This window comes from Nilaparvata lugens, chromosome 5 (genome assembly GCF_014356525.2).
Source record: "Nilaparvata lugens isolate BPH chromosome 5, ASM1435652v1, whole genome shotgun sequence".
NCBI lineage: Eukaryota > Metazoa > Arthropoda > Insecta > Hemiptera > Delphacidae > Nilaparvata > Nilaparvata lugens.
Genome location: NC_052508.1, coordinates 45743900 through 46025870, shown reverse-complemented (window position 1 = coordinate 46025870; position 281971 = coordinate 45743900). Strand labels below are relative to the sequence as shown.

The window sequence follows — 281971 nt, the reverse complement described above, 5'->3', positions numbered from 1 at the left end:
GTCAAGTGTCAATGTTTGACATAATATTGATATTCATTTATTGTCACATTTGACGTACTTTGTTCGGAAAGTGTGATAATTTCACACTCAATTTCTCATTACATGACAGTACTAATAATAGAGGCTTAGGATTTGCGTTCGACAGATAAAGGAAAGGTTATAGGAGTACGCCAAACCAATATAATTAGTTCACTAGTTCTACAAATATTGTGATAACAAGTTTTATCTGTGCTCTCTTTAGTGTTCACTACTAGTTAGGCTATTCTAGTTCTGGAACATTATTTAATTAACTTTGATATGGTCAAATTTATTGTAACCTATTCACTAAATAATGATGTTTTTATGAACATTGTTTAGTCGAAATTAGTAATAATGCTCTGAAGGACTAACTAACGTTCACCCACTTTAGTCACAAATCGTTAATTTGAAAATTGATAAAATGCTCGTCTGCACCTAGAAAATATTGGTTCCTTATTTGAAAATGTAGGATAAGCACGACTGAATTCGAACCCTTCATGGCTACATTCAGCAACTGGCTATACTTACAACTTACATTCTCAATATTGTCACTCGTTATAGATTCTTGTAACGAATCATTGGGTATAGAAAGCCTACTGCCTCTACTTTGGAGTTCTATTGTGTTTGGCGTAGTGCTTCGTCTATATGCCGTTCACGTGGTAGGAATATCCGATCCGTCTGTTTACTTTAAGGGGAAGCAGTGCTTCAGCCTACAGTGCTTGTGGTTTGTATTTGTTTAGTGTTGTGTCGAAATAGGGAGTGAACTCTGAACATTCATTTGATATCGATACGAATCAATAAATTGAATTACTGTATTAGGCTACTTACTTCATAGGTGTTATTGAGGTTTCTTAAAAGTATTTTTTATCGCAGACTCATAAATGGAACTAAAGTGCACGTATAAAATGAAAGCATTCATGTTGAACCAATTTTGGTCAATAAAGGACTAATTATAATTTTTTTAAGAGCTGGATCCACACACTCACAACTGTGACAGTGAGCAGTAGAAATATATTTCTCATAAAATCTAATTCTTCTATCCCTTACATATATTCATATATTTTTTATATTGTAGCCGGGGTAAATGTCCAATTAATGAAAACCCAAGAGAGTATGAAAGTTCAATATAAATAGATTAATTTTGTTAAACGGATATGGGTTGAGCAATAAATATTTCAAATCAATATAATGAGATTAATCAATAAAATTAATTGCTAGGAATTAAATGGCAATTGAATCAGCAGAATCATATATTTTATCCCATCTATTTCCAACAATTCATGAGGCGAAAAAATATCCTACATTCTAACTGAAGAAGTAGATTAATTTCAATATTTGTTGTCGATATCGATTGCAATGGACTCAGATTGAGATGGAGCTCCAGAAATTTATCGAAACAAGAATATTCCAATAGAGACCTTGAAGAGTCGGAAAATAAATGACATACAAAGGTATGTAGAAGGATGCAGTCTATGAAAAATGACGTATGACACAGGATGAGGATGAGGATTGTCTAGTGATGACTGGAGGGATTGGAATGTGGTCAATGGAATGTGAATGTGAGACTGGTATTGGAGGATGGTTGACGCCGTAGTGTAGCCACATAGCAAGTTGGAACGGTTTTTATGTATTCAACATTCAAATGATTCATCTATTTCAATATGGTGTTTGTTTTTAATTTGTTGTTTTCGAATATTTTGACTGTAATTGAGAAACTCAATTTTCCATTGAATTTAGTTGTCGAGTCAATGCACTGTTTGAGGTATTCCCTGCTTAGTGGCATGGCTCTCCATGTGAAAGTCTAACATGATCTTATTTAAAAATAGTTACTGTTGAATAAAGTTCATGTCAACTAATATAAAATCTTTGATTTACAAATATTCTACTTATGAAGTTACTGTTAAGTATTCCTCGCTTATTTTCCCCAAGAGATTGTGCAATTTTTCAGTGTAATATAGATGTGATTATTTCTTACAGTGGAGCTCCCAATTTACAACTCTTACTCTTTAGATCTGGGATACTTGGAAGAAAGGTGTTCTGCACTGTCACTGTTAATTGCATTTATTACTATATTTTTGTTAAGTATCTGATTTTGTTTTACTCAAAAACTGTAAAATGTTATTAATTTACTCCAGTGTAATGTGTATCTTCATACAGTGAGACTGACAAGTAGATCTTTAGAATCAACTTTTCTCCACTTTAGTTAGATCTATTCTCTTTGTCACTTGCCAATTTACTTCTTCTATATCAGCCAGCTTTTGTTACAAACTGAACTGGAAACTGGGTAGATGTTTGATGTATATTGGGAATGTTTGGCTTTTTCGGAAGCTGGATCCTTTGGTGGACGCTGGTGGTGAACGCTGAGGCTGAGCTGCAATTTGGAATCGGCGCTAGGGTGGCGCGTTTTTCAGTCCACAATCGATCTGTGGCGCCACTCCGACTGGCGGACGCTCGAATCGCCGATTCAAGTCTCCTGTTTTCTCCACCCACGCAAATTTCTCTGCTCGCTATCTCTCTCTATTATACTCTCTGCCTTACTTTCCCTCTCTTCTTTCTTATTCTCTCTCTTCTCTATTGTTGTCTTTGTCTAGTTCGCGTCGACGTAGACACAAAATTCAGAACCGATGGAAGTGTGCGGTGGTGGAAGGGGGATTATCAATGGTTGCAATTGTTCATTCACTGCCAGATTTCTCCATTCACATGTTTCTTCCCTGTGTTCCCCTATCATTGATTACAACTTTTCATTAATGGACCTTCCTTTTCAGGTCTGCCATTCGTGGAAGAAATTCTTTAAATTTGTATCTTGCCTGTATTGTTGTAGTTGTCTAGTAGTAAATTTCAGGACATTTCTTTCCTAGTGATGTCATATTTCTCATTAGTAGGTAGAAGATCCATTATGAATGAAGACATACAGAAATTTAATTTTCTTTCAGCCCTTCACAAGTTGTAAGGGTTACTAATTGCGCAGACATGAGTGAATGACGTAGTGCATATAATGTTGATGTTGATGCATGCATACGTCAATCCTAGACTATAACTAGTTGGAATAAGACAAGAGACCCTATGAATAGAGAAAGAAATTGATTTATTTCCAGTGCGTTTGACTCATTGCAGAATATATTAGGTTTAATGGAGAATTATAAACAATTTTGAGACAGGTTAATATTATATTGTGATACAATCTAAAATGTAGACATTTCTTATCATAACATCAATGCTTCCCATTCAACCACCACTCAAATATTTACAAAGTGACAGTTGAAAGTGAATCTTACTGTAGTAAAGTAGTCTCACATTTTTCTTGTATTAGGTAGGTGAGAGTTCATGAGTAGAGGTAAAATAACCATTGAAATAAGGGAAAAACATTGATTCGCTATCAAGTAGTATGGTAGACTTAATGCAAACCTGTTTGAATCACAAATTGATGACAACTTTGTAACATGTCAATCTTAGTTAAGTTTTTAGGATAGAGAATAATTTTGAGTACAGAAAAACGTTGATTTGCTTTCACAATCACAAGTATTGCGGATGACTAATTGCAAACGTAAGTGAATGTTGAATTGTAGGCAATTTTGAGACATGTCAATCGTAGTACTTTCATACGATCTGTCATTTACGCACTTTCTTTTCTCGCTATAAATTCAAGTGAAAGTCGGATATTAATTTTGGCCATTCAGATAGTTTTTCGTCATTAATTTTATACTGTGTTCCTTGGATGTCTATAAGTATTTCCGGGCTGTATTAGGGAAGCATCTCTGATCCGGTCTCATTCAAATATGCGATTCATTACACATTATTTACTTTGACACTATCAATTATTAATATATCATTTTTGAGAGTTAGTCCAATTTTGAAACCTAGTATATCACCTAATTTCTCATTTAGCTCCTCTGCTTGATAATTACAATGCGATTCAATAGTTTAAATCATGTGCACACCACTGTGATTCGCATGACGGCGACTTCAACCATTCAATCACAGCTATAGATTGTCGAGCTTCCGTCGCCGTCATGTCAATCACTGTGGTGTACCAAGTCTATTCAAACTGTACTCTTCAAAGATTTTTTTTGAGCTATTGGATTGTTCAAATAGAAAATATTTGATAAATATAAAGTAGCTGATATATTCTCACCTCTGAAATAATAATATAAAAGGCCCAAACCCATAATTATGAAATTATGAATTTCCAAACTCAATAATTTTCACTCTATTCCCTAAATTGATTATTCATGTAAGCTTCCATAAAACCGATATTTGCGCACTTTCTAAAAAATTTTATTACCTAAATTATAATATATTTTCTACTGAATGCAGATTTAATATCCAAGGTGATAGAATTATAATACATTGTTTATGGGTAATAATTCACGAGGGATTAACCTCTCAATTAGATTTTTAGTAAAAATTGGAATAGGTAATTCAAATTAAAATAGTTTGAAGTTGTTTATGACCTTGGAACGTGGTCCTTCATGTTTTACCTTAATTATGCAATGATTGAAACTGTGCTCTCACGTCACTTTCAAAGGTCTTTTTTCAAAACATTGTTTCAACTCTCATTACAGTAATCCTTCTTAGCTTTTTCAGGAAACCTTGCCAATTAATCTCTGTAATTGTCCTGTGTACTGACAAACTTCTCAGCTTAGTAATTTGTCACTTCCGATACGCAATTAATTCACTACACTTTGAACGGTTGGCATCACTGTTTCCCATTCAACTAGTGCTGACAACTTGAAGTGCATCTCACTACAACAGCACCCCTAATTGGTGACTCAAGTTGGCAGAAAAACTGATGCGTAACTTTTTGAAGTGACCTTGTTCTAACCTTGTAGTACTCACCGACAGTCTTGGTTTGTAGTTGTTAAGTTTCACTTAAGTAGATTTAATTCTCTACTCTCTGTTTGTGCCCACAAGAAAACAGAAAATTCTCACATCAATGCCACTGCGCCGTAATTATTCCTTGAAGTGCATGTCCAAGTTTAGGTTCTCCCATGTCTCACATGACTGGATCTGACATACATTAACAGTACTACATACAGTATTACTGATACTAGAACAATAAGAAACATCTCACTTAGGTTACAGACTATAAAATGCACTTGTATGTTCGGTTTATGAATCATGTTATATACAGTATTTAGAATTTTAAAAATGTTATAGCCATTGTAGATTGTATAGACATTCTAATGTAGATAAATTTTTGTTTAGCTGAAAAATGAGGCGGTCAGTTTCGCTCAGATTTTCAGTCTGTATCAATTTAACATTGAAGGTGTTAGTCCTGGTTAGTGAGCCTTCACTGTTGAGCACAACGATGTTACTAAACTCCTTGAGAGGATGTATGCAAGATTCGATTATTAAGTTACCCTACATCTTTCTAATCTCCTGTTTTTAAATTTCACGTTTCATCAAATTCTGTACTATTTTTGACACGTTGTAGCCGTCAGAAACTTCTGTACTAATTGTCTATAAACCATTCATTCCAACGTTTTTCGTGAAAACTTCCATAATTATGTTTCAAAATAAATTGTGAACTTAGAACTTATTAAAAATATTTTTAATCAGGAACAGAAGTTGAGTGTGTGGCCTGAGTCACACACTGGACAGTGGTGTGTATTTTGAGTTTCTTGCTACCAACGGACTGCCCCATCCCCTAATCTTCACTACTTACTGTATGTGCTTTTTACTTGTGACTTGTCTGCATTTCTGACAATTGACTTGTGTGCTACTTCGACCTCGTCATTACTTATTTTGTCACTCATATTTGATCATAGAGACTGGAGAACTACTGTATTTCATTTCTCTGCTTTGTGATTAGATCGGTTGAACCCAATGCTCAGCAGACCTATTTTACCGCTACTGTTTCTGTAATTCACATGCAATGCATGGCAGTGTTCCATAGAATGATTTTTATTTTGTTCCTTGTGAATAACTTTTCTGAAAGGAAAATTATTTTTCCTTGACGTTCACCGCTCATCTAGAGTCTAAATTGGTATGCTGGTCCCTGATTTATTTTCTAACCTAATATTAGCATAACGCTACAACCCACTTCTGGGAAGCTATTAACATCTTTGTTTGTACAGTACAACATCTATACATGATCAGGATAAACTAAATTAAATCTCTAGAATGCCACTTCATTTACCCTATCTGTACAACATTACTCTTTACTTTATGAAATCATTAGAGAAACTTTTTTGATTTTACACTCTGAACATTGTTCTTTTCGAATGAAATAGCATAACATCTTATTGAATTTGTAGAGGTTTCTGTGGAAGCATTCACGGGATAAAGTTTCCTCCGAATGCTATCTAATGTGTAACATTAACTTCACTTCATTAACATACTTTGTGATATTAAATCTTACTTCATCTTCTGCTCATGTTTCATACAAAAATTCTCAAGTAATAAGAATCATACGAAAATAGTTTACGACGTCGATTAAATGGACATCAAATTTTAATTCCATTTTCAGCAGTTCCGCTAATCTTGTTGGTCTTGAAAATTTCGCACTCATTCAAGGTCTTTCTCACGATGTTAACACGAGGAAATACTGATTGCATGCGAAATACTTCCACCAAGAACGTGACACGGTGAATCATAATATAACATACCTGTGCTATTGTAATCGAGTTGTATTGTAGCTCAGTAGGACTCCCAGTCCCAGCCCAGCTTAGGAAATTGGTATTTTATTACTACACACTGTACAGACCTTGCAGAGAAGGAAACTGCGCAATTTGTTGAAAATAACTCTCAATTTGAAAAATGAGAAATCTTCATTTTAAGCTCTAATCAATAAATTTCTTGTACTTCGCAATATTCAACTGAATATTAAAATACTGATATCATTCGCAATATTTAGTTAACAAATATACAAATTTCAAAATATATAATAAATTGATCATGCTTTTTTATACATATCCAGAGTATTGGGAAGAAGCTGAAGTTACTATAATCTCTTCTACGTTATCAAGTTATGTATTCTAATTGAGTTTCCAATTCTTTCAAGTTTGAATTGAGTTTCTGAGTCCTTCAAAGTTCAAATCAAGTTAGTAACTCTTCCTTTTGTCTAACTTACTTTTCTTCCTATTACAAAATCAATACATAGTATAAGAATTAGGGGTTTTCTGATAGCTTGTAGGGTACTCCATTATTGAGATTCTAGAAACCATTTTATTGATATTCCTTAGCCGGATTCATGTTTTGTTTGAAAACCAGTTGAAGCAAGAATGATAGCGATCATGTGCGTGGTAAATCAAGTAGGTTGAATATGATCTGGTTCAATCCAATCTGTTACAGCTCACATGGCATGCTCTATTTTCATCGTAATTGAAGTTTAGGCTTGAGGCTCGAGATGTAACTACATCCACTCTATCATGGACGCCCGCTGCAATGTATCTGCAATTGGAAACTGAGCTTTGACAAGGTTTCACTCTAGTTTTTGTCTTGTCATTAGTCAAGAAAGTGGTATTTAACTTAATGTCAGTCAGGCATTCTTGTAGAAAGTACCATTGAGCGACCGTTAGTTGAAAGACACGTGGGTTACTTTTTAAAAACCAGTTACAGTTGTGAAGATGCTTCAGTTGGAGTGGATAGATTATTTTCAAGATTAAGAGATGTCGACTGGACCACAAACATCAATTTCTTCACATACCTTGATCGTTTTTCTGGAATGAATGTTATCCGTCGCAAAAGCTCGCAAAATGTTGTTGAACATTGATATTAGTGACGTTACAGAACTCCTCTATGATTTGAATCAATTTGGATACTGCAACCATTAACTAGTTATTCTAACTAGAGAACTTACAAAACTAGCTGAATGAATATGGTTTCAGTCAAGATGTAGCCTACTGGTGTAAGCACCACACCTTGGTCCAGTAGTTTAGTGGCTTCGACATCATCTCAATCGATCTCCATTATCATAATTGCGCTAAAAATTCTTATTGAATTCGATTTGATAATATACTAGTAATAGTAGCTTTCTTCTCATTTTGTAAACTTTTTTCAATAGTTCGGTATCTTAGCTTCTACTACTAATTCAACCAGAATTCTACCCGATTCTACTGGTTGAATATCACTTTCAGGAACAAGAATAATCCTTGCTATTTACAAAGAAGAAGAGTGCTGGAAAATTCTTGTAAAATAAGATCTTGAAAGACATTGGATAAGTGACGATTGTTGTGCTTTTGAAATGTATTTTGATAGTTTAGCCTTGGTAAAAAGACATCATTGCACTCTTACTCCTTCTCGTTCTTCTTTTTCTTCCCCCCCCCCTCGTTCACGTTCTCTGGCGATGATGATGAGGAGCTTGTTAAGCTCATGACGAAGCCTTTACAATCGTTATTCATACTGTGAGCACAATAATTTCTAGGTAAAAGTTGAATTCCATGTTTTATTGAACCAAATATATTTCCATTTCCAGTTACATAATTAGAATTATTATATTCTAGTATTGATGTATTAAAAAAGCTTGTTTCGTTTTCGTGGCTGACACTATACTCCATCAATGTAATGTATACGTTTCCGGTGTTGCATGTATCTGGATACTGTGTGGAACAGTGACGTTTGTAGGGTACTACAACGACAACGTAGTACGGACCGGATTCAAGTTCACTGCCTTTACAGGTTTGTTGATCTCCGGCTATCACCCAAGTGTGAGTGTGAGGGACTTGAGAACAACTTTGAGTGGCATTTACTTTAAAAGGAGAGGAGGAACTAACTAGCTGCTGCAGTGACGCAATGGTCTGATCCATAAATTACTCAACTTTGTCACAACATCTTTCAGCCGCTGAAGGAAACAGTAGATCAATACATGCATGGTGATTGAAAAAAGCCTCTAAATTTGGAGTTGTCTTCTAAATTGTGATTTCTCGTTTCATTTTTGTCAAGTATTATTGAAACTATTCACTTCCCTATTTCGGGATCTATGACGTAATTGTCTACTCTTCAAATAATTCAACTCTTGTTTCAACACTGTCTTAACAGCTGTAGTAACAGTCGTAATAGTTTATTTTTTTACTCGACATGGTTAGAAGTTGAGCACTCTTAAAATTTAAATTTACAAAATAGGTATATACTTTTAAATATATTAATACTTTTTCTTCTATATCAGCTTGTAAACAGAGGGATGTCTACCACACAAAATCATTAGACACAGATACCTGGTTGTCTGAATTTTAATTAACAAAACCTATCAATCATTCCGAAGTACTGTGCTAACAAACAGGCAGATAACGTGTCATCACACCTGTCATTATTTATTGATAAACATTTTCATCTAGTTTGTACCGGACTCAATGTCGAGAGAAATCAGTCTCTCTATTGCGTAATAGAATTAAAATATTTTCAATTTGTAGACAAAGATCAGCAATTAAAACGAAATATCAGCATAAATTTCATTAACGTCCAAAACATTGTTCCTGTTAGTCCAAAGTACGTATTTATTATAAGTACAACACAAAGAATATTCGGATCAAAATTAGAGAATAATATTTGAGTACAGTGACAAGGCGGCGCGGCGCGTCTCCAGTGTGCTATGAGCTTTACAGTATCTTGCTTTAAATCGGGTAGAATTCCCTTGAAGAGTCTAAATATATTGGTTTTTTATCATTAATCTTTTATTTTAATCTATCTGTAGTTGATTAAAATACCCATGGGTTTGGCAGGACACGTATTGTTTTTGAAATTGTGAATGAAATGAAACGACATGAGATAGTTGATAATATAAAACTTATAAAATTTCGCCGCATTATATGATTATTCATTACAAATACTATCTTCTTGCTTTGTGATTTGATATAAGTAGTCAGAATTGATATTGTTTTCAATTTGAGTAGGTAGGCCTACCCGCTTGTTGATATTATGACGAATGGACTTGTTCACTTTGTTGAAAATTGATTTTTCTTATAGAATTCCGTCAAACTGTAATAAACTTGGACAATTTAATTTCTTATGTCATTTATATGTTCTAATATCATTCACAAGACTACTTCATTTATCTATTTATGCATTTACACAAGCTAACAGGGAAGAGCTGTATAGTACAAGTGTCTTGAATCGCCGGTGAAAACATGTCGTTGGTTAGCCTTGGTGTTTTCCCTGGATGGATTTCCATTGTCTGACTGTTCAGTGACGACGAAAAACGCTTCAATGAGATTCAAAGTGTCAGCATTCGGTGCAAGTGACATCAGTGCTTCACATTTAACCAATGCTGGCAGTTTAATATGTATCTCACTGTTGTAGCCAGCGATCCGCGAATTCAACTTCAAACAGTGCTGTCAGATCAGCTGGTGTTCCGGTTGGTCGATACGCAATTGCGGATATCCTCACTTTATCATCATCAAAAACAAATCCCTGACAAGAACCTATTTGAAATGTGTTTTCAACATTCAATTTCGCTCAGCCTTCAACATCTATCGGAAATATATGTTACCTTACTCATGCATATTACCTTACCATTGTCTAATGACGATTCTATAGTTGAAGTATGTTTTTGATTCGGAATTTTAAATCAAGTAACTGTTACTCAAAGTAAATTAATTCCAATAGACACTCTTGTCAATATCAGTTATTTAAAAAAAATGTTTTCAAGGCTAGTCGCATATTGTGACGCGACGTGACGTGACACGACTTGACGAGTCCGCTAGATGAGTCAATATTATAAATGATCATATTATAATGTTCACATTGAGATGAAACTAGAACATTATAATATGATCTTATGATATTAGCTCATCTAGCAGACTCGGGCCACGTCATGTCACGACGCGTTGCGTCTCAATATGCGACTAGCCTTATTGATTATTTTGATTTGACAAGCTGTTATAACAGACTTGTACACGTGTATGAATCAATCTAATATAAGTGATGAATCAATGTTTATGAAGTGGTTCAATTTCATGGATACAGAACGGGTTGAGAGATAGTGTGGCAGGAGAGATAGTGGCTGAGGAAGTACGCGTGCGAGTCGTAAAGTGGGTGTGTGTGTGAGAGAGAGAGAGAGTAAGTGAATAGTGAAGTTTTTCTGACATGATGGAGATGAACATTGGTCGACCCACAAGTTGACTGCCCAAATCGGGGCTAAACACTTTACTATAGTGAGTTTCACTTCAATCTTTCAGCATTCGTTGAATGAGAAGCATCTATGTTATTTTTGTAAGGAATGTCGACAGTTTGAAATGAATCTCACTGCAACAGAAACAGGAAACTGCTCTTATTCGACTTTCTTCAAATTTCATTTCAGTTTCTAATTAGTGCCATGCATCAATGGTTTTCCTTTTCGGTTAATTGTATTTTTTCTCCAAGAGTATTCCAGTGAGCGTTTTCAGCACTGTTATCGAATGATCTGCTGATTGTTTACACAAGAAATCTTTTCCAATAAAAAATATTAATTACATATCCACTTATCTATTTCAATCAATTATCTACATCCTCGAAATTTCTCATTATCACTCAGTTTTAAAAATGAGTTCTCTTCAATTAATTAGTGGGTTTGATGAGAGGACTCAGTACACATCACTCCATTTAGTGTTAAGTGACAAGTTTAGTGTTTAAGTGACACGTTTTTCCAAGCCAAAGTAGTTGAACTTTTTTTCTAATTTCATTCTTTGCTATTCAGATTAGTTTTGGTAACTGCCGATTCATTTGGTATGATCGCTGTGTATGTTACTCTACACTAACAAATTATCAAAAATTCTGTTCCAACAAATTCTTCAAAATTCTGTTTTAACAAATTCTATTCATTATAAACATCTTATTTTCATACTCTAAATACGTGTGTGAGCTGTGGTGGGTGAAAGCGAGAACATTATCTTCCCTCCTACTCAGTCTAACACTCATTATAATAGTGCATTGAGGGCACAAAAATGAGTGGACTCATGGATTCAATAATCCAAAAATGGATTCAAGCTTTTTGATCAATTAATTCTATCCATTTGAATAATTTGTTTAATGATATTGAAACTTGAATTTCAAAAACACTTATGAAGTGAAAAATCCACTTACTATTAAGTATTGACGATCATTTCGACCTGGTGTAGGACATCTTTCTCTTCAAGTAAAATGACTTTTCTTAACCTGTGAGTAAGTTTCTTCGGTCTAATGATGACCTACATCAGATGGTCGAAACGATCGTCACTACTAATTGTAAGTGCATTTTTCACTTCATAAGGGTTTTTGATATTCAAGTTTTATATCATTAGTGAAAAAGTATGGATATGCAACACATTAATGATATTGTTTTTTCCAATATTACCTCCTAAGCGCAATTACAGTCTGGTTGATTTTTGGGTAAAACATTAGCTTCAAGTTAGTGAGATTAATTTTAGACTCTCAGCATTGGTTGCAATGTGCAACAATGAGAATTTTATTACTAGCATTTTTTTATTTTTAAAACATTTTCAATAGTATTCTTTGACAACATGGAATTTCCTCAACCAGTGTTTCGATTTCGAATTCCTGAGCTGTTGTATTCGTATAACAGTCGACCGCCGGTATTTGAGATGGGCCGTGTATTTTCCAAAGTCTTGCTTGATCACTGACTCCTACGTGACCGGTCGGCTTTTCGGGTGTCCGTGTCATCCGCCGCTGAATAGCAAAGTAGTCATTGGAGGGTGTTGTTGAGGAGCCCCCCTTTTGCTTCTTTGAGGGGGGGGGCACTAATCGGTCAGACACGGCGTCCGGTCACGGATGAGTTTTTTGTCATTGTACGACGGACAACGTCCTCAACTGCCATCTGTTTGGGATCTCTTGTAATCCCCCCTCCCCCCGCCATTTTGTATTTTCATCATCATGTAAACCCGGAAGTGGTGACTGTGTGAGTGTGTGCGTGCTCAACTTGCACAGAGCACAGTTGCTGGCTGCTCGAGTTGTGGGTGAAACCCACCCTCGCCATTCACATTATATGTGAAACGTGACTTCTCATAATAGTAATCCTGTTTTGCTCTGTTTTCTTCTCTCATGTGTTGTTGTTTCTGTTGAGTATTTTGAGCAAGCTTGGGGTGGTTTGTAGAGATCTAAACACTATAGAGCGTTACTCGTAAATGTTTTATTTTTAAATGTAGAAAATCTTCTATTAGGCTATATAAAAGCGAAAAGGTAATCACTCACAAATGGTAGATTCCTGGTTTTAATCTATTTTCTAGAGTGTACTGATTCACTCACTCATCAACAGAACACAACTAAAACTCTACTGGATTGAAAATGTTCAAATTTGGCAGATATGTTCAGATGGCTCTACAGAGACGCACTAAGAACAACAGATTTGAAAAAAGTTTAAAGTTATGCCCAAGATCATAGTTTATCTGCGTTTTCTCAGCTTCATCGAGAGTTAATGGACAGGAAATGTTGAAATTTAGTACACAGATTCAGATCAGGTCTAGAAATGTTGTTTTGAGAATACTTGATTACGTTGAAATACGCCTAATGTTTATTTTGAGTTTACAGTAAACTTTTACAGGGTTTTTGCAGTAAACTTTTACAGGGCCTTTAGGAAAGACTGGAAAAGCCAAATTCGATACATTTGTTCTAAAAATCAGGCATTATTTCTTTATTTTAATGTGTATCTTTTCCTCTGTTACAGGTACGTTGTCCATTCTGTCTGATTCTAGTATAGCCGATTAGCAGTAAGTAAGAAATTATAATTGTTTTGTAATTTTAATGAAATTGAAAAAGGGAATTAATTAATATTCTATAAATTCCTCCAACTCTTTCATTAAAGTTTGATGAAGCTATTGTGCACAGTACGTTGCTTTTGGTTATAGTTTCATTTATGGGTCTGCTTCATCAAGTAGTAACGTCCTTTTGGGGTTGCATGTGCCCAGCTGGCAATAGTCGGTAGAGCAAATGAGATTTGAATATTTTTTATAATTTTGCGCCTGCTGAAATAAAAATACCATATGGTTCTTATCGGCTCTTCAAGGAGCTTATATAAAATTCTGCTATCAGTTGCTGCAAACTGCTGCCGCTTCATCAATCTGCAATCCTTACCGCTGCTCTGACTCCACAATTATAGATGCTGAAGATATAGATAAATATAAGGGTTCTAAATATTGCACAAGACAATATGGTATCGACACCAATCCAACTCGCTACCATCTGACAAAGGGGTCAGCAGTGTGAGATAATACCGGGTGTGATCGAAGACGGTATTAGATTGGAATTCCTTATACTTTCTATTGATTTGTAGTACTGCTTCGACTTAATTCTATGACCCTGTGTTTCAGTCAATTCGATTCCAGTAATTATGTTGAACCATTTAAATACATTTTGAGAACGTAATATTTCTGAAGATTTAATGATCAATGCTGTATATCGCTGATTTATCCAACACATTCGATGTAGAATATAGTTGGTTGATAATTTTATTAATTCGTCAATAACAATAAAATATGCTAGTACAAGATTGGTCATGCATGAAGACAGGATTATAAATGAAAGGTACACCATTCAACAAATAAAATATATAATTTACACAAATATAGATCCAACGAGCAATAATATAACATGAAACGATGAATATAAAAACAATATGAGAAAGTATGCAAGAAGAAAATATCACATATAGCTTATCACTTGAAAAACTTACTATGCTTACTAGCATTGATTAAATAATTCTCGTATTTTCCTATCATCATATATTATATATATTTACATGGCTCAATCTGTCGACTTGCTTTTGCTTTTAGAGTCGTTATTATCTTATCTCTATTATTCGACTGATGATATAACTGATACTAAAAGTTTCTGGTTTCTTTCCATGAGACCTAATAATTAATTTCAACAAATGAATTTTATGTGTGCCAAAATGCACCATTATAAAGTGGATAATGAATCTGCAGAATTTTAAGGCAGAAATCAATATTCCTGTCGGTTGAATTTACACCGGTGATAAGAATGGGTACCATACACTGCACAGAGCCCCTCACTAATCTTTTCCTTTATTAGATTAGCTCACTTCCCTTCCAACTAGCCTCAGGCTGGTCCCTATCAACTAACTAAGCCTACAAACTAAGTAGAGAATTTCCGGCCAGAATTCGGTCATATCAGAATAAATACTACCTACCATTGAATTTTTGTCAAGCAATACTTCAATTTGTCTCTTAGATTACAAGGTTTTTCTCACATAAAACTGCTACTCATTTCCTTGATGTTTCTCATTCGACACTTTCGATAACCTTTTGGATTTCAATTATTTTGTGTTGAAACAATATTCAGCGAATTCCTGTTGTATTATGTAAACATTATGATGTATTTTCTCATAGAATGAAACAAATAATCAATAATTATCATCTCAGTCAGATCCGTAAATTTGGTTAATAGCGTTATTTTGATGACAAGATCTTAGTAGTGATAATCAAAATTGTTCCAAAGCGGTCTCGATTAAGCAAATGTCATTCATTCTCAAGGAAATTGAGTTCTAATTACATTGAGTTGTGTGTTGTGAAAGCAACAGATTCTATCTCATTAAATCTACTCAATTTCCTAGGTCGTGATGTTTCTTAGTAACTATTATGAGATTGACAACACTGGATGCCTTCAAGTTTTTTGTTTGTTTAAAAACTCTTAGTTTACAAAACATTGTTACACTGTAACTTCATACTGGTTTTTTATTAAACGTATTCCAATATCTTATTTTTATTTCAAATTAGATATTTATGAATTCTCTAACATAATTTATGCATATTTTTTATGAGAAGCTTCACCTTATACCAATATTTTTCCTCTGAAGCCATTTGTATGTGGGTGTGAATGGCTCAATTAATTTTTTTCCTAATTTTCTGACCGTTTTGGCGTTTTGACCATTCTCTAGCAGCATTGATGCAATTTTAATCAGGGGTTTTCAAACTTTTGAGATAATTCATTATTTGGGTGTAATTTGCATCTGGAATTTTAGTTGTCCTGTACAATAATAAAACTGAATTAATGGGATACAGGATACTTCTCAATTTGTATCAGATACCATACCTTATGTTTACATCAAAAGTAAAAAGTTCCCTCCTGAATATTATTTTTCACCATACCTTATACTTTACCATAGTAACAAATAATTACAAATTGTCTGTGTGATCCAACTCAACAATGTTGATTCAATTTCAATCTCGTTATTTCATAGTTGCTTACTTGCTGCAAGTTGAAGTATTGTATTTATTCACATGTTTTATAATCGGATATCGGAAACTAGGTGCAAAATCCCAATTACACTAGATTTAAATTGCTTGTTTGTTTGTTGTCTCTTTTTGTATTCTCTCTCGTGGCAACCTTGACTTCTTCGTCTCTCATTAGGATTGGTTCCATTGAAATCAGAATTTGTTTCACATCACGTCTCGTTTTCTCTAAATTCTTTCAGGCTCGATAATATCTTTGACGCTCTTGTTTCTGTGTCCACTTCTCCACTATCTCATAGTTTTCTCCGCGATTTTGTTCACTTTCCAATTGCTATTTTGTCTGGCGGTTCGTCATCGTGCTAGTACAAATGAAAGTATCAAGTCATTGTTTATTGCAGTCAAAAGACAGTTTTTGCTGGCTGTTTTTCTGTGAAGAATTTGGAAAATTTTCGCTGTCGGAAAACTTGTCTGCGAAGAATGAAGCTCAATTTTTTTGCAACATTTTACTCTATACATATGAAGAGGAAGGTTATTAATACTCAAATAAGGCTGAAAATATCCCTGGATCTCCAATTTCATTGATAAGTTCTTATTTTCCACGATATTGAATTGAATTGAATTTCAATAGTGTTGACGTGGACTGTCTGGACTATAACATACACCTTGTAGTTTATAATATTAGAAAATGATTTCTATTGTAATAAAAAAATCCAATAGAAATCTGGTGTGGCGCACTCACACAACAAATAAACGTTGGATTTGAGACAGATAATATTATTTATTATTTCAGTGAGATATTCAACATTATTTTGAATATTTCATACTCAGAACTCAAAAATCCTTCTCAAATATAGACTGATAGAATATTATGCATACAGTAGTTTATTTCTCATGTCACTTACATTATATCATCATCATGATCATTATCATCGTTCGAGTTTATCGATTCATGATATGTATCCAAATGGATATTGAAATGTAGTGTAAGCCCAAACAACAACACATTGAACTGTTCATACATTGAATTCGGACCAATTCTCATTTCGGCTTGAAAATAATTGCCATTCGTCATGATTCATCAGCTGTAACAATTAAGACATGAGCTCATAAAGTGATGGAGGATGACACCCGGTCAAGATACCAAGATGGCTGCTCATTTGGGGAGGTTGGCGAACTATGAAATTGGCTGCTGCCACTTTCGCACGCGAGTGTGTGCGTGTGCGTTGGTGATAGACGAACCGTGGGCTTAATTGCGCTGCGCTACTCGAGAAGCCAATTTCAGCCAATTAAACAGGGTTCACCAAGATGAACCGGCCGGCTCACTTCAAACTGTCAGCATTGGTTGAATGTGAAGCATTCATATTATTCACAAGGAATGCTGCTGACAGTTTGAAGTGGATCTTCATGTAGTTCTCTTGCAACTCTGTTAAGTAGAAAGTTTCGTTGCAAACTAGAAGCAATAGTCATTATAGTTGTCGACTTTCTGCTCTTTCTGTTGACGGAAATTGAAAAAGAAACACTTTTCTTAATGTCGATTACATTGAAATAGAATTAGACTAGATTTCCTTTTAGTTAGTTTTTTGTTGACAACCAGTCTTGCTCTTCTGGATCTGATTGATCGATGTTGTTTTTCAAGCTTTTAGAAACTATTTCTTTTAATTCTTACTTCAGTTTGTATTACTTATTGGTGCTGCGTTTTACCAGTTGATGCTGGATAGAATGTGTCAAGTTGATTTAGGCTTCCTATGTTCATGGGCTGACCTCTTGTCATTTGGTCCTGGTTGAACTTGTCAATAGATTGCAGTGCACCGTTCTATGGTGCATTGCACCACTCTGTAAATTAACTTCTAGTCTGATATTTTCTTTCAGATAATCAGTGATGTGAACATGAATTTAACATTTTGTAGAGTTTGACTGAAAATGAACTGAATTTCAGAAAAGTAAAATCATAACCCTATTTCGGATTTTTTAAACGTTATCTAATTTTGGAAGAGAAATAGTACAATGAATATGCTTAGTTTTTCTCTCCCGGTCAGTGCTTTCTTGTAAAAATAATAAATATACAGACAATAATAAATCTGTGGTCTATTTATTAATCAACCAGTTAAGTTTGGGAATAGAGGATTCTGGGCGAATTCCTCGTTTCTATATTTTCTTCATAATATGTACTGTTTTATTTTATATTTCTCATCTGATCCACCAAATAAATACTGTAGATTTGTAATCTACTTGAACAGAAACCATAAGGGATGATTCATTCTCGTCTGTATCAAAACCCCAATCATAAATGACGTTTAGTGGAGTTTGACTCAAGCTCCTTCAGTAACTTTTCCAACGAGAGTCTTGAAAGTTCGTCTCCAATTAGATAATGAGTGATAAAGTGACATTCTTGCTAACTGCTGAATCTCTTCCATTATATAAATCTGATACTGGTTTAGTACAGAACATCTACAACAAGAAGTGTCTCGATAAAATCCAAAGTACGACATTACAACACAGTAATTAAGCCCATGTTTCTGTATGCAAGGGAGATCTTAGCCTTGAATACCAAACTGGATATTGAGGATTTAGTTGTGTGGAGAGGAAAATCATCAGGAGAATAATTGGTCCAAGGAAAATGAAAGAAGGTTATAGGCTGCAAAAGAACTGCGTTGTGGGAAAATACTCGAAAGTATCTGCCGATATCAAAAGGAGGCGATTGAAATTCTTTGGACATTTGATGAGACTGCCGGGGGATCGAATGACGAAGAGAATCCTCCTTTTTGTAAAGAGCAAAAATACGGGGGAAATTGGATTAAAAATGTTTAGAAGGACTTATCTGATGCAGAAATTGATGATGACATAATACTTGACGAATCAATTCAGAATGAGTGTTGCAAAGTGGGAAATAAGCCCAGTAGAAATAAAATTAAGAGGAGAAATTAATGTAATCTTTTCCCAAGAAAGAAGAGAGTCTATATCGGCCAGAATGAAAAAAAGTGGGAGAATTGAAGAAATAAGGATGTAGTACGGCATCCAAAGTAAATACTTTGCGATTTCCATACAAGGGAATTTGACGCATAATAATAAATCTGATATTTTGTAAAACTCCATCCATTGCAAAGTGTGATTCTTCTAGTCTTCTAGATCTATCTACTGATCTTGATCCCTGGATTGTATTTCTAATATCATGGCTTCTCTTTTTTAACAATCAAGATAATTGCGTATACTTATTTCGAGTGTAATATTCAAAGATTGGGCATTGTGTTTCCACTACAATCGCATGCTCGTAGATTGCCTTGAAGCTAGAGTTCTCCTCCTCCATACTCTTTCGCCTATGATTATTCACAAGATGTGCTGTTAGTTGTGGCTGAATTGCGCAAGTAGAATAACAAAAAGAAGAAGAATGGGTTTGGTGGTAACAAAATCGCTTCAAAACAACTGCCAAAGACGGAGCTTACCTTTCCATTGTCGTGGGCGTTTTAAGCCTGTTTAGAATGTGGGTCACCCTTTGGGCAGCTGATTCTCCAACTTCCAATTTGTTGTAATATATAGTAGAATCCGCTCGTGAAGTCGATGATTGAAGCTTTCATAATCCACGGAAACTATCGTACTATTCTCGGAATTGTCTTGGAAACTTTATTTTATTTTTACTCTGTAATTCTAAATGTGATTCTCACAGGTTTAGAAAATTAATTTTTCAAATAATTCAATCACTGTACGATGACCTCTTTCCTAAATTCCACTGGAAGCTTCACAACTGATTACGAAAATCTAGAAATTATTTTTTATTGACACCATTATCATGGTCTGGGTTACTCAATTATAACTGTTTTATTACTGAGATTCACTTGGGTTCACTAGAGAGTGATACTTGTAAAAATTAAAACTAGCTTTTCGATTTTTCAATAATTGACAACTTGATAGTGATAACTTCAATTTATTCTGTTCTATAAGGATACCTACTATACGATGTCAGCCTGCAACTTGAAATAAAAGTAGCCTATCTAGTTCAGACTATAATCGAACTTCAATTCGTTTTATTCAATATGGATATCTACTACAATGTCAGCCTGGCTACTTGGAAAAAAGGTAGCCTATCTAGCTCAGACTAACCAAATACTGTATACGTCGAAAGTATCAGTTCACGTTTCATCGAAAGAGATTTCAATAGTGTACGTTCTCGTCCTATCCCACTCAAGTTTATAAAATACATTTTAGCACTCTATTATCGGTCTAGATGTGACCTGCTTCAATAACAAACAGCGAACTATTCAGTTGAGTTCATTACCTTGATGAGAACAAGACCTGCTTCTAATAGCGCATGAACTAGAAGTGTAGTTGTAGAACAATGTAGCGGTACTGTGTGACTGTGTGCTAGCAAACATAACAGCTTGGTGTGAGATGTGAGGGGAGTAGAGCATTATCATCGATCAAATTAATAAGCGGATAGTTCCGTATGTTGCCCTGATGACATGTTTTACAATAACAATATCCTAACTCACTGCTCTAGCACACTGCGAAACAAGCTTTAACACAGTGTTGATATAGGGTGTGATAGATCGCTCCTCCTACATTCGAAGTGTTTGGAGAAAATGAACGTATGCTGCACTCATCTATGTTGGAGTTGCTCTGGAGAAAGAAATAAAAAAGTTATTGTGTGAAATAATTTTCATTGTTATCTCTTGAGGAATAGAAAAATTTTCAAGAATATCTAAATGATGTGAATCTGTATAGATTCTGTTTTTACTCTTTCAATAATCTTTACTAGAATCTCTAGGTGCTCTTTTTTACAACTTTAATAATATTGTCAGAAAATTTCAGGACCAGTCTAAAGTCTTGGTACATTCATTTTTCTAATCAGATAACATGTGGTATGTATGTTGAACTCTAGCCGTTCTTTGGTAATTGAATCCATTTGATAGACAGATAAATCTGTATAGAGAATCCTAATCCACTTTTTTTCTAACAAATATAGTTAGAATTTTCATTTCTTTAGGTAACGATCATTATGTAATCAATATAATTATTACATCTCACAATGATTCAACAATTTTTCCATCTTGTAATATTACAACTTGTAGTTGGAAATTTAGGTTCATTGTAATTATAACCTAGACTTATCGGTTCTCAAGTATTGTATCACAATCGTAAAAATAATAGTTATTACATTCATAAATCTTAGGCACAGCCAAAGAAGAAGAAGAAGAATCATGCAACAATGGAATGTATTGAAATTGATGAATTTTATTTTTGGTAAGATTGATCAAACACAAATCGATGAACCATCCTACCAAATACAAATACCGTACAGACTTATGGATTGTTATGTTGTTTTCAGTGTACGACACTGACAGTACTGTTATAGATATTAGCATAGGGGTACCTGTATGTAACATGAACGTACACTACCACACTTTGACACCCGTAGTAATTCTGTATGTCAATGCTATTTTGATCATTGACCTCCTAAATCAAAGTAGTAGATAGTTCTTCGATTTGATTTATCTATAAATTTTTTTCAATTTTGAATACTTTCAAACCTTTTTTCCATCTTGTAATATTACAACTTGTAGTTGGAAATTTAGGTTCATTGTAATTATAACCTAGAACTTATCGGTTCTCAAGTATTGTATCACAATCGTAAAAATAATAGTTATTACATTCATAAATCTTCACATTCTTGATTTGTTAATTGAATAATTACACTCATGACTTATTACTAGAGCTCAGTGCTTGGAAGAATACAAACCCAACCTAAAACTAGAAAGTCTTATTTTAAAGTCTAAAATTTTACAAGACAAATTTAGAAGCAATTAACAATTTCATCTATAATAGATTAATAGTTCTAGTATCTATCCATCTATATAATATATAATTATAGAATAGAATACGGTTCTTTCTGTGGTGTGAAAATGATTTGGCACAACCTCTTATCTAATGAAAAATTGAGAAACTAGTTTCGGTTTTTACATCAATCTCTAGTGAATTCTCAAGTGGTTGTGATAAACTCTTAAATAAGATAAAAGAACTTACTAATTTCAGACTAGTTGCTAGGTTGATAATGTAGTTACAGATAATCAATTTAGTTTCTGAACCAATACCTACAATAAGTTATTACCTTCTGTTAATAAAGATACATCGGACTGTTGGATAGGAAAATTGCATTGTGCAAGTGCGGTACATGAGTTTATTTTGTAACTTCAAACGAGGTTGTAATTTCAAGATAAATGGTGACATAAGAAAGTAATTAGCAAATGGGTTTTACAACACATGTTTTTACGACAATATCCTTTGGTGAAGTAGAGTATTGTGTGGGACAAGTAGGCGGGAAACAGTCACGCCGTTCCAGTTTCGAAGAAAGCACAGAAACTGAACATAACAAGCGGCCTGACAAAGACCGGAACACGACAATTTTCGTCTGAAGACGTCGTTCTGGCCTTGGATTAATTACGCTGGAGAGGAATAAGGATCCGAGAAAGACAGAGGACAGACTCATTCTTCATGTAGAAAATGGGAATGATAGATCAAGTGACAAAGTATTGCTCACAAAATGAAAGAGAAACATACTCTGGATGCTACATTTTTTAGAAAAGTATTATTTGTTGGAATTGGTATATTATAAAATCATTACATTCTATGTGGCCGATCATATTTATAAGAAAATTCATATACATAGTAGTGTATCTGTATGTAAACACTAAAATTAGAAAATACCCTCGCTTTCCAATGACACTTATCAATCCCTCAGAAGCTGAATGTGTATATTAAACTTACAGATTCATTCAATGAACTTGATAGGTCTTCAATGATTCATATATATCTAATTTTATTTATAACTTTTTTCTGGCTACCTGATCCAATATTCATAAAAATATGTACATTGTTAATTTATCATTACAATGCCTAAAATAATTCATTAATTTGATTTCCTCGGTGAATTTCATTTACTGTCTCGTTGCAAGTACAGCAATGTGTGTTTTTATTAATGAAAACTGTTTCTCGTGGAAGAATGCTTCGGAAGAATGAAAACTACCATAGCAAGTTTCTAGATAACTTAACGCAATGATCTGCATGTTCTTCGTCACAAATCACAATGCGGGGAAATCAGGTCATTAGAAAATGAAATTCATGACTAATATATGCACGTTCCCTGTTTTATTCAATTGTAACCCAGTTTATAAGAGTGAATGAATTGAATCATGGCTAGCTCGGTGTGTTTACTGCAGAACAAGTCAATGGGAATTGAAATTTAAGAGAGTAGGGAAAACTACCAAATTAATAAAAATATTGAGTTACCTTGTGTTGTGTAGCTTGTTGTAGTATTATGTTGTTTTTACTTTTCTTCACTTGTGTTTGTAGGTCTCATTAATTCTCCATGGAATTAACTGGGTTGTTAATTTGGCGTTTTATTCAGTGTGAACAGAGGTCTTCTCCTGTTCATTGTTTTGTATGCTAAATAATCATCTACATTCCCACAGTCACTATAGTATGTATAGTAGTAATATTACAGTAGTAGTGGTAAGTTCGCTCCACATTTAGTTTTTCAAAACAAATGTTCGCTTCTTGTTCATTATCATCTTAATTACACCGAACTCGACCTGTGAACATGAAGCGAAGGTTGGCCAGCAATAAGTCTGAACTTGGCCATTGGCCATTGGCCTATTGTTCCTTGGAGAGTCATCAGCACTGGCATGAACTGACCCTGTTTTTAATGGTCAGGGCAGCGCTGCTAAATTCACTGTCGTAAATTTTGCTGTTAGAATATGCAATTCGTGAGTCCAACAGAAAATAGGTTAGGAGTTATTCTCATATTCTATTTGTGTACATGCATCTATTCTTCATTGCAAAATTTGTCTAATCATATTCGTATTTTATGGAGAGTAAACCATTTGATTTTAGTTAGTTATCAATTTTGTCGAAACTTCCGTAACAACTCACTGCTATTCTAATACTTGAAAAGTGCATATACAATCTACAGTATACATGACTAGAATCCAAAATTATTCACTTCTTTCATAAATGTGTATTACAGGTACTATCGTAGAATAAGAATAGAGAATTAGTACTGTATAACTCACAAACAATGAATAAACATCTAATTCTTTTACGCACTATGTAGGAAAATATGACTAGTGGCAAACATAACTGGACATATCTGTTTCAGTGCATTCTATGAATGTGATTGATGGTTGTTAGGATGGTTTCATCAACATACTGTTCAAAATAAAATTATCCTACAAATGTTATTAATTTATGGTCGATCTCAATTATTATCATCAACATACATAAAAATATTAGTGACATCAGTCATGTTTTGTTGAAAATTCTTCGTTTATCAATTCATTAATAAATGTTTCATTATATCACCTCACCTCCACTCACTCATAGTACTAGCCGCATATTGAGATGTGACGCTAGTCTGCTAGACATGTAAATATAATATATTATCATGTTATAATAGCATTAATCTCAATGTGAACATTTTTTTTAATATGATACTAATTCTTCTAGCAGAATCGCGTCACGTCGCATCGCATCTCAATTTGTGACAAGCCTTATAACAGCTTTCTTCTTTTTTTTCTCTCCATTTCAAAAAAGTTTTCTCGGGCTTTCTTGTACTTTCTTTCTATTTCCAAAAGTCCGATGCCTTAAGTTTCAGGCGAAAAGTTGGTTCAAATTTTGCAAAACTTGAAAATTCTAGATTTTCCATATCAATTCAAATTTAATATATAAGAAGATGTTTACTTTCAATATCTTCTCCACCTGTGACTTAAATGCTCCATTTGCCACGCCCAATCCTGTAACTCATGTAGCCTGGAACACCCTCATCATGATCATGATTAAAAGACTTTCACCATAAATTATTTATTAAAACAATGAGAATCTAGTTTCGTTCACTATACTGTTGTCAATATCTAGGAAACTGACTCTAGTCAACTCCACTACTATACAGCAATCACTAGAAAATGTCATTGATTTTTCTCAAATGTGACCAATAAAATTTGAATTCTGTTCTGGTCATATTACAGTACTCATAAAGTATTTTTGCACCCTCCTACCTTGTTGGAACGTTCGTGGGATGTTGGTTGGTGGATATTGGGAGAGCCAGTAGAGGACAATGATCAAGGGTTTCGGTGTAGTTTGCAGCTTGTGCTTGGGTGTAGGTTATCTAGGTGTGTGTGCGCCATAAAATAGAGAGGCCAGCTGCTGATAATTTCACATTTATTATACGGCCACATCTACCAATAGGAAGGATCACAAGCAGCTGCACGCAAAGCGTATACAAATCTCTACGTTTCTATAAATTGGACAACCTCTGTCTCTGTCAGATATCATGATCGCTTCGGATCACGATTATAAACAAACGTTATAACTCATTGTTAGCTGATTCAAGGCTATCTTTGATAGTAATTTAAGTTCGATATTTTCGTTTCATGTGGGAGAGATAGGAATTCATTCAGTTTTAGTGATGCTGTGAATAGGAAATTACGAATTCAATGAAATACAACATCAACGAGTACAAATTCTGATTAGTCTCTTGACTCCCACATCGTATACATTTTTCACTGTGCACTTAGAGATAGTACATTATTTCTCTTCATCCATTTGAGTTTGAATTTAACTTCCTAAATCACTAAACAAATATAATAGGTACTGCAGACAATTTGCATAGATGTGTGTGATGAATCAAGTCTTATTTTTATTCAAGCTCATATTATGTTGAAATCACGTTTTCCTTCTTGTACAAGATTTTAATTATTTTATAGGTATAATTCAAATTCAAATTTATTCACACTCATAAATACATATACAGAAACCAAATAGAGTCTAGCTTGACAAATACAACAATAATCCATCTAAAATTTAATAATAGATTGTAAGTAATAGTGTATAATATAATAATATATATATATAGGAATGGGATCAATCATAACTGAGTAAATTTATGCACCATAACAATACTCTTCCACACAACACTTATTCGCCAACTTCGCGTGCAGTATATTACTTGTATGTCAATTTAGGTACTTCATTTGATTTTTTCCGATTTATGAATAACTCTGCTTAGTTGCTTTTCACCTATTCTAATCGCAGTTAGGAGATATTATTCGGGTGAAGCTGTAGAACATTCTTGTTTAGTAGTTTGGAAGCAATGCTGTAGGTGCAGAGATGATTTCTTCGCTCCTATTACGAAGTTTGAGATGAGCCGGTCCTTTCCTTGGTAATATTTCGATCGAGCCTGGAATGTGGCGGAGCACCCTTGCCTCCGGCGAACCGCGATCCATTCCTACTCCTCCTTCTCCTCCTCTTCCTCCTCCTCACAAGACAAGAATGATGAGCAGCTGCAAAATGCTCACTCAGTTTCATCTCTTTCTCACATTTTTGGCTCTTTCTCTGTCGCTCACACTTGGTTCATCTCTAGCGACTGGCCCACTCGTGCCATTGCTTTGCTACTGAATGTTTTTCCACAAGTTGACGATGAACAAATCACATTCAATTTGGAGAGATTCGATAAAATATCAATAACACATTTGTAAACACAATTTTCCAGTAATTGTTATTTTCTAGCTTTAGTCTAGATCAATCTAGTACAGCCTACAGTACAATCATAATACTGTTGAAAACTCAAAAGTACTGTAGTACATATTCTAAGAAAAATGGTCAATCAAACTCTACAGCCCGGTTGCACAAAAGCCGGTTAAATTTTCATCGTGATTAGCAACTGTACGAGAACCAATCAGAGAAGGCGTTTTTGTAAAGACGGCTACTCTGATTGGTTCTCGTGGAATTAATCACAGTTAAAATTTAACCGGCTTTTGTGCAACCGGCACTACGAGGCAAATAGGGCCAATCATTCCCAACAAAATTGCAGTCAAATTTTTTTCCAGACATTCCCTTTAAATTCCTTTGTCAATTTCAATTTAAATTCAAATTTATTTCCAAAAACATAAAACATGAATATGAACTACAATATACAAAATATTTTAGAATATGTGATCTATTGATCTATTGTAGTAAATAATATTAATATTATTATTCATATTATTTATGTAAATAGATCGTATTATCTATTATTATTTATGTTAATAATATTAATACTATGAATAAATAAATGAAACTGAAATTTTACACACAACACTAAAACTACAGCAACAGTCGTAGGGAAATGGGCAAAATAGTGAAATTATACATCAAATTGAAAAGAATTCCATGTCCTTAATCAGAATGAATTTTTCATCAATTGTTTTCATGTTATGAAGTCCAAAAGAACTCTGTTCTTTACGTGTTTATTCAATGTCCATCCTTTAATGTACTGGAACAATATTCATCTATAGACTATGAAGAACGAAATTCGGTATGCGAGCGACTATTTAGAAACCTACCTCATTACCTCAAACAAAGCTGCGGGGTCAAAAATTGTCTTCCGAAAATTTCCCTCTGTACCCATTGTTGAGCATTCGTTGCCTGAACTGACAATGAGGCTAGTATAGATTGCTAGTTAGGTATGTGTAGTCTCGTAAATGTATATTTTATGCTGGTACTGGATTAAACAAACAATACACATACCGGAATATTCAACTCACTTATATTCAATTGTTCACCAAATAGTAAACGACAATGTGATTCAACAGGCGATTGATCCTTCCATAATAACAATATTTTTGTTTCCTTTTGTTCCCAATACTTTTCATTCCCTCTTATTATAATCTGTATATATAAAAGCGAAATAGCACTCACTGACTGACTGACTGACTCACTCACTCACTCACTCACTCGCAGAACTAAAAATCTACGGGACCAAAACCGTTCAAATTTGGTAGGTATGTTCAGTTGGCCCTTTAGAGGCGCACTAAGAACGGATTTGGAAAATTTTCCAAAGATACGCCCAAAATCTGCGTTTTTCCAGCGTGTTTAAGCGTTTTCTCAGCTTTATCGAGAACAAATGAACAGAAAATGTTCAAATTTAGTACAGAAGCTCAGCTAGGGTGTAATAATGTTGTGTCAAAAGGAATTTGCAATAACGTCAAAGATACGCCCAAAATCTGCGTTTTTCCAGCGTTTTTTTTTTGCGCTTTCTCAGATTTATTGAGAACAAATGAACAGAAATTGTTCAAATTTAGTACAGAAGCTCAGCTAGGGTGTAATAATGTTGAGTTTGAAATGAGTTTGAAACAGAAAATGTTCAAATTTGGTACAGAGGTACCTAGGGTCTAAAAGTTTTGTGATAAGGTGACTTTAATATTTCATCAAAGATATGCCCAAAATCAACGTTTTTCTCAGCTTTTCTGCGTTTTCTCAGTACTTTGACTTTCTGATGGAATGAAGCATGCTCAAATGAAAAATGCTAGCGAGCGAAGTGAGCCCGCTGATCTCATTTTTGACGATCTAGTCGTCAGCTAGTAGATAATATTCTCATCTCCTCAAATGAATATTTTAGAGCGAACAATATTCTCTCTTTCACTTGATTCGTCAATCTCATTATTATACCTAGTTCTCCAATTTCCTTCGTCGCATATTGGTTCCCATATCCTTATGAACATCTTTCTTTCAAATGCAATTTCCTTCGTCGCATATTGGTTCCCATATCCTTATGAACATCTTTCTTTCAAATGCAATTTCCTTCGTCGCATATTGGTTCCCATATCCTTATGAACATCTTTCTTTCAAATGCAATTTCCTTCGTCGCATATTGGTTCCCATATCCTTATGAACATCTTTCTTTCAAATGCAATTCCTTCGTCGCATATTGGTTCCCATATCCTTATGAACATCTTTCTTTCAAATGCAATTTCCTTCGTCGCATATTGGTTCCCATATCCTTATGAACATCTTTCTTTCAAATGCAATTTCCTTCGTCGCATATTGGTTCCCATATCCTTATGAACATCTTTCTTTCAAATGCAATTTCCTTCGTCGCATATTGGTTCCCATATCCTTATGAACATCTTTCTTTCAAATGCAATTTCCTTCGTTGCATATTGGTTCCCATATCCTTATGAACATCTTTCTTTCAAATGACCTCAACGCTCTCTCATCCTTGTTCAAAATTGTCCATGTTTCAGCTCCATACGTCGAATGAATATGATCAGTGCTCTTTTCCTGTAGTTCACATCAGTGGTTTCAAATTATTGCTCAATCTCCAATACTTTTGGGAAGTAGTTAATCAACGTATTCCGTTTATTTACGATTAGTAACATTTTTAAACTATCTGCTTCTTATAAAACTCATGAAACATATAGGATTATTAACAATAAAGTCAATTTTCCTTGCCTATCTGCTTGTAATAAAACGGCTAGTAATAGTTTCGAATGTTCAAAGTATTTGAAAAGTGTTCTTAATGTAAGCTATTCTCGACCCACTCAATCAATCTTCGAATTTTATTGTGAGCTTAGTGAGTAGAGCTTCGATAATCCAGTGGATGAGTAATTGCCATAGAAGGAAAGTGGTATTATAGTGAGAAGGAAGCATGCATGAGTATAAGGTCAGTGACCCTCTTGATACGATTGTCTCCAGCAACTTATTATGGGATGGATGTGTTGTGATGAAGTAACAACGATAAAGAAGTATAAGGAAGACAAGGAGAGGCTGAGTTTGCTAGTGTGTAGGTGAGATGGGAGGAAACGATTGTGTTTTGAATCGCAGACAGCGTAGAAACTTGAACAGATATAAATTTAGTATTGTTGATGAGCCCACATTAGAATGGAATAGCTTTATTTTGTCTTTACTTGTTGCAAAACGCAAGATGTAGTTTCAAACGAGGAATTAACAAAGACATGTTTATTTTGAATATTGAATTTAATTTCATCGATGTAGATCTATCATCGCTGGTGATCTTTTATCACATTAGAATTCAATACAATGACTTTCATCTTGCCTTAACTTGTTTGAAAACGTTAGATGGTGATTCAGACTAGAAATTATCAAATATATTTAAATTTTGCACATTGAAATAATCAAATAATCGACTATACCTAATACACAGATACTAGTCACATTACTCACAGATACTCTTATCATTTCTATGATTTCCAACAAACATGATGTCATTATTTTCTGAATTTCAAAATTTAGATGAGGAAACAAAAAATAAGCAAAGACTTTATTCTATTTTACGTTATTTCAAACCAATAACATGAATAACGTTTAATCACATGAATCAAAAATAACACATTACATTTCCTTCGAACACAGCCAAAAATATTCAATTTTCTTGATTTTGATATGATATGATGATACGATTTTGAGATCATACTATTCACAATAATAAATAATTGGAATATTGTATGGTTGGCCACTATTCTTGAAAAGTTATTTTCAGTTTTTGGCTACGAATGTTTGTTGATTGTTTATTAACTCTAGTTTTAAATGTATGATAGAATTAGAGATTAGAAATGTTAGAAGAGGCAAGAGGTGTTGGACATCAATAGCTATAGTGAGACTCACTTGAAACTGTCAGCATTAGTTGAATGGCATCAGCATTGATTTCATTCATAAAGGATGCTGACAGTTTGTAGTGAATGACCTCTGTCTCGGGAGATGCATTGTCCATCTCACAGTCGGCGGCTAACCACAAAACATCACCTTCATCCCAACAATAGAGTACAACGACATCCTACTCTATTTTCCTGTTTTCCATCAGACTTTTCAACTGGCTGCGGCTATCTATAATTTGATGGAAATTAATTGTAAATCAGTGCCGAGCTACACTGACACGGAAGCTGGGCCAGAATAGGATGTATGCATGGTGTAGCATGAATTGCTGGTTTCATTGCAATCACAATACTAGTCTTCTTGATCATCATCTGATAGGATATTCAGGATCAGTTGATATTGATGTAGTATGACAATGTTTTGCTGTGTTTATTTTTTCTGCTATCTAAAATTGTGTTTAAATTTTCTTCAATGTATATTTTTTAGAAAGACTTTTCGTAAAAACTTTTCATTTCTTTCAATATTTGTATTAAATATTGCATTTTCAATTGTTTTACTTGTATTATGTGTTAAGAGAGCAATATATTATGGGATATTATCCTTGTGCTCTCATATGTATCTCAAATAAATACATTTGTAGATTCTATACATGTCTTCCAACAATTGCAAGCCGCTTTACAATTTTCAAACTACAATACCATAGTCGATAGTCGAATATTAAAAAAATGATATCTTGGATGTAATTGAATGAACTCGAGATGATATAATATGGTGTAAATTTTAATGTTGATTGTTTGTCTTGAAAGGGCAATAATATGATGTATTCGATGTGTTCAATGTGAGTAATTAATAAATGTTGTCGTCTCTATGTAAATTCACAATATCACGTTCACTACTACAAAGAAAGTCGTTATTTGTAGCTAGGGATGTCGATAACATTATTTGTCTCATTTATGTAACTTAGGGCCGGTTTCCGAGCTCGGGATTTAGCTAAGTTCTAGCCTTGAAACAGCTGGAGTCAGAAAATTGGCTTTCCGAAAGAGGGCGTAGTCGTAGTACACGTTTAAATTTCGAAAAACTAGAAAATTTAACACAAAATAAAATAAAGAGAAAATAGTGAAAAGTTTCAGCTACTTTGAATTATTTAGGAATGTTTCATTTCGTCAAAGGAAAAACGTTCCCAATTATAGAAATGAGAAAATGAAGATTATCATAAAAACTACGACTACGCCCCGTTTCGGAAAGCCAATTTTCTGAAATGCTGTTTAAAGTCTAGAACTTGGCTAAATCCCGAGCTCGGAAATTGTCATTGAATCAGAGTTGAATTTCATTTGCTTACATTCTTGAAATATATTCATTCTTATTACTAGGGTGTCTCGGAGTCTACTCAAGACTAGGTTATCCCTGTATTCATGTTTTCTTAGCTTGACAGAAGGAGGCTACCTACACCCGTTTTCACAAAAGTTTGTTAACTTTTAATCCCGATTAAATGCCTTGAGAGCCAATAAGAGAAGCCTACTTTCTACAAAAACCTTCTTAGATTGGTTCTCAAGGCATTTAATCGTAATTAAAATTTAACAGGTTTTTGTGCAACCGGGTCCCAATAAGTTATAAGTTACACCTTATAAGTTGGGCATGTGTTGGAAACAACATTTATTTTGGCTCATTAATTTTTCATGATTGTTAAGATATGTGAAACGAATAGAAATGAGAATTACACAAACTCCATACAAGAAAACTCAACAAAGAACTATATTATAGATCTCTTGTGCAGGCTTTAGATTGTATTAGTCACTTTGTGCGATCTATTATTGAGACACGCGTCAGTGGTAGTGTATGACGTTTATGAGCTGCAAGAGGAATGTGACCAGTGACCAGTATGCGGCAAGTAGGGTTTTTCAGCGTCTGAGCAGGCAAAGCATTGCATTGCATTGCATAGCCTTGACAGAGAAATGTGGACTTACCAGTTGACAAGTTCCCTGAACCTTGACTTGAGGAGGACAGTGGTCAAACGTTGAGGAGGGCCCAGAGCCGTCTTCGATAGCGTGTTTGTTCTGTTACTACTATAAAATAAACAGTGGTTATGCTTATAGGCCTGTTTTCAAGCTTAATTCGTTGATTTTTGTTAAAAATGTATCTACCTCAAATCAATAAACTTATTTAATCAATCTATACTTTGCAATCGTCAGTTTTTCTGTGAAAATTCATTAGAACAGAATTTTGTTCGTGTAAGCCTCTTCATTCTATCATTCTATTTATTGACCAGCTCTCGAGCTTGGATAGTATCTTATGTTTTATGATTCCAATTTATATTTTTTTTTTATTCTGCATAAAATCAATTTTTTACAGTGGCTGTTATACAGTGGCTTTAATGCTTTCAATTTATTTTTTACCCTTCATGATTTTTTTCCAAATTATATTACACTTATATGTAATATAATGCGTTATGTAATGAAATATCATAAAGGTAATTATAAAATTCATATTTGGACATTTTCAGAGTTCAAGATGAATTCATCTTCTAAGGGTTACATTTTGATCATCTTTCTTTACTCGAGATAAAGTTCACACTCGTGAGTTGAGCTAAAATTTAAACACTCTATCAGCTCTATGTAAAAGAAGTTAAGAAGTACATATCTGTGAGGCAAGATTGAACCTAAACCTATATGTGAGGCAAGAGTATAATTATTAAGGTCTCATAACGTTATCCATAGAGGTACTACATAGAGAACCCCAAAGATTTATAAAAGAGGTCTTCAAGAGTTATCATTAGACCTATCTCAAATCAGATGGTTTCAAAAAGTAACCTACTTGACGTTTTTAAGTGTTATAAATAATATCTAGGTTCAGAAAGTTTCTTAGAGTAACCTACACAAGTATTCAGAACAATATATATCCACGTTCAGAAAATGTTTTTGGTTTGTCATCAGAAACAAGATTGTATCTGTAGCATTGAGCTGCTTTTGTATTGTTCATTCTATAACGGTATCTTTGTCCGACCAATATAAATGTGTCTTGAGTCTTGAGCGCATTTGGTATTTTTAGGCCATAGGCCGGCCGCACGCAGCAAATCTGTTTCAAGCAGTAAAACTTTTCTTGTGATGGGTGCTTACCACTTTCCCCCCCCCCCACAGACCTCGTTTATTAATTGCTTGAAGGGGAACTGAAGTCTCTTAACCCTTCTCAGCCTGTCATTGGTTATTATGGGATCTTCAACTTCAACTTTACATCCGTGTTACGTCTGTCTTCGAGTTGTATGTGAGTCGAATTGACTGCTAGTCAGCTGGAGGTCTAATTCCTCATTGATGTCCTCGTCTACATCAAGTCTAAACCTCCTTGTTTCAAATATATCTTTTCTTGGTGATGAAATCATTTTCAAGCGTTACATTTCAACCACAATGCTTGATATTATGCTTTGAAACGTTAGTATTACAGTCATTACAATGTATTTGTTTTGATTATAATAATAAGACGAATTCGTATTTGTCTGTGGATACTTGAAATACTGAAATACTTGTGATTGATAAAATCATCCAGATACTACAGTATTGTTCTCCATAGACTATCCTTTATATGAAGCTAGTTGATATCAAACGCATAGAATATCAAGTTTTGACACTAAAATGGCGACTTAATTGTGAATATAGACTGCAAGTCGTCATTTTAGTGTTAAACTTGATGCAACGCATATAGCAGTTTGTAATGGATAGAGAAATTCAAGGCCTAGAATATATTAAAATTTTTGTACCGAACTCTTGTCTATTAACTATTTTCCGTAATATTCCAATATTTCTTCTGTCATAAATTTTTACTGATTTGAATTTTTTCTTTGTTGCAGGTAAGTTGTTGAGTGATAACCTGACCATGTTGATCATCTCTCTGAGTCAAAGTTCGTAGGTAGACTGATAGACTATTTCTATCAAATATCAAGGTACAGTCATTTGGATAATTTTATTTTCTTGTGAAATCAGATTGTTTTATAGCATTACAGTTTTCAGTATGAACCTAACCTAACTCTAAAATATAAGTTTTCAAATTATTCTATTCAAATTCAATCCACTCCCATTCAAAACAGAGTGATGTAATAATTAGCCATAAAGCTTATAGTGGATGACAAGGGGGGGAAGTGATTCATTGATTTATTCTTTTCGCCCATCCGTTTTTTTTTTCAAGAAAATTCCCAAGAATGCTACTTTCTCTTCTTGGTCTAATTCATTTTCCTCTACAAACACATTTATTTCTCTATCCTCTACTGAATTATATTTACTTTTGAATTGTAGGAATTGACATTTCTTACTATTTATTGTTAATTGCCTTTGCTTCAAGAATTGGACAATTGACTGTACTCCAGTAAAAGCATTTATTTCTAGACTATCTAATAAATAATTGTTAAAGATAAGCGATGTGTCATCAGCAAACAACAGAGCTCTGTGATCTTTTAACTCTTTTGGTAATTGGTTCACATACAACAGAAACAGTAAGGGACCCAGAATTGAGCCTTGAGGTACTCCAGCCTGGACCTCCAGTTTTTGAGATTTAATTTTTACTATTTCATTCCCATCCACCTTGGTAAGCTCAACACACTGGTTTCTACCTATGAGATATGATTCAAACCATTTTAGTTCTATACCATTCACACCTACAGTTTTTAGTATTTCCAATAATATTCTATGGTTCACACAATCAAAAGCTTTGGATAAATCAAGAAATATTGCGGCTGCCTTCTCACCTGAATCTATTATATCTATTAGTCTTTCAACAAGGGATACTATTGCAGTCTTAGTAGATTTCCCTTTCTGGAACCCATGCTGTTCATCACATATGAAATTATTTCTTCCAGGTGCATCAATAGCCTATTTAAAACTACTCTTTCAAAAATTTTACTTATTACATTTAGAATACTAATGGGTCTATAATTTTCAACTCTTTCAGAATCACCGCTCTTGAAAATTGGCAAAATTTTTCCTTGTTTCAGATCATCAGGGAAAATACCCTGCTCTAGTGAAGTATTAAGGAGATGCAATAAAGGGTCCAGTAATTCATTTTCACATTCTTTTAAAATTTTGCTTGAGACCCCATCCAATCCTACTGTTTTTTTGTTATTCAAATTTTTTATTATTCTTGACAACTCATCTCTTGATAATGGATGAAATTTAAATACCTTTTCAATTGGCTCAGCATTTAATGTAGTTGTATTATAAGTATTAGTGTTCAGTGACTTTTGGAGATTATATGCAACCTGTTGATAATACTTATTGAAAAAGTTACAAATGTCTATACTATCATCCATATAATTTCCATGTTCATCGATTATCCTAGGGACATTAGTAACTGTATCTTTTTGAGCTGCTCTCCTATTTCTATTAATTACCTCCCAAACAGCAGAGTTAAAATTGGTACTAGTTGTTAATATTTCAGCTGTTTTCTTACACTTAGCTTTCCTCACTTCTTTTGCATAGTTTTTCTTTAGACATTTGTATTTGACTTCACTCGGAACATCCCTCACTAATTTAAATTCCTCATAAGCTTCCCTAACAATATTTCTTTGAGTAAGAATATCTTCAGTTATCCATTCATCTACTTTGTTTAATTTACTTTTTACTTTGACTTTTTTTATTGGACAGCATACACTAATGTGAAATCTTAGAGTATCAATGAATTGCTTATATTTGTAATTTAGGTTACAACTGTTATAAACACTACTCCAATTTTCTTGAAGCAGTTCCTGCTTCAAACAATTTATATTTCCTAGCTCATATTGCTGAATTTCTTTCACAAAAGTTTTTTTTCTGCTTGGATTCTGGCCCTGCAACTTAACATCTAAAATTTGATAGTTATGATCTGATAGATCTGAGCTACCTAACCTGACATTACAACCTTCTATATTTGTGAGGATATTATCAATAATTGTCTGTGAAGTTCGAGTTACTCTTGTATATCGTGGACCTTAATTTCTAAATTATTCATATTAATAATATCTCTAATATCCTCTGTCATTTTATCCTGCCTGGCAAAATCGGTATTGAAATCTCCTACTACTATAACATTTGTGAAACGAGCGGTTGTAATTTCCAAAAGTGTATGGAGCAGCTCACAAAATTTTTGCCAGTCTCCATTTGGTGACCTATAGATACCTAACACTGCTACCTCAAATCGATCATCAATTTTTAACCTTAGTCCCGTCACCTCTAAATCCATCTCAACAGAAAATCTCTTAACAAAATCCAGTTCATAAGTTTGGGTATGTTTAGCATTGCTAGTGAATATACATACACCACCACTTCTATGAGCTATTCTACAAAATTCTGATCTCAGTGAATAGCCTGGAATCCTAACTTGATTTATTTCCTTTATTTTTAAGCCATGCTCTGTGAAAATAACAATGTCAGGATCCTCCTGTTTAAGAAATACTTCTAATCTGTCAATTTTGTTGCGAAGATACTGAATATTTTGATGATAAATACTAAAAACCTTACCATCTTGTGCTACTCTATCTCTAGCATTTGTAGCTATTTCCCTTTCCCTGTTTTGAGCCAATTTACTAAAAAATCGTTATTTGTTTTTTTGACTGTTTTTAAACCAGAGGATTGCAAACGGCTTTCAATCAGCTCTGCCAATCTATTACAAAAGATTACTTTGCCAGATCGATTTAGATGCAACCCATGATTAGTGAAGTTATGTCTTTTCAGCCTTTCATTTAGAAAACAAATCCCCAGTTGTTTAGAATTCTTATTTTTAGGCTGTTGATTGTATTATGGATTGATTTGTTTGTCGAATTGATTGCTTCATTTAATTCTGGCCTATCAAACCTATTAGGAATAGTACTTATTATTAAGTTTGTTTTTTTGCTGAGTGGCACAATTTCCTTGATTTTTTCTGTTACTTGAGGAAGATGATTCAAGTTAGGTTCATTTATATTATTTGAGCCACCCAGTACAATTAGATAGTCATTTTCATCAAAGTCTTTAGTTTGTTCCCTAGCTGACTCTACAACTGCATTAATTGATGCACTTGGCTTGAAAAAACATTGGACATCAAATTTATTTTTTAATCTTTTATCAAGGAGATCACTGCAATCACGTCCATGACTGGACGTCAGTAGCAGAACTCTCCCTTTCCTATCTTTATTTCCCTCAGCTATATTTTGGTTGCTGTCTTCAAAACCTCACTGTACGTTTTATTTCGACCATTTTCAGAGCATTTCCCATCATTTAGGTTAGATTCTATTTTTTTGCATTTGGACGGAGGTTCTATCATACATTTAGTATTATCAAATTTAGATTTTAGTTTCTTTATTTCCTCCGACATTAGACTACATTGATTTTTTAGATTTAGTATTTCTTTTTTATGGTCTTCATCTTGTAATTTTATAATCAGTTCCAAAGATTTAATTTCTTCTACCATCCCTAACCTTTCTTCCTCAGACGTTTTTAGAGTTACTTCTAATTGGTTTTTTAAATTAGTGTGGCTACTTTGTAGTTGAGCAACTTTTTCGGCTAAAGTAGTTTGAAGAACTGGGGTTTTTGGTTTTGGCGTTTTTGAATTTTGGTTTTGGGAACGCGTAAGTACTCCCGCTATGTTTACATTTCTATTATTAACCTTCGGTGTTCTACTTGAGCTCATCTTCCTATCTAAGAAATTATATTACTTGCAATAATAATAATTGATTTATAAATGATAGGATTTTAATTTGGTTATAATTTTAGTCAAGTAAACTATCTATGTTTATTTTTAAATCTCGAAAAACCTAACCTCAAAATAACCTCTAAACGATGTTTGGCTTATAAAATAGAATTAAGAATTAAAATCTAAAACAAAATGATAAAACGTGATCAAGAAACAATTAATAATGAAATTAATACAAAATTTGTACTTATCCGTGACTATTTATAACACAAAATCTTCCAAAACCCAGGAGCGAAATTATGTATGACTTTCATTCACAACCTCAAGGTCATCCTCACCACATTGCTTGATATTATGCTTTGAAACGTTAGTATTACAGTCATTACAATGCATTTGTTTTGATTATAATAATAAGACGAATTCGTATTTGTCTGTGGATACTGGAAATACTGAAATACTTGTGATTGATAAAATCATCCAGATACTACAGTATTGTTCTCCATAGACTATCCTTTATATGAAGCTAGTTGATATCAAACGCATAGAATATCAAGTTTTGACACTAAAATGGCGACTTAATTGTGAATATAGACTGCAAGTCGTCATTTTAGTGTTAAACTTGATGCAACGCATATAGCAGTTTGTAATGGATAGAGAAATTCAAGGCCTAGAATATATTAAAATTTTTGTACCGAACTCTTGTCTATTAACTATTTTCCGTAATATTCCAATATTTCTTCTGTCATACATTTTTACTGATTTGAATTTTTTCTTTGTTGCAGGTAAGTTGTTGAGTGATAGCCTGACCATGTTGATCATCTCTCTAACTGAGTCAAAGTTCGTAGGTAGACTGATAGACTATTTCTATCAAATATCAAGGTACAGTCATTTGGATAATTTTATTTTCTTCTGAAATCAGATTGTTTTATAGCATTACAGTTTTCAGTATGAACCTAACCTAGCTCTAAAATATAAGTTTTCAAATTATTCTATTCAAATTCAATCCACTCCCATTCAAAACAGAGTGATGTAATAATTAGCCATAAAGCTTATAGTGGATGACAAGGGGGGAAGTGATTCATTGATTTATTCTTTTCGCCCATCCGTTTTTTTTTCAAGAAAATTGAAAATTTCTTCCTTAGCTCCTCCATCTTGTACCTTTTCTAGGAGACTATCTCTGGAATAATAATCGCCCATTTATTGTTTATCTATACTTATAAATAATCCTTATCTCACTGACTCACTGATCACGATTTCTAGAAAACTATAGGATGGATTGCAACAAAACTTGGAATAAAGCTTCCTCATACGTCCTAGGTGCTCACTAAGAAATCTTTTGGCGATATTTCAACTCTAAGGGTGGTTTTTGAGGGTGTAAAGTTCGTCTTTTAGCATGTATATTCTTCTTCTCTCAATCTCTTAATTATAATTGAAATGTCCATATCATATAATACTATAGAACTATAATCTAGAGAGAGTACCTCTTCAAAACAGTGTTGTTGACTACTGGCAACTAAATTAATAATTTTGTCAGGTTGGCATCAAGTTGAGATGACTTCATTAGGTTGGCACCAAATAAAAGAACTAATTAAAATGCATTTATCGAGAACAAATTGATTGGGCACTGCTGCTTCAATCGGAGCTATACCTTGGAGTAGGCTATAGATAATTTTTATTTTTCATAAAACAAACTTTTATGATTGAAGTTGCTTCAATCAATTCATCCTTTTCTATCAAGACTAATTTTGTTTGTATATCCGACATCGCGAAAACTGCTTAAACAGTTTCGATTAAATTTTAATAATTCAGTATGATAAATGGAGGGTATTTTTGAAACTTCAGAAGTGTCCGTTGTGGAATCTATTTGCAAAGAATGAGGAAATTCGGCCAAAATATAATTTGGGCGAAATAAAGGGGTTATTTATTAGAACGACCAAATAGCTGTTGTTGCTTTTCCTAATGTAAAAATATCTTCCATAGAAGTAAGGCGCTTTTCCCATGAATCAATTATCCCCAAACATTGATTGTTTGTTCTAAAAATATTAGAGAATATGCATAATAGTTCGTTGACTGTCAGTATTCCTCATTAATAGCATCAATGCTTCCCATTAAAACAATGCTGACACATTGATGTGAATCTTACTATAATTTGGTTACTTTAGATCAGATGAAGATAATAATGTTGATGATCGCTACTGTTTCAATTTCAATCATGTTTGACATTTTTGCTTTTGATGCCAGCTGTTATTATTTTGTGAAATAAGCTCTCATTGAATGAAATCATAATCATTGAAGTCAATAAATTATACCATAGAAAAACAATAGCGTAAGTAGATATCCCATGGTATAGGGCGTTTATGTCGCAACTTTTACTGTTATCCCAAGCCGATTACTGTCGATTATTGTTGATTTTTACTGTTTTGACCGGGTAAGAGTGTATGAACGGCAAAATATGAGAGACTACCAGCGTCATAAAGCTTCACGGGAAAGAACTACGTGGGCTATCGGCTTGAGATAACAGTAAAAGTTGCTACATAAATGCCCTATGCCATGGGATATCTACTTATGCTATTGTTTCTCTATGATTATACTAAGGAAGCAATTTCTGTTTGAATATGTGTGTTCGTGGATATGCATGTATGTCGGATTGATCTCGAAACGGCTCTAACGATTTTTATTAAATCAGGAATATAGTGGGTTTGCGACAAAAAACATTATTTTGGAACAGGTCTCAACTCTGGGAAAATTCGCTGAAGTTCCTTGAGAGAGGATTATTGGTCCCTCAAGTAGCAGCTGATCGGAAAAAAGTTTCCATAATTTGTTGAAAACGTGAGAGAGTGTGTGCAAATGAAAAATATTACAATAGTTGTAGTTGAGTCAACAAATTTGGCGACCTAAATAATTTAAAACATTACAGTATTCATGGAACATCAGGAAGAATAGATTCAGAAAGTGACTGGATTATAGCAAAAGAAATTTTAAATCGATCTCTCCAAACATATGGTAGTTGAATGTAATGTTTATTGTGAGGTGATAGGAATGGGACTGATTTCTTCAGCTTCTGTTGTATCGGTTCCTCTGTCGCTCTATGTTTGTACGCAGCCATGGCCTTGAGAGAGCCAGTTGCACTGTCTGTTAATTCATTATCCGGACTAAATACCACGAGAACTAATGAGAGAAGCCTTCTATTTAAAAAAAACCCTGCTCTGATTAATTCTCATGAAATTCAATCCTGATTGAAATTAAACAGGCTTTTGTGCTACTGGGCCTGATATTTTCATGTTCCAATATCAGTTAAAAACTAAATAAAAAAAAACATAATATTCCATCAGCTGCTCCTATTTCCTTTCATGATGTCATTTCATGACACAAGACAAACCTATTGATATTGATAGATCACAATATCAAAGTTGTCAATCCTATTAAGAGAGCAATTTCTGTATATGGTTATGTATGTCCAACGGATCTCGAAAACAGCTCTAACGTTTTTCACGAAATTTGAAACATAGTAGGTTTATGATATAAAAAATCGATTGTACTAGGTCTCATCCCTGGGAAACTCGCTGAAGGACATGAAAAGGATAATAATTATTCATTCTTGGAAAAACAGATGATAATTTAGTTGTCTGTCAATAACAGAAGATGTGAGTGCCTGTGTAGGAGAGAGATAGAATTATGTCCAGCTGTTGAATCTAGAAATTTTAATCGACTTGATCAAAATAATCTGATTTGTTGACATGACATGGTATATCATCCTAAATTAGAGTATATCATAATTTTTAAAGTTAACCATTATTTTACAGTTTCAAGTGATTAGTGAGTTTTTTTTGTTATTCAATTTGGTCTGTAAACAATCTAAATCAGAACTTTTCTGTTTTCAAATGTTTGGATTAAAATTGGATCTGAATTCAAGTGTATGGAACATAACTTACTTTTTGACTATTTATAGTGTATAATCAAAATTCGGGGAAGAAACAGTTTTGGGCTGTGCCTGTTAGTCCTTCCCCAATCATTTTAAATAATTGTGTTCTGTTTATCAATAAATAAACAACAAGCGAAGCTCGGTGACCCTATATTTTAGGTAGAAATTAAATTGAGTCATATGTTAGTTTACATCCAAATTTTCATCCCTAAGCTTTTGGTTTCAAGCTAAGATCAAAGAAAGAAATCATATAATGGAAGTCAATAATCAGAGTGATTGAATAAACTGTAATCAGATTTATGCAAATTCATCCCACTTTAATATTTATGATAGTAAAGTTTAGGACATGAGGAATCAGCCACAATAAAATGTTATACTAACTATTATGAATAGACTCTTTTGTATGAAAAGAATCAGTGGATTGGCTGCTTTCACACTTTTGAATTAGTGAAACAAAAATTAAGTGTCATGCTATGCCAAAAATTTTAGAATAAGCAAGAGATCCATGGAAACGAGAGTCATATAATTCCGAATCAACTTAATTTGGAATTTAATCTTAAATTGCATCAAGCAAAAGCAAAAATAACATGATCATTGCTAATTTGATAACTGTCAACGGGAAATATCAATTGCCAATGAATAAATTCGAGGTCGACTCTTAAGCCCCGCCCAATATTCTACAAAATTCTCTCCAATTGGACTACTATTCTACAGAGCAGTTCCAACACATCAATGATTATTCAAATGATTTGACTCAATAATTCTCATGTCAAGTTGTGGCCTAACCTTAAAAACGATTATAACAATTTTGGTAGAATTCAGATTATAAATGTTTCACAAAAATAATCTTATCTTTTAATTCCTGTAACGAAGCACGGGTGCCCTGCTAGTACAGTATTATAAAATTCCAAAGATTTGAAAGTTTATTTGATTTAGTTTTACGTAACTATATTTTTCTTCATTCATAATCTCATTTCCATTTGTGATTTAAGCTACATAATATCCTAATCCTATATCTGTATTATTATTTCTTGATCTATTTTACCACGAAGTAGAGAATAACCTCAGATCTTCTTCTTAAAGGGATCCTTTTTGTGTGACTACTCCAACCTACCAGCATCTCAGATCTTCGCATATTCACAGTACTTTATCTCTACCAGACCAAAGTTTCAAGGACAATTGGGATTCCCTGAAGGATCCACCAATAAGTGAAGAGGAAGAGAAGCTCATTCTTCGTTGAGATGGCGTTTGTACAGTAGCTGCTAGCACAGAGCATACGTTCCAACGAATCCGGTTTCCTCATTTTTACGATTGTTTTTATTCGCTTTTTATGCAAATGGCGTGTGCTCTTGACCCGTGTAACATTTAGGCAACGGCGTTAAATTGAATCTAATTCACCCCTTCTCTCGTACTCTCTTCCTCTACACTCTCTTTCTCTCTCCCACTCGGAACAATGATTGTCGTTCATTGGTTTCGACAACTTTACGGGGCAAAGCTTATCGTCGTGATCTCCTTGAACCCTACTATATTGCTCTGATCTTTTTACCCTTTCCATTCTATTTATCTTGACAGTGGAGAAATTTGACGATAAAATAGAATGAGAGCAAATAGAAATGCTTTGTATTGGCACGGTAATAAATCTATTGTCTTATTACTACAGTATTGGCTAACCGTGGAATATAAGCGTCATAGGCAACTGTAATACTTCGATTGATGTAGCACACTCAATCTTGAAGTATATTTTAAATATAAACCATTAGTACACACATAACCCACGGTGATGCAAAGATTTAAAGATTCAAGATTATACATGAAATATCTTCCAGAATTGGAAACTGGTACAGAATTCAAATAATTTATTCATATAAATGTACACAGTATTTTTTAGTAATTGAAAATTACCAGTGTAGAAATGTTCTATGAGTAGAAATATATCTTGGATGTAACCAAGAATACAATTAATATTTCAAATGCTTGGATCTTGATAATTGTTCAAAATTTAATTTCAAGGATTTTATAATGGACTCAATTAAATTAATATGACAATATTCTCCACAATGAAGAATATTCTCCACTAAATTCAACAAGGAACGTGATTTTCAGTTTTAGCAAAAAATGTGTACATCATACATATTTCATTGTATATATACTTCTGAATTCCTAAAAGTCTCAGCTATAATTTTATAACAATAATCTGCTCAAATTTGTTTCTACCTTCACAGTACACATGTAAGAGCTCATATTGTATATTCAGTTTCAAGCAGTACCATTTCCTTCCGAAATTTACGTTTCTTTTCTCAAGATTATTCGATTGCCAACAACCGGCTTCGCTCTAACAAGCCGTGTTGTATTTTTCTAGTTGGATATCATCATATCTGATTTCTTTGTCATTGTTTGAGTTTGAGTAGCATGCTATCTGCTGTGCTCGGTACTTCCTGTGGTAGTATGAGCCCATCCGGAGCTGAATCGGGAGGAGAGAAGAGGCTAACCACAGGTATTTGTTGGCTGGAGATTTTTTGCAGCTTCCTCTCTCGTCAGAATGCTGCAGCGGTCTCTTTTGGTAGGCAGCCAAATTGTTCTACGATCAAAACAACTGCATTGTTTCATCAATTAATCCCAATCCTATTGTAGATTTTTAAATTGATGACCATAGTCTTGATAAATCCCAAATAATGAGAAAAGGATTTGGCAAAGGATTATCAAGAAGTCTTGATAATTAGTTGAAATTTATTCAATCAAAACAATTTTATTCTTCCATCAAAAAACACGGCAGACCAGAGCCACACTAATTGGATTTTGTATGTAGAAAAATGTTTATGTGAATTAATATACCATTTATATATAGGAAAGTTGAAAATGTATAAAAGAAATCAGCAATAATTCTAATTATTCGGAATTTTCAACTGATCAAGTTCCAATTACTTAAATTCTAGTTTCAATAGCTCCAGCATATCGCATATGGCCAAATAATCCGTTTCAACTTATCACTTTAATCGATTTTAATGTTCATTTTAATCTTCCTGTTTTGTTGTGGTTGATATCCATATGGAATAAATACGATTTGATATTGTGAAAACCACTAATTTATTAAAACAATTTGTGATACTATTAACTAGTCTCATTCACTTGTTACACCATTATCACTAATTTACTGGCTGTAATTGCGTAACAACTGAAAATAGGATCCCAACTTGTTTTAATAAATTAGTGGCTTTGACAATATCAATTTGTTTTCTTTCATTAATGTTCATCCACTTCAACATTGTCATTTGCTTGTTATCATTGCTATAGTTTACGCTACTAAGTAAAGTAATTAACTAGCTTAAAGCAGTGGCGCCGACTTTGGGGGGCTAGGCACTCTCAGGGGGGGCAATGCATGTATTCTGCCCCCCCCCCTAATGTTCATACGTTACAAGAGAAAATTACATCAATAAGTATCAAAAGAATATTTTTTCCCATCTTCCATTCCAAAAATCGCAAATCAAACCAATATTATACGAAACAATGGACCTGTCTAGGTATTTTTATTATATTCACATCTGGAAACTGGACTATTACAGTTTGAACTGGTATAATAGGCCTACTGCATTATTTTTAAAGACTACTTCCACGATGTCCACAAACCATAAAACTACCAAAATCAAATGAATAGTCTTGTGTTTGCCTAATTTTACATAACCAAATGATTGCCTAATTTTACAACCCTCTCCCCCCATCTTCAGATGACACCCCCCTACTGCTGGACTTTGCCCCCCCTCCCCCCAAAAATATTTGAATAAAGTCGGCGCCACTGGCTTAAACTAATAATATTCTGTTAATATAATCCAATGAAATGGAAAAATGAAAAATGCGAATTGTGACGTTGGTTTGGATCGACTTGGATTTTGTGATCTCGATCCCTTATTTGTTGGTGTATCTTTTGTGTACACGTTTCCGACATTCCATTGCGGCAGTCGGTCGATTCTCGGTTGAGCGACATCTTAACCCGGGTAACCTTTTACCGCTCACAGCCTCCCTCTATATCAGCGGGCCAGTAATCTCCTCACTCAACCCTCCGACATTCCATAAACTCCTCTGTTTTTTTCTTCTTCTTCTTTTCTTCGGAAGATCGCACCATATGGCGGAATAGCAACCCTACTATAAAAGGAGGACTCGTCTGTTTTCTTTACTCATTTCTGTTGGTGATTGACGAGGAAATCAGATGTGTTTTTTAGATCACATTCCAGTGCATTCCAGTGCATTCCAGTTTGAGGGAACTTTGTTACCCTATTGTTCAGCAGTCACGTGCAGTCAACAATAAATTATTCAAGTTTTGAACCTTGTTGCTTCCAATATTGTATTTTTCTTATTTATTTACAAATACACATAATCAAATCAATGATTGAAAGAGAATGAACAGAATTACTCCAGAACTATTATTAACTTACTCCCCCGAATGTTGATGATTAATATTTACCAAATAATGAGATTATGTATCTTCTTATGAATTAATGAATATCAAGAACATAACAATATTAAAAACCGTACATTTCAGGGAAATTTAAAGAGTGTCTGGCTTTTTTCATACAGAAATTCAGTCTTAATTTCTGCACAAAGTCTTGAATCTCCACTTTTTCATAAATTTATTTGTGTAGCTTCTTGTTGAATAAACTTGTTTTGTCATTGCCTAGAGATTGTACGTTGGAAATAGTTTGTATTTTGAAGTAAAACTCTGAATGGTATCTGTGTTTAGATTGAAGAGAAACTCGTTGTTTATCTACATAGGTAGAAATTGATGTTGTTTCTAAGTATTTCTAACGACTCTCTTGATCAATGATTGTTCAGTGATCAGTGATTCTAATAATATATTATTTAATTTATAGAAATATATTATATCATCCCTCTACAAAACCATCTACTGTATTTGAATGAAAAAATATTCGAACTATTACATGAATGCTATTAGTTAAATTATGAAATATAAAAAATATAGGTTTACACAGAAAGAATATAATTTCTAATAATATATTTTTCATATTTCAAACAGCTCTGTACTTTGAGGAAATTATATTATTTCTGTGTAAGCCTATATTTTTCATATTTCATCATTTAACTGAATAGCATTCATGTAATGGTTCGAATATTCTTTCATTCAAATACAGTTGATGGTTTTGTAGAGGGATGATTAATGAATATACAGGAATTTCCGATACTTTGAGCGATAAGTAGCTGTTTTGAAGACGTGGGTGGTGTTCGTTGGTTGGGGGGGGGAGGTTATTGGTCAGTTTGGAATTTGTTGTGACCATAGGTCGATGATCCCCTCCACCCCTTCAAAAGCACAACAGATCAAGGTCGTGGTGTCAGCATTCCTTTCTTTTCGCTTCTCTTGCTTTTCATTCGCTCTCCTCTTCCTTCAAGCCGTCCTTCCTATCTTCCTTCCTCTTCGCCATCGTGTCTGTTGTTGGGCAAAATATAACGGTGGAGATGGCGAGTGAACCTCAGCCTCCTCCGTGAGAGCCATTCATCTTATCTCGTTGGCTTTTGCAACTGGCCTACTCTTCTCCTTCCCTAATCAATTTGCTCCCTTCCTTTCAGAGGCCCATCAATAGCCAAATCCTTTCAGCCTCCGCCCACGTATACACCATAGGCTCCTAGTTGTTTGTACAAAAGGTCTGAATTTCTCTGGGTCAATACTCTTTGTTGTTGAGAAATCTCTCCAACATTCAAGGCTCCACTGACAGAGATCAATTCTAATCGAGGATCAGTACAATGCTAAGTGGGTATGATGCGGCTGATCGAAGATAGTTGTTTATCCTAACTGTTGCAGACCAGTGTTGAACTAGAGTCCTTTGTTACAGTACTCATAGACAATTTAAACTTGGAGCTTGCTTATTCTACAGAAATTAATGTTTCTTTTTGTAAAGAAAGTTTTCATGGAGGCTGTTCGGTATACTTTTCTTTTATTTAAATTGGATAATATGTTTCAATATAATTGTTAAGATCATTCATTATAAGAGTGAGAAAAAGTGGCAACTGGTCTAATAAGCGAGTTATGGGTTGATGAAAGTGCTAACTCCGTTTTCTTTCCAGATCATTAACGGTTTCAACTATATTAACAGAACTTCTCTTGAAAATTCAAAAAAATGTATCTTTCCAAACTAAAACATTTTATTCCCCATAAATCGGCCACAAATAAAAAAGTAACATTTTTTGTAAATTCGATAACTTGTTTATTTTGGCATAAATCGCAAAACACATATTAAAACAAAGCCAATGATATACTGAATGTATTAAGAAAAACTCCAATGGAAAATTCGGGTAAAAGAAAGGTGACGGGGCCGCCGAAAACAATGGACGAACAGGTAGAAGTTCTAGTGACCCTTCAGTGGTCGCCTATTGTTAACGAATTTCGACATTTTCGTGGTCTATTGTTAAGTTTCTACTCCGAGGAATAAATTGGTGGAACAGCCTGGTTACTTAAAGGCATTGTAAACCAGTGGTAGCCTACAGTGATTGGATAAACACCCACATTACTATCGATTATAAGAACAAATTTAGTCAAACTAAGAACGTATTTTTTTATAAAGATGACGTCCTTTTATACTTATCCATATGTCCTATTATATTCAGTGTACATGAAGAGACTAAATACATTACATAGACATTACAGTACACAAACACACACATATCAAATTACAAATAGTTTACTACTAGGCCTACTACGTCTCTTTTCTTTAACCCGAAAATTCTAATTCGTTTATGAACTGGAAAGAAAACGGAGTTAGCACTTTCAACGACCCATAACTCGCTTATTAGACCACTTAAAAATTCAGTTGCTACTTTTTCTCACTCTTATAATGATCTTAACAATTTTATTGAAAAATATTATCCAATTTAAATGAAAAAAAGTGTACCAAACAGCCTTAAAGACTTTATCCATAAAAACTTGATAATATTGATACATATCAATTAACACATTTTTAATTATTATAAAAGATCAGAGTTACTTATGTTGAATAAAAATTCATAGTGTGTAGAAATGGATTTTTAAGAGAGAAATGAATCTATAGTGGTTTAAAAACAACAAACAAAAATTCACGTTTATAATGATAGAACAGTTATCAAATAATATTTTCAACTTATATACTCCCAATCTCAGAAAATACTAATTTTCATTTATTGAATAACTCAGTAATTTGTGAAAACGGTATTTTGTCACTATTCATTTACACTCTAGTTCAGAGCTGATGAGTGTACATGCACAGGTGAATTCTTATGAATTGATATACCTGGAAAGACGTTTTAAGTAAGAATAATTGAGTATGAGCAGTCACCATTTTCTAAAATTACCTCATTTTTTATTTTGATCCTTAACTAACTATTTAAAATGTGTGTGTATATAGGTCTACATAGACATTCACCTAAAGATGTGAATGTGTAACCTGATGTTATCAAAAATGCTTATTACGACTTCACCTATTATTATTTGCAGTTCAATATTATAATTATAAGTTTAATCTATCATAATGTTTCCAAAATTTCTACTTTTTAATTCTTACTAGTTCTACTCACATAGGTCATGAACCACTACAGTCGATTGCCTCCTATAATAAAAAACCGTCAGTTAGCAGTTCTGTAATTATTGCAGATAGCTCTATTATACGTATATGCGTTACGCGTTGTACTAAACTGCTCGTCTACTACAAAATCAGTACTATTATTATAGTACATAGATACTACATAGTGTATTGTAGTAGTAGTAGTAGTAGTAGTAGTAGTAGTAGTAGTATAGTAGTAGTAGTAGTAGTAGTAGTAGTAGTAGTAGTAGAACCAGTCCGGTCGACTACAGGTAGGAGGCGGGAGGCAGGAGCTGTTAGCTGGCTACTGGTTTCCAGCTAAGTTCATTATCATTATCCTTTGAAACAGTATTATAGTGGCTGGTGGAGTTGTTTCCCCAAAACAGAACTCGATCTTGAATCTGATCCAAGAAAAATATTCATTGTTTGTTAGTTTCTCATTAATTTTGTTTTTCGATCATCATGAAAATGTGAATGCAGTACAAAAATGGAAAAATTATTCGTTGTTGAATAACTGGTAGGGTGTACCATTTAGCTCCCAGGGTCCTAAACGTTTGGAAGACATGAAATGCAGAGAAAAGTCTCACACTAAAAGCATGAATAATGCAACGCACGAATCATTATGCTTTATGGGTCGTTCCAAGAAACTGGAATGGAAAAGTGGAATATCAATCTATTCTTCGATAAATTATGATCGGTGGAGAACATCAAGCTTAACTTCAAACTGTTATTGCGAATCTTGATGAAAATAATTTCATCAATAACTTTGTGTAATTACTGTATTTTAATACTGCATTAATCATTTGATGACGGGGCTCAGTACCATGAAACGCCATGTTGTTTCAACACACTATCAAACTGTCATTCAAATCGCTCGCGTCAAGGTGTCTCCCTGTCAACTTGTCACCTTCTAAAAATGGTGACATGTTGTCGGCCACAACTCAACACCTCAAAAACCTGGGTTTAAAGGTGATAGCTTAAAGAAAAGATAGCATTACAAGATATCCCATGGTATAGGGCGTTTATGTTCCAAATTTCACTGTTAACTCAAGCCGATAGTTCTGCTAGTTCTTGAAGCTATGTGACGCTAGTAGACTCATAATTACTGATACTGAGTCGTTCTTACACTCTCACCTGCCCCACAGAGAAGATAGAGTAGAAGATTCCTTCTACTTTGTGCCTGGCCAAAACAGTAATAATAGACAGTAGTCGACAGTAATCGGCTTGAAATTTGGAACATAAACGACCTATACCATGGGACATATTTATGCTATCTCCTCTCTATGAGTTTGGGTTACTGGTTGACGGGGTAATACCTAGGCATCTACCCTTCGAAGCTTTTCGTCTCACTTGCTTGAACATCTGCAGGCTAACACTTTTCCTCCATCTTCTTCTCTGTTCTATACTTATAAATAATAATATTTCGGCCAATGCTGGCAGTTTGGAATGAATATTACTACAGGTATATTGCCCTGATTTTAATGTGTGTGTTTTTGTGTTGCAGCAGCAGAATGGAATGACAGGAGGTGGGGGCGGTGGAGGTGGGGGCAGTGGAGGCGGCTCGGCCCGTGAACGAGCGATGCAGGCGGTGGAGTATTACAACAGCAACGTGCTGCGGGCACGCATGGGTGCCGGACTGCTCTCGTCCTGTCCGCCCCCGCACCCCGCCCACCATGCTCACAACCACTCACATCGCACTGCCTCCTCGGTCCAGGTCAGTCACCAATCATCGAATGTCAGCAGGGAAAGGGTTTTGAGTACTTGAAAAGGCATTATAATATTTTTTCTTGCAATACTTGAAAATAATTATAGACAGTCTATTATTATACTCAATTTCAACTTCAATTGAATTTTTTTGCTGAGGGTGATGCCCAAATGAGCTCTAGGTTTGTGCGTGGGTAATGAGGCGGTTGATACTGAGAGATGAAAGAACCTACAGTTTTTGGTGGTTACAATGTTACTACTCATGAATCATATTCAGAGGAGTTGGCTCAAGCGAACACCCTTCCAACGGGAGTAACAGGCGCATTATCTATGTAATAAGAGAGAGGAGGGTTGTGTTTGTTCGTTTGTTGTTCATTTGTTCGCATCAAAACATGTCAACTTGTGGATTGCATACTGGAGAAACGGGAATGATTTAGATCTCCAAATTTTGCACATAGATTCTAAAAATATCAATCTCGTGCACCTGGAAGCACAAATTTCAATTTTCCTTCTAGATTTTTCAGAATTAATGTTCAAATTTCATCTATGCTACCGTACATGAAGTTCCATAGGCTACATTGTTGTGGCCCAGAAGTGTGTTTTTTATGAGGAGGTTATAATGCTGTTACAAGACTACCATTTTCGAACGGCCGTGTAGCTCAACGGTAAAACGCTCGCTTACGGAGCCATGGTTCCTCTGTTCGAATCCCGATGCTTCCCAATTTTTTTGCTCTTAATTTTTTCCCTCGAAACGTATTATTATCAATTATTTTTTGAAGGAATTTGTTTTCATTACAATTGAACTTGGATTTTATCAAATAATTAGTTTCAATGTAAAATTTTGCCACCAGTACAATAATGAAATGGACATAGTCTTCATGCTGTAGGCATATCATTGAATTTCATGAGAAAAACATGAATAGATCACAATAAAATAAGTAATAATTTATATTCTTCAGTTATAATGTACTATCAGACACAAATTCGCAGTGAAACGAGTATTTTAGGTATTTTGTTTGGAATTGGGAAAACAAAAGGCTGTCTGATTCAAATTGGGGAGGATCTAATCGAAACTAAAATTTATTGATGTATTGAAAAAAATCAATATGATTCTGTGAGATTTTCAAGTATTATGTCTTCTATACTATCGTAAAGGAAAGAACTGGCTTATACACGTAAGGAATAGGGAATCACGTCTGAAATATACTCAACTGATTAATTTGAAATTTTGCATATAGATTCTTAATTAACCGAGGATGGTTATATGCCTATTTTCAGCTCTTCAAGATTTCATTACGTCAAGTTTTCAATTTGTCATGCTTCCAGTTGTTGTATAGAAGCAGCTGAACATTTCTTTTAAAAGAGACATTAGATGATAGGTATGATTGGGGATCCTATTCGAATAAAAATAACTGATTTTCTGTCGCATCAAAACCGCACCGATTTCTCGAACTGTTCAAAAGTTATTCTCATTCAAAGATACTGATAAATCATCCATCTATACATCATCTTTACTATAATAATGGAAAGAGCTGGCTCATACACATGTAGGAAAATTATGTTTGACACATCATCACGTCTGAACTACTGGACTGATTGATTTGAAATTTTGCATAAAGATTCTTCATTAACCGAGGATGGTTATAGGCCTATTTTCAATTTTCGAATTTTTTATTACGTCAAGTTTTCATTTTGCAAAGTTTTAAAATAGACCCTTGCGAAGCACGGGTTACCTACTAGTTCTTAATATGATTCTTAGGCCCGGTTGCACAAAAGCTGGTTAAATTTTAACCGTTATTAATTTCATGAGAAACAATCAGAGAAGGCATTTTTGATAAGACGGCCTCTCTGATTGGTTCTTGTGGAATTAATCACGATTAAAATTCAACCGGCATAAGAACAATGTCAAAACGACATTGTAAACGAAACACAAAAAATAAAAATAATAATAGTCATATATCTGCAAACTCTTTATTTATTTATTGGATAGAGCAAACAATACAATATAGTCGGAAAAGAACAGGCTATTGTTCAAAACTTCTTCTATTTCCTAATTTTGTCTCAAATCATCCAAATATTATGTAGGTTATGTCCATTTCAATTTCTACACCAAATCATCAATCTGAAACTACAAATCAGAATAAAACAAACAATTTCAAATTGAGATAGATTGATAATAAAAGCATGAAACAAACTTCCAATACACAAAATATAGAATAAAAACTTAACACATAAACTTTGAGCTCGAAAATATCACGTTCACTCTTGTAGTGAGTAAAGGGACATTGCTACCAAATATTCCTTGAGCCTTATTCTGATTTTTTTACCTTCTATTGACTACATTTCTATAGGATTATCAAGTATTTTCTTGGTATGTACTGAGTCCTTTTCTTGAAAAAATCCAACCTGTATCTCTCTGTAATTCTCCTTAATCTATAATAGCCGTGAGTCTCATTTCGTTATTCTTCCACAGGGCAATTTCTAACTTGTATGATAACAACAAGCATAATATGAATTGTGAGGATGCCAAGCTGAAAGAACACTAATTTTATGGAATCCATTCTTTTTAGTCCTTCTAAATCCATTATTACTCTTAAAGACCTTATCTTTTAGATATTCAATACTACTTATTTTTTATGTCTGGAATTTAAAAAATCAAAGTACCTTTTTCAAAGTTTTATTCAGAACATGTTTCAACATAATGATGCGATTTCAATAACATAATAATAGCCCTCACTAAAAAGTTATTATTTTATGTAAGCTTACTATTGTCAAGTTGTAATTTTATGATTTTTCAATTTGCTAAAGAGTTTCCTGATCTGATCAACTAACTTATTCGTACCGTAGTATTGTATTGTTTTTTATTATATTTATGGCAAATTATAATTCATCATTCGATATACCGTATTATTGTTTGTGCACGTTGGACGGTTATTATTACTGTTTGTAGATACATTTCTTTCCGCAATGAATATTTTGTAATTCTTCATTTGATATATTATTGTCTATGCGCGTTGAACGGTTATTTATATTGTTTGTAAATATATTTTCTTCTTGCAATGAATATACTGTATTTCAATTTTTCTTTTTTGTAGACGTCATTAAGACGTGGCTTCTGTGATTTCAGGAAGCGTTGTACAGGAGCAACTCAAGCCTAGAACTGATGCACGATCACAGTCACTTGCACGGCTCGGAGGCGGGCGCCAGTCCGCTGCTGCGGCGCGAGTACGGCAGTCACGGGTCGATCGACGTGATCTCGTCGGACCGGCACGGAGGAGGCATGACGACGGCCACGGGCACGGGAGAGAGCTTCTTCGCCATGCTGCAGGACTACCGGCCGGCTGTGCTGGGTTTGGGCACTGATCAACGCAGTCCCGGCCCGGCTGAGTACCTACGCGGGAAAGTGGAGACGCCGCCGGCGACTGAGAACGCGGCCAACGCTCTGGCTGATGAGGCGTCCATGGCTGAGCGGGTCACCTCCCCCATAAGCACTAGTCCCAAACTCAGGTTTGTCCCTTGTATAAACTATGCAGTAGATGTAGTTTAACACGCTAATTATGATAAAATATTTCAGTGAAACATTGATTATTTATTTATTTAGCGTATGGTCCTACGACACAAATCTTTATGTTATCTAACATAATAGTCCAGGCAATGAATGCTCAAAGAAAGGTATAGTGGGAAAAGTTTGGAAGACAATTTTTGACCCCGCAGTTCTGTTTAGGGTAGTGACCCCTATCCCCTGTGCTAAGGGGGTGGGGGGGGTGATTCAAAGGTACCATTTTTTGGTTTCTCGCAATTAACTCGAAAATTATGCATTTTACAGACATTACTATTCTATAAGAAATTAAAGCTTACATAATTTCCTACAATATTGATTTCACTACTTTTTCTATATCTCTTTCACTTTTCGAGATATCCGTTCTAAAGATGTGTCATTTTTGAAAAAAACACATTTTCTTTCAATTTTTTGCTATTTTTGCTCTTATAACTTTTTGAATGTAGATGTGAAAAATCCATGCTGATCATGAGCTTATACAGCATCAAATTCTTTTCAATTTCACAAGTTTACGCACATCCCCTGACTGTTGCAGCAGCTTCAGTGTTGAGTGTGGTGAGATCTTCAGTTATGCAAAAATAGAATGTTTTGAACACGGTTTTTGACATTGCAGCTTTGTTGGGACCAGTTAGGGGGTGAAAATATCAAAAGTCCCCATCCCTACCCCTTGTGCTAAAGGGATGAGCTTTAAAAGCTGCATTTTTCAATGTTTTGCTTACACGCTCATATCTTGAGAAAAATGCGTTCAATCGACATGACTAACTATTCAGAAATGAAGCTTGATAAATTCTCTACAATATTTGTTCTGTGGTGATTTGTGATATCTCCAACAGTTTTCGAGATATACGCTCTTAAAAGTGTAAAATTGTTAAAATAACAGCTTTTAATCCTATTTTTTGATGTTTCAGGGCCTACAACTCTCCAACAATGCATCGTAAAAATAGATGATCACCGTAGATTTGTAGAGCTTTGTTTTATCTTCAATTTGATGTGTTATTCCACCACTCAATGTTTTCCTTCTATTGTTATAGCAGATTCAATGTCGGGGTTGAAATTTTAATTTTGTAACAATTGATCACTTGACAATGAAATTCGAGTCTGGAACATCTGGTACACAATTTTTGACTTTGTAGCTTAATGAAGACTAGTTGGGAGGTAAACGTAGCCAAAATACTCATCTCTAGCCCGTCTATTGAAGGTGTGGAACTGCTAAGTTGACACTTGTTGCAGAGTTGAGAATTTCAGCCCCCCCCCACATTGAATCTGCTATAACAATAGAAGGAAAACATTGAGTGGTGGAATAACACATCAAATTGAAGATAAAACAAAGCTCTACAAATCTACGGTGAGCATCCATATTTACGATGCATTGTTGGAGAGTTGTAGGCCCTGAAACATCAAAAAATAGGATTAAAAGCTGTTATTTAAAAAAAAAATGAAGGAAAATGGTTGATCTTTTTGACAATTTCTTAGTCTTTTTCATTCAAGAAAGAATGTGTTTTTTTCAAAAATAAGCTTTAATTTCTTATGAAATAGTAATGTCTGTAAAATGCATAATTTCCGAGTTATATGCGAGAAACTAAAAAATGGTACCTTTGAACCACCCCCACCCCCTTAGCACAGGGGGTAGGGGTGGGGACTTTTGATATGTTTACCTCCTCACTACCCTAAACAGAACTGCTGGGTCAAAAATTGTCTTACAAACTTTTCCCTCTATAAAACTTCGTTGACTGGGCTATAAGTCACACATATAAACAATGAAGTCAAAAAAAGTTTAAAAAAAGGTGGAACAAATTAAAAAGAAAATTTTAAAAGTTATAAACATATATCTAGACGATTGTTCTCCTGACCATACACGACACAACTCTACTTTTCGGAATAAGCAAATGAATATTAAACCCAACAGTCCTTTCAAGGACTTCCCGACTAGAAACTATTGATTAATCGTCAGTCTCTGTTATCCTTCATCCTAAAATTAGAATTCTTCAGTATTTGAATTTAGTGTGTAGTATAGAATTTAAATTCTTTAGTATTAGAATTTTTGAGTAGCCCTCTGAAAATGTGAATTTAGTGAAGCACTTTTATGATACAATCGATTAGAAAACGGTAGTGTTTGTCATCCATCATCCTAAAAAAATGTATAAGGGATTATATTTCTTACAAAGTCAATACTAAGCAATATAATTTTTCGGTTCATGGTTCTCGATTCTTAGTGCAGTACTTCTCCCTTAAATCCTAACTAATTTGAGATTGGAATTTAGATACAGTGCTGGCCATTGTAGAACTGTACTGTTTGTTCTACTATCATTCTCAGTATGCAATACATTTTCATGCATACTGTAATATAAATTTATGTTACTCATAATTAAGTTATCTATCACAGTCCCAATCCCAAAGCTGATAGATAATGATTCCTCTACACATGATTTTACGACTTATGTTTCTTTATTATATAATTATTTCATTATGGAAAACAGTATACGATGCTCCTATATTACGATATATATTGATAAAACTATTATTATATTAGGACTAGCCTCAAGCTATCAAAGAAATAATATCAACCAACGAATCACCATTTTTTGAAAATACAAATGCATTTACAAATTTGAAAATTTAATTTGTCTCCACATTCTAGAATATGATGTAACTGTAGGAACAAGGACGTTTCATTAAGGTAAAGTCCTTAACTAAATTAACTGAAGTAACCACCCTAATAACTTCCTTAATTTTAAACACTGAAAACCCCTAATGCAATTTTATAAACCAAGCCCCTAATTAAATTTTTACATCTATTTTCGCTTAAAAACCTTTCTCCTTATTTTCATCAAATATTTCTCCTGTAAAAAAAACTTCAAAAAGTTATATTCCATTATAATTTTCAATTTATATTCTCATTTCGTAGTACAAGAGTCACAGCTCACAGTGTTCGGAAAATAATCAATAGGCGTAATTCAAAACTGTTTCTTTTTTTTAAGTTTTGTTAGTAAATTATAAGATTAGTCGAATCTCGCTTGGAAGATTCCATGGAACAATGAACAACAATTTCCCATTCAGGTGAAGTATCCTTAATTGGCTGATTGTAAGAAATTTTGAGGCTGACCCTAAAGCTGATTACAAGATCATGATTATTGAAGATTCCAATATCACTGAAATCTCGCTGCTTGTTGTAGGCTGAAATTCCACAAATTCTGGGGCGGCAACAATGTGAGCAATGCACCGGGTGGGTCGGCCGTGAAGCCTGCCGCGTCGAAACCGCCGGCGGACGATGGAGGCGGCAGCCTGGCCAACAGCTCCGCCTCCTCGGCGACCGCCAACAACCACAACAGCAGCTCACTGTCGACGGCGGCAGACAACATGGACGACCGACAGCGGCGACGCGCGTTCGCGCACTACGACTGCCAGTCGCTGACTGCCAACCTGTGCTATGCGGCCAAGCTGCGCGGCCTGCTGCTTTCCAGGCGACGCAACACGACGACGGGCGCCTCGGCTGCCTCCATGCTCAGCTCGCGGTCGATCACGCCCGATGGAGGCGACAGTGGCGATGAGGACGCCGGCGATGGCCGCACTAATGATCTCATTGAAAGGTGATTTTTCATGGATTTCTCTCCATTTGCCAAATACAAATTACAATCAATGAGGTGAAGAAACAACACGATCAGATACATTTTCGATCAATTAATTTTTTTGCCAACGATATCTTACAACCCATGATGGAATGAATGTATCAGTTTGAATTCTATTTACCAACTAGCAGGTAATCAGTGAGGTGTATAGTTAAAAACTTAACAAACTGAAACCTTGCCCTACTGAAATATTTAAGAATTTAAAATAGGCGTATAACCATCCTCGGTAAATTGAGAATCTTCATGCAAAATTTCAAGTTCATCAGTCCAGTAGTTGAGACGTGATGATGCGTCATTCGTGAATTTCCAATTCCGTACATGTATAAGCCGATTATTCCCTTCATTATATTCTAAATGATGAACTACAGTCGATGATCAATGCCAATGATTGAGTGAACAATTTATTATTTTTCATCTTATTTGCCATAAATAATTTTCAATCCCTGATTGTAATGCTTTTCCATGATATTTATTTCTCTGAGTGTACGTCTGGCTCATGTAGATTTGTGTATTAATTCCGTCCGAAACCGAGCTCGAAATGTGTTGGCATTTTCGATTGTTGATATTCGTATCAGTTTTTCTTTAAAATTCAAATTCCATGTAATTACGATGTTCGATTCACTGTTACAAGTGAATTTTTTTAGTAAAAAAATTATTATATGGAATGAATCTCATATTCAGATAGAAGTGGAAACGTAATACGAAACTCAGGGGTTTTTTATTGTTGTATTCATTAATTATTATATTGAGTGCATCAGAATAAAATTGTAATGATTATAGCGAGATGATTTTCACCACAAGTACAAAGTAATACGTTCATTCATTTGAGCCATGCCAGCAATGAGAATGGGGCCCACTTCATTCAGTTTATATGAAACAGCTCATCTATTTTTGCTGTATGAATTTGAGCTATGCAAATGAACCCCCACCATGAACGGTTGTTGACTGTTGGCATGTGTGTTTATTCAGGTGTACTCATGTAGGCCTATTGAATGTCACATTGAAGACTAGAATTAATTAAGCACTCGCCTCATGCAACTGCAATATCTTGGTTGATTCCAAGCTAAGTTTTTGTCAATGAACGGTTTGCATTGATCAAATTCTTTTCAGTTATTCATTCACTGATCTGATAGTACAATGCTTCTAGGTACATCAGGAAATTGCCCAAAACGCTACAAACCCTTATCAAATTCAAGCCGTGAAAGTTCATGTTTCAATTGATGCATAATTTTGAGTCCAAAATAAATAAGAGTTGAATCCTTTAGATCGACGAACGTTTTAAACAAAAAACTGAAAAACATATTAAAATTGTACTTGGTCATCGTGTCAAAAATGTTTCACCGCTTAAACGTTTTTATTGCTTTTCAGAAAGTTATTTATAGTAAAATAGAAATGATTATGTTTAATCTAGTTCAGCATGAGTATTAACTTGGATTTGATAAATAACTAACTGAAATAGGTTATGGAAAAGATTATATCATGAAGAAACTAAATAAGAATTTGTCAACCACTATTTATAATAATAAATTATTGTAGAATTATAAAACCAGTCAAAATCTCAATTATTGAAGATGTGGCACATTATGTGGAGAAACCTGGTACTACAATTATTTAATAAGTTATGTAATTCATTGTGTTCATCTGTTTTTTTTTTATTTTTTAATTTGTTTCAAAGTAGAGAAATAACACATTTGTTAAAGAAGTACTGTAGTATTAAAAAATGCTATTTTGAAAGAATAAGGCATTAATGTTGTCAATACCATCCGTCCCCATAAAATTAAATTATTAAATGCTAGTTTATTCCATATTGTTTCTTTATTACAGTATTTACAATCAATAACACTCATCAATGAAATGACTGGAAGATTAAAAACCTGATAATTGAGCCATTTCTTCCCCGAATTTGGATAAAATAACATACTGTAGTTGAAAATAAAGCTAGGTCTTCACTTTGACACAATTTCTAGTTTAAAAATATTATACAATAGTTCATAGATTGATTCGAAAAACCAGCTTGAACAAAATTCAAATGAATTTTTTAATTTTTAATTTATTTCTCCAATAATACACAAATCATATAATGTAATATATTTTACCTGGTTTGTATCATTTTCTATGAATAAATAAATAATTATTAAAAATAATTGCTAATACTGTGTGTGGATGTGTTGATTAGCTGTCCGTTCTTCCGCAACGAGATGGGAGGTGAGGTGGAGCGAGTGGTGAGTCTGACTCGGCTGAACCCGTCGGGGAGCAGAGGGGCGGGAGTGGGGGTGCACCGGCCCCCCTCAGCTGCGGTGTTGCCGTCCTGGAGTTTGGGCCCGGTGACACTCACTGGCAGCCAGGCAAGGCCACCTGTCCCTACCAGCGTGCACACAACCTCATCGAGAGTGTCGACGACGGAGCACGCTACTACCGACACTACTTCTACAATCAAGGTAAATTGAATGCATAAATTACTAGTAGTTCTGTGAACAGTAGACCTCGTGCAAGGTAAATTGGATGGATAAATTACTAGTAATTCTGTGAACAGTAGGCCTCGTGCAAGGTAAATTGGATGGATAAATTACTAGTAGTTCTGTGGACAGTAGACATCGCGTAGTTATAAACCACAGCCTTCTCTAATTCTGTCCATCAGAGTAAATTCTGTGCTGTCGTGACGGTGCAATACCGGTGTGAAAACAACTAAAGTCGACTAAAGTGACACATAACCTAGATACATTTGGACTGTTGTATAAATACGTTTTGGGCGTGAGCCTATGGTACTTTTCTGTAAGTTGTGTAATTCTGAAAGTGCAAATTTTTAGTGAGAAAAATGAAGAACCCAAGACAACCTATAAACTTGAGTGTTGATAGTAAATGACACTGGGTAATACGACAAGGCAGAACATCTGAAAGGATCTCTCTGCCGATAAAAGCCATAAGAGTAAATAAATAATAGTGAATGTTTAAATAATGGCTGTTTGGGTTGGTGTATCGACAATTCTAATCATATGTAACTACTATCATCAAAAGCTGCCCGAGTTGAAAGCAGAGAAAGGTCGAGAGAAAATACTGTGATACTTTGAGTTATCAATTGCATGCGTCATTGCATCCACTAGACAGCTGATTTGTGATGAATAGTTCTATAGTCAGATTTTTCGGTAATATTGGCGTATGAAAGAGGCTCCTTTCCCTTGTATATCCATGTACATAAATACATAAAGACAAATGCAAAATCGTCGACTTAAATTTTAGACCTCACTTCGCTCGGTCAATCAGGTAGATTGGGGCCCGGTTTATGGGACACTTTTTGAATATAATGAACCATTAAACATATAGATTTATAATGGACCATTAAATATAATTTATATTAAATCTGATTGATTAAAATTAATAACTGTCTCAGAAATCGGGCCTAGATCGGTTATATTAGATTATTATTCTGATTGGGTAGTACCTACTTGGTAAAGAATAGGATAACGCTCAAGGGTGCAAGACTGGTAGTAAACGGTCGCAAATTTTTTCCGCTAAATGTTTCAGAAATCTAATGTAGGCCCTATATTAATACTGCCAGAAAATGCGTCTATTTGCGTTGCGTCTAGCCACCAAAACATCATATTTTAGCCAATTTTAGCGATAAATTTGTACTGCAAAAAACCGTCACAATTTACTGTCTGAGTTGCCTTGCCCTTACTCCTCTTGATTGCATAGTTCTTAACGATGTCAAATCAAAAATTGGTTTCTTGTTATTTCAAGAAATAGTGGTTGTATAATTTTCAGTCTATAAAGTAATTTCTTTCTATATGAATGGAATATTACATCCTCAATATCACATCCACCACCTCTACTACACATTTTGATCATAATCTGCAACCCTTAACTTCTAAAGTGCATTATGGATTTGAAGATGATAACAAAGCTTTCTTTTAGTCCAGTTTATCTATTATTTATTCGTTATTATTCAACTAGCTTGAATATTATTATTCAACTAGACTAGAATTATTGTACTAAAATATACTCGAAGTAATCATTCATTTATTTCCAGATTCACATAATCAAAGGTTTTGTTATACTTAGTTAATATTTACGTTTCTGTATTTTTCAGAACACCAAAACTGGTTCGGGATGGATGAGAATCTTGGACCAGTAGCAATTAGTTTAAGAAGAGAACGATTGGAACGAAACGCCAGTGCCTCAGAATCCAATTCCAATGCTAGCCCTACGCCTATGTTCAGGTACAGGGTCCTCATACGAACAAGTGAGGTGAGTGGATATCATATCTATTATATTATAGGTGATGAATATTTTCATTGAGTTTATGAGATTGATGGATACTCTTACATGATCTCATAATATGTTATACGCAAAACAACCAAATTTAATCTTGTTTAATGGATTAAAGCAAATATTATTTCATATTCCTTGCTGCATTCTATTTTTCAAATGAATGACTATTTTTCACTTTTGAGTTACTTTTGTGAGTCATTATAATTGTTTTAAATATTTCTGAAATAATTTTAAAATATGAGGAAAACTAAATCCTCTACAAAACATTTCCTATACAGTTTTTGTGTTGAGCTTGTGAGCATATCAACTCAAACCAATAGTTGTGACTTGAATGTCGATAGACCAGACTTGTTTCACGTCCCATTTCTTCCCAAACCGTTTCATTGTTTACAAGGTCAATTATTCAAATACATTTCTATTTGCAGCTTGTTACATTGAGGGGATCAGTATTGGAGGATGCCATCCCTAACCTGAAGCCTTCATCTAGCAGTAAGACAATCAACACCAAAGAAGTATTAGAATACGTTTCTCCAGAAATTCAGCTTTCATGGTAAGTGCATTATCTTTATGAATTTTCAACATAAAAAAATGTTATCTATTTCATAAAATAATGCCTGCTGTACTCATTAATCATTTATTAATTTTAAATAAAAATACTAAGAAATTGTCAAAAACCACAGATTTAGTGATACTTAGAAAGACCGGTTTCGGTTGTTATACCATTGTCAATCTCTGATAAAATTATGTTTAAACTATGTTTATCAGAGATTGACAATGGTGTAACAACCTAAACCGGTCTTTCTAAATATCAATGAATCTGTGGTTTTTGACAATTTCTTAGTATTTTTATTTGATATGAATAATTACCTCAATATCAACTTCGCAGCTACACAAAAAGTGATGAAGATTTTCTACTATTTTGCTTCTTTATTTTTCACTCATTTAGATGAGTTAATAAGTAATACTGTACTATATTATTACCATAGATATTAATGTAGTTTTATATTAATGTAGGTATATATAAGAAATATGTAAATGGCGAAATAAATAAATAAATGTACTATATTATCACCATAGATATTAATGTAGTTTGAATCAAGCGTCTAGTAGCCTTCTTATCAGATTAATGTATCTGCAGAAAGAAATAAGCCTCCTTCATATACTAAACTAGACTTATAAATGTATCTCATAGCAATTACTGCTTTGCATATCTATTAGTGGTCATATTTATGTCATGCTACAATGCTACTGCCACTTTTAGTGTATTTGGTGTTTTCTCCTCTGCCTTGGAAGTAACATACACAAGTCGATTTCTCATGGAATAGGGAAGACTGTACAAATTTTATTTGTACGTTCAAACTGCTAGTCTTCTGCACACACCTAGGAACACTTGGGGTCTCGCCGTTTAAAAACATGTTTTAAAGAACTCTAGTTTTAACAGTTAGCGTTACCAACGGATCAAAAATATTGCTTTCATTCGGTAAGCTATCCACTACCTTGTGCTTATTTTATATCTATACTTAATTCAGATACTCTTGTACTATTTCACGAAACTTGTGTACTTCAGTAGTTCTGAAAAACTGATCCAGTTTATTATTAGTATAATTCCCACAATTTGGCAATTTAGGAAAAATCTCCAACAATTCAAGATACTGCTGTACTGATTCAGAATATTTCTGCATTTATTCAGGTTACTTTTTTAATAATTTAGGGCACAATTGTAATTGTTCATCAAACTTGTTTGCATAGTGATTCAGTTGACTAGTATGTATGCTAATGTTGTGTGTGTGTGTGTCAGTTTGAAGCTGGGAGCGGCCGGGCCGCAAACGGAGGAGACCCTGCTGAAGCTGGACGAGCAATGCCTGAGCTCCAACTATAAGGTGGGAGTGATGTACTGCCGCGCCGGCCAGAGCACCGAAGAGCAAATGTACAACAACCAGGACGCCGGCCCTGCCTTCACTGAATTCCTACAGCTCATTGGCCAGAAGGTATTCTATTATTGAATTATTTTTGAAAGATTATACACCATTCAGCATTGACTTAGTAGCATCTTTCCATAACCGTCGTTTCAAAATGTATGATATCCAAATTTTCAGTAGATGATTTCCTGGAGCTTATCTTAGGCCCGTATGCAGATACTCGGTTTAAACGAAGAAATGTCAGCTGTTAGTTTAAACAACTAATTGTAGTTCGGGTGTATGTTATTCTTGCAAATTATCATACTAATTTCGTCATTTGTCTCATTGGAATGGTTCCTTTCTAAATAGAGAGTTAATATTTGTTCGAATTGAAGTGTTTTGGCTTACTTTTACAACTTGAGGTTATTGCGCAATATTATGTTGGTTTTTGCAATAACGATCATTCTATTTTAGATTATCTTATTAAAAAATCATTATCATTATCAATCTATATAAATTCAAAATTTTAAATTCATATGAATTCTTTCACTGAAAATTAGAAAAGTGAAGGAAACATAGCCCAACCTACATTTTTGAAAGTGTCATCACCTAATTATGGGAGAGAAAATAACACAAGGATTGCCTTAGCATCTTTTTATATTAGTGTCGTTTGTTACATAAATAAATATTTGAAATGGATGTGATATTGTTTATTTGAGGTACGACTGAAGGGCTTCGACAAGTACAAAGCAGGCCTGGACAACAAGACCGACTCGACAGGACTGTTCTCAGTCTACTCACAGTACCAGGACTGCGAGATCATGTTCCACGTGTCGACCTACCTGCCGTTCTCACCCAGCAACCGACAGCAGTTGCTCAGGAAGCGACACATCGGCAACGACATCGTCACAATTGTCTTCCAAGAGCCCGGTTCACAACCGTTCACGCCAAAGAACATCCGGTCACAGTTTCAGCATGTGTTCATAGTGGTTAGGGTGATTAATCCGTGTTCGGACGATACAAGGTACAGTGTGGCGGTGACTAGATCGAAGGAGGTGCCAATGTTTGGGCCGGCGATACCTGAGGGAGCAACGTTTCCGAAATCGAAAGCGTTTGCCGAGTTTTTGCTGGCGAAAGTGATCAACGCCGAAAACGCCGCTCACCGCTCGGAGAAATTCGCAACAATGGCTACCCGCACTCGCCAAGAGTACCTCAAGGACCTTGTCACCAACTACTCGACGAGCACTGTAGTGGAGACTGGACAAAAGTTCTCGATGTTGTCGTTCAGTAGCAAGAAGAAGGAACGGTGGAGACCGCGGTTTCTGCCCGACGCGACGCAACGAGGAGCGATTTGTTGGCAAGTGTCGCTCGACGACTCGTCGCGTGCAGCACTGGTCGATTGTTTCCTCGCGATTTCTGCTGACTCATTGGTTTTGGTGGAAGAGGCGACGCGTGAGATTGCTTTCGTCACGCCCTGTAAAGCGATATTGGGGTGGTCGACGCAGGGGAATAGGTGAGCAAACTTTCCTCTCATAAATTTTTACACTAATCTCACTTTAAACTATTTCTCTACTTTTTATTGAAAATTAATTTGCGGTAGATAAAGACATCTAATGAAACGACGTTTTATTCAATTTATTGAATTCCGTTTTTAAAACCTCTTCTTAGGAAAAATATAATATTATAATTGAAGGTATAAAACCAATTAAGAATATCAACAATTAACATGACAAATCGAATTTATTTCGTCAACAATAGTTTGGAGGAAGCCAACATTCCAATGATGAATTTATTAGTATTTTCATTTAATATTGATTTCAACAATTTCTATTTTTCAAATATTATAAAAGTTATCATTTTCCATAAGAGAAGAATTGTTGTAGCAATTCCATTCCTATATTTATCTTTGTCGGAAAGGTATGCTTGATTTGATTCTTTACGAACCCTAAGGTTAAGTTTCGATGGTAGAGATATCCTAGCCCAAGAATAAATTTTCCAACTTTAGCGGTCTAAATCTGGATGTAGATAGATAAGTTTAATAGATCTATTTGTTGCATGTCATCATGTACGTGGCACTTAATAATTATTAGGCTTATTCTTTGTCAAATTTTTCATTAATATATCACTCAAACAGTATTTTCATCTCCACATTATAATTGAACAGAAACTTGTTTTAATACATAAAATAATCTTATCTTATCAAATTCATAGTGAAATGCTACTTTAAATAAATTTTTTATCTGTTAGTTGAATGAATCCGGCATGTACTTGTCGGTTTCTATAATTATAGTTTGAGTAATTACTACAACGAGTCCGAGTGCAATAATAGTTTTAATTCGCCTTGTTGTAATTGTTGTTTTTTAGCATCTTATAAATAATCTCTCATTTTTTTCACTACATTTGTTATTTTTTATTATTAAATTGAATTTGTTACCTTTGTTTCCTGTGTTCAGTCTGCGCATCTACTACCACGAGGGCGAGTGCGTGACGGTGCAGATGCGGTGTGACGTGACGGGAGGGGTGGGTGGTGCGGGGGGCGACCGTGACGAGTTGATGGAGTGCGTGGTGCGCATGCGTGCTGTGACGAGTGGCTCGGTAGCGCAGGAGTTGACTCTGAAACGCAACCCGCTCGGTCAGCTCGGCTTCCACGTGCAACCCGATGGACTAGTCACACAGGTCGAGGCTATGGGGCTTGCCTGGCAGGCTGGCTTACGGCAGGGGGCCCGGCTTGTCGAGGTCAGTCACTATTCTTATAGTATTTAAAATAATTATTGACTTTAAGAAATAAATAAATGAATGATTGCAACATTCAATAGTTCCAATAGTACCACACCATTCTAGAATTCTATTTGCAATAAATGAATCATTTTATAGAAGGCATAAATAAATGAATATGCAATTGCAATAGCTACAATATGTAAAAAAGTGACATTAGTTCCACAACACTCTAGAATCTTATTTGCGATTGAATAAATCAGTTTATAGAAGGCATCGTCAGTTCTTCTAATAACAGGTCTTTCAAAAGTGTCGCTGGTGCTGGTTATTGAAATGAGTTTACAATAGTCATCGCCAATTTAGAAAAAACTATTATGCCCGGTTGCAAAAATGTCTGTTAACTTTAAACTCGAATGAATGCTTCTCTGATAGGTTCTTGTGGCATTTACTCACCATTAAAATTCAGCAGACTGAATATTACCTTAGAGATTTTAAAACTGTTGAGCAAATTTATTCAGTGATTAAATATACATCGTATTAATATTGTATTGTTTTGAATAATAGCTAAACTAGTATCTACACCTATCAGTAACAAAATTAATCCAGCCCTGGAAAGGCTTCTCTGATGGTTCTCGTGGCATTCAAACACCATTAAAATGCAACTGGGCTTGAATAAACTTTCCTGATTCATGAGAGAACCTTTAACTTAAAAATGAAATTTACTAAGTAATAATGATATTGAATGACAATCAACAACTACAGTATTAACTCATCAGTAAAAAATAATTCCTGCCAGACTTATGAGAGAAGTTCCAGCTATAACATGAAATTCATTGACTATTAAATATATTGAATGACAGATAATAACTATAGTATCTACATATGTCAGTAACAAAATGAATCGTGCCCGTGCCCCTGATCTATGAGAGTACTTCAAACTAAGTACTATTTCTCTGGCGATTGATGAAGTACCGCACAATACCATCCAACTATCTATTTCGGATATAAATTGTATGACAAATGAATAAATTATCATACCGAATTAATTGTGAAACTATTGAATGATTGTTTCAGATTTGCAAAGTGGCAGTATCCACCCTGACTCACGACTCAATGGTAGATCTGCTGAAGACGTCTCTTCTTGTCACAGTCACTGTCATACCACCATTACCTGACGGATCTCCGAGAAGGTAACAGCAAGATATGAGCAAATTTAAAAATGTTTTTTGATTGATTGCAATCATAAAATGATTGGAAATGAAAACCGGCTTATAGCCCTTAGCATTACAGTTACGAATTTTTATTCAAATTTGCCCAAAAGAGGTTATGATACGTCAGCAATTTCAAACACAGATATTTTTGGTCCCAAAATAATTACTACAAATTTTGAATTTAGAATATTTATATAGAAAATTAATTCAAACACTCCACTGTATTAATGAGTTAAAAACTTGAGATATATTGAATAAACATGGAAACGTTTGAGCCATAATGAAAACACAAACTCTTAATGAGTTGAGAATGATATTGTATTATTGTGTCCCGGTTGCACAAGAGTCGGATAAATTTTAACCGTGATTTATTCCACGAGGACCAATTAGAGAAGGCTTTTTTGAAAAGACGGCTTCTCTGATTGGTTCTCGTAGAATTAATCACGATTAAAATTTAACCGGCTTTTGTGCAACCGACACTGAATGTATAAACAATGAACTTGATATAACGTTTCAGTGACTTCTTATGGAAATATTAATATATTGTATTGGTTATTCCTGTGAACATTAATTGATGGATAATGTTGATAATATTAGTTAATGCTCATCCACCAAGTTGGTGGATGACAGATTCAGAGAAGAATGGATTCAAGGATGAAATAATTGTTGAATACATGTAAACAAAAACTTTTCTATTTTGCATTTGCTACATCTAATTTTCAGAAAATTATTTTCCACAGACTTTAATATTTGTTAACTTAAATAAATTAAGGGCCGTTTTCCGAGCTCGGGATCTATAAGTTCTGGACTTACAGACTCCAGGACTAAAATAAGCTCTCAGGTCTAAATTGACTTTCTGAGTCACGATTTTATCTTCTAAACTCCGAAGTCTATCAAGTTCTCGACTTATTTGAGTCCAGGACTTTAACGCAGTAAACATGAGGGAAATTCACAATATTACTTTCCTTGCCCTATTACCATAGGTAAGAAAAGTATTGCTTTCCTAAAAAAATTAAGGTACCCCAATTTATAAATTTCTATACGTTTCAAGGCTCCCGGAGTCCAAAAAAGTGGTTTTTGGGTATTGGTCTGTGTGTGTGTGTGTGTGTGTGTGTGTGTGTGTGTGTGTGTGTGTGTGTGTGTGTATGAGTGTATGTGCGTCTGTGTACACGATATCTCATCTCCCAATTAACGGAATGACTTGAAATTTTGAACTTAAGGTCCTTCCCCTATAAGGATTAATTTCGATCAAATTCAATTAAAGATGGCGGCTTAAATGGCAAAAATGTTGTCAAAAACAGGGGTTTTTGCGATTTTCTCAAAAACGGCTCCAACAATTTTGATAAAATTTATACCTAAAATAGTCATCAATAAGCTCTATCAACTGCCACAAGTCTCATATCTGTAAAAATTCCAGGAGCTCCGCCCCATCTATGCAAAGTTTGATTTTAGATTCTCAAGTATCAGGCTTCAGATACAAAATTTAAATAAAAATATCTAAGTGGAAAAGATTAAGCATGAAAATCTCTACAATTAATGTTTAGTAACATTTTCACTTAAAATTGAAAATAAGCTCGAAATTCGAGAAAATGTTATTATTTCAATTGCAAACTGTTGGCAACTGTTGATTCTATTGAATCATTCACTATGAAGAGATAGCAGACTTCGTGTGTCTCCAGTGTTATTGTCTTGTCACCAGCTGTCTTGGATCTTTGAATAGTAGACTTTTATGCGCGTGAACACTAGCGTCAAGTGATAAATTTTCATAACGGCAAGGAAAGTTGTGTGAGTGCGCCACACCAGATTTTTTTGCTGTTGTATTGTTGGCATTATAGCAAAACGGAAACAGCTGATTACAGTGGGGCAATATTCAAATGAGCATGCTCTAAAAACTATTTTGTAAAAATACGTTTCGATTTCTTTGTAGGCCTATTCAAAGCAAAACTTTTGAAAGGTGAATGAATAAACATTTCATTTTACGTTATATGCTATTATTGATCATTGATCCTAACCAGTGATTTTGGAATAAAAATTTAATTAGGCTATTGAGTTTGAAAACGTATTTGTTTTGAAAAAAACTGGAATAATAATTTATTAATGTTATTATTATTAATATGTTGAATATGACATTGATTAATAACATTCAAATTGGAATATAAATTCCAAGGCAATCCTTGTATTATTTTGCTTGAACATTTTTAGATTATGTCACAGTCGTAAAATGAGGTTAGTTTTTTACGCATAATTCTGATACAATTTTATTCCAAAATGAACTTGCTAACTAGTAACTAGTAGTTATGTGAACAGTAGACCTCACGCAGTATTCTCATCCACAAGTACCTGATTGAAACTATAGACCTTAATATGGAAATACAGCAATAGACTGGCTTCTCCACACATCTGTGTAATCGCTTGTCAGCTGATTTATGATGAATAATTCTATAGTCTGATTTTTACTCTAATATTGGCGTATGAAGGAGGCTCCTTTTTCCTTTTATATCACCCTTGAAATGCAAAATTTCCAAAACCTTGTATTTACGTCGACGCGCAATTAAAAAAGGAACATACCTGTTAAATTTCATGAAAATCTATTACCGCGTTTCGCCGTAAATGCGCAACATTGTGATTGATTTAATTTTATTTATTTTTTTAATTAAGGAAAAAATTTTGTGTGTTCTGAATTTTAAATGGAGTGTGTAATTTATTGAAGAATGAATGTTAAGTGACACATAACCTAGCTACATTTGGACTGTTGTATAAATTAGAATTGGAACCGTTTTGGGCGTAAGCCAGTGGTACTTTTCTGTAAGTTGTGTAATTCTCATTGATTCAATAAATAAATAAATAAACATTCAAACATCAAGAGAAATGCCAAACCGTCGACTTGAATCTTAGACCTCACTTCGCTCGGTCAATTATGAATTTAGATGGACTAATCCAAATAATTCAGGTTATCCATGACATCTATTAGGCTTTTTATCTACTCCAAAACAATAACTGAATTGTGTTTGCTCAGTTAAGTCTAGGACTTGAATTTAAACCCTACCCCAGTCGAGGGTTTAAAATCACGCTGTTTTAAGTCCTGGACTTAACGATTTTTGATAAATCCTTGACTCGGAAAGAGGCGAGAATCTAATTCAAGTCCTGGACTTATAAGCCCTTCACTCAGAAAGCGAAATTATAAACTCCAGGGTCTAACATGATCTCTAAACTCCAGAGTCTATTTAAGTCCTCAACTACGTTAACGCTCTGACTTGGAAAGCCAATTTTCTGACTCCAGAGTTTAAAGCCAGTTAAAGTCTAGAACTTAGCTAAATCCCGAGCTCGGAAACCGGCCCTAAATATCTCACCTCAATAATATAAGAAATTAAATTAGTTAAGTTTAAATTCCAATTTTTTCAGGGGATGTACATTGCAGAATTGTAAATACACAGCTCCTGCTTATGAAGGAGACTACGAGAATCTATCAAGCCCAGATGAGGGCAAGAATAACTGGAAAAGTGGAGCTCTACAGAAGGCGGTTCCTGGGAATCATCGCAGGAGGTAATCATTTATTTTTTCTAATTATCAAAACATTTTTTTCTTGTAGAAATTTCGCTCTATTCACATATTCCAATTTGAAAAGTTAGTAGAACAGATTTTCTATATTTTATGATTTTGTGAACTTTATGAAATTATCTAGAAAAAGATTTTTTTTTCAAATATACGATACTAGTGTTTTATGATTAATAAAATTGTAATAATTTTAGTGCATTTCTTTGTGTAATGTGTAACATTCATATTATGCAGCTTATAAAGTGGAATTTAAGACGCAATGGAAATGAATATGTTTTAAATCTTAAAGTCACATAATCACGATTTTGGAATAAGAATGCTAAAATTCGAGTCAAATTGAATGCGGCTCTAATTTAAAGTAGTACATTAGTCTAATTTGCAAAGCTCTTGATGGTCTCGTGGGTTTTGTACCAAAGAGTTATTTGTTTTGATTTATTTAATTCTTGAAGATTCCAAGCTCTTTCAGTAAAGTTTAAAGAAGAAGTTGAAGTTTTATTTTGCTTTGGCATGGCTTGTAAAATGAATAAACAATTAGAGCATGTGGATTGAATAAACATTAATGTATTATGTAAAAAAATAGATCAATCTACATTGTTTTATTATAATTTTCAAATGGCAGAATATATTTTATGTTCTATCAATTTTTTATTTTGTATGAATTGAATTTCTTTGGTTTTTCATTTTATTCAATTTGCAAATAGGTATGAGAGAAGTTGTTCACCTCCAAGATCAAGCAATAGCTCTGGCTATGGAACAGGAAGCAGTAGTAAATCATTTTCTACTGATTCAAGATTTCCTTGTAATGCTGAGGTAAGTGCTGGTGTTATTAGCTACCCACAATTATGTTATACACTTTTTTTACCAATTCCAGAGAGTCGATCCTCTTATGTACCAATTTATATTCTTTCAATAAATTCTCTTTTATTCGAAATTTCTCTTTCATTAATATTATTTCATTCAGCGTCAAGTAGCTGAGTTATACTGCAATCTGTAATGTATTATATACACTTATTTTACTTTGTTTTCTTATACATTTTTGATACTGCTTTTTTGAAAAGAAGGATTCTTTTTGATTGTTTCTTGTTGCATATAATCACGGTTAAGAGTTAACAGGCTATGTAGCTGAACCCCAATAGTCAATCAGTAAAACGAATGACATAATGAATCCATGAAGATAAAATGCCGTAACTTTTATGAAATTCATGATGCAACAAAATGATTAAACAATTCTGAACAAAATATTTCAAATTAACACCACTACTAATTTATTAGAAAGTTCGGAAGTGATCTATGCTACTCATTTGACTAGCCTAAAGAATCAAAGTGGTAACCTATTCCTATGACAAACTTGAGGAGGGTCAACTTGCTGAGTATCGAGTCTGTAATATATGAGTTTTAGATAAGTAGGTTGCAGTTTAAGTCCGCCCCTTGAAACGAATTCAAGCCACTAACCAAAACAGTAATATTGCTAAGGGCCGGTTCCCGAGCTCGGGATTTAGCTAATTTCTAGACTTTAACCGGCTTTAAACTCTGGAGTCAGAAAATTGCCTTTCCAAGTCAGAGCGTTAACCTAGTCGAGGACTCAAATAGACCCTGGAGTTTAGAGATCACGTTAGACCCTGGAGTTTATAATTTTGCTTTCTGAGTGAAGGGCTTATAAGTCTAGGACTTGAATTAGATTCTCGCCTCTTTCCGAGTCAAGGATTTATCAAAAATCGTCAAGTCCAGAACTTAAAACAGTGTGATTTTAAACCCTTGACAGGGGTAGGGTTTAAATTCAAGTTCTAGACTTAACCGAGCAAACACAATTCAGTTATTGTTTTGGAGTGGATGAATAGCCAAATAAATGTCATGGAATACCTAAATTATTTGAATTAGTACATCTAAATTCATAATTTATAGTTTGAAAGTTTATTTTAGAATGAAGTTCTTCATAATATTTTGCGTAAAAAACTAACCTTATTTTACGACTGTGACATAACCTAGAAATGTTCAAGGAGAATAATACAAGGATTGCCTTGAAATGGCTATCATCTCATCTCCCAATGTGAATATTATTAATCAATGGCATATTCAACATATTCATGATAATAATATAAAAATAATAAATTTTCATACAGTTTTTCAAAACAAATACGTTCTCCAACTCAATAGGTAGCATACTAAAATTTTTATTTTTATTTTAAAATTTTTAGGTTTTGCTTTGAATTTATAGATCCATACAATGCAAAGAAATCGAAACGTATTTTCACAAAATAATATTGTTACAAAACAGTTTGGAGAGCATTTGAATTATCCCGCTGCAATCAGCTGTTTTGCTATAGGCTTAATGCCAACAATACAACAGCAATATATCGAGAATTTCCCTCATGTTTACTGCGTTAAAGTCCTGGACTCAAATAAGTCGAGAACTTATAGACCCCGGAGTTTAGAACATAAACCCGTGACTCAGAAAGTTGATTTAGACCCGAGAGCTTATTTCAGTCCTGGACTCTGTAAGTCCAGAACTTATAGATCCCGAGCTCGGAAACCGGCCCTAAATGTCCAGTTCATAATAGAGGAGGAGCATTGAGATAATACTATATTTATTGGGTAATGGAATCGAGACGGGGCCGCACTACCTGTCATCTGGGTATTGTTCCATAAAGGCTCAAACCTCCATCTACTAAAAGGCTCATCCTTCATCTTTCCACTTCCATACTCTATTTTTCTCTTATTCCGCTCCATTACCCTCATTAGTGACTCCTTCTCTTTGCTGGAAGGCGCTTATTGCTGATAGCAAAAGCAAGAACCAGTTTTTAACTTACGATTCAATCTAAATCTGTGATTAAGTACTTAGAATTGTATTATCCCCAATGGTACATTTGATGAAAAAGTTGAGTTCCATACCTCTCAAATTACATAATTATGCTCCATATAATCATATAATCAAATGAATAATATTATAATACTCATAAAGGTACGTTTTCGTTTATGCTAACTTATTCCACGTCAACCGCGACCGGGTCGGGCTCGAACAAAATAAAATGGCCGACTGCTTCTGTGTTGAATCATAGGAGCGTTTTCGTTTATGCAAATTTTTTACTGCGGACCAAACTTCGTACGCGTTCGATTGCAGCAGCACTCCTCCAGAAGCAGTCTCTCTGCCATCCGCAGGGAATTCTAACCTTAAATATCTCACAGAAGATTCAGCAGGCAACAGTTAAAGAAAAGACCGGGATTAATTTTAAAATGACTTGAAAGGTTTAGTGAAGTTGATGATGAATAATTGATTGAAAATATCAGAGAATACAGGATTTTATTTTCACAAGCATCAAGAATATAGAAATATAATCAATAAAAACAAAATTATTTGGGAAAAAGTTGCTGAAGCCAAGGCAGATAAAACTGGTGAGAGAGAAGAATAATTCTATCGCAGCCTTGGCTCAGGTTGGTGACATTGCGACCCAGCCGTGCAAATGAAAACGTTTCATCTGCAGTCGACCGCCGATTTTCAGCCATCTTGAAATTGAGCCCCATCCGGTCGCGGTTGACGTCGGATAAGTTCGCATAAACGAAAACGTACCTTAATGCTTTATGATAATCATAGCATCAGCCGATGAAAAGCGTACTGCTTTTGTTCGTGACACGTAAGTCTGTAAACAGTTTGATTAAAAAATATAACGCATCACGGTTCATCTTGAAACATAATTATTATGTTATACATGAAACTAATTTTAGGTTTTTGTTTGTTACAGAGTGTGGGGCTTTCATGCTTTAACAGTGATCTCAGTTCACCGCAACACGAATTCAAGGTCGGCGAAAAAGTGACGACTTGCCTCCTGAAGGCATCTGAGCGCAGTCATGAGCTTCGGCGCCAACTGGAACGCTCTCATGACTACCATCTTGTTACACGCATGCCAAAGGTATGCCCACGCCCCTCAACTTCAATATTATATCTTTTTGTTTGATTTTCATCAACAAAAATATGATTTTCGTATGAATCTGGTTCAGAAGAAACATGTTTTTTTGTCTGTGCTGTATTTGGTCCTCAAGAAAAAATAATTCTAGATTTGAATTTATTGCAGAAAAGTATGTTTTTATAAATTTGCAAACAGAAAAAAATAATGGAGTTGCAAAGCTGCAAACATTCCATTGATGGAAAACTTTACATGAATTTGGGAAGGTGCCCAAATACTCCTTTATCATTACAATACGATAATTAACAAAGTTATATGTATTATGCAACAATTTATTCGCCCTTCAAATGATTTTACCGTTAAGTTAACGGTCTACATGCTCAAGCTTTTCGTTAAACGTTGTTATTATTATTTAGCAATGATGTGATATTATGTAATATGTGACAATTTCCTAACACATAGGATGGTAGTAAATGATTATATTTATGTATAATTATTGAAGAACGAATAATGGCTCTACTAATATTGATAGTTGGAATGCTGCTGATAACAACGTTTATCTTGACTTGTATTTGTAATTGTGTATTGATTTTTATGTTATGGCACAGGTTGAATATAATGGCATCGGTCATCACTACCATTCGCAAACAATTGTTGGAGATAAGACGAGCAGCCTCCCGGCTGAATGCACAACTGCCTCCGTTCGAAACCTCACTCTGAGTGACGGCCACTCGACCGACACCAGCTCGACCAGTGATCGCTTGTTTGCAACTGCAAGCGAAGGTAGGTGTCAATACACTCTCGTTTTTTAGGCTACTGTATTCTCATATTGGTTCAATCAATTAATTTATACACGTGTTTACACTCAAAATTGTATTTTATACAACAGTTTGATAGTAAGGTATTTAACGCAAGAGATGTAGAGTTAAGATCTCAAAGAGATCATCTCGTTAAACATCTCGCGAGTGCTTTAAAGACCATATGAAACTGTTGTGTACACCTTGTTTTATCTACGACCATACAAGAAAAGTATCACATTGCTGAGTTGTTGTAAGGTTAGAGATCAACCAACTGGCCTCTAATATGGTAAGAAGATTGAAGTAACAATAGGTAAAAAGCTACTTAGAGAGAGAATGAAAAGTGAACTTGAAATACTGAAAACTTGTCGGACTAAAACCTGAAGAATTGAAAACTTGACGGAATGAGAACTTGATGCTATTAAAACTTGATAAACTGAGATCTTGACGAATTGAAAACTTGACAAACTGGAACCTGCTGCCAGCACATTATACAGGGTGGGTGAAAAGTCCGAGAACGGCTTAATATCTCATACACAAAGATAGGTTGACGGTGGGTGTGATTGCGATTGGGGAACCTACTCAAATTGAAAATACTACTTTACTATGACTTTCAAAATTTTGTCCGCCATCTTGGATACGCCATTTTGAATGCAACTTTATTTTTTTAAATAGGAAGGTAGTTATGCAATACATGATTTCGATACAAAATTTTAAAAAATGGATCACGTAAACCGCATATCGATATCTCAAACCGTTTGGAAGATATTCACATACTGTATTAATTCATTTTTCATTTCTGATTTGCATGGTATTGATTAATAATGTGAATATCTTCCAAACGGTTTGAGATATCGATGTAAAGTAGTATTTTCAATTTGAGAAGGATCCCCAATGTCACTCACCTTGAAATTACATTTTCCAATGAGATACTAAGCCGTTCTCATACTTTTTTCTTTCCTTTCTTGCTTTGAATAGTATTGATTGATAATGTGAATGTTCTATAAGATTTGATAAGTGTCCTAAAGTGAGGTGCACGTTATAATGGCAGTGGAGAAAGATAGGAGAACAGCTTTTCGATACCACTGCTTTCTATGAAATATATCTGATTCCGGTATAGCCTATCTGATGATAGTTACTGCTTGTTGAAAAATGATCAATTAAATTTAATTCGTAAAGAAAGTATATTTTTCAATGATTCAATAGTACGTTTTCATAATTGAGATTAAATAATATTCTGTTAATGAATTATTTACGTACATTTTTAGAATACGATCTGGCAACATTGCGGAGCTAGAAAGGGATAGAGCTATCTGCTTTGTCAAATGCTAAACAAGGATAGCAACACCAATGTCAATCAAATACTGCCTTAATAACGTGCACCTTACTATAAAAACCTCACTGTATGGTATTCTCTAATTTTAATAAAAAAATATCTAAAATAAATAGGTATTAAAGTGAAAATTCCTTCAATTTAGTCTCCTTCATTAACTTAAATCAAACTAGTTACTTCTTCTTAATCCATTCCTATGTTTGTGGTAAATGTGACTGCATAAAGCCATAGAGAAAAAACCATAAGGATATGGTATAGGGCGTTTATGTTCCAATTTTCAATGTTGACTCAAGCCGATTGTCCTAGCTGTTCTTTTTCGTGAAGCTTTGTGACGCTGGTAGTCTCTCATTCTGTGCCGTTCTTACACTCTCACCCTACCAGAGCAGTAATACTAGACAGCAGTCAACAGTAATCGGCTTGAAATTTGGAACATGAACAACCTATACCATGGAATATCTTCTTATACAATATTTCGTCTATGACAAATCCCACCTGCCAAGCACTCATCAAATGAAAACACGTTTCTCCTAGATGAGCTGTCAGCTAGCAGCTCACCAGGAATGCGGCGGTCGGCGAAGGCGGCAGGCAGCAGCGGCACTCAGACACCATCGAGCGTCGGAGGCGGTGGCGGAGGCGGCAGTGCCAGTCCCAGGCTGCGGCCCCCGGACACTGGCGAGGCGAGGCTCCGGCCCGGGGTCACCGCTCGGTCGTCCTCGGCCGGCAACCGCAACTCGGCCAACCTCGCTTCGAGCACTCTGCAGGAGGACCTCATGAAGCTCATCAACCCCGACTATATGTCTGATGACAACATTCCTACTAAGGTATTTCATAGCTCCGTTTATGAATTTCAGTTCCTCATGAAAAGAGGGAAATGTTTCTTGTCTCAATGATGAATTAGCTTTTTGTACAACTTGTGTCCAAAAGCGGTAATTGCCGAACAAGATAGAATATGGTAATCTATCGAGTAGATAGAATACAATATCATCTATCAAGTTTAGCCAAACGTTCGAACACCAGTTGTACACAATATTTTTCCCAACACTCAAGTTGTTATCATCATCTTCATATTTTTATTGGTAATGGTACTGACATCGATGTTATCAATTATTGGAAACACGTGTTTTGAACGCAGCATGCAGAATCAGCTGTTTTGGTATCAGTTCCCAGTTCAATAATGAATAGTTCTGCGATCGATTGTTGGGAAAAATGTCATAAGATGCCCGGTCGCTCAAAAGCCACTTAAATTTTAATCGTGAATAATTTAATGAGAACCAATCAGAGAAAGCTTTTTCGAAAAGAAGACTTCTCTGATTGGTTCTCATGAAGTTAATCACAATCAAAAATATAATATTGAAATTGAAATTTATTCACAACACTGACATATTTTACAATGCAATCATTATAAAGAAACAGTATCATGATGAAAAAAAGAAAAGAACTTCAGTAGCTTAACAGCTGTGATTGAAGTTCTACACTATTGTTATTGTACATTACAATATGAACGATACAGTCACTTAATTTTGGTAACTAAAATAAAAAAAAGTCTTTTTGCAATTTCACACAAACAGAATTAGAGCAATAGTAAAAAACAAAAATATGTATAATAATATCGAGTGACCTGGCTGGCTCAGGTCTGGTGTTAGAGTTTTCAGGTCGCATCTGATCAATTTCAGGGCCTCCAAAATGTAACCGGCTTTTGTGCAACCGGCACATAATGTTGAAAAATGTTGAAAAATTTGTCTATAGTTTTCTCATAGAACAATATTTCTTTTTCCAACTTATGTACAATGTCAATGATATAAATGAATGCATAATTTATTAGAAAACAACATCAATTAGATTTGAACTTGCGTCCCTCTATTCTATCAATGAAATTTCATACCAGAAATAATGAATATTATTTATTTATTCATTCATTGGATAAAGCAACCAATACAATAGTCAGAAAAGAAAAAACCAGGCTTTTGCCCAAAACTTCTTCTATTTCTTAATTTTGTTTCAAATCCTCCGAATATTATGTAGATTATCTCCATTTCAATTTCTACACCAAATCATCAATCTTGAATAATGATATATTCATATGTCATATTTTGTCAGTGAAGTAAATCAATTATATTATAAATGTTGAATTTTCCAAAGTGGTTGTACATTTCAATTGCATTGATTTTCATTTGATATGTTAATGTTTTGTATTTTAGTGATATATTGATTGATTTTAAAATTTAATTATTGTACGAGGGTCATTTTTTTCAACCTACTATTGGCCATAAATAAAAATATGAATATTTATAAAAGAATAATTTTCCCACTTAAAGCTACTTACACTTATGATTAATCTTCAACATAATTGCCGTCAAGGTTGAGGCATTCGTCATACCAGTGGACTAGCCTGCCTAAATCCTCTTCATAAAATGCTGCCGTCAAATGAGTTGAAGTGGGCAATTAATTTGACGTTATTTTAGAGTTTCTCGTTAGTTTGGAAGCTCTGCACTCAAAGTCATATCTAAATTATTAGTTAATAGTGACCAAGTCAAGTTTGAATGGTGGATAATTGGATTTAGCTTATCCCATTTGATTTGCTGGAGAAGCCGTATGGCTGCACCAGCACTGTAAGGCCAATTTGTCATGGATCACGTCGATTCCGGGAGTCATTGCAATATTGACATTTTCAATTTTTCGACACCATTCACGCACAAAATTATCACTCGTAATGTTCCCTGCGTAAACTTGGATCGTCCTTCGTTAGATTTATGCTGAACTATTGTTTGTTGCTTGCAAGAACGAATCACGCTACGCAACTAGCACTTGGCGGTAGACTCAGACTAAGTTAGGCGGCCATGTTTCTGGGTCTATAACTCGACAAAAATAGACGATCTGGGCGTACCGATTACAGGGCTGACAAGTGGGGATGACAAGCTGTTAAAATCGCCCCCCTACCGCTTTTCGGTGTCGCATGATCGGAGGTTGAAAAAATGACCCTCGTAATTTATTGTATGGATCAATTATTCCCCGTTGTGATTTATTGACACTGTTGAATGGTTTTTGATAGGAGAATGGAGTGAATGGCAAGTGCACGACTCCCACGTCGGTGGGCCGAACTCGGTCGAGGGAGAGCCTGAACGGCCTGTCATCGGACAAGTCGCCCGGTCACGAGGTCATACTGACCATGGCGCGGCCCGCCACTGTCATATCCAATGCATCCACTGCGTCCAGTCCAGCTCCCAACGACAGCAAGCTTACCAAACAAGAAAGGTAATACGGTTAATCAGCCTGTTGCTCTTTCCCTCCCTCCCAGCCGTACATATATGATTTTTTGTAATTAATGCTCCCTACGATAACAAACTTGCTAAAATAAAATGTAGAAACACATGCTTCACTTATTCATTCCAGATTTCGTTTATTATCTAGAAAAAATTGGATTCTCAAAAATCGTTCATAACATTTTAAAAATTGAGTCTCAACAACAAACTTACCAAAGAAGAAACTAAAGTCTAAACAAAACACTTACCAGAAAAGGTTGTATAATAGAATACTGTATTTCGTAAATATCTAAAACATTATACAAAATCGAAGATAATATATTTGAATAGAAAAGCTCAGAAATCTGAAAATATCTTGAAAATTTGTCTATAAAATTACGTCTTGAACGATTTTAATGTGTATTTATTATTATATTAAAGAATTTTTATCATACTAAGCATTATTAATACAATAATATTGTTTGTTTATTTATTGATACACAGAACACAATCCGTTAAAATGATTGGGGAAGGACCAACAGGCACAGCCCAAAACTGTTCCTTACCCGAATTTTGAATTATACACTACTCGTATAGTCCAAAAAGTAGGTTATGTTCCATACACTTTTGAATTGTCCAATTTTCAAAACAAAATTTTGAATTTAGATTGTTTAAACACCAAATTAAATAACAAAATAAGACTCACTGATCACTTAAAACTGTAAAATAATGATTAACTTTTAACATTTTGTTCCAAAAAATTAGAAACAATTTTATTATATGTATGTCGTAATCTTTAATGAATCGATGTTCATATGTGTATTGGTTCTTCTGTATAAAATAACGTTATTCTTCAAATGAGTTTTCCTGTTACCCGTTATAGGTTATCACCACGAGTGACCAAGTCGTCGTCGTCGTCGTCACCAGGGAAGGGTGGGGGGGATTCGCTGCCTCTGCCGGGTGACATGGACTGGTCGAGTCTTGTGGACACGGCAACTCGAGCTATGCTGCATGTGGGTGATGATCCACCCAACGAGGCCTTTGGACAGTGGGTCAACGGCGTCGCCGAGAGTCTCGGCTTGGATTCCAGCTCACAATTGACGTCAGTACTTGTTCAATACATCAATTATTATTCGTTGGAAAAGATTTTCGTTATTAATACTCTTGAATCGGATGTCATTCGATACCTCAAAATTGCGAATGCTTCAACTTTTCGTTAATTGTGTTTGTCATTCAAAATCCAAAACCTAACCTTTCCTTTTACCTTTAGAACCCAATTGAACATAAAATGTTATTAGGTTATGTTCATACACTAGACAAATTGAAACTTGCACTTCTGAGGCACTTCCCTTGAATCAGTGTTGTTGGTTATATCTTGGAATAAATATATATTATGTTTACCTACCTAATCATTACACTTGATGGATAGCCCAGGTTGCGCGATCAATCTGTATCTGGTTTAGTTTTATTTTGGTTGGTTATTAATTTGTGAATGTGGTATGAATGAATTTGAAAACATGACTGGTATGATTGTAGATAGATATCTTGAAATATTAAGAATTACTAGCGCCCTTATGTTGTTTTATTTTTGGCTGTAAAAATACTTACCTTAACATAATACATATTCAATGTATTTTTTTATTATTTTCTGTTATCTATTTTGCTTCATAGAAGCGTATGCTAATTAACGATACTTTTATACTGTTATCAATCAATAGTAATTTATCATTTGTTGAACTATATTGATGTGATGTGATGTGAACAGGGGCCGCAGAATGGTTGAACTGCAGAAGCATCTGTCGCAGCTGGAGTCGCGACTGTCGCGCGAGACACGGAGGAGGCTGACACTCGAGGACGAGGTTCGTGGTCTGAGGGAGGAGAACCGGAGGCTGCAAGAGGAGTCACAGAATGCCGCTCAACAGTTGCGCAGGTTCACTGAATGGTTCTTCCAGACTATTGATAAACAGTGAATAGGCCTATATTATATCCTGTGAACTTATTGCCGACGCTCTTATAAGTATTGTTATTTCAGACTATTTACAAACAGTGATTCCTAAGCGAATATATTACATTCTGTGAACTTATTGTCGACGCTCTTACTATTATTGTTATTTCAGACTATTTACAAACATTGATTTTTATTCGAAAATGATATTCTGTGAACCATTTGCGGAGGTTCATAGAATGGTTCCTAAAGGCAGTGATTTCAAAACAGTATAATATTATATTCTGTGAACCAAATGAATGTTTGTATGTTTCTCTCAAACTATTGACAAGTAGCGATTTCTAGAACATTCAAAAAAATGTTTAATCTCATTCCAACGTGCATTTATATCCTCCAGTGCTATTATCAAAGAAACCTAGTTGGTTCTATTTTTTCTCAATCAATTTATTGTGAAATGTGATTTTTGTGAAGTAGTGCTTGAAATTATCATTGCTCTTATCTATCAAACTAAGAAAATTTCACTACATATTAAATGGCTGAAGACCTCTGGCGAGCTAGTAATTACCATTATCTGCTATTGTAATTAACAAATGGCAAGAAAATATTTTCATATATCAACACATACAGTAAAAAACCAGGGACAGATGAAGTGAAATATTGTCTCTCCAATATAGCCTATTTTCCGTTGAATTAAACCACATTCCGCTGTTCATTTCAAAGTTAACTAGAGATTGTAACTAGTTTCTTGTTATTTTAGTAAATACGACGTGGTTGTGATAGTTCTGAGTCACTTCGTTAGCAATATATTCTTGTTGAAGTTGGATATTTGAAAATATATTTCCACAAATTGAAGCTCTGATTCAATTATCTTTATAAATAGATAGAGCCTATAATAAATATAGCCTACTGTACTTGTAAATAAAAAATGTCCTGGCCTGCTTTTACAAGCAATGATTTTGATAATATTTTGTCTTTGGATCACCTGTTAGAACAATATTCTATCTCTTTGTAATGATTTGAACAAATTATTGTTATGAAGGTATGTTCTTGTTACTTTTACTCGGAACTGCTATAGTTTAGGTTTCTGAAAAATCATTGAACAGCTATTCTTGTTGTAGTTGAGAAAAAAATTTGACTCGGTTCTTTGTCACTGTCAATTACAATATTGTCTCACAAATGTTACTTGTTGACAAAAGACTATTATCCTCTTTATTCATGGATATAAATGTCTAAAATTTAAAAATGTATCAAATTAGAATTTTTTAATGTAATGAAATGATTTGTATTGGAATACACAAATATTATAATACACGATTAATTATTATGCTTAATTTGTAAATTCAGTTTTGTAAAGCTTAAATTAATCTATATATATTGTGCCAAAACAACTAGATTTAATCATTGTGTGCGTCTAGTTATCTTTATATTGAATACGGTAATTCATTATCTCATCTTATAGGTTGACCTCAGTTTGTATGAAGTGCACCAATAAGGCATTCAAGGTTACAAAAGTTCAGTATAAAAAGTTACTCTACTAGCAAGAATGATTCATTAGCGTTAGAACATTTTAAACTGTTCAATTAGTAATTCGCAATTCACTGAATATCCTGAATACCTCCTTGTGGCTTTCTATAATCGTTCAAAATTCATATTAGGCTTACAGTTAATCATGAAGCATGCTTCATGGGGGGAAAAATCGATAATCTAATATACAGTACTACCATATTTTGTTTCCCAATCCTGTCTTGTAGTTACCCGTATTTGTCTGTAAATATGTTATCCATGAAATTCTCGTTAAACAATACAATTGTAATTGTAAAACAATTAATAGAATTCTCAATGTAAATATTTCGATAACGATAAAAATGTTTCATTTTGGTTTCTAAATGCCAAAACGAATATACTGTTTAAATAATTATTTATTGACATAAAATGTCATTTCTTGGCATGTAGCTTGCAAGGAGTCATAAGATATAATTATTCCTTAATTGTGAATACCAGAATATTGTACAAAAGATCAGTTCCAATATGTTCGTTGGAAAATTTTCAAATCCTGGTTCTCTTTTGAGAACATTACAAGTGTACATACTGTAATCAAATGTTAAACACATTCTTGGTTACATATCAATAATATACAGCTTCTTGATTCCAATCCCAATAACAAAACCATGGTAAAAAGACTGATAGAAAATGGCTTAATTAATCATTTTGGTGTTAATTATATTTAACTTGTAATATTATGGAATAATTTTTCTATTGGATGCACTTAGAAGATAATATAAACCATAATGGCTCAGGATAATTTATATATTATACTTATTGCATTCATTCATATTATGGAGCTTTATTGTAAAATAGGATAAACTATTATTAAAGTAGGCATCTCAAGGCATTTGAAGCTAAAAATGGCTCCAATTATTCATTTTTGGGTAAATTAGTATGTACATTTTCCGTTTATACTTGTATATACATGATGTTTGATGTTCCATCCTTTATGAAAATAATTATTGTCTTCGATACTCATTTACGCATTATTCATTGCTTTAATCTATTCTACTATTGAATCTGAAACTATATTTGTTACTAGATAATATTGTAAAACTTTTGATTGGATACCATTATTATTTTATAAATACTCGATAAAAATAATGCTTTGAATTTTATAACCAAATATTAGCCTTCATAATAGCAGTTTCTATTTTTCTAGATAATCGTAATTGTGTACATTATAGGTATTCACGATCTTATGTTAACCAGCTTAACTGTTATTTACTAAGTCATAGCAAATATATTGTGTCAAACAAAGAGAACTAAAGATTTGCCATGGCCAAGTCAATGCTATAGTAGTACATTGCAAAAATGTAGCAGGTGATTCAAATAGCAAATAACACAACAAATTATCTGGCTGGCTATCTCAAAGATCGTGAATATCCCTTTAGTTATGTTTCTATAGCCTATATACTATTATTGCTTATTTCATGAACTTTGTTACTTCGTATTGTAAATTTCTGTGCTGTTTTTTATGACATCAAAGTTTCTTCACAAATTATTCGTGATGTTCTCTGGTTGAAAATACTGAAGCCAGGTCAAATGCTTCTAAAATCAGCCACTATTGAGCCATAAGACCCAAAATACATCTGTATGATAATAAGCTCCAAAGTCTACAACTTCGTTTGTCCAAAATAATTTTAAATCATTGATCAAAATTTCAACCTACATCAATCAATTCTTCATTAATAATCTATAGTTAATATTAACTAGCCAAGTGTAATTGACACACGGAATTTCTCTCATGACACCAATTAGGAATAATAAATATCGTAATACAAGAAAAATGTGTCCACACACTAGACAGAACAACAAAGACGTGCTTTATAAGTTGAATTGTATACATAATTTAAATTGTATAGTGTGTTAGTATTTCCCTGTAGTACAGGACCTTAAAGTTCAATTGAGCAATTATGTAATTTACTAAACCAGTTCCTGACTGCAGCTAGTACAATGTTTGCTATACAGTACGGTACAGTTTCAGTTTTGAGACTAACCTATGTTACTTCATTATCTTTGGTCAATATTCTCCTTATCTTAGCAGCTCATATAAGATATTGTTATGTACTAAATTAGAATTTATTGAACTTAGGTCAGTAGCTCAATGAAGCAAGAACTTCATCAATGAAAACTACACACCAATTGAAACACCAATAGGATAACTTAAAATAATTAGACTAGACACTGTTAAGCAATTAATACTGTTATAATTGTCTTTTTTAAAGATTTTATATCATACATTCTATCTATCTGGGTGTTAAGGTAGGGTATATTAAAATGTTGAAATTTGTAATTGGGCTGATTTGTTGCTGTTATTGTAATTGTTAGCTATTTTGTAGACTCAAGTTCGATTCTCTGGCCTTAACATTTTATCAGGTACTGTAACTTACAGGAATTATAAATAATTGGATTGAATTTGTATAATTTATCACGCTCTAGGTGAAAAATGGAATTTAATGTAATACACGTTAACCAAGAATATTGATTTTATGTTTCTTATTAAAATTCGTTTTTAGTGATTGCTTGATTTATTCAATAATTTATTGTGGTGTTGTATTACTTGTGCATTTAATATGAGTTGTCCAACACGACATGACAGATTATTGTGTAGAACTGTTACATGTGCTCTTTTGTAATATCAGGATAAATCATTGATCTTTTTTGTAATTTTTTACTTTGATATTAAATAACAGTCATTCTGAAATAAATATATTTTAATGTGTATTGTTAAAAACTAATTTTATTTCTTGATCATACATGTATTGAGAGCAAGTTTAATAATAAATTGAAACTGATGAACAGCATATTCGTAAACATGTTATGTACTTCCTAAGTGCCTCAAGCTTCTCTTTTGATGCTGTCATTTTCTGAGTTAAAAATTATTTTATTGTAGTTTTGCTGTTGTGGATATTTTACTCTTTGAGAAACCGTAATGACTATTGTTTGAAATTAAAATTAGATTTGTTAATAATTGTTAACGTTCAATTTTTTTTAATGAATAGGTTAAGCATTGTGAATATTGAGTTTAAAATGTATTCTGATCATACACCAAACAGCAGCTTCGTCATCATCATCATCATCTTCTTTACCACCAAATCTCTATCATTGACTTAATAATTTATGTAAACTACTTGGTAATTTTTGATAGAAATTTCTATAATAAATTATTGTACATCCAGTTTCTTCTTTTTAGTATAATATGTATAAGATATAATTATTATATCAGTCAAAATAAAACTACACAAGTGTTTCAATTGTTGATTTAATCAGCGCACAACCCTTCGATCTCTTACCTATGTAGAATTATGTAGTATGCTTCTGCTTCATCTGGAAAGGTGGAATTTCCAAATTTTCGTGACTCATATCTCTTGCACGGTAGCGAATTTAGCAAATTTGATTGCAGATTAGCGTTCCATAGATATACCGTACAAGCAAGTTTAGACCCCAGTCGATGAAGGTCTAGGGCCGATGACAGTTGCACTGTTTGGTTGAGAGACTTGAGGGCATTTGAGAGTAGACAGACTGTGTGACCTGCCAAGCTTTTGATTGCGTCTCAAATGATATACTTCTGGGAAAACTGGAGAGATATGGCATGTCTGGAGGAGCTCTCAGGACGTTGAGGGATTAGCTTTCCAGAATAAAGCAAGTTGTCACAGTTCAGGGAGTAGAATCGCAGGAACAGGATGTGATGTATGGTGTGCCACAGGGTTCCAACTTTGGTCCACTGTTATCCTCATCTTTATCAATGACTTGCAAATGGATGGAAAGGCTCTCTTATTCGCGGATGACACCACCTCAATTTCAAGCTCCTTGGATTTGTCTTGAACTGTTCTTTGTCATGGGAGCACCATGTGTGTATTGTTTGCACTTTGCAGTCGACTGTCAAAGGTGACATACCTGATGCGAAAGCTCAAGAGGCAAGTATCCACCAGGTACCTACTAATAGCCTATCACGGCCTCTTCCATAGTAACATCAACTGTGGTATTGTGATCTTGGGCCATGTAGGAGCATTTGATTCTCCTGCTGCAGAAAAAAGTTCTTTGCATTATGAGTGGTGCACCTCGCATTGAACCCTGTAGGCCTATCTTTGGAAGACTGCAAGTGCTGACTGTCTTCAGCCAATACATGCACAGCTCATTGCTGCAGCTGATAGTGTGCAACTCCACAGGTGTCAGGTGAGAAGTCCATTACGTCAGCACACCAGAAGGCGCACTAATATCAACCAGCCATATTCACACCTGTTCATATAGCATCCACCCCATTCAAGCTTTAAAAATGTATAATAGACTGCCACAGAATGTCCGCAACCTCTAGTTGTATTATTGGATGATATTAGGATTAGGGTAATTCAGTCAGGGGTTAGGATTGAGTTTTTAAATGGAAATAATTATGCTAGTATTATACAGAATCATTTTATGATTGGAGAAGAACCTTCAATTACTTCAACCATTTTATAATGTGGAGATGCACAGCGTGTTAACATAGCGGAAGCTGTTGTTTCTCTAAATTCCGTAAGCAACGTTGTGCTAGTGTAGACTTGACTCCAGTGCAAAATGTACCGGAAACGTGTGAATTGCGAAGTGAAGCATCTGAGACTTCTATTATTGATTTCAGTAAGACAATTAGTTATCTGAGGAAAGAGACATTGGAAGCCAAGCAGTTCTACAGGACTCTTCAAACTTTGGGAAGTGACGAAATTAGGTGTTATACCTAGTTATAAACGTGGAAAGGTTAAATTAGCATAAATTAAAATGCTTCAATCAAATCTATCTTCTAAAATTTTTAAAGAACTGAATATGTAGTATTTTTCAGCAGCGCGGGAAATAATCATTTTTAAAACATTCATACATCATTAAACGAGATTCTTTATTTCTTCATATCTATGCTCATTTTCCAATGAAATATAATTTTATAATAATAACAAATGCGAGATTCAAATTTAGCAATTCACAAAAACATAATCAATTTGGATAATGGATCCCATATCTGATAGGCTCAAGTATAGCTACGAATAACTGTATCAGATACTACAAAAATGAATTCAGAAATTTTATTAGTAATTCAACTATAATAAATAAATTATCGTTATAATCACAAAGACTATCCAGCCTAATAATAGTTATGTAGTTATTCCTCTTTCAAAAAATATTTTTACAATATATAGTTACAACTTCTCCTACCATTATCATTCCATCGATTGCAAACTGTACAGTATCTTCTCAGGATTTCAACTTACTGCTTTTCTGTGCAACACTTTATAACAAGATGAAGAGTTTGCCAATTCAGAATTGCACTCACAAACCCTGAGAAGATAGAACACATCATAAATAATATTATAACTGTAGCAAATATACATTACATCATTGTCATAATACACAATAGTTAATCAAGCTATTAAATTCTAAATGGGTCCCATATATCACTGTTAATCGTATTATTGTTTATGCTCTACAAGTTTTCACATAACTCAAATTAATTTATGCGTTATTTTAATTCCACATTCCAAACGTTGAATGCTGCGAAAGTAAAAAAAATACAATGTTTTAATTTTGATTGATCTTAGTAGTTATTACAACTAATTAACCCTTGAGGTTTCATAAGAATCAGAGAATGCATTTGTATTTTGTATCAGGAAAAAGGTTATTAGTTCAAAAATATTACAATATTATTTTATGAAACAAAAGTTTGTTATTAATTGGATGCAAAAAGTTTATAAAATCTTCGTCGATTTACTGTACTTCACTTTTTACTATGAAGTATGAAGACTGATACTTTGGTGTCTAATACTATCTTCATACAAATGATACGGCAACCACTACAGTAATACATTGTCTACTAGAATTCATTAGTTATAATGATTGGATTCCTTATTGATAAATAATGTTAGAAGTTAGTTTATGTAAAAATAATTGTAATATTGAACTTGAAAATGTCTATGTTGAAATATAATTTTTGAGTAGTTCGAGTTTATTATTATTGTCTTCAAATGTTATTTAAATCTACTCCAGATTTATGAAAAATGAATCTAAAATTCAATGAACCTACTAAATCTTCAATAACAAATATTTCGTTTCACATCTAAATACTTTTCCATTGCAATTTTTTTTATTGAGATCTCATATAATTACAGTTAGATAAACTAATTTATTAAGTAATAATCTTTTATGAAAAATTCTGAAATGATAGGCCTACTACTGTAATGATAGAATTTGACTATTATTAGAACAGAACCAGAATATTATACTGCAATTACTAAATTTTTACAATATTTGTTTATGTAAGAGTAGCGAAACTTTAAATAATTGTCTTCATGAATTACATTTTTTATGTAAATTATTCATATCTGAACTGCAACTACTTTATGAATTTTCTGTTGAAAATTTCTATACATTTTTACAAGATTAAGATGCTTCAAAAAGTGGCTATTTTAAATATATTCAATATTTTATTATTCAATGAGCCCAAGAATTGTGATAAGTGCTAACGATTGATTTTCTATTATTTTTAGAATTGAAAATTCATACTACCAATTCATTAGGCATATTATCAACAGGTAGATTGAAATGTAGACGAAATGTTTCATAAGAAATTGAAATGTTTGATGTGATTTTCAATGTAGGCCTACAAAAATAATATTTGGCACAATCTTTGATATTAACTTCATTTATGTAATTTATATAGTACTTGCACCACAAAATTGATTTATTCCACAAACTACCCAAGCACGCTTATTGGAACCGGTCTTGATTGCAAAATGTATTCTGGATGTATAAATATAGTGATAAAAAATCATCTAATGTATTGAGCTTTGAAAAATTGATTTTGAAATGCTAATAATTATAGTGAAAGATATTATTATTATTGTAATTACTGTGAGATAATCTCTCAATATACAGATTCAGACAGTCGCTCGTTTTACCAAAATGTAAAGTCTAAATTCAAAACAACAAAAACTCATACAAAACAATAATGAAAAACGAAATAGACCGACATTGTACAACAGTTATAACAAAATAAATTTAAAAATAATACTATGTACACGAATATCAATAATTATTCAAATAACTAAACAAATACAACAAATATTTGAACAATAACTAAATTAACTAGCATAAGCATATACAATCAACTAACATTTTTTTATTTGCTTCTAATAAATTATAACATGAATAAGAAACGATTATCAGTAAAATTTATATTAATTAAAAAATATGTAAATTCCAAGCGACATTGAGTAGCAATATTCTATCCTGGTTCTACATTACCGTATATGGAATGCATTTGCTATAAATATATTACAGTAATTATTTATTATTAATGGTAAATCGGTTTTAATTGGTAATTCTTATGTATCACACTTGAAACAGTGTGCAATTATGAAATAGAAATTTTATTTGAAAATGATTTAAGAGGTAAGGCTATATTAGCGAATCTATGATTTAGAATCAATGAATAATAAAGATTTTAGAAAACCCGAGGTCATATTTCATTTACAAAAAATAGGTACAGTACTTGAGTTAATATGAAATCCATCAGGAGTGAATGAACAACAATAATCCATGTTTCTTAACATCATTATTACTCAATTACAATATGTTATCGTTTTTACAAATAAAATACAATGTGGAGGTTGCACTAAAATAAGTACGGTAGTAATTAAAAAATATTGATCTGCAATTCCCACAGTACAATACAAATAATGCTATAAATACTTTGGAAGATGATACTTTAAATAATTTTGTTATTTTTTCCAAAATTAAAAATATTATCATGGAATATTAATGAGATAATGATGACCTGATTTTATAGGAGATGAGTAATAACAGGGTTTTCTAGAAAATATAAAATTTTTTTATAGAATTTTCAGAAAAATTAAAATTTAACAAAACCTTACATGAGAAGCGAAAAACTGCAAAATATTACTTACAATACTAATACTCAAGTTTCTTGTGAATTACATGTATTATCAAAGAAGGCTATGAGAAAAACGTGAAAAATTAGGAACATAATTTCAAACTTTTGAAGTTTTTTATGATTTTTCATGATTTTAACCACACCGAAGTTAGTTATTACATTGGCAAGTCTAAGAAACAGTAGTAAAAAGTAGCTCAAGAACAATGCCTGGTCTTTTCGTTACTATGAAACAGTTAGCACTGAACATAGGTTCTTTTACAACTACTGGAATTGCCGTAGAATGAAACTAGACAGCATTATACAGTACAGTACTTGAGGTGTATATATAACATTACTGTTCTAAGGTTACATCGATTATAAAATGGATTGTCTTATAGATAGGACGTATTTTGCAGAAGCATTGAGGATTCATGTAGACATGGAAAAACTGTAAAAATGGTAAAATTGCCCATTTTTACAAACGACTAATCTATGCCATCAGTAGGCTATTATAAATAAATTCTTCAAGATTATTGAGAATATCCTCAACATTTTTTTTCAAATTTAATAAACAAAATGTTGTTATAACAAATTTATTTGATCAACATTAAGAGGTGCTTTCACTAAAAGAACAAATTTGAAATCGAGTATTTTTCAAAAATACAAGAAGGCTTATAGTATTTTGAGCCAGAACACGTTCAAGTTTCATTCAAGAAAATCAAAATTTCTTGGCTTTGAAATATTAAAAAAATGATGGAAAATAATGTTATAGTGTTATAGTCATGCGACTTAATCAGTCATAAGACTTTATCAGTTGAAGAACAAGCTCAAAGCTCAAAAATGTAATTTTTATAAACGCATAAACGAGAAAATGGTTACGAACCAAAAGAAGAAAATGAAGAATCGGGAAATCTAAAGCATATAGTTGGTAGAAACCAGTTTATAACCACTTTATTTGATAAAATGGAAAAGGCGATTAAATCAGTAGTTATGCACTTGACTTCATTTTCAGTTTAAGACTGGTATTAGGCCTAGTTGAACAAATAATACATTGTAGGTATTTGACTGGCAAAATAAGTTCCCAAATTATGAATTTCATTTTGTAAATTACTAATAAATATATTGCATACGAACAAAAGAAAAAAAAGGATTTTATCCCATTATCAACTCTTTCTTATAAGAAATTGTAAATTCAAAGCTAGTTGAAATTTGTATGTTTTTGTAAGACAAAAATGTTTTGAAAATGCAATCCATCTAGCTGAATGGGTAATGCTGAAGCTTCTCCTATTCACTATATTTTCGGAATACTGCCTATTGATTATAATGTAGAAAATCATTCTCCACAATTAAATGTATCTTACAATAATTCCATTCTGAAATGGAAAGCAACACTATTAAATTTATATTATCTTTAGTAATACAAAATATATATTATAGCCTATTTATAAATTATATTGTATTCATCTTTCTAGTTGATTTCGCTAAATATTGAACAATTGAGTGACTAGCCATGATTTGTTGAAGTAGATTGAGTGTTGAGTTTCGCCTGGTCTATTTCGCTGTCATCTACTTTTCCCTATTCTCAAACATTGCTGCCATTTCTCGGATGCAGTAGGGCGATGATTTGGCACTGCTGCTATTCGCTCTCTGTCTCCCGAGGCTGCTGTTGCTGTTACTGCTACTGAAAATTCAAAACACTTTCGATAATTCAAAGCTGATCATCAACATTTTCAATAGATATTGATTGGCTTCATAATTTTTTTTATTTTCTTCATCAAGTTGATGAACTGAGGCTCAACAGATATTAACAAAGGAATTCATGGTGTAACTAATTATCAAAATCTATTCTCGTTTGAAAAAAAATTCCAGGTCCTGTTCATAATGAATATTTACCACATTATCATATCGTATCACTACTACAAAGAAAGTTACAAAAATATATTCGAAATGAACTTGAAAATAATATATAGTTGAAAGACTGCAGAAATAAGTATCCTTCAGACTTTACGATATATATGTATTCCACGATTCATACAACACGGCATTATGCAAAAATTTAGGCTAGCCCACACCAGTTAGTCAAGACAAGACATGATCAAACACAATACTTGACATAGTTGCTTATGAAGACATGTCTAATTGCAATGACTAATCAGTGTGTGTTGCGTCATAAGCAACTATTGTGTCTGATCATGTCTTGTCTTGACTAACTGGTGTGTGCCTAGCCTTAGACAGAACAATCAACTTGATCCAAGCTTCTCGCACTTCTTGTAAACCACTCCTACTGTCACAGATGTGAATTCAATATTGTTTATAAAGTTATGCATCTACACTTCTATTTAAAATAAACCAGAATATTTAAATGTGCTAGAAACACAGACATTCATTCCCCAATTAAGAATGAGGGTCATTATAGACTATTCTTAAGACTGTCTAAAGCCTTGTTTACACAAAAGTAGTCAAAATGATTTCCACAAATAGTTTTCTGCAAAAAAGTTGTTAATTTGTTTTTGTAGTAAACAAGTGCAGTTAACTTAAATGCAGTGCAACAACGGTTGTCAATTTTGAAAGAGCATAGTCGGCGTGGACTTGTAGAGGGGGAACCAGGGTACATTTTGTTGGCAAATTTCTCAGTGTTTCCTACATTGAGTGGGAAACAAAAATTTTGTTAACACAAGGATTTTCACAAGTTAACGACAAAATGTTGTTGTGCTTTTTAAGAAATTGGCAACGAATTGCCACAATTTGTTAAAAAATTTGGTTGACAACTTTGGGGCTTTAGAATAGCATGATTTGATAACCATGTCAACGGGGTCAACCAATAACAATAAACAATCAGATAGTAAAATCGTTCAATTTTGTGAAGAATAATTGTTCACCAAACCTTGATTTATTTATAAAATTCTTTAAAACGTGTTCTATCTGTTTTGTGTATCGCTCAAGCAATATAGTCGCGTTTTCAGCTCTTAATACAATAAATAACCGTTTATAATAATGATTGGTGCACTGGTCATACCTGACAATGGGCTTCCTGCTCTCGGTGAGTGATGTCCGGCGCCTAGCCGCAAACTCGTCTTGACAGCTGTTAGCCGAGCTGTCAGCTGAGGTGGACAGCTGGCTGACACGACGAGCCACCAGACTGGCCTCCTCCTCATCACCTTCAGCTCGCCAGCTGCGTCGCTCCTCCTTCCTAATACTGAACGTCGAAGGCAGCTCCTCCGATTTATGCCTGGCTGGCGAGGGCCTTTTCTCCACTGTTGTCTTAAGGGGGGCGACAACAGTTATACAAGCATCACTTTCCGACTTAATGCTCCTCTCTCGTGAGGCGGTGGCCGTTTTCATTTTAACCGGAGAGCAGGTAATGCTGACGGTGGTTCTCACGATAGGAACCGTAGTAGAATTTTCGCCGTTCTTCGACCCTAACCTCATTTCCAATTCGGGCGATCCCAGTCGATCCTCCCCTCCTTCCCTTCTCCTAGATTTCCACTCGGAAGCATCCATGGATTCCCGACAACCCCCCACAGAATTCAAATTACTTTCCTCACACCCCTCCTCCCGACTCTTCACCTTCTGTTTTATCCTCCTGATCAGTTCGTCATTGTCATCGTTATTGTTGAAACTATCGGTGCGGTACTTTTTTCTCAGATAGCTCCTACGCTCCTCTTTGTACTTTTCTATACGTTCTCGGCGAACCGACTCCGAGTCGACTGACGCCGAGGTCGACTCGTCTGGTTTCGACTCGGTCGGTTGCTGGTTGTGGTTGAGATCGGGCGATGTTTTGACGCGAGCCAGTTGCTGGGGAGGGGCGGACGACACCTCGTCGCTGCGATGCGGGAAGGTGTTTCCGTCGAGGGAGGTGGTCATGGTGGGGGGGACAGATGCAGATGAATCCTTGCTGTTCTGGCGGTTGAGCTTGGCGCGTAGACACGGCGCTATGCTGCTGCGCTCTGGCCGCGACCACTCGAAGCGCGACAGCAGCTCTTGCACGTTCTGGCTGCCGCTGCTGCAATTACCTGTCAACAAATTCAATATATTATCAGTAAATAATGCATTTTTAGAATATTTTGTATGATCAGAAATATTGGAATCATCTAAGTTACTTGAGTTGAAGAATTTGAAACCATTTTCTGGAATGATTTAGATTCAATTTCATTCATTGTCAAAAAATGCAAACTTAAAATTATAAAAAAGTGAGAGTTTCATCTACCATAAATTCTTAAACTCTATTAATTGAATAAAATAGTACTCGTATTTATTGTTCAGAAAATGGATAAGATATACTTGGATTTTGTCAAGTATATGAGGTAAAAGAAAATGTAATAGAAATTTACAAAATTTCAGAATATTGGCAGGCCGATATTGAGCAGTCAGTCGTTCCACAACAATGTAACTTAAAGGTAATTCTACAAAGGATCATTGTCAAGAAAAAATAGAGTTAGAGTGAAGAACTACGTACGACCACGGCTGGTATTGCACTATCAAATGTGTATTAGACATTTTTTGTAAAAGATGACATCGCTGACTTCGTGATGTACACTCGCTGGGCAGCTTCAACTACAAACTAGTGAATTAAAAGCCACATTACCTACCATGATCATGATCCATCTTCTTATCATAAAACATTTTTTCACCTTCGTTTATAGATTAAAAAGAAATTGTTGAGAATACTCACAACAATATTATCAATAGCAATTTAATTTAAATATCAAGTGCCGGTTGCACAAAAGCCGGTTAAATTTTAACCGTGGTTAATTTCATGGCCAATCAGAGAAGCCTATTTTCTCCTAAGCTTCTCCGATTGGCTGTCGTGAAATTAAACCTCGACTGACTATTGTACAACCGGGCCTGAGAGAACATAACATACTAAGAACACTTGAGATAGAACTTTGAAATTATTTCAGTCTAATTGCAAAGTTTGCCATTCAGGAGTTGGCTTCACAATATTTCAATATTTTCAAAGGTCGAAAAATATCAGTACTGTAATTATGAATATGACGAGACAAAGCACAAGTGAGGTGATTCACTTGAAAAGTGGCTGCGTTGGTTGAATGGGAAGCAGTGATGCAATCATTCATAAGGAAGCTGGCAGTTCGAAGTGAATCTCTCAGCAGGAAATAAATTTTTAGTCAACTAAGATATGCTAGTATTAAATGATGTTTACCTGTACTACTAGAGTTAGCCTTTAGCTCCTGCCGCATCTTCCTCTCCCTCAGAATATCCCTGCCGATCTCCGACTCGAACTTGCGCCGGTTCTCATCCAAGCTGTGCACCATGTTGCGGGTTGGCGAGTTGTGTTTGGCCAGATGCACGTGACTGCTGCTGCTGCTACTGCTGCTCACAGTCGTCGCCAACTCGGCATTACTCAGTGTCGACGCTTCCGAATTCTTTGGTTGGGTTTCATTAGAACTAATCTCCATCACCTCACACGTCGATATGTCACCAGTTGTAGACATGTTATCGGCTGCCCCTGACAGATAGTTGGATTGGTAGGGTGTGTCAGATACCATTTCCTCGGCGGGTATCGGTTTGCTTCTAGAATTCATCGACTCATCCATGTCGATTAGATTCTCAGTCGATGAACAGTGTTGGTTAGTTGAATCAACCAATGGTGTCACACTGCTTTCGTCGTTCAGACTGGAAACATTATTAACACTTTCCGACTCGATGAAGCTCTGAGACAGAAACGGAGACAAAGTTTGGTCGTTGTGTGTTTTGAGACTGGACAGCTGTTGAGACGGTTGACCAGCTGAGGTCGGTTGGTCGTCAACCCCGTTACTGGTCGGACTGATCAGAGCTGTTTCTTCCTCCTCAAGCGATGACACATCCTCACCTGTGTACGGCTCCATCGATTCTTCAAGCAGCTGATTGATCTCGTGCACCGACCGCCTCAGGTACTTCACTTGCTGGTAGACTATCGATTCTGGCAAAGAGGTCGACTGCAATGCAAAACGAAATAAGTGAAAAATGCCAACATAATCAACAAATTAATAAAGTTTCTCAATTGAAGATTGAATGTAATTGGTTTAGGTAAGTACTCGTACTTAACAATATCATAGATATTATATGAATATTATCATTGATTTGAATCTAGCAGCCTTTGAAAGAGAAAGAAAGAGGGAGTAAGTTACCCAGTGTATATAATCGATCATAGAATTATAACGAAGGTTGATACTAAACTAAACTTGGCCCTCATAAGCATTGGCTCAGTGGCGGCTCGTGGATTTCAAAGTAAGGGAAGCCAAAAGCCCATAATGTTCCAAAAATAAGATATCTTCCTACAATATTTATAATAAACAGTTTTTTACCCTTATTTTTATAATTATATATTTTTTTATGATGCTGAATGGGAGTCTAATACATTCATTGAACCGGTTGCTTGGGAATTTAAAGGGCTGTAATACAGGAGGAATTCAAAAGCACACATCATATAAAATTGAAACTTCAACAACCATTCCAAATAAAGCATTTGTAATTGAGTATTCAGGCTACTCACATAATTGATGAACAATCCTATTTTTTGAAAATGAGGTCGATTCGGCGGTCCTTCAAGGCTGCAAATTTCTCTATTATGTCTTCATGGAAAGGCGTTGTTGGACATAAGAGCAAGACTATTGAATCTCTCTTGTGTTGTAGAGTTTCTTAAGTAAGTTTTAATTCTTTTTAGAGCTGAGAAACTTCGTTCAGCTGAGCAGCTAGTTGACGGGATGCTCACAATTAAACATAACAGCCTGTACACTTCTTTGAAGACATCTGTCATTTCACTTCTGTTCAATAGCTGAATAATTTGTTCAACTCCCATGTTCCTGTATCTACTATCTGAATATATGTAAATGAGTTCATTTTTAAGCCGATTATGGTCAAATACAGAACCGTGGGTAACTTTTAATGACTCAAAAGTATCTTCAGGAAATGATTGGTAGAATGTTTCAAATTTAGAACTATCACATAGCGAAACAAATAACAGTTTTTCAACATCATTGAAACGTGTGTTCATATCCATGATAATTACGTCTAGTATTTCAAAGAAAATCATTTTACAATTATGACTGACTTCCTCCTCATTTGAATTTCTTCTTACTTCCAGTTTTGTTTTTTCTGCAGCACATTTGAAAAAAAATCAAATTTTCAGTACTTCTCTTTTTTGAAATCAAGTGCTGGGTTTGTTTAATTTGTGAAATACAAAAGTTGATGTCTAGTGATTTCTTTTGTAATACATTAAACAGTATACCACACAAACCAAAAATGTCCTTGAAAACTAAGGCTAAAAAAGTAAAATTGAAGTTGTTCATTTTAATGAGAAACCCTTCGGCCTGCCTAATCGTTTTCTCATCCGATGCTGAATCATTAATTAGTTCATAGAATATTTTTTTCAGTCCGTCCCATTCTTCCACAACAACTGATAAAACTTTGCTATGTGAAGACCAGCGAGTATCACTTGCAGTAGGAATTCTTTTAGCTATGATTGAGTCTGCTACACAAGTTCTTTTTGAAGAAAGATGAAAAAATGATGGAATGCCAATCAAATTTGCAAAAAAATCTACATTCAACAAGTGAGCTTGTGCTCTGTTTTATAATAAGATTTAACCTATGAGCTAGACAATGCACAAAAATTGCTTGAGGGCCACTTGTTTAATTTTGGCTTGTAAGCCATTCAGTTGGCCTGACATGACACTGGCGCCATCATAGCATTGTGCAATCAATTTTTTGGGATATTTGAAGTCTTTCAAAGCCCTTTCAATTACTTCAAATAATGCTTGAGCCGTTTTGTCTGAGCTCAAGTCAAAAACTCCCAAGAATCTTTCTACTACAGCCCCATCTTTACACACATATCGAATAATTATAGAGCTTTGTGAAATGGTATTTACATCAGTTGTATCATCTACAATTAATGAAAAAAAATCAGCATCTTGAATCTCTTGAGATATTATTTCACTAAGATGGGTAGAGATATATTGAATCAATTCATTTTGAATAGTTTTTGAGTTCGCTGAAAACACAGTTTTTATTTTTTCGTAATGATTTTTCATTTCAGTAGAGCTTGTATTGATGAGAAGAGTTAAAAGTTCCTTGAAATTTCCTCTATTATCAGAAGAATCCTTCTCATCATGTCCTCGAAATGCGAGCTCCTGTTTTGCCAAAAATAATACCACATTGATTGGCAAATGCATGAAATTCCTATTCATTTGAACATTTTAATTAAAATTTGCAATAAAGAGTCGAGCATTTTCATGAAGAGCATCTGCTATTCGGTTGAAATTATCATTTAAATCCTTAAAACGTACAGAGTTTCTAATATGCTCAAGAGGTGCCTCGTGTTAGCATTAGCCATATCACCAAAGCCTGTGCTATTCCAAATTTATTTTTTAGTGCTCATTAGGAGACAGGACCAACAGTATAAACAATTATTGGATGAACTCCCACATAACCATTTATGATCTCCATACCAGGATGCCCGAAAATTCCTACTATGTTTTTTACCTGGGAGGCCAGATGACTTGTGAAATGTCAATATAGGTTTGGGTGGTTCACAATTCATTAACAAGTCTTTCTTGTCACTTCCTTTCCACCTACTAAATGGCGTTTCAAGAAGAATATTCACTAAATCTACTGATGGTTCCATAATTAAACTTTTCACTTTCAACTCACGTCACTAAAAACATATAAACATTCTAAAAAATAACTTTCAAAAAGGCACGCGCAATACAGCAGTAAAACTGAACACTAAACATAACCTCTTCAACAAAACAGCATACAAAGAGCTCTTGTAGATGTTGGTATTCCTGCTGCTCGCTGGTTAGTGCACTAAAGAGAAAATTAAACTAAATATTTTTACTTATAATTATTGATGATATACTTATTTATCCCAATTTTTTTCTAATTATATACTTTTTAGTTATTCAATTATTTCCATTTATTTAATTATTAGGCCCAATATTCTATAAATTATTATTCTCTGAAGCAAAACAAACTGAGGTCTGCCTTCTTCTTCGTCATAGTTTGTGATGCGTGCGCAGACGGACTCAAACTCAAGCCATGCTTCCTCTAGAACTGTATGTGTCTGCCTATATTCTATTATATATACATGCGTTGTCATGGCAACCGCGTTTTTCACTGTACTATTCTATTCTTGTCGGACTCAGCGTTCAAGCGGGCTTCCTTTGGCTATCTATATGCCTTCTTTGCTATGCGATGCGTTCTATATACCATCACGCTTCCCGCCACTGTTTAAAGCTTTTTTCTATATTCTTTCCTACGTTGTGAAATCTTAATTATGAATTATTCATTCCAACAATTAATATACCTAAGTTGAGAATCAGCTGAATAATAGGCCTAACAGCAATAAAATATTAGGGAAATACGACCGAATATCAGAGGAAGCCCGGCTTCCCTTGCTTCCCCTGACGGGCCGCCACTGCATTGGCTTGTAAGTGTATCAATACACAGTTTGACACGAGTATCAAAATAGAGCAATCATCAATATTTGAAAAGTTATACAAATGTAAGTGCTGCGTACATATCTTATTCAATGAGGCAATAGTTCGACTGCAACATACAGTTAATTACTATTTCAGTAACATCACAATTTTCGATTTTTTACCATTGTACTTAAACCTTATTCAATGAGACAATAGTTTCACTTCAACATATAGTTGATTTTCATTTCAGTAATTTTGATTTTAGATTTTTTACAGCTGTATTTAAACCTTATTTAATGGGACGATAACTTGACTTCAACATAAAATAATTTCAATTTCAGAAATATCTCAATTTTAGTTTTTGAAACAAACTTAGGTTCAAAACTTCCTGTTTCAAATCGTTGATGAAAAATATGCGTTATTCCCTAACATTTTCTCAAGGAGATTCTACTTGAAAAAGACAAAACACAATGAATGAATTACCTGAATGTCCTCATAGAAGTTCTCCTCGTTGCCGATAGATGGCGAGGGCACATTGTGGTTGGAGTCAGGTACGGCAACTCGTTTGTCACTGAAGCACTCGGCACTCGTCGAGTCAGCACCTGCTCGCTCACTCGCCACTAGACACTCGTACTCGTTTTCAGTCTTCATCTCCTCGGCGAGCAGGTTCGTCGAGCTGATGCCACCTCGCAGCAGGCTCTCACTCAGCAGACACTCTTTGTCCGAGATCTCCTCGTAGCTGGAGCTCGCTTCTTTTTTCGCCACCTGCAATCAATGCAATAAACACATTCATTATTATTCATGCTTTGAATAAACTTTATAGATGTATTTTAGAAATAGAATGAATAAAATTGAAAACAAAATTTTACATGGAAGATTTTATTAGAAATTGCAGTTTAACCAACTGCTGGAATATTATTACTGTATGATAATTATTATTACCTTCTGCTATTTAGTTCTTTGGTCAATATTTAGAGTAGCAGAGGTCCTTAGTTCTATTTATATAGCTTTCATTGGATAAGTGGAATAATATTATTATACAATAAAAAATTCATATATTTCATAAATACATACTCAATATTTAAACATGAGCTCACAAGCACTAGTCTATATGAGTGAACATTCCTATACATTCCTATGTAGTGCTAAAGAGCGAACTGCCAATACGTGATAACTACCAGAAGAGCCAATAGTATTTTCACACTTAATGTTTTTGCTCATCAGAACATAAAAATGTTATTATTCATGTTGAAACATGAATAGCTTTAGGGCCGTTTGCACAGCGTAAATTGAAACGAAATCCCGGCGAGTGTTGGACGAACTTCAATTTATTACAACATAATACAGTGTTTTTTAAATCCACCAACTTTCCCTATCAAGTTTGAACTTACGTTCTACAAACGGTCTTAAGTTATGTTCCATTTTTTCTATAGAAGATCTTCAACGTGTATTACTCAGCATTCTCAGCATCAGACAGATTTACATTCACAGACTTCTAATTTTCACCAAAAATAACCCAAAATTCTTCTTCAATCTGAACTATCCACAAGGAACATGCAGAAGGAACATGGACTTGTCAATTCCCAGGATGACAACATCAGCTGCTCAGAGGTCAGCCACATATTTAGGACAGAAAATCTTCAATAATTTCCGATAGCCATTAAATAAACAGTTTCAATTAATTTATTCAAATCGAAAACAAAAATCTGGCTGCTGCATAATAGGATCAATCCTGGGGAGCAATTAATTTTATGAACAAATTATACATACTTTTTTCTTCATTTTGAATAATCATTCTTTTCATTTGTATTATATTTTTTCTATAAGAATTATTGTGTCTGTTAATTTAAAATCTTCAATTCCAAATAAATTGGAACTTTTTCTGGCAGTAGTTAATTTATAAATTCCAAAAACACAATTAAATGTTAAATTCTATATCATAGGTTATCGATTTTATTTTTTAAATTGTTGTATTTTGTTGTTTTGTTGACTTCTAATGACTTGCAAGATGTAGTCAAGCTTTACTTGAATTATCTACTTTTTTGCATAAAATAGTAAACTAAAGCAAAACTAGTGGCATCCCGACACATATTCATTAGTGGGGGCCACATTTTCACAAAATCTACAAATAATCAATCTATCGTATCATTACTTTGTAAATAATCGTAGCTTACAAGCGTTTTGTAACCAACATGTCTTTATTCTGAATAAACTCCTGTGGTCGTGTTGTACCTTGACCAGAGAATTATTATTATTATTATTATTATTATTATTATTATTACTATGAGTATTACATTGGGGATAAATGAATTTCATATTTTGGAAACAAATTCAATCATACCTGCTCATAGCCGCTGTCGACGATGCCAACATTCTCATAATACTTTTCACTTTTGTGGGTTGTGTGCGGTGAGTTGTCGACAGCTTCATAGATATCACTGGCATCCTCGTTCTTGATCTTCTCGTACATCACCTCATCACTCTTCACGCCCGAGCTGACACTGTCAGGCGTGTTCATGTCCAAGAAATCAGTGGACTGCAGTTTCTTGAATGGAACATTTTCGTACTTTGACTCCTCACGGGTGAGCACACAGTCCTGGAAGCTGTGTCGGTCGCCGGGTACATTCTCGTAGCGGGCTCTGACGTCACCCTGGTAGCTGAGCCGGTCGCGGGGTCTCGACTGGTGCGAGGGGGAGGGTAGCGGAGACAACTTGGAGTGCTGACTGCTGAGTGGGACATAGTCAGGGGTATGAACCGCGTCGCTAAGGCTGTCCTCTGTCAGCGGAGTGTAGATGAGGCGTGGTGTGTCGGGTGTTGTCAGACCTGACACTGACACGCTCTCGTTCTCTGACACGGTCGCCTCCACGAGGGAAGGACTGCTAGTCGACTGCTGCTGCTGCTGCTTGCTGCTGTTGTGTACTTCAACGTCGACTTGAACCGTCTGCGCACAAACAAGCAACAACTCAAATCACAAACTTCAATACTTACGTTTGGAAAATAAACATTCTTTTTATGTTAATCATATTGATACCTGCATATACAGTCAGAATATTTGTTTTCATTTGTTTTATATTCTAGCAGTTTATTTATTCATGGAAATATGGAAGCAAACAGGATTTATCCCAAAAATTGCTTCCATAACACAATAAACACAATGATTCATTATGCATAAGTAAAAATAAAAAAAGTAAGAGCATTAAAAATAAAATTGAAATACTACTGGAAATTAGTACTTTATACAATAAAAGGAAATATGTGGAATATAACTTCATCACTTCTGGAATAGTTGCAATACTACAATAAATTTACATAAACGACAAGAAAAAGAAAGAACAATAAAAATCTTACTAAAGGTATATGAAGTAGATATCAAATTACAGAAGGTGACTTGTATACTCAACTGTATCAGAAACAGAATCACCAAACCAGTTTAATGGTAATATGAAGATCAGATAATATACAATCGATTGTATCAACTCATTTCTCTAGTTCTCTGTTCCAAGAAAATACGTTTTTGCATTCTCCCTCAAAGTCTAGCAATGGGTTGTTTAGCATTTATGTGTCTTTTTCTTTTAAAAAGTATTTGTATTCGGAAAAGGATCTCATTTCATTATGTGTTTATGGTTTGTTTAGTATTTTTATCTTATCTTTAAGGTACAATGTTCTTGGGGATTAAGATTCAGATTCCCTCATTCATGTGTTGAACAAAACCAAATTCACATTACGTTCTAGCGTTAATAGGTGATGAAATGTTCAAAAATTGAGGTATACTTTAATGTTTTCACATGAAATGATGGAGTTTGCACCTTTAGGTGTCCATTCTGACAGGAATGAGAATACACTATTCAAGTAATGCTGTAAAGAACTACTTTTTGTACATTTGGGCATTATTTTGGTCTATGCTTAACTCGTAAGTGTGCATAATAATGTCGGATGTTTTCGTTCAACAAGTCTCGTCCCTAATGTATTTTGTTCACAGTTATTAGAATTTTTTACTATATTCAAGATACTTCAGTTTGTTGAATTTTCGTCTGGCAGTGATATGGTTGAACTGCTGTATAACATGAACAGAATTAATTTATTCTGATGCGTACATGGGCCTAAGAAAGTATTGTGATAATATTATTGAAAGTTGTCCCTATACTACATATAGAATGATTTTGAATGTTCAAGTATAGGCCTACTATGTTGTGAATGATTGAGAGACGAACCTGTTCAGGAGACTGACTATCGATGTAGCGCAACTGGGCACTGGAGAATCGCTCCTCGAGGCGCGACCGCTTGTTCTGGTTGGTGGGCGCTGCAGCCCCCGTTTTGTGCTTCTTGGGCGAAGGGTCACTGCTCAACGTGTCGTCGCATCTCGCTAGCACCGGCTGTCTCTTATGAATCTGTCGTCCAACAGAACATTCATTTCATGTTACAAGGTTTCCTGAGATACTTTCAGCGCTATGGTATTATACGATATAATTATTGAGCTCTAACTCTGAAAGCTGTCAAGAAAGACATTACACAGTTCCACCTAGTCATTTATGTTATTTTATGTGATATTTACCAGCCATTTTATTTGCTATTTTATTGTGCATAATGTTTATTCTAATCAACAACCAAAATATGGGATATAGATAGTTTTTGTTTTATCCTATTGACTCTCTTCCAATCATTAATTTGATTTTGTACTAAAATGTAAATATATGAAATAAATGACTATTAGATAAGATTCAAAGCGATTTTGATTCACATCCAATAAATAAGTATCTAAAGTAAGCCATGTTTCAATTCCATAAACACTTGAAAAGCAGTATTTTTATAAAGGATTCTTGAAACGTATTCAACGAAGCTTTGACGAACCAATTAGATTAATAATTCTAGTACAGCTTGTTCAACGATTCTGATTGTTCCTGTCATTATTCAGAATCGTCTTTAAATATGGCTTTATATGTCTTTAAAACACTTGACTTATCGGATAAAACTTTTTTTGTGAACATTCTATGTTACAAATTATTGTCTATGAAGAAACTCACCTCAACACTATTCTGACTGCTGAACAGCTGATTAGTCTCATCCTCCGAGAAAATCCTCATGTCAGACTCTTCAAGGTCAAAGTTCACTTGCAGGTCACTCAGGTCTAATGACAGAGACAATCCTGTACAGATATCCATTTTACAGTAATTGTGGATAAATAATAAATTCATTCCATGAGAAAACCAAAAACGCATACAGAAAATTCAACAAACCTGTACTTCATAATAGGCCTACAACATATAGCTAACAGTGTAGACTTATTGGTGGAGAAGTCTAAGATATATATATTTTGCATATATACGTGTTATCATACAAACAAGAGTAAAAATTGTAATAGATTATAAAACTGTGAAGACCAAAATAAGTTTTCCAATTATACACTTTGTTTGTTTTTTTTCAACCATAGTAAAATAGTTAGTATCGCAATGCCGCTTTTTATCCTGAAATTATGTAAAGATTACAGCACTTGTCGAACAATAAGTTCAAATCGCCACTAAATTTTGTTCAAGCTAACTCAATCTGTATAATATCCTAAATTTTGTTTCCCATACAGGTCCCCTTTGGGCTCAACTGGTCCGAATGAAAATGAAATTGTAAATTGTTCATATCACGAATTGCAGACAATTGTCATAAGAACAGTCTTTCTGATAAGTGTCATTTCTGATTATTTAATAAAGTTGGTTCCCTTATACTTTAAATTGCAGTAATGAGTTGAATGTATACAGCGTGTCAAACGAAAGGTGTAAAAGCCGAAGACCATAGATTCTACATAAAATTTGCAACAAAAAATGTCCAGTAAAATTTTCTTATATCGATCTTAGTTTTCGAGATCTATTGAATTTTCTATATTTTTGAAAAACGTCAATAACTAGAAAACTACTTGAGCGCTCAAAGTTGAAAAAAGTACATTCATAGAATTCAATGCCAAATTTCAAACAGTTGTTTAGCTCAAAAACGTCAAACAAAGAAACACATTATATGAATCTCATTGGAAATGTTTACCTTTTTTCAACCATATTCTTTGAATTAGATTTTGATTGATAGTTTTCTAGTTATTAACGTTTTTGCGAAAAATTGAAGAATCGGTAGATCTCGAAAACCAAGATCAATATAAGAAGATTTTGCGGAACATTTTTGTTGCAAATTTCATGTAAAATGTATGGTCTTTGGCTGTTACACCTTTTGTGGGACATCCTGAATATCTTTAGATCATAGTACATCTTGTATAGTCCGCCTGTTACAGGCACCACAAACCTAAAGCTCACTTTATTTTCAATTCATAAGAAAGAAGGTTTTAGCATACTGCTCAACATTTTTAAACCTACTAAACTGATAGAATAAATTTGAATTGAACATACCTTCCTCATCCTCCTCGTGCAAGAGCTGTCCACCGTTTGCGTTTGCATTGGCCTTAGCGACATGCTGCGGCGTGTCAGCCAGCGTGTCGAAGTAGGAGTCATGCGACACAGACCGGTTATGGCCTGCCGTAGCGGGGGAGGGTGATGGCGGGGCTTGGGCGGGGGAGTGGGGCTCCAAGCAAGCCGACGATCGCGCGCTCTGATTGGCCGAAGCAGAAGCTAGCGACTCGGCGCTCTTGACTGGTCGCAGGCGTCGCCTTCCTTGAGCCAGGTCGGCCTCGGTCAGAGCTTTGTCCTGAAACAAAAACAAATTAGATGTTTTCACCTTTGTAACTTACAATGAAATACATAATCCAACAACCACCACATATTCAACATATCACCTACTGCCTGCTTTAACAACATTAACCAAGTTCTAATATTCAATTATACAATTGAACAATAACCTTCTTTATACTACTTCTCATACTAATAAGTATAAATAATCTAAATCACGATATATTGAACAATATTATTTACAAAAAAAACTCCGACTAAGCTGTGAAAATCACGTTTTTCAATAAATTGGATCAAAATCCTAATAAGCTTCCTACGGCTTTCACTGGATTAAATGGACGATTTTACATCAAGTCTGCCTGCTTTTAGGAAAAATTTTGATAAATTTAAGAGATTTTTGTTGAAAAAAATAGCATATCACGGGAAAACTAAATGGATATTGGAATTTCTCCAACCACACGTTTCGTTTGTACACCATGGTAATTATAACTCGCCATGGTGATACATATATAATTATGTACCATGGTTGAATTCTTGAGCACCATGGTATTAATGGGGTCACATTTTGTTAAGAATGCATTCCATGAGTTATCCCGCCAAAAGATTAAATCTTTTGTGGGAGACCCATTGCCAAATTGGAAGCAAATAAATGCATGAAATTCTGAAGATACATTCACCAATATATATTGTCTATAATATAACATATTTTATATCTCAGAATAGCAATTCTAGAAAATGAAATATTCTATAATTTAAAAAAATAACCCAATTTGAGTTTTTTAAATGAATCAATTTCTCTAGAATTGATATTCTGAGAAATAAAATGTTATGAGATGACAATATCTTGGAAAATGAATCCTCAGAATTTCATGAATTAATTTGCCCCCAATTCGGCAATGGATCTCGCAAAAAGTACAAAAAGTTTTTCCATGGAAATTTGTGAATTAATATTTATGGAGCTTGGTAGTATTCAACTCGATTTACTGTGGAAAATTTCATGTGCAAAAAAGATTTCCAAAAGCGTGGTGCACAACCTTAATCACGAATAAATTCAATAGACAGTGCGAGTTCAATTTGGCTGGAAAATTATATCAAACATTTTGTATAGCTAATGTATTTTGTTAGCTTCCTGTTAGCCTACTTCATTACTATTTTCAAATTATTAACTTGTCCAGATTCATATTGGTTTGGCTGAATAAACTGTATTGAGCTAAATGGTTCCTGGTAATCTGATTAAAGTTCAAGTAATCTAATTAGGTTTAAGTAACTTAATTCAAGTAATCTGATGGTTCCTGGTAATTGAGTACCAATTATTGCTACTCAAACCATTAATTCAAGTACTGTGAGAGATGAGATTACATTTCCAAAGACAAGATCGCTGGGCATAGATGTCTTCCTGGCATCGCTGGTGGCGGCGTTGGCAGGCGAGCGACTCTTGCGGCCGGCAACTGCAGCCGCACCCGAGTGGCGACCCGCCTTCGAGAACAGTGACTTCCAGCCGATGGGTGACCGCTTTGAGCCGGCTCGCTTGCGCGGCAGCTCAATCACCGTGTGGTATTTGGCCGGAAGACACGAGGGGCCACCTCCTGCAATTGCCATCAAATCAAATGAAAATTTGCAATTTATTTATTCAAAACACACTTCCAATAAGATCAGTATACATTTATTTTGAAATCCCTCTAGCTATTAGCTATTAGCTATAAGATAATATTTCACAAGTGAGATTCTAGGTACCTTGGATCCAACTGTGTTCATTAAGTTTGAAATGTTATGAAATAGTAACACAATATGATGATTCATTCTTTTTAAAATAGTTTTATAGATAGTACACAGGTTTCAAGCCTGTAGCATCTTCATCAGTTTTAGCATAATTATAAAAGACAAGGTTATAAAACTATCTAAATAATTGAAATTACGTATCAAGATGATGCCGTGAGCACTGGAAGCAAAACTCTTTGTTCACTTGATACTCCATCACATCATTACTCGTTATTTGATACTTCTTACTCTACATGAACATAGGTAAATCCGTTTTAGTAGAAACGTCAACACCTTATTGTGTTACTTAAAACGGTATTGTTCCAACACCATAATAATATTGTGTTATTATGTTTCATACTCTCATGAATATTGAATTGCCAAGACAGGAATCGTTCCAAATGACAAATGACAGTCATCTACAATTTTCAAGATTAGATTGGAAAGATTGACTGACCAACTTCAATGTAGTCTTGGTCGGGCCGCCCAGCGGCGAGGGCTCGACTTTGTGCTTCCTCTAGAGACAGCAGCTTGGTCGGAGTCGAAATGGCCAGAGACTTGGGTCGGCTGCGCTTTGGAGTCACTGAAACAATACGCCTACCATTTACAACAATAACATTACTTTTACCGAGAATGCAGTTTGAATCTTTGGTCCAATCGAGAAAAAAATAGAAGTAGGAGACGTTTATTTCATTGGAGAGATAAAGTGAAATATAATGTATTCATTCATAATAATTGTAATTCATTAATACTAAATCACATAAAGTAATACTTGACATTTTCTTATTTTTATTATCTTTTATTTTTGCTTAGGATGTTGCCCTCATGCCCACTAGGCTTGTGCGTGGGTAATGAGACAGATAATGATGATGATGATGATGATGAGAGATGCGTGGACCTACAGCTTTAGGTGGGTTCCAAACCACCGGGAAGCTATTTTTAAACTCATAAATGGTTTTTAGAGAAGTTTGGCTTTTGAAATGGTGACCCTTACAAAGGGAGTCGCAGGCGCATGGAGCTCAACTTATCAACTATCGACAGCTGATCAGCATCAGCGCCACCAAATCGCAACTAATACACTATCAACTCAGGATAAACATTCTTAAATATTAAAAAATGAAAGGAATAATGAGAGGGAAGAATGATGAGGGAGAAATGTGAAGGGTTTTTGTCTGAAATTGGAAACGAGACTAATATGAATTTAAAGTTGTCCATTCATGTAAATCTACTGGTTAGTTTGCAAAGTATATTCAATTTAATATGACCTACTCGATAATTTATTATAGGCTCATATCTTATTAGACTTCAATAAGATATTATTTTTGTTTTATCTATTGAATTTCTAACATTGTTGAAATACTCGTCTATATCTCATATATTTTTGTTAAATCTACTCGACTTCGGAACTTCAGTCATGATGAACAATTTTTTAATGATAAATAAATTATATGATTATGTGATACAAGTTAATAGCATTTTCTGAACTGAATCAAATTAGATACATTTACTTAGTTGAATTTTTTGTTGTTAATTCTATTGTATGAGCTTGGACCAGTCAAAAATAAAGTTTCAAGTATTTTCATTCAAATTCCACCGACTTAGCAAGAAGGGGTATTCCGTCATTAAATCTGGTCTAATATAGAAGCTAATTTATTGAATTCAGTATAAAAACAAATAAAAACTCATTTTGGATTACAGAAGATATTCATTCAATCTTTCATTTGAAATGTCATACTCATAGAACGAGATTCTTCTAAAAGATAACTGAACTGTATTTCAATGCTTTGAGAAAACATTGATTGCTGATGTTTTTGATTATTCATATTTGGTAATAAATCGGAAAGCTCCTATACCGGATAAATAGGATCATAAGATGAATAAGGCGATGAATATTTTGAAGATAAGCCAACCTCTTCCTGTTACTTTGATAAACAGGAAACCTCATAAAAAGATAGCTTCAACCACAACAAAACAACATTAGTTTTTCTGTTATCTATCTAAAGGATTAAGGAAAATGAATATTCTATATCGAAATAGATTTCAAAAGGAAAAGACAGTGTTCATGTCAAAACTCTGTCATTTCACTTGAAGTTGAAAATTTTAAATTTTTATCCAAGTATTGCTTTCTTTTCAATGATATTTCAATTTCAATTTATTGGAAAAAGATACATTGTAGTGAATGTAGTTAATCAGTGTGGATGCGACAGGCACACTGCCCAAAACCGCACTCAACACAAAATAATAAAGAAGAATAAGAAAAACAAAAACAACTTATACAGAAATCAAACAAACTTCAGAATTACATGCTAAATCTTAAAATAAAATACTAATTATTTATATCATTATAGGCTATCCGTATTGTACAATATAAATAATTTTAATTGAAATAAGAATAGAAAGAATAAGTTCAATATAAATAATAAAAAAAAAGTTGACTAATTAAACTAGGTAAAGACATATATTTAGAGATAGATAGCAGAAGAAGAGAGGAGAGAGAGAGAGAGTACTTGAAGTTAAAAATTGACAAAATAACTAATATTCAAGTAATAAAGAGCATGATTTAATAAAGGCATTCAAAGACGGATTGAAGAGATCGATATCACGAGATACTGTGTTGAAAAGTCTCATGGATCGATTGATGGGTGAGTTATAATCCTGCAACGTTCGAGATCTTGGTATAAAAAACGAAAAATACCTTCCACGAGAAACAGTCGGCACATAGAAGCCCAATCTTTCCAGGTGAAAAGGATGCTGCGTAAGACCATTAACTACTTTATATAAATGTAAGATGGGTTGGAGATTACGTCTGGACTTAAATGTTGGAATTTTGAACATGATTCTGAGTTGTGATGTGGGATATGCAAAATAGGGATAGTGGCCAAACTTTTTAAAATACAGGTAGCGAAGGAATTTATTTTGAACTTTTTCAAGAGAATCAGAATATTCAGCATGATAAGGATCCCAAATAATTGAGGCATACTCCAATCTACTCCTTACCAACGACTTGTACAGATATATTGCACTGTAAAGGTCTTATTTCTCTCAATGGATTAAACTAATAACATTTCATGATTATAAAGACTCAAATAATTATTTGCTTTTAATTAAATTGGTTCTAATGCTTGTTTTTTAGTAATAAGCTAAGATTAAATCAGCTTAGCCCCCTCCACAAATAATTCATATAATTATACAGGTAGAAACTGAAAAACTATGAGTATATTTGAGTTCCCAATGTATTGACAACACAAGAAGGAATGAACAAGAATCATTTCAAATAGATTACTTTATCTCGAGCTCATATAGATTTTGTCCACGTAGACAATGAGATCAATAGTAATATTGGAAACACTTGAAAATATGTAAGATTGATATCAGTCTGGATATTGACGTTTTCGTTCCATTGTCAATTTGTATCAATTAACTATTTCATTAATAATAATAAAAAATAGTACTTTTTGAACAATGTTTGTTTCATTATAAATTATTTCAATTATATTAAATAAATGTTCAAACTTATCAGACTCACTCATTTTTGGAAAGATATGCTTTCCACCAAGTTTGAAATATTGTATAAATATTTTGGAAACATGGAACTGCAATCTGATTATTACTTGACGAAATTACTGATCCAAGATAACCAATATATGAAAGACAATAATTATACTACAATAAATACTACATTAGTCTGAAAATTATAAGTCTAAATTGAATAGATCCACTGTTTTAATAGCATACAGTATTATTATCAACTTATTGGTACCTACCTACATAGTCGTCACACACAAATACAACATGCAAAATTCAAGGATGTGAGAAGAAAGAGCGAAGAAAATTCAACTACTTTATTAAAATATTAAGAAACAAACTCAACAGTAGAACAAAAACAAAATTTTTAGTGGAAAAGTTCTATAAAAATCACAGCATCGCAGTAACATTGAGACCATGTTGCAACTTTCATTTGTCACTCATTTCACTTTCGAAACTTGAGCTACATCCTGAAACATGTGATTAAATGTTAGTGATATGAATGATAAATAGTGAAATTTAAAAATAAAAGCAGGAATTCATAATCACTATCAAATGGCATAGATTCAGAATTGCAATGCACAGGAAATTGTGTTTTTAACTAACAATTCTGTAATAATTGAATCTCATGTTTCTTGAGAAAATATTTCCACAAATGATCGTTTCTTCTCAACATAGTCTCATGGTTACTTTCTGAAGTTTAGAAGAATACCATTAAACCTGATTTATAGATAAGAAGTTCGAATTTATGCCTCATGTAGGCTTTCTTAGAGGAAGGAAGTATGAATTCCATGTACACAATTACTTCATGTATGAATTACATGAAATCAATACAAATACTTCATCCTCAATAGATAAAAAAGTGTATATGTATAGGTAAAACGTTATTTACTTATAAAATCGTTTCAAAAGAAAACAAGAAACACATACAAAACATTCTCTTCTTACTGATTATGATAAGTACAGTACACGAAATATTTATACATCTATATATTTTTATCGTATATTTTTCCTTCATTTTCATTATGGAAACAGTATGTACCGATACTGTCAGAAAATTTTCATTAGTCATTTCAAAATGTTGAATGCTGATATGCTGAATTTACAGAAACCCCAAGCAGGAGAAAGACCAGAATAAAAATAGAAAGGTAGGATCAAAATAAAAAATATTGTTTTTCAACTGTATATCATTACATTACTGAATCTAATTGCGTTAGTTTTTTCATGCATCATTCTATAAAATCTAAAAAAAAAAATGAAATGATAGATGCTTACCTTGTGATGGAATGACAGACGCTGGTAATGGAGCACTACAGAAGATCAGCTCAGCATACACTATGAGGAATTCTGTGACCACAGCTTGAACCCCGACCTGTTTGAAAAATGCAAAATCAAAATAATTTCAATGTAATAAAAAATGTATCAACTGTTCAAGGAAAGCAATATTGATCCTTTAGAAACATTCTATCATCATCCTTTACTTCCAAAATGTTTTTGTAGAAAATAGATTCGGATAAATAAGCTTATATTATAAACTATCATCTTATCAAATCACACTCTATTAAAAAAAAATAGTTAATCGTACGCGAATGCTACGCATTACATTGATTTGAAGCTGGGAGTTAACAACTTTTCAATTAAATATCAATTAATAGTTTCATAGTAGAGAGTATTAACAATAAGTCTAGAATCATCTAATAACACTAACCATACTAATTGAACCCACACTTCAAGTGAGATGAGATCAATCTTCACTTTTGCTTTATAGTAGAGTAGAATATAGAGGATGGTCAAGTTGAAAGGTTATGAATGATTTATAGTACAAACGAACAACAATGATTAAAAAAAATAAAATGGACCTTCAGTTCCACGTTCAATTTTTAAAATGTAAATCTGATGTTGTGGTTTTACATACCCCTTGAAGAGCAGCTACGCCTCCCACTTCCAGCTCTTTACAGCGCAGTAAGTTGGGCGCCCACACTATGGCTATATTTCGGGCGGTCATGCCGGTCTGTGGCCCTTTCTCCGACACCCTCGCCAGATGCCTCATCAAGTACTCCAGCGTCCTGTAAATACATCAATCTGGATTAGGCCTATTCATCTATTTATTTATATAAGCATGAATCATCACAATGATTGCAAGTAAAGCAATAGATTTGACTTTTTCTCTCCCTAATTTTAACTAATTACGAGTAATTACGTGACCCAAACACCAAGGGTTGTTTTCTTTTTTCAGTTTATTCCTAAACTTCTTTATATTGGATTATGATAATCTAAATAACATTTTCAATTTACAACTTTTACAACATATTTTTCACTAATTTCTTTGCCTTTAGGTTTACACTTTCACAAGATTTTAAGTCCAAATTTTTTTTACAAAACCATATTATTTTTTAATCTTATCCAATAGACACAATCTATTCGATCAAAGCCGGTGGTACTATCCTTTTCTAGGTCCACAACGATGCCAATTATGTTTTTGACAGTGTAGAAATATAATTAATTAATGCAGAGAATCGGCATCGCTATTCTCCTATCTTTATCCACTGCCATTATAACGTGGACTTCACTATATACTTTTGGATTGTTTATTCTATGCTATAGCTAATAAAATTGTAAAATGCAGTATTGTTAAACTATTTTACACCATTTGAAATTCTACAATTGATATTGTTTCATTATTTAAATAAAATAAATTATTTGAAGTGAACAGTAACCTGTAATGCGGCGGCGGCAGTTTGTGGACGACTTCTCGCATGCGCAGTAGCCGATGATCGGTGCTTGCGTCAGGTGAGACGGGCGTCTGTACGGCGGCGACGAATGCGTTGTACAACTGGTAGGTGCACAGCGGGTTGGGTAGCTCGCGGAAGTACATCTTTAGCAGCGACGCCACGCTGTGAATGTCCTGAAGGATCGCCTCGTCCTCGTACAGCGCAGGTATGCGGTCCTCGTCAAACGTCGTTCTAAAACAAAAAATTGACAAATAAATAATTAATTCAGATATATTTAAATGTTATTCAAAACTGAAAACATAAGATTCTCAATCACTTGTTTCAAGAAGTACACAAATAGCTTCAAAATTTCTCATCCTAACATGAACGTTCTTAAATGATCTATTCACTGATCTAATCAAGAGTATCAACACACAACTCTCTTCTAAATCTGAAGGTTTGATCCTAGCTTGAGCATTAATAATCGTAGCAATAATTGAATCCTGATTGTCATGACGTAATGAAAGGTGTAATGAACATGTAAGCAAGGATACAGTTGTAAAAGTCAAACTCAATACTTATTAAACAGGAATGGTTGAACAAACAAGGAATTCAAAATTTAAATGAAAGTTGAGTATAGTAAAACTATAGAAGATAAACTTAATACTTATATAGGGAATTTTATTATTCTAGAATAAACTTCATAGACTTCTGTTTATTTCTTAACAACTTACACATTTTCAAAACAACTTATTCATTTGGGTTCATTCCAGGAACTATTTATTTTTGTCAAATTTGTTATTTCAATGAATAATATTTTAAACACATCATAATAAAATCATGTGAGTTACGGTACCGTATTTATCATATTAGAAGTTCGAACCACATTGAAATAATAACTTTCAAAATTAAATATTTCCTACACTAATATTAAGCAGGAATAATTCATCTATTTAGAGTAACAGACTCCTGAAATATACTACTTGACCTCATATATTGAAACCTATGATATGGCCTCATTATTAGACTTAAGACATATGTCTTGTCTACGTGGGTAGTTTTTACAAAACAAAACTACTTAGAGCTTAAGTGGGCTTAAATATAAGCAAAAAAGGACACTCAAATTTGTATGGATAGAATACACAACAATACAAATCACAAGATAATAAAAGGGAAACATGATTCCCACACAATCCTATATAACGATAAAACCCAAAGTAATGGAATATTCAAGGGATACATTTTACCGCTAAATTACGTAAGTGAATGGAAACAAAATATTTCAGTGCAGTAGTTTCTGCAAACATACCTGATCCTCTGAATATTAGAAGTTACTCCAGAAAGCCTATAAATTCCATCCACCAATCCGTGTTTCTCTATGAACTCTGCACAACACTTTAGCACCATTGGAACTGAAAGTAAAAAAATAAAATTGTGTTGGAGTGTGGAACAATATTATAATATAGAATACAAAATTGGATTAATCCAGGAATAAGTGAAAATGCTACCAATTTGTTTTTTTAATAATCATTTTCTTATGGGGATACTTAAAGGTATGCTGAAATATATGAGACAGTGTGCGTTTTAATAGGCGAATCGTGTAATAGATCACACTGTTTATGCAAAACATTCCCATTGACATGAGTGTAAGCCAATTTTTCGTATAAATTTGATATTGTACATGAAATTTGTAACTTATCTCGACTTTCATCATTCTAAGAGAGGATACATTTAGAAAGGATACAATTACAGTAAATACTATAATTAAGAGAAGGTTTTCATTTTTATTTTCAAGTGGGAATTCAAATTTGAAAACAGGATTGAGCCTCTTTATTTTGCAACTTACTTTCATGTCCTGAGTTGAGCAGATGCTCTCCTAAATCACAGCCAAAGACACGTTCTTTGAGAATGCCACACTGCTTCAACCTCCGCCTCGAAGGCCTCGAGAGGATAAACGCTCGGAAGAAAGCTATCAATTTGCCGTGTTTCCTGTAAAAATGGGAATTACACATTTACTCGTTGAATAGATTAGATTTGTAGTGTTCAAAATAGTTATTATTTTCATGAATTCATTAATACAAAATATGTTAATTTGCTAATCAACATACACTTGTAGGCCTGCACACGATTTACACTTAGATGAAACTTACAACTAAGAGCAAAGAACAAAACAATAAAAGTATATCATGGTAGGTTGAAAATTGAAAGATTTAAACTATCAATGATCTTTTGCTTGTGCGTAGGTAATAGAAAATGCGAGAGTGATTTAATGAGATAATCATGCCTGCCGGCGGGATTCGAACCCACGACCAGATAGCGCTAGCAAACTGAAGAGTGCAACGCCTTAGTCGTCTCGGCTATCCTGGCTGGCTTATGAGAGATTTGGAAGTAGAAATTGATAGGTCACTTTTTTACAGTGACTCATGTATAGCCATGTTATAAGCCATCCTCAGACTGACTCTGAATCAAACTTAGAGTATCACTTTTATAATATTACATAGATAATAAGTTATTCTACTATTATATTTAGTATAGTTATTTATAATAGATCAAAGCTGTTAAACTTTGAAAGTTAGATCTTTTTGGAGTTCCATATCCTAGCTCAGTTATAATATAATACATTATTTCCAGTAGGCTTCGTTCTATACATTTCAAGTACGTCGTTTGAAGTTCCGTGTTCATGGTTGAGTGATGGGTCCAAACTTCGCCACATCATCAAATACAAAGTCTATAGGTTTAAATCTGTAATCATGTAATTCATTTATATAAGATATGTTTATATTCAAGAAATGTACTGAATTTGTTATATTATAGGGCTACCACTTTCATTGAAATGAAAGTAGCATCAATGTACCTTTTTTATATTATATTGCATTACATGTTTCACATCATTCGAGTCATTATCAACCAATTTTAAGAAATGAACTCACAACCCATACAATTTAATAGTACTGTATTAATTATATTTAATTTATAGAAATTATGTACGTATTTGCAGCAAAAAGTTACCATAGATCCTTCCCAGATAGATGTACTGGAACTAAACTTCCTATTCTGCTTCTTCTATCACCGTTGCCGCACTTACAATCCCCTTCCCGTCCTTCATCAATAAGTTTCGCACTTTCAGAATTCATTATTAAAAGTTCAGTACAATTGAGACAACATTAAAAACGTCAAATACTATATATTGTATTTATAAAATATATGTGGTATAAAAAAGTTTAACAGAACCATCAGTACACTGCAATACAGTAAAATAATGTACACTTCAGTACAAACACTTCATTAATATTGCTGACATATGGAAGTCTACATTACTTTTATAGTTATATGGAATAACAAAATTTCTGAACCGTCAGTACACTGCAATACACTACAATAATTTACACTTTAGTACAATACACTTCATTAGTACTGCTGTCATATGTAACAGTCTACACTAATTTAATCAAGGATGTTTAGAGCCGAAACGAGATCACTTCTAAACGAAATCACGTCTAATAATTGAGCAGAAAAACGGAAAAGTACCTGAGGACCGGCTTGGTGGGCCCAGACAGCGCGAGCGTCTGGTTGAGATTGAGGTTGCGAGGCAGCTTGTCGGTGATAACGGCCACACAGTGAGAGGGGAAGAAGCCCACCAGGAAGCCCCGTTTCCCCCTCCACCAGGCGCTCTCCTCGGGAGGGGGCATGTCGATAACTGAGATCATGTCGCCGACCTGCAAACAAAAACATTATTATCACATATATTTACTATCATTTTGTTGTATTAAATAATAGCTTAAGGAAAATGCGAGAGAACCTTCACTGTAATCATCAGCTGTATGTTGATTTCAGTAGATTAAAGATATTTGTTTCTGTAGTAGGCTATATGAGAATTCAAATGTATTATATTTATTCATGAAAGAAACATATTTAGAAATTAATAGTGTAACAATAATAAAGTGTAATAATAAAATAGTGTAAATAATAAAATTATACTCCCTGCGTGGATGATTTGTCCGTGTGCAGGGAGGAGTCGAAATAAAGACAGTTGAAATTCACTGGTTTGAATAAACAATAAAGGTAATTATGATAGTTTAACATAGCTTGGAAATGAAAGTAAATTATAAAAATAATATATTTATATGATTACAGTATAAACATACAATTGATAATTATAAATTTCAGCTCAACGGCGCTTAAGGGTTTCACTCGGCAGTCATAATTTTATTTTAATATTCTGTGGAGGAATGTTAAACAAATATAAAATAAAAAAGCATAATAATAAGAATGGCTATGTGAAATAGTATGTTGGCATTTTCAAAGGAAATCTATAAGGCGAATTTAGGATAGCCCCCGAAGCATCTGCCTTAATGTAGAGCAGCCACCTGTTCACTCTACGCTTGTATACGGCAACGCCAAAACACACTAAATTTGTGATAATACCACGATAATATTCAAGGAATTTGTGATAATTTTTCAATGTATGTAATGTGATTTTATTTATTAAATTATTCAGAATCACACAGCTTCTAGAAAAGAGTACCACAACTTCTATTGCGCAAACGGTTTATTCAACAGTCCAAATTGCATTTATACAACAGTCCAACTGTAGGTTCATTCACTTTAACATTCTTGAGTAATACTTCAATCTATAATTCAATGAAATTAAAAATGTTAAATTCTATTATTATATCCATGATTGGATTTAGCCGATTTCACGGTAATGCCTTGAGCAAGAAAGGTTCCTTTTGTGTTAGTATTTTATTCATACTAGATCACACAATACTAGTATGATCCGGATTTTAAATACGAATTATCCACTCTAGAAATGCGGATAGGAAAGTTGAGAATTCTATAGCATCATAACAATAACTGTTTCCAATGAAATGTGCAGGATTTATCAGAAAATAGCTCTCTTCTTTTAAAATGAATACAATAGACCTTAAAGTAATCCAAAAACAAAAATGTCAAATTATTAAATGAAGTTATACTATAAGTTAATGCATTGAGCTTAAAAACTCATGTTGAGTACAGGTAGAAAAAGACAAAACGGGGTTTCTTTTTACTGTGTAAAATTTCTACATCACTAAATGAGTTTTGGCAGTGGAAATAATACAAAAAAAGAAAGTAAATTTCTTCTTAAATTTCAATCCTCCTTGAAATTAAATTATATCGATAGACTAGTGAAGTACGACATATTTTGTGCACTGTCACTGATTGAGCATGTTAATGCTGTGGTGATGAGATAATTTTATGCTAAATAATGAGAATCACTTTATTGCCCAGTAGATACTTAATTGATAAACTTTGAAATTCTCACACATACAACAGTTTCAACTACTGTAAATACCGGAAGTACGGTACAGTTGTGAATGCGAATAATTGGAATAAGCAGTTGCAGCAGTACTTTATCTGATGTAGCAAAACATTCTCACCTAATATGGAAGATTTTACTAGAGTTGCAGTTAACCCCCTGCTAGATTATTATTACTGTATAATAATTATTTCAAATATTTTATGAAAGCTACATGAATAAATAGAACTGAGGACTTCTGCTACTTCAAATATTGCTAATTTTTGGACAGATTCATTTTTCAAATTTCCTTCTGCTATTTAGTTTTCGGTCAAATTTTGCAGTAGCAGAAGTCCTTAGTTCAATTTTTATAGCTTTCATTGGATATTTGAAATAATTAAACAGTAGCATTATCACAAGTACAACAGAACGAGTGACATTCTCTTCATCAAGACATCAGTTGATCAAGAATCAGCTCGGATAGGCAATTTCAGAACAGCAATTTTTCATTTTGTCAAGTTTCTGTTGCTTTTGGAGAGACCAGTGAATACAGTATCATATATTGACGACCTGAGACTTTATTCTTTATTCATTTATACAATAAGTACATTATCAGAATGGTAGAGAGAGGAAAAATAAGGTAACCTTGTGCTATTCCTCTCCCAAATTTAGATAACACATAGTCCGAAATAGGTTGTCTTGTTCTTGAATTCACAAAATGTTCAGTCCTCAAGTATTTTCACAAAGTAGATTTTCAAATTTAGATGCTTCAAAACTAAACATAGAAGAAATATTTCACATTATTATAACTAAAAAAGAAAATATTCACATATTGAAAATATAATTTTGAAGAGTTACTAAAAAACAAACTTAATTAGTTTATATTTTAAAAAATACAAAAAAGACTCTCCCACTATTACTTTAACAATTATTTCCAAAGCTGGCCACTAACGGAAGGACATGCGTGATGATGCATGTTTATTATGCGCACACACGCATACACATGTTCATCAACATGTTTTGTCATCAGCGAGAGGCTTCTAACATAAAATAAACAATCAATAACAATAATTGTCCAGACAATGAATGCTCAAAAAGGGTATAGAGGAAATGTTTGGAAGACAATTTTTGACCCTGCAGTTCCGTTTAGGGTAGTAACGAGGTGAACATATCAAAAGTCCCCACCCCTACCCCCTGTGCTAAGAGGGTGGCGGTGGTTCAAAGGTACCATTTTTTGGTTTCTAGCATATAACTCGAAAACTATGTATCTTACGAACATAATTGTTATATACAAAATTAAAGCTCACATGATTTCCTACATTATTTATCCCACAACTTTTCCTATATCTTCTCTAGTCTTCGAGATATCCGATCTTGAAGGTGTGACATTTTTTGAAAAACACGTTCACCTCAAATTTATTTTCAATTTTTGCTCTTATAACTTTTCAAAAATTGATGGGAAAAATCCATGCTGATTATGAACTTATAGAGCATTGAATTCTTTTCAATGTGATGTATAATTTCACACTTTTACGAATTTCCCTACACCTTTTGCATGAGCTTTAGTGTTGATTGTGAAATCTACATTTTTGCAACAATAAACCAATTGACAAACGAATTTGGAGGGAATGTTTTAAACACAATTTTTGACTTTGCAGCTTTGTTGAGACTAGTTAGGAGAAGAACATATCAAAAGTCCCCACTCCCAACTCATATGCTAAGGGGATGAGGGTGGTTTTAAAGTTGCATTTATCAGTGTTTTGCTCCCACGCTCATATCTTGAGAACAATACGTTCAACTGAAAAAACTAACCAGAATATCACCAAATACCACTGAACAAAAAGTGTAGAGAATTTATCAAGCTTCATTTTTAAATGGTTAGTTTCGTCAGTTGAACGTATTGTTCTCAATATATGAGCGTGGGAGCAAAACACTGATAATGCAACTTTAAAACCACTCTCATCCCCTTAGCATATGAGTTGGGAATGGGGACTTTTGATATGTTCTTCTCCTAACTAGTCTCAACAAATCTGCAAAGTCAAAAATTGTGTTTAAAAAATTCCCTCCAAATTCGTTTGTCAATTGGTCTATTGTTGCAAAAATATAGATTTCACAAAAATTGTCTTCTTAGCATTTCCTTTTATAACCTTTCTCTGACTGGACTATAAATAAACCACTGGAAAATTACAATTTTCAATGACAACAAATAATTTCAAATAAAAACAAAAAAAAATCTTGAGTACCCTTTTATTAAAAACTTTAAAATATTTTAACGACTACTTTCAAGTTACATGAAAATGACCTATGGTTGAAACTAGTCGTTAAAATATTTTAAAGTTTTTAATAAAAAGGGTACTAAAAGTTTTTATATTGTTTTTATTTGAATCAAGTAGCCCTTATAAGCGAAGTGATTTTATAAAATAATTAACATCAAATAGAGTAGCGAAGTAAAAATGAACAATAACAATCAGATATACCCTAACCTCAAAAAGGTTTTACTTGAAGCCTTTCGCTGTAATGACACAAAAATTTGTATCATGCATGTTCTGTCGTAAGTGGCCAGCCTAATAGTGCAAAGTGTTGTCAACATGAAAATCATGCGAAGTAGAGTTGTGATATGGTGAACTTACGTCGAATGATATTTCGTCGGCAGCGATGGCTTGGTACTTCTTGATGGAGTATGCGGCGGCGACGGCGGGGGTGTTGATGGGGCAACTGTCGCCGTCGGTGACGAGTAGGCGGTGTCCGCGGTTGTCCAGCTCCAGCCAGCTTAGCACCGGACCACAGTTCATCAGGCTGCCCGCTATCAGCGAGAACCGCGCCAGGTAGTCGTCCAACACCTGTTCTATGCTCTCCTAGCAACACCCCATCATCAATTGCAATATTTCACCACAAGTGCTATTCACGTATTCCAGACCAAAATAACAAAAACTCAATAACAAATTCACATGTACTGATGATATACAAACTCAGATGATTTAGAATCTAGGTTCCTAACTAATACCCGTTTAAGGTAGGCGCACACAGATCGTCATCGGACGGACAGCACGCATCGGACGGATCGGATGATTAGATTTGATGCATTGTTTTCAATTGGAGTGCGCATACCTATACGGGTGCGGATAGGTATGCGCACTCCAATTGAAAGCAATGCATCAAATCTAATCATCCGATTCGTCCGATGCGTGCCGTCCGTCCGATGACGATCTGTGTTCGTCTACCTTTACAAGTCTGTTAGCTTTGAATCCCGTTTAAATGCCGCGAGAAACTATCAGAGAAGCCATCTTCTCAGAAAAACCTTCTCTGAATAATTCTCGTGGAATTCAATCGTGATTAATATTAAACAGGCTTTTGTGCAACCGGGCCTAAGAAATTTTAATTACTGTACAAAAAACAGAACAACAATCAGGAGTTTTGAATTTTATTTTGTATTTCAAATTTATGTAGAGTGTATAATATTGCTTATCGACTTTTTTAAAATTACAAACTATTATTATTTATACATACTTGATATTATGTTGAACTTAATTTTCGAATTTGACAAACTATTTTTTGCAATATGTCATATGTATTTCTAGCAATGAATTCTTATTTTTATACAGAAATATCCATGTTTGCAGAATGAGAGGCTTATACAGCAATTTCAATCTGATGTGGGAATTACAATTATTGTAATTCAATTTATCTAGTAGCACACAACCACGTATTTATCAGATACAATTTGATAGTTATTTGTGCATCAAGAGAAAGTCCTTTAAATATTATAAAACCCTCGGTGTTTTTATCCTATGCTTCAAAAATACTCATTACTCATTACCGTACATTACTCATTATCATACTTTCTACATGTAGCAAACAATCGAGTAATGCAATGTTGCTTCGACTTTCTTTCCAATTCAATTGAATGTGGTTAGGTTTAGTACTAGGGACTGAAAGAAGTTAATTTTCTTAGTTATCGCTGGAATAGAATTAGTACTAAAGTATTTTTCACAGAGATTGAATAACGACTTTAAATAATAGGCTAAGAAGAAGTATTTCATTGAGTTTGTGAAATTTGTGGTTTACACACTAAACAAAGCTGATTCAATATTGTGTACAATTTTTACTTGAGTTGAAAATTCTGATCAGAAACTCAAACATAATTGAAATCAATCCTTCACTTCTACAACACAGAATACTGCAAAGTGACTAATCTATTTTTAATCAAATCACAGTATTCTTCGAGTCATTAGTAGTCCAGTCAATGTAGACATAAAAAAGGGGTGTGCTTGCAATTTATATTGTAGTTCTGATTTTCTAATATATCATTTGGGTACATAAGAGAAGTCCAGAACCAATTTCTTCATGCAAAATTCATTTGTGCTAGATACAGAGTGGTCCAAAAACCTCGTATTTTCGGCTCATTTTCCTGTTTTCAGCTATTTCTGCCAAATCTCGTAATCGGAAAGAAAAATTTGCTCTCGCCTTTTTTTTAGATTATGCAATTCTGAATAAAATGAGATCATTCGGAACTCTCAATCTCCAATGAGTACTGAGTTATGATTTTTCAAAAATGAGTGAAATTTGAAGAAAAAATCAATTTAGATAAATTTTAGTTTTTGATCAACAATATCTTCCGATTGTTACCATTTAGATATATAATTCAAAATCCCTCTGAGCGTATTTTTGTGCTCTACAATCTGAGATCAGATAGAGCGCTCTATCTCATATAAATTTCCAGGTACACCTGACAACAATGCTCCTTGTATTGTGAAAAACACCTAATTTTCAGCTTCAACCATCAACACCAACTACATTGTCCTCACATTCATATTTCGCACAATGACATAAGTTCATGAGATTATGTTCTAGTAGAATCATCCATTAGATGCACTCCATTTCAGTATTTCCTAGTGGAGAGGCGCGCTTAAGGACACCTCAAGGATCAAAGTTCCAAACACATATAACTTTTGACACAATGCTCAGATTTCATCGTACTACACTTCATTCTTCTTGGCTCGTCAAGGCGGTTCAACAATGGCGGTTCAACAACTTATGCATCATAAGTCATTTTCGGTCGAAAAATGAAAAAAAAATTGTTGAGTGTACTTAAGCCCATATTCCAATACACAAAAAAATTCTATATTCAAAGCTATGTATCTCGGTAACCCCTTACTATAAAAATCATTACTTGATCTAGAAATGTACAATAGAATTTTATCGTTCATCTGCTGTAAACGATTCATGAAAAAATGTGTTCGTAAAGTTAGATTTAATTGTAGAAAAAAATCCGGAAATTGTAGATATCTTTCTCATATTAACGCTTTTGGCAGTTCTATGATAGGGAAAAGTGATTCAAGATGGATTATAGGCAACTGAGCTCGTAGAGGATGAATTTATCTACAATTTGGAATCAATCCTGAGTTTCTATGATGCATCAGACTCGTTTCAGAAACGCTTGATCAACTGTAAAACCACGAAAAAATGTAAAAACTGAAAAAGCCATTTTTAAATCTTCTGTATCTTTCGAATTGTATTTGAATCGAAAGTATTATTCATTGAAGTGGGGTAGAGGGGGCCAATTTTCACATCCTCACTAGATTTGGAAATTTTATCAGAAGTATTTCACAAGACATGCAGCTTTGAATAAAGAAATTGGCCATTTTTTGTGTATTGAAATATGGGCTTAAGTACACTCAACAATAAATTTTCCATTTTTGGACCGAATTTGACTTATGATGCATGATTTCGGACCGCCTTGACGAGCTGAGAAGAATGAAGTGTAGTACAATTAATCTGAGCATTTTGTCAAAAGTTATATGTGTTTGAAATTTTGATCCTTGAGGAGTCCTTAAGCGCGCCTCTCCACTAGGAAATACTGAAATGGAGTGCATCTAACGGGTTATTCTCATAGAACATTATCTCATGAACTTATATCATTGTGCGAAATATCAATCTCTAATATCTAATCTCAGATTGTAGAGCACGGAAATACGCCCAGAGGGATTTTGAATTGTAAATCTAAATGGTAACAATCAGAAGATATTGTTGATCAAAAACTAAAAATCATCAAAATTGATTTTTTCTCCAAATTTCACTCATTTTTGAAAAATCATAACTCAGTACTCATCCGAGATAAAGAGTTCCGAATGATCTCATTTTATTCAGACTTTTATAATCTAAAAAAAGGCGAGAGTAAATTCTTCTGTCCGATTACGAGATTTGGCAGAAATAGCTGAAAACTGGAAAATGAGCCGAGAATATGAGGTTTTTGTGCCACCCTGTATCGAGCACAAGGAAATTTTGCATGAAGAAATTGGTTCTTCTCTCATGTATCCAAATAATATATTAAAAAATCAGAACTACAATATAAATTGCATGCACCAATATATATATAGTGACTGGACTATAGTTCACTACTGAAAAATAATACATCTCCCCTGAAAGCTTCAATTACATCCATCCACATCAAGACCGATTGTTTTGAACTATGTACCTAGAATAAATTACCATATATCTAGTATTTTACCGACCCCAAGCTCGAGCTTGCTCTTTTGGGAAAGTAGTTCCTAATATTCGATTATGTACAATAATTTATGAGGGATAAATAAATGGAAAAAATCAGCATAGAGTAAAGATACCGTTTAATACCTAGATACCGTCTAGATACCTAGATTATTTGTCTCTGATTTCAGGTACATTGTTTTTGATGACCGACCTGATTGTCAGGAGGTGTGCTAGGCAGTTCGGGCAGCTGACTGAACTTGCGGTCGTAGATGCAGCGATGCAGCTGCTTGTCGAGCATGCGGCAGTTCTCGTAGGTGCGGCGCAGCAGCCACGACTGTCCGGCCGACACCACCCTGATGGTCACTGCTGTCCCCCCAATAACCGAGTCACCATCGCTCGCCGCCTGCTTCAGGTCTTCGTCGCGGCATACTGACACCTGCCCCAATCACAAATCAAACATTTTAGTATAGCCTACTTGTTCATTTGTCGATTACTACTAAGACACGATCAAATATCACATTTCAATTAGTGATTGATCGCTACGAAAAGCTAGCTCGATACAGACCTGAGCGCCACGAACACGAGCATTTCACTTTTCATCAGCTGATTATATCTGTATTTGTACATGAGCAGTATAATAAGCATCAGCTGATGAAGAGTGAAATGCGCTTGTTCGTGGGGCAAAAGTCTGTACGCAGCTTAACATGTACATTGGAATGTCGTATTTCAATTCGGCGTACAAGTTCACTATTGCCGATGTGTAGCATGAAGTCTAATCTATTTTAGTTTCTTCACGTATTTATACTTTGTATTTTATCAAAGATTATTCCATTGTGTTTTATTTTTTCAATAAAGATTAATTTGATCAAATTTTATAATTATTCCTCCGTTGCTTGTTAACAACATAAACAATCAAATGTTATATTCTAATATTTTCATATTTATTTTTTGAAATTACATTTCAATCACAACACATCGAATTCTGGACGATCCATTTTTTGCCGTCCTTATGATTTCTACCAGATTAAACGGAACTTGACAAACATCATCTGTTTAATCTAATAGAATTTTTAAGAACTGTAAAAAATCGTACGTCCAAACATCGATATTATGTTGTGTGTAACTGGCTTTACGCCGCCTTCCAATTTATCTTCTTCCTTCTTGTTCCTAATGTGATACCTGTAGGGAAAACCTTCCTGCAGACATTCTTTTCATATATACCTCCCATTTAGTGCAACTTTGTAACATTTTAAAATGTTAAGGAAATCAGAATGGTTAGATTGATTGATTAAATACCAGGCCTTCAAGTTGAGTTGCATAACAGAACATGCAGTAATGCAATAACATTAATAAAGCATAATAATCAAGAATGTGACTTGTACCTGTAATGGTCCAAGCTCGACGTGTTCGTAATGGAAGTGTGCGCATTCTTCCAGCTTGGGGAAGCGCGACTTGCCTGGCTCGGGCGACGCCGACGCACCAGTCAGGTGTTGGATGCGTGGCTTGCCTTCCGAGCATATGTTACTCGCCTGAAACAATTCAAAATCATCCAGTTGAAGAATCATTGAAACTCTCAATAAGACATAAACAATTACTGGAATTCATTATATACATTATATTTCAAACACTTAACTCAGAAATGTAAATTTCTATAGGATAATTATTGGTGGCAATTTCAACATACACCTAGAAGCCCAATCAAGGGAGAGAGCCTCATTCATCAATTTGCTGAGGGGCCACAACATGTTTTCGGGGAGCTTATGTCCTCGGCCAACTAGATAGATGTGTTGCATGTCTTGACACTGTCATTACCAACCTGAACTCCTGGCAATATACTACCAAAGTGATTGATCTCATGATATCGAATCACAGTGCAATGCAGTGGTTTTTCAGTCTAAATGAAAGAAACAAATGTTGTCTATTTCACATTCCACACAGTAACTGGATGAATAATAATTCACAGTAACTGGATGAATAATAATTCACAGTAACTGTGAATAACAATCGATAAAATAGACAGATATTTGTATTTGAATTCGATGAAAATTCACTACATTTTATTGCTTCCAAGAACAGTTAATAATCATAACTTTATGAACTGATGATATATCTACAAGTGAAAAGGGTACATAGAAAATGTGCTTCTTTTTTCTAATATTGAAAATTTCCACATTAATGATCCAGATTGAAAAGTCTAGGTAGGAAATGAACTCAATTCAATAGACAACAAAACTAACACAAAATAAATTATGACTTACTAGGATAAAGTTATAGGGTAACGATATTTACTAGGATAAAGATATGTCATTGTTGTTTTTAATTACACAAAAATTTTTTACCAGAACCATCGACACACGACCACTGATTTAGACTCATCATGGAATTTGTTTTAAAATGCGATTTCATTCACATTCACAGTAATACCAGTGATTTTTCAATGTAATTAGTAGTTTTAGCTGAGTACAGGATAAATAACTATGATAATGGCTGATTGAAGAGCCGAGTTGAAACGTATTATCCAATGAAAACCAAGTACAACATCCAAGTTGTATTTTTCTGTGTAATTTCAGATTGAAAACACATAAACCTTTAGTACTCATAGATATGAAAATTTAATAGAATTCGATTGATATTTCTTTATTAAAATAGCTACAGTAGGTCTAACCTTTCATTCTTTTCATTTTATTTTCCCCTATAGATATTATAGAAAATTGCATTGATGAGCAAACATTTTTGCCATAAAAACAGTTGACAATTAATCTTTAAATAATTGACAACACTGCAATAAATGTTCATAAAGAATTACACGCACCCTGCATACAGGAAGCAGATCGTGACAACAGGTTATAAACATACAGCACAGCTCTGACAATTCCGGCATCACCATTGTGTTGACAGGTGGACGGGATACGAGATCTGCACTGCATTCCATTCAATTGATACACTTTCCAAGTAGGCACTCATCTTATTCTATTTGTTTTCAAAGCCACTCACTATATTTGAAGCTCATAGAGAGTCACTTGAGAATTATTGATACAGCGACGATCAAATAATGATATCTTATAACAACTTATCACTCAAGTCTCAAGTAGATTTTATGTGGAGGAACTAACAACTACGAGAAAAATACGATGAACAATGAATCTCAAACAGTCTACTCCTATAACACCAGGTTGGAATTCTAGAACAATCTGCTCTGCACACTGATATTGAATAAAATATGAACATAATATCATAATATAATAGAGTATTTATTATGAATCTATATAATAAGAGAGAGTAGGGTTGTGTTTGTTCGTGTGTTCGTTTGTTCGCATCAAAACATGTCAACTTGTGGATTGCATACCGGAAAAACGGGAATGATTTAGATCTCCAAATTTTGCACATATATTCTAAGAATATCAATCTCGTGCACCTGGAAGCCCAAATTTCAATTTTCCTTCTAGATTTTTCAGAATTAATGTTCAAATTCATCTATGCTACCATACATGACGTTCCATAGGCTACATTGTTGAGCCCAAAGTGTGTTTTTTTATGAGAAGGTTATAATGCTGTTACAAGTCTATGATTTCCAAACGGCTGTGTAGCTCACCGGTAAACCGCTAGCTTACGGAGCGATGGTTCCTCGGTTCGAATCCTGAAGCTTCCCAGTTTTTTTGTTCGTAATTTTTTCCCTCGAAACGTATTATTATAAATTATTTTTTGAAGGAATTTGTTTTCATTACAATTGAACTTGGATTTTATCAAATAATTATTTTTAATGTAAAATTTTGCCACCAGTACAAAAGAAATGGTCATAGTCTTCATGCTGTAGGCCTATGATTGAATTTCATAAGAAAAACATGAATAGATCACAATAAAACAAGTAATAATTTATATTCTTCAGTTATAATGTACTATCAGACACGAATTCGGAGTGAAACGAGTATTTTAGGTATTTTGTTTGGAATTGGGAAAATAAAAGGCTGCCTGATTCAAATTGAGGAGGATCCTAATCGAACTAAAATTTATTGATGTATTGGAAAAATCAATATGATTCTGTGAGGTTTTCAAGTATTATGTATTCTTCAGTTTTCTTTACTATAATAAAGGAAAGAACTGGCTTATACACGTAAGGAATAGGAAATTATGTTTGACGCATCATCACGTCTGAAATATACTCAACTGATTAATTTGAAATTTTGCATATAGATTCTTAATTAACCGAGGATGGTTATTTATGCCTATTTCCAGTTCTTCAAGATTTCATTACGTCAAGTTTTCAATTTGTCATGCTTCCAGTTGTTGTATAGAAGCAGCTGAACATTTCTTTTAAAAGTACACTAGATGATAGGTATGATTGGGGATCCTATTCGAATAAAAATAACTGATTTTCTGTCGCATCAAAACCGCACCGATTTCTCAAACCGTTCAAAAGTTATTCTCATTCAAAGATACTGATAAATCATCCATCTATCCATCATCTTTACTATAATAATGGAAAGAGCTAGCTCATACACGTACGTGATGTAGGAAAATTATGTTTGACACATCATCACGTCTGAACCACTGGACTGATTGATTTGAAATTTTGCATAAAGATTCTTCATTAACCGAGGATGGTTATAGGCCTATTTTCAAATCTCGAATTTTTTATTACGTCAAGTTTTCATTTTGCAGTTTTAAAATAGACCCTTGCGAAGCACGGGTTACCTACTAGTAACTAATATTTCAACCTTACTGTCAGCGAGTTGTACATAATATTAGAATGAAAATAATATACTTCGCAAATCGATGATCAATTTCAATTTCTCATTTAATAATAAGAATAAAATACGTTTAAAAAAATGTTTATTGTAATTTGATACATTTGAAAAAAAATCCTATTGAATTTTGTTGTAAAACTTTTAATGACAATGAATCAATTCAATAGATTCATGATGATTATATATATATATATATATATATATATATATATAATATATATATATATATATATTTGCTTTTTCAGGCCCAGTTCAGTAATAAAATACACAAATAACAAAAAATAGAAAAACTAATGAATAAAACTTACATATAGGGTATATAATGTTAGGTGTCTCGTTGGGTTTTCTTCATGATAAGATTAATGTCTACCGTGTACCTTTTCTCAGTTTCATCAATCATGTTTCCTGATTAAATACATGTTTCATGTATTGTAATCATTTTTCCTTTTGTTAAATTCAATCCAAGATTTTAGAATCAATCTCAAGTCATTACAAGATACGAATTTATTAATTTATTCATACTGATACAAGAAGCACAATACAGTACTGTTGTTTGGAGAGAAACAACAGGCTCAATCCAAAACCTCTCTCTCCTGAATTTTCATGAACAAAGTAGCCCAAATATTTTATACGTTCACTAATATTACTGGAATGAATAGCAGAAGAATATTTTTTATTACATCATATTATTAGTGGGTGGAATGTGGGAGTTCTTAATTTTTCAAGCTTCAACTGGTTGTCATAATAACAGATGGGACATTAAACCATTTCTGCATGCATCAGAGGCACGGCGCATTTATTAATAAAAAACTGGTCTTTTGGCTAGTGCAACGAACAAGTGGAGAGAATCAAGATCATGGACATCATCATCATCATCATCACCATCAGTGGCATCAGTCAGCAACATTCCATTGCTGCGCTGCCTCCGCCCGTTTTACAAGCATTCTCTGTTTGTTACACTGGCCAGGAATTTAATTCCGATCCAGAATAGACAAACAAACGTTTCCCCCGATTCTCGACATTCTTGCATTCTTATCCGATCTTACTTCAAAACATACTTCAAGTGGGAATTGAAATGGAACATTTATTCAATTAAGAAATAATAGGTTAGTTTATGCCAAGGATTTTTTCTATTTATCAGGAAAAGGAAAGTTTTGGACTTGGTTTGTTTCTTTTCTTCGATTTTGCTGATTTGAAAAATGAATTTCAATCAACTCCCAAGTTTGTGCGAATAATTGTATTGAATATCCAATTTGTGATGTTGATAAGAAATTGCTTAGGAATTAGAATAGGATGTGCTAAGATGAACATACGTCCACAGTTCTTTATGAGATAACAATTGGGAAGTGGTCTTGATAAGACGCATTTCTCACATAAAGAATGATATTCAGGATTTTTAGGAACAATAAACAAGATGCCTCAGTTGTTTGTCAATAACTCATCAAATCTGCCTCCATGAAACAATAAGCATGGAAAAAAGAAATATTAGACATTGACAGTACGACGATAATTTCTTATTGGATACAAGATTACTTGAAGATTACATGGTCTAGAGAAGGCTCATTTCACAGAATCATTTCTCACTGAAGAAGATTAGGCTACTTATTAAATTTGCCACCCTCTCAGCCGATAGTAAAATGAATAGAGTTCAGGATGACTGGAGAGAAGACATTAACACTACTTTGACATTAAGCTTTCGACAGAATGAATGAAACTGAAAGGTCGGCACTTGGTAGGTTTATTAATTGTGCCTACAATTGGAGAAAGGTCGATCCTCACAGCCTTGACCTTTCAGATCTTTACCTTGATGGAACCAGTCGACAAATATAGATGGTTGCTGGTGACAAATCCTGCAATTTTCTTAGTGAAATCTAACTACACAGACTAACTACAGACTAACTACCATCTACCATTTATTACCACAGAGGAAAGAACAGAAACGATGGTTTTCTCTTTTCTGTGGCATTACAGAGCATGATACTCTTCTTATGAAGCTTATGCTTCCTATGCTTCTTATGCTTCCCTTTTTGTGTAGTTGAGAAGTTGAATGAAAGTGTCCACATGAATGATGGGATGAGAATGCGAGTTCCAGAACACTAGGAAACGATTTTGAAGCTCATAACTGTCAATTAATGGAGCTAGCATCAATCGGTTACCCTTCCAAATGGACAACTGAGAGTAAATCACTCATCTAATCTAAACGAATAGATAGATTAGATAGATATAATGCTAACGGCTGGGGACATGTTGCCAAAAATCGGAATGCAGTTTGAAATAATTACTGACCTTATTTCCATCTATTAGTAGAAATTTTTATTTTATCATCGAATTGAATATGTCTCATTGCATTAAATTAAGTTGGAGTATATGAAAAAGTCTTCACATTCTGTAGAACTTTCTGGGACTAGGGAAGAAAAGATCAGCACAGTAGGAGAGAAATAACAAGTTGAAATTCAGTAAAAACTGAACTTAAGATTGATTCATAAATCTGCATTAAGATTATAATCGGCGTCTATCAAGTTTTGTGTACTGGATTTTATCAAAAGTGAACCTAGGTGTCTCTGCTTGGAGCCGGCTCCACTATATAGAAACCATTTGTAAAAGCTTGAAGATCGATTTGCGAGGTTCTAAACGAAACTATGCTTTTATTCATCTATCATAATAATTAATCCTTTCATCACCCATGAACAAGCTTAGTACATCTTATGTCATTTTCAGCATGACAAGTGTTATTGATAAAGGGTTGATAATCCTTTTCTCTAATCTAGACACTTCTGAAACAATTTGGCAACAATTCAGTACTCTTCCATTATAAATATCCCATAACCTAAGAACTATTATACTCACTAAACTACTACTATAAACTGTATCATAACCCAAACACATCTAAACGCTCATATAAGTTCAGCAAAACCAATAATTGATAACGAGGTCTAGCCATTTTTGTAACGATTTAGCAACAGCGAAGAAAACTCCTATTAAACTGATACTAGAAACTATATTCCACTGTCGTGCAGTGCAGAGCAGAGAAGGTCAGGGAACGAACAAATTGGAACAGCACGTGATTTGAAAACAAACAGACAAGACTGACAGATAGGACGGAACGTTGCAACGTAACGAACCCTTATCGCGTGATGGTAAACAACACAACACAACACAACACACACTCACACATACACTCTACACTGACTTATTTGTGTCCATTTAAAGAGACGACACACCACAGATTTATTTTTGTCAGAAAATGGATAGACATTTGGTTGTGGATGGCCTGTTGGGCCGGGAGCCACCCGTTTCCGGCGACTATTCAACAACTGGGAACTGCGAACCGGCTCCCTGCCATATTATTCCCTCGCAGCCTCTGCAAAATTTCCCGACCTATCTTAATAATTCCCCGGACTTACCCGACGCCGCTCGTCAAGGAATGTGCTGCTTATTGCGATGCTGCGAATCCAAGACACTCAGCTATCTCAAGGACGATGCCATAGCTAGCATTCTGATTGCTGCGAATTTTTAATCTTCCAATTATGCAATGGTTATGTGACCAGCATACTCTCATATCCTCTATTGTTCAGAATAGTTGAAGATCCAATAATCTAGGATATATAATTGAAACCAATCTATGATGACAATATGATGTGCGTTCTATAAATTTCATCAAACTAGATGCTGATAGGAAAGGATTTTTATGAAATTCTAAGATACTAATGTTTATCATCAATTAATTTTATTGCAAATAATTCAATGGTCTTTCAGCACATTTAGATAAGAGTCCAACCTTATCCAGATCTTACTCTGGATCTTGTCGAGAGTGATTTAATATCCAAAAAAACTCATGGGGTGCTCGGACTGGATGCGTTCAAGTACGAAAATCTGCCATACTTCAGTTTACTAGTCAAAATAGGAACTATTGAAAACCATGAATCGAAACGTACTCCCACATTCAACAACTTCAATGAATCGCAAGTCACTCAATTTAATATTTTTTGTAATATCAATATTAAATATTTTGTCTCTAAATAGTTGGCCTCTTCACTGTTTCATGCCCACTGTTGTTTAGTGATGAAAGCAAATTTGAAATAGAAATGAAATGAGACGAAAATGAAAAAGCTCAGAAAATTGGTCGGATTGTGAGAGGAAAAAGAAGTATGTAATGAAGAGCATTACTGATCTTCGAACAATATACAAAGTATAATAGATGGATAGGAAATGCATAAATTAATAAAAAGATAAAACATGATCGATGACAAACCAATCACGAGCAAGAACCCGGTAAGGAAAGTAAAGCTACATCTCTAAGCTCCACCCACTCACTCACGATTGGTCAACAATGAGAACTCACAAATTCTTCCGGTAAAAAATATAGTATTTACAGAGTAATTGATAATCACTTTTCTCCGAAATGTAGGCTGCTGCAGTAAATAGGTTATATTTTTTCATAGAACTTGTAAAACTCTGTAAACAATGTAAGCCTTGAATTATGAATGCGTTTTTTGACGTTTGATCTAAAATTTTACCATTTCTTTATGTCCATTTTTATTCAGAAAATCCTTACACCGGTTTATTTTGCAACAACATAGGCCAGAACACTTTAAATTCGTAAAACAAGTACTGTACAGTGAATAATTGGGATGAAGGTTTCCCAGTGGTTTCCGTTTGTCCTAGCTTACTGGATTTGTCCTATCCTAGCGTAACTTCTACTTAACTGGACTAGACATTCACGTTTTGTTAAAACACCTCATTAAACATGCACTTGGAATTATTAGCAATAGAATTCAAGAAAATCGAAACACTTTGATTATGTGATCAGTAAACATTTTTTAATAGATTGGATTGAACGATCTATTCGACCTATAGATCTATCAATATTCATTCTAAATTGTTCAAGTCTTAATTGTTCTACAAGTTTGTCTGTGGAGCAACTGGACAATAAAATAATGGATAGTCTACTCATGAATTTTATTGAGGTGAGATGTTCCTTATACCTTCGATCGATTAATCTACACGTTGAGTCGGTCTGTATGAACTCAGTTGAAAAGCAGTCTATAGAAGAATTATTTCAACGAAAAGTAAATGAAAATCAGAACTATGATTGTATGGATAACCAGGTTTCAATGGCTTTGATCAATTAAGCTTCATTCTGCCTTAGTTTATATGAGCTTAAAGAGAAAGAGAGTGAACAGAGATGCTTCGAAGTGAATCAAGCTGATGCCAAGTTAAGCATTAATCGTGTGGATTAGTTGGGGTGGCAACATTTGTTCCAATTAATTAATGGCTCATGACAAGCAAACAGCACACGTAACGGGCATTCCACTTGAATCCCTCTTGCATTTGACACTTCAACTACATTCTACATATCGCCACTGTATTTCTCTCTTTCCACTGTTTCAATTGTAGCTGAATTAATAGTCTCCCTTTCAATGATTGCCTCTTAACAGAGCAAGGAACTTTTGGTGATTAATTAGAAAGTTAATGGGCTGAAAAGAAGACAACTCAGCACATTGCAACCAGAATAAATTTATTTCCAACGTTCCTAAGAGCACATGGGATTCGTATGTAACTGCAGTATTTAGCCTAATAAGAGTGATTAACTGCAGTTTGTGATTTGAAAATTGTAATAATTTTCTAAATTTTGTGGAACCAAGATGCATTCAATTTTCAACTAGATGCAGCTCGAGATACATCAGTGATTTGAATGAGAAATTATTACAACATAAACTCATTACAACTCATTAATTGGACACCCAAAATAAGTAAGTTTCTACGATAACAAATAACACAAAGAAAGAGTTGAAAGATACTTCATATTTTATCTGACTAGAAGTTAACAGCGTGAGAAAGATGAATAAACTGACAGCAGGATGTGATTGGATCATAATAGTCCTCAAATATAATGTGTTAAACGATGAATCTCAGTATTTTCTTTTACATTATCATGAAACATTATTTTATCCGATTCAATCTTTGTTTATTTTAATCATTCTTTCAATTCCGGCTGAGCAATGTATCTGTCTGTAAATTTGTGGGATTTCTAGCTTTGTCTCCTCTAAGCACCGTATTGATGCAATACAAAAATATCAAGTAACAATACAAGAATACTGTAAGCATATTGACGCAATTCGAATATCAAGTATCACTTACAAAAACAGTTATGAATATAGCATGTTTATTTCCTCAAAATCATTAGAAGTCCGATTTTTATGAATAACAATGTTATATGTAACACAATCATGTGATGGTAATAGGTTGCTGGAACTTTGAACTGGTTTCAGATGAAGTTTCAAATAAATATTGAAAAAAGTAAAATTCTTATATGATTACATGAATAATTTCAATAGGTTTCTTAGTTTACAGCTTTTTTCAGGAAGAATTTTTCATGCTCGTTAATATTGTTCATTCTTTTGTTCTTTTAGTATCTCTAGAAACTGTAGCTCAGTTTCTGGTAATTTTCTCTCATGTTTTGCACTCATCATCATTTGATAGGGCAATCTCCTTCTTCCTTTTCCTCTTCCTGTTCCTCCCACTCAAGTATACTCCATTATTCCAAATAAACAGTTTCCTCTCCTTATTTCACTAAAAAGACTTTCGTCTTTTTCTTCAGGGAATTTCTAGCATAGTATCAGTAGTGTCTCTTTTCTGTTTAGGGCTACTTGTTATGTAAATGGAAATACAAATCTCAGTACCCGTTTTTGAATTTTGAAAATGGCATGAATGTCGCATGTGTTTTGTTATGATGAAATAATTCAAAAAAGGGTACTGAGATTTGTATTTCTATTTATCAGTAGTGTATATAATCATCATAAAAACGAACACAAATTATCTATATTTAATCAAGGTAACTTTGAAGTTGTTAACAACGATTTGTCTACCAGTAGATTTAATAATTGTTTTATACTTCTGCAGATGAAAATAATGTTTTTTTTCTAGATTCAAGTTAACAATTTCTTTGCAGCTTGATGTGAATTTTAGATTTTTTCTCATTAATTAAACTCAGACGAATACATTTCTATGCCGTCCCAAAATTGTTTTTCCTTCGAAAACGTAGGATGAGTAGCAGTAGAGTGAACGCTATGCAATTTCATGGCCTGTCACTTGACTATTTTCTACTACGTCTATTATTAGATTTGCTCAAAAATAAAAAAGTTGGCTTTCTCCACTGCATTCTATTCTTATGGGATCTGCTGTTTTACGGGTGGTGTGTGCTAGGTTAGTGCTGTTTGTTCAAGTTTACAACTTTTCTTCCTTACCACAACCACTAAAAGTTATAAAAGGACAATAGTTATGATTTACTTGTTGCCGTAATCTTTTTCATAAATTGAGTATGTTCAGCAGCTTGACATGGATGTCTATTTAAACTGTTGGAAATAATTCTAGTACAATATGGGAGGACTCAAGTTTTCCAAGCAACTTGAAGTGAAACATCAATTTTTAGGAATAGAAATAAGAGTACTTGAGTGGAAGCTCAATATAAGTTACAGTTTCAACGAACTTTTTCAATGAGAGTTTGCTGTAGCAATTCGCTGAAATAATACGCATTTCAAGAATAAAATGAATGCGTCATTATCAAGGGAAAAGTTTTAAATGGACAGATTTCTTGGCATTTCTTAGTAATAAAAAATGAATTCAAATTAAAAAAATTAATTCTAATTGAAAAGCATACCGATATTTCAATTCTTTCTCGAGTGAGAAAACAGTGCTTAGGAAAACAAGTGTCACCTGAAAAGGTAGATAAAGCTGGTGGTAGGGTGAAGGTGTCAAGGTGTCATTGTAACTGGGAGCATTCGAAACAAAAGGAGGAGAAACATTTATATAATCTACCCAACAAGTGGTTTCTATTGGCTGTACCAACATGTTTTCAGAGGTATTCTTAGCACCGCTCGGGAAGCGAGGTATCAACCACTGAAAAAACTGAGGAGTAAGGCAAATAGGAGTTTCCATACAAAATTCATGAGATAGCTGGAAGAAAGCGGATCACAAAGTTAGTAGCCTAGTCCTGTATAGGAGCGCTACTTTATTTTCCCCGGGGATCAAGAAGTTCGCTACACTTTTAGAGGTTCAAGTTTCACCGACCGTAATTTCAGGTATGCCTGCAAGTTATTACAAAGCGACCACAGTAACACAACAAGACCCGGCACGGAATGAGGCGGGTTTCAACGGGGATACTTGCAAAATCCAGGTAATTTTTGGCTCGAGAAGGATGTTGGAAAATTTCTTATCGGCGCTTGTTTTAATGAGAATGAATCAAATTTTAACTTATCAATACTGCCGAGCTTTTAGTAGAGAGATCATGATTGTCGAACAAAAGAATCCACTTAATTCAGACTAAAGATGGATTTAGTTAATAATGAAATTATACTGTAGTGATTACCATTGATTAGTTACTGTTATCCTTTTGTAATAGGATTTACTCAACTCTTATGAATTGAATAATATAAATTCAGAACCTATACATTTTTGAAACGTTCCGTTTGTAATATAATTGTTGAAATGCAAATGCAGTGCATATGTGATGTCTTAGAATCTGAGACACTTATATATGTTTGTGATCTTAAGTCTAGGTGTCATCATAGAAAAATACAATCAGTTATATTGTATATGGTTTTACTAACCCAAATCGACTGTAATCTGGTCTATTTCTATACCAGTAACCTTATCTGATTCAAGTTGTGTCCGGTTGTTGCAAGCGCATAACGACTCTATATAAAGGTGTTATTAATGTTTATTTGATTTTTTTTTGTTCAACGATGCAGCTACCAAACAAACAAGAAATTAGCAAAAATAGCCTTTTTTAGAATTTACCATTTACTCTCTTAAGGTGCGTACAGATATACGCGCCGCGAACATGAGCAATTCACTTTTAATCAGCTGACTATATCTGTATTTCTACAGAAACGGTAAGATACAGATATAAAAAGCTTGGCATCAGCTAAATAAAAGTGAATTGCTCATGTTCGTGGCGCGTATATCTGTACGCACCTCAACACTTACAGGAACTTTTAAAAAAAAACTTCATTTACGAACACCACGATTTTCAATTTTCAGAGCACCCTCACTTCGTTTTGCAACGGAAATCGTGATGTGGAGACGAGATGGCAATTCATATTTGTTCGTTAATTGATTTTGAATGTCGAGTAGCAGTACAGCAATTTGCAAAAAAATGGAAATCGACGCTATAGTGTTAAAGTGGGATGAGGTGCAAGAGAGAGTGAGTGAGTGAGTGAGTGAGAGAGAGAGAGAGAGAGAGAGAGAGAGAGAGAGAGAGAGAGTGAGAGAGCCCTCTGGCGCCAACATAGATAGTAGGTGAAGCTAGAGCAAGCAAAACAGGCCAGCGAAATTCCCTTCCTGCGTAGAGCCTGCTTCAATTTTCCCACAGGACCGGGAGCATCGATCCTGTACCCCAGCGTACCCCTTTAGGTGGGAAGGGTACAACACCCAAGGTTATGGAAAACGCCCTCCTCTCGCACACAACACGTACGCACAGCACACCTTTCACACGCACAGCTCACAGGCTTCCACATGTGCTGCTCTGCTCAGCGAGCAAACACATCCACACGCTGCATCCTATCTCTTCTGTTCACAACCGACTACGTAAGCAAATTCACCCTCATGAACCAGACCCATTCAATTATTGTTAGAGTGCAAGGTATCTGTGCGAATTGGGGTCGTTTCAAGTTGTTACATTACGAGGCACAATTAGAGGCAACTAATCGTCTTTGTTCAATCAAAGTCGAATTTTTTCATGGTCCAGAGGTGATGTTTCTCACAGATTGAAATTGAAGAATTATTCGAACGGGAAAGCATACAGAGATGAGTGTCTATGAGTAGAATTTAGAGTGGATAAACACCAACCACAGTTGGAAAGAGAATATTGATAACATTGGACAATGCAGGTACAACGCAAAAAGTAAACGCAATTAAATCGTAAAAAACTCAAAGCAAAATTAACAAACAAAGAGAAAGGGGCTCATAAGTGTTGCATTTCAGAAACACAGTATTAGTTCTTTATATCTGAGAAGAGTCGTATTAATGAAATTGCACAAAACCGAATCAAGGAAAGAAATAGCTGGTCATTTCTTTGTACTCGTATTGACTTGATAAAAAATCTGGTGTGGCGCACTCACACAACTTTCCTTGCCGTTATGAAAATTGATCACCTGACGCTAGTGTTCCCGCGCATCTCAAGTCTACTATTCAGTGATTTGAGCCAGCTGGTGACAGGGTAATAACGCTGGAGACACACATGAGGTCTGCTATCTCTTCATAGTGAATGATTTAATAGAATCAACAATAATTTTCAATTGAATAATCAAATTTTCTCGAATTTAAAGCTTATTTTCAATTTTATGTGAAAATGTTACTGAACATTAGTTGTAGAGATTTTCATGCTCAATCTACTCCACTTGATTTTTTTTGTTTCAATTGTATCTGGAGCCTGATAATTGGGATTCTATCTGCATTGATGGGGCGGAGCTTCTGAAATTTTTACAGATATGGGACTTGTGGCAGTTGATAGAGCTTATCGATGACTATTTTAGGTATGAATTTGATCAAAATCGTTGGAGGCGTTTCCGAGAAAATCACGAAAAACCCTGTTTTTGACAACATTTTCGCCATTTTAGCCGCCATCTTGAATTGCATTTGATCGAAATTGTTCGTGTCGGATCCTTATAGTGAAAGGACCTTAAGTTCCAAATTTCAAGTCATTCCGTTAATTGGGAGATGAGATATCGTGTACACAGACGCACATACACTCATACACACACACACACACACACACACACACACACACACACACACACACACACACACACCACACACACACACACACACACACACACACACACACACAGACCAATACCCAAAAACCAGTTTTTTGGACTCAGGGGACCTTCAAACGTATAGAAATTTAGAAATTGGGGTACCTTAATTTTTTTCGGAAAGCAAAACTTTCCTTACCTATGGTAATAGGGCAAGGAAAGTAAAAATAACTGTATACTATTCAGAGTCCTTACCAACACGATACCACAGAATAGAGAAACAACAACGTTTCTGTACTCAGTGGCGATGTAAGCGAAGTGATTGGTGATTGTGAACTACAGAAAATATTGGTGACTGTCAATATGAGTGATCAAAGACAATAAAAAGTAGTGATTACTAATTACTGTAATAAATTAGTGATCATCGATTAGAGTGAAGTTAGAAAGCAAATGCCTATTATAGACGGAGCGTAAACCGCATGACGTATAATCCAACCTTTCCATGAATGAATCAAACACTTGTAGGTGATATTGGGTTTGGCAGTGATTATTGGTATCTAAGAGATATTCTCACCAGTCTCATCCACAAGGACACCACTGATGTGAAGGTGACATTGACATTGGCACTAACACTTGCACTGGCATCAGAGGTGCACGATGTCATTGCGACCAATAGGCAAATGCAACTGACTTCAGCCGTCACTCACTCTTTATACTTCATTCACATTCCCCACCGGCTTCATGCAACAACCCCACCTTAAACATAAAGAAAGTAATGCCAACTCAATATTAGCCCACTGCCTACGAGGTAGTAAAAGCCAGCCACGAAAAACGACCCCATTTTCAAGAGGTACTAAATAAGAAAGGGGAGCAACTAAGAAAGAGGAAGAGAAATAAGAAAGGGGGAGACGCCTTCCACCAAGGTAGTTTTTTCTATGTTCGGCTCTACTGTAACACCTGTGTAATAAATGAATGCATTCTCAAGACGAAAGGTGCGCGTTTGAAGTTGTTCAAAATCGAAATCGAAGATAAGGTATAGTTGTTATCCAATCCAAATCTTAATAATTCAATCCAATCATTCCATTCATTTTGCACCAATGGAATCGCAGATTGCAAATACGCGATCACGCAATAAGGGTATAGAGGTAAATTGGAATAGAATGCAAGCTATAGACAATTAATATCAACTTTAACAGTGGGGCCTAGCATTTTTCACTTCCATAGGTGGAATTTAGCTCTGTTACAAAAACAAACATGATTAACCTCTTTTTAACACGAGAATGGATTAGGATTTATCTCCCTCGTATTCTATCTATTTGGTCAGTATCACGTATTTCCATGTATCACAAGCATTTCCGCTTTCAATGTATATTAACTGATACCTATTCCATTATTTTTTGGATCAGGTAATTTATGAAAATTGGAAAGAGTTGTAAACAAACCTCTAAATTTCGAGGCACTTCTTGAAATGAACTGAAGGAAAGAGATATATTGAAGGGGCGGTTACTTGCAGACGAACTTACCTGGAATCAGAAAGAAAAATATTTCAATAAATCATAGAGACACCAAATGAAAAATGTGCACTTAATATGAAAAGAAAAATCATGTCAGAGTTTATTTTGGTGGGGGATGAAAATTATGTGATGTATGTGATCATTGTCTTGCATACTAGTTGAATCTTCTTCTAGGAAGAATTACTACTGAGCCAATAACGTTTTTATCGGGAAAAATAGTATACTTATGAAGATACTGCTAATGTCAAAAATATTAAAATTTCATTGTACGCTAAAAAGCTTTCAACTTCTACAGAATATCTTCTACTTGAGTTAGACACGAAAGAGTGCTCAACTACTCTGAAACGAGCTTTCTTATAGAATTAGGTATTATAAGGGTGAATCTATAAGCCTTCTAATGAGATTATAAACTGGAAAGTCTGCTACAAAGCAGATTAATTTGGAACTTCATGCCAGAAATTAATTGGCAAGAGATTTGAATCTTATTAAGTTATGGAATTGGACAACTGGAGCGGAAACGAATGAACTCCAACTACAATTCTCTCGAAAAGGAACGACAGCTTGTGGAAATAACTCTTAGTTGTTGGACTGCATCATAACATCAATCAGAGCCGTGAATCGGCAGAAATATTCCGTTAATTTAGTATGTCATTACTTTGAACAGGGTCGACTCGAATTCAGCTATTCATGAGGGATAAACCGACAAGATTAATTCAGTAACCGAGTTCAGTATTAGCAGAGACGAACATAATCTAGGTATCTTTACTCTATGATACTAGTCTAAAACAATCTGAAATGAATGTGCAGATTAAAATTATTGAAACATACATCAATAAAACAGACGCAACCAACAAAAAAGGATTACAGTGGATCTTTTGAAAATACAAAAATAATATACAATATTTTGAAAATACTAAAGGAGGGAGTTTCACATGAGAAGAACAGTACAATATTTAATTATATATAATAATGTATTTCGTGTTTCATGCTATACAAGTAGATTTATTCAATGAATGAAGTTTCAAGTAAGATGTGATACATTTATTAACTTTTATTCAAGTATTTAAATACATCAAATCGTATGATGGGGAGGTAAAAATCATTAAGAATGCAACCCTCTTGATCCCTACAGGTTTTCATTCACAACTGAGATAATAAATACTGTTATTTGTAGTCTTCTGAGAGCCTAGTCATGGAAAGAATCGTTGAAAAACGACCGCAGATAGTGATCCAAAGTTACAAACTTTTCCAGGAAAAAATAAAACTTCTGGTTCCTTTTCTCGGTTGGGAAGAACGCAAAAAGACCACAACGTTCCAGAACACCGAGAGAGGGAAATGAAAAACCAAGACATCTTTTGCGGTTCGAAGCAAGCTATTTTTGCAAAAGTTGAGAATTTAGAGATGGAAATTTAGCACGATCGTCAATCATAAAGAGATGGTGGAGATAGAGTAGGAAAGAACGATGAAAATTGATATGGGAGAGAGAAGGAGGAAGAGTAGGGACCGTAAAGCAAGTGGAGTGAAGAGAAGACCATGGGGAAAAGGGAAGATAGAAGAACAAACTTTGTGCAGACCGTCATAACACCAATATATAAAATGACAGTGCAGGGTTGGAAAATATTTAGGATACGATCGATTAATACAAATTCTTGGCATCGTACTGACCCCTTACCACTTCCTCTACCACCACATAATAAACAGACACCATATAAATAGTGTTGATACCCGAGCCTCAACCTCTCATCCTCACTCTCTCTTAAAATTTTCCTTTTTTTTATTCGCGCGGCTAAAATATGATCAGTGGTTGAGGGAAGAGGGATAATATACTGGCACGAGCTCATCTCTTTTTCAGAAAAAGTACTCCCTAAAAGCGAAGACCAGGAAAAGGAAAGAAGGCTTAACGACATGGAGCAGCTACCCATACCCATTGCCTGCTCCAATAAGCACTCTGTTCCTATGACGTCACACTGGGGGACAATCCCTGATTCCCTGATGAGGAATTCTGATACAAGGGAGGCAGAAGGGAAACCACGAACGATGGACCGCTTGCTGAGCACTGTAATCAATAGCAGCTTGGAATTTATTTTCCCCCTTCAATAGCTATATGGGTTAAATCGGAAATTGTATCGTTATAGTTTCGGCAGCTAATGGCGATTTTCTAATAGGAATTGGGTCATGCACAATAATTTCTTATATGTCCGCATTGCAGAGTGGATGTGGTCCAATAAATAGAGCTTTGAATTTCTTAAACAGTTCTACTATTTACTAGCATAGTTTCTGTGGCGTTTTTCAAACCCTTTCGAAAAACTGTATAATAGATGAGCTACTTTATTTTTTCATAAGGATTTCCAATTTTGCTTTTTACTTGTACATTGTTAACTTTATATAGGTGATTATAGCAGTAATATTAAAGCAGTTTTGGGCGAATGCCTGTTGTTTTATCTGTATTGTTTCTATTGTCTATTAATAAATGAAATGAAATTATCCAATCAAACAGCCATGCGCTTAGTTGGATTCGAACACACGACTCTTCCGGCTGCATTTTATCAATGGGTACTTATAGCACTTCTACCGACTGAGCTATCATAATCCGAAACTGAATTTTGTAAATCACTTTTTATGAGATTCTATATCCAGACATCACATTACATTACAATCCTTATGTACTGCACAGAGAAATTCATGAAGACTTGTGATATTCATTATACAGCACGTTGTGAATTGTTCTTTGAAATTGTAATTGTATAGATTGACTTTGTATGAGAAAATTTATTTTGAAATAATAAGTTGAACGAGAATACAGTAGGCCTACACTTCAAATCTGCTATTGAACATTCTTGGGACTACCGCAACTGTAAATATTGACATCACAAAATAAAAAATGAAAAACATAGAAATAGCGCAATATCTAATGATTACTTCCATCATATCAATTCAATACAGTTAGTAGTTAGAGCAACTGTTGAGTTGAAAGTCATATTACAGTATTTCGCTGAAATGATAAAGAGTACTGTTGTTTCTATGACGAGACGAGATGCGGGTGGAGGTTTCAGCCTATAGTTTGCCCTTTCAGCTGCAAGACGAGCCAGCCAGGCAGCTATGGCTCCCGTTTCAATTCAGTGACACTGCAGTAGCTCTCTCCTATCCTATCCTATCCCGTTCGTTGTGAGAAGAGCTGAATTAGAACGACGACCAATCTCTCTGCGGGATGACTACTCTGCTTGAAGGAGCAACTTTGCAAGCTGGGTCTTCTAGGAGGCTAACTTAGATGAATTATTTTATGTCAGTCTCTTTTTCTTTTTCTTTCTCTTGTTTCTCCTATCCTCTCTTTCTCTTCCCCGTCTTCTTCTTTTGACGGAGTGTGAAAGGGAATTCGAATTTTGTTGACAGCCTGAAGAGATTGTACAAACAACACTATTCCAACACTTTTTCTCAACATTGATCGATTGCATTCCATTTCCATTGGTATAAAACAACACTTGAGCAACTACACGTGGCTTGTTACAGAATAACCAGCACTTTGGAATCTGCAGGAATAAAACTTGATGGCAATCACGATACTAGTAATATCAAATTTTCTTCTTCTACTGAAATACCATTTGACCATTAGGAGAGACCTTTGTTGTCAAGGAAAATGTTATTAAATTCTCAAAATACACTTTTTTCGATGGTGCCCACATCTGCAAACTTTTCTGCAAGTTCTGCAAGCTCCGAATGGCTCATTGAATATGCAATTGGAAGATGGAAGGAGTTGCAGTTTTAGGTAAGTTCCAAACCGGTACTACTGTTGTGGGCCGATTTTTCCAATCTATGAAAAAGAAGCTTATCAATTTGAAATCAGTATTTTGATTATGATAATTTATTAATGAGATATGTTGATAAGTAACACATAAACCAGATCGGAATATTTAGTGTCTATAATTTTTGGACAAATTGTTGTGATAATTATAATAACTGGAAACATAACTTCATTACGACTATATTAGCTACAGAAATTCGGGAGAGAAACAGTTTTGGATTAATCCTGTTATTTTCTTACCAATCATTGATTAAATTTTGTGGTTGTCTGAAATTAAATGAAATGATATAAATTAAGTAATTGGATTTATTCTTCTTTATGAAAGATACAGTGAAAGTAGGAGTAAGTATGCCAACTTAAAGTTGGCAACTCCAGGAAATTCTATTCTATTTGTGAACATTTTTTAACCAACCTAGTTTGTTCATTTTTACTTCTCATTAACTTTCAATTATGAACTGAACACATCACTCCTGTTTATACACAATCAAGTTGATTGACATTACGCTTATCCTGGAGGTTACATTGGGTTGAATTAATCATTCCTTCAGTCTATTTGCAGGTGCACTGTCACTATGTACCCGAAAGTCCTGTTTTGGAACTGTGTATTCGTTGGCACAAAGACTGGCTTTCTATTAGCACTTTATTAGGATTCAGTAACTATTCAAGTCAGCTCAAATCGTCTGGTAATGTACTAAACGTAAACTGGAATTCAGTTTGGACATTTGGACGTCCAGGATTAGAGTTGAGAGTTACTTTAATCAGGAATGAGACTCAATTAGTATCAAACACATTCAAAAATCGATTCATTTTTCTATTTTATTCACATAGAATACCTTTCGAATCAACAAGTAAAAGTGATTCCGAATAATAACTTAAATGATCCTTCAAATATTTGAAATGTCGTGATTATTCCAGTATTTTCAAATTTCAATGATTTTAAGTTTTTTAAATCGATAATATACGTGAGGTTCACCTTCATCGCCACCATCAGGTCTACACCGGCCTAGGACTATGTGAACATTATCATATTCAACAAAAACGTAAGTTATTGTCTGTTTAAACATGACATGGAATATGGCAACGCGCATGCATGCTTTGATGTTCAAAGAAACCGTCATATAAACCGGACGTCTCATTATATTATACTCTATCTATGGTCTATGAGGATCCGAGTGATAGTCCGAAGAATCAGAAGTCACACAATGCTACGTGTGTCGCATGTAAAGATGTCCGACAAGATCAAGCCATGAATGAATGGACACCGAACCAACCTTCGATGCTACTTCTATTCAACAGGGCAAGTGAAGAACTTGAAAACCATTCAAGAAGAGTAGTCGTCGTCTAAAGGCAATCACAACATTGTTCAGCAGATTTAACAACAAATAGGCTAAGAAGAATCAGTAGGCACCGGGTCAAACAAATTAACGTCAAGAGTGTTAACAGGCTCCTCCGTTTCACAAGAGAACAAAATACTGAATGACAAAAAAATCCTCACTCCACAAGGAAACGTGGACACTAAGAAAATGAACGATAAAATAGTCTATCTTTGGTTAGAAGGAAATTATGGAACTATCGTATAACTCACATAAACTATTACAATATTAATTTTGGTAAGTGAATTTATAAAGTTTGGGTAGCTTTAGAATAGGTTAATACTATAATTTCATTCTTGCCAAGATTGGTATTACCCGGTTGACACTATAGCCGACGTTATTAATCATTGAAGGCGTTGCAATATCCTTGACACAATTATTTTTAATCCTCGAACAACACACACTAACAGAAGGAATTGTTTTCTCAATCAATGAGAATTTTACTCTAATACGTTGAAGCTAAAATGGTTCTGTTTTGTTACTCTCGGCGCCCAGAACTTCTTGGCAACGCAAAATTATCATATATTCAGTTTTCTCTATTTTTATTACCCAATTTTAAGTAAAGTTCAGATTGTTCTGTAACTGGCAATAAATTTTATTTGAACGGTATTAGGAAACATGCTGTGATCTATTCCTGTTGATAATAGAAGTAAGCTTGACTCGTAATGGCAAGACTGCTAACGCAATGTGTCAAGCTGCACAGTGTAAGTGTAATACAGGGGTTAGTGCAACCAGGGCAAACCAGTGGCACACGTGTGCGGGAAGAAGTTGCGAATTGCACTAATCCATTTGGGTCACCATCCGGTCTCCTTGAAGCGATAATAGAATCCGACGTGAGTGGAAAGACTGATATGGTCCCCATATCCGAGTCAACACACTGCACACATCAGACAATCCGTGCTTTTCGAATGATTGAGTTCAAAGGAACTAATTTCTGGGTCGTTTTCGACGAATGCAAAATACTGGTTCTATATTAGCCAAAATACTATTATCACGAAACCTTTCTGTATGCAGACAACCTAATATGCAACTAATGTATTTAGATTAATATTATTGAATTATTTATTGATGAAAAGTGAATTGACTTTTCAGACTTTTGGGACGATTTCGATGAATGCGAAATACTGGTTTCTTCAAGAGACTTTCACACACAGCTCTGTTACCAATTGATTATTATTTCTATACACAGAGACACAAATTAAAATTAATGCAGAATGTATGTGGGTGTGATGAATTATTCAAGTACGCCAACTTCAAACAATCTTGATGTAAAACTCAATAACAGAATGATTCATCATTCTCAGTCACTAACATCCAGTAAAATAAGAAGTGATGTGTAGACAAATTTCCACATCTTCATTCTGCATTTCAACAGTTTTACATGTTAAATCATCTTCTAAGTTTTATTAATTCTCAACGGATTAATAAAAATCGCATCCTCAAGATGTACAACCCAGATGTAGCACAGTGTTTGATAACCTCTCACTAGAATGACGTTTGGGAGAACTCCTGTGATAAAGTTTTTTAATGATAATAAAATTCAAATTCTGGGAAGAAGGCTATGTTATCAAAATAATGATGTCAACAATAAACTGTTACATTAACATATTAGCCAGGATCTGAGGGGAATACGCAAAAGAGGTCATAATAATTCAATTGTAATAGTTTTCAGTTAGCGTTTACTAATAAAAATAGTTGGGAATAATTTGTTTCACTCGTATACAAGGAATATGAAATTTATCTCTAAATTAGTAATCACTAAATAAAACCATGTAGATTTCAAGTCGGCCAAACAGTAGTTAATGTGAAGAATTCAAAATGACATTCAACCAATTTTGTAATTCATGACGTCATAGCTGTTAATATTGAATAGAGCAAGAACCTCAAGTTATTTGCATGGTATGAGGAGGAAATGACAATTAAATGCATGCCATCATGAAAGATGAAGAGATGAAGAAGACACCCATCTTCCAAGTGAAGGCCACATACAGGAATGCGAATTTCAATATGGGATTGGGTAGATCTCTTCATACACTATTTCCATTTGACAATAAATGCATTTATAATAAATATCAATAGCAATTCGTGTTCACCGAATCACTTCATTTCACACAATTTTACAGGAGACTAAACTTTGGATGGGAAAAACCATTGACAGACAAAATATAAGAGAAAATACAATTTATGTAATTCTTACGTAGCAAAACATACATGTATTGGAAAAAGATCCTATTACAATTCGAATGTTATGATTTCGATAGAAAACAAAGAAAATCTTGTTTTGATAGAAAATTTCAGCCAAATCACTTATAGGCCTACTTATGTGGAAAATTATTTTAATTAGAAAGGTAAAATCAAATATTTTCAACCATATGCAAGTACTTCCTAAGCTATCCAGAGCATCCAGAAAGTTCATTCAAGATCTCATACAATCCTCAAATAACCGTCTAAATAGCAGGCAAGAATGATAAATCAGTTCTTTTGTAAATCTTTTTTGAATCCCTCAATAGCCAGTTATTTATCCGGCTGGTTGCAACATATTCTCTAATGATTATCCAATGACCTAACTTTTGTTCAAATATAATTTCAACTCTTTATCGAGTTCAATTATCCTATAATTGAAAGTATTCATTATCATACAATCCTTACACAATCTAAAAAGACCAGCGCGAGAAAGGCAATCTTCGGAAAATAAATCCCTCAATAGCCTTTACCATTCTTTCGGCTGGTTGCAACATCCACCATTATTCAATGGCCAAATTCGGCGTGAATGGAGAAGCAGAAAAGTCTGCTACAACCAATGGCAACCGGTCTATCAGAGGAAGAGAGAGAGAGTGAGAGTGAGAGAGAGAGAGAGAGAGAGAGAAAGAAAGAAAGAGAGAGCGAGAGAGAGAGAAAGAGAGAGCGAAAAAGCGAATTATGAGGAGAAAGACGAAGATAGAACGAGTAGAAAACTAGTGGGAAAGAGATGGCGAGAGATAGATAAAAGAGATAGAGAGAGAGATAAAAAGAGAGAAAAGAGAAACAGAGGAGGAACAGATAAAAGTAAGAGAGAGTGAAAAGTGATAAGAGAGAGATAGTTAAAAGAAAGAGGAAGAGAGAACGAGTGAGTGAGAAAATTTGCAGTTACGAAAGAGCAGCACTTGACAATGGAAGCACATAGGCCCTGCTTTGGTGACATTCATGAACTTAATCTAGATATAGTGAGATTCACTCTAAACTGCCAGCATTCATTATCCATATAGGAATACAACATTCCATGCCAGTTAACCAAAGTTGACAGGTCAAAGTGAATTCTCACTGTTCATTTCTATACTAGTAGTTCTGTGAACAGTAGACCTCACGCCGTATTCTCATCCACAAGTACCTGATTGAAACTATAGACCTTATGGGAATACAGCAATAGACTGGCTTCTCCACACATCTGTTTAATCACTTGTCAGCTGATTTATGATGAATGACTCTATAGTCTGATTTTGACTCTAATATTGGCGTTTCGCCATTTCGCCGTAAATGCGCAACATATAAACATTTAAACATTAAGAGAAATGCCAAACCGTCGACTTGAATCTTAGACCTCACTTCGCTCGGTCAATAATATAGGTGATTACTATCAATTAATAATTTAAACATTACATTTTCAATTTTAATTATTTATTTTGTTGATAACATCAAAGCTCTATGCTTCGAGTTGTATGACTGGTACTGTTCTAGTACTGGCGCAAGCAATTTTGCGCCTCCCAATTGCCAAACAAACCGCTGCTACTACAAAAGGCGTTGCAAAACGTGGCTCACTATATTTATAATAAACGACGTATCAGAAACCGGTGGCAGCAGTCATATTGTGGTGGTTTCACTATTGGGCTATGTCCGGTTTGAACGGACTACAGTGGCAGGTAGAGTGATTCACTTTCAGCTGTCTGCATTGGTTGAATGGGAAGCGTCATGTTATGGACTGATGGAGTGATGCACTTCCAGCGGCGACCGACCGCTGAGCGTTTCAATCGCTTCCGACGCAATTCTCTCAACATGTTCAACTGGAGTTAACCTGGATTAGTCGCTTTAAAGCTGGATTCGCTCATAAAGGACTGTACCATAGTAGGACTAATGTTGTACTGTTTGGAATGGTAGCTTTCAAACGATCCTTCCATTATAATGACACGGTGATGCTCGGAAGTGATTCACATAAATATATAGGATTGTGCTAGTGTCAGAATACGGCTGGACGATGAAAGATCGCTTTCAAAGACAGTTGTTTTTGTCAGACGATTTTATTGTTTTTGATGAAGAATTATACACATGTGCTCTGGTTACGTGGTGACAAAATAAATTTTTGAACAAGTTATCCTTGAAGACACGAGGAAAACCCTAGAAAACGTCGATCTCAGGCTAATTTTGAACAGTATTTCTGACATTAATATACATATTCAAACCATTGTTAGCAACACATATCTAGAAAGTTCGTGCCAAATACAAACGATCCATTTTAGTACTGTTAATGTATAATTTTGGTGGCATTATGAAAAAAAACTGACTTACTCAAACACCACAAAAACCTCAAACTACATCAAATGTTTTTATATTGGGAAAATTTCCATGATTAATAATGAAAGTAAGACAAATAGAACCTAGAAAAACTATTCTTGTAGAGGAAGTCCATATACGAGTATATAGGACACTGAAATGATAATAGTAATAATAAAAGGTGTAAATTCGAAATTTCCAAGTGCAAATTGAATGAATATTCATTGAGAATGATTTTTGGCAAGTCTAGAATGTCAGGCATAATATGCATTTGGAACGTTGCCTTCAGCAAATTATTTATAAGCGTGAGTGGATGTAGTGTAAACAGTTTGAAGAGGAAGGGAAAGGAAGATGAAATAAAGGAGAGATCAAAACGCTCTCAATGTTGAATTTCACAGAAATAAGTCGGCAAAAACACAATCAACTCTAAAATAAACACAAGTTTTTTAAACGATGCCGCGTTGAAGTATACGGTGAAAGTTCATCAACAAAGCCAAGGTTTTAAATTTTATAGTTGACTTTTAATACTTTTATTTATCGTGTGGAACGATAGTTGACTGCTCTTGCACAATTTATAATGCACATCAATTTCATCTATCAAGCCTTGAGACTTTCAAATGATATTAGTAGCCTAAGGATATTTTTTCCCCAGAGAAGTATAACTGGAAAGTTATGTACATTAAATTTGAAATAAAAAAGAACATTTTAATTGAAATTCTCAATCTATAAGCATGAAGAAAAGATACAGTCAGTCGTTAGCCAACATAATCTGCCTATGCAAAAAGTCACCATTTATTGCTACATTTGGACACACTTTTGGTTCCCACTCTGTCTTGTTGGAAATGGAATAGCCTAACTATATTTGCTGTATTCAGGAAAACACTAGTTTTGTTTTTATCAACTTTTAATAAGATATTAAACTTTTTTAATAACTTTTTTTTATTAACTTATACAGTTGTATATCACTATTACAATATTCAAATTTCGAAATAAGCCAAAAACTTTCAACTTTATCAAATATTTGAGGCTATATGACATTTAAGTGATGTTTCGAGTTTTTTCAAGTCTACAATGGCGATAGGGAACAATCTGATCTACCTAGTTACCCCAGGTCGGTCCCAACTCCCTAAGTGAACCAAGCCCTAATACTCTGTTTTCATGATATTCAATTTTCACCTCCAGTTAACACGAATTGAAGGCTATATGGTTTCAAAACAGTTCATGTATGTGTTCATTTTCAGTCTTTAGCAGCCTGCGATGCTGTTGAATAATACTGACCAATGACAGACAGCCCTTCCCCCAGATTCGGACAACCCTTTGTTGGCGGCTCCTTCTATTGATTTACCCTTAATTCAATGCAGCCCACATGACTACGCCTGCAGGCAAGAAGTGTGCTGATTCATTCATTATTCAACACGCTAATCGCAATGCATTCGTTTATAGCAGAGGCGTCAAGCTTAGGGTGGACAATGGAAACGGTCAAGTACGACAATATAAGTGAATGATCGATTCGGGTTTATAGATGTAGATGTAGAATGCGAGTTTATTGATTCAGAATGCAATCACAGCATTGTTCAAATGCTGATTGAGAGCTGATCGGTGGAAAATAGTTCCCGACGTTTGGTTGGATTTTTCATTGTTTTCAATATGAAATTAATGGATTTGGATTATATTAATGGATTCTTTCACCATTGTAGATAACAGAGATAATAAATAATACTTCAATCTATTGTAACTTATAGGCAAAATTAATCTAGGTAATGATTTTAGAAAAATATTTTTTCTAAACATGAAAGCCACTGGCCTGATGATGCTTCAGCTGAGTGATAAGTGATACTTCTGTGCTAGGAAGCAACACAATCACAAGGAAGCTATTCAAGATGACAATTTTCATAAAAATACTACCAATATAAATACATTTCAATAAAAACCCAATTCAAAACGAGAATACACTTCTGTTGCTTCGACAGAGTGGAGGAATAATTTTCGAAATTAGTCGTAACAATAACAGACTAAACATAATTTGTGCTCATTGTACAGTATTTGAGTGCAGGATGAAACGTTATAGACCATCATGAAACCCCCCAGCATTCAAAGAAGTTTTTCAAATCCTAAAACAGATAGAAAACATTCATTTGGTTACAGCACCAAAACCAAAAGAGTAAAATCATAATAAAAATCAACTTGAGTCAATAAAAATCAGCAAGATTAACTTTGGCATTGTTTGACGCAAACAAAATAAGATGCCTGAAAGATAATCTTTTGAGATTCAGAAGATAAAGTTTTTGGGATCCTCCAAGGGTTTTGAATTATTTTCATTCTCATCTTTTCATGAAGAAAGTTTGGAGTCAAATAACTTTGAAAAAGGAAATTGCATGAACCTTAATCTGTGAAACTTTGATTCCTTCTCAACTTCCAAACAAAGTATCGTGCAATTTATGTGGAGCAAAGATCAAGAGAATTAAATTTCAATTTCATTGTTTTAACTTTCCTCAACGTGAAAGTCGAGATGGGATAGGAACTTGAAATCGAAGTAGGATAGGAGAAATGTTTTCTCCAATCTCAAAGTAGCTAATCATCTTACACTAATAAATCATCTGGTTAAAAATAATTTCAACAACATAGTCGCCAATAATAATAATTATCGTAGACACTTTGCAAAGGATGAATCTTCCGCAATAGAGGGGTGAAAAGTGCAACGCAATTTTCGTTAGTGACAGCAATAAGTAGGAGAATCGGGAGGGTTGGGGGTGAAGTCGTTTGCCTCTTTGATTGACTTCCGCTTACCTTTCTAGCCTCCTGCTTTGAATTGAAGGGGGGAGGGTTTGGAAGCCACCAGTCACCTTTCGAGGGCTTGGGGTTGACTTACTGGAGGCTCTGACACAAATTGAAGGGTTCATTCAACGAGTGAACAACCCTCATCGGTCTTTAGCCAAGTTACGGTAAGAAAATAGATTCGCAAGTGCACGTGTAAAGGCTGTAAGATGGCTAACTTTAGAAGCTTTTTTTATATGAGAAATAATGCTCTATTTCAAGTATAATTCAGACTAGGAATGCCATTTTTATTTAGCTTTTTCTATATTGTGTTGCAGGATTAAAAAATTTATAAAGATGAACCTCAGATACCGTTTAGATGTCTCCAAGAAATATTTCTATAATCTATAAAAACTACCATTCCAGTATAGAATTTACAACAAAGATGGGCATGAAAACAATTTTATCAGAATGTAGTCTATTGTTTATTATTTTCATCATAGACGTTTAAAATTACACCATCACAAATTCTTATATTATTGGATCCATTACTATAACCAGAGACAAATAATAATACTATATGATTAAATATTTTACAAAAATTTACCTTAGGGTTTGATTCATGAATGTCCTTTAATTCAGTAGGATCTAATTTGATAGCCTATACAGAATATATGAAACAAGAGTTTTGAATTTTTATTCTGCTTAATTATTATAGGTAGTATGATTTGGGTATACTTTCAACGAGAATACCTTTATTATGATGTCTATTGCAATTATTTATCGTTCCCTATTCAATACACATTCCTGTTCAGGTGAATGAAGCAGTTTATCTTCGTTGTAATGCAGTTGATATGCATGGCACATTCTTGAGTGAGCTACTGCGACTGCGCACTATCTATGGCACGATGATTGCTGCTTCCGGTACCAAACGCGATGCGTGAAAGTCGACTTCACCATATACATACAACAAAAAATGTGAAATGAATAATACATACTATTCGCGTTATCTGTGGGGCATCATACATTTATGTTAAAAAGCAAAGTCCAAAGCACTGTTCCAACAGTGGAATACCACAAGCGAAACTTAGTTACAGGAAGGCTCCAATTTAATAATATTCAAGTTATTTTATTCAATTGGATTAATGATAATAATATATTTTTGTAGAATGACCAACCATCTACTTCAATTTTTGTCATTCTGTTGGGTTTGGGTGTTGAAGAACCACATAGACAATCTTCAAGTCCTTTTATTTAATCAGGATATACAGTTTAGTATTTGTAGAATGTACAACTACTGTCCACTTCATCTATAATGTTAATTTTTTGTCAGTTTTGTTGGATTTAGCTTTTGATCAACAGTAATTTGGAGATACGAAGCATCAGAACTACTAATAAATAAATATGAATAAGGAACTACAGCATATTTTGAGTAAAATAATATCGAATATAGCTTTCAGTAATGTTAAACGATTACATTTTTTACCAAGCTTGAAATTCTAGCATTTCATACAAGATATACAAAGTTCACAATGCAGAAGAAAATACATCTGAGCGTATACAAATATTATTCAAAATCAAAGCATATTTTGAGAAAATATCCATCAACTATCAGCTTATTATCATTATAGTTGTATTGTGTGTGATGTTATGATACTTTTTCATAATGAAAACACAAATTGAAATTGTCAACCACTTTTATTATTATATAATACTATTTAAAAAGAACCTGGTTTCGTGGCTTCACCAGCCACATCATGTTTCACCAACCATCCAATGTTTTGTTTGAAATGAAAGTCGTTGACAATTTCAATTTGTGTTTTCATTCAACAGCTCATTTTTGCTTCATCCATCAAAGCAAACTTGGCATGAAAACTGTACATTGGGAGAGAAATCTGGATCAATCTCACACATCAGTACAACTTCCTCTCTATTAGTCGTTGGCCAGGAAACCATTTCAACTTGCTCCTGATATTATAACACTGGAAATGTCTTTTTAACGGCAACTCTTCCTAAGCTATAAACCTGGCTAAACTAGTTGGGCCCGAGAACTCGTCGAAGGAAGGGCACGACAGAGGAGTAGCGACAGATTTCACTTTTAAATTTCAGAAAAAGATGCAATGGTTTAGGAGAGCAACTAGAAAAAGAAAGCGAACACGCGATTTTTAATGGACGAGCTCAACTATGGAATAAAATACTGTGCTAGTGAAAGGTGGTAGATTCTCAGAGCCAGACTTTGAATACTGCAGTACAATATTTAGATCGATGAAATATAGAGCGTTTAAAAACTGATGTCTTCAAACTTCATACCACACTTATATTGCTGAAAAATTTGTATCAATTGAATTTACTATCTAAAGGTGCAATCTAAAAGCCAAAATAGTAAATACTGCAGTGCAATATTTGATTCATATAAACGATTTTACAAAAATAATTGATATCTTCATACAGGACTTGAAACAATAACATGTTGTACCGAATGGTTATTTTACTAGAATTTAGTAAATTGCACTCTGAATGCAGTAGTAGAATAATATTGAATCCATAAACTATTGAACATTTTGATAATTCTTGCTAACTTCTTACCGAACTGAAAAATTGTTTGAAAATAAGTATTTTTTGGTTATTTCATGTCAACGTTTCAAATGGCTAGATAATTTCAAGATGAGATCATTGTGCATGAAATCGAAGTGAATTTCTGTGAATATGAAAGTCCAGAAGGAAAAGGCCTAGTACACAATAATCCTTTCAAAATAATGTACTAAGAAACTAAGATATATATGGTTTAAGGTACAGTATAATAATAATAATGTAATAGACAATTACGTAAAAGCGTAAGTGACGATTACAAATGCCCTTTATTACAAACTATGTATAAAACTCACCTTTCACTGATAGAAGATTTAGATATTCCGAAAATTATAAACAAGGAAACCTGGATTTCTAGTCTCACAGACATAAACTTTTCAACGTAGATTTGGAAATTGCACACATTGTTTCTATGAGAAACATGAAGATACCATGTTTTACGCTTTTTTATTGAAAATTTGACATAATTACTTTTATTTGTAATATATTTTCTAAAATGTAATCATAGAAAATTACTAGTACCTTTGCTATAATTATATAATAGACCTATATATAGAATATTCTGTAATTCAAGTAGCCCTATTAAAATACTTTATTTTGTTCTAAAATTAGTTGAATATCTGATCAAGAATGAGTTTCTTCAGTTTTATATGGATTAAGACCAAAGTGTTAAAAATCGGAAATTATCAAAATGAAATATTTTTTGTGAAATAAATCATTTCCCTATTTCATTGAGAGTTGAGAGGAATATTTTTGTTGCACCAGCACATTCAAACCAAAACTGTCTTCAAGATTAACAGTAGTTGAAAACAAACGTTGAGGCCAAGAAAACAAATGCACATCCACAAGCGATCCAGTGGCGCAGATGTCTAATAATATATGGACAGATGTCGTACAGAGTCAACTACATTTCCCTAGCCTAATAATGTTTCTTCAACTGGAACAACGCCCACTTTACAATCTAGAGTTGTCTACTCAACTATCGTCTTCGTATAATTCAAGGATTTTCGGAAAAAATACATTTCTGAGTTGCAGTAGAGGTGATTTTGTGGTAAACAGATATCAATGTTGAATAAAACAACTTGAAAATGTTACAACTTGTTGTCAACTAAGTTGACGACTTGGTACTCTTATATTTCTGTCTCGTGAGCCCTTTTTTTCCAATTTGTCTAAATCTCGTGAGCCCCTAACTCCAGGTAACATCGGTGAGATTAATTTCTAACTTAATCGTTTCCACTTATTTTTTTCTCGCTCACAATAGCAAATACAATGTAAATGCGGAAAAACTGGTCAAGCATTCATTAGCCCACAACTTGTTCAATCCCCAATATAAGCAAATAATAGATTTGGAAACTTTCGTTATTTCGATTGATGTTATTGGTTTGTAATGTTTACTGAATTGATTTGAGTTGAAGAAAAACTGAACCTGGCTGATTTTTTCGTAAATACTCATTTGAATGAAACATGTTTTCATTGGAAACAAATCTTTCTTAACAAAAGTTATAGAATGTCTCATAAATTTCATTGACCAACGCACATTCATAGACCTTTCAAAAACAAGTTTTAGCCTGAATAGCTTGTGCAAGACCAAGTTGCCTTATGAATGTGGGCTGACAGAACGTCATCTGCTGAGAGATGAGTAGAAACTGACAAGTAAGGAGACGAGATGAAGAGGAGGCCCTTTGAGAGCCCAGTAATGAGGGATGATTTGTCGGAGGGGCTTCCTTTTTATATGCTAAACACGCACCCTTCCCAATCTCTCTTCATATCAAGACACGTAGTGGATATACAACACCACCAAAATACAACCCAAATGAAAAAAGAGCTCCATATGAATAATTTTCTAGTCACGGTTATTTTCAACACGATAGCGTTGTCAGGTGTCAGCTACCACAATTGGAACTTGTTGATAAGCTGAGAAACAACGTTAATAACTTCGTTGCAGCCGGTTAATTCTTACCAGTTTTTATCTCGAGAGTATGGAATTAATCATCATTATTCGATATATTTTGTCGAGATTAGAATACCTACTGAATAAAATAATCAATTGAAAAAGCATGAAAAGGTAGAGGTTATATGAACATTTTGAAACCAAAAACTAATTTTTTTGATATTTTGGAAATCATATTGAGCCATCATATGAATTTTGATCATTTGGAAATAAATATGAGAAGCGTAAATTGTGAGATCAAACAAAGGAAAGGACCAGTAGGATTCTTTTTAAATTCAATTCAATTATCGAAATAGCACAAGCTTGAAGAGTAAAATGAAGAACAGATTATTACAAAACCATCCCTTTCAAAATACATGGAAGTGGTATTTTGTAGCAGAGATGTTGGAATTTTAGCGTCAACATTTTTCAAGTGTTTGTGTTTGTTGTTTTTGGCTTTTCTATTATTAATATAAATAAAAATTAATTGATTAAAGGATAAACTTCCAAGAAACTTGACAATAGATGAAATGCATCAGCAAGTAGTTTATCATCTTCCACCCAGTTGCACAAATCAACTAAGAATATACGAGTCCTAATGTCATGAGTGAGAAAGCTTTTGCAAAATGTTATAAAATAAATTCTACTTTTAATACAGAATGACATCATTCAAGTAAGAAAACTACGTCGACTGTCGCAACAAAAATGAATAACAAGACTCACCAACTGTAATAGAAGCAGAGGTTTCAAGTTTGGATAACTCACCTGAAAAAAAACAGAGATAATAAAGTGTCGTTAGAATTTTCTCGTAGATCGACATGCTAGGTACCATAGTAATAATAATACGTCATAGTAAATCTAAATCTAGTTATAGTAAAAAAGGAATTCAGAGCACAAATGACATGAAATAATGAACAGAAGCTTTCATAATTCACTACAGAAAATTAGAAAAGATGCAGAATGCAAACAGAGAAGGGGAGGAATGGGGGGAGGTGGAGAAGGAGGAAGGGAGGATGAGGACAAGATTCAGAAGAAGAAAAAGAAGGGAATAGCTAAAACAACTCAAAACATCTATTCTGTAATAATTACTGGATAGGCCATCTACTTCTCACTATTTTTGGAATCGTACAAACTTAACAAGAGGTCACTTTAATGACCAATTCTTAGAGAAATGCTCAAAAATCTAACGACTCAAGAACTCAAGTATGTTAGAGAAATACTCAAAGCTGTGAGGACTAAAGTCTTTCAATCAAGCCCAAACGGCATCAGGTTGCACAAGTCATCGTTCACATGAGAAATCAGCTCACGTTCACCAACTGTCAACCTCACTTTGCTGCTCCGTCCTAAATTGTTAATGAGCGTTACCTACTGTCCTACTAATTTATCTCCTTTTAACAATCTTCTCTTTCATGAATGCACCACAATAGATGAGCTTTTAAATTCATCTTGCACCAAACTGAATTAGTGAATTATTTTTATTCCGAAATGTTTCCTCACAATTGCATGAACACAAACGAATACATTTCAAACAATTGTATTTTATATTCTCAAAGTTACATGCAATTGGAATTGTGTTACTGAAATTGAATTTTCTATCGTCAAGAAAATATGAATTATTCAACGAATTGTATTGAAAGACATATGCAAGCATTCTCGTATCGAGTATATTTTCAAATATTTTTTAATAAATGAAATAATACATCGTATTGATTGATTTTTCGGAATTGATCATAGTTGTAGGATGACTGCCTTCAAATATGTTATCATTTACAAATACTGAGCTACTACTACTGTATTAATATTCAAGTTTACAACAGTTCTTACTCAGCTTTTTTAGATTTTTGTCTAAACTTTAGAAGTTTGAAAATCAAATAAAAGTCAGCCTTGGACATTATTATCCAGAGATTATTATTATAATCTGCATGTTGCAGTACAACGGTATGTTGTTGATGATTTATAATGATGTTAATGAGCCTGCAATTTGCAGGGATTCTACAATAGTTGGTGGGATACGCCCAGAGCTTTGAACATCCGCAGTAATGAACGGAAAAATCGTTCTAAAACGGATGTCTAAATTCACAGGAGCTAACACTGAGAATCTTACATGATTGTAATATTATCTACTTCACATCTTTAATCAGGATAGTATTGGGTGTGTATTCTAATCATAATATCAGTCTTCTAACGATATGACTATGTTACATTCAATAGACTCCAACTCGATTCTAAATTCATCAAATATGCAAGTGATTCCGATATACACAATCATAAAAATCAAGGGTTTTACATCACAATTTTGTTTCTGAGATGTACTCGTATAGCACATACGATAATACAAATTTAACGCTTACGATAAATGTAAATACTTGAAGAATAGCAAATTTTGAGACATTCTAATAATTAATTAAGGCCTACTAATGCAAAAAAAACTTAGCTTCTGCAAATATTGACTGATAGACTGAAACCAAGATCCAATTATTTTTAGCATTATAAACCAGTAATCTAGAGTAAATTAAATATTCCACTGGCACCCCAGATACTAGGATAAAATCATGTAGGTAATAGGATAATTCGAATAAGAAGGCCATTACTAGGTTAATGGCAAATGTAAAAAATCTGGTGTGGCGCACTCACACAACTTTCCTTGCCGTTATGAAAATTGATCACCTGACGCTAGTGTTCCCGCTCATCTCAAGTCTACTATTCAAAGATTTGAGCCAGCTGATGACAGGGCAATAACGCTGGAGACACACGAGGTCTGCTATCTCTTCATAGTGAATCATTTAATAGAATCAACAGTTGCCAACAGTTTGCAATAATTGGATAATCACATTTTCTCGAATTTCGAGCTTATTTTTAATTTAAGGTGAAAATGTTACTGAACATTAATTGTAGAGATTCTCATGCTCAATCTTTCCCACTTGAATTTTTTTGTTTAAATTGTATCTGAAGCCTGATAATTGAGAATCTAAAATCAAACTTTGCATAGATGGGGCGGAGCTCCTGAAATTTTTACAGATATGGGACTTGTTACAGATATGTTGATAGAGCTTATCGATGAACTATTCTAGGTATAACTTTAATCAAAATCGTTGGAGCCGTTTTTGACAACATTTTCGCCATTTTATTTATTTATTTATTCATCACATTGTGTAGAAATACTTAACATTAGGAAAGGCACAATTTTAGCCGCTTGCTTGAATCGCATTTGATCGAAATTGTTCGTGTCGGATCCTTATAGTGTAAGGACCTTAAGTTCCAAATTTCAGGTCATTCCGTTAATTGGGATATGAGATATCGTGTACACAGACGCACTTACACTCATATACACACACACACACATACAGACCAATACCCAAAAACCACTTTTTTGGACTCAGGGGACCTTGAAACGTATAGAAATCTAGAAATTGGGGTACCTTAATTTTTTTAGGAAAGCAATACTTTCCTTACCTATGGTAATAGGGCAAGGAAAGTAAAAATTACTAGAAGTAAAGATGAGTTGAAATAACAGATAGCTATTCTCGTCAGAACAGAAAAAAGTTTTTTGCAGAAGTAAAGCAAGAAATTTTTGTGCAGAATACCAACTGAATACTAAATAAGAACCAAGACTGCAGCATTTCCACCGAAATGCAAATGCACACAAATATGAATGTGCAAGAGAGATATGTGGGCGTATAAGAGCAATAAAAGAGAGTCTGCAGACTGTTTAATAGCTTCTGGGCTGCCAGTTCCATTATAATGCTAAAAACGTATTTGTACTAAAACATTTCAATAGTTCTCATTTAAAAGGACCCATTTTCATAATAAGAGCAAAGTGTAGGCCTACTTATAATCTCGTATACATAACGAAATCGATAAAGACTCATGCATACTGATGAGACGATTAAATCACTGTGTTTTCAACTATTTTTGCTTGTACTGTAGTAAGAAACTACAGGCTCTTTATCAGAAGCCCTTAACGTTTTTGTCGGTTCAAACACCAATTGCTCTTGACCCGTCATTGTTTTAAAATTATATCAATCAAGTCATCAGTCTTCCATAAGTATTCTTTTCTATTCCTTTTCAAGATTTACTTTTCTTTTTTATAGATTGAAATTTTTCATTGTTTTTTTGATGAAAAATTTCATTAAAAATTGAAATTCCTTTTCAAGATTTACTTTTCTTTTTTAAAGATTGAAATTTTACATTGTTTTTTTTCTTCAATTCCATTTCTAATATTTTCCATTTCTTCTATTCCATTCCAGCATTAAAGACTTTCAACTGTGCAACGAAAACACTAGTCTAGCTGAATGTTCTTCTATTCAATTCGTGCTAGCATCCACTTGTTAATTGTGTTGAGCTTGAAACTTAATGGTCCTTATAGTTCAATTAGTTCAAAAACTTTACACAAGTAAAGAACGAAGGTCCAAAATCCAATAGCCCTTCTGCTTTGAGACTGAAGTGGATAACTGATTCAAAGCCTTGTATTCAGTGGAAAGTTTCAAAACTAGTGTAGAGAGTTCAGATGGAGCACTTGATCAAAACAACATGGCTCCGACAACAGTTTGCTACGAAAAGTTTTCATTGTCTGAAATATTGTATCACAATTGCATCAGTTGGTAACTTCGTGTCGTCCCTATTGTATTGGTGTTTCACGGTAGGTCATCATGTAAAAAAATGTAATTCTGATTGCCTATACGTTTCCTAACGTATAGTAATCGTGTAGTAAAGTACTATAACGATATACATCTATTTCCTAAGATAACTATATAACAATGCTTCCTAAGAATAGGAAACGTTCAAAGCCAAATCCTTTAAAATAATGAAGCGGTTTGGTTGTTAATATTAGCCATTTTGTTACCCGTACCGCAGATTGTATTAGGTAGGTAAGCAAATATTTTTAGTCAGTTATATAGACAGATTGGCGTTAAACTTGATTGTCCTTATAGTTCGACAAGTTACAAAACGAAAACGAAGTAAATAGAAGTGAACCAATGAGCCAAACTAGAATCCAAAAACTTTACTTTTTCTTACTTAAAACTTCACTTCCCTTATTAACTGAGACTTTGCAAAGATTCAACAGAACAGAAATCACAGAAGACTTGAATAACCCATTACAAGAGCAATCTAAATTTTACAATATCTTCCGAAGTTATTACTCAAATAACTGAGTGAACAGTTGAACCATTTCAATTAAGTTATTTTTTGTAATGTCCATGTCCATTGCAGAAAAGGTCTTCTGGAAAATAAATGGATATCAAACATTCGAAATCAACTAAACGAAGTCTTTTGAGTTCCAATTCCTAAGCGAAGACTGTAGCTACTCAAGTCTATACTGTATAGACTACACTATAGACCAGGGCTCTGCAACCTACGACCCGCAGGCCACATCCGGCCCGCGGATAGAATTTGTCCGGCCCGCCAAGAGTTATTGCAACAGATTTTTTAAAATATATATTACACAAAGGAGGTAACCTACTTCCATTGTACTGTTCTAACCTCAGAAAAAGACCCATGCTGAAGCTATGTTTTCTCTTTTTGGATCTCCCTACAAGTGTGAGCAGACATTTTCAAAAATGAAGTTTGTTAAATCCAAATAGAAATCTTCCTTATTAGATGAACATTTGAAATAAATTTTAATGATTAGAACCACAAAGTTTGATCCTAAATGGGCGGACATTTTGAGTGTAAAACAAATGCAATATTCTCACTAAAAATAAATATTCTCTTTTAGCTTGGTAACTTTTTGTAAATTCGTGTATTGTCAATTGTCTTATTACTATTGAAAAAAAGTTATCGTATTTTGTTTAACTTGCTAAACTTATGCATTCTCAAGTTTTCTTATGACCTTTTTACACTCAATAAATTTAACTTTGTATTGAAATGAAATGGTTTGTTCCTTCCTGTGTTTTAATTAAACCTTCTTAAAACTCCTCATAATATTTTAATGGAAATATAATAATTTTACACCCCCCAAATCCCCCGTCGTTTATGGTCCACAAGTCAAATTCCACGTACATCCTTTTTATTGGCCCTCTAAGCCTCCCTAGAATTAACAATGTGGCCCTTGGATGGAAAAGGTTGGAGACCCCTGCTATAGACAGTAGTAATAGACTACAGTCATCGCGCAACTAGTCGAACAGTCGTCGCTTAGGAATTGGACCTAAGTATTAAGTCACCAAGTATGGTCAGTTCAGATCCTTCAGATACTTTCTCGATAGTCATCTCCAAATATCATGTAAATTTGATATCTCAATACATTTCCCATATAAAACAGCTGTGAATAACAAATAGTGAGTAGGTTTTTGATTTCGTATTAACATTTTTCAAATAAGTGCAATATTTCTAAAGTTTTTAATTTATTGTGATACATTCTGTGATTCATTTAGAGTATAACATCAACCTTCAAAATTCAAAATTTTAAATCATCATTCCTGGACCGAAAATCAAGTAACGAAGCAGTGTGTGATTACATAACCTTATCTTTTGGACAATATTAACATTTTATCAAAATTTTTGGAGAGAAATAGTACAGGCTCAGCCTAGTTTTTCCTCCAATGTCATAATATTGTATAATTGTATAATGATTATAGTATTTTATACAATAAATATAAAAATAAATATAGATATTTGATATTTCATATCAATACATTTCATATTAATTTCTATGTAGAACAGTAATGGAGAGATTAATTGTCGAAAACAATCAATTTTAAAAAGCAACTTTCATATTAACAGAGGAAATCCTGGTCAAAGCTCCAGATCTTGCCATACAGTTGCATTGCTACTGAGCTATATTGTGACTGTACTGAAGCTGTCTACTGCAGACAAACCCCTCTGGCTCTGACACGAATTTAGATCTAATTATAGCTTCTATCTTCTTCTTTTCATCTCAATATAGTACGCCCTCTCTATCTACTACTTTTTTCATTGCACTTATAAATCATGACCCCTCTTCTCACCACATCCTATTCATTCACTTCAGCTTACTTCCGTTCAATTTCCTTATTCTTGTTCTGGACCTTTTTCTTCATCTTCTTTTTTCTTATTCGTCACTCGTCCTTATCCTTTTGATTCTCCAGCTCAACAACGACAGTATTTATTGTTTTCTCCAGTTGTTCACCATCATCCTAACCTAAGGATGATTAATCCCGTCATAGTCGATTCTTCCTTATATTTAAACTAATCCATTCTTTCACCTTTCCTCATCAAGCTACCAACTCAATCAACGCCATCATCAAACATCAGACACACTAACACAATATCAGACATACTAATCAATCAAAAAAATCAAATCAATAATGTAATAAACATAGCCCATTCAGCTTTAAATTAGGTTTAAAGTGACTTCATAGATTATGTTTAAAACCTACTTTCAATTTATCAAATAATGGAAAATAAAACTTTCATTTTTAAGCTGATTGAATGATCAAAATCAAATAAAACCAAAATCTTCTTTATTCCACAAAATATGGTGAGTAAAAATATACAATGATGAATTATATGAAATATAAAATACAAATAATAGAATACTTGAATAAAGTTTTAATATTATACATGATGTAATGAGCCTACATGGGCACTGTGGCCTATGCCTAGACTATCTTAATGTTGAAAACTGATAAAAGAAAGTTCGATTGAATTATAGTCTAAATATGTCAGTCAAACTATCTAAAATTTCTCCAATTTCTACTAATAAGCTTCTAATCACACCAAAATTACTTATTATGAGCATAGATAATATTGAGATAATGAGTATTTAAAGAATCAATCATAATAACTGATAAGCTTCTAATAACAACAAAACTACTTATTATGATCATAGACAATTAGAAATATGAGTATTTTTTAGTCAATAATCATGAATTTTCAAGTACAAAAAATTAGTAAGGAGTATTCTTCTTGTGTTTGGCATGAGCATCCCATCATTGAACTTGAAGGCGATGTCCCATCTATTTATTCATTCATGTAAATGAAGTCGGCAAGGACTCATTTATTTTCATTTGGCCTTTGTTCGGTGCAGGGCGCCACTCCAATGCATGTCGTACATAGAGGTGGCCTTTGTTTATATTCTGTCAAGGATCTGCTAAACATCCAAGACAATTTCCTCAAAACTTGAGCTTCCTCAATGACTTATGAATATGCATCAAAGATACCTACAACGGAAACATACAAGAGAGGAATGCATCATAATGACAATCAACAGGAGTTAAATACCCTGATCAAATCTAGACAAAATGGATCTATCGCTGACATCCATTGAATTTGGTTAAAAACGACTCCCTGCCAATTTTGGCAAAAAATAGTTTTTCTCTTTGTAATGAACAAATAAACCATATTTGTAATGAACAATAGACCACCAATAAAGAATAAAAGTGATAAATGTATAACTAAGGATAGCTAAGTATAGTTATATGTATATACTATATTATATTAGGTAATCATATTATAAAGCTATAAGTATAGCTAATAGAGAATGGATCAAGTATAGATATCAGAGATGAAAAACAACAGCACAGAATGTTTGATTCATAAACCGCTTCAATCAAAAGCGAAATCAGAACTCTATGTTCTGTTTGCCCCACAACCTTTGGAGAGAAAATAATTTTTATCCTTTGGCCAATTATAAATATAGTAATTGAATTTGAAACCAACAAACAGAACTTTCTCCAAGAAATATAATTTTTTCATCAAAAGTCATGGGGAAGCTACTGGTTGGGGCTTGGGTCACCAGAATAATTTCGCCAGATAAACCAAATCCTTATTCCCGTCGCTTCAACCCCCAAAGGCCCATAATTTCCCCAATGTCGACTTATCAACTTCTTTTCCCCGCCAAATTATCACGTATTCCATCTCATCTTCTGGCTGCTTTATCTACCCTCCATTTATATCCCCTTTCTTGAGCACAACCCTCACTATTTCATTCCATTTGTGTTTTCCACAAGCTAGAATTATTCTCAAAGTTTGATCAATGTACGAAAAGTCAGTTAGACGATTACTTTAAGAGATTGTACTATTGAGGCCGGAAAAGTTCTGAAAAATTGAGTTATACTGGAACAATAGTTTCGTGAGTGATGAATGAACATGAGAATGCGATTTATTCGGCGTTTAGAAAAATCCAAAAATGTTAATTTTTGCAACCCACAAGAAACTGTAATCTCTTGAGTAATGATTTTTCATCATTATTCCTCTCTCGTGACACACTAGCCGTGAACTCATGTGGGCACAATGTTCAGCGAAAAACGAATATTATTCAAGAGCTAAGTACTGATGAATAGCAACAGCTGATTTTGAGGGCAAAATTTCGCATTTTACATAGCATATTATTATCAAGCAGCCTCTGTATTACAAATTGATAATATCGACCACCATTGTCACTCTCTACAACATTAACCCATTACTTTCGAGTGAAAGCACTTGACAAGCTAAACAAAGCATGCCACCCTCTTCAAATTGCACAATATATTCTACAAGGAAACAAAGCGTCTTTATCATACAACTATATATGTAAAGTTCAATAGTACATATATAGTTGTAGCACGCAACGAGAGTCTTCCAAGGATTGAAGGGCCTGTTGAGTGGTGCGATGGGTGGGAGGGGGACCTTCTCAGCCCTCGACTGGAGTCTGCGGGACCCCCATCACCCGAGGCATGGGTCTGAGGGACCCCAGCACCAGTACTGCACTGCCACAGGTCATAAATTCGACGATAACCCGTTTACAACTCGACTCTCCTCTGTTATCGATCGTCGAGTGACGTCATCATTCGAGAGGAGCAGTGCATCTTCGAAAAAAGTCCTTGGCCGTTATCCTGTTAACTGTCGTCTTTTCTTTGCTGGCGCCAGATCCTACTGATCTTTCCCTGGATGGAAGTCTGCTACTAAGCATGTCACCGAAACTAGCTTCACGAAATTCAACCGTGTTCACTGAGATGTTGTTAACTTATGGTTCACATTGTAGAGATACTCCATTATTGAATTGACAAAATTTGAATACACATTGAATGATAAAAAGATTGTTATATTCTGCTTCAAAAGATTGATTTAAACACATAGTCTCAAAGGTGACCATTTATTAAACTGCGAGGTGAACAGTTGCGATTTTCCACTACAGTACTGACATGCAATCATACAATTTAAAAGGAAGAACGATTAACTACTTACTGGAGCGCTTTAATTTTTTATTAAACTCATATTGAATAAAAACTATACACTCAACATCAACGCTACGCTAGTAGACTGTCTACTAACTTTGACTCAACATCACCCATTGACGCATATTGTATTGAAGCCTATCTGTCAGTAGACTATTGCTGTCAAATTCATATGAGTTTTGAACATTTTCAGAAGTTGGTGAATCTCAGTACTGTATAATAAAAAATTTCATCTCACAATTAGTTTGGACTCAAATTATCAGTAAAATAAACATAGCATAACATCTGGGTTGATTTTAAAATTGTTGATAGACGAATGAATCAATTATCGTCGACAGTTGGATACAAAGAAGTATGTATTGATATAGAACTAATGATAAACCTTCAAAATATCTGTTGATTGGATTCGGTAGACATGAATCCATTTAGTCACAATAACATAGAATCACAGAAAACCATTTTGATCGTAAATTCATTGTTAACACTTTGCACAGAGATGTTGTGGAATTTCTCCATATTAAGGTGAAATAAAAAGATGTTGTCAATTCCACAAAGTTTTTATTTGAGTCCAAACTAGTTTCGATGCACTTGGCATCATCATCAGTGGTAGACTGATCGAAACTAGTTTGGACTCAAATAAAAACTTTGTGGAATTGACAACATCTTTTTATTTCACCTTAAATTCATTGTATTCATACAGATGTATTTTAGACAAATGAAAATCAAACATTAAATCATGGAGAAACGTTCGAATCAAGCAGGAACTGTCACTTTTTCTGGGTTGAACCACAGTATCACAGATTCTATTTGATTATAACATGGGAAACCAAAGTTTGCACGGTATTTTTCACTCTTTTTTCCAGCACACCATATCATTTTAGCAGTTTGTCTTCTTTTTATTTATTGTAATTATTTTATTGTATATTGTTTTTATCATTGTCTTTTTTTGTGTGTTGTGAATGAAATGAATTGAATTTGAAGAATTACTCCATAAGTAGTATAATATTATATACTATTTCATCATTTCATAACAAAATATTATGAAACAAAAACATCATTTTATAATTACCGCCATTACTGTATGGTTGATTCAACAACCATCAGCACAGGTTTTCAATCTAGGGTCAGCGCAAGAACTGGGTTCCTTCAAGAAATTAAATAATATAACTTGGGTTGGCCTATTTTAAAAGTATGACAGTTTCAAATTCACGGTTGAGAGTTTCAGAGCTGATTCAAAATGTGGTTGATCACAGTTTGTGCAGCTCACCATGAGTGAAATTTTAATTTTGGGATGAAGAAAATTTTCAAAAACGTAAACAGGAAAGAATCTCTACCCATTCGCCACGAGGAGAAGATCAGGTAACAGGAGAGAAAGCACCTGCATTACTAAGGTATAACCATTAGAGGTGGGTAGTCAGATGATAGGGGCAGGACGTTCGCTCAGTAAGCCAACCCATGTAGCATTATCAACTACTTCCGTTCCACCAACCCTTTTCCGCAAGGCTCAGAGTACAAAAACAATAAACATTTTTCAATTTCAATCGCCAATGGTCGAGTATTTCAGACTACGCAACGTCAAGGGATCGATAAAGGGCCTAGAAAGCAATAAATATGCGAAAGGTGTTTTATACTCAAGGTACACGTGTAGCTACCACTGAACTATATGTATATAAACGATATGTAGTAGCAACCATAGATCTATATGTATATCGACAGTATATAGAGTTATGTTGTAGTAAGAGGGTGGGGCAGGGCAGCAAGTTAATAATTTGGTCGCCCTCGGCTCAGGGGAAATAAATGTTCGATGGCAAATTCAAGGTGAGCACATGGAGGGCACGAGTCAACCCCACGCAGCTGGAACGTGTTTGAAGTTCGCTTCCACCCGGGATAAGCTACAAAAATGAGCAAATAAACCAACACAAGAACAAACTGAACGCAAATCTTGTAGCATCGACTACTGTTACAAATTCTACACTGAACCATCAAGTAATCTGAATTGTGGATTACACATAAATATCCAATACTCATATTTTGGGGTGTCAAATGAACTCTAATTCCATCCTTTCATTGTATTATAATATATTATGATTGTGTTATAAAACAGATTTAATAATGAAGAAGTCAAAGAAGTCATCCCGCATCAAATCGCTCTCATCCTGCGTCAGTGCGTACAAGGCATGATGTTTTTTTCCATTTTTTTTATTATCATATTTTTATTTAATATTTTTCAAATAATAAATATATTTAATATTTTTCAAATAATAAATATATTTAATATTTTTACCATATTAATAATTTTCTTTTACCATAAAAAGTGAGCATATTTGAAGTGGACCAGTCTTCTGCATATTTATTACTAGCATTTTACCCGGTCTTGCCCGGGAATTTATCTTCTGTGTTAAGAATAAATGATCTGTAATAGAGGGCATAGAGTAGAAAAATTTGTTAAGGTTACGTAGTTACCGATTGTTATTAATATCTCAATATAATATATATTATTATATAACAATATTAAATTATTATCAACACACACAATATAAAGGCGCACGGTGTCTGTTAAATAACTGGATTCTACATTTAAAAACATCTCAATTATTATCAGTAAAGAAATATGTATCCTACTATATGTATATTGGAATAATCAGTATTATGTCATTCACACCTCTATACTACATGCAATTTTTGTGTGTTTTGGGCACTTTTTCTGCATCATACATTATATTAGCAACATTTACTTTCATTCACAAAGAACATGCATATTAACAGTAATACTGTACAACTTTATTCACAGAGTATATGCATATGAATAGTACTGTACAGGCGAAAATATAAATATTTGCAAACAACATGCAAAGGCTATGATTCCCCCAGCTAAGCGCTGTATTATCTGCTCGATGACAGGGGTTTCATTGGCACCACCCAATTCACTGTCGCCCACAAATTGGCATGTGTTTCATGTATTAGTCTTAAAACAGAAAGTTCAGTAATTGTATTCTCTTATTATTTCAATCATCATTCATTTGTATCACACTATCATCCAATTTGTATAACACTATCGATCTACTTATTCTTTCACTTATCGTTCGTTTGTATCACACTATCAGTTTGTAAAACATTATCTTTCTATCTCTGTTGGTTTTATTCGTTCACTTATTGTTCATTTGTATCACACTATCAGTTTGTATAACACTATCCTAATATTTATGTTTTTCTTTTCCACTATAATATTATTTAAAAACATAATCCAGTAAAAACTTCTGCTGGAGTATTTTTTATATAAACTCCTACCAATGGTTTAATGTCAGTATTTTACTTGAAGTAGCTTTCAAAACAAATTAATTACTACTGCTGGTAACCAAGTCTAGATACAAAAAAAAAATCCAGTTCAAATTCACTCTCAGCTACTGTAAGATCAGTGTTTGAAAATCCTTATTTCTCTTCCTCACTATAATTTTTTTCAATTTTTTTTTTTCAAATTTGAATTTATTTATTCAAGTAAGTTACAATACATTCTGGTTCATACACGAATCTACAATAAATTACAGTACAACAGCCAATTATGCAACAAATTTCACATATTATGAAAACTTATTAATTACAATAAAGATTGAATGCAACAATAGAATATTGAAAATATAACTACATAAATCAGCGGTGTTTCAACAATGAATAAATGATAATTTCAATGAATAAATATACACCCCACTATATATCAAATGTGTTGGGGTATAAGTAATTAGTTACTTATTGCGTGTAATAATTACTATTTACAAACTTCATTCACTGATATGGGATTAAAGTTTTTTATAATAAAATTAGTAAAAATGTATAATACAAACAAACAAAATTATGGTATTAGTAAATAAATATTAATGTTCTATTAAGGATAATAATAAGAAAGGTTATTTTTAGAAAAATGAAAAACAGTAAAGAGTGGAATGAAGAATAAATAGTTTCAATATTTACAGTCTAACTAAATTTTCACAATTTTCCACTCCAATATCAACCAACCAGGAAAATAAACTTTTCTTGAACCTGTGTCTATTGAATTCTTCCCTAATGTAACTTGGTAGTCTATTGAATTATAAATTTTTGGTCCCAAATATGTGTAGTTTCTTTGCCCAAATGTAGTGTTCATACTTGGTACTATTGAATACGTGTTTCTCTGCCTTGTTTGATGGTTATGATCTGCCAGTCTTATGTGTTCGTTGTTTCTCCTCATTCGCGTGATGATAGCCTGGATGTAGAGTTGTCTTACACTCAGTACTTTACTGTCCTTGAAAAGAATGTTCGTGGGGAATTGATTCTCCTTGAAGCCTATTATTTTTAGTATTCGTTTTTGAAGTTTATAGAGAGGTTCAACATGTGTAAAATTCGTAGCTCCCCAGATAATTATGACGTATCTTGAAATTGATTGCACTAAAGAAAAATAAACAGTTTTTAATGTCTCATAGTTGAGGATTTTACGGAGTTGATAGAATTTGTAGAGAAGCTTCCTGATCCGGGTAATTGATAGATTAATGTGCTTGTCCCATTTGAATTTGTTGTCCACTATTGTTCCTAAATATTTTATTTCATTGACTTGTTGAATTGAAGGGCAATCACACGGGTTGTTGGTGCTTCAACAGTGATGCTGGATTATTGAAGAATCCGGTGGTCTCGTCCGTTCTGTCAGAGAAAAGGCTAAAAATTTCGTTTTTGTTGCATTTACTGTAAGCAAATTTTCTCTTAACCATTTATCGACTTTCATCAATTCTTCCTGTGCCAGATTAAAAACTTCCTCCCAGGTGTTTCCTTCAAATAGTATACACGTATCATCAGCAAAAGCTATTACTCTTCCTCTTATCTTAATTGAACATAGCTCATTTGCATATGCCAAATACAGAATTGGCCCAAGAACTGTTCCTTGGGTTATCCCAAACTTCATCGTTTCCTCTGAACTGAGATGTTCTTCAACTTTGACTTTTTGACGCCGGTCACAGAGGTATGATCTAAACCATGCTAGAGGAACTCCTCTAATTCCCATGGCTTCTAATTTCTTCAGCAGCAAACTGTGATTAACAGTGTCAAAAGCTTTTGCTAGGCCCAGGAAAACTGCTGCACATTTTTTGTTATTTTCTAGCTTATCTGTAACAAAATTTGACAATTCTAATACCGCATCTTCTGTACTCCTCCCCTCACGAAAACCAAATTGATTCCTAGATAGTAAGTTGTTTTTTTCCATGTAATTCACAAGACGTTTCTTTACCAGTTTTTCCAAAATCTTAGAAATATTGCTTATAAGTGAAATAGGCCTGTAATTGGTGGCATTTGTTTTGTCGCCTCCTTTATGTAATGGTCTAACACATGTCTCTTTCATAGCTTTTGGAAAAATTCCTTTTCACAGACTTAAATTAAATATGTGAATTAATGGTTTCACAATTACATTTTTTATCGACTTCAATGTTCTATTATTGATTCCATCAAGTCCTGGAGCACTGTCATTTCGCAAACTACTAATAGCTTCAAGAAGCTCATCTTCAGTTACTGGGTGAAAGTAGATGGAGTGTAGAGTTCTTGTAACAGGTTTATATTGGGATATGATTTGGTCTAGTGGTTTTCTTAAGGAATCTATTATTGTCTCCGCCATTTCTTCACCTACATTTGTGAAAAAGTTATTCATGTGGATGAGCACAGTTTCTGGATTTTCCTTTAGATTGAAAATCCTATCATCTATTTTAATAGCATTCAATTTCATTTTTGTTTTTGATTTAGAGTCAGTAGCATCTTTGATTACTTTCCACATTTTTTTATTATCCTTTCCAGCTTCATACAATTTCTCTCTATAGTATTGGTCCTTTGTTTCATGAATTAAAGCTGTGAGTGTATTCCTATACCGACGATAGAAGTTGGTTAAGTTAATGTTGTTTGGGTCTTCCTTTCTTCTTTTGTTGAGTAGATTTCTGGTTCTTATTGCTGCTACTATACCTCTGGTGATCCATGGTTTGATGGGTTTGTACTTCTTCTGCCGCCGATGCTGCTTGATATTATTTTGTATATGTTGTCTCAGAGTTGATAAGAAGGTGTCATAAGAGGTATCTGGATTATTATCTTCTAAAACATGAATCCACTCCTCATTCAGTAGTTCATTCTTCAAGCTATTAATGTCTATTTTCTCGTTTATTTTATGTGTTCCAGTTTCATTTGCACTATTTCTCGAAATATGTTGCACTCCTAGAATTGTGGTGAAGTGGTCAGTTATTGTTGATTCATAAATGATTGGAAAAAGATTATCTCTGGAGTTGGTAGCAATGTGATCTATGCAAGAAGCAGTTTCTGTTGTAGTTCTGGTTGCTTGCTTAATGCAGAGTCTGAGCCCATGCTCGCTTAGAAGATCGCAGTAGTCATTCAATTGATGATGTGGACGAATTTGAAGGGTGTTAATATTCATGTCTCCGGCACATATGACTTGTTGCCCTCTTAATTCATTCAGGATCGATTCTAAGTCACTCAGGAAATCTGTAATATCATTGAAGGACGGTGATCTGTATATTGCAAGGATGTTCCACTTTTTGTCTGCTGCATCCAACCGAATATGTAGGACATTTGCCTGGTTAATATGTAGCTCAACACATTGTACATTTATACTATCTTTAACATAAACAACTACACCATCATTTTGTAATGGGTTGTTTATGGTGGAAAATACATCATATCCTCGAATGGACTGGAGTACAAATTCAGTCCTAATCCAGCATTCGGTTAGAATAATAACATCAAAAGAAAAATTAATGTCGCACAATTGAATCATCAGCTCATCAAAATTCCTTCTGATACTCCTTATATTGAGACAGAAGATGCTCAAATCACAAGAAATCAATGCTGCACAAAGTTGTTGACTGTTGTTGATCACTTCATCGTTTATTTCTGCAAAATAATCAAGATCCTCGAAGCTGAGCAAATTTGATAAGTTTTTGTTACTCATTATTTTAACTCTCATTAATCCCTTCCATGTTTCTTTCATTCCAGCTTAAGAGAAACTCTTCACTAACATCTTTTAGTTTTCGAATTAGGGTCAGCACTAAATCTTCTTGCCCTGTTGTGATATATCTGAAGGTTTGTGTGTGTCTGCTCATTGCTACTATTACAAGTTGTGTGCTGTTATATATTCCAAGTTGTTTTTTATTGTTCCTTATCAGAACTACATTCTTGTGAGTTAAGCCCTGTGCTTCATGAATTGTATGGACTTTAATTGAAGGGTGAAGTTTTGATTGCAGCTCTTCTAGCACTGTTTTCTTCTCGAGCTGAGTGAATGTAAGAATCAGAGTGTTAGGTTCAAGTGGTCCAAGTTCTCCATTTGTTATTGGAGGTCTGACGGATAACAGGACCTCATTTTTCGTACCAATGTCCTGGTAGTAGCTGGAAAGGATGTAGCAGACGTCTATTGGACACCTTCTAGTTACTGTTTGATGGATTCTCTTCTCACAGAGAGATGAAATGTGTGACCATTCAGCTGTTAATTTACTTCTCTCTATGTAAGGTATTTGGTTTGAATCTCCTAGCAGAATAATCTCAGAAGCACCAGCGAGAGATGAGACAAATCCCACGAAACCTGCATGCATTAATACTGCTTCATCTATGAAAACACGTTTGTACTGCTTTTTTGATCCGTTTATTATAAAAGATGAAACTGTTCTATAATCCTGTTTAATTATCCTTTCATATTTATTTTTGTGAATTCTATTCACCTCTTGCCTAATTTCATTTATTCCAGCTCTTGTCTGACACAAAATGAGATCTTTACCTGGTGTATGTTGCTGAAGGATAAAGTGAGTTTTACCACATCCTGGAACTCCATCCATCCAAGTTATTTTTGGCATCTTACAATTTGTGATGTCAACTTTTAGAATATTCTTCAGTAGCTCAGCATTCAGCATGATTTGGGTGTCTCTACTGACTAGAATATACTTTTCCTTAGTTAAGAATGACTTTGTTGTTTCATTGTTGTTTTCACATAAAAAATTAAACTCGGTACTCGAAGTATTTACTATTTTGGTTTGGCACTTTGCAATATTATAACCTATAGTATTTATCAGAGACCCGGTTTGCATGGATTTGCCATTTTGTCTGTTGCCTTGTGCGGTCTAATACCTCTCCCAACTGTAACACAGGTACTAGGATCTAAGTATAGTGGTTATTATTTGGAGAGTGAACTCACTCAGAAGTTTAAATTTCTGTCTGATCCTAGCGACAGCATTGATCATAATAGACAGATTCAAACTGAACTGCATTTTATTACTGAATTGGATTTGATTTTAATTCACTACATTTCCACCTACAACGTTAATTTGGAAATTTACAGTCCCTACTTCGGCTACCTTTGTAGACCGCCAACCTATCGAATTAGCAAATTACTTTTTCCAATCAATCTTGTCTATATACTGTTCACCCTGCCTAGATCCTCTAAACTCAGTGACATCTATGCTTTAGCAAAATGGATGAAAGTCAACCTAACCTATAACTACGAAGTACAGATTCATAACCTCAAATTTTCCAACTGTTTATTTGGTTTTTTAATTCAATTCCTCCAATTACTATTATTCATTTAGTGCACATTCATGCCCCTCCACGGAGCAGTATGTGACAATATTTATTTAAAAAAGTTACATTATATAATTTTCACTTCTTAAAGATTACTTGCTTGAAAGAGTTATTGATACAGTTCAAATTTAAAATAAATTGTTCATTCTTATGAAATGATTGCTATAATTTTATGTTGATTAAACGTAGACACTATAAGAATTCAAATTAAAATTGATTAAAAAAGATAATTTGAATTGATTGAATAGAAGAGGTTAATGTTTGGAGTTTTCACATGAATGCAGTTATACTGGTACAGTAGTGTACTGCAATTATTGGAGAGCTTCTTGATAGACTATTTCTTGTTTTTCCATTTGGTGCAAAAATGAACAAATTTTTTGGATTCCCAACTCTTGAACATCCAACATAAAGCTGTCCATGTGAAAAGCATGGATTTCTTAGGTCAAGTCCAACAACTTGTAGTGATTGTCCCTGTGCCTTATTTATGCTCATAGCAAAGCTTGGTCTCACAGGAAATTGTAATCGTTTGAATTGAAACGGCACATCTGAAGGGATTATTGGAATCCTTGGAATGAAGACATCTTTCCCTTTTCCTTGTCCAGTAAGAATAGTTCCTTCATTTACATTATTAGAAAGACCTGTAACTGAAAGACGTGTACCTTTGCAGAGTGAAGGTGGATTCAAATTTCTCAAGAGTATGATGGGAGCTCCAATAATTTTGAGTTCCAAGGTATGTGAAGGCAAACCTGGAATCTCCAAAGCGTTCAAGAACTCGGTGGGATAATTGACAGCATCATTTGAATCACACACTGTATCTACAGAAGCATAAAATTTGACTTCTCCAGGAATTTGTGACAAAAGTTTTTGATTAATTTTATTCACAGTATCATTCAGTGGTGCAAGAATTGCCCGTTGACATAGCCAGTCATGATCACTAAAGTTATCAGCTAAATTTGGGAATACTACAGGAAGAAGTTCATCTGCAGAGTTGACAACTGTCCCTAAGTTTTCTAAGGAGATACAATATTTTCTTCATCTTCAATGTTCAGTCGTCCATTTCCAAGTTGTAGTAGAAGATCAGAAAATTGTTGGAGTGATGGATCTCCTACTAAATGAACACGCATATTTTTCTTCAACTCAAGTCTATGTATATGATTCCAGATGTATGATGATTTGATGCATGCTGTTAATTCATCACATCTTGTACATCGAGGAACTACAGGTAAAGTTTGTCGAAAATCACCAGCAAGAAGGAGAGTCACACCCCCCATTATTTCATTGTTTGGTCTGATATCTTGCATGGTTTCATTGAGGGCTTCAAATGCAGCCTTGTGGCACCTGGTACATTCATCCCATACAATGAGCGTACATTTCTTGAGAATTTTTGCTGTTCCAGATTGCCTGGGAATATGGCAGGTGGGCCTCTCAGCTAAGGTCATATTCAATGGCAATTTGAATGATGAATGAGCAGTTCTTCCTCCTGACAATAAAGTTGCTGCAATTCCAGATGAAGCAACAGCTAGAGCTCTTTCACCTTTTTCTCGAATTGTTGCCAGTATGAGGTTGATAAGAAATGTTTTCCCAGTACCTCCAGGTGCATCCAAGAAAAACAATCCTCCCTGTCCATTTGAAATTGATTCTAGAATGGTGTGAAATATTTGTCTTTGATCAGGGATCATTTTATTTTCATTTTCTTGTAAAAAAATTCTCAATTCTTCTTGAAGATAATTTGTCTCTCTTATTTCTTCAGCTGTCATGTTTGCATGATCCATGTCTCTGTTTAGATTTGGCACGCCAATGGTTTTCAGATCAGGTCCTCCTGATAGTTTCAGTCTATCTTCAATATATATCAATGATTGGTTGAAAATATCCTCATTGAAATCCATGCTCATATCATTGTTTTGAATTCTAGTTTTATATAATGTCTTCAGATAGGCTCTCTTTGTGAACATCACACAAATGTTTTGGATTGGAAATGCAACACATCTGAAGCATGATGACAAACAACTCTCTCAGCATAATTGATGAGTGAGAAAGTGCAGCCTCTTCCAAAGTCAAATTCCACTGTTCATTATTTTCAAGAAGTCCTCTCAGTTGGCATGCTTATTTATATGTGCTGCATACATACTCTTCAACTGTTTTCAATTGTTGGAAGGAAGTTGGACCTTTCACAACATGAAGAAGCATCCTAAGGTGGAAACACTTACTATTTCTTGGATGGATTGTATACACTCGACCTAGGGCATCACTTGATTTTATTCCAGGAAACTGATCTGAACGGATTTGTCCAACTTTCCGGCGGTTCCATTTCTTATTCCTTGAATCCCATGTGTGGAATTTAGGTACTCAATGGTAGAATAGAGTTTGAGCGAAGTCATCTTCATCACACAATTTGAAAAAAGCAGTGAGTGTTGTTTATGGTGGGTTTTGGGCTCGCTCAACCACATTTTCTTCTGTTAAGTACCCTCTCTGCCCATTTTACAAATGAACACTCAGATGAATAACAGCTGGGTAGCGCTCATGAATTGAAAAGTCCAGGATTCTCCAAATAGCCTCATTGCTGCTGATATATCTTCCCATTTCATATTCTTGCACTTCATTGTGGATATTGGGAGTGACCAAATCAAATACTGCCATATCAGAACCCTTATTTATGTACTTGCAGACATACTTTATTGACTTTATTGAATTACAATATTCAACATTTATGTGTGCATTGAAAATTCTTGATAAAAGGGGACAATATGGTACAACCCATCTATTATCAATTTCAATATTCGAATGTTTCATTTGTATTCGTGCTGTGTAACCTCCATCTTCTGGTTTTTGATGCTTGTACAATGGATATCAATCTTTACCAGTTTTTGTCTCCTTCAAGAAGTCCTTAGGGTACCTTTTGGTGCACTTGCCATCTTTCATGCATGGTGAATTAGGATTGATTGCTCCACAAGGACCATGAATCATCTGAGTTGTTACACATGTGTAGAGCTGTTGATCTTCTTCAACATTTGGTATTTCAGCACTAATGAACTGGTCTACTGGTAATGAAAAAATTGTATCATGGATACTAATCCAATCATTACCCATACTTAATTCTAAATAGTATGTTTGCCTTTTCGGTCTCAAAATTTCATAGTTTTTTCAAAGATTGTAATTTTCCAACTTTTTGTAATTAATTTAATTCACTTTAGAAGTATTTTTTTAAATTTAAAAATTATTGTAAATTGACTGTGTAATTGAAGAATTTTGAGGTGACACATAACCTAGCTACATTTGGACTGTTGTATAAATTAGAATTGGAACAGTTTTGGGCGTGAACCTGTGGTACTTTTCTGTAAGTTGTGTAATTCTCAATGCTTGAATAAATAAATAAATACTCTATCCACATGCAGTGCTTCTTGAAGCCATATAAAAAAACGTATTATGTGAGCATATGGAAGACCTCGCTTCTGCCACTCCACAGTATACATGTGGCAATGGACATCACCAAAAATATCAGCTATTATTATTAGATTCATTAGATTTTTCAACTTCTCATGAAAAACTCTTGCCAAGAGGTCATGCCTATCCTGAGGTCTTTGCCCAACAAATAGCTCATTGTTAATCTCCAACCAATTTGGGTTACATGTAAATGTTATGGACAAATGAGGGCGCCCATTGGTCCTTACATATGTCATGGCATCCTGTGTTCTCTCATGCAAGCTAAATAATGCGTTCAGTAATATTTCTTTTTAAAAAGAAATCTTTATTTTTACAAAACACAAAATTTGGAATAAAACAATTTAAACAAGTGAATTTTGATAAAGTGAGTACCTCTCGCTTCGATGTTGTAAGCAGGACTGACGCTCGATGCGTGAGAAAGCTGGCTCCAACAGTTCCAGGAGAGTTCTAAGAAGTTGTATTGAAACTGCTGACTGCTGTAGGTTCTCACAATGTAACTCCTCCCTCCCTAAAGAGAACTTCGGGGGTTGGTAGCGAAGTTCTTGAAGAAGGTTGCTGTCCTCTTTTGGAGATTCTTTTGTACACGGTGAAAATCACGCAAAGAACAATCACAATGTACAAAATGGTTGTGAAAACATTGATGTCGGTGGTTAAATATGATTTTCGGATGACTGGAGACACTTGAATGTTTTTAAATTGGTTAAAGTTGTCTAAATTTTTCAAATGAATTTGGAAATCTGGAATTTGATGATCTTGAAGTTCTAATTGGATGTTTTCTAGAAATTTTGGATGTCCTCTCGTTTGGGAAGAGTGGAACAGAGGTTTTCCTCGATAGTAAATTTTTCCTTCGGCTGTATTGATGAAATAAATTCCTTGAAGTGTTGTCACAGTAGTTTCGGTTTTCGTTTCTATGTGGAAGGTCTCCAATTTTGGTAAGACTGCCAAATATTGTTGTATTTCGGGAATCCATTTGATGAGGTTCTCTTCAATTTGGACGGCGGTGAATTTACAGTTGTCAGTGGAACCAGTAGATATGATAGCCGCTTCACATTGCAGTTGTTGATGGGAGATGGCTTCGGATGAGCACAGATAGCATTCGTTATCTCCTATCAATCTACATTCTTTATACAATCCTTCAATTTTTAAAGTATTAGAACTATCAGAAGATTTCAATAAATATTTGTTTTGTGGAAGTATTGTTACAAAATTTGATTCTACTCTACTTGGAATTGGTAATAATTCAAAAAGATCGAAAATTACTTCTTCTACAATCGGAAATTCGAGAAAATAAATGATTTCGTTCTTAATTAGCTTACAATCTACATTAATCAATTTTTCTATTTCTAACATCTTATTATACTTAATTTCCAATGGGAATTTCTTGTCATAGAATTTTGAAATTTTCACAAGTTCATTGAACAATTCTTTAGTAGACATTATACTAGGGTGCAGAACGCCTATTTTACAAGATGCAATAGAATTTTCAATGTCATGAACTACGTCTAATAAAATATTATAAGCTATAAGTAATTGATTCAAAATATCTTTAATTTTTTCTAATTCTATGAAATCGTTTAAATCATCATTAATTATCAAAAATTTCTCTTTCAATTCATTGAAGTTTTGGTTCACAAGTTTAATTGTTTCGTTGAATTCTACAATAATGTTTTGACTGATTGAATAATGGTTTGAAATTTGATTGGCTAAATTATCTTGATTATTATACAGTTCGAGAATCAACTTATCGTATTTTTGTTCGTCATATGCGTCCAAATTACCAGTGATAAATTTTAAAACAGATCCAAGACTATTTATTAAACCTCTTTTATTGCGTTTGACGTTTTCATTGTAAAACAAAATCATTTCCAATTTTTCTTCAATAACAGACTTTGTATGGTTGATGAATTTCAAATAGTTGATTGCATCTCTTAATTTACTACTGTTTTCTGTAACGAAATCGGTTTTTGAACTTATACTAATATTTTTCCAAAAATAGTGAGATACTTATCATAGTAATTATTCAAATTTTCAATTTCTGAATACATTGATTTCAGATCATAATTATGTACAAAAACGTGCGAGTTATATACAAGTTTGGCTTTGCCAAGGTTAATTGGTACAATTCCAGAATTAATAGTAACATTCTTAATGTCTATTGCTGTTCCTGATCTTGCTGCGTACAGGATGAAGAGGGACCTGGAAAAGGATTGTCATTGTCAATAGTCAGTTGAGTCACTGTCTTAGGTTTTTCAATGTCATTAGTTTTGATGATTTTTCTAGGTCTTTTAATTTTGGAAAGGTGTATTTTAGATTTTGTGTTATGGTGTCTCGGTACGATTTTAGCTGTTTTAAGGTCTCTGTTCACAGATTCGATTTTCTCTTTGTTATATTTGTTTTTTGTCTTACTCTGTTTCTGCATATTTTTAACGTAGATATCGGATGGAATTTCAGGCAATGGTTCTCTATTCTCGTTCACTTTCTCGATAACCTTTTCTTTAATTGCTTGATTCGTTTCTCTAATGTGTTCATAGAGCTTTTTGGTTTTTTCTCTGTGTTGATTGACATAGTCGTTCATCATCTGTTTGCCAATGTCAATGTCAAATAAAGCATTTGCGTTTATGTGTCCGTTCAGAATTTCAAATGGAGTTAGTTTTGTTACAGAGTGAATACTATTATTGTACGCTAAAATTGCATGTTTCACTTTTCTCTCGATAGAATCGTCTTTGAATTGAGTTGATTATTAAGGAGTCTAATATGCTCGACAAGGGTTGAATGCAATCTTTCACACATGCCGTTTGACTGGGGATGCTGTGTGCTGATAAAGTGAATCTTTATCTTATGAAGTGCCATCAATTCTTTCACCACATTATTAGTGAACTCTGTGCCATTATCTGAAACTATACTTTCTGGAACACCGTGATGACTGAAGAAATCCAGTAGTTTATCAACTATTTCAATTCCTTGTGCACTAGTAAGTGGATAGGCTTGTGCATAACGTGAAAAACTATCTATTATCGTCAAAAATTTTCTTTTGTCAAAAGTAATGCTATCGATATGAATAGTTTGAAGTGGTTTTGAAGCAGTGGGGGTAAGATTCATTTCCAAGTTCAAGGGTACTCTTTCGTATTTTGTTTTTAAGCAAATGTCGCATCTATTGATGAAATTTTGAATTCTGTTTCGAGTATTTGGCCAGTAGTACTTTCTTTTAATTTGCTCATAAGTTTCTTGAATGCCACGATGATTATTCTTTCCGACATGATAGTTATCGATTATCTCTTTTATCTCTTCCTCGTTTGTGACATCAATCAGTTTTTTCGTACAACGTACTAGTTTGAGTTGTGTATTTTTGAAATAAGTTGCAATTACTACAGTGAATCTTTCGTAGAAATCATTTTCAAAGTATAGACAATATTTTACATTCGGAACTAGATATTCTTTTACAAATTCTACTACATCTTTCTCAAAATTATTCTCGGAAATTTCTACAATAATTCGGCACTTGTTTTCAAATAGTTTTTGTATTTTCACTTTTCGTGGATTGTATTTCACTAGATTTAGTAATATTTGATTTTTAGCAAAGTTTACTGGTTCGTCAAGAGTTTGAATTCCAATCATTTCATTACCGTAATAGTCTGAATGCACTGTTTGATCGTCAGAGTCATGTTGTTCTTCTCGAATGTCAAGGTTGTTGTCACGTACATCATTGTCGTCTACATTTCCTATCATAGATTGATCGTCAAGTTCAGAAAAATGCATTTCAATAGCTTCGTTTATTATCTTATCTACTTCTTCACCTGTGTTTTGTCTTGAAGGACCTGGAATAACATCATTATTATTCAATTGGATCCTAGATAGAGCATCAGCGTTTTGATTCAAAATTCCTTTTTTATAACAAATCTCGTAATCGTATTCTTCTAGTTTCAATCTCCAGCGGAGAAGTTTGGAATTTGGTTCTTTTATTGAGAATAGCCACTGCAATGGTTTGTGATCAGTATAAATTTTGAATTTTTGGCCGTACAAGTAAGGACGAAAGTATTTGGTTGCCCAAACTATCGCTAATAATTCTTTTTCTATTGCCGAATATCTGGTTTCGCTTTCGTTCAGGGTTCTACTAGCATAAGCTATAGGTAAATCAGCACCATTTTTCTTCTGACTCAGGATAGCTCCTACTGATACGTTACTAGCGTCTGTTGTTAATAAAAATTCGGATGAAAAATCAGGATATTGTAAAATTGGGTCATTACACAAAAGGGTTTTGCAATATTCAAAGCATTTCACATAATCTTCATCTTCAACATTAATTTTGGTTCCTTTCTTTAGGCGTTTTGTTAGTGGTTTGGTTACATCTGCGAAATTTTTTATGAATCTTCTGTAATAGCCTAACAGTCCTAGAAATCCTTTGATTTCTTTAGTAGTTTTTGGAATAGGAAATTGTTGTATTGCTTTTATCTTTTCTGGGTTTGGTTTTACTCCTTCTGGTGTGACTATGTGTCCTAGATAAGCTACTTCTTTTCTTAAAAACTCTGTTTTGTCTGGCTGAATTTTGAAGTTAGCATTCGTAATCTATCAAATACTTCTCTCAATCTTTGGATGTGTTCTTGGAGACTGGTAGAATAGATTATTATATCATCTAAATAGACAAGACATTTTTCGTTCTGAATACCTCTCAAGATATTGTTAAGTACTCTTTGAAATGTAGGTGGGCTGTTTTTTAATCCAAAAGGCATTCTTAGAAATTCATAGTGACCTGTATCTGTGGAAAAAGCTGTTTTCTCAATACTATCGGGATGCATTTGAATCTGGTGGAAACCACTTGCCAAATCAAGAGTTGTAAAATATTGACATCTTCCTAATTTATCCAGGATTTCAGCAATATTTGGCAATGGGAATCTATCATCAATAGTTTTAGCATTTACTCCTCTAAAATCTATCACAATTCTGTATTTTTGTTTTCCGGATGCATCACGTTTTTTGGGTATAATCCAAATTGGTGAGTTCCACGCTGAATGACTGGGTCTAATAATTTTTTGATCTAGCATTTCTTGGATTTGTCTATCAACTTCTGCTTTGTAAACAACAGGATATCGATAATTTCTTGAATAAACTGGAATTTCATCGGTTGTTCTGATAACATGTTTGACCTGATTTGTGAATGTCAATTTATTTCCGTCTACATGAAAAATGTCTGCATACTCTTTTATCAGTTCTAATATTGCTTCTTTTTCTTCGGAATTCATGTGTTCGGTTCTAATTGTTGAAAGATCTAATCTAGTTTGGTCAACTTCAAAATTATTCAAGTTATTACTGTTTGGAGATGAGGTGGATTTTGAATGAGGGACTAGTTCATAGTTTTCCAAATTTTCAACTTCAAAAGGTCGTGTGATTGTCAATTTTTTATCTTCCGTAAATGAATTTGTAATTAGACAGATTGCTTTATTGTTTTCAACTTTTAGGATAGATTGTGGAATTTCTAGTCCAGAGAGATTTTGGTATTTGAGAAAGCATTCTCCGTTTGACACGTTTTTTATCGGAATTGATATTGTTTTCTGACTACGTGCTTCAATCAAGTAAGTCCACAGTTGACGAGGTTTATTGACTTTAGAAGGTTCATTGTGTTGCAAAGTTGTATTGTAATACAGTATTGGTACTTGTTTGTTGTTTCCATAGTAAAGTTTGTTACTAATGTAATCCAATCTTACTCTCAATTGCTTTATAGCATCCATTCCTAACAAGAGATCGAAATCTTTATGAAAATCAAATACGAAAAAATCAAATTTTCTTCCTAGGAATGGTATTTTAGCACTGAATTTTTCTTTTGATTTACCATGGGCTGTAGTAACTTCAAATGGTGTTGGTTTCAAGGAATCTTTAAAACCTTCATGTGCAATTACCTTTTTTATAAAGGATTGCGTACTTCCGGGATCAATCAGTACTCGAAAGTTCGTTTGTGGGTCTAGAAAGTAAGAGAGTTCGTTATCTTTTGTTTGCAAGTTCATAATTGAAAATTTGTTCCGAGGCTCGTTTCTCCTAAAAAATGATTTTGTTCTGTTTGGTCGGAAGTCATTTGATTATTGTAATCATCATTCAATTCCAAGTTTTCAAAATTGTTCATGAGATTTCCAGTCATTTCGGGGTAATTGAACGGTTCATTTGAGAAATTGTCAGTCAAGAGTTCGTTTCTGTTAGTATTGAGTAATTCGTCATTGTTTGTAGCGAATTCGGTTGTCAGTTGATTGAATCTGGGGTTCTTTTTCGGGGGTTCAAGTTCAGTGTTTCTGGTTGAAATACTCATTGGAGTTGGTTGCGATTGCATTTGTGGTCTGTGTTGTTGACCGAAAAATTGCCTTTGAAACATTGGTCTCTGTTGGTTCATTGAACTGAAGTTGCGAAATTGTTGATTTTGATGTGTAATCATTGGTCTTTGTTGTGATTGGTTTTGGAAGTTCGGATAAGTCTTGTTTTGGGGAAAGTTTTGCATTGGTCTAGTATGAGGAAAGTGTTGGATTTGTTTAGTCAGAGGAAGTTGTTGGAATGGTTGTGAGATTGGTCTCTTATTGAGATTGAAATTATAATTACTATTTCTGTTTTTGTACTGCATTTCGTTTGTGATCATACTCAAAGCTTCACTTAGACTTGAAGGGTTTTTTGTTCTCATCAGTGATCCTATAGGTTCATTCAGACCTCTCAAAAATACCCTAAGGGCAAGCTGCTTTGCGTATTCGCATAGAATAGTTGAGTTTGCTGCCATCTTCGTAAGGAAATATGCAAGTTGTAAGTTGAGAATCTTTTGAATTCTCTCGTGAAAATGAAAAGGGCTTTCGCTACTTTCTTGTTTCAATTCTGTCATTTCAATATTCAACGTGAAACAATCACGTTTGTCAAGATAGCCGTCGAGAAGTACTCTTCTCACTTCAGGCCAAGCATAAGTGTTTCCACTGGTTACAAGTTCTAAAGCTCTACCTTTGAGTCTAGAAATAATAGTGGAAAATAGATATTCATTTTGAAAATCATCGGGATTCGATTGTACAAAAAACTTAGCAACTACTTTATCGCAAATCGATACAAATCTGTTTAATAATAATGGCTCTCCAGAGAATTCTGGTATCATATCCAGGAATTCTTTTCTTAAAACAGGGGTAGCAGCAGAGGGTGCTGTATCTACTGATTGATTAGGCATTCTGAAATATTTAAATGTTTCGAGAATAACCAAACTAAAATATTACAATATTAAAACTTAAAATTAAGACTTACACTAAAACGAATGCTATGCTCATCTCTTCTGATGTCCTTTCAGCGTTGATGATGCACGTTCGATGAAGAAGATTTGGTGATGATGATATCGAAGTTTGATATCCACTGCACTTCACAATGTTGGTGTTTCGCAGCTTGATAATTCACCACACTTTTCGGATGTCGCGAACGCGAGGTCCTTATATTACAAACGATCGTTAACAGTTTAAAAACTGAAGATTATGTTCATTAATCCCGATCGTCCTACCGACTGCGCCAGCTAAATAATGCGTTCAGTAAGATTTCTTTTTAAAAAGAAATCTTTATTTTTACAAAACACAAAATTTGGAATAAAACAATCTTCTGCTTTTTATCTGGTTGTACCAAATGAAGTAATTCGAAAACAATTGTTGTATTTTCTAATGATTTTCTTGAAGTGCTTAGATTCTGCAGTGTCATCTTCCAACAATTCAATCTACGCAAGGGTTCTGGAGGAGTATTTAAAGGGTACAAATGTATCTTTCCACCACTGCAGCACATTCCATTTGTTTCCCCCTTCCATTTTTTTTGCTTCACAAAAACTGTAATGTAACCATAGCAGAACCAATGTTGCAAGCTGGGTCTAAATTATAATCAATACTTGGTTGATAAGAGAAAGCTGAATCTCTTTTATTCATCCCAATCTGCCTCCTTGAATTCCTTGCAGTATCTCTTCTACGTTCAAGTCTTTCCACACATACAAAATTCATCTCGAATGAATGCAATCTTGCCATTCTGATTCTATTTGTTTGTCTCCTCATCTTGCTGTTGAGGAGTCTCAACCGCTCTTAAATTCTGCATTCTTAACTGGCTAGATCGTCTTCTCTCTTCTTGCTGTTGAGGGGTCTCAGCAGCTCTTAAATTTGCCATTCTAATTCTACTGGCATTTCTACTTTCTTCTAGGCTTTGAAAAGTCCCAGCATCCCTTGAATTGTCCAATAGTGAACATTAGAATGATCTCCTTCTTGATGTTCTCCAGGTACTCCAGTAGCATTACTATTTTCAGTTCCTGTTGAGTATATTTGTCCTTGATGTGCTGTAGCAAGCATTCCTGTAGATCTCTCTTCAGTAATAAGATTTTCATCTTCACTGACCTCTTCAATTTGGTTCTGTCTTCGCACTCTTTCATTGTTTCTATTGGTACAATTTCTATTCCGGAGACATATTTTTTTCTTGGAGGAAGCGGCATCTTCTCATTTTGTACATGCAAAGACATAAAACAGTACCCAATCATGTAATAGAAATCATGCAGTGAAAATCATGCTACGAGATTTGAATAGAATAGCATGAAGAGATTCATTTCTTCAAACAACCTATTAATTTAATTTATTACAATTCTTCAAAAAACCTATTAATCTTAATTTATTACAATAAATATTCCCATTTATGAATCAAATTCCTGGAAATATTCAATTAAAACCTAACAATCTTCTCAGTTGATGGAGAAGGGTACATTATTGAACAGAGGAAGCTTCAACCACATGCAATATTGCAATATTTTTAGCTACTTGTATTGTTGTATTTTCAGTTTGTTCAAGGTTACTAAAACCTTGATTATCGGTTTTGTACAGGACCAGTGCATGGCAGGAATGGTAGATAGATCAGATAATCAGGGGAGAATGAATAATTAAGCCATTTATAGGGATATAAACAATGTATTAGGCCAAATATTGCAGCCTACTGTAAATTGATGTATGTACCCTTTACATGCATAATAAAGAATGTAAAAAGAACATATTCAAATTATGCTTAGGCTATTTATATACTTTTTAGAATTGAGAAATGTGAGTGATAAAATTAAAAATAAACATAGTCCACATGGTTAGATGAACCGAGGTTGGATAATTGTGATGCTATAATTATAATGGCATTTCCTGCAATATTATAACTCTATATTTTGTTCTTTGTCATTTTCTTAATCTTCTATTAATCATTGTCTCATTTTTAGATTCTCATCACCATTGAAGAATGATAATAAAAATTTCCTCAGTTCAATTTAACTGAAATCGTATTGACTTCTATCTAAATTCGGGTCTTTCTCTTCAATAATTTCTTTTTGGGTACTGAACCTTAAAATTATGGCTTAATTTTTTCCCATAAAAATTAATAATAATTATGTTCTAATCTTCAATAGAAACAAAACCTGTAAATGCGCTAGAGATAATACCATAAGTTGAGCTGTAACATTTTAATAACTTACTGGAAATGTAATAATGCTGATAACAAAATATCAGTTTTTGAAAAGATAGTAGAAAAATGGAACTATAGCAAGCCTACTACATAATTATGAACAATGACAATCCATGAGACAATACTAAAGATTTTTTTGAAATATTAACTACCATACCTATTAATAATTAATTAACTTGTTTGCAAAATTTTACATAAAAAAATTATTTGATAAAATCCAAATTCAAACATAATGAAAACAACTTCCTTCAACAAATAATTTATAATAATACGTTTCGAGGGAAAAAATTAAGAACAAAAAAATTGAAACTTCCTTGGGACTCAAACCAAGTATCTTTCGCTTTGGAGCCGAGCGCTTTACCAATATGCCACAACTGCTGTTGGAATGGATTGTCTTGTAACAACGTTATAACCTCCATCACAACATTATCCTTACTCTTACTCGAAAAGGTTGTGTCATCCCGTAGCCTACCTATCTTTTCAGTGATAGAGTGAAAATAAATGTGGCATATTTCATTTAAAAAAGATTTAATTCGTTTCTCTCTGATAATTCATAACGATATCCATTAATTTTTGCATCTATTTATGAAATGATACAAATAAATTGCAGAAAAAGCCAGCAATATTCAAATATGCTGTTAAATTTTGACCTGTGATTGAATTCACCCCCAAAATTTCTTTTCTTTTCTTTTCTTATTTCTTTTTCTCATTGTATTATTATTATTATTCTGATTTCACTTTGGTTTGTTAATTTTGTATAATGGAAGCAAAATGGATCTTTGTTGATCTGTTGCTTCCACACATTATTGTAAATAAATAAATAAATAAATAAAATAGCTAGAAAATGATTATTTATAGCACTTTGTTCAAAATAATCCAACACGTATTATTTAAAAATGTTATCACAATAATTGCTATAAGCTGCCAGCATTTGTATCAAAACTCCGGTATCGAAACATGAGCTTGTATTGAAATACATTGTTACCAGCGTATCAATTTCTCTATGAGCTTCCTTTATACAAACACATCTACAACAATGTAGATATGCCGTATGATGTTCCATGAATCAAATTTCAACATTAATTCTGAAAAATCTAGAAGGAAAATTGAAATTTGGGCTTCGAGGTGCACGCTTTTGATATTTTTAGAATCTATGTGCAAAATTTGGAGATCTATATCATTACCGGTATGCAATCCACAAGTTGACATGTTTTGATGCGAACAAACACAACCCTACTCTCTCTTATTATATAGAATACAGTACTGTATTTACGTTTTCAAAAATTTTCTCTCTGCATTCATAATAATATACACCCAGTGACATTATTTAAAATTAAGTTTTCAAGTTAGCTAACACCGCCCACCGAAAATGGCGATATAACATACAAGAAAGATTGGAAAAATACATCATAGCTGAGATGCAGCAACGCAAAAAAGTACATTGGCAAGATGCAATACAAAAAAGACTGCATTGATAATACCCACTCAGTGACATAGGAAGGTATTAGTTTGAGAACGCCCAACGAAAATTGTGAAGGACTGTAATAATATACGAACAAGATTGGCAAAATAAAACAGAGCTACAACACAGACATATGGAGCAATCCAGTGAAAGTATACACTGGCAAGGTGAAGTGATGCATGTAACGTAAGTGAACAGAGATCGAGGAACTAGTAGGACAATCATCATTGCAGGTGTAACAGGAGATTCAATACAAACTGTCAGAATTCCTTATGAATAACATCAAAGCTTCCCATTCAAGGAATGCTGACAGAGCAGACAGAGTTGTCTCCCGGCTATCACGTCAGATCACGTGACTCACTGCACGACCTCGCCCTTACTGCAACTATACTAACATTCACTACAAACTGTCAGCTTTCCTTTTATATAACTATCAATGCATCGCATTCAACCAATGCTGACAGACTGGAGTGGATCTAACTTTAAAACGAAGTCGACTAAATAGTAAATACTGCAAGCAGAGTTCTATTATTGTGAGGTGATACCCCCAGGCTTGGGCTTCTAAATAGCCTTCAATTCTATCATAAGCACCCCTCTTTTACAGGCTGAACGAGTGTCTGAGTCTGCTACTGACTGACCATACACTTTAATTACATGTTTCATTGAATGTTAAACTCCTGATACAGAAAAGAAAAACAAGGAGCTTACAACACAATTGACCTTGTGCACTTAGTCATCAGCAATTATTGCAACCTTCACTTTTGTAGATGTCAATGAGTAACAAAAATAGATAATGTAGAATAAATTTTGTGAAAAATGTAATTCAATTTTGCCAAACTATTTTTGGTGGTGATGATTCCTACATCATCAATATTTTGAGCTTGCAAATGGTTAATGACAGGGATCATAAAGGGAGATACACATAGCTTACCTTTGTCTCGAGTTTAGTTTCATGAACGAAATTAACACCAAGAATGAAACTCACCTAAAAAAAACAGGAATCTTTTTAACATTTCCATAAAAAATAGAATATTTTGAAAATAATAACTTCACTGTTACAGACTAAACACTCACTCAGAGGTTTAAAACAAACGTAAAAAATCTTTCAATAGTACAGATATATCCAAAGAAAATGGCAATTCAATTGCGCTGTGATTCTGTTTTCATACTATACTTCAATGCAAATTTTCCTTATCGGCTCTAATCGGAGAATATAGAATGTAATATTACATTCTATACTCTATGGTTCTAATACGCAATACACCATACATGCCATTTAACTTCTCATTGGAGAATCGGTCAAAAAATAACCTAAGATAATAAGATTGTGTATTTTTGAGTTGAACTTGTATCTCATTCATTTCGATTACTTCATGACACTAAATAGCTTCCTTATGACGCCATATTTTGCATCGACCATTTAGGCCACAGATGGGTGTGCCCTTCCAACACAGCTTGCTTGAGTTTGGTCAACGATGTACCGTTGTAGATCCCTAAAATTACATTCAAATTTAAATCCACCAATAAAATTTGAAGGAATTATTCAGACTGAAAGAATTAATCTGTATCAGTTCGCTTTTACAGTGAAGAAGATTGAAAGATAAATTTGAAAATAAGGAAAGTTTTCCATTCGATTTCAAAGTATCATTTCTCTGTGTGGCTACAATGCAACAATAATCCATAGTCACTTCCAATAAAAATCTGATACAGTAAGGTTTTCCAGGTTCAAGAGCTCCCATAAATGAGAACAATTAAAGACTTGTGTTGCAAGTTGAACGAATGCACACGCGATTCAAGAGAAATTATAGTAATCTGGCAAGTGACGAAAATGAAAGCAGCCTTGCAGGCAACCAAACAAACATGCCCATGCCAAGACAAGTCCGGCCACAACTCAACCATTATCATCCGAGTCACATCCGACTAGTATTTGTAACAACACCAATTCTGGTGAAAAATATGGGTGTTCTTCATTTACAAACCAATGATGATGATGACACAAGTGCAGTCTACAAAACAACATTGAAAATGCAACATTTTATAGGATTATGTAATGCAAATTTTTTCAGCACGTTTTCCACTCCCACCTATTGCAGGATTGCAGCGCTTCTTCAACTATTAGTTATCACTACTACTTCGAATTCGAAGCAAGCTCTAATAATATACCTCGCCTAAAATATTAAGCCCCAAAACATAACACTATACTTCATTGCTTTACATTTTACAACGTGATTAAATTCAAATATTCATTCGCGAAGAAAAAAATGAATAGAAGAGAGATTCGCAAGCCATCGTGGGTCATCTTTTTGGAACAATATTTTTTCCAGGAATAATAGTTTCCAGTATTGAAATAATGTTATTGGAAACGATCATGCTGAGATGACCACATTTAGCTGATAAAAGTGTATTAGTTCTGCTTCGCCAAGCAAGATTCTGGTGTAGAATCTTAATATAACCAGATAATACGGAAATATATATACAATAATAAGTTTACACGAGAATACTGTAAGCACAGAATAGAATAACATATTCTATTCTGTTCCATTATGATATCAATAACATTATTATCCAGTATTCCTTCAATTTTATAGCAAGGAAAAAATAAATAGAGAGTGAGAGATTTGGATATTCGACCTGGATGGAAGTGTTTGGTAAGAACAAGTTGAATAATCTGTATGTTATCATATTACAGGCATTTGAATATTCAAACCGTCTTGAACTGCTATTTGTGTTTTCATAGCTATTGTATGTTAATAAATTCTAATTGCATTCGAGGCTGACAATTATCAGTCGGATTCAAAGTTCACTCACATTATGCTCCAAGCATACGATTGAAACATTTGACATTGTTTTTGTATGTGGAAGAGTTAGGGGTAAGTGGAATAACTGAACTATTTGAAATTTTAGCAAGAATCCTTGAAAAGATACGAAGTATAGACGGTTATACACACTTGATACATACAAACATAAATTGTAGAATAAAACAACTCGATACGTGACGACTAGAGTACACATTTCAAGGTGGTACATAATACAGAAGCGCACTGTGACAGTTAGATTGTTGAGTAGGAGCTGAATAATTTGAAAAAAGGGACCATGAGCTGTTTATGGGAGAGAAGAGATGAAACATTTAGGAAAAACTAGTTATGAATCTTGTGAGAGGATGCTGCCAACATTTCCATGTGGAGATCATACTTTGAAACGTGAGAGAAAATTGGAAAGTTGCATAGCGTATCTAAATTGAGAATTTTCAAAAATAAGTAATGAATATTTTATTGTCAGTTTCCTGTTGAAACGCATAGAGAAGAAGAGGTACTACTATACAAATACAGAAATACCGATTCCATTGTATTGGCAAAGGAGACCATGAGTAATGCCTAGACCAGATAATTAATTTATATGAATATAATTCAACAATAAAAGAGTACTATATATCTTCAGATAAACAAAATAATACATTGATTGTTCTACAAGTCTTAGAGGAAGTGAAATTTACAAATATATCTACTTTCATAAGTAGTATACAAATTAGAACTTGACTGGCACGACTGCTGATTTCGAAACTAATATCATTTGCAGTAAAAACGAAAAGCACAACAATATTCTTGAACAACTAGCTATATCAGACATTAGAAAACTTTCTAAGCGTCCAATTCAATACGGAATTGAAAAAAACTGGATACACAAACTACTTCGTCTCTTTCATAGCTAGACTGTACAATACGAGTTTCCAGCTCTCATCTGTATTAACAAATTGCTTACGACCAGAAATTCTAGACTTTCTTTAAATTGGAAAATATTTCATACTCTAGGAAATGTCAACTACCGACATGAAAGATGGCTTATTGAAAAGTGAAAAGCTGATAGAACAGCAGCAACTTTGCACCTTCTTTGGGATGAAATAATGGCTGTACATCAGAATGACATATCATAAATTCATAACGTACAAAGGTCCCGTTTCAAAAAACCCATATCAGAGTAGCCTAACTGCAATAGAATACGCTACCTTCGTACTAGACGTTTGAAGTTATTACATAGCACGTCTAGTGTGTAGGTAGCTTATTCCTTATTGCATATAGATGTAAGGCTGTAAGTTTCACAGTCACAGGCACTTCATGCTTCCAGATATTTTTATAATAATTGAAATTCAATGTGATAAACATTCTGAAAAAAATCCTTTGTGATACAATTGATTGAGGAAAATACCAGGGTAAAAAGCTTCTTTGAAAGTACAGTAGTTTCAGCTTAATATTATGCTAAGCAATTCTGGTGAAACTTGACCCATAAGTCATCTAATTTATCTGATTCTCTGATATTGAAAGAAGCTTCCCATCAGAATTTCAGAAATTCACCAAATTATACATTTAAATTGTTCAACTGCTCAAATTTATATTCAAAATGACACTTCAATTACTATGAAGATTGATTTGATTGATTTATTTATTTAATGCCAGGTCTTGAAAAACCTATTGCATTAAATGACATTACAATTATACATTGCGAAATTAAAAAAATAATAATAATAAATTAAAAATATTATTCTAAATATACAAAATAAGAAATAATAAGTAGACTCAGTAAAAGTAATTGAAAAATATAAAGCCAAGACAAAAAAAAGAAAAAACCTCATTCCAAAAAATACCTCAATTGAAAAATATTAAGATATAATGAAAAAGGAAGAACATTATTGTAACAAATTAATAAAGAATAATAATAATAAAAAAGAAGAAGGGAATGCTTTTCTTATATATATCAATGATGGATTCAAACTTACACAAACTACAACGTAAGTGTCGAGAGCTTTTGAGATTAAGATCAACTCAACGTTTTAATAATTTGAAGAAAATTTTTGGTAGAGCTGCATTGCAACATATTGAGATTGATAAACTCACTGGAGTCCTCCTACACATGAAACATACAAGTTTTCCATTCCAGCATCACTCATCCAATAACTTATTTGTTGAGAGGTGAATTTATCACGTTTGAAAATTACACTTTACGTTCCAAGTGGATCAGTGTATTCAATTTAGATTAGATTGGATTTAAATAGAAGAAAATGGGAAATAAAATAATAATAATAAATGCTTAAAGCACACGAATAGCTCACATAATGTAATGGAGCAGTTTGAAGAGAACACAAAGTTGCTATAGCCAATGAAAATGGGATGTTCTCTAGCAGTAGGCCTAGGCGCTAGATTTAATTTTAGAGCAATTCTGAAAACTGAACGAGATACAATGCTAGATACGAACAAGAGAACGTACTCAAAGTAATTTAATTTAAAATCGGACGTACTGTAGAACATCAGAACGACGTCTACGAATCTAGGATAGTGTGTCTTGACCTTTTTTCAGCTCAAGATCCATTAACAAGTCTGTTCACGCCTTTAGCAGTTTCGATAATCGTTTATTAAGACAGACCAGTCGGAAGAAAGATAAAAAACAAAGAAGAAGAAAGAGAAGGTAGCCGACGGTTTGGCACAGGATCGTCGTGCTGATTTGAAACAAGATTAATGGATTTTCAAAACTAGCCAAGCCAAAGTGGACTCTAATGAATTCACTACGTTGAATACTTATAATACCGTACACCAAGAAATTGGTACTGTATTTCATAGAGTACCCCATAACAAAAATATAAAACCAGAGGACTAACAATATTTTATCTCTGTAATAGTAATTATTTATAAAATATCTCTACATTTACCAATGAGCCAAAAATGTATCACTGAATTTGTCTTGGATCTTGAAGAAGAAAGTGAGAGTAGAGAAAAAGTATTGAGATTAGTACGAGATTGAAAGTGTCTGCTCTGAAGACTGAAGATGGAGATCACAGCGAATTACAAGCGGTCGATTACAAAAGAGTAGTAGATTTTTTAAATAACTATTATTATTTTACGGAAAGTGGCATTTTTAGGAATCTGAGAAATAAATGTTCTCAAACTTATGGTGGTACGGTCATAGTGGAAAAATGTCTCCTCCAATTACTCAAACTCCAGCAATACGGAGTTAGCAGCTCTACAGCCTCCCTAGATAGACAAGTAGGCAGTATAGGCTACTGCATTTGATAAAAACGTCTGAACCAGAACGATAACCTTTCTATAACTTCCGTTAAGCAGTCACTCTCACTCGCTCACTCGCTATTCCACTAACGAGGCTATTACTTCTTGGAAGATAGAGGTTCACTAATGAACAGATTTCGAGAATCCTTCTTATCAGGCCCAAAACGACCACGGAAAATGATACAGTACTGTGGTTTGCACATAGAACAGAGAAAGAAAATTATGACTCAACTTGATTAAGACATCCGTTGGATTTGTCACCTACTAGTGGGAGTGTGAATTTCATTTTCACCATGAAATATAAACTGAGAAATGGGAAATCTAAAATTTAATTACTATCAGGAAATTAACAAGCCAGTCTATCGTAGGCATATTCCAAAAAACTTTTAAAAGTACGGTAGAAGTAGTTAGTGAGAATCAATCAACTGACTGAATTCAACTTCATTTGGAGATTGAACTTAGTTTGCTGTAACATTCTAAACATTTCAGAACTATTGTATCCAATTTCAATATTGTATTTGAATAATTTGTCTATTTCGTATATTTGGCAACATATTATTATAACATGTCTGCTCTTGATAAATGAAAACACTGAGAGCAGAGCAAAAAGATTTGTTCCTCTAAACAGGCCTACATTCGGAACACATGATTGTATTGTCCAACATCCCATTCTCATTACTAGTTCTCTAGACATGTAAATTCGTGCGATTGCAACAGAAACAATCCAGCCTGTGATAACACGGTCGCAGTGTACTCTGAGAGGAAGCTCTTTGAGATTGCTTAAACGGGCACTTCCGTCCAATCCGAAACGACGGACCTGTCCGATAGCCGTCAACTGACTCACAGGCTCTTGTTAATGGCATGCTTTGAACCTCTTCACCTCCACCATCTTGAAACTGCTATTCAAATTCAACTGCGACAGCAATACAGCTACATTAAAATCAAACTGATCCTTCAAAGAGTAATCGTCTTCAAGTAGGGGGCGGCTCAGGGCTCACTCGATACACGGCAACCTCATCGATTCAACACACAAAACCTGTCCGTCTCTAAACGATTCAATTAACTACCACTTCTTTTCTACTCGATAAAAGCTTTCTAAATGTTCTCCATCAATCTGGTGTGATTAGTCGATCAGCGGCCAGGCTCGTTTCGATCGCCTTGGCCGTCTAGGACCCTGCGAGTAGGGGAAACTTTCACACGAAATTGTTAATCGAATCATTTTTACCTATTCCAACTGTACCAACCAGTATTGCCTCATAAAACTCCAAAATAAAAAACAGGTAGGATGACCAGCAGAATTTTAATATTTCATCTGTGCATTAAACGTACAATTAGAAGAATAGGATCCAAAACTGAAAAAGGAATTGAGCTTATAGCTTATCAAAGTTGTCTAAAGATGACCATGGACAAACCAAATGATATGTTCTGTCTTTTCTGTGCTATTACTGAAACAGTAACAGCCAGCGCCAAATTTTAACTGGAAACTTATTATTTCATCTACCAATGTAATAGCATTAGTGTCATTTGTATCGTAAATAAATCAATAAATAAAAAACCAGTGATGTGAATATATGTAAATTAAAAAAGTTGTGATCGTATTCTCCTTGGTTGTATGTAGCTCATGCACTTAGGGTTTAAATTTGGAAACCTCTAAACCCTGTACTATTTAGAATTGTATTTAGATGAACTGCGGTATTTTAAAATAATATTCCAAAAATAACCACCAACTTCTATACCTGTGATAAAATGTGAACTTGATCCAAACTTGAACTTTTAGCATTCAATAGACTGATCAATATTGACCTACTAGACACAGCTACTATTTAAAGTGCAGACAACCCGCACATCCAGTGTCACTCACTTGACATCTTTCCATCACTTGAAGTGTCACATCACGTGGGAGGGCCCAGGTGTCGTGGTCGCTACATGAGTTATGTTTATATAAACTGAGTTACTAAGCCATAATGCGGCACGGCACACAGCACTGCGGTACGCCTTCGCAAAACACTCAAATGCTGATGATAATAATTGATTGATATCTGACGTCAAGGAGAGATGACAAAATGCACTCTCAACGACAATGTTGAGTGTATTGTAGTGACGCAATACCACTGTTAGAAATTGAGGCGGGGATTAGAGAATAGGGGAGGATTTGAGGTTGGAATAATTAATATGGTACAAAATGGGGCATTTCACTTCAGTGGAACGTAAGATAGTGTTTTAGAGAGTATAGAGTCTACACAGAATAAGAATAGTATACTAATCCACAGAATGGTTGCAAATGGAATACACTGAATGGTAGGGAATATGCCTACACTGCGTTCTGTAAGGAGATAGCGCTAACAATTGGTTGGGCGCAAATGTCATAGAAAATAATATTGAATAAGATGACTTCAAATTTACCACTACCACTTTTTTATTGGAAAATTGAGGAAATAACATTATTAATCAACATGTTAATCAATCATTAATTAAACCGTATTTGAAAAAAGTTTTTCAATTTTTCAATGAACAAGTGGTTGTGACAATTTAAAGTTGTTTTAGCTAAGGATATGCACTACAATATCACTACTCGTATAAACTTTAAACCCAAATTTACAGAATAATCAATCGAGACAGAGAAATTGCTGAGAATCATTAAACTGAATTATGCAGCCATAGTCAAATTGAAACAGGTTGACCTATGAATGTTCCGAAAAAAAGAATTTTCTTTTCAAAAATTAAAATTTCATTTTACAGATTTTTATAAGGAGTGAAAATGTCGGTACTGTAATATTACTAACAATCTGTAGTTAAACTACTGTAAATATTTGATAAGTTGAACCCAATGTTTTTCACCAGCTAAAGTCGTCTCCATACATGCGTATTTTAATGACCCTTAGGGCCGTTTGCACAGTATAGATTGCTAAACTCGATTAAGTTAATCGAGTTTAAGTTAATCTGAAAGTTTAAACTTGAATCGGTTTTCTCAGTGCATTTACTAATCCAGTTTAAGTTAAACTAGTTTAGCGTTAAGTTGGTAATAGAATGTCGTCGTTTATAATATCAGGAAGGCTTATTTTTACAGGAAATTTGTTATTTGTTTACAAACCATCAGTAAATTGAGGTTATGTAGCTACTATATCCTCGTTCAAAATCCACAGAGCTATAAGCTGTACGGTAATAAAAGTGGAAAGCGATCAAGAAATTCTTCAAAAAGTGATAAAATGCTATATTACTATTAGAAACAAACTTATAATTAGTTGGTATCAAAAACTATATTATATAATGTAAGATAAAACCCTTATTTTGTTATTTAAATCTACTACGGTCTTCCTCGTTTATTAGAAATATCTCAGTTATGTGTTATTAAAAACATGTTTTCTAATCAAAGACCACTGATAAAAATTGTCTTATTTTCTATCAAATGGTTTATTTAATCAAATACTAAATTGGCACTTGCTTTACTCAAGCAAACCCGTTAAAAAATTCCCTATCATCCCAGAAATTTAAATGATTCGTTTTTGCACAATTTTTCTCAATCCAAAATTTCTTAGCAGTCATCTTATCAATCGCATTAAAAACTTCTATCAATTCCTCCATTATAATCATTTTTAGATTCAAATAATGATTCACTATAACTTAAATAATTGTTATCGTCTACAGAAGCATTAAAAACAACCATCGAAAAATAATTTACTATTTGTTTAGCCATCAAATCTTACAGATGACTAGTTAATCCAAATTATTTGTTTTAAACCTCCTGTTTTGGAGGTTTAAACTTTCCCAGAGTTTAAACTCAATACAGAGTTAAAACTGATACTACGCAAACGGAATTTTCGTTTTAACAAAAAAAATCCAGATTTGGTTTAAGCTTTAGCTTAAACTTACACTGTGCAAACGGCTCTTAATGTTATAAAGAAGCTCATTTAATAAATTCAAATCTTGATGAAAAGTTACTTAAAGTGACCAGTCCCGTCCAGGTTACAGGATTATAACCTGAGTTCTTCAAATGTTTAGAAAATTTCGACAAATATTTATTTTTTATCAATTCGAGTTGAAATTCTAGGGCTTTTCATGTCATATACAGTTATTGAACGGGGTACATAGGGTTGGATTGGTTTATTTATAAAAGCAGGATAAGAAAGAATAGCATCATCAACATCGACATCCATGTTGACGGTAGATGACATTCAGTTGACAAGTATTTGCTATTCCCAAAAGGAGCAAGTGCTCGGCAAACCACGCATGTGTGTAGATGTCTGCTCGTTAATCGGCAAATAGCAAGACGAATATTTCGCCGAATGACGCATGTCTGGAGCCGGCTTAAGGGTTCAGGTGTCAACAAATTTCAATCATACATTTATACTATAAAGGTTAAACTATGGACTAAATCAATGCCGTGGTAAACAGTTTCAACAAAATCAAATTCAGAACAAACTAGAATGTTTCTGACAAAAGGTGGCTACTATACTCCTAGCGAAGAATTTTGGCGACATCAATGCATTAAGCTATCATTTGGTATGCGGCAAACATTTGAGCATGAATCATTCTTCATTATTGTCTTCAAATACTTCCTAATTGTTAACGTCCTCAGGTCACAAAAGTGATTAAGAATACAAAATAAATCTCAACGTTATCCGAAAACATCTATTTGTTTATTTGTATAGAGACCATTTAAATCCCATTAAACTTGTACCATCAGTTGAACTAGAATTCTATAAAAGTTGTCCAAAATTAGACCTTGTAACTTAAACCTCAAGGCAATTAGGTGTTATATGGGACACAAATGGGTCAAATCCTAGTTATATCGATTAGTTATCTTAATTATTCTTTCATTTTTGGTGCTATCATTGTTCCGAAAAAAAGAATTTTCTTTTCAAAAATTAAAATTTCATTTTACAGATTTTTATAAGGAGTGAAAATGTCGGTACTGTAATATTACTAACAATCTGTAGTTAAACTACTGTAAATATTTGATAAGTTGAACCCAATGTTTTTCACCAGCTAAAGTCGTCTCCATACATGCGTATTTTAATGACCCTTAGGGCCGTTTGCACAGTATAGATTGCTAAACTCGATTAAGTTAATCGAGTTTAAGTTAATCTGAAAGTTTAAACTTGAATCGGTTTTCTCAGTGCATTTACTAATCCAGTTTAAGTTAAACTAGTTTAGCGTTAAGTTGGTAATAGAATGTCGTCGTTTATAATATCAGGAAGGCTTATTTTTACAGGAAATTTGTTATTTGTTTACAAACCATCAGTAAATTGAGGTTATGTAGCTACTATATCCTCGTTCAAAATCCACAGAGCTATAAGCTGTACGGTAATAAAAGTGGAAAGCGATCAAGAAATTCTTCAAAAAATGATAAAATGCTATATTACTATTAGAAACAAACTTATAATTAGTTGGTATCAAAAAATATATTCTAGAATGTAAGATAAAACCCTTATTTTGTTATTTAAATCTACTACGGTCTTCCTCGTTTATTAGAAATATCTCAGTTATGTGTTATTAAAAACATGTTTTCTAATCAAAGACCACTGATAAAAATTGTCTTATTTTCTATCAAATGGTTTATTTAATCAAATACTAAATTGGCACTTGCTTTACTCAAGCAAACCCGTTAAAAAATTCCCTATCATCCCAGAAATTTAAATGATTCGTTTTTGCCCAATTTTTCTCAATCCAAAATTTCTTAGCAGTCATCTTATCAATCGCATTAAAAACTTCTATCAATTCCTCCATTATAATCATTTTTACATTCAAATAATGATTCACTATAACTTAAATAATTGTTATCGTCTACAGAAGCAACCAATTATTAAAAACAACCATCGAAAAATAATTTACTATTTGTTTAGCCATCAAATCTTACAGATGACTAGTTAATCCAAATTATTTGTTTTAAACCTCCTGTTTTGGAGGTTTAAACTTTCCCAGAGTTTAAACTCAATACAGAGTTAAAACTGATACTACGCAAACGGAATTTTCGTTTTAACCAAAAAAATCCAGATTTGGTTTAAGCTTTAGCTTAAACTTACACTGTGCAAACGGCCCTTAATGTTATAAAGAAGCTCATTTAATAAATTCAAATCTTGATGAAAAGTTACTTAAAGTGACCAGTCCCGTCCAGGTTACAGGATTATAACCTGAGTTCTTCAAATGTTTAGAAAATTTCGACAAATATTTATTTTTTATCAATTCGAGTTGAAATTCTAGGGCTTTTCATGTCATATACAATTATTGAACGGGGTACATAGGGTTGGATTGGTTTATTTATAAAAGCAGGATAAGAAAGAATAGCATCATCAACATCGACATCCATGTTGACGGTAGATGACATTCAGTTGACAAGTATTTGCTATTCCCAAAAGGAGCAAGTGCTCGGCAAACCACGCATGTGTGTAGATGTCTGCTCGTTAATCGGCAAATAGCAAGACGAATATTTCGCCGAATGACGCATGTCTGGAGCCGGCTTAAGGGTTCAGGTGTCAACAAATTTCAATCATACATTTATACTATAAAGGTTAAACTATGGACTAAATCAATGCCGTGGTAAACAGTTTCAACAAAATCAAATTCAGAACAAACTAGAATGTTTCTGACAAAAGGTTGCTACTATACTCCTAGCGAAGAATTTTGGCGACATCAATGCATTAAGCTATCATTTGGTATGCGGCAAACATTTGAGCATGAATCATTCTTCATTATTGTCTTCAAATACTTCCTAATTGTTAACGTCCTCAGGTCACAAAAGTGATTAAGAATACAAAATAAATCTCAACGTTATCCGAAAACATCTATTTGTTTATTTGTATAGAGACCATTTAAATCCCATTAAACTTGTACCATCAGTTGAACTAGAATTCTATAAAAGTTGTCCAAAATTAGACCTGGTAACTTAAACCTCAAGGCAATTAGGTATTATATGGGACACAAATGGGTCAAATCCTAGTTATATCGATTAGTTATCTTAATTATTCTTTCATTTTTGGTGCTATCATTGTTCCAAGATGTCATTTTCTTGACAATTTAAAATACAAAAAAACTCCTTCAGATGACTCCACATTCTCATTCCCATTGATGACAATATTGTGATGTCATTTGATCTATAGATATCTAGTCTCTCTCAAGTAAATGTGTCTCCTACTCCTCACTAACACCACGGAATAAAGAAGTACCCTTTACTCTGAAGTTGTTCTCAACTGTGCTAACCAGAGAGTAGGGAATGACTGTATTTGCATTCTATACTCTCTGGTGCTAACACTCTCACATGCTCTTTTCCTTTCTTTCTTTCATCACTCTTTCTTTCTTCATTCGATTGTCTTCTCAGAACTAATGTCATCGACTTCCTATACGTAGAAACTGGATATTCGGCCTAGATTCTATTTCTGCCTGAGCCTTTATCCCTGCGTAGAAGACATTGTTTTATGTTGTTCCGGATCTTTATGGAGATACATGCTCGGTACCAGTATTGGCCACGTTCTGGGACAAACATTAAACATAATCGGCGAGACATCTGTCATCGAGACATAAATATTGTGCACAGTATTTTAACCGCATACTACATTTGAACGCACAACATTAAATTTATGTACGCCTCACATTTGAAACTACATTTCAATTTTCATTTTACACCATGAATGGAGCACATATTGAAACTCTTTCAATTTGATTTGGAACAATTCATTTACAAAAGCAAATCAATCACTGATCGTGAGGGAGCAGTATTTTCCGCCCAAAACTGTTCCTCTCTCGAATTGTGATAAGACTTATATTGTCCAGAATGGCTGCATTAAGCAAACTGTGAAAATATTTGATAAATTAACTGAATAAACAAAACTGTCTACCTTTCTTCGCTGAGGATTAGCCTACTCTTGTGCATAGTAATGAAAGCGATAAATAAAATGAGATGAAGAGAACAATCTAACTTCAGGGCCACTAAAGAGTTGTAGATGCGATACTGACAGTAGTAGTACTTCATAGTCATAATTATTGTACCAAGTTTCGCAGTGTGGATTCAATTTCAGACGCTCACTTCACCGTAAAGTTTCACGCTAAGCTACTTTGTGACTGCCGTATATCATCAGGTGTGGTAATTAAAGTGTGGTTAGAATGGATGTAATTTGTTGATGTTACCTTTGGCATAGACTAATTGAATTTTATGGTTATAACAGTTACAAATTTTATGATTTACCGTTATGAATTTTACGATTCAGTTGAGTTTCATTGAATCGAAACCAGAAATATTAATGTTGGATCCATTTTTTTCGGAACGTTCTGGTGTCAGCTCTTCTATTTTACTGCCTTGAAAACCAACAGGAAATTCTTGAAAAATAATAGCAAAATTGTGAAGGCAAAGAGTGATGACAATTTCGCAACTTGCAACAGATGGCAAGCATACAGCTTGAGTGCAGATGGCATCATAATACGAGCCGAATGCGTTTTTAGATGCAATAGACCAGTCAGAGGAATAGCGAGATTCACTTCATAATGCCAGCTTTCCTCATTAATAGTATCAATGCTTCCCATCCATGCAATGGTGACATATTGAAGTGAATCTCACTAGATTGCCATGCCAATGACCACTACATTGTGTCGGAGTCGGCTTCGCTTTTACCAGCTAATAATTCCTCTGGTTCGTTGAACTAGAGCTATCAGTAGCAAGGTCACCTACATCATTATCAAACGTTGCATTCATCCAACAAAACTGAAAAGCATCATCTACCGTACCGTACTTCAATTTGGAAAAAAACGATTGATGGACTCGTCACGATTACTGCCATTTTCATTAAATCAATTTCAGGTATCGTACCTGAATACATAATTATCCTTAGGCTAGTTACACACTCATTCGGTTCGCTTCGTTTTCGGCAAATTCCGATAAGTGTGAAACGGTAATTCGGTTTGAATTCGGTACCGAATAGAAACCGCATAGAACCGAACGCCCACTTGACTCTAATTAATTCCATCAGGTTTTAATTCGTTGCTAGCGAGAGGCTACTTTCACACACTTTCGGTTCGGTTCGTTTCGTTTTCAGCAAATTCCTATAAGTGTAAAACGATGATTCGGTTTGAATTCGGTACCGAATAGCAACCGCATAGCACCGAACGCCCCCTCGACACGAATAGGTTTCATCATATTCGAATTCGTTGCTAGGGAAACAGGAAAAAACAAAGTCTTTTACACACGCTTGCCTTTTTTGTTTTTATTTCAACCTGATATAACGTGATTATCTGTTTCAAAATTTTCCAAGTCAAAATCATATGGTCAATTCATTTCTGTTAGTTCACAGGAACATTTTTTCTCAATGAATAGTTTGCTAAAAAAATATGAAAGATATAAATTAAAACTCAGGGAGAATTTTTATTTTTTATTTTTCCACGAATATTACATGATTTGAGATGAAGTTTATATACCATGTGTCAAAACAAGGAAAAAATTCTCAATTTAAAAAAATAATCTCTCTGAACATCCAAAATTAACATAATCAAAAAGTAATTCAAATAATTCACAATTTTTAATTAACTTCAAAATTTTTTTGTTCAAGAAATAACATCTTACAATTTAACACCAGCTGTTATATTTAAATATACCATGAACTGTGAAAATCCAAACACAGCTGTGTTTGAGAAGAAAATACCTAATTAGAACCGTACGAATTAAAACCTGACATGTATGAAAGCTTCATTCGTTTTCGGTGACGAACCGAACCGAACCGAATGAAACCGAATGCGTGTGAAGCTAGCCTTACAATCATGAATTTATTGAAAATGATAGACGAAAGAATAGATAAGAGGATGACTGTAATAAATATGGGACAGCGGAAGGAGAGGCCGACAGACCAGACAAAAGAATAGATAATAATAGGATGATTGTAATAAATACGGAACAGAGGAACTGAGAGACCGTTAGACCTATCACAATCTAGATTACGAACATGATTTTAGACAAGCCTCATAGTTCCGCCTACTCTTTTCTGATTGGTCAACAAGTTGCTGGAGCGCTGGAAATTTTCTGCCGTTATAAGGCATTAACCGTTATAAGGCATTAACTATAGACTGATAAGGAAAATTCCAATTTTTCATGAACCAATCACGAATAAGAACTGGACTAACTCCGCCTAGTTTCTACTGATTGGACAAAAGTACGCGTTACTTCACAATGACCATGATAAACGATTACATGATGTATTTAATGGTAAGTAGAATATTATTCCACTTGAAAATGATAAATTATTTCAACCGATCACTATACAGGGTGTCTCACCAAGGTTGTAACAGCCGTTGACCATAGACTCTACTCAACATTTCTGACAAAAATGTTCAGTAAAATTTTTTCCTATCGATCTTAGTTTTCGAGATGTATCGATTTTTCGATATTTGCAGAATATGCCTACTTCCGGTCATTAAATACTCAATAACTCGAAAACTACTGGTCGAATTTCAATTTCAAGGGTATTGTTGGAAAGAGAAAAACCTTTCTAACAAGAATTATTCAATTTTATTTGTTGTTAGATATTTTGTAGATTTTTATTAGGGCTTAAACTTAAAAAAATGCTATTCTTCAAATTCAAAGTCAAATTTAAAACCGTTTTTTCTTGATTTTTCTCCGGGTAATAATAGTAGTTTCAATATTTCAAAAACTTCTCAATTTCATAAGCTTTCGAATGATTATGAATTCGAAAAGGTAAGTTTCATGATAAAGTGTTCAAAACTGCTAATATCTGGAATGAACACCTTCCAAATGAGGAAATTCACAAACAGCATGCATCAAGTGGTGATCCTATGGGTGAAATCACCTGATTTCTCTCTGACAATATTCACAAGTTTTAATTAACATTTTAACATTCTACAATGATATGACTTTTTCAATAATTTGCATTATTTCCTGTACCATAAATCCTGAATAAAAAAAACAAGAAGTGTATGTTTCAGCCTATTTTCAGTATAGTTTTCAGTGTGCTTTCCAGTTAATTGGCATGATATGTATCAACTTTGGCTAGTAGAGAAGTGTTCGCTTTCATTATCATGAAATTTACCTTGATTGAGTACTTGAACATGTTATTGGTGTATGGAGAGTGTGGAAGTTTTTGAAATATTGAAACTACTATTATTACCCGGAGAAAAACCAAGAAAAAACAAAGTCTTTTACACACGCTTGCCTTTTTTGTTTTTATTTCAACCTGATATAACGTGATTATCTGTTTCAAAATTTTCCAAGTCAAAATCATATGGTCAATTCATTTCTGTTAGTTCACAGGAACATTTTTTCTCAATGAATAGTTTGCTAAAAAAATATGAAAGATATAAATTGAAACTCAGAGAGAATTTTTATTTTTTATTTTTCCACGAATATTACATGATTTGAGATGAAGTTTATATACCATGTGTCAAAACAAGGAAAAAATTCTCAATTTAAAAAAATAATCTCTCTGAACATCCAAAATTAACATAATCAAAAAGTAATTCAAATAATTCACAATTTTTTTGTTCAAGAAATAACATCTTACAATTTAACACCAGCTGTTATATTTAAATATACCATGAACTGTGAAAATCCAAACACAGCTGTGTTTGAGAAGAAAATACCTAATTAGAACCGTACGAATTAAAACCTGACATGTATGAAAGCTTCATTCGTTTTCGGTGACGAACCGAACCGAACCGAATGAAACCGAATGCGTGTGAAGCTAGCCTTACAATCGTGAATTTATTGAAAATGATAGACGAAAGAATAGATAAGAGGATGACTGTAATAAATATGGGACAGCGGAAGAGAGAGGCCGACAGACCAGACGAAAGAATAGATAATAATAGGATGATTGTAATAAATACGGAACAGAGGAACTGAGAGACCGTTAGACCTATCACAATCTAGATTACGAACATGATTTTAGACAAGCCTCATAGTTCCGCCTACTCTTTTCTGATTGGTCAACGAGTTGCTGGAGCGCTGGAAATTTTCTGCCGTTATAAGGCATTAACTATAGACTGATAAGGAAAATTCCAATTTTTCATGAACCAATCACGAATAAGAACTGGACTAACTCCGCCTAGTTTCTACTGATTGGACAAAAGTACGCGTTACTTCACAATGACCATGATAAACGATTACATGATGTATTTAATGGTAAGTAGAATATTATTCCACTTGAAAATGATAAATTATTTCAACCGATCACTATACAGGGTGTCTCACCAAGGTTGTAACAGCCGTTGACCATAGACTCTACTCAACATTTCTGACAAAAAATGTTCAGTAAAATTTTTTCCTATCGATCTTAGTTTTCGAGATGTATCGATTTTTCGATATTTGCAGAATATGCCTACTTCCGGTCATTAAATACTCAATAACTCGAAAACTACTGGTCGAATTTCAATTTCAAGGGTATTGTTGGAAAGAGAAAAACCTTTCTAACAAGAATTATTCAATTTTATTTGTTGTTAGATATTTTGTAGATTTTTATTAGGGCTTAAACTTAAAAAAATGCTATTCTTCAAATTCAAAGTCAAATTTAAAACCGTTTTTTCTTGATTTTTCTCCGGGTAATAATAGTAGTTTCAATATTTCAAAAACTTCTCAATTTCATAAGCTTTCGAATGATTATGAATTCGAAAAGGTAAGTTTCATGATAAAGTGTTCAAAACTGCTAATATCTGGAATGAACACCTTCCAAATGAGGAAATTCACAAACAGCATGCATCAAGTGGTGATCCTATGGGTGAAATCACCTGATTTCTCTCTGACAATATTCACAAGTTTTAATCAACATTTTAACATTCTACAATGATATGACTTTTTCAATAATTTGCATTATTTCCTGTACCATAAATCCTGAATAAAAAAAACAAGAAGTGTATGTTTCAGCCTATTTTCAGTATAGTTTTCAGTGTGCTTTCCAGTTAATTGGCATGATATGTATCAACTTTGGCTAGTAGAGAAGTGTTCGCTTTCATTATCATGAAATTTACCTTGATTGAGTACTTGAACATGTTATTGGTGTATGGAGAGTGTGGAAGTTTTTGAAATATTGAAACTACTATTATTACCCGGAGAAAAACCAAGAAAAAACGGTTTGAAATTTGACTTTGAATTTGAAGAATAGCATTTTTTCAAGTTTAAGCCCTAATAAAAAACTACAAAATATCTAACAACAAATAAAATTACATAATTCTTGTTAGAAATGTTTTTCTCTTTCCAGCAATACCCTTGAAATTGAAATTCGACCAGTAGTTTTCGAGTTATTGAGTATTTTATGACCGGAAGTAGGCCTATTCTAAAAATATCGAAAAATCGATTTATCTCGAAAACTAAGATCGATAGGAAAAAAGTTTACTGAACATTTTTTGTCAGAAATGTTGAGTAGAATCTATGGTAAACGGCTGTTACAACCTTGGTGAGACACCCTGTATATTAGAAATAGATTAACCATTAACTAATTAATTGAAAAAAAAAACTTTTAATAAAATATTTTATATTACTGATTGACAGCGATATCAGTTGAATGTTGACAAAAACAGTTTCAGGGCAGAATATCTATTTTATTATTTGATAGCTGTGATATCTATTTCAATTTCAATTTTATTGATGTCATGCATTGTACAATAATACATTATTGACACACGTCAAATTTACATTGGTACATCACATTGTAAAAAATATTAAGATATTAGAATGACAGAAAATAGCTCAATACGATGACAAATTGAGAAGAATCACATCATTTTCAAAATCTCTCCATTCGAGAAGTTCCATTTCACTGTAAAAAGATTTTTTGATCAGCCAGTCCTTCAACTTAATCTTCAACAAATCTTCTGTCTCAAATCCAGTCCTTCAACTCAATCTTCAACAAATCTTCTGAGTCAATCTCAAATATAACAGGTGGGAGAGAGTTCAATATTTTCCTGCTCATGTGATCAGGACTACCTTGGGAAAAATACGTTCTATGAGCATCAAGTCTTACAGCATTCCTAGACCTCGTGTTGTACCCGTGTATATCCGATCCTCTAGCCCAGGAATCTCTATGTTGTTGAATGATTGTAACTATTAATTATTTCTAATTTTTTCATGTTTTGGAATGGCTGACGGTAGGGTAAACATGAAAAAATCAAATTAGTAAAAAGGCCGTACATTTTGACTTATGCACTAATTGTATTTCATTTATTTCCATTATGAATTTGCTGATAACAAAAATATAACATTTTAAAATGTTGATGCAAAAAAGAGTCTAAACCTAACTTGGGCTACTGACACACAAACATAAATATTCAGGTTTTTCTTCAACATTAAAATTACAGTTATAATACAATATTTGTCTACAGATTAGACAGTTATTACCGCATCAGTTACATCCAAACCAGAATGTACTTCAACTGAGTCACGCTTTCAAAATCTGCCATTTCTGAACCTTTAGTACAATTTAATGACAGCCATTATTTCTTCCCTTAAAAGTATTATTGCAAAACAGACAATAACTACATGAATGACCAAGTCACGCCACAACTGCAACACCAAACTGAAGTGCAGCTTGCAACTGCTTCCTAATATAACAACATCAATAGCCTACTTCCCATTCAAGCAATGCTGACACATGAATGTGAATCTATTAGATAGAAACCAGTTTTGGTAGAACGTATTGCCGCCTGCTAAGCTACCAAACAGTCTACACTGCACTGTATTTAAATTCTTCACTTTTCCTTTAATGAGGCCCTCTCACTGCAAGCTATAGCATGTTGTGTTTCGTAACCAAAGCAGCCCTTATGGCTTATTGTGGCCTTTCTCTACGTGGGCTTCAACTTCAACACTTGGCTCGCCCACGCTTCGCTACGGGACGCTCTCGACAACATGAGAGCCAACATTGAACGTGTGACCTGTTTCGTCTACGCATGGTCATCCATCAACCACTACTTGGATGTACATTCATTAATTGAACATCGTATCTCTGTTCTATTTCTGTATCTGACTACATTAATGCTTTAAGGCTGTTCGCAACAATTTTTCTTATTTAAATTGGATAATCATTTTCAATATAATTGTTAAGATCATTATAAGAGTGAGAAAAAGTGGCAACTGGTCTAATAAGCGAGTTATGGGTTGATGAAAGTGCTAACTCCGTTTTCTTTCCAGATCATAAACGGTTTCGAATTTTCCATTGGATTTTTTTTAATACATTCAGTATGTCATTGGCTTTGTTCTAATATGCGTTTTTTCGCGATTTATGGCAAAAATAAACAAGTTATCGAATTTACAAAAAATGTTACTTTTTTATTTATGAACGATATGGGGAATAAAATGTTTTAGTTTGGAAAGATACATTTTTTTAATTTTTAAGAAAAGTTCTGTTAATATAGTCGAAACCGTTCATGATCTGGAAAGAAAACGAAATCTGGAAAGTAAGCACTTCAACAACTCATAACTCGCTTATCAGACCACTTAAAAATTTCAGTTGTCACTTTTTCTCACTCTTATAATGATCTTAACAATTATATTGAAAATGATTATGCAATTTGAATTGCAAAAAGTGTACCGAACTACAGCCTTAACAAAGTTTCATCTATCTAATCCATGTAGTATTGAAGGTGAAATTGTGATAAAAGTTCGCATATTGACACAAAGTAATAGAAATTGTCACAGCCACTAACAATTCAACTGTAGTTTTTCAATTTCGACTAGACTTGATTTACTAGAGACTAGTAACTGTTGGTATAATACTATAGTGATGCCAACTTTATAATGGCAGTAGAGAAAGATAGGAGAACAGCGTTGCCGATTCTCTGGCATGCTAATGCCATCTACGGAGGATAGCTGATTATACAGGTATATCTGATGTAATGTCATATTATTAGAATAATCAATTTTATTTTATTCGTCAAGAAAATATATTTTTCAATGTAAAAAAATAAATGTTCATAATTATTGAGATAAGATATTTTGTTAGTTATCTATATTTCTACACTGTTCAAAAACGATCTGGTAACTTTGCCGAGCTAGAAAAGGCTAGCGTTATCTGCTCTGTCGAATGATAGACAAGGGTAGCAACACTAATGTTAACCTTCCGGGACGCGCGCCTATTTTTGTAACACGAGGACGCGCGCGTTGTACTTTATACAACACTTGGTTCCTTCATTAAAATAGCTACTATATCAATTTATATGTGCAACTTTTATCATTATTTTCATTACAAGACTATTTTTGAATGTTAGTATGATATTTTTAGTATGTTTTGGATTTTTAATAATTATTAGAAGGAACTAAAAAAAATAATGTTATGTTAGAAAACTTTTAATACACATAGTAAAAACTCCGTACAGAAATATACCATTCATTCAATGTTTGAAGCTCTTTTTTATTTCTCAATTTTTTTTTGTTCAGGCCACTTCAGTTCTATTCGATTGTAAACAGTCTCGCTCCCTTTTGAATTGAGGTGCTAAAGATACAATATGCTGGTTAGTGCAATATAAAATCTCATCAATCATATCAAGGCTGATAACTGATAAAAATGCTTCAACTTCATCTTTTGCATTCTTAGCCACCTTCTTTGTACCAGGGAGAATCTTTATAATAGTTTTATTCTTAGTCTTGCTGGTTGTTGCTACTTCAGACGTACACCAGATTGTATCACCATCCTTCACAAGAATTAACTCAATATCATCATGTTCGGGAGAATGTTCATCAACGAAATTACTGGTTTCTCATTCACTTCCATTGCCACCTTCTACTTCACTATCATCCGAAAATTAGTTGTATTCTATCACTTCCTCACTGTCATCTGAAAAGTCAATGTTTTGCTCATCTTCTGAACTACTTTCATTGAGGAGTCGGTCTATTTCACTTGTTCTTAGAACATCTGACATCACGAAAATTGTCAAAACTGTTTATAATTAGCAAAATTAATAATAACTCATCTGAAACTAACGGTAACATCACACTCACTTTCGAAAAATGGACCACTAGACTTCAAACTTTACACTAAGCTTGGACGCGCGCGATGTAAAAAGTACAACATTTCTGACACCGGTCTCTTCAACACTGAATAGGGTATGACCAGTGATTGATAGTAATGCAATATTTTGTCTATGGGCGGAGCTAGATGTCGCGGAGGAATACTTCAAGGTTACCAACCTCACGGATGTGAATTTCTCAATTAAAACGAAAAACTTTCTGACTGTTGTACTTTTTACAACGGCGCGCGTCCTGGAAGGTTAATCAAATACTGCCATTATAGCGTGAACCTCACTATAGTCAGAATTCGAAACTAGTGAACTGAGCTTACTAGGTATTGATAATGATGACCGGAACACGTTTATCTAATTATTTCAATGATTGAAATTTGGAGACAATTTCAAGTCTTTTCATCAAATTGATCAAATCTCGAATCTTTATGCTATCTTATCAATGATTTTCCATCAAGAAAAACAAGTCATACTATTTATAGTTATTAGAACATCCTAGAAATTACGAATACGAGTGCATTCATACAAATATTTTCTTAAGTGTGATTCATATTTTCTTCCATAGTATTTTCAGTATTTATAGTATTGCAGATTCAATAAGCCTACCGCCATTTCATATTGAAGTTGAAGAAATTCTCGAGAACTTGATCCAACAACGTATTATAACAATAGAAAAATCTTCAGCATCAAAGTAGTTCTGCTATGTTAGCAGAAAAACGTACATACAATTCACAATATATGAAACGTAAGTTTGTAAATTTGAAAGGAAATTATATGGAATTTCAACTAAATATTTCTTCAAAATTGTTTTCAAATAAAAGCCTCTTCTTGAGTCAAATGGTTGAAGTCAATTCCGATCACATTTAACGTCATGAGCTCTCCCAACTTTTTTAGGAAGATTTCTTCATTCTAGTGATGAAATTATCATCCAACATATGGCGGCAAGGCTGTCAACTAAAGACTGAATTTTGTGAAAGACTGTACTCAATATCAAGTTTATTTCTACTGCGCACTTGAACACTAATATTTTTTTCTGCAATTCTATTATTACGGTGCTTACCGGATCCTTTGACGGGCTCTAATATTACCGCCAATGATCTCTCGTGAAGTACTCTTCTTAGAGCTTGGATAATTGCAACTGCGAAATGAAAATTTATAACAACTCGTAATTATCAACTCGCCGTTGTTTTATATTGGTTTAGAAGATATCTCTTGAAATTATTGATAAGAAGCACAATGTGAGACTGAAACTGCCATTAGTCCTTGAAAATAACATTGATGCTTCCCATTTAGACAATGCTGACAACTTGAAGTCAATCTCACTATAGATTTATTCATAGTTTCCAAAAGTAAGTAAAAATCTTGCCTCCTACCAGCATCTACCAGAGTACTTGTTCTGTTTTCCAATTCGCATTCAAGTTCAATATTGCACAATTACATTATCTAATAGAGTACAGTTTTCTCATAGAGTATTGTGAAGATACTCGGCACTCTGCATTTATGCTGATAAGAAAACTAGTGTTATATACATTTTTTAAAGCCGTCTAAATTAATTTTATAAGAATCTTGTATCACACATTCAAACCAACAATTCAAAGAGAATTGAATAATATTCATCCCCTAAATTCATCTGTTAGATGAATTTCAAGCCATTCTCATAATACACAGACTTCAAAAAACTTGAATTCAATTCAGTACGTCTCTGGAGACATCGATTTTCAATTTCGCAAATTGAAAAATTACATTGAATTCTTGATTCAATAATAAATTAAGTTGGTCCATGACTTTTATTGGGTATAGCCGAGTCCTGTGGAGTTACTGGCATCATACATAGAATAATTTATAATAAGTGAAGGATATTCCTTGGATACTCCTGCAGGGCTTTAGGTATCAAGTATCCATGCTTAAAAATAGTTTGAATGGATGTTTCAAAATCATCCGGAATCAAATTCATATCTTCAAAATGAGAAATATAGTTTCCAAGAAGAAAACAATGCTTTTCATTCCCAGTTCTCTCAAGTGCACTGGTGAGCATATTTCTGATGATATCATCCGACTTGTTATGATATCATAGCTTGAAATTCGGAGATTAATTCATCCTCACAACACTATCAATCAATAGAGTACATTTCATATCTGGACGCAATTAATTATTTCTTGGGGGATGTTGGTCGGCATGGAGGATTGATAAATGATGTAGCAATGAATAATGCCTCAGTTACAATTTAAAAGCGATGAATATATCCAAGTGCACACATAAATAAGAGGCTCTGGATTCACTGCAAACTGTCAGCATTCTATATAAATTACATCAATGCTTCCCATAAAACCAATGCTGACAGTTTGAAGTGGACGATAACGGCTATGAATAAACTGTCCGCTTGTTCGCCTGTTGAGACTCAGATGAATGATGGACGAAAAACGCCACTCCGTTGTTGTTGTTGTTATTTATCAGACAAGTACATCAACGCCAACAACCATTGATTGACGTCCCGACGCAAAGTCAATTTAAATGTCTCGATGTTTACGTTTCGTTTTCTCGAGTGGCGTGTTCTCGGCGACTATGGTGAGATTCACTTTATACTGTCAGTATTTCTAATAAATAGCATCAATACTTCTAATTCATCCAATGCTGATAGTCTGCAGTGAAACTCACCACCGAATTGGACAGGGCTGCAACTAAGTGGTTGTCATTTTGATTTGCTGTGAACTAGCGTTCCCTATTACAACCATCAATTCTTCGTCTTGCATCTCTTCTCTGCAACAAGATTCGTTGGAGATGGAGATGATGTGGGTGGCGACACAAGCAGCACATTCTCCCTCTCTCTTGCACACCACTATTGACCCACTTCACCACACATCATCTTGTTTGGCTGTGCTTCATTACACTGAGACATACATTCAACTCAACTGGCCGATTCCAATTCACTTCAGTCTGACCGCATTTCTTGAAAAACAGTACCGCACATTCATCACTTCAAACAATACTACTGATTCAAACCATCTGCTCAGCAGAACTACTTCTAGTACGAATGCAGAATTATCATGGCAGCCAATGTATTAATTCGAACAACATCTGTGGAAGATGAGACTTGGCACTTAGCATCCACTTATATGAGATGGATTAATGCCTGGTATAATCAATGTACATTATTGTTCAATTGAATCTGGAAGGATCGGCTGGACTTGATAATTTAACATTCTTCAAGTGTGAGTAAAGTTCAATGACGGGTTTAGAGTAACTGGCAGCTGATTCGAAAATAGATAGATAGACGATAGGCTGCCTTTATTTTAACAAGATTACTGGGGATATTTAATTCTTGTTCGTGTATTCAACATCAGGCATCGCACCCGCAGTAGATGAAAAGCATACGGTAATGAGGAATTATCCACAATTGAAGAACTGAAAGATTCTCTAATATCTTGACGATGACTCTGTTTAACCAGCTATCAAGTTGTAATCAATTAAATAACGATTTTTATTTTCACAAATAACTCAACTATTGCTAATCTTGAACTTTAAAAGTTTACGTAATCTACAAACGTATTAGGTGAGGTAATGGAACTGCATTTACTTGATTTCGTTTTCAATTCAATGACTCTGGATTGAATCTTGCAAATATATCTAATTCAATGTAACTGATAATTAGAGGCGGTAGAAGTAGGTTGACATAGAAAAGTAAAAACAAGGTTGAAAACCAGTAGGATCAGTGGCGCTGATTACTGTTACCTGATGTACGAATAGCACGCATTATAATTATTATGAAATTTATAAGTAAGATGAATCATGGGTCATGGCTCATGTTCAACAATCACAACGATTGCATCACCCAAGATTAAATATTTCTAATCAAAAGATTACTATTCAACTTTGATTAAACTCACTATTGAAAAATCTATCAACTTGTATTCAACTTTTTGATGATAACGGAATAATATCTCCATTATTACAATATAAAATAAATTGTACAGCGAGGTCCACTTTATAATGGCATTATTTGAAGAACATTGGTGTTCCTATCCTTGTCCATCATTCGACAAGGCAAATAGCGCCATCCTTTTCTACCTCTGCAACGTTACCAGATCGTGGATACTTGTGGATACTAATCCACTGTTCTTCTATCTTTCTACACTGCCATTATAACAAGGACCTCACTATAGTTTGGATTCCACCAATAGTTTTCCTTTAACACGTCCTGGCTCTTCGAAAATGTCACATGGCAAACAACGTAATGCAATAAAATGCTAGCATAATAGAACAACGTAGTGCATTCGCTTTTATCGATCTAAACTGAGATTTGAACTTTGTCGTATGCCAACAGACAGTTTGTCGGCCAACCAGCAGTTGGCGAGTTGGCGAGAAGAAGAGCATGACCGCACTGAAATGAAAAACAGAATGCTGCAGTCTCGTGCTGTCGTATCCTGGCGACCTAGATGCTACTGCAGAGGCAGCCACTGTGCTCAGGGGTCATGTGTCAAGCATACTGCACTAGAGGAAAGAGATGCGTCCAACACATGACATAGAAAGGGAGCGAGACAGATAGAGGAATATAATATAGAGGCAAAGAGGCAATAGAACTCTATCTGCACCGTGCCATACTTTAGTGCTTAATTTGCAAATTGATAAAGGTAGAACCTATAAAGTGCGCTACAGTTAAGAAAGAGCATAAGTGCGCTACATAACAGAAAGAGATAGCAGATCTATTTGTAAGGCCATTGGATGCAGTGGAATAAAAGAGGACCAACCAACAGCTGCGAGACAGGTCAAGGTCGATCCTAGTGTAACACATTAAATTATTCTACTCCAGCTGGAATTTTAGTAGTTTTCCATGAAACTATAAACCATGAAACAAAGATGTATCAAACTTCTATAAGAATGGAAATATATATCACATGTATTCTGTATTCTTCATTCTAAATAAAAGAACTTAGATTGTAAATAGTGGTTAGACCTACGGTTTTCAAGTTCTTCTATTTATTTAGTACTAGAACTGATTAATCATACGTTTATTTATGAATGATTATTTTTTGCAGCCCTTATTGAAAGCAGTTTTATTTAAATTTATTTATTCGATCAAGCACATTAAATAATTGGAAAGAAAAGAACTTAACTCAACGTATCGTACTTCTAATCTTAACTATCGTACCCATATATTTAGCTAGAGCGATACAAGACTCCCGATACCTTCTATAGTCATATTTACACTATACTGTCAGTATTCCTTATAAATATACTACCTCTATAGTGCCTACATATCTATCAGGAGCAATACAGTAATGCTCACCGAATAACCTAGACTGCAGATAAAATCTACAGACTTATACAAAATAATTCTTTCCACACGATTGCTGTTCAATGGCTCTATTTGTCACCTTCTGAAAGCCATTATTGGCCGTGGCCCAAGTAGCTGCAGCGTTCGACGCCAGGTTACGCAAGCAGCGCTTTCCATAAAGTCGCATTTCACTGGTGGAAAGCTAGAAACGAGCGTAGCAAACAGGACAGAATGGGGTTAGCACGCTTGGGAAAACCAATGACTGACTGTGGAAATGGCACCACTACTGGAAAACACACAAACATAGTCCGAGACTAATCGATAGACCAACTCCAAAATAGTGGCCATTTCATAACAGATCCATTCACATAACCGACGTTATAAAATAGGGGAAATCAATTGTCAGAGTTCTACTGAATTTAGATGGAATATTTTAACTACAAATGCTCGAGTGACAAAATGAGTAGATAGGCTTAATAGACTGGATAAATGCTCTATTAAGCAGATTTAAACAGTATATTATACAGCCATCAATCAAATCGTAGGTGAACACTACCTCCACAACGTTTTAAAACTATTTTGTAACTCATAAAGGTTTCTTAAGTGACCGAATTTAGAAATAACTTTATTAAAATTATAATACTTAAAAAATAATTATTATATAACCGTATTTCTCTAATGAGGAATAATGCTGGGCGATTTTTCAATGTGAAATAGCATTCGAGTGAATTATATAACCGCACTAGAATTGCGGTTCATGGAAGAAGACTTTTCATAGCTAGGTTCTCCACCTCCACTTAACCTGCTATGAACTCTTAGTGTAAACTTGTGGTAAAGTAATGTTGCTAATGGAAGAGGACTTATTCACAGATCTTATAGAGCTTTTCTACTTTTACATACTGTGATGAACTTTTCTTCATTATTTATGAATGTACAAGTTCACGATGTAGAGGAGACCCTCACTCACGTGAAGGCAAGGAAAATGTCATCTAGCCATTAGTCATGGTTATTTTCATTAAAATAAATGGATGAGTTCAGTTCAATATGTCTCTTGCTACCGTCCATTAATTTCAATTAAACTTTTTCGTTGAATGAAAATAATTCCAACATTAAAACATTTTTCTTGGGTTCTCTTGGAAGGTATCATCCTTTAACAAACTTTTCCAATGATAAGTAATGAGCATTTAGGTATGAGAAAATTTAGAAGTCGAGGTAGTGAAGTTGTTAAAATGAATGCTGTTCGATTCACAGCAACGTGTTACAACAAGTTATGACTCTGAGGAGAAATAGAAATGAAAAGCCACAAGTGAAAAGAAAGGTAGCTGCAATGGTTGGTATCATCACATCACCACGTCACAGCAAACTTATGAAGGTGAACGAATACTAGAAGGTCGAAGTCGTACGGTCGTACCCACTTTCACTTCCGATTCTTTCAGTTACTCATCAGAGCTCCAGTACAAAACAATAAGCCCAGGTAATAAACTTCTTTAGCTGTCTATTTGGCATCGTTAACATAATCTACTAGTGCTGGTATAGAAAAGTATCGATTTGAATATCGATATAGAATAGTATTGATTTGAGCACATTACGTTAGTGAACCGCCGCATTGCTTCAAAGGAGCCCTTCTACACAGAGCGATCGCAACACAATCGCATCTCATCAACCATTCAAACGGAACACTGCACAAATTGGAAATTCACTTTCACCATTCGTTTGCACTCAAAAGCCATAAATCATAGACGAGTCACACTTTGACGGCACATTCAAAAACGATAAAGTTGCGAGATTTCATTATTAAACCTTCACGAGGAAATGGTTGAATGCACAGCGAAAATGTTAGAGCTTCCTTATCGAGATGGTTACTACAGCTGAAAGCGTACACTAATTATTTAAAATATGCGTATACACCTGAATAAGAAAACCAACGACAAATTATCAAAATGGTGTTTTAGAAATATTACACATTTTTGGTGATATTGCGTCCAAGCCTTATGCTTGGGTAAAGGTAATGGGAGGGGTGGTAAAGAGATCGGATAAGAAACAATTTTGAGTATAAAACCATTCACATGATTTATCAATTATTACATCATTTTTAGATGGAAGTTATATGAGTAAAATAAAAAAGAAAGTTTAATGAAATAAATTAAAAATTCCCCGAGGATGGAAATTACCTACGGATCTAGGTCCAGTCTATCTCTCATTATTATGTATACAGAATATCCCATTACCAGCTACACTCAATCTTGGGGCTTCTGTGATCATACTCTTTAGCGAAAAATCTATGTCTAAATTTCAGTACAGCGTCGCCTATAATCTGATACAGCGTTGCCTGAATTCCAATGCTGCGTTGTAAAAAATGTGATACATCCGATGGCAAAAACTTGGAAGACTAGAGCCTGCAAGCAGCCAGAAACCTATTGAAGCAAGAAATTCTAGGACTACCGCCGCGGAATAAGGAGACCGAAGGTGAAAAAGATACGTGGGCCGTCAGGCGTGGCCTTCACGCTTTGTGCGTAAGTAGATGGTAGAGCGCAGAGCAGAGCAGAGACCACCATCCCAATTCGAATTGATGTTTCGCCCACTGCTCACATTATACCCATTTCGCCTCTACAAGTCACCACAATGCCTGGCACCGACCAACACATTACAACTGCTGTTTACAAGCCTACTAACAAATAGTTTGCTCAATTTTATCTCGGTGAGGAAAGCGCACAATACCTTGCAAGTTTCTATCTTTCCTTTGATAATTTCAATTTATTTGATCCAAGTACAAAGGGTCTTTACTATACCTTACAAAGGTATGGAAATTAGTTGGATTTTATGGAAATTGTTGGATGAGCTTAGAGTCGATCTTAAAGGTTCAGTTACAATTACGACTCTACGATTCTAGCCGCGCGGCTGTAACCGTGTCTCTACTGAGCCGCGTCGGAATGAAGCTTGAACTTTTTTCTAGTAGAATTAAAAAATATTTTCAGTTAAATATATCTACTTCTAGTAAAAGCAATACAGCCAACACTTCTAATTCATCTGCCGCCATAACGCTTATTCAACATGAAAATCGAATAAATCGAATGGATTGATTGGTTATGTATTGCAGCCGCTAGCAATATCGAGCGGCTTCGTCGCTTTATGGCACTGAATTAATGTACCGACTCATGACCGACTACTACTGCGCACTCGCAAAGTTAATTATTATTTTAAATGCATTGTGCATTAAAATGAAAAAAATATTATAGGTATATTATGTTGATTGATTAAAATTCCAGAGCATGTACCACAAACCAAGCAATCCAGTCAAATTTTCAATAATCTTAGCTACTAAGGATGTTACTGAATACATTTTGATCTTTCAATTGCACGAAAGATTCACAACAAACATTTATGAACAAAACTATTCTTATTATTCACGTTTCTAATAAAGCTTGGCTACGAAGTAGCCAATCGGTTTCAATCATACAGTAAATATTGTTTGGAAAATGATAAGAACTGATGTTAAACTTGTGAGATCAGAGTTTAATGGAATTGGACTCACCGAAATTCCAGGTTGTGGCAGAATATCGGTCAGACCACGAGATCTGCGAGAACCACTTACAACTGCCATTCTGCCTATTATTGGCTGACGCGATTCTACAAACATGTCACATTATTCACCACAGCGAAATCTGTAAAGAAATCATGTAAGCATGAAACGCATGAGAATTGGTTGAATAAGCTAAAAGATGTAACTTTCAACTTGTTGCTTATGTAACAGAATATTTTGAGTTACTCTACTCTAGTACTAAATTTAGTTCATTTATAAATTTATATTCGGTTGCACAAAAGCCTGTCAAATTTGAACAATGATTAACTGCTACAAGAACCGATCACAAAAGCTACTTATTTAAAAGCCTTTCTGATTGGTTCTTGTGACATTAAATTTTATTTAAATTGTAACAAACAGGCTTAAAGGTTAGGCAACCGTTTACAACGAATAACTCAAGTGTGACCAGCTTAAACTCAAGTTCTCAAGTCTTGATTCTGGTCTTGACTAATGCATCAAAGGTTTCAAGTAAGAAGTTGTAAATTAAGTATAATGTGGTTAATTGTAGCCACATTACATAATTGTAAGTTCAATGTGATAAAATATGAATAAAAAATGTATTATATACGGTTCAAGCCAATATTTTTTTTATAAATCAAGAAAAACTGTATATTTACATCAAAGTTTTAAATATTTTTAATACATTAAAAGTAAATTTTTATAACTAGATACGCCAATTTCCACATAATATAACATTTTAAAGTTTATAATTTATTTTGTTATTTCAAGTTTTCAAAATATTTTGGACAGCATTTATAAATGAAAATTAATTAAAATATGCAAAAAGCATATTTTAATTGATAAAATGTGTAGCATAAAACATCAAAAAGCATTAAAAGTTGAAATATCCAATCAAAATAAATTAAATTATTGGCGACAAATCAAGGATAACCTCAAAACCAGCCATGTTTACAACTGGCTCAAATGCTCAGATTCGTCGCTTCACCTGTTGGCAAAATGTTATAAAATACATCTTGCTATTCTAGACATTTTAATAGGTGGTAAATAAAAAAAAGTGTTTAAATAGATTATGTTAAGACTTTTAAGAAGGTAAATGTCATAAAAAGTTGACTACTAATAGGTTAACGCTATGGATGTGTACCTGAAACACCAGCTGAAGGAGCTGGGAACACTTGGAAGCACATTCTGTCTCGTAGTTCACAGAGCAAAAATAATGTATTTATTATCTAAACACAGATATGCACAAGAAACAAACTATCAAACATATCAATTTAATCCACAAATGCAAAGAGACACATAGCAACACTACACGAAATAAACACGAACGCAGAATACAGAAGACTACCACAATAGGGTCAACGCCATAATATTCTCCAGATTCCCCTTCTGGTGCCGCGACACTAGAGCAGTCTACATGCTAATTGAAGAACCTATCACTATTGAGCGCCGCTTTCAAATTTGTTTGACATAATGCCAAATAAATTATTGTTTAATTAATTAATGTATTTGTAATTGATTCAAAAAAATATCACTTAGTTACTGTAGTTATCAACATGCAAATGAGTAGGTAGTCTTTTTTATATTGCACAGAATCATAGCCTACTATAGATCTTTTTATCCAAAGTAAGCCATGAAAGAATACATTGAATTAAAGTAAAACAGATAAAAAGGTTTGAAAATAGTACATGGACATTGACATGAATAAAAATTATTATCAATTGAACTATTATAATGAAATACAGTAGAATGGAATGATAAAAACTTTGTGAACATTAGTTGTAGATTTTTGTTCATAAATAAGCTATATTTCCAAACAAAAATTTCAATAACGTTCCAAAATATTAGGATTTGTGTTGAATTGCTTATTTATCTGAACTATGACTCAGCTAACACATTTTAATTTGCTGATAACTCAAGTTTTTCACCAGTGTTAGCTAATGGGTCAGAAAAGAATAATTATCCAATAAATGAGAGTTATTCATTACCTCATCTGACGTACCTAGTTGAAAAATATTGTTAGTAAAACCAGTAGTGTGCTCACACAAATCATCCAAAACAAAAGTTGTTTTTCATCTTGAATGTGATGGTAAAAACAATTTAATAACAAATCTTGTAATAATGATAATTGCTTTCCAGTTACTAAAATAAATGTCAATTTTCAAATTTAATAAATTTATTATTCTCTCAAGGAAGAGTGGATGACAATGCTGAAATGGGCCGGAGGAGTAAAGTAGACTGGACCACATTAAGAACACTCATGTATGTGGCAGTTTTAAAGTTGTGCCAATTGCTGAAAAAATAATGGAAGGAAGACTGCGATGGTATGGCCATGTAAAGAGACGCCCACCCGAAAACATGACTAGAAAAGTGCTGGAGAATAGTCACAGGGGCCAAGGGGCAGAGGCAGACCACGACTAACATGGAAAGCACTAGTGCTTAGGGATATGAGACAATTGGAACTAACAGCAGAGACGTCCCAAGATCGCAATCACTGGCGACTTATATCCAGGAGAGCCGACCCCAAATAGTGGGAAAAAGGCAAGGAGAAGAAGAAGAATGGATGACAATAAAAAACCAGTGAAGGATAGTTGATTTTTAGTTTATTGAGAAAAAATACATTATGGAGTTTGCAACAATATTTAATTGCTTATCACATAGGAGAACAATATCAAGTATCACTATAATAAATATATAATTCACCGGATGCTATAACCTACATAGATATAGCAAGTTAGCAGTTAAGAGTTGAAAACTCAGTAAGAATTAGATTCGAGAAGACGCAAATACAAGTTTCATATTAGCTGCTATAATTGGAAAACAGGTTGTTTTTGAAACGCACACAAGACAATGTTATGTCACACTGATTTAAATCACTACGGTGTTCTATTAAATTATTACCAACACATTATACATACACATCTTATAATAATCTACGTTATTCAAATGCTTGAAAAATAAGTTGATCAATCATTATTAAAATATATTATACCATCAGGTACCGTAAGTTATTCTACTAATGACAAGATGTTTCTCAAAAATGTAGAATACTTTATTTATTGCAATGGATTTTTTTACATCTATAAAAATGAGCTTCACATGCCGGTTATTGGCATTTACTTCACTCCTTGATTGCTTTTAATTTATATGGTGTTTCAATATAGAGAGTATACGAATACTCATAGATCATCAAGATTTTTTACACTTTACAAAGGATTTAGTCAAGAATTTCATTTCAAATGTTATTCAAGAATTGCTACACACTTTCAATGCCTTACAATACGAATTCAGATGAATATATTTTTAATATAAGAGGAAGCTTTGTATATCCTATATATTGAAATATTACAGTAGATGATAATATTTAATATCTATTCATTCCTATTAAGCACAATGACTTGGATAGTTTTGCAAGAGAAACCAATGCAGAAGGTACGGTAGCATAAGCTTGTGCTCAAGTATTAATAATAATTGTTCTACAACTGTGAGTTTATAATCTGCAAATCAGTAGAAACACACGTGTGCTATGATTATTGATATAATTTCTCAGTTTCCTTGTAATACACTGATATGAATATTAACTACCCAAACATCAACACTGGAACTGTATTTTTCATTATTTATAAAATTAAGTTTGTAATTAAACCAAATTCGTTCTTTGCTGAAGAAACAGAAAGCTATAAACATCTTACAGCTTAGCATTCATTCATTTAAATTCACACGAAACTCTAAGAATTGGTTGAAGAATTCTCTTACCAATGATAAGACAAATTTTTAAATTGGTACTGACTACATTCAATTTCTGACATTGGTATGGAACATGAGAGTAAAACATTTTTGAAGAACCTAATTGATAACAATAATCTATTTTAAGTTATTCACAATATCTATTCATGACAATGGTCTCATTTCAATTCCATTACAACATTCACTCTTCAAAATTATACTATACTTAGATTAAACAATAGCATCTAGAACACATGCTGAGATATAATAGTGCATAATTCAATTCTTTGGAAGCTCACTCAACTTTATCACAATTCATTTGATGCCTTACAACTCATTGGTGAAATTTGGTGTTATCCTGCTATATTGACATGATAAGAAGTGATATTTAGTGATGTTTGAGATACGATTTTCATTACAACCGTTTGAAAGTTGCTGTATTAAGTTGACCCAACCAAATTTGATTTGTTCGAAAAAGAGTTGAAATAAAGACTGGTGCAACGACAAACTATTAGAGATCAGCAATTAAATTTAAGCTATCATTTGAATACAAAATGCAAACAATTAAGGACAACATTGAAGCTGTTTAGTTATTTAAAAATGAAGTATTTCAGTAGAAGACTGATATAAGGAGTCAAAAAATAACAATGAACAGTAACTAATGAATGCCAATCAGTGTAATCCGAGTAATTCATAATTTTGAAGACAGAATTTTATCATAGTGTCTATATCAAACATTGATTTTTCTTTTCCCAAGAAAGCATAATTTATAAAATTTGTTGTATGGAAGTTTACAATGCTAAGGTTTGATTAATTACTTTGATTAGGAATTTCAATGTTCTGGAGGTTGAGTAACTTTTGGGAAAACATTTTATAAAATCCATATATCTAAGTTATATCAATGTCGTGTATATCAATTTCAAGTGTATGCTAGGAAACTATCAGTGTTGAATGCTTTAGCAAAAGTAAGACTAGCGCCTGTTAGCTATATGATTGTTGTTCACAGCTCAAGAAATCTATGCTACAGTAAGGTAATATTACAATCCACTCTTGGTAATTGACTAAAGTAAGTACTGTGCTATGAATTTTTTAGTTTTGCCCGCAATAAATTAAGCAAATTAAATATATATTTGGAGGAGTGTTAAAAGTAATTAGAACAAAGTTTCGTATAACAAGAAAATTGGAACTATAAATGATTAACAAAGTGGAAGGAAATTGATAGAAAATACTATACCTAGGTGTCCTGAAAATGGAAATTATTTGAAAATAAAATAAAATATATAATCGAGTAAATTCACAACGCAAAAACATCACAGATTTCAATAGAGATAAAACAATCTCAACAATTACAGGGGAAACAGACATCTCATATAAAATCTCGAAAGTCATTCAACTATCAACTAAAAAGGAAAAAATGTCACGAATCAAATATTTTTGAACATTGGCTTCATTTATTGGAAGTTGGATTAAACCTCTATTACTAAAGACTCGCTTTTCAATTTCGACGAGATGTTTGAATCTCAGATAATTATTGTTCACTTATTACACAACTAGATAGGCTAGTACAAGTTATACCATTATACAAGCTATAACAAGTCAATTTTCGACTCTAATCTATGTATATCTTGGTAAACTATGCACTTAATTTAATTTTAGCTTGTTACTGAGGTGTAGAATCATTTACTACAAATTTTGATTCGTTTAGTCGATTAATGAATGAGTGCTGGGTTGAACTATCGCAGCGAAGATGGTTGACATGATAAGCCTAAATATTATTTTCTGAATTTCAATCTGGTTTTTGTCGGAAATGATTGATAGATGATTGCAAATTAGAAACAATCATAGTTTAACTGCTAATTCTATAAATATTTACATTGGAAATAGTTTGGCGACAAAATTTTTCACGTCCTCCATTTCCTGAAACAAAAAATAATACATTTTTGAATGGTGAAATAAAATATCAACTAATAATAACACAAAATATTAGTTTTAACGGCCAACATATATGAAAATAAGGTAAATTTTCTATTGTACGTCAATGAATTGATAGAATCCTAGAGATAATTAAAATAAGATATACATCTGAAATTTTCGATGATTATGTAAATAAATATATTTTTCTAAAGGCTACTCTAATAAATTATTCATTCAATAAACAACCTAATCGTCCTATTGAAGTTTGATTGAAAAAACATTGAAGTTCAAGCTCAAACATAAACTAGAGTCTACAGATGGAAATAAATTAGAAATTTCATTTGTTCAAATGCTAATTAATGAATTCACAGCATTTAATTAGGATATTCATTTAATAATAATTATAAACTAGAGATTATGTCATGAACGTTGAAGCACAATATTCTATATTCTAATAAAAATAATTATTTGATAATAATTTTGTGGAGTAAGTGGAATTTGATAATATCAGTTTCATTCATTCATCTTAAATTAGAAAAGTTTCACAAAATCTTTGAATTCTGTGAATTTCACAGACGGACTGATCAATGTTTATTTATAGGAATAATAAAATTCAATTCAAATCAAATTGTTTTTTATTGTCCATGATAACAGGGTACAAAAAAATCAAATCATACAATAAAGTTACATCTTCTGCAAACAAATAATCATAAATAAAACTTACAGTTGAAATGAAATAATTAATCGTAATAACTAAAATCTAACTTCAATATATCATAATTACAGAAAATACAACACTATTTTTTTGAAAAAATTGATGAAAGCTCTCCACAAAGGCAAAGGCTGTGTGTGTGGAAGAGGTTCTTGATGACATAAATTTGCCTTACACTTAAAACATTGAATTCATTAAAAATTTCATCAGTAGGAGTAAACACAAATGACATAATTATCCTAGTAAGGAGAATACTATCCGCTGGGAGTGAGTTGAAAGAAATTATCCATATCATTCAAGAGCTAGTTCATACTAGTCAATTTCCAATAGAAATTAAGTTCGTACAATAATGATAATTATAATATATTGTTAATATGAAAGGTAAATGTCTAAAGCATAAAATCTTCCATATCAGGGCTATGCCCCAATTCATCATTTACATACTTCAATGTTTAAAACTTAAAACCATGCAGTTGAAGTTGACTTTCAAATAAGTATGTAAAACTGTTAATAAAAAAATATTTTAAAAAATTTATAAAACTGGTTTCAGATGAAACTAACTATATTAGTTGATGAGTATTAAGTTCTAATACTCGGTCAAGATCTATACCATATTTCAATACAAAAAAAACGATATCAATAAAAAATACTTATCACATTTGAAAAAAGAGAAACTAGTTTAGGTTGTTATACTGAGGTTGATCTTAAGACTAAACGATGTTAAGCCTTCTAAATCAATAAGTGAGGGTACCCAAAAATAATCGAAATTGCTCTAATGTGACCCTGCCTTTTGTAGCGGAATTAAGCAGCTAGGAGCGAGCAGCGTAATCATTGTTAGTTCAGTGCCGCTTAGTTCAACGATCTAGCTTGTTCTGTTCGTCTGCAGTGTAGTTTTCGCGAGCGCTGTTTTGTTCGTATTTCGTTTTTTTCTGATGAGAAGTTCAAATGAACAACATGCAGCTGTGAAATTCTGTTTTTTGCTTGGTAAAGATGCTGCAAGAACTGTGTTAATGTTGAAGACTGCCTACAAAGATGAAGCTATGAGAAAGACTCAAGTGTAAAATTGCTTTATTTCATTTAAAAGTGGCGATATATCAATTGATGACAAATCTCGTTCAGGACGTTCTTCAACTGCCCGAATCGTCGAAAATGTTGGCAAAATTCAAGAGCTTGTGCGCACAAACCGTTGACAGACAATTGATTAGAAATCTTACGGAGATTGCACAGCAGTGTTAGACAAGAAAGACCCGATTTGTGGCAGACTGGATCTTTTTCATCACGGCAACGCACCTGCACTCACAGCCATCTCTATTCGGCCATTTTTTGCTACAAAATAGCATGGTACTGCAGCCCCATGGACCCTACTCACCTGATTTAGCTACTAGCAGCTTTCTTTTGTCTCTATAATTTATGAAAGAAGGCATGAAAGGACAACGATTTGACAACATCAAAGAGATAAAGAAAAAACGAGGGAGGAGCTAGCAAATGACTTAAAAACGTTATGAACAGTGGAAGAACCGTTGGGAGAAGTGTATTAGTTTTAATAGAGTATTCTGAAGGAGATAAGGTTTTATTGTAAGAAATTAGAAAATATATAATTTTTGAAAAATAATTCCGGTTTTTTGGGTGCCCGTAGTATGTATCACAATATGACCAAGACAAGAAGAGAGAAAGTAAGATGGTACCTCTTTGGAAGATGTATGCATCATACACTGGTAGGTGCGGAACTCGACCTGCTTGACAAAGGTCTTGAGAACTGAGGCGGTCATCTGGCCCCACTTGTAGGGCACGATCGGGTCGCAGTTACCGTGACACTGCAGAATCGGCATTTCTCGGTTGCCGATCGCCGCCTAAAACAACAAACATTACCGTCAATTCAGAAACAATAGTTATTTATTGATTTACTATGTAATTATAACTATTAAACTATAATCCTTTTTTAAATTTAATAGAAATATTTTACACCTCATGTTTTTCTCTATTTCTTCCATTCTACTTTGTTATGATTGCTTAGTATCATTATAGACAATACATTCTTCATTATGTTTATGGTTTAACGGTTCAAGAGAGCAGTTTAGAATCGTCTTCCTTGTGCTCTAATAAAGAATCAATCATTCGATTAACACGAGGAACCAAATATAAATAGTTTCAAAATCCAAATAGGAAATTATTCTTTACTGACTTATAAATTCTTACTTATTAAAACAGTACGACAGTCCTCCACTAAAACAAAATTGTGGTGTTTCGTTGAGACACTTAAAGGGCAGGTCACACCGAGCTCGCTACCGCGGAGGTAGTACCTCGGCGGTAGTTTCACTTCGCGAGCCAGGCGAACTTTTGAAACGTCTCCTAGTGGGAGTACCGCTAGCGGTAGTGAGCTCGGTCTGACGTGACCAATCTAATAACATGGAAAGCGAACTCCAGAACTTCGCCATCGGTAGCGCTCTGGTTGCCGGCCTTCCCCCACTTCTAGAGAACCAGCGTCATCAAAACAAGAACAAAACCAAACTAGCGCTGGCGGACGTTTTTTGGTGTGAACTGCTTCCAGAAAAACTACCTCCGCGGGAGCGAGCTCCCTACCGCTAGCAGACGTTGGTGTGACGACTACAGCTAAACATTTTTCAAGATAGCCTGCAGACTGAATAAAATAAGTTGAGACTCCAGCCGACCAAATATTGGCGTAGCCAGATTGTGTAAAATTATTATTCATGCAAGCCTATGTAACTGAATATTTTCAAAGAACCTACACTATATCGGTTAATGCCAGAAAAGTTGTCGCACTGAATATTTGGCTGACTGGAGTTGTAATATTTAAAGGCGAATTTATGGATCATTTCTAGGATCAGTCTATGAGTAATTAAATTAATAAATATTGTATGAATAGCTGACAGAGCTCAGCTCGTGATTTGTTATCCATAGTGACCCTTTCACTAACGTTAATACGTTTTTCTATTGTGTGTGCGAGATATATTTGTTTAAGGCTAAAAACTTTTACTGGTGAGTTTTTTTGATTCGTATTACTATCAAGCTAACAAAATGAAAAAGTTTTCACAGGAAAAAACATATTAGTTTATGATAAAACAAAACAATAAACTAGAACAAAAATTTCCTAAAAATATCAATATTAGATAAAATTTGATATTTTCAATAAGTTTTTGTTTTATTCAATTAACAATACCATGATCGTCCTGTTAGCCTCAAAATTTCATGAATTTATTTCTTACCGTATTTTAAATGTTCTGTCACAATAATTTAAACTTTATGCACTCTTATCTCAAAAAGTAATAATCGGAAAACTTCTTTTATGGTAGCTTGATAGTATACAGATTGAAAAACTTCGATTTTTTTTAGCCTTTTTGAAGTTTTTTTAGCCTTTGCACAGCCTTAATACTATATTATCATAGAGAAAAGATAGCATAAGAAGATATCACATGGTAGAGATCGTTTATGTTCCAAATATTTTATCGTTAAATCAAGCTGATAATCCTGGAAGTTCTTTTTCTTGAATGTATGTGACGCTGGTGGTCTCTCTTGAAATTTTGAAAATAAACGCCTTGGAATATCTACTTATGGTATGTTTTCTCTATGCTAATATATAGTGTGCGAGATGCATGCGTACCTGAGGGAAGTGCTTGTGGAGGGGCAGCCAGCAGGAGAGCGCGACCACGCCGGCGAGTGGCTTGGCGTAGGTGAGTGCCGAGTAGAGGGCGAGGGCCCCTCCCTGCGAGAACCCCCCCAGCACGATGCGGTCGCTAGGCACTCCCTCCTTCACCTCGTTCTCTATCATTGCGTGCACCTACACACACGTTAAGCATAAGTACATACAATACATTGTATTTCTCACAAACACAAAACAATTCAAGATTAAACAATGCACAATAGTTTTAAATACTTCATTTTTTCCTCTCTAATATTATCAAAATGTGCGACATTAAAGGTACACACTTGAACAGAAACTCCAAGTTTCATGTTTCAATTCTATTAACGTCGAGCGCTTAGCTCTAGGGACAAACTAATTCCGCTAGATCGCTCCAGCTGTACTATTCACTTGCTGCCCGAGCATAGCAGGCGTAAAACCGTGCTTTAAAGGTACACATATCAGTGGCTATTATTGTGTCTATAAAAGAAGTTTAAGCATCAACTTTATTCATCAAGAACAGCGCTACAAGTTGCTATGAATTTGAAGTCTATAGAACGAACATTGAATGTGAAAAAGGAGTATGCAAATGCATAAAATTTAATTTTTTTCAGATTTTCAAAAACAAAGTTGACGTAATTTTTGCTATATTGAAGAGGAGTGTGATATAAATTTTCTAAATGTATTGCAAATGAACATTCGCAGTTTCTCAAATTTTTCTGACCAGTAGTTTTTATAGGGTATGTGTACCATCTGCCTCAAAAAAGTGACTTTTGAAGCCCTAATGTTAGCTAACAGAAGCTGATAAAAATATTTCAATTGCATAGATTATGTCCTAAGAACCTGTCCAGTAGATTAGAAAAAGAAAAAAAAATTGGAAAAAAATTATTGAATTCACAACCTTAAAAATATCAAGTTTTGTTCAAAAATGAGGGAGTAATATTGCTATTTCAAGCTATCCATACTTCATTGCCCCTCCCTATACAATAATGTTGGACTATTCATAAGACTTGTAAGAAGAGATAAATCAACCTAATTCATTATGGCGAACTATAAACTGAAATAGGTTTCAAATGTTTATGAATAATTATTTTATGAATTGTATATTAGTTTCAAAGTTGATATCAAAATAGCTGTCTTTGCAAAATGCTTCCTTCACAAGATGTAAGATTGTAATGCAAGTTTGAACAATACCACTAACTCGATCTACAAGATAATTTGAATACAAGGAGGCGGTGGTCGGTGGTGACGCACTTTAACGGTAGAGTTGACACCATCGGAATTCTCCATGTTAAAGTCTTGGGCACATCGGGGTGCAAAGCCACGGTTGAAATTGTCCCGCTCCCGTTGCCGTCACACAATTCGGTGTGTGCAAGGATTTAATTGAGAAGATTTGCTGTCTCAAAAAGTCCTTCTGCCAAAAACTAGATATATTTTTCGAGTTTCATGGACCTCTTCTACAATAATTCTTGGTAAACATTTTTAAATTTACTAGTTTCAATACTTTCAGACAGCTAAATATTGCAGATTACTCGATTATGTAACGACATGCATTTCACAATACTGACAGGGACTCGGATATTGTAATTTATTGATACCTGTTGATCTAGTATTTTCAAAATCACAATTGACTTTCTAAGAAAAATATTCAATGCTAATGACTTTGATAAATAAATCATTAGTAGAGAATACTTGTAGAAGTAACAATTTACTTTGTCAATTATTGAAGTATCCTATATTTCTTTGAAATCCTTGATCTATGGGACAACTGGTCAATTTTGGACAAACCGCATGCAATTTAGTACAGTAGGCTTATAACGTTAACAGTAACAGTTATTGAGTGCTCTTGTCACAAGTACAAATGAAACCTGCACCAAAAGTGAGATTCACGTTATAGGCCTAGACAGTTGTAATATTACATTTTTTCTCGATTAAAATCGAATCTTCAATTCGAGATCTATAAAACTTGATAGTAAATATCAGAGTAATCGATATGTGGACAACTTTTTAACTGAGAATTTATCGTAAATAATTGTGTTGCACATTCCATGGTATCACCGAAACTGAGTTAACAGAATTAACAGATAAATAGATCATTATAAATATAGAGGATATATATACATTTAAAATAACAGTTTCGAAATAAAGTTTTATTGAGAACAAATGTAAAATGTAAATTCTAAACTTGTAATTTATAATTTTTTGGAATTTAATATCGGTGACGTGTTCATGACATCGACACTGGTTTTGAGGTGGGGCTTTACTCTGTACTTGTTAGTTTTTCTCTCTAAAAAAATGATGGCTGGCTATGAGTTCTAATTTTGTGTTCTCTGAATATTTTTCTGTTTAATTGAATTTTTAATGTTTTAAATTGAGTTTTGAACAGTTTTATGGTGTTCTAATTTTTTATAAAATTGTTTTGTGTGTCTACAAGCCTTTAGCCATTGTTTTTCAACTATATAAATGGATAAGTATTTAGCTTGTAATGATGTTAGATGCTTAAGTGTGTAAGGTATTGTTTTGTGGATTTGTGTTGTATATTGCCAAAATTCTTCTGAAGATTATAAGTTGGTTTGCTCTGAAAACTGGATTTCTCATTCATAAGCAATAGATCCATTCATAGTTTATCAAGAATCTACCATTTTGGAGGCGTTAACTTCCTTTAGGTTAATAGGTGTGAAATGCTATCCAACCTATTTAGGAGAAATTGGTAGCACGCCGAATGGTACGCCCTGGTGTGGGACTCAAACTACAAAATATATCCCTGGTTATGAAAAATTATTGGTAGGATAGATATCTTGATAGATTGTGAATGGGAGATGCTGCTGAGTGGGAAATCGGTTCGAGAAAGTTCAGGTTCTAATGAGTAAATATTTTTTACGCAGTAGCAAGATGGAGAGCAATAAAAATAATGAAGTTTTATTCAGTGAAAACATTCAAAACTTAGATGAAGAATCTCAAGATTTAGACCTAACCTTAAACAATGACTCAAACGATAGTGTAGCTGTAAGTGGAAACGTTTCAAATGTAACAATTCATGAGGAAGTAGTAGAAATATCAAATGAAACAAGTATGGTAGGAGCTAAAAATGATCTTAATCTTATAGCGTTCCTAACACAAATGTTTGATAGACAAAATGCTAGGTTTGATGAGCAAAATGCTAAGATTGATAATTTGAAACAAGATCAAAGTGCTAGGTTTGATGATATGAAGCAAGAATGTACTAGTATAAGACTAGAGCAGGTTAGTATAAACCTTCTATTAAAAGATACACATGAAACATTGATAGATAATCATGAAGATGATAGCAAATTGAAGCAGGATAATAGTAGTGTTGAGATACAAGATCAATTATTTCAAGTTTCAGATAATGTAGGCCTAGTTACTGTTAATGAAAAAGTAAATCCTAGTGAGATAGTAGAATTGAGTAATGTAGTAGGTAGGGAGTTGTCTTTATTGAAAGTCAACATTAAAGAAAGTAGTATTGCCAAATTGAAGGTTAGGAAAACAGTAAATAAAATGAATGTTTACATGAGACAGGTTTCTGTAGAGGTTAGGAACAATGTAAACAAAATGAATCTTGCTTTGAATCAAGTTGATGAATTCAACTTTCAACTGAAAATTGAAAAAGTGTATGCAAAGCATTATCTAGTGAACATGACTGATTTTTGTAAGCAAAATGGCTTTGTTGAAACAAATGAACCCATGAATAAAATCATGTTCTTGAAGAAAACAAAGCACAAAGTCACCATTGATGTGTTAGCATTCACAAAGGTTGTTTCAAGTTGCTTAATTACAAGATGATGACTGTGAATCACATGATGAAAGGGTATTCCCCGGCACTATGTTATGATTAGGAATCCTGTGTTATGCCGGGATTCAGAATAGCATAATCGCTACGCAGTGTATGGTAAGAGTCCATAAATGTGTCTTTTTTCTTTCCTGTAGCCTATTTTTCTTGGCCCTTAATCGTTTCAAATTTCGATTCTTTCCTGTCTTTGTGTAATGTTCAGTAAATTTCTTCTATGATGCATATCTTAACCAATCTTGTCCATAGTCATTTAAATTTGCATTGTTTCTGAAATAATTTTGGAAGTTAAAATAGTAGCTTATTTTCCTAATATTTAAATTGTTGATAAAACTTGACTTTTCTAAAATCTATCTATTGTAGTGTAAATAATTGTTTGCTTGCGGTATATTTTTTCATCATGTATTACATATTTTAATTATGTCTATTTTTTGTCAGGTATCATATTTGGTAACTAGGTTTTTCAGAGAAATTGGTAGCACGGCACAGTAAAATTTATTTATTATTTTATTTTGTGGAAGTGCGACAACTGCAAGCTGGAAAAGACTAATACTTCGGGTCGATTAGATTTAATTCAAAACAATTTACTGAGCTAATCGCTAGTATGCTTGCTGATATACCCTTTTACGCACCGAACTCACTGCCCTTTTCACTACAAAACTAGAGGAATTGAGTGTTAAACTGGAAAAGTCTTAGTTCAAGCACTCTCAAAATCAAAGCTCACATTGACAATCTAACTTAAGAAAATAAAGTTTTAAAACAGAAATGTCATGATCTTGAAAAACAAAGCAAAGAGTCTCAAAACCAAGTAAATAGTTTGCAAAAAGAGATAAACGCCCTTCAACAACACACAAGGAAAGATAATTTAGAAATAGTCGGCATTCCGGAGACACATGGAGAAAATCAACTATACGTCATGGAATCAGTGACTAAGACTAAAAATGTCGAATTTCGAAAAAGAAGATTTTGCAATAGTTCATAGACTGCCAACTGCCAAAGAACCTTCGTCTATAGTCGCTAAATTCATGTCACGAAGCATAAAAATGGATTGGGTCTACGCTGCAAGGAAAAAGAAAATTATCTAAAAAAATCTACCGAGATATGCAGTAAATTACCTCCACCGAACGTAATACATAAATGAACATCTTTCTCCTTTCTTTAAACGTCTACTGGAAAAAGCCAAGGACTTGAGGAACTACAAAACACTGACTTGTGGGTGCGTGACTGCAAAATCTTTGTTAAAAAACTGAAAATTCGCGAACCAGAAGGTTAAATTGCGATGAGGACTTGAATGAATTTAAATATAAAGACACTTTTTGTAGTTTTTTGTTTCCAATGCGCAGTGGGCAGGGTAAATAATCTGTTTGTTTTTTCTCTCCTTTAAATTCAACTTTTTTCTCTCTTTTTTAATTTAAATCCACTTTTTTCCCATTCTTTTTTCTAGGATGTCAAACAAAGATTTTTTAAGCTCTTGATGCTTCATGAGTTTAATTTTGACGAGGTGATAGATTTAGAAAGTTACGATACTATGGAGTGTGATGATATTTTTTATTTTAATCCGGTGCCAGATGAAATGGGTAATACAAATTTTCTAAATGTATTGCAAATGAACATTCGCAGTATTGATAAGAATTTAGATCAATATGTTTATACTATACATAACTGCAAAATCAATTACGATTGTTATTGTGTTAACCGAGACTTGGATGACGGATGATGAAGTTTTTGAATACAGTATAGATGGATATAAAGTTATAGATAGACCAGGTATGTTGAATAAAAGTAACGGTTTGTGCGTTTTTGTTTAAGATAACATGAAGGTTGACTATCTTCTTATTGAAAATTCCGAAGCTGATACTATCTCGATTAGATTACAAGCTTTCAACTATTTTATAACATTAATTGCGATCTACAGATCACCTTCTACTAATATTGAAGGTTTCTTGAATGATTTAGATGCTACACTAAGTGGTATCGATAAAAATGAGAATCTACTTTTTAATTGGAGATATGAATAATTGATATACTAAAAAATAGTTATTTAGCCAATGAATATCTGATGCAAACATACGGTCTGAAATCTCTGGTGAATAAGCCCACAAGAACAACTCACAGCACAAAAACGTGTATAGACCATATTTTATTTAGAAATTTAAACTTTAAGGACAAACATATAATAAGCTCTATACAAAAAACCTATATTACAGATCCTACATATTGGAAATTCGAACTTAGTTAATAGAGATATTAATGAAAAAATAGTTAAAAAGGTAAATTAGGTACTCATTACTAATTGATAAACTGAAAGAAGAGACTTGGAAAGATGAAACAAATTTTTCCGAGGAAAATATAAATTTGGATGATAACATTGATAATTTTTGTAATAAATTGATAAATTATGTAAATATTTCTACTGAACAAATAAAAATAACAAATAAGAATAAACTCCTGAAAAAATAGGTAAGCTCAGGTCTGATAGTCTATTAGAGAACGAGATAAAATGCACAAGAAACTCAATAGCCAACCTTTCAATACGATTCTACAGGCCAAGTATAAAAAGTATAGGAATTTATTAGATGCATTGATTAGTAAAGCAAAAATCGATTATTATAAAAATAAAATAGCGAATTGTCAAGGCAATATTAAAAAATCTGGTGTGGTACACTCACACAACTTTCCTTGCTCATTGAACTGTAAGCCTTATTCTTAAACGAGAATAATTTAGGGGAATAACATAATGACGATTGGCGGCAACATATTAGAAACTACGATCAGACTTATGTATAATATACAGAATAATATGTATAACTAGCCGTCAGGCTCGCTTCGCTCGCCATATCGGCTCCGCCCCCTGGACCCCCGACTGGATCGTCCAAGAATGAGATCAGCAGGCTCGCTTCGCTCGCCTGCATTTTTTCATTTTTATCATATTATATTAGGACAATCCAGTCGGGGGTCCAGACTAAACGTCTGGCTAAACAGATATGGCGAGCGAAGCGAGCCTGACGGCTAGTAATATAATATTCCCAGGATTGAAGTAGCAGTGCCCAATCAATTTTTCCGCGATAAATGCATTTAAATCTTCAACTTGGTGCCAACCTAACAAAATCAACTCAACTTAATGCCAACCTGACAAAATTATTAATTTAGTTGCCAGTTAACAACTGTTTCGAAGAGGTACTCTATCTAGATTATAGTTCTATAGTAACATATGATATGGAAATTTCAATTCTAATTAAGAGATTGGGAGAAGAAGAATATACATGCTAAAAGACGAACTTTAAACCATTAAAAACAACCCTTAGAGTTGAAATATTGCCAAAAGATTTCTTAGTGCGCCTCTAAAGGGCCAACTGAACATACCTACCAAATAAGAACATTTTTGGTCCGGTAGATTTTTAGTTATGCGAGTGAGTGAGTGAGTGCCATTTCGCTTTTATATATATAGATATGTACATATTATGTGTATATATAATTGTTTTCAGAGTACTTTATCCTTTGTGTAAATGTTGTGATGATTTTTTTTAAAGTCGTCGAAACAGTTGTTGTTCTACAGATGAAATATCTCGACTGTGTTCTTCTTATGAACTGCTCTAGCCTACCTACCTAACTCATGCAAGAAAAGCATATTACAAAGTCCATTTCTCAAGGATGGGGTGGACCCCCCATTAGTTTTCCAGAAAGGAGACTCATGCCACTTGATAGAGCTGATAAATAACTATACAGGGTATTAATTTGAAAGAAGTTGGTCGAGTCATTTTTGAGAAAATCGTGAAAAACATGGATTTTAGTAATTATCCGCCATTTTCCCAAGAATATTACGGAGCTCCTGCAATTTTCACAGAAATGAGACTCATGTCAGTTGATAGGGCTTATAAATAGCTATTCATGGTATAAATTTCAAGAAAATCGTTAGAGCAGTTTTCGAGAAAACCGTGAAAAAATGGTTTTTTAGTAAATATCCGCCATTTTTAATTAAATTTTATTGAATTTCTTATTGTCGGATCCTCATGGTATAAGGACCTAGAGTTTAAAATTTCAAGTCAATCGGTTGATTAGGAATGGAGTTATAGTGTTCACAGACATACACACATACACACACACACAGACCAACACCCAAAAATCATGTTTTTGGACTCAGGGGACCTTGCAACGTATAGAAAACTTGAAATTAGGGTACCTTAATTTTTTTTGGAAAGCAATACTTTTCTTACCTATGGTAATAGGGCAAGGAAAGTAAAAACATGGGATTGTATAGAGGAGATTTTAGACACTCGACGTAAAAATAAACCAGTAGATATTGACCCAGAAATTCTAAATCACTATTTTTCAAAAGTAGGCAGAACGTATCAGAAAAACTAAATAGTACGATTAACTCGAATAGCACACAAGCGTTGCCTACAAATCAATCACAAAATTTTCCACATTCTTTTTTCATGTACCCTACAAACTCTAAGGAAATATCTGCTTTAATCAAAACCTTAAAAAATAATTCGTCACCCAGGGTCGATGGGACTAGTAATATTTGCTTGAAAAATAATGCTCATTACATAGCACAGCCATTATCGATATTATACAATAAATGTCTAGAGATCGGTCATTTTCCATCCCACTTCAAAGTAGCCAAGATTATACCTTTATACAAATCAGGCGATAATAAATCTCCAGAAAATTATCGTCCTATCAGTTTGATTAGTACTTTATCTAAAATATTTGAAAAAAATAATAAAAAAGCGTATTCTTAATTATCTCAGCAAACATAATTTCATAACAGAAAATCAGTTTGGTTTTGAAGAGGGGAAGTGCACTGAGGATGCAATGTCTCCACTGGTGAGGATTGTGTCTGGAAACTTCTTAATGAATAAAAAAACCTTTGCTGTGTTCTTGGATTTGGCAAAGGCTTATGATACCATCCCTCATCAAACTTTACTTAAAAAGCTGGAAAATATAGTTTTCCGTGTACCAGTTTTAAAACTTTTTGAAGGCTATCTACAAAATAGATCCCAGATATTAAAATCAAGCAGAGTAAATCTAACTGAGTTCGGCCTACCTCAGGGCCCAGTTCTCTCACCAATTATTATTTTTAATTTACATAAATGACTTACTAAAAATTAATATTAATGGCTGTTATTCCATCTGATCATCATTTTGACAATTCCTATACTCTGATTAGTCTCTGGAAAGCTTTAAAAACAAAAAAATAAACAAACAAATCTCTTTTGCTGATGATACAGCTCTAGTTTTTTCGGAACAGGCAATGATGCCTTGACCGTGAAAAAAGAAGAAGAAATAACATTTTTCAATAACATTAACTCAATACACATTAATTCAAATAACATTAATTCAAGTCATCTAAATTCAAAATTTATAGTTTTCGTGTTTATTTTGGACTAAAATTGTATAAAAATTGTACACGTAAAATTCTAACCTTATCTTGGACTTTGTCACCTATAAAATTTGGAAGAAAAATAGCACAAGGACTACCTTATTATTTTATCTTCTATAATGTTATTGCATTAGTGTCGTTCGCATTGTAAATAAATAAATAAAATAAAAATAAATATAAGGTGGTGCAGAGGAAACGCATGCTTTTCGAACCGCTTATACTCGGTGACGGGAGGGGGTATTGCCCTTGAACAAATGTTGGCAGACGGCCCATACTATGCCATATCAGTCGCTATGGAGCGTTGGAACGTACAACATCGTGTGCTCGCTGTCAAGCAGTTTTTTTTTTAGAATCAATGAATCTGTATTCACAGTGCAAAGCTTTTCTGTCAATGTTTTACAGTTGGACGTCCAGGTGCAGTGCCTGATCGAAATACTGTACTCCGATGGGTTGCAGCGTTCAGAAGTACTAGTTCTGTGATAAAAAAAGAAACCACCTGGTCTTCCCCATTCAGTTCTTACGGTACTCCGGAAAATGTAAACCGAGTCGGTAACGTCTAGTCCTGAGACCATGTCGTCTAGGACTAGTAATAACTGCCGTTCTGACTCGGTCTACATTTTCCAGAGAACGAAGTGATCGGGGAAGACCAGGTGGTTTCCTTTTTCATCACAGAGCTAGTACTTCTGAACGCTGCAACCCATCGGAGTATAGTATTTCGATCAGGCACTGCACCTGGACGTCCAACTCTAAAATATTGACAGAAAAGCGTTGCACTGTGAATACAGATTCATTGTTTCTAAAAAAAAACTGCTCGACAGCGAATACACGATGTTGTACGTTCCAACGCTCCATAGCGACTGAAACGGCATAGACATAGTATGGACCATCTGCCAACATTTGTTCAAGGTCAATACCCCCTCCCGACGCAGAGTAATATCGGTTCGAAAAGCATGCGCTTCCTCTGCACCATCTTTGTAAAAGCCGCATTATGATTCTGGCATAATTTTTACAATGATTTTTTTGCAAATTAGCTGTTATAATGAAAGGATAGAAGGCAATGTTCACCTGCTGGGAAGCGCTCTTGATGCCCGCCTCGTCCTCCGGGCCGTTGGCGTCCAAAGTGCGCAGGTCGAACCAGGACGGCATCCTGATCCCATTGTTCAGTGTAACCGGCTGTGTCGGCCTGACAACAAACAAAATTTTCATTACATTACATTTTAAGTGTGATAGTTTCTTATCAATTAAAATAGTTTCAATCAATACCAATTTATTAGTTTCTTATCAAGTCAAAATAGAATGAATAGCTTATTAGTCTCTAAGTAGTGCTATGAGAAATCATAATGAAAAAAATTAAATTAAAGTTTATTTTCACTCCGCAATGAAATTAACAGGTGACGTTCAATGACGTTGGATAGCACCAACTGTATTTTGACTTTATTTCTCATAAAAAAATTAAAATTGATTTTTTCAACAAATAAAATCTGTACATATGAGAATGCTAAGACGGATTTCAGACCAAAGCTGGGCTGAGCCGGGCCGAGCCGAGCCGGGCGGAGCAATGCGATGCCGAGCTGAATCTGCTTGCGTTCGCACTGAAGCCGATTGCCGATTCGCTCAGTAGGTTTTCTAGCCTTGTAGTGAGAAGTGCATACTCTCAGATCAAGTTCTCATTGCCAGTTGAAAGTGTAATAATAATGTCATCTTCTTGATGATGATGATGATGATGTTACTGGATAGTAGTTCCTCACTTGATGATGAACATGGGGGAGGAAGAAGATCCTGGACTCACAATATCAATAAAGATCACGAGACTAGTGGACAGTTCGCAACTCTATACAAGCAACTCCGAGAAGACGAAGAAAGGTTTGGGAGATATTTTAGAATGATTTTCCATAGATTTGATTATACACTGGAATCCATTTCTCCACAAATCCACAAAAGAAACACGAATTAACAATTCTATGTAAATATTCATTGTTTTTGTTTTTGATTTTACTTAGACTTTCTTCATTTTTTCCCCGCGTAAATCAGTTTTATTGAATTAATAGTATTTCTCCCTCAGTATTTCCTTGTAGTATTTTGAACAATTTTGTACTAAATTTAACTTTTGCCTTTATTTGTTATTTTACTGATGCTCAATTTGACTGGTTTTAGACTCAATTGTTAAACATTTGACTGGTGACAGAGGTTTATTTATTTATTCATTTTTTATCTATTCTTTTTATGTTATATATTTATTGTATAGATGTTTAGGTACTTCAAGAAATTATATTTTATTTGTTTTTTTCAGTTTTATTATTATTTCTTTTTTGTTTTTTACTATTGCTCTAATTCTGTTTGTGTGAAATTGCAAAAAGACTTTTTCTTTATTTTAGTTACCAAAATCAAGTGACTGTCTCGTTCATATTATAATGTACAATAACAATAGTGTAGAACTTCAATCACAGCTATTAAGCTAATGAAGTTCTTTTCTTTTTTTTCATCATGATACTGTTTCTTTATAATGATTGCATTGTAAAAATATTTGTAAAATATGTCAGTGTTGTGAATAAATTTCAATTTCAATTTCAAGACATTTTTCAAGTTAAAAATACAAAATACTGCGCAATACACTACGTGGGAAGATCAAACTAAACTGAAAGAAGGCAGAATCCGCTTGGCCGAAAACGCTCGAGTTGGGCGTCAAGCCGACTGCACAAATCCGCTCGGCTCGGCCCGACACCGCTAGGCATCGCCCGGCGTTGATTTGAATGCTCCTGCATAGTTAGCGCGCACGCGGATTCTGCTCGCCTCAGTCCGGCCTGGCCCAGCTTTGGTGTGAAAACCCACTATTTATTGTTTTGGCGCAAACCATAAAGCTGCGTACAGAATTGAGCGTCACTAGCACGCGCATTTCACTTTTCATCAGCTGATAATATCTGTATTTGTACAGAAACAGTAAGGTACAGATTATGAGTAAAATGAAATGCGCGTGTTCGTGGAGTTCAAGTCTGTATGCACCTTAAAAAATCGACACCTTAAAAACCTTTAAAATCATATCAATGATTTACTGGCTGTCTTTTGCAAAAGCCTTCTAATTTATAATATTTACACTATATAGTATATACGTATAATAATCTTCAAACCAAACAATATAAACTTGTAATAATACAATCGTTACTTTCTTTTAGAAAATTCAAATACAGTATTTCTAAAATACACAGAGAATAGATAGATCAAGCTAGCCACTAGATTTACAGTATTTCTAAAATACACAGAGAATATATAGATCAAACTAGCCTCTAGATTTACAGTATTTCTAAAATACACAGAGCATAGATAGATCAAACTGGCCTCTAGATTTACAGTATTCCTAAAATACACAAGGGATAGATAGATTAAACTAGCCTCTCGATTAAACCGAAGTGACGAGTAGTAAAGACGATTTAATAGAAAAATTCCCGTATAGAAAAGAGGAGTTTCTAATTTGATGGTATCTTTGTTTGCTGTTTGTATGATTGTGTTTGAATTTTTATTTCTTTGAATGTAAATACTTTTTATTTAATTTATGACGATGCTATGCATTTGTATATAAATGTTTTTCGCAATAAAGAAATCTTGAATCTCTAAAAAAAATATTAATTATACTAAAAGTATTTCAGAACGCAAATCCTAGTGGAAAACAACTGGCAAATAACTGAAAATTAGTAGCAGTAGAGGTTTTCTGAAAGAAAGCTTCAAAGATGGAATTAATTGTAACAATGAACAATAAACAATAGCAGTAGGATTACTTTACTCGAGTAGATAACAAAACATATTTGTTCAGGTTTCAAGAGTATGGTATTTGAAAATATAATAGATTATCATTCTATGAAGCATTTTAACCGAGTATAGACTGCAGATCTGAGAAATAAGCATTAAAGTCAGTAAAAATACCACAATGTGTCGATTGAATAAAACGATTATTTCAAATCGTCACATTTTGACATTGTCAATAGGCCTATTGTCACCACTTGTTCATTCAACATTTTAGAAACTAGTTACGGTTGTTATACTATTATGAATCTCTAGTAAAATCTAGTTCAGTGGAATTCAAGACATTCACTACAGATTAATATTGGCCTAACAAACTAGTTTCCCAGTATTTCTGTGATAAGTGACATTTTCAAGAAGTTTTATTTCACGAAAATCTTCAATACATAATACTATAGAATTAATTGATATCTAACAAGAAATCACCTTCATTACAATACATCAAGAAAATTTGAAGAATCAATGTGTTTGGATATTGTGTGAGAATTAGGAAAATGTTGGAGGAAAAATGACAATTTTAGGTGGGTTCAAGAACCTTCTAATCTAGTAACAAAGATATTTAGAAGAGCTTGTTCTCTCATTTCCACCTATAGAATCAGTTCAAGAAATACGATGTGTACTATTTGAAACTTCCTGTATGAAGCCATTCAAACGTAAATTGCAAATTGAATGAACTGAGACTGGGACTATCAATGCGTGTTCAAATTATGAATATGTATAGTTCATTCATCAACCCAGGCACCTCAAATTTGTTCCCACAATACTATTTCTGTCATATCTATTCAAGTACTTTGACACTTATGTCATTAATTCAGTGAGTGAGTCGTTTAATCTGATTAATCATCCATCAAATTAGTGTAAATTTCAAGTTCAAGTTTACAAACAGTATATAATTTAGAATCATTTGAAAAATGTTACGAAAAATATTTCAAATAGCTATGATAAGAAACTAACGAATTGAAGTAATTACTTACGCAGTGGGACAAACAACTTTCATGAAGGATGGTCTGATTTCTCCAATGGCACCAGCCCAACCGTTTCTGAAACAAATAATACTAATCATTCGCAATTTCAGATTTAGATCAAAGAAAGGTGTAAGCAGTATACACAGAACCCCTGTGTAAGTAGTAGCCTATACACAACAATAAACAACTGATATTGAGATATTAATCTTATAAGTGATATTACATAGAAATTGATTATTATTCATACTACAGTAGGCTACTACCGAAAATATTTATCAATAATTTGGTATTTGAAGGGGAAAAGCACAATGGTTGACAGTTTTCAAACGATCTGACGTGGTCAGATCAAGATAATCCGTGCAATAAATAAGTTCTGTAAAACAAAATGTTTTGTAAATGCAATATAGACAGTAATAAGTAAAGCTTTATTAGAAATATTAGAAGAAATACCATGTCAATTTTTATGCACAAAGTAAAAATAGTTTATGAAAACGACCAAACTGAGAAGCCTAGAGCCTTTCATAGGCCTAAGATTTTGGTACATCGAAATTATAATGCAGTCCAGGCAACGAATGCTCAGAAAAAGGTATAGAGGGAAAAGTGTAGAACACAATTTTTGACCTCGCAGTTCAAGAATAGTAAGGCTCAACTCACATTACCTCGACTCAAATCGTACGACTCCAGTCTCTCGAACTTACGACTTTTTCGCTCATTGTCACTACTTCAGTTCTATGCTACTCTATTTTCTAACCATACTTTATTAAAAATATAAGATCTAATTCGACACTAATTTGCAAAAAAAATTATAATAATTATTATGAATATATTGTCTTATCTAATTCTTATTATTGTGTTATCTAAAATGATAAAACGTCACTTTCATGAAACATAACCTCATTTTCATTAAAAATGCACGGTACTACGCAACTCAAGTCGAGGCTCGAATCAGTCTTACAGTCGCGAGGTCGCGGAGACCAGAGTCGACTGGTCTGAGTGTCACCATTTCAAAACACATGCTGCGTCGAGAAGAGACTAGAGTTGCAGTCTCTTCTCGACTTGAATCGCGTAAGTGTAAGTTGAGCCTTAAGGGGTAAACACATCAAAAGTCCTTATTCCTACTCCCTGTGCTAAGGGGGTTGAGTGGTTTGAAAGTACCGTATTTTGGGTTTTTGCACATATCTCGAACAATATGCGTCTTTCCGAAATTTTTTTCAAATACAAAATTAAAGCTCACAAATTAGCTTAAAATTTTCATCTTAACATTTTTCCATATCTCTCATAGTTTTCTGGGTATGAGCTCTCGAAAGTGTAAAATTTTGGAGAAAACCCTTCCGGCTCAGATTTCTTCATCTTTTTGGCCTTATAACTTTCAACGAGTGATTGAAAAAATCCGTGCTAATTATGAGCTCATAGAGCATCATATTCCCTTCAATTTCATGTATTATTTATTTATTTTACGCATCTCCCTGCGATTGTTCCAGCCGTTATAGTGTGGAGTGTAAAATTTTCAGTTAAACAACAATAGATCAATTCATAGGGAAATTTGGAGGGAATGTTTGGAACACAATATTTGACTTCGCAGCTTTGTTTGGACTTGTTAGAAGGTAGACATATCAAATGTCTTCATCCCACCCCTCGTGCTTCAGGGATGAGGGTGGTTTAAAAGTTGAGTTTTTTCATTTCAGGCTTACACGCATGTATCTTAGAAACAATGAATTCCAGCGACATGATTAACTGAACAAGTTTTCCTACAAGTTTTGTTCAGTAGGCTAGTTATGATACCGGTATCTTCTTTATTTTTCGAGATATTCACTTTTTAAAGTGTAAAATCTTTGAAGGCAGTTTTTCTTCCAACTTCTTAGGTCGAATAATTGAGACGTGCACTACTTGCAGATTTTACACTTGTATCAATTGTCAACACTCAACTTGGCATACGTCAACCTCTTTCTATCGCATACAGAAATAGTTGCTGATTGATTGATATGAAATGGACGAGAGTTGATCAGCTTTGTTCATTGAGTTGTGACATCAATTAGAAGACGGAAGGAAAGCCTGCGCTATGAATAAGGATAGCCAACTGCTGTGGGAAACCTCAATAGACCTTCCTAATCATTCATTCTATCTCTTCACTCCTCTTCAGTCCTTCTATTTATTTTGCGGAAGAGGGAGAGGAAGAGGAGGAGGAGAATGAATGTATCGTGGAAGAATTCGAGAAAGAAAAATGGGGATAACGAGTAGAAGAAAGGATATTATGGAGGAAGAGGTAGAGAAAGAAGAGTGATAAAAGGAGGTCAAGGAAGAAGAGGGGAACAAGGGCGAGGAGAAGGAGAAATAAGAAGGGGGAAATGGAAGAGGGGACGAGAAGAAGGATGAGAGAAAATCGAAGAAGAAGAGGAGGAAGAGGAGGGATGGGAGAAGAAAATGGAGAAGTGGACGAGGAGGAAAGTAAAGAACAAAGATGATGAAGAGGAGGGGAAAGAGGAGAGTGAAAAGGAGAACGAGGAAGCGCAGGAAGAGGGAAAAGAGTAAGCGGTGGTGTATAAAATAAGGAAGAAGAGAAAAAGAAAGGAAAATTGGAGAGGAGCAAAAAGAAGGATAGGATAAAGAGGATGAGAAGGAGGAGGAGGAGGAAGAACAAGAATTAGGAGAAGAGGAATAGGAAGCAGTAGAAGCAGAGGAAGGCGAAGAAAAGCATAGAAGAGGGAGAGCAGGAGATGAAGAAAGAGAAAGAAGAGGGAATGAGGAAATACAGGAGTGGGGGAAAAATAGGAGATTTTGGACTAAGAAAAGAGTAAAGAGGGAGATGAGAAATAAGAAGAAACGTAGGAGGATGGAGAGGGTATGACGGAGAGGAGAATACTGAGGAGGGAAAATGAGAGTGATGAATAGTTTTCCTCATTTTGCATTGAGGAGGAGGAGGAGTTGGTGGTTTAGAAGGGTGAAAAGTACAATCTACCTACCTACCTACATGGATCTCATCCTACTCAGCCTCTGCTATTGTTTCACTTTCAGCGCTTTTAATAGAAAACAAAGTGGAAGCTGTGTGTGGGGGGGGTGGTAAGGGGAGCAGATAGAACGTGACTAAAGACAGTGAGAGCTGAGAGCACAATACTCGTTAGTTAACCACCCTGCAACTAAACCCTGTCAAGCCACCCTCCATAGAACAGCTCATCTAAATGAATAGCAACGATTCACCTATGCTCTGCACTCACGAAAACTTATATGAGAACTATAATAAAATTGAATCCAGCATGGCTCGTAAATTTTATGGGAAATTAAAAAGAGAATGGCCCGGTTGCACAAAAGCCTGTTAAAACTTACCGTGATTAATTCCACAAGAACCAATCAGAGAAGGCCTTTTTGATAAGACGGCTTCTCTGATTGGTTCTCGAGGAATCAATCACGGTTAAAATTTAACCGGCTTCTGTGCAACTGGCACAATGAATGTTATTTGTACAGACAAATTTAATAGATACTAAGCTGAAAAAGGCTAAAACTTTTAGAAACAACAATTCTGTACGTTTCTTGGTTCTTGCAATAGAACTAAACTAGTGACTCCCTGAGTTGGAGAACTCACTCATGAACTGTTTTATTGATCTTTGAAATCTGGTACCTATAATAATTATAAAAAAAAAATTATAAAGAGTTGGTGAGAATTCACTGTGATCGATTGTTGTTTTACAAGATGAGTTGCGAGAGCTGCAGACAACAGGTTAATCGTGCATCGAAATCGAAAATAACTTGCTCGAATTGCAGCTGTATGTTCCATGGTGCTTTTGTGGAGCTCACCGACAACGATATCGATGTATTTCAAGGAACCGGCAAAGTTTGGTCATGTAAGAAGTGTACCAGTGCTTTACGTCTCCAACGAGCCAATTCAGACTCTACTCCAGTTAAGGCAAACACAAATTCAGCGACGAGTAGTAGTGCTCCAGTGACAAAAATGAAAGACGAGCTACTGGATAAGCTCGGAGCTGAAATAGCTGTCTGCAGAAAAACTCTGGAAAAAATGCAAAGGAAATCGCGAAGCAGAGGGCATCAATAACCGCCCTGAAGGAAGAAAACTCGCACCTAAAAACCAAACTTCGGGAGTTAGAACTGATACAGGACGATCAGGAGCAATATGGCCGAAGAAACACCCTTGGAGTGTTCGGAGTTCCCGAGATGAACAACGAGGACGTCCAGGGCAGAATACTGGAGATCGGGAAGGCGCTGAACGTGAAGCTGGACCGCACGTCGATTGATGCATGTCATCGCCTCCCTAGAAGAAAGGACTACATCGCACCTGGAATAATAGTTCGTTTTGTTCGTCGTGGGGACAAGGATGCACTGCTAAAGAACAGAAAACAATGTAGAGACTTTTCAACTCAGCATATAAAATTGCAGGGAAATAGTCCAATTTACATCAATCAGTCCTTAACGGCGGATAGACGTAGACTGTTCGGTCAAGTCAAAAAGGTGCAAAGGGAGAGGGGTTTCCGTCATGTGTGGATCGACCGTGTAGGCCGAATAAAAGTTAGATGGGAGGACGGCGGTTCAATTCATATTGTTAGATGTGATGAGAATCTCCATAATCTTAAAAATGAGAAAAAGGACGATGCCGACGTAAGTAAGATTAAAGTTTAGATCTCATAAAGCGTAGAAATGAACAGTAATGTTATTTAAAATCTTAATCTAGTGTTTACTGAGACAATTTAGCGTAAAGAAGATAGTGGAGCTTAGTAAACTGTCATTGAAGAAGGAGTATTTTAAAACTAATCTGTCATTTTATTTATTATAAGTTATCAAGTTATTTAATAAGAGTGTGAATGGCACGCATGTATGGGTTGTTGTACTGTATAATAGGAAGTTTAAATAATTGTTCATTGCTCCCATTAAAGCTTACTTGAATGATAGTACGTTATTAGAATACAGTAGATTAGGAGAAACGAATTCAATTCGTTAGATAAGCTAGATTCGTGAGATAGAGGTGTCTATCGTTATTCTGTCAAGTAAATAGTACCTATTGGACCTTTTATCGTTAATGATAACTGACTCTATTTTGAACCGCTAATCTTTGAAAACGGTAGAAAGTATTAGAGCTGAATTCCGTTATCTCGATCTTCTCTTGCTAATCTTTAAATAATGGGTTTCTCAGTTTAAATGAATTATATTTGCCTGTAGACTGACGAGTATGTGTGTGTGAGAAATAGCATATCATTGAGTAGTATGGAGGGCTAATATTTTGTTGTTGCATTATTATACAGTAAGTAATGAAGTTTTTGTTTATAAAATACTCATTCTTAGCATCATATTAATCCAGTCCTTGATAAATAACAATGTTGGTTGTGCACGGGGGATTCTATATGTAACTTTTCTTTTTTTCCACACCTATATATATATATATTTTTTTTTTTCTTAATTATTATTTCATATTCCTAATATTCTCTTCTTTTTTATCATCTATTTCTTATTTTATAATCGTTTATATTCTCTCTCAACTTATTTGCTTTTTCAATATCAACTTATAATCGTAAAATTAATAATTACACTTTATTTTTTAATTTTCCTAGCTGTGGCCAGGCTGCTAGTATCAAATGATGAAGTTGACAGTTTAAATTTTTCCATTGCTCATAATTGGTGCATTCAGAAGAATTTGTTTCTTTCTTTGATTCCGTGGATCTAAGCTTTCAGATATTATGTACTAATATAAGGAGTGTTTCTAGAAATTTCGATGAATTGTTGGTGTATATAGATTCTTTGAACACACGGTTGGATTTAATAGTATTGACCGAATGCTGGCTTAAAGATGGGGTGGTGGGATGGCCAATAGATGGATTTGATTTGGTAGCTACTGATAAACAGCGCAATCAAAATGATGGCGTGATTATATACATTAATAGCACAATAAATTATAGCGTTAATCAAACAACATTGGGAGATGTTTATGGATTAACGGTGGATTTTCAGATACTGAACAAGTCCTTTTCTCTCCTAGCAATTTATAGAACATTCGATATTAACATTAATTTATTTCTAGAAGAGTTGGAAAATTATTACTATGCTTTAAATTCTAATAAAAACTGCTTACTGGTAGGAGATGTTAATATAAATTTGTTCTCAGATGACCTAATCGCGAACAGGTAGGCCTACTTGAACTGTTTGGTCGGTGCTGGTCTTGTACAGTGTATAAATAAGCCAACTAGAATTGATGGTGACTCGATTTCCCTTATTGATCACATTTTCGTAAGATACGCTGATCAGGATCAGATGAAGGCGGCCGTGTTGCATACTGCAATAGCAGATAATTTCAGTATAGCTCTTAATATTTCATTTCCGGTACAAAAACCGGCTGATTCGGCTAAGACCTATACTATTGTAAATAAAGGCCTATTAGCACAGGCTCTCCAGAATGCGGATTGGGGTTCGGTAGAAAACTGTTTTGAAATAAATAATTGTTCTAGTAAATTTCATCAAATTATAAAAAACTCAGTATATTCCAGTATGAATACTAAGACGATGAAGTCAAGAAGAAAAAAATTAAAGCCATGGATAAATTCAGACCTGATTGATGCTATTAGACAAAGAGATAAATTGAGTAGGAAATTGAAGAGGCAACCATATAATAACGCTCTGAAAAATCATTATCTCACGCTTAGAAAAAATCTTACCGTTAATTTGAAAAGAACTAAACTTGAATATTATAAAAATAAACTAATGGAATTTAGAGATGATCCTAGGCGGTTCTGGGGAGTGATAAAAGAGTTGGCGGGGAAAAATATTAATAAGGATTCTTTTGTTATTAGTAAATTTCTACCAGGTATCCAGTCTGTTACAACAGCAATTTACAAGAATGTAGCTGATGAATTCAATGTTTTTTTTGCATCAGTCGGCCAAATTCTGGCTGATGCTATAGATTCTGGTGAGCCTCTTTTAGTCGATGATAGTCAACATTTGAATCAAAATCACTTTGAGTTTCAAGCTGTAACTGAAGCTGAAATTATGCATGCCATAGGTAGTCTCGGAGATGGGTCAGCTCCAGGGCATGATAATGTCTCTGCTAAGTTCCTGAAAGATAATATTGCAATTCTGATCAAGCCACTAACTCATTTAATTAATCTTAGTTTACAGTCTGGTGTGTTCTCTGAGTTCCTAAAGATGGCCAAGGTTTTCCCCCTCTTCAAATCTGGTGACCCTACCGACAAAAACAATTACTGTCCTATATCATTGCTAAGCGTTTTTTTTTTAAATTCTAGAAAAAATAGTGGAAAAACAGCTCATTTTCTATCTTAATAGGAATAAAATTCTATGTGACTGTCAGTATGGCTTCAGAAAAGATAAAAATATATCTGATGATCCATTTGACATTTGCAAAGCCATAAATGAAGGAATGAATGAAAATCGACGAATGATGCTTCTATTCCTTGACCTAAAAAAATCCTTCGATTCGGTTGATAGGAACAAATTATTGAATAAATTAAATCTAAAAAGAGTTTTCCAATAATGGGGATAGAATTTTTCAACCTTCTACCAGCCTCCTTCCGGACCATTCCTCTGCCTGTATTCCTCAGATATTTAAGAAAATGGCTCATTGAAAATCCATTCTACTCTTTAGAGGATTTCAGGACAGGGGTAGGTAGAATAAATTATTAATGTCAACTATTATATGAAATAGTTAATTATAACGTAGCCCTATTATGGGTGAACTATTGAATGCTATTGATTGATATTGTTGTCTTTATTCATTTTAAGGATTTGTTATTATTGATTTTATTATGTATTTTGACCCAATTAAGATTTCATTATGTATTGTAACTTTATAAAATATTTTGTGACGTAGCCTTATGTACTACTGTATCGCCAGGCTAAATAAATTGATTGATTGAAGATATGATAAGTGATTATATCGGACATACTATGTATTATGTGCGTTTCAATGATGGAGGCCACCACCTATTATACATCGATGCTTCTAAATTCAGAAATTTTATGTGATGAGGTTGTCTTTAATGTAATCAACATAGAACACGACTCCAACTAACTATCTCTAGGGGGTGACTGATATGGGGCGACTGCCTACAGCACTCACTTAAAAAATACATTCAGCGATGAATTCTACTTATAACCCTTTACTTATAGCATAGAAAATAGAATGATGTTCTTTACTTCGTCCTTATAGGCACCTAAGAATACTTGTTGTCAATATCCGTACAAGTTCTACTGCAGACTACAACAGGTGAGATCATCAACATATTTCCGTGTACTTTAATGTAAATAAATACGACTTGATACTTATTCGCCAATTTCTATTGATACTTACAATTTATATTCATAGATGAATTAATGATTATGAATAGAAAATAGTGCATTACTTATTATAGAAGTAACGTACGTAATTTTAATAATTGCTATTTTTATGCATTTCCATTTTGCAAATATAAATTGATTGATTGCAGCAATGAATAAAAACGGTGAGAGCACACCAGAGTTCAGGCAAAAATTGCATGAAAATTCAAAAGCAAATTTTATATAGAAAATTATAATAATCTAAGGACTAAAATTTGAACCTTCATTCAAGACGATTCACAATAAAATAGAGTTGAACAAACAATAACGGCTTTGGAAACAAGACTGGGCCGCCGAAAATAAATGGATGGACAGGTAGAACCCTTCAGTGGTCGCCTATTGTTATCAAATTTCGACTTTTTCGTGGCCTATTGTTAAGGTATCACAAATTTTCCACCCCAAGGAATTGGTGGACCAGTCTGGTTACTTAAATGCAATCTGTGAACCAGCGGTAGCCTACAGTGATTGGATAAACACACACATTACTACCCATGATAAGTACAAATCAAACTAAGACCATTAAAATTAGTGTATGAGTGATGAGACTAAACACATTACATAGATATTTTGTTCAATCTAATTGAATTTAAAAGGACGCCAGAAAATCTTAAGTTCAATAATTATCGAATTGTATGTTACTCAACTTAGTCTGTAAACAGCTTGTGAACAAGTTGGGTTCCATCAAATTGAGAAGAACCATTGAGAATAACTTACAAGTACTTGATCACTGATTCAATAATTGTAGAAACAATCGGTAGTAACAGATGTAAGGTGCTAAGCAAATAAGTAATAAATAAGTTGGTGCTCGCTACCAGCCAAAAGTAGCTTCCAGAAACGAGAAGGGACCACTAATGAGGCGGAATCAGAAGACAATAGGGTATGGTAGTCGAAAGTTGGAGGATGAACCTTTTTGAGCCTTTATTGAACAATACCCACAGTGGACAGGTAGCGCGGCCCGTCTCCTTTTCATAAACCAACTATAGTAGTTTGAATAGAAATTTGAGTAGAAACAGTACGATATGAATGAAAGTTTATATAATTAAATAATGAATAAAACCAGTGCTGATTTCCATTTTTTTTGCAAATTTGCTTTTAGTTGGGGAATAGACTAATATTTGAAGTAAGTAACTTATATCAGTTATATTGAATTGTTCAAATGCATGTTTCCTTTTCGACTTGCATTGAGAATTTGAGATTAAACCATATAAGTTAGATAAGAACTAGCCTATTCAATAGAATAATAATGAATAGGATAAATAAAAAATTAAACTTACCCGGTATCACCAAGCCCATGAAGGAAAATGATCTGAAATAGATCCAAGACTTGATTAAAAATTGAGTATTACATAGATATACAATTATTCTATCATAAAAATTATACTCTAAAACATACATAAATTAATAAAATCATCTTAAAAGTATTACAAAGATACACGATTATTCTATCATAAAACTTATAATTCACAATATACGTAAATTAATAGAACTTACAAATTCAACAGATGAATTAAACTCAATATAACGCCAGTAGAAAAGAAATTCACTACACTAAGTCCATAAAAATGAATTTCTCAAAGAAAAAGAAATTAAATTTAGAAATGGAAATAGAGTACCTATTATTTATTATTTTGACTTTACATTTAAAATAAATATTCAATAGATTGTAGAAATGATTAAGAAATGGTAATTGTAGAAATGTATTCTCCCGGGTAAAGACGAATCTCTCAGGGTGTATACATACAGAGAGCAGTCAGCCGTTCAGAGTCCCAGTCGTCTTAAATATGTAGGTCTGTATGTATATCTATATCCTCCTAAGACCGCTCTCTAATGAGTCAATAAACATTTATTATTAACTAGATTATGCCAAGTCAAGCTAAGCGGACTTTCTTCCAGCAAATCAAATTTAAGTAGATGGATTATTGATAAAGTACGGTACACCAAGTACATTTTAGTGGTTTTAACTTGGTTACATTTTTTTTAGAAACATAACACAACATATAAGAATCAGCTCAACTTAGTGCACTTTAATTTTGCAGAGATACAGAACGATACCTCCTATACTTTCTGGTGTTTTCATGAAGAAACAATTTCCACCAAAGGACACAGAAAATACCATATAGGTATTGTAATTGTTCTATTTTTATTGAAATTAAGAATGACCTTTTTCCCAACAAGCTTATGTAAACAGATGTGTAGGTACAGTTTAGGGTTATAATATTCTTTGACTTGATGTCTTTTTCCAGTCAATCCTAAGACAAAGTTACTGTTTGGCCTTTATTACAGGCCGGCAGGCTGGGAACACAACAGTCACTATTAGTGGCCGTTTTCAAAGCTAGCTGGGACATCAGTGAGACAGCAGGATAGGTGGCCGGGCTGGCGACTCATGTAGGTACCATCACATTGGATGCACTTATGTGCACGTGGATGCGTGGTCATGCACGACCAAGCGTGCAGATGAGAAACCAAGTCTAGGAAGAGCTATAGGAGCACTCACACTGAACCCGTGCACTTCAAGTGTGAGAAGCTACAGGCACGTCACAACATGTTTCTATGGCTCTTTTCAGATTTTGTTTCTCATCTATGCACTTGGTCTTACATGACCACTCGTGCACTTGCATAATTATAGTTGCATCCAATTTGATCATACCCTTATGCCGCATCCACGCAGTCGCCCAATGTGTACAAATGACGACGAGCGCCAGAGTGAGGATGGGTGGTTCGCCAGCACTCGCCTTCATTGGCCATCGCTCCGAATTTTTCCCAGCGAAGGTCAATGATGTCGAGCGCTGGCAAACAACCCAACCACACTATTGGTAAGCAATGCGTGATGTTTCTTGTTTTGTCGTCTGCTCAACTGTTTTTCTGAGTAATTGAGTTGCTATAGGCAATAGGCCTAATTATCAAGTTAATTTTTTATTGCATTTCTATAGTTTTTCTTTTAGTTGATCTCTACAGTTTATATATAATGGATCGCTCACTACCACTATCCTTGATGGTTCACTGGGACTCGTCACATTGCAGTGTAAATGTCAAGACCAACGCTTAAGCTGGCCAAATTTAGAAGATGGGTCAGCTTATTGGGCCAACTAGGCATTAGACACCAGATGGTGTTCAGATTCTTTTTATACCCCGAGATAATAAAAATTAAAATAAATTAGTTAATCATATACGAATATGCATACAGTAGATGCGTAGGCCTAAATTTGAAATCCAATAATATTCAAAAAAGAAGCTATTCAAATCCATAAATCATATCATACTCACCAATTTCAATATCGTACACCACTTCATTGAAACTTAATATCAAACATCTTGCATCTAAACATTTTATTAATAACTTACCGTACAGAATGGTAGATTAATTTTGGTTTAGTATTAGTTATTAATGAATTATAAATTTTTTATTTATTTTTTATAATATTGTAATTGCAGTTTTAGAATGAATTTATTTTGACTAGAAGTAACTTAAATTATCATGCGACGGTAAGACAGAATATTGGCGTACACGTAAACGCATTCACTGTGAGCGATGCCTCTAATAGCCTAATCATGTTATATTTTATTATAAACAATTATGAAACTCTCAGCCATGAAAGAGTTTTGCTTGAAATGATGATTTAGATAAAACCAAGGTTGCAAATGAATAGCAGAATAGAAAGGTTATGCTGCCATAAGAAAGGTTACAGCGGTTGTTCGCTTATCAGCAAATCAGACAAGTATTGTAAACTAATACATCTCTTCAATAATATATCTTAACGATAAAATAAAATAATATATCATTTAAGCAAACATTTTAAAATAAATTACTAATAATCTATAACGTAGCTTGAACATAATCTGGCTAAACGGTAAGTTACTTACAGTTGCATTGTGCTTTGTTGCTGCAGCTATCACGACTGGAGCTGAAGCCATAGTTTCCAACTATTGACAATCGGAGTAAATTAAAAATTAATAAATATGTATTTAGTCAGCAAATGAGAGACAACAATAAACTTGTAGATAGAAGCCGCTAGGCTATGTTTACATTTGTTTCTAAAGTGCAGCAAATGATGTGTTAGTTACACTGAATAATCAAGAAGCAAGTATGAACACGTGTAAAAAAATTTAGTAACAAGGTAGTGATAGAACCAATAAATATGTTGATACACTTTCAATACACCTAAAAAATTAACACACACAACACGACTGACACACACAATACGGTGATAATAGGAAAGTGACAAATGGAAGAAATGGAATTGTTATGCTCATGCGCATGACATACTGAGAATCGATGGTGCTCTCTATCGGGCACGAGATTACGAGGAAAATATTCAAGACGCGGTAAAATCAAAAATTCTGTAATGTCGAAAGTCTATAGAAATATGTTGCTTTGTTACAGTAATAATAAATTATTGTATTTCTGCTTAAATTTCTACAAAAAAATTGATTTATTGTAATCATAATTATTATTGTTTAGTCAACGTTAGATAGCCTACATATAACTAGATTTTTTGTATCCAGAATCCAGTAGTAGCGGTAACTTGACTTTTGGATACCTAATTTTTCACTTTTTAAAAGGGTTTGAATTTTAAAATTTAGCTACGAAGTTTTCTTGTTATGTTATAATATATGCATAATTCAGTTTTTCAAAAACAAACATCATACCAGTAACTCATTCCATTGATTTTTGAACCTTTTCTACGGTACGGTACGGTACGTACATTATTACAAGGATTTTTAACGTTACCGATACCTCTATAACGGTTCTTAATTTTTTTTTTACCTCTTCCAGTATTGAATTAGATATTAATTATTTTCGACAATATTAGTTCAATAGTTGGTTTTTCAAAATTTTCCATACCCACAAAAAAATCAGTTAATTTTTTTTAAACATAAATTCAACTTCAATGAATCAATCAACTTAATATATAAAAAGTAAAAAAAAAACAAAAACAGAATGTAATGTTGTAGGTACCATATTATATATTTTTGAATTTGTTTTTAAAAAATCCAAAATTTAGAGGGATTTGGTTCTCGAATAACCATATTGTTAAGTAAAATCTTTATTGATGATTCGATCTTCATCGATGTGAACTCGGATTTTGACTTGAATAGAGATACGTAGCTCTTTTGAGCTGAAAAACTTATTAAGGCAATTCAACATGACATTCACAAATGTCTTAAATACAAGAGATAATGCTTGCCTTGATAATATATTTACTAATATTAGGAGTACTGTTGTTTCAAATAAGGTTCTTCCTTTCCCGTACTCGGATCATGAGTTTCTGACCATTGAATTTGTTGAGCTTGCACATAGTAGTAATGTTAAAAAATATAATACCGAATCAAAGCTAGTAAAAACAAGACCTATGACTGCTGACAAAATAAATAAATTTAGAAATTCGTTGTATAGTACTGACTGGTCTGATATATATAGTAAAAAAGAACCAGCTAATGATTTGTTTTCATATTTCTTTTCTAAATTCTTAAGAATATTCAACTATAGCATTCCTGAAAGAGCTTGTAAAGTTTCCTACAATAGAGGCAAGCAGAATAAGAAAAACAGTTGGTACTGTTCACAGTTGGCAGCCCTAAAGCAGCGAATGTTTTTACTAATGAGTCTAAATGATAAGTTCAAAACTGCCGAAACAAAATCTGCATATATAGAATGTAGAAATAGGTATAAGAAATCAATAAAAGAAGCAAAAAAATCTATAACACTGAATACATTGAAAAATAAAAAAAACAGGTGTCAGGCTGCATGGAAAATTATAAACACAGTTGCTGATAATAATGTTAATGCTAGAAAGAGTGTTCCTCTGCATCCAGATGTTCTAAACATTTTTTTTATTCAGTCTGTTAAAGATATTCAAGACTCATTGAATGGACCAGGTAGATTGTCATTGGATCTAGAATCTGTTAAGGGACCCAGTTTGACTGCTAACTTTAATTTCTGTGAAGTGCTCCCTGAACTTGTGTCAGACATTGTCAAAGGTTTTAAATCTTCTAATAGCTGTGATATTTACGGCATGTCTGTCAACTTATTAAAGGAGGTGATAGATAGTTTTGTGAAGCCTCTTACTCATTGTCTAAATAAATGCTTAGCGGAAGGAGTATTTCCAGAGGAGCTCAAGAAGTCGAGGGTGGTGCCTATTTACAAAAAGGGTGATAGAGATTGTCCAAGTAGTTATAGACAAATATCTATTGTACCTGTCCTAGCAAAAATAGGTACTTGAAACTATAGTATATAATCAACTGTCTGAACATTTTGAGCATTTAATATCATAGCACCTTCTCAATTTGGCTTTAGGAAAAATAAATCTACTGTAGATCCTCTTCTCAAATTAACTAAGAGTTTATTGCAAGCATTTGAACAGGGAAACTATGCTCTGGCCACCTTCTGTGACATAAGTAAAGGGATTCGACTGTGTTGATCATACGATTCTTTTGGAAAAGATGAGCTATTATGGAACAGGTCAGAATGCTCTCAAATTTTTAAAGTCCTACCTAATGAATCGTAGTCAACTAGTAACTGTAGGTAGCATTAGCAACAAGTCGTCGTTGTTGAAGGTTGAGTCGGGTGTGCCACAAGGCTCGACACTTGGTCCTTTCTTATTTTTGGTTGAGATCAATGACATTTCAGCTTTCGTTAAGACTGATACAATTTTGTATGCAGATGATACCACTTTCTTTAACCTGAACAGTGATCTGAAAATTCTGAGCCAGGAAAGCAAACAGACTATGGAAAAAGCATCTCTATGGTTCAATGCAAATAGCTTTGTTCTTAATAACAGTAAAACTGAACAACTTAATTTTAACTTAAAAAGAGGACCTCCAGTGGATAATCCAGCAAGTGTGAAATTTTTTGGGATTCATATGGACTCAAAGCTCACATGGGAGCCACATATCAAATATGTCAGCTCAAAGCTCAGCAGAGTAATTCATTTGCTCAGAAGTCTATCCGGTGTAGTACCTATGAAATATTTAAGAACGGCCTATTTTGCTTTCTTTCATAGTATAATATCTTATGGCCTCATCCTTTGGGGTGATTCTTCTCAGATCAATGATGTTCTACTCATTCAAAAGAAAGCTTTAAGAATTATAACTAACTCATCATATCTTGAGCATTGCAAACCATTGTTCATTAATCAAAAAATTCCAACTGTGATAAACTTGTATGTATAATATTATGTCCTCATTTATACCCGTAGGAACCTATCCTGTTTGCAGTTAAGAAGTGATGCTCATTCAATTAACACTAGATACAGAAATCACATTGATATACAGCACCAAAGACTGACAAAATCTCTTAATAGTTTTGAGATCACAGGACAAAAACTGTTCAACAAACTGCCTTCCCATTTACATAATGTGTCACAAAAGATATTTAAACAAAAGATATATAGTTGGCTAGTATTAAATCCGTTTTATAAATTGACTGAATTTGATGAGTGCCTAGTAAATATATGTTAGTAAATAATTAGTACCTGTCTATAAGTGTTGGTTAGTCTGATTATCTTGTTATCTAAATTCAACTTCTCTTCATCACTCAACTGTGATACTATAGTAGAAACGTCCAAATGTATTTATTGTTGTTGTTATTCTATTTGTTAATATTAATCATCATTACATGAGCATTGTGTATATACTACTGTAGAAGTGTGTGACTTGAACTTAATTGACTGAATTTGATGAGTGCCTAGTAAATATATGTTAGTAAATAATTAGTACCTGTCTATAAGTGTTGGTTAGTCTGATTATCTTGTTATCTAAATTCAACTTCTCTTCATCACTCAACTGTGATACTATAGTAGAAACGTCCAAATGTATTTATTGTTGTTGTTATTCTATTTGTTAATATTAATCATCATTACATGAGCATTGTGTATATACTACTGTAGAAGTGTGTGACTTGAACTTATTGTTGTTATGTTATATATTGACGTTGTCTATGCTGTAAAGGCTTTTCGACAATAAAATTTTATTTATTTATTATTTTATTTAATTTTCAAAAGTCTTATAGAAAGATTTTATTTTGTTTTATTTATCCTTTACCACTTCCTGCTAAATTCTTTATATAGAATTTAGTGTGTTATAATGGCTTATATGTATAATACTGGAGCTACAGTATTATAAAATAGAAAAACCAGCGTATTGTATGGAAATATATATTTTGATGATTTTTTCTTTTAATTTTATTATTCCATTGTGTCATTCACAATTGGAATAATGTTTTACTAAAGTTGAGAGAAAATGTATCAAAGCAAAATTAAAGGGATGATTATAATTTAAATATATTTTTTATAATGATTCGTGTAGAGTTTTATTTTTCTTACAATACATTGTTTCATTTCGGTCATTACTCTGACATCACTTTTATCATTCTGTATGATACTGCAAAATAGGTCATTAGTTTTCATCACCATTTTGATGAAAAATTGTTCTGTAGTTTATGGAAAAGTTTAATACATAATACGGAAACTAAATATTTACCCAAAACAGATAGAGGAACTTTAGCAATCCACCAGCTTCCATTCCATAAAGTGGGATGAAAGAGCCTGTTGTTGACGAATATCCTAAAAAATAGATTGCACGTTGAATATGTAAATAAAATTATATGAAAAAACTTGCAATTAATGAATGACTGTCGAATTTAATATCATAGAATATTGTGAGGTATCCTATTTTTCTTCTGATCTTCTCATCTACCCAAATCTCAGAAATAAATCTGTTTTCCTCTCCCCAATTTCAATTATAATAAGGTGTACATATTAATGATGAATTAATTTCAGTCCTCTGTAAAGAATTTGTCAACTCTTACTAGCGGGACCATTTCCTAAGAGACAAAGAATGACACTGTTTTTATAAAAGAAGAATATGTTACCGTGGTGTCGAGTGCAGCTTCAGTATCTTGAAACCGTTGATGAGTGTGAGTGATGAGGACTGGTCGGTTTTTGGTTCAGAGAACGAGTTGCATTTTGGAGTGTCCTAATTGGGGTCCTTGACTCCAAACACGATTTCAAGGTTGTTGTGAAGAGATTGTGTCACTGTTGCTTTCAAGGTACACGGCACACGTTATTTTAATTGATTTCAAAGGAAGCGGTTGGCTCTGTGGTCGCACTGATATGTTATCGTTCAGAGAACTTCGAGAGACATGCGCGTCTACTGCTAGGGCGGGTGACCATTTGAGGAGTCGACTCCCCTAAATAGAATTAAAATTATATTTAATTTCCAACTAGACTAATTTTAAATTGAACCAACAGTGGTTAATTTCTCATCAACATCCCGAGGCACGCACAAAGCCTGGAACTTATGTAAGTTAGAGTGTGGGCATCACCCTTAGCAGAGCATTGTGAAAAATTTAGGCTATACGGTAATTATTCTGTTATATCTTGAATTATTTGTGTTTATTTCACTGATAGATAGTAATACCTGTCAACCTGTCATAATGTATATTATCAGCAAATCCTACAAAAACCATATTTATAATATAAGAAAACGAGGCAAATAAATGAATACATTTCATAAAAAAAACTCTGACAACAATAATGTTAAACATTAAGTTAATTAGGATAACATACAGAAACATATTTGCAGAAATATTTTAGAATGCAAGAGTTATCAACTAATTCATTTTATTTGAAGGTGTATTCTCCAAAAATCTCAATTCGATCAATTCTGTGGTAATGGCATATTTTAATAATTTTCCTCAATAGATAGTCTAAATTCTATTTCAGACACTAAAATTGAATTTGTGTTATACGGTATAAAATGTAATTGAATTTTAATTTACAATAATCAACGATCAACTCTTTAGTCTGACGACAACTTACATTGAACTTGTATTAGTACCTACTACTACTATATTCACAATAATATTAATGTAGATAAAATGACTATCACTTCACAAATAGATGAATAAAAAATTTTCCAGTTAAAACAACCATATCAGATATATATTCATAATAAGTTAGTGAAAGTATATTATTAAATTATTTTAATAATTATTATTACACACAAATATTATAAGAGAAATTGTAGCCTACATGTATGAGATCGATAAGAAATTGATGGATAAGAAAGAATTTCGCTGTTTATCACAATATTGTAAAAGAGATAGGTCGGTCGATAGCCTATATCTATCATATTCCAAATGAATTAATGATCTGATACCGCAATTAACAAAGAACAAACAGATAAGAAATTGTTTGATAAGAAAGAATATGATCACTGACCCAGACTGCTGCAGACCTGTTCACTTACTGACTGGTGAATGGTAATGGTCAGCAGAACTTGTCAATAATAGCTGCTGCTCCAGAAGCTGTGACGTTGTAACGTGTAATTCTACCAACAATCAACAATCTACTTTACTAATCTACTCTCTAATCTACGCTACTACTGACTACTGACCCGCTTACAAATTGTACATGAGTATAGTAATACCGAAAGCTATACATTAGTACCGGCTTCCTATATAGATATAGCCCGGAGGCAGGCCTCAGGTGGTCAACAATAAAAGGCACGCGTCTTATGTCATACCTACCACTTTTTTCCAGTCTGTATAATACCTATCTGAAGGAATTCCAGCTGCTTGCAAACTAGAAATAGTGTTAGCTCCCACCTGCAATCATAAGGCTGATGTGGGATGGTCAAGATTCTTGCAATACTTACCTTATTGTTACATAAAGAACTTAGCCAACGATTATAGTATTGAAAGAAGTTTAAAGGAATACTCTATACCCGCTATAATTCTGCATAAAAATGTTCTCTTCTCAGGATTGATATTTCCATAGAAAAAGATTAATCCTCTGAATTTTACATTGCAATTTTCCTTGAAGGAAATATAAGCTATAATTTGTAAGAATAAAAAGCAAACAATTATTTTATAGTTTTCATTTCACATCTCAGCAAATACCTTACAATTAGAATAAGTTCTAACAATTCCAATCACGAATTTTAAGATCCATTTTACAAGAAATGTATGTGTACTATCGGTTTTGGTACCAACCCAATTTATTTTGATTTGAAGACTGAGTATGGGCGTCATCCTATTCTCTTGATTAATAGTTATACCGTGTAGATAAATATTTTATTACACATCATATATACACAAGAGCTTCGATCGGCGCATTTAAGCATGGTTTAGAAGAGAAAATTATTGTGTTTTCTATTTAAAAAAATGAATAGAAGACCCATATATTAAAAAAAGCAAATTTTTATTTTTTCAATGAAATTTGTATTTATGAGAGGATCGTCTCCACGTCGGTCATTGGGCGCCCAAAGCAAAAAATCACTGAGCGCAATTCGTTCATTATATTAGGGCGAAGCCTTACGAGGAGTTTTTCAGAATTCAGACGAGTCGACAAGGCAGGAAGATCTCCGAATGGCTGATTCTCGATCAGCCAGCTTCCCGTACGCCAACCAAATCAGCCAATTGGCGAGCTTCCTGCCCTGTCGACTCGTCTGTAAACGCCTGAAAAAACGCTTCGTATGGCTTGGCCCTTATATAAGGTGAGGTGATCTCCAGACGAGTCGACAGGGCAGGAAGCTCTCCGATTGGCTGATTATCAGCAGCTGATAGGGTTGGCGTTCGGGAATCAGCTGAAAATCAGTCAATCGTACATCTTTCTGTCCTGCCAAGTGCCAACTCGTCTGAAAACGCCTCAAAAAAACTTCGTATGGCTTGGCCCTATAAATAAATAAAATAATTTATTGTCAAAAACATAAAAATGTCATAACAATGTCATCATCTTACATCAATATCACATTTCATTTTCATTTTTTAATCTATTTTATTTTTAAAATCAATCGCCTAGCACTCTCAAGTAATAAAAAAACAAACATTCACACAAATAACTTTCAAAATTGAATTTCGAAAAACTCATCTACCTTATATAAACATTTTCCAACGAGCAAATTCTTTATAACCAGTTTAAAACTCTCATAGTAAATTATACTCTTATCTCTTTAGGGAGAGCATTAAAAAGTTTTATAGACATGTATTGCCAATTCTTTTGCGATCCTGCATACTGACAATATTGACTCTAATATTATTTCTATGCCTAATTCTATAACTATGTAGGCTACATTACTGTTCAACACACATTCACTAATATTTTTTTCATTGATGTTAGGCATGCCAGTACCTATATATACAATAATGGCACTGTCAACAGTCCCATACTTACAAATAAATCTCTGCATGGAGAGAGAGGGGCCTTCTCACATATTATTCTCAAGGCCTTTTTTAAAGCTTGAACAATACATGTGAGGATGAGGAATTTGTTGATTTTTTTTTTGAAATCCCATTGCAATCTAGTCTAAAAAGACTAATGAGCAATTTTTTCCTAATATAATAATGGGTTAGATATTGAAAGATATAGGTAGTTCTCACCAGGACTACTACTTCTAGCAACTAACTTGGAATTAACAATTTATATATATATATAAATAAAGTATCATGTATTATAATATACACATTCACACTATCAACACTGCTCTGCTTTTGACATTTTCACTCCACAACATCACACAACTCGAAGGGTTTGGTCCGCTTCAATCTGCGCAGCATATGTGTGTTGTCAAGTAGCTGAGCGACTTCTTCATTTTCATGCCGTTGGATCCTGTCTGCATGCTTGCGTGCGAAGCGCCCAATCTCTGTTGCAACGAACTCCACCTCCAGGTCTCTGTGAATGTCGGCGTTTCGGCTGAATCTTGGAGCATCGACGATGTTCCTCAAAACTTTGTTCTGGAATCGTTGGATTACATCGACGTTGCTCTTGCTGGCACAGCCCCAGAGTTGGATTCCATACATCCATATTGGTTTCAGGATTTGCTTATAGATGAGGATCTTGTTGTAAGTTGAAAGAGCAGAATTTCGGCCTATCAACCAGTATATTTTTCTATATCTGATACCTAGTTCTTCTCTCTCTTCTTCACATGTGCTTTCCAACGCAACCTTGCATCCAGAGTCATGCCTAGGTATTTGGCCTCGTTAGCAAATGGAACAGGTTTCCCATTGATGGCTAGGGGAATTTGCTCACATTTTCTGTTTGTGAAGTTGACTTGGACAGACTTGGTCTCATTCACTTTGATTTTCCACAGTTTAGCCCAACTGGAGATTTCATCAGCAGCATCTTGAAGTTTCCTCATAGATTCCTGACTGTTGTCGCCCAGAGTTAGTACAGCCGTGTCATCAGCAAAATGTTGCCACTGTATCATTTTCCAACTCAGGCAGATCGCTAGTAAACAGTAGATATAGAATTGGCCCAAGAACACTACCTTGAGGTACTCCTGCTCCAATTTCTTTTAGCTCTGAATAGGCGTATTCAACTGGAAGCATAGTTCTCAATTTTGCTAATAGGCCTCTATGCCACACCTTATCAAATGCTTGGGCAACATCCAGGAATACTGCACTACAAATTTTCTTCTCTTCAAGAGCCATCTCAATTAAATTGGTGATTCTGTGGACGTGCTCTATGGTGGTGTGTTTCTCTCTAAATCCAAATTGATGTTTTGGTATCAACTTCTTACTCTCTATAATTGGCTTTAATCTTTTCAAGAGCAGTTTTTCAAATAGTTTTGAGATTATGGGTAAGAGAGAGATTGGCCTGTAAGATGTAACATCATGTGGTGCTTTTCCAGGTTTTAAAATCATGATGACTTCTGCAACTTTCCAGTAATCTGGGACATATCTCAGCCTAAAAGATGTATTTATGAGGAATGTAAGCTTCAAGAGAGCCTTCCTTGGAAGCTGTTTCAATACATCTCCAGTTATGAGATCAAACCCTGGTGCCTTCCCGGTTTTGATGCTACTCTTGATCATATTTTCCACTTCAATTACAGTGACTGGTGTGATCCTCGCTGATTCTTGAACAGTATGTGGCAGATGTTCATCATCATCATAGCTGTCATCAGTTTTAAAGATGTTCTCCAGATGATTTGCAAACCTAGCTGATTTTTGTTTATTGTCTCTAGCCCATGTACCATCCACATTTTTAATGGGTGCATTTCGGCTTGAAGTCTTTTTAATGCACTTTGTAGCTTTCCAGGGAGTAGTCAGTACTTTTTTCATTAGTCAGCTCAGTGAGATACTTGGAAAATGTTTCATTTTTTAGATTTTTTATTTTCTTCTGAGCTGCTGGGATAAATTGTTCATCACAGTCTTGTCTCTTGGATCCCTAGTGTTTTGCCATTTTCTTCTTGCTCTTCTCTTCTGTAATAGAAGATTTTTTATTTCAGAAGGATAGTTGTTGCCTTGAGTCCTCCTTTTTATTTCTGGTGTACTTGCCCAGGCTGCTTGCTGAATGGAGGTTACAAATTTCTCAATTTCTGCTTCAAGCTGATCTTCACCTCTAAGCTGTACATTGAGATCTATGCTTTCCTCCAGTATGAGTCTGAATTGTTCCCAGTTTGTGTATCTATTGCAGAGAAATGGAGATGGTTCTCGTTCTATTACACTCTCGCTTAGTGTGAGTATAATTGGTGAGTGATCTGATGTCAAGTCACAGCTGTCTTCAATTTTGATGTAGTTTGTGGAGAAGTCCTTGATGATGAAAAAGTCTATGAGATCTGGAATTTTTCCTATGTCTGTTGGCCAGTATGTTGAGTTTCCAGTTGATATTGCTTCACATTTGAATTGCTGAATTGCACTAAACAGTTCTCGACCCTTTGTGGTGGTTATCCTGGAGCCCCAATGGATATTTTTAGCATTGAAGTCTCCTCCTACGATGAACCTTCTTCCAAGATGTTTGAAGAATTCTACGTAGTCTCGATGTTTTAGTGCATGTCTTGGAGGGCTATATATTGCTGCTAATGACATTTTGCATCCTTTGAGCTCCAGTGATACAACAGAAGCTTGAATTTCATCTGTTTGGTATTCCTTTTCTTCAGTGTGTTGTATTGTTTCTCTCACGATCACTGTACTACCTCCCCTTGCTGAATTATTTGGATGTGTAGTATGGTATGTTCTATAGCCTCTGAGTTTGAAATAGGATTGGTATGTCATGTGTGTTTCTGAAATAAGGCAGATGTCTATTTTGTCGTTATGGAGTACTAATTCTAGTTCTTGCTTCTTCTGGAGAATGCCATTGGCATTCCATGCCATAATTTTCAGTGTGTGGTTCATTGCTTCCTTCTGCTCCCAGCCGGGTTGGTGCTGCTTTCCAGTTTCTGTAACCTTTTTTCAAAGGAGGATAATAGTGCTTCTTGCTTTTCCAGCTTGGTTAGTATCAGCTGTAAAGTTTGTAGCACTCCGTCCTCTTGATTATTTTTGTTCATCTTCTTATCGAGACCTTTTTTTGTAGTATCAGCATATGATAAGGGTTTATCGAATGCTGACAATCTCGTAGTTTCTATTTCGGTGGAAGAAACAGGTATGCGTTGAGTTGAATGCTCCTTGCGCGAATCCACTTGCTTGATTGGTCCTGAATGGGGCTTCATATTTTTGCTTCGAATCTTCTGCAGTTCGACAGCAACACTGCACCCACGTTAGCTTGCTGGATGATTTTCACCACAATGAATACATTTCGGCTTTTCTCCAGCTGCCTTTGTGCAATCCTTCAAGCTGTGTTTACCAGCACATTTGACACAACGAAACTCTTTAAAGCAATATTTTTGGGTGTGTCCATAAGCTTGGCATCTTTTGCATTGAGCAATGAGCTTTGATTTCTTCATTGCCTCTATTTCTACCTTGCATCCCATTATGTTGGTGATTTTGTAAATTTTATTTACATCTTCTCCTGCTTCAAACTTAAGCATGAACATATCTAGGGGCTCTTTAGTTCTCCATTTAAGCTTTATGCTTGCGTTCAGAATTTTGAACCCTTTATCTTTGAGGTCCTCCACAATACTCTCTGCTTCACATGAGTGATGTAGCTTCTTAGCCATAACTCTGATTGGCCTTGATTGCTTGTTCTCATAAGAATGCCAAGTAAACTTCTCTTTATTCAACTCCTTTGTGAGCAATCTATAATCCTCCTCATTTACTAAGTTAATTTTGAAACTGTCCACTCCAAGTAGTTTCACACTGAAATTACGACTTGGCAGTAACTTAACTAACTTTTCATGGAAGTTATTGTATGATTTAATGCCATCCACTATTACTGGTGGTAATGGAGGACTCTTTTTGACTTTGTGTTGCTGTACTGACTCACCCTTATTGGTTGTTTTTTCTTCTGATGGAGGGGTAAGCGAAGTATTCAGCTTCCTCTTCTTAGATCTCCCATTTTTCACTCTCACCCATTCCATCTCCTTGGCAAGTTCCTCCTCATCTGTGCAGTAATCTGTACTACGCGATGTATTTTTAACTGTAGCAGATTTTTCACTCTTGAGTTGATTTTTCCTCATATTGGAGTTGATTGATGTTGATCAGAATTACTACTCTTAACAACTTTCAAATTGTTGGAAGATGCAGGGACCGAGTTGACGTTACAGCTCTCCAACTGACACAGCTTAATTTGAAGTTCTTCTAGTTTCTTTTCAATCATGTTGTTTTTTCTTTCTGCTGCCCGCATCCTATTATCAGCTTCTTTCCATGCATTATACAGTATTTGCTCTGCAGGAGTTTTAAGCTGGTCTGGTTGAATGAATTTTACTGGAGATGAATCTCCTTCATTCATGGTGATTGTTGGTGGTGGTGATGAATTGCAGATATCTTCAACTTCTTCAAATTCTGGAACTAAGAAAGTCGAAGGCTTAACTAGTTTCCATTCCTTTCCATTCATTCTGGTTGATATTATAATTATTACGACGGCTCAGCAGTTCTTTTTCGCCAGTTCGTTTTTCGCGAGGTGACCGACCGCGGCAGGCGACGCGAACGCACGGACGCGAGCGCGCACACGCGTACTACTTCCACTCACAGCCGGCTCTATTTTTCTAGCGTAAGCAAATCTATTGTTCTATTGAATATATAGAACGACACTAAACTACACTAAACGACACTACTATAACTATGTATAATATTGCTGAAATACTATTAAACACTCTCTACATGTTACCGCTTCGGTGTCTAACCGCTGACTCATTTGTTGAATGCCATAAATTAGATGGCTATGAATATACACAAAGTACACATTCATTAATACTGAGGTATCAACAATTTGGCTCAGTCTCCGAAGAAGATAGATGCCTTTGTTAACTCATTTTGAAATGTGTCTAACATGCTCATTCCATATGTTAAATTTGTGTCAAGCATCATTCCTAAAAATTTCATAGATGTTATTTCTGTTGTACTCCTATCAAAGCTCAATTTCATGTCAATTGTTTTGTCAACGTTCAAGCTCAAATTATTAGCCGCACACCAATAATTTATCATTGAGGTATTTTCAGTGAGCATTACCTGTAAATTTTCCTTGCTCTTATCATCCATTTTAAGTCCTAAATCATCTGCGTACAAATAAGAAATGCCATTTCTATTACATACATTTATCGAACTAGGCAAGTCATTGATATAAATTACAGTATAAATAAGAGTGGTCCTAGGATAGAGCCTTGTGGAACACCAGATTGATAGCCATTTTACCCCTTGAGAATTCTGAATTTTTGAATAGGGGTAATAGTCCAGTCAACGAAATATTATAGAGGGAAAAGTTTGGAACACAATTTTAAACTCCACAGCTCTTTCAAGGATAGTGAGAGGATTAACATATCAAAAGTCCTCACCCCTACCCCCTGTGCTAAAGGGGTGGGGGTGGTTTGAAAGTACCATTTTTTCATTTTTCACATATATCTCGGAAACTATGGATCTTATAAACATCTCTTATCCCACTTTTCCCCCCACTACACTCCATCCGATGAAAATGCCCAGGAATTGTGCATGCAGCATGCTATAAATACACCTTGTCCACCATCCCTGTTATCATTATATATATTATTCATTAGTTGTCATCGGGAGTGGGATCCGATTATCGGAATAACGATGTAGGATGAGTTTTTATTAAAAATTTTTAAGATTTTAAATCTATAAAAAAATACATTTTGGGCAAAGAATTACCGTAGGCCTACTGGTAATAAGATATCTGGGTAACTTCGATATTTCCAAACATCGATGTAACATTATCGACTTCTTGTTTCTCATTCCTCGATTAAAATTGATATGATATCAATATTCATTAGTCGATTGTAGGGGAAGGGTGGGTAAAGTGGCTACTCTTTTATTTTGTTGGCTTTTCAATAAGTTTATGATTGTTGACAGTAATGAAACTCATGTCTTAATTTGCTTATACTATTTAGGTTCCAAGTAAACATGTGTTATATCTGAAATTTCATTAATCATCTGATTTCAGATGGCCACAACCTGGCCGCTTTACCCGCCTCCAAAATCCAAGCATGAAAGTGTTAAATTAGTTCGAAAAAGAATACTTATTACAATACTCCATTCATATTTATTGTTTATTTTAATAATTTTACAATATAATAATTATAGCTTTATACCATTAAATTGCCTATTCTTGAAGTATTTCTTTAACTTTAACTCCTGTCGAATATCATCTTCAGTTGTGAGAAACTCTTCTCCCTGTTTGAGGCTGGCACAAAAATCTTCTGCTTGCTGTAGAAGATCTTGACTGTCAATATTTTCTGAATCTAATGACTCAGTATGAAGTTCTTGGCTTGGCTTTTTTGAAGTCCTTTTGTCATCAATTTCTGCTGAAGGCATCTCATGGTCCTCACTTTCTGAAGGAATGTTTTGATCTTCATTCTCAGAAGGCATCCACTCTTCAACATTCTCGTCTTCTGATGTAGAATAAATTCTCTTCTTCCTTTCATTCTTCAATTTTTTTTTGGTGATTGATTTTCTTGTTTCCGGGTTTTTTGATTTGCCTACATTTCTAGAAACTGCTCCATTTTCCTTCTGTTTTGGCACAATATTTCTCTTTTCATTCCTTTTCTGGATCTTTTTATTGACATTCTCCTGTCTCTTCTGCATCTCCTCCAATAACTCATTTTTGTAAGGACTTCCTGTTATGTCTGCTGTCTTTCCTTTTTTCTGTTTTGCCTTTTTTGCACAATCTGGGATTTTTTTGGAAGAGGCAAAATTTCTCTAGGAGAAACATTAAATGAGCTTCTATTCATATCTTCATTCACACCACTAGGTCCAGAATCTTCTTTTGTTTCTTGATTTTCTTCTTTATCTTCCATAATTTGGGATGTCAGTCACATCAGCTGGTAGAAAGTCATAATCATGGTAAACATCTGAATTGAATGGGAAAATTCCACATTTTCGGAAACCATTGATGGCTGTTGAGGGCACAGCTGCTCTCAAAAAAGATTCACCAAGGAGTCTGCTGATTTGAAACTGTGTGATGGCTCGTCCAGGGTTATTCCTCAGAAACTTTTCACACTCTTGAATGTAATATGCCTTGAAGGGTGCCATGAAGGATACATCCAGAGGCTGCAGTTTGTGGCTACAATGGGGAGGCAAGCATATCACAGTCGTGTGATTTTCTCTGGCCATGTTGATGAAATCAATATTCTTAGTGTGTGTGGCATGATGCCAGTCCAATATGAGGAGCACCGGTGACTCTGCTGAAGGCTTTGAATGATTCAGAAAGTGTTCAAACCATTTTAAAAAAATATCTGCTTGCATCCAGCCACTTTGAGTGCATGCAAATTCTGAGCCAGGAGGAGCTCCATCTGTCAGCTCTGCTTTCATATTTTTCCTGGGAAATATTATAAAAGGAGGTATGAAAGTTCCCCCAGCAGACATGCATACTTCGAAGGTTGAGAGTAGACCTCTATCAGCAGAAGTGATTGCTCCCACCTGCCGCCTGCCTTTTAAAGCAAAAACTTTTGTACTTCTACTTTGAACGGTTAAAAGTCCTGTTTCATCGCAGTTGTAAATTCTATGAGCAGGAAACGAATGATTGTCTAGAACAGTCTTTAAAATGTCAAAGAATTTGCACACATTCACTTTGTTGAATCCTTGAGCTCTTGCTAGGGATGTTGCTTCAGGTGTCCTCAGGCTGATTGAAGGATGCCTCTTCTTAAAACCGGCTACCCAATCCTTGCCAGCCATCTTCTTCTCATGGTTGAATGTGTGTGGAATCTTATTTTTTTCTGCAAGGCTGTAGGCAGCACACCGTAGTTCATTTTTCCTCCGTTGTTCCTCACTGAAAACATTTCTATATTTGCCCAGAACCTTCTTGCTTTCAACTGCATAGACATTTTTGTCAAGCACTCTACGTTTGAGAGTATTCCTTGGTACATTGAACCGCTTTGCAGCTGTTGCAAATGGCATTTTTTCTCTCTTCACAGCCAGTATTGCTTGTTTCATGGACTCCAAATCCCATGACTGCTGGTCAGTCTTTCTCTTATAATGAGATGGCATCTTGATAGCAGCTTAACTGTAACAATAGAGAACGAAATTATGAAGATTGAAAAAAGTATTTATAGTTTCTCCATCATTCATACATAATTTTTTTATTTATTCATGCATACCCATATTGTATTATTTGTGAATGAGATTGAATGGTAGAAAGGACTTCCTAGTGCTAACTCCACCTAATAGAGAATATTTTCATTTCATATCATACTCAAAAGAACCTCCCATAGACCTTTACTTATAGACTCCATCCTATTCAAAGTTTAATCTAAACTCTATACAGTATTATGATTCACTCATCACCTCTACTTGAATGAGAAATATGAGTTGCAGTTCATGGAAATGATGGCTATGCATGAGTGAGTATGAATGTGTGTGAGGAGAATGGGTATAAAACCATGCTGTTCCTTGCAATATGTTGTTTTTGAAATGATTAAAAATAAATAAATGAAATAATTCAAGTAGCCCAATGTTATTGATCTTAATAGTTTATAGGTAGGCTATCTCAATGATAGCCTAAAAAATTTACCTGATGAGAAAATAAAGGGGCGGGCAAAGTGGCCAGTGGCCACTTTGCCCATTAACAGAGTGGCCACTTTGCCCGAAAAGACGCCATTACTAATAAAATACCTTATAAACTAACCAACTTGACAATGAACTTTCAAATGAAAATGTATTCAAAGATGAAATATAAACAAATCAGCTGCAACCTAGCAAATAGATATGACACCTATTAATATTGAACAGTATCAAATAATATTTGTCACTCACCAAAACTATGTGATGTTGGAAGCAGCAATAAAATGCAAATTTTGTTGGAACCATTAACAGTAGAGCATCCAAAGTCACAGACAACAATGACCGACTGGTTGGCGACTAAAGTCTGAGATATATTACTTTTAACATGAAGAGGAGAAACTCATTTCTCCCTCCACAGTTTTTAGCGTTGTCACAGACAGACATCCTGCGCACAATTGGATGCGCCATGTCATTTTGCTTCATGCTCTTGTGATGAAAACAATATTATACCTGCTGACCAGTAGTTATATGACTTGGGACATTGCCAGCAATAGCTGGAAGAGTGTTAGTGCGTCCCGTTGGAAAGCTCTCTCACACAGACACAAAAGAAGGAGAATGTTGCTAGGTAGTGGGAGTGATTAGTGGAGGATAGAGCATCGGACCTCTCCGTCTTCGAGAAAGAGCCGTGTTAAAAGTAATTTCTCTCCAACTTTAGTTGGCATTATTTCCACGAGAATGCATTACTAACTAACAGCATAAAGTCGAATGGCCACTTTATCCGAACTGACCACTTTACCCACAAACCACTCTCTGTCTCAGACAGCACCGTATCGCGCATGCGTTAGCAACGGGGTTTTCCCGTTCCATTCAGTCAGTTCTTTGAATGTAACGTTCTTTGTGATGATGGTTACCGAGCACTGTAACTGGAGCCAATCGTCATTCTATTTGATGAAGATATTATTATCCAATGATGATTTATCATTAAATCCAATATTATAATCAATATATTATCATTTTATTTAATAAAAGAAAGAGTTCTTTTGAAAAATATAATTAATAAAATATAACAGTTGTTATTTAACTGATGTTAAAAAACACTATAACTAAGTCAGCATATTGTCATTTCAAAACAAAAACCGAACCCTCAACCACCCCTTCCACATTTGAAACATCAATAAACATAACTATTTTGAAAAACCTCTAATCCCTTCCAGCATATTGCAATTTCAAAGCAAAATCCTAACCTATCTTTCCACCTTTGAAATATCAAAAAGCATAATTCTACCTGGACCCTAGCCCTTTCTAGCATATTGCAATTTTAAAGCAAAAATCTAACCTAACCTTTTGAAACAGTATTGAATATAATCCAA

General features: G+C 34.1%; 4 protein-coding genes across 12 annotated transcripts; 1 reads left to right on the top strand and 3 right to left on the bottom strand.

Annotated features, from left to right (window-relative positions):
• The first annotated feature begins 51129 nt into the window (after window positions 1–51129).
• Window positions 51130–88182, top strand: LOC111050351 (signal-induced proliferation-associated 1-like protein 1). The gene is given in 19 exon segments (XM_039428440.1): window positions 51130–51348; window positions 54466–54845; window positions 58071–58484; window positions 60700–60806; window positions 60809–60961; window positions 62611–62768; window positions 63218–63342; window positions 64591–64780; window positions 65410–66203; window positions 67144–67426; window positions 68480–68595; window positions 72019–72159; window positions 72873–72981; window positions 75909–76076; window positions 76679–76853; window positions 78732–79021; window positions 81250–81452; window positions 82323–82541; window positions 83205–88182. Coding segments are annotated over 19 exon segments (4428 nt in total). The 5' UTR covers window positions 51130–51150; the 3' UTR covers window positions 83410–88182.
• A 1596-nt stretch (window positions 88183–89778) lies between these two features.
• On the bottom strand, window positions 89779–228887 carry LOC111047564 (GTPase-activating protein CdGAPr). 9 transcript variants are annotated; one of them, XM_039428434.1, is made up of 23 exons: window positions 228660–228887; window positions 227510–227639; window positions 163362–163403; window positions 145598–145678; window positions 130036–130182; window positions 128865–129089; window positions 124798–125022; window positions 120421–120608; window positions 118739–118881; window positions 118202–118304; window positions 116899–117144; window positions 116097–116247; window positions 115457–115553; window positions 111114–111239; window positions 110258–110484; window positions 108623–108917; window positions 107264–107385; window positions 106454–106630; window positions 104584–105183; window positions 102726–103007; window positions 97988–98762; window positions 95843–96839; window positions 89779–94507 (listed from the first exon to the last, which is right to left on the bottom strand). In XM_039428434.1, exons 2-23 carry the CDS (start codon window positions 227612–227614, stop codon window positions 94393–94395), a joined length of 5469 nt encoding a protein of 1822 aa, XP_039284368.1. In that variant the 5' UTR covers window positions 227615–227639; window positions 228660–228887; the 3' UTR covers window positions 89779–94392. The 9 variants fall into 9 exon arrangements, with proteins under 9 accessions (XP_039284368.1, XP_039284369.1, XP_039284370.1 ...); XM_039428435.1 differs by having other exon boundaries at window positions 89779–94504; XM_039428436.1 differs by having other exon boundaries at window positions 107264–107367.
• A 1214-nt stretch (window positions 228888–230101) lies between these two features.
• Window positions 230102–270336, bottom strand: LOC111055891 (acyl-protein thioesterase 1). Its single transcript, XM_039428433.1, has 9 exons — window positions 269998–270336; window positions 268256–268338; window positions 263642–263701; window positions 261055–261086; window positions 251465–251530; window positions 247764–247881; window positions 237487–237663; window positions 235553–235717; window positions 230102–233158 (listed from the first exon to the last, which is right to left on the bottom strand). Exons 2-9 carry the CDS (start codon window positions 268295–268297, stop codon window positions 233111–233113), a joined length of 708 nt encoding a protein of 235 aa, XP_039284367.1. The 5' UTR covers window positions 268298–268338; window positions 269998–270336; the 3' UTR covers window positions 230102–233110.
• An 8552-nt stretch (window positions 270337–278888) lies between these two features.
• On the bottom strand, window positions 278889–280088 carry LOC111055889 (tigger transposable element-derived protein 6-like). Its single transcript, XM_022343196.1, has one exon. The coding sequence runs from the start codon at window positions 280086–280088 to the stop codon at window positions 278889–278891; it is 1200 nt and encodes a 399-aa protein (XP_022198888.1).
• Window positions 280089–281971: the final 1883 nt, after the last annotated feature.

Bases quoted from the DNA above. Each gene is read 5' to 3' on its own strand.
- LOC111055891 (XM_039428433.1), bottom strand. From the start codon at position 268,297: ATGGAAGCTGGTGGATTGCTAAAGTTCCTCTATCTGTTTTGG. The intron at 263,702-268,255 runs GTAAATATTTAG...GATTGTCAATAG, and splicing joins AGTTCCTCTATCTGTTTTGG to TTGGAAACTATGGCTTCAGC. The intron at 251,531-261,054 runs GTAAGTTTAATT...TATTTGTTTCAG, and splicing joins CATGGGCTTGGTGATACCGG to AAACGGTTGGGCTGGTGCCA.
- LOC111055889 (XM_022343196.1), bottom strand. From the start codon at position 280,088: ATGCCATCTCATTATAAGAGAAAGACTGACCAGCAGTCATGGGATTTG.
- LOC111047564 (XM_039428434.1), bottom strand. From the start codon at position 227,614: ATGTTTGTAGAATCGCGTCAGCCAATAATAGGCAGAATGGCAGTTGTA. The intron at 110,485-111,113 runs GTCAGTCAATCT...TGGCAATTGCAG, and splicing joins CCAAGACTACATTGAAGTTG to GAGGTGGCCCCTCGTGTCTT. The intron at 103,008-104,583 runs GTATGATTGAAT...CATTGATTGCAG, and splicing joins TCGACAGCGGCTATGAGCAG to GTGGCGAAAAAAGAAGCGAG.